At 53.2% G+C, this 230,841-nt stretch overlaps 6 protein-coding genes across 17 annotated transcripts; 2 read left to right on the top strand and 4 right to left on the bottom strand.

Moving 5' to 3' along the window:
• Positions 1-9,316: 9,316 nt before the first annotated feature.
• NLRC5 (NLR family CARD domain containing 5) lies at positions 9,317-223,173 on the bottom strand. Of its 11 annotated transcripts, none has more exons than XR_014792916.1 (52): positions 223,068-223,173; positions 204,268-204,500; positions 203,426-203,539; positions 203,268-203,325; positions 201,776-202,082; positions 201,012-201,071; positions 200,085-200,153; positions 197,306-198,947; positions 195,844-195,927; positions 195,618-195,701; positions 194,232-194,315; positions 194,033-194,122; positions 193,324-193,386; positions 191,844-191,906; positions 191,047-191,130; positions 190,101-190,184; positions 189,063-189,152; positions 187,846-187,914; positions 186,983-187,051; positions 186,020-186,103; positions 185,582-185,665; positions 183,992-184,081; positions 182,964-183,008; positions 181,739-181,828; positions 180,631-180,714; positions 179,920-180,003; positions 177,953-178,042; positions 177,709-177,771; positions 177,043-177,129; positions 175,807-175,890; positions 174,718-174,807; positions 174,302-174,367; positions 173,351-173,434; positions 173,186-173,269; positions 172,581-172,667; positions 171,786-171,863; positions 171,022-171,105; positions 170,610-170,693; positions 168,004-168,087; positions 167,366-167,449; positions 166,942-167,025; positions 165,555-165,638; positions 165,000-165,083; positions 164,617-164,700; positions 163,919-163,996; positions 163,156-163,239; positions 163,005-163,076; positions 162,418-162,501; positions 161,518-161,601; positions 160,465-160,548; positions 158,319-159,311; positions 69,550-69,783 (listed from the first exon to the last, which is right to left on the bottom strand). XR_014792916.1 is itself a non-coding variant. In XM_084861210.1 (48 exons), the coding sequence occupies exons 1-48, from the start codon at positions 202,752-202,754 to the stop codon at positions 159,200-159,202; spliced, it is 5,709 nt and encodes a 1,902-aa protein (XP_084717336.1). In that variant the 5' UTR covers positions 202,755-202,863; the 3' UTR covers positions 156,233-159,199. The 11 variants fall into 11 exon arrangements, 2 of the variants coding, with proteins under 2 accessions (XP_084717336.1, XP_084717335.1); XR_014792917.1 differs by having other exon boundaries at positions 203,272-203,325; XR_014792918.1 differs by having other exon boundaries at positions 203,272-203,325; positions 223,043-223,123.
• PLLP (plasmolipin) lies at positions 24,159-41,852 on the top strand. The gene is made up of 4 exons (XM_084861309.1): positions 24,159-24,404; positions 37,354-37,527; positions 39,603-39,725; positions 40,711-41,852. Exons 1-4 carry the CDS (start codon positions 24,270-24,272, stop codon positions 40,825-40,827), a joined length of 549 nt encoding a protein of 182 aa, XP_084717435.1. The 5' UTR covers positions 24,159-24,269; the 3' UTR covers positions 40,828-41,852.
• Positions 41,848-46,938, bottom strand: ARL2BP (ARF like GTPase 2 binding protein). Of its 2 annotated transcripts, none has more exons than XM_084861311.1 (6): positions 46,721-46,938; positions 45,799-45,859; positions 44,646-44,752; positions 43,685-43,770; positions 43,353-43,449; positions 41,848-42,997 (listed from the first exon to the last, which is right to left on the bottom strand). In XM_084861311.1, exons 1-6 carry the CDS (start codon positions 46,775-46,777, stop codon positions 42,896-42,898), a joined length of 510 nt encoding a protein of 169 aa, XP_084717437.1. In that variant the 5' UTR covers positions 46,778-46,938; the 3' UTR covers positions 41,848-42,895. The 2 variants fall into 2 exon arrangements, with proteins under 2 accessions (XP_084717437.1, XP_084717436.1); XM_084861310.1 differs by having other exon boundaries at positions 45,799-45,860; positions 46,643-46,936.
• On the bottom strand, positions 49,559-80,928 carry RSPRY1 (ring finger and SPRY domain containing 1). The gene is made up of 15 exons (XM_084861265.1): positions 80,751-80,928; positions 68,503-69,007; positions 65,497-65,549; positions 64,683-64,795; positions 63,531-63,657; positions 62,670-62,728; positions 60,765-60,831; positions 60,229-60,360; positions 58,714-58,829; positions 57,642-57,785; positions 57,259-57,370; positions 54,850-54,952; positions 54,108-54,260; positions 53,149-53,253; positions 49,559-51,616 (listed from the first exon to the last, which is right to left on the bottom strand). Exons 2-15 carry the CDS (start codon positions 68,850-68,852, stop codon positions 51,520-51,522), a joined length of 1,731 nt encoding a protein of 576 aa, XP_084717391.1. The 5' UTR covers positions 68,853-69,007; positions 80,751-80,928; the 3' UTR covers positions 49,559-51,519.
• On the top strand, positions 81,123-108,973 carry PSME3IP1 (proteasome activator subunit 3 interacting protein 1). Its single transcript, XM_084861306.1, has 7 exons — positions 81,123-81,364; positions 92,959-93,100; positions 93,558-93,656; positions 94,062-94,184; positions 97,740-97,872; positions 104,347-104,411; positions 108,612-108,973. Exons 2-7 carry the CDS (start codon positions 92,971-92,973, stop codon positions 108,827-108,829), a joined length of 768 nt encoding a protein of 255 aa, XP_084717432.1. The 5' UTR covers positions 81,123-81,364; positions 92,959-92,970; the 3' UTR covers positions 108,830-108,973.
• CPNE2 (copine 2) lies at positions 114,203-151,352 on the bottom strand. The gene is made up of 16 exons (XM_084861254.1): positions 151,159-151,352; positions 139,218-139,435; positions 136,707-136,886; positions 134,181-134,255; positions 132,332-132,403; positions 130,934-131,017; positions 130,604-130,693; positions 129,992-130,090; positions 129,336-129,422; positions 129,159-129,218; positions 128,547-128,680; positions 127,348-127,402; positions 122,818-122,869; positions 121,175-121,308; positions 116,334-116,570; positions 114,203-114,619 (listed from the first exon to the last, which is right to left on the bottom strand). Exons 2-16 carry the CDS (start codon positions 139,395-139,397, stop codon positions 114,512-114,514), a joined length of 1,647 nt encoding a protein of 548 aa, XP_084717380.1. The 5' UTR covers positions 139,398-139,435; positions 151,159-151,352; the 3' UTR covers positions 114,203-114,511.
• Positions 223,174-230,841: the final 7,668 nt, after the last annotated feature.

The following is a 230,841-nucleotide window of genomic DNA, read 5'->3' as shown; positions in this document are numbered from 1 at the left end:
CCAGCCGATGCGCCTGTGTTGTCTGTGTTGTTTGTAAGCCCCTAAGTGTGCGGTCCTTTGTTAGAGCGGCGAGGGGAAAGGAAGCCAAGGCTGCGCCAGGACCTGGGGTCACAGCAGGGAACGGGTCACCATGAGGGACAGGTCCCTGCTCCATGGCAGGTACCGTGGAGACAGACGACAAACAGGCCATCGACTACCAAACATGGTCGTGTCCGGTTGGCGTGAGCGTCGTGAAGAAATGAAACAGAGACTGTGACTATGGGGAAGAGGCTGGGGTATGCAGGAAGCATCTACGCAGGGGGTGACACGGAAGCTGAAATCCAGAAGATACGGAGCAGTCTGCGTGCAAAGGCCCTGGCGGGTGGGAGGCTGGGCAGCTGGGCAGAGGGAGTGGGGGGCAGAGGGCAGCTGAGGGGAGAGGCGGGCAGGCCTCCTGAGGGTTTGCATCAGGAGCGCACAGCATCACCTGGGAAAACCTCTTGTCCGAGGTGTTACCCAAAGCCCGGCACAGCAGACAGACAGACAGACACCCTGTGAGCCCACACCCGAGAGGTTCACAGAGACAGAACGGTGGTCGCCAGGGGGTGCAGGGAGGAGGGGGGAGGAGCTATTATTTGACGGAGTTTCGGTTTGGAGATGGATGATGCGGAGTTTCGGTTTGGATATGGATGCTGGTGATGGTTGCACAAGAATATGAATGTTGCCCTAACCGGTTTGGCCCAGTGGAATTGACCTCTGCTGTGGCTTTGGAATTATCTCCACGTCCACACGTGCCACAGACTCCGAAGCCATGTCTGAGTGACTAGAAGGAAAAGGAACGTGGAGGAGATATTTAAGAAGCTGAGTAGTTCACAGGGAAGCTGACTGCTGATGTCGAATGCTCTTTACATATTTTTCCTTTTAAATACCCCGTGATGGATGAAACCAGGGGGATTTCAAGGGACCATGGTGGGATTTGCTGCGTGACCAACGAGGTCTTTCTGTTGTGAGAGGCAGTGGTTGGGGCGTTTCTAAAGATGGTTGACTACCCTTGTTTTCCTTCCTGACCATGCATTTGTCATAGCCCGGCCACCCGGACTTGCCCTCGAGGCAGTCGTTAATAACTCTGAAGTATTAAGGTCTGGCCCAGGTTCTGGCGACGCAGACCTGTCCGATCCAGCAGGAAGGCCTAGGCTCCCAGGTGCAGATACCTTGGAGGAGTCATTTCTAAACATACAAACTGGTCACCGGCCCGTCTGTTTGTATCCTGAGGCGTCGCTGCCCTCCTAGTGACATTGGACGGAGATTTTAACATACATGAAACTTCTGAAGCAGCACCAAAGTCCCTCTTGAGGGACATGTCAAGACCATGGCTGAGCACGCTCATGTGCATGGCACCCAGCTTTACCGTGTGGCAGAGAGCTCACTCTATGACAAATGGTGAGCCCAGCTGGCGCGGCTCAGTGGTTGGGTGTTGACCTATGAACCAGGAGGTCACAGTTCGATTCCCGGTCAGGACACAGGCCAGGGTTGTGGGCTAGATCCCCAGAGTGGGGCGTGCAGGAGGCAGCCGATGGATAATTCTCTCTCATCGTTGATATTTCTATCTCGTTCTCCTTTCCCCTCCTCTCTCTGAAATCAATAAAAATATAAATAAATAAAAAAAGACTTAGAGAATATGTAGGAGAATGTCCTTGTTCCAAGAGATGCTAAAGTACTTAAGGATGAAGGTTATGGTGCCCTTATCTTCAAAGAGTTCATGTTTAGAGGAAATGTGTATGTGCGGATGAATGGGTAGGTGTATGTGTGTATATATGTACATACACATATGCAGATGTGCACGCATATTGTATTATACACACACACGTGTGCACATATGTACATACATGTATATATGCGAGCAGTTATGCACACACATATATATGCACGTGTGTGTAGGTATATTAATACCCTATAGAGAGAAAGGGAGGGATAAACAAATAGGAAAGCTGCTAACAGTGCTGCAGGGAGGTAGTGACTGTGACCACTCAACTGCTCCAACTTTCGTTTTAAAATCTTCCACAAGGAAAACATGGGGAGAAAAAGAGGAACCGTTTTTATTTTATTTTATTTTTTTATTTTTTAGTATTCCCATTCTTTCCCCCCCCCCCTTTTTTTTTTAATTTTATTGATTATGGTATCACGTAATTGTCCTCATCCCCCATTCCATCCAAACCCCTCCCCACATATGCCCCCAGCCCCCTGTTGTCCATGGCCACTGGCTAGGCCCACAGGCATGCACACAAGTCCTTTGGTTGATCTCTTCCCCTGACCCCCACCCTCCCCTACTTTCCCTCTGAGGTTTGAGAGTCTGGTCGCTGCTTCTCTTTCTCTGGGTCTGTTTTTGTTCATCGGTCTATGCTGTTCGTTAGAGGAACCGTTTTTAAGTGTGGACGTCCTCTGAAGAGCGGGCTGTTTGGAGGAGCGCAAATGCAGACAGAGAACTGGTCTAGCGGCCCTTCCTCTGAAACGGGATTTTTCTTATGTGAGGCCTCCAGGGCTGAGGCCTCCATGGGGCAAGCTCAGGGGCTTCCCCCAGCGCGCCCGTGTCCCCAGGGACTCCCAGGGCCCTGTCCCCTTCCTGCTGACTCGGCCTCTGCCTCCCTCCTCCCTCCCTCTGCTCCCCTGGGCCCCGGGCCTCCCTGGAGGGGACCAGAGGCAGGTCCAGCGCTCGGCGCCCTGAGCTCCCAGGCGGGGTGCAGGGGCAGCTTTCACAGAAAGGGAAGGAGAGCTCCTCCCGGGAGGGTGAAGGCTGCATGTGCTCCAGGCGGCAGGACCGGACCGTTCTGTGCTCGCTGCCATTCGAGGAAGCTCCCAGAACACATCCTCTGCCCCCAAACTTCCTTCTCCTTTTGTTTAAATTCTTTTTTTTTTTTTTAATTAAAAACGATTTAGCCCTAGGCAGTTTGGCTCCGTGGATAGAGCATCAGCGAGAGGACTGAAGGGTCCAGGATTCGACTCCAGTCAAGGGCACCTACCTCGGTTGCAGGCTAGCCCTGAGTGTGGGAGGCAGCCAATCGATGCGTCTCTCTCACATCGCTGTTTCTCCCTCTGTTCATCCCCCTCCCTTCCAATCTCTAAAAATCAGTGGGAAAATATCTTCCAGTGAAGATTAAAAAAAAAACAAAAACAAACAAAAGTCTATAAAGATGGAAACAACCCAAATGTCCATCAGCGGAGGAATCGATTTTTAAAATGTGGCAAACCCATGCAATGGACTAGGATTCAGCCCAAAAAAGGAAGACATTCTGACACCGCCTCAGGCGCGGACGAACCTTGAGGCCCTCAGGCTGAGGAAGGAAGCCCGGTGCAAAGGCTGAGGCCCCGAGGGTCATGGAGTCCACAGAGACAGCAGAATGGTGGGTGCCGGGGGCTGGGGGAGGGGGCGGGGGTTTGTGCTTCATGGGGACAGGGTTTCCGCTTGGGAAGACGGAACAGTTGTGGGATGGATGGCGTGATGGTGGCAGGGCAGTGTGAATGCGCTCAGTGCCACTAAAATGTGCTCAGAAATTAGAAATGGTCGAAATGGTACATTTTGTTATGCATACTTTTACCACAATAAAAATGTGCTTAGCGACGTATGAACGTGCATTCACACAAATGCACGGTATATATCTGGAAAGATTATATATATATACCCAATTCTGTTCCATTTCCCTGCCTCAGAGGCAAACAGGGTTAAGGATTTCTCCTTCAGGACGTTCTGGGCAAACGCAAGTGCACCTGTGAAGGTGATCCTTAGAGAGAAATGGAAGAAAAGGAGAGAGGGGGGAGGAGGGAGGGAGCAGGGAGGGCAGGACGGAGTTAATACTGTTTTGTTCCTTTTTTTTTTTTTTTTCTCTTTTTTTCACTTGGGAACTGTTCCCTAAAGTATAATTAGCCCCATAGCTTCCAGTGGCCCTGTGCTTTTCCGCTGCACGGGTGGACCGGATTGTGTGTGGCCAGTCCCCTCCTGACGGACACGTAGGGTTTTCCCGGACCTTCCAGCCGTGTACATAACCCTCTCTGGCACAGTCCCCGGGGGTGGCGGCTGGCGGGCAAATTCCTAGAAGTTGAGAGTCTGGGCTTTTGCAAAGAGAAAGTCCCTCCCGGAGCAACTGCCTGGGCTTCCTCTTTTCAGCAAAGGTAGGGGGACCCCGGGGAGAGGGCCCCATGGGCCCCCAGTTCTTTCTGAGCATCTGGCTCCGAGGCTTACCCAGAGCCTCCCGGGGAGCATCCTGCCATCTGGCCCCTGGGAGGGAGCAGAGCAGCACCCCGTCTTGTCCCAGGAGCTGGAGAGGAGGACGCCTGAGGCAGGGCTGGCAGGGCTGGGCTCTGTGGGTGAGGAGGAGTCAGGAGCGGACTGGGAGGCCAGGTCTTGGAAGCTGAGTCCAGACCATCACTTGGGCCAAACAAGCAGACTGAGAGGCAATTGGGAAATCCTGAGGTGGATGGGAAGAGAAGGGTGGAGAGGAAGAAGAAGAAAATGGGAGAGGCTAAAGGGCTACAATGACAGCCACCATGATGATGATGATGATGATGATGATGATGATGATGATGATGAAGGAGGAGGAGGAGGAGGAGGAGGAGGAGGAGGTGGAGGAGGAGGAGGAGAAGGGGAAGGAGAAGGAAGGAGAAGAAAAGAAAAAGGAGAAGGAAGGAGAAGAAAAGAAAAAGGAGGAGGAGGAGGAAGAAGAGGAGAAGGAGGAGGAAGATAAAGAGAAGAAGAAGGAAAAGAAGAAGGAGGAGGATGAAGAGGAGGAGAAAGAGGAGGAGGAGAAGGAGAAGAAAGAGAAGAAAAAAAAGATGGAGGAGGAGGAGAAAGAGAAGGGGGTGGAGGAGGAGGAGGAGGAGAAGACACCCATGCTAGACGTGTGTCTTGTATTTCGTGTTCACTGTCTCATCATCTCCCCACAGCAACACTTAGAAGAGACCACCATCATCATCCCCATTTCACAGACAAGAAAACTGAGGCTCAGAGAGAGTTCACGGCTAGCAAGTGGTGGAGCCCGAATTTGTGCTCAGAGCTGACGCCAGAGCCCAGCTGTGTTCTAACCGCTCCCTGCCCGCAGCTCCCTGCCCTCTGATGAGGAGCAGAGGGCACGAGTGGGGGCAACAAGCCATGTGTGGCATCCTTCTCAGCCGGGGCCTGCCCGAGCTCCGTCCCCTGGGATGAGGTACCAAGGCCCGGAGACAGAAGCCATCTGGGGGGAGGGATGCCGGGGGGTGGGGAACACCCAGAAGGACTCTGTATTTGGTCCCAAGTTTTCTGACTTGTTTGTAAATTGAGATGTAATTCACATGCTACACAAATCGCCTCTTCAAGGCATATGATTCAGTGATTGTTACTATAGTCACAACGTATCCAACCATCCCTGCTAATTCCAAAATATTTCCATCACGTCCAAAAGAAGCACGTGCCCATCATCGGTCACTCTTTTTAAAATATATTTTATTGATTTTTTTACAGAGAGGAAGGGAGAGGGATAGAGAGTTAGAAACATCAATGAGAGAGACTCATCGATCAGCTGCCTCTTGTACATGCCCTTGAACTTGGGACCTTTCAGTCCGCAGGCCGACGCTCTACCCACTGAGCCAAACCGGTTTCAGCTCAGCGGTCATTCTTGATTTACTTCTGTTTTGAGCCCCTGACAGCCATCATCTCCTTCCTGTCTCTGTGAGGTCGCCGTTCGCGGACATTTCCCTAGAACCATGCGAGGTGCAACCTCTGGCCACCGTCTCCTTCCGCTTAGCCTGAGTTCTCAAGGTCATAGCCCGCATCAGTGCCTCATTCCTCTCAGGTTCCTTCCCATGCCTGTCCCAGCCATCGACACATGCCCAGGGTCACCCCTCCCTCACTGACAATCTTAGCTCCTAGCTCCCAGTCATTCTCTCCAACGTGACTGTCACAGCCATGATGACAGCCATCACCGCCTCTCAGCTCTGTGACTCCCTCTGCTCCTGGGACTGTATCTTCCGCCCACCTCAGCCCCTCACGCCGAGGCCGCCCCCTGGACCACCTCGTTACCAGGAACCACACTTGCCTGATCTCAGTTTCCAACCCCCACGTCCCAATCCCCACCATCTATCTTGAGTATCCAATTCCCATAGTCCTTCTGCCCCACCCAGACTGATCCCGCCCCCACTCCCTCTCCCTTGCTCTTCCTCAGGCCTCACTTTTCTCCTAACTCATGTCAACGTCCACAGTCATTCACAACGAGCCTCGTGTACCTACACCCTCAACGCCCTTGCCCAAGTAACATCAATTTCCATTCTCTTTTTTAAAATATATTTTATTGATTTTTTTACAGAGAGGAAGGAAGAAGGATAGAGAGCTAGAAACATAGATGAGAGAGAAACATGGATCAGCTGCCTCCTGCACACCCCCTCCTGGGGATGTGCCCAAAACCAAGGTACATGCCCTTGACCGGAATTGAATCTGGGACCCTTCATTCCGCCAACTGATGGCTCTATCCACTGAGCCAAACCGGTTTCAGCCAATTCCCATTCTCTCTCTCTCCTGACAAAAACACAACCGGGCGCCTCACTTGCTGCCCCTACAAGGTGAACATGGCTGGGGAGAAGCTCCCAGTCATGTCAAGAGAAAATACAAGGTCACCAATGGTCCTTCCTCAGCCTGAAGGTCTTGCTATGCTTCCCTGGCTTGTCTGCTCTCTGCACTGTCCTAGACCCATGGTCGGCAAACTGTGGCTCGCGAACCACATGCGGCTCCTTGGCCTCTTGAGTGTGGCTCTTCCACAAAATACCACGTACCCTAATTCAGTTAATACCAGTGTACCTACCTATAGTTTAAAAAATGTGGCTCTCCAAAGAAATGTCAATCGTTGTCCTGTTGACATTTGGCTTTGTGGACGAATGAGTGTGCCGACCACTGTCCTAGACCGTCTCATTCTTACTCCCATCCACCCACCTTCACCCCTGCTCCCTGACCCTCACCCTCAGTGGATGACGGTGACTCCTATTTCCCAGAGGAAACAGAAGTTTGCAGAAGTGCACACCCGCCTACAGCCACCACATCCACCCACCCCTGACGCGCCTCTGCCTCGCTCCTAACTAACCCCCTCTCCCCCTCAAGGCCCTGACTCCCCAGGTCTCCCGTTTCTTTCCTGCCTCTGCCTCTATGACTGCACCTTTGCAAAAGGACTGTCTATATTTGCTGGCTCCAATTCGTCTGCCCTGGTCCCCCCGCCCCCCACTCTGATTCCAAAGATTCCTTTGGAATTCCCGTGACGATAGATCCATGACAGGAGGATCCCTTCGGAGTGGGAGGAGGAGATGACGCACTGGGGGCCCACTTCATGCGAAGGTATTGACAGAAGTGTTTAAAATAGTTTGGATTTCTGTGGGTTTGGAAAATGTATTAAATTCATGAAGGATATGAAAGATCTTCTGGCCTGGCCGGCCTGGCTCAGTGGTTGAGCGTTGACCTATGAACCAGGAGGTCACCATTTGATTCCGGGTGGCGGGCTCGATCCCCAGTGTGGGGCATGCAGGTGGCAGCCGATGGATGATTCTCTCTCATCACTGATGTTTCTATCTCTCTCTCCCTCTCCTCCCTTTCTGAAATCAATAAAGAATATATTTTAAAAGATCTTCTGTAGTTAAAAAAAATTCTATATAATAAAAGCCTAATATGCAAATTGTCCCCAGGACCAGGAGTTTGACTGGGGGTGGTGGTGGCAGGCAGCCAGGGGAAGGGAGGCACCCTGGCTGGCAGCTAGCAGCTGCTGAGGACCTTATCCTGCACGAATTTCGTGCACCGAGCCTCTAGTAATAATAATAATAAAATCCTACGGGTAAAACCGGGTAAGCGAACCTGTTGCTGTAACAAACAAGCTCAGACATGATACGAGTTTAGTTCTCACCACGGATAGTGCACAAGGGGTGCTCCTGGTTAACGGGCAACTTCCTACAAGTGCCGATCCAGGGACCCTGACCCCTTCCATCTGCGGCTCTGCTGCTGTCCGCAGGCCGCTGTGCTCCTCCAAGGAAGCCGAGGAGGGAAGACAGAGCAGGTCCGGGGCCGGGGCAGACTCAGACGCTTGGCTTCCCTGGCCGCAAGGAAGGCTGGGAAAGGCTGTCTGCCAGAGAGTCCGAGAAGAAGGGAAACGGGCTTGAAGAACCATGGATGTCCTCCAAGGCACGGAGGCGGTTTATCCTCCAGCCCATTGTCCCGCCCGCTCTCGCTGGACTCTGAGAGCAAGTCCCACGATAAAACCACAATCGCTCCTTTCCAAGAGGAAATCCCTGGGAAAGCACAGGATCCTGCCCCTTCCATTGATCTCTCCTGCCACGTGACCCGGCTCCCGGGTTTCCCCTGTGCCGATCGGTGTGCCATGAACAGGAGGCACCTGAGGCCTGCAAGCAGAGGGTGCTGAGGGTAGCTTTTGCCTGGGACTCTGGCACCCAGCTACCATGCCCTAACCCTAACCCTAACCCTAACCCTAACCCTAACCCCTGGGACGCAGGCTCCAATTCTGTGAAATGGCGACGAGTGACACTTGCCACTACCAGGTGGTTGGAGGATCAGTGACTTTCTTGTTCTCTACCCCAAATAGCCTTCCTAGGACCGTCTCAATAGACAGAAAAAGAATTTAACAGAATCCAACATCCTCTCATGATTTAAAAAAACACAATGACTAAAGCCAGAAGGGAATTTCCTAAATCTGGTAAAGGGCATCTAGGAAAAACCCACAGCGAACACCAAAATTAGTGATGAAAAACTGAAGTTCCCCCTCTAAGATCAGGGAGAAGAGAAGGATTTCTGCTCTGGCCACTTTTATTCTGGGAGGTTCTAGCCCAGGAATGAAGCAGCAAAGAGGAATAAGAGGCATTCAGATTAAAAAAAAAAGAAAAAGAAAAATATTTGCAGAAAATCCTAAGGGAACTTCCAAAAACAAACAAACAAACAAACCCTGCTTAAAATGAGAGTAGTACAATAAGATCACGGGATAAAAGATCAAAATACAAAATCAACTGTATTTTTGCATACTACTTACAAACAATCTAAAAACAAAAATAGGTACACAATTTCATTCACAGCCGTACCAAAAGAACAAAATACTTAGAAACAAACACATTTAAGCAACACGGTGCAAGATTTGTACCGTAAAAATTGTATGTCTTTGCCAAGAGGAATTAAAGAAACCTAAGTCTATGGACTGGAAGAATCATTGTCTATAGCAGTGTTTTTCAACCGCTGGTGTGCCGTAGGTGCAGAAAAGACAAGAATTTTATAATTTTTCACTATTTTGTTTACTTAATATTTCATAATAAAGTAATTATAAAATACTTTCTTTGTGTTTATTTGATTCCTATTCAAGAGAATTACTTTATATATAGTCAATATAGGCACAGAGTTAAATTTTTTAACATTTTCTAATGGTGGTGTGCCTCGTGATTTTTTTCATGAAACAAGTGTGCCTTTGCCCAAAAAAGGTTGAAAAACACTGGTCTATAGGGAATTTCTCTTCCATTTGATCCACAGATCCAACTCGGTCCTTATCAACATCCAAGCAAGCCTGTGTGTGTGTGTGTGTGTGGTGCAGAAATGGACTAGTTGTTTTTAAAAATGTATATGAAAAGACAAAGGTTCTAGAATAGCAAAAACTATCTTGAAAAAGAATAACTAAGCCAAAACCGGTTTGGCTCAATGGATAGAGTGTCGGCTTGGGGACTGAAAGGTCCCGGGTTCGATTCCGGTCAAGGGCATGTACCTTGTTTGCGGGCATATCCCCAGTAGGGGGTGTGCAAGAGGCAGCTGATCAATGACTCTCTCTCATCGATGTTTCTAGCTCTCTCTCTCCCTTCCTCTCTGTACAAAATCAATAAAATATATTAAAAAGAATAACTAAGTTAGAGAACACAACATTCCAATTTCAAACTTACTATAAACCTATAGCAACAGAGGTTGGCACTGAATAAGAGTAGACATATAGATCCATGGGGCAGAATTGAGACAAACCCTTACATTTATGACCAATTGATTTTTTTCAACAAAGGAGCCAAGATAATTCAATGGAATAGGGTTTCTCCCCGCCTCCCCCCCAATAAATAGTGGTGGGAAAACTGGGTACCCACATGCAATAGAATAAAGTTTGATCCCATCCGTCAAACCAGTCACAAAATTAAGTGGCTCAGAGACCTAAAGGTAAAGTTAAATCTACAAAACTCGGGAGAAAATATTTAATTTCACAGCTCTGACAGCAAATGCACAACGCATAAAATTAAAGAAATCAATCAGTTGAGTTTCATTAAAATGTAAAACTTTAGAGGTCACCATTAAGAAAATCTAATCACTAGAAAATATTTGCAAATTCTAGGTCTGCTTAGAGATGGGTGCCTAAAAATATAGAACACTGACAACTCAACAAGACAAATAATCCAATTTAAACGTAGGCAAAGCCGCTGAATAGATATTTCACTAGAGAAAGCATATGAACTTCCCAGGAGCACATGGTAAAATATTCAACATTTTTAGTCATTAGAGAAATGTAAAACACAATATTATGCTACTTCATACCATAAAAAATGACTATAATAAAAAAAAAAAACCCACACACAATAGAACAGGTGTTAGGAAGGATGAAACTAGACGGTTCATACATTGATGCTGGAAATGCAAAACGGTGCATCCACTTGGGAAAATTTTGGCAGTTTCCTAAGAAGTAACGTGTAACCTTTTTACACGACCCAGCCATTGCACTTCTAGGGACGTTTCCCCAAGAGAAACGAGAACATCTGTCCGCACAAAGACTTACATATGAATATGCATAGCAGCATGATTCATCATAGCAAAAAGTGGAAACAAGCCGAGACCAGTTTGGCTCAGGGATAGAGCATTGGCTTAGGGACTGAAGGGTCCCAGGTTCGATTCCGGTCAAGGGCATGTACCTTGGTTGCGGGCATATCCCCAGTAGGGGGTGTGCAAGAGGCAGCTGATCAATGACTCTCTCATCGATGTTTCTCTCTCTCTCCCTTCCTCTCTGTACAAAATCAATAAAATATATATATTTTTTTAAAAAGTGGAAACAACCGAATGTCCACTAATAGGTGAATGAATGAACAAAATGTAGCCTGCCCATGCAACGGAATACTACCCCGCCATAAAAAGGAATGAAGTGCTGGTACCTGCCTGGACGAACCGCTAAAACACCAAGCTACGTGAAAGTAGCCACACACAAAGAGTCACCCGTTGGGTGACTCCGTGTGGATGAAATTTCTAGAAAAGGCAAATCTATAGAGACAGAGATTAATTCAATTGTGCTGATGGTTGCTTAACTCTTTTTTGTTCATTGACTAAAAATTTACTGAACTGTATGCTTAACAATAAAATAAAAAAGACCCGGATAAAGCAAAACAAAACAAAAAAATATGTACAATGTATTTACCCATCCCACTGTTAACAGACATTTGCAGTTTGGAGCTGTTATAAATGCTGATAACGTGGACATTCTTGTATATGTCTTTTGTTAGACACATTTCTCTGAGGTATGTATCTGAGAGTAAAATTTCTGGATCATACATACATTCTGCTTTTATAAATACTGCTAAAGCCCTACCCAGTTTGGCTCAGGGGATAGAGCTTCGCTCTGTGGTTCGATTCCGGTCAAGGGCATGTGCCTTGGTTGCTGGCACATCCCCAGTGGGGGTTGTACAGGAGGCAGCTGATCAATGTTTCCCTCTCATCAATGTTTCTGACTATCCCTCTCCCTTCCTCTCTGTAAAAAAAAAAATCAATAAAATATATTTTAAAATAAACACTGCTAAAGACTTTTCCCAGGGCTTCTGCCCATGTACATCTCCATCGGCAGCCCGTGGGATTTCCAGTTGTACATCCCTGATGGGTGCATAGAGGTGCCTCATTAGCATTCTCATTTGCATGTTCCTGGTGACTAAGGCAATTGAACACCACTTCACGTTTGCTTTGTTTTGTGGTTTGGCCACTTGAAAATCCTCTCAGTGAAAGGCTGGTTCAAGAGTGTTTGACCTTTGGGGGCTCCCTGACGTAGTCTTTTTTCTTATTGATTTCTTTAAGGAGTTGTTTTTTTTTTAATTTGTTTGTTTGTTTGTTTTACATATTCTGGACACGAGTTTTGAAATTCCACTCTTTGACGTGACTTTTCACTTTCTTAACAGTGTGAGGAACACACATTTTAGCTTTCATGTAGTCCGATGTACCCGTTTTTTTTGCAGGGAGCATTTCCTTTGTGAACTCTAATCCCCGTTGTGATGCTGGAGGCGGGGCCTCTGGAAGGTCAGCAGGCCCTGAGGATGGAGCCCCGTGAACGGGATTAGTGCCCTCATGACGAAGCCAGAGCGCCGCTCACTCCCTCCTTTTTGGGGGGCAAAGTTCCCCCCCGTTTTACAGAGAAGAAAACCAGACCAAGAGCTCAGGGTGCTTGCCACGGCCCACAGCTGTGAGAGCCCAGGCTCAGACCTAAGGAGTCTGAGTCCAAGATCCAGGCTCTCAGCTCCTCCACCCGCCTGCCTCTCGCCGCAGTCCCTGGGCAGGATCCCGCCGCTGAGCTTCCGGTCCTGCTGTTCCCTCCGGCTGGAACGCCCTTCCTCCCCCTCCACCTGGCCGGGGCGCCCTTCCAGGCCCACCCACGGGTTTTCCCTGATGTGCTCACCTCCCTGCGCCAAACAGAACCCCCCGGCATCGCCCTCTGGCCACGTGGCTGCCAGCTCTTCCTCGTGGAGTGGCCACCTCGGGCTGAGTCTCTGCCCAGCCGTGACCTCGCTCCACACTGAGCATGACGGTTTCCAGGAAGGCCCTGGTCCCGGTCCATAGCATGGTGTTGCCAGCCCCGAGCACACAGCACACCTCTGCAAGTGCCAGTCATGGTCCTCACTGGTGTGGCTCAGTGGATAGAGCATCGTCCTGCCTACGGACCGAAGGTCCCAGGTTCGATTCCAGTCAAGGGCATGTGCCTTGGTTGCGGGCACATCCCCAGTAGGGGGTGTGCAGGAGGCAGCGGATGGATGTTTCTCTCTCATCGATGTTTCTAACTCTCTATCCCTCTCCCTGCTCTCTGTAAAAAAATCAATAAAAAATACATATTTTTAAAAAAGAGCTGGTCATGGTTCCAGCTTCTGAGTTTCTGTGCAGCTTAGATACATGCCTGCCCCTCTCTGGCCTCAGTTTCCCCATCTCCAGAGTTCCCGGGCGTGAGATTCTCCTCTGGCTGCCGAAAGCCCCATCCGTCCGAGCCAAGGGAAATCACCCAGGACCTTCCCTCCACGCCCAGCTGGTGGGAGAGAGACCGGGAGCTGCTGGCGATGCCGGCCAAGGCCTGGGATCGGCAGCTGGACTTGGCCTGCCCCGGGGAGCATGTGAGTCACCTTCCTGAAGGAGGAAAGGGTGGCTGCTCTGCCTGAGTGGCTACAGGGCCAGGCATAGTCCTGAACCCTGTATCCCAACCTCTCCTCTTCCTGCCCAGGCCCGAGGAGCAGGGTCGTCGAGGAACAACACCCCATCGATGATGATAACTGCTATGACGTACTAACGTCATCACCCTCCTTCCTAGGGCCTCACATCCCCACACCATGGAGCAGAGCAATGATGATTAAAAGGACAGCTTGGTGCCTGGCTGGGGTGGCTCAGTGGTTGAGCATCCACCTACGAACCAGGAGGTCACAGTTTGATTCCCAGTCAGGGCCCAGGCCCAGGTTGCAGGCTCCATCCCCAGTAGGGGGCGTGCAGGAGGCAGCCAAATCCATGATTTTTTCTCATCATCAATGTGTCTATCTCTCTCTCTCCTTCTCCCTTCCTCTCTGCAATCAATAACAATCTATTTTAAAAATAAAAATAAATGGATAGAGGAGGGTCCCACTGCCTGGTCTCCAAGGACAGCGGAGGAGGGATGGAGGCTGAATCCATCCCCAAGGGCCCATGAGTTCCTCGGTCACACCTGTGCATCCAGCCCCCAGGGAACCCCCAAAATGGAGGATGTGAGGAGCATCCCCATTGGGAACCAGAATGCCTCCACCTGCCTCTGGGCCCCAAACTCCCTGGGACAGAAGCCCCTCTTGGTTCCAGCCGCCACCTTCTGTATCTGCAGCTCGGGGCTGATTTGTGCTCTTTTCTATCCTCTGGGACAAACTGGTACCCCTAGGGTAGGGGTGTCGAACTCAATCAGAGAAGGGGCCAAAATCTAAAATCCAGCCTAAATCGCGGGCCGAATGGTTGACTGAACAGTCATAAACTGACAATGTCATAAACTGACAGCGGAGTGCAGTGATGACAGTGCGGTGCGGGCCACATGGCAAGGCCTGGAGGGCTGGATTTGGCCCGCGGGCCTTGTGTTTGACACATGTGCCCTAGGGGAAAATCATTAGGTAACAGGGCCTGCGGTGTTCCTTTGAACACTCTGAGGTTCAAAGGGGAACCGCGGAGACTTCCTGCTGGCGGGGAGGGAGGAGAACCGGAAAGCCATACAAGGTAGAAAGTCCAAGCCGAGGCGCAGAAAGGGAACCGAAACCCTCCCCCTCCCCGCCAGAGATAACCTCCGATAAGAGCTTTTGGTGACTCACTGGGGAAGAGCTGGGGCTCGAAAACAAACGTCAAGGGGAGGACCAGCCGCAGGTGTGCGCAAGGCCAGTCTCCATCTCGTTTAACCCTGTCGTGTCTGCGAGGAGCCGTGTCCGCAGGCGGAGTTCGCCCGGTTTCCCTGGGCAACAGGCTGGCTCGGTGCTCCGTGGCCAGGGATGCGGTCCAGGCCGCAGCGGCCTGCCCTCCTGACCTCAGGCAGCCGCCTCACCCTGAGCCTGCCCGGCCTCAGCCCCATGCCCCGGCCCCTGGCGTGTCCACCGCGGTCACCGGACTACACAACCATGAGCATCAGAGCCAGGCCGAGGAAGGCGGAGAGGGCGTCCAGAGCACAAGTGTCTTTTTCTTTCTCTCTCTTTTTAAAAAAATATATCTTATTGATTGTTTTACAGAGAGGAAGCAGAGAGTTACAAACATCAATCAGCTGCCTCTTGCACCCCCCACACTGGGGATGTGCCCGCCGCAACCAAGGTACATGCCCTTGACAAGAATCGAACCTGGGACCCTTCAGTCCCCAAGCCGACGCTCTATCCACTGAGCCAAACCGATCAGGGTACAAGTGCCTTTTTCTAACCTCTTGTGCACGATCCGTGTCATGCGGTGCTCATGGTAAGAAATGCCAGGACCAGCTTTCCAGGGGGCGGACCCAGCAGCCACCAAAGGGGCCGCAGCGAACAGCTGCCAAGTCAGAAAGCCAGCGGGCACCCAGAGTTCAGAGGGAAACGGAGCTGTTTGAGAGTGAGAGGATTTCCGCAGGAAACATTGAAATCCTGGTTCTGCGCTGGTGGGAAAGGCTTGTGGTCGTTGGCTCCAGCCGCTGCCAGAATCAGGGCGCCCCTCTCTCTCCCTCCTCGGAAGCCCCATTGTGGGGCCTGGGCATTGGGCAGAGCCTGCCGCGCTGGCTTTCTGCGTTTCTGGGACCAGAAAACAACTGATGGCTGAAGGGGAAATGGACTGTTGGTTTTCCTTTGTCCTGCCCTCTCCCCACGATGGCTGTCTTCCCTGGAGAAACCCATGGCCCGTCTTAACCCTGGAGGCCCCTCTGTCCCAGCAGCTCTCAGGCCCATCCCTGCTCAGTGCCACTCCCAGGCCGGCACTCATGCTGTGCCCCCACCATGGGATGCCCCTCCCTCCCCACCCCTGTCCTTCTGTGCCCACCTGTCCCAGCAAGCCTTCTCCTCTTTGGCATCCTTGGAGCTCTTTTCTGGCGGGACTGCACCTTTAATGGGGCCGTCCCTGCTCTCTTGCTCCCTACAGGGGAGCCATCGGGGCGATGGTCCAATCAACATATAACACCAGCCAGAAGCTCTCTCATCACCGATGTGTCTTATCTCTCTCTCCCTCTCCCTTCCTCTCTGCAATCAATAACAACCCTTTTTAAAAATAAAAATAAATGGATAGAGGAGGGTCCCCCTGCCTGGTCTCCACGGACAGCGGAGGGGGGACGGAGGCTGACTCTGTCCCCAGTGGCCCATGAGTTCGTCGGTCACGCCGATGCGCCCACATCTTGCTCCCAGAAGGATGGGGGCAGGCGCTGGAGGTGGAGATGGGTTGAAAAGCTGAGCGAGGCTGGCTCGGACTGCGCTTGCAGGAAGGGCGCTGGAGACATTCCTGCGGCAAAGTCAGCTTAGCAGGTGACAGCTCGCCCTACAATATTCACCAGGTGCATTGCTTTATTCTGTCTGACTTTTTAGAAAGCACGTATCCTGTCCCAGGCACTCTGAGTGCTCAGCACGTATGAACTCTGCAACTTTACCACGACCTTCCAAGGCAGTGGCTGCTCCTAAACCCGTTTTACAGATAAGGAAACGGAGGAGCAGAGAGACTATGGTCACAGAGCTGGCCAATGGCAGAAGCAGGATTTGAACTCAGGTGGCTCTGGAGCCCACACGGTTACATGCTGCCTTGCGTTAAAACGGACTGGTGCCCCTTGCTTACCAGGGCGGTAAAGCTATACAGTCTCTCCCACTCCTGGGGCTCTCTTTCTGGGGTGACCAGAAGCCTAGGGGGCATGGGGGGGGGCATTCCAGAGAACTTGGATGGGAGCTCCTGGGCTCAGTCCATTCTGGTCACCACGGCCCCAGTGATCCACTCAAGATGGGGGAACTGGCTGCCCACCTCTCCTCATGCAGAACGTGGGGCTGTGGTCTCTGGCTCTGGTTCCAGAGGGACTGGCCGTTCCCACGCCACCCCAGCAGAGATCCATGCCGGCTTTCCCGCTGCCCCCTGGGGCCCCCTCTCGGTGGAATAAGGTGCCCAAACCAGGCCCTGATGGCTTCTGTCCCCGCCCATGGCCAAGGAAACCCATGGCCATGCTGCGTAGACTAGCTTGCGGAGGACAGCCCATCTTTTTTCTTTCAGTCTCCAATAATAAAAGCAGGACTAGACACAGCATCTCAAAGCCAAGGCTGCCCTAACTGCTTTGGCTCAGTGGATAGAGCCTCGGCCTGCAGAGTGAAAGGTCCCAGGTTCGATTCTGGTCAAGGGCATGTACCTTGGTTGCGGGCACATACATCCCCAGTAGAAGGTGTATAGGAGGCAACTGATCGATCAGGTGATCGATGTTTCTATCCCATTGATGTTTCTGATTCTCTATCCCTCTCCCTTCCTCTCTGTAAAAAATCAATGAAATATATATTTAAAAAAATTATTTTTCAAAGTCAAGGCTACCACCTGAACTGGCAAGCCCTCGTGGCTTTTTGCTTTTTTTTTTTTTTTTTTTTTTTTTTAGGAGAAAATGTAAAGCAACATCATCCAGTTGTTTTGCAGTTACCTCTGAAAAGCAAAAACAAAGTCCTTGTCAGGAGTGGGATTCGAACCCACGCCTCTGGTTGGGGGGCGGGGAGGAAGACCCAGAGTAGTTCTCAAGAAAGGGTACCGAGCCAGAAGAGTCAGGCTCCAGGGCTCAGCTGTGCAACTGTGGGGAGGTTCTTGGCCTCTCTGAGCCTCACTTTCCTCATCTATCAAACGAGGCCAGTGACCACCTGTGTCATGGAGCTTTTACGAATATTAAGTGAAATGGTGGCTGTGGCCCTGACCAGTTTGGCTCAGTGGATGGAGCAGTCAGTCTGCGGACTCAAACATCCCAGGTTCAATTCCAGGCAAGGCCATGTACCTTGGTTGCTGGCAGGAGGCAGCTGATCATGTTTCTCTCTCATGAGGTTTCTAGCTCTCTATCCCTCTCCCTTCCTCTCTGTAAAATAAGTAAATATCAATAACATATATTTAAAAAAAAGAAATGGTGGCTATGAAGGGGGCCCTCACTAAAACCCAGCTCCCTGTGTGCTGCCCTCTCCCGGCAGAGGCGGAGATGTGCGCCAACATCCCGGGTCCGAGGAGAGGATGTTGGTTGGTTGAGCACTCGGGGGCCTGACTTCATCGGTGCCGCTTGGAGCGAAGCCGCGGAAGAGCCCGGCTGGGACTTCCCCTGAAGCTTTTAGACTTTCCAAACCGACTTCAGGGGACTTTCCTAAACTGGACAAATGCCCAGGGCAGGGAATGGGGCCCGGACCTTCGCACGCAGAGGTAATGCAAGGGGCAGGCCCCTAGACAGTCAGATCCGGGGACCGGTACCCCAGCCAAGGCACCGGTTATCGGTTTTGGCTTTTTTTCAAATCCTCTTACAAATATGCTCACACACCCTCTTTTTTGCACTTCGCAGCACCTGAGTCTGTTTATTCACTTATTTCTTATCTTTCTCCCTCCCCCCCCCCCCCCCCACGCTGGGCTGTATCTTGAGGGCAGAAACTGTTTTGTACACAGCAACTGAATGACAGCCTGGCACATAGCAAGTGCGCAGGCAATGCTGACGCCTTTTGCAGTACCGAGGGCAATTTATGTTTTAGGGGAGGGCACAAGGGGGCTAGGAAAAGAAGAGGCCAAAGGTGGGGCCCCCGACCCCCCAGAGCTGGGAGTGGGAGTGGGGGAAACTGAGTCACGACATAACATAATGCAGGCGGGGGGAGGCGAGCAGGGATTAACCCACAGACGCTGTCTGAGCCCACCTTATGCCAATCACGGCTTGGGCACTGGGGGACACGGTCAGAAATAGGGTGGGTGTGGCTGTGCGGCTGCAGGATCCGATCTAACCCGGAGCCTGAAGCGAGCCAAACACCTATCAATGTGAAGCTGCAGTTTTGAAGAACGTTCGGAAAGAGAATGAGGTGCAGGTGCCAGGAGACCTCGCGACACCCGGGCTTCGCCTGGTTCGGGAGCCGGCCATCAGATCTAGTAGCGAGGAGAAAACGCACGAGGAAAAGTTGTGCGGAAAACCCCGGGTGCTTGCAGATATGCAAGATTCAGAACTGATGTGAACAGAACATGCATGCATGCATGCAGAATGAATGAATGTCGGAAGCACAAATGCGTGCCTGGCGGAGCAGTCCTGGGAGCTCGGGGGTTTTCAGATTCTTCTTCCACGAGCTGTGTGCGCCCCCTGCCGCCTTCCGGGCGCCCTGCTCCGTCCCGCCCCGGGCTCACCCGTGTCCTACACGTGCGCATGCGTAGACTCGAGCTCTCCCGGAAAGGTTTTCTGGTGAGCCGCAACTCACACAGTCAGGATGGCCGAGCGGTCTAAGGCGCTGCGTTCAGGTCGCAGTCTCCCCTGGAGGCGTGGGTTCGAATCCCACTCCTGACAAGAACTTCCTTTTAGCTTTTTCAGCGGTAACTCCAAACCCACTGATATTTACACCTTCGGATACTCTTTTTGATCTTCTTCTTACCAAACGGATGTTTTCTCCTTAACAGGCATTTCCGTCCTAATGCTATTTACTAAACTTCTGTAAAAAGAAAGTCCCTGTCTGTGGACTGCGAAACATTGTTGGCGTAGTCCAACGTACACACGTTCCTTGAGAATTTGAGGAAGAAAAAATAAGCTCTTGTCAGGAGTGGGATTCGAACCCACGCCTCCAGGGGAGACTGCGACCTGAACGCAGCGCCTTAGACCGCTCGGCCATCCTGACTTGCTGGCGGAGCTAGCTGTGATTGGGGTGTAGTTTCTGCCGCAGTGTGACGCGGTTTGAGAATCGGCTGGTTGTGGTCATCCAGCTTCAAGTTCATCTACACAGTCCCCGCCGTTATTCCCAAACTTGTTCGGCCTTTTTACTATTTTATATTTTTTTAAGTGGAAACAACACCGTAGCCTGAGCAAAACCGGAAAGTTTCCTCTGCTATCGGTAAAAAAAAAAAAAAAAACCATAAAAATAAATACAACGGAAACGAAACTATATCGTTCAATTCTAGCCACTTGCCGAGGCTCTGAATCGGAAGTTTTTATATTGTTTTTTAACCTCTAATATTTTTGATGGGATGGGTCGACATAGTGTTGGGTAAGTAGTTAAAGAGGAAGGTTTCCGTACAGAATGAGCTTAAAGAAAGGAGACGGGGTGCCGGTGAGATGGCGACATCCCCATCACCGGAGGCATTCGACAAGGCTGGACAGTCACTTCGCGTAACTTTTCTTTTTAATTAAAAAACGGTCAGAAAAGAATTTGGGGGGGAAAAACTTTGGAAAAGGCAAAGAAGATTGCTGAACGTTCTTTCAATAGAATATGAGGTGTTGTCTGTAGCTGTGCTAACAGAGTGGTCACTAACTGCGAAAGATCTCATTAAATTTTTATATGGATCACGTGTTTAAATGACAGCATTCTTTAATATATTTGAGTTGAGTGAAATATATTATTTAAAACTATTTAAAATTCAGGTCATAAACATGCAAATAAACATTGGTAAGATGCGATCGACTCCACCCTGTGGTAGAAGCCAGTTCTGCATCTATTAGCAAATGCCCTTTAGCGTTCTTGATTGTGAGATATGTAGTATGTATACAGGATGGGGCGAAAGTAGGTTTACAGTTGGTCATTGAAAAATAATACGAGAAATAATAATACAAGAATAAACAGTGTGTTTCGTGTACTTACAACTGTACACCTACGTTTGCTTCACCCTGTATACATATATTTTTCTTTAAACCAGTTTTCTTTTTAATTGATTGATCGATATGAGAGAGAGAGACAGAGAGACAGAGAGAGAGAGAGAGAGAGATTTGTTGTCTCTTCACCAGGGGTCAAACCGACAACCATGGTGCATCTGGAAGATTCTCTAACCAATTGAGCTACCCAGCCAGGGCTGTAAGAGTCTTCTTTGCCCCTAAATCCCTTGGGTCTAGGACACTAAATGTGTGGAAGGAGCTAAGGGAGTGCAGGATGAATAATGAATGAATGCAAACCACAGGATAGGGGGGAGCCAGGGGCAGGAAGTCCCGGTGCAGACCTCCCGGTGCAGCTGGCACCTGGGTAGAAAGAGGAGGATTCACCCAAACCCTGGCTTGGCCACGTCTCAGGAATTTGAGGCACGAATCACTGAACAAACAGTTAATCCTAATGCCCTTTCTTCCACGCTCCTATTCGGAACAACCTTCACCCTCATTCCAAGAGGCAGAAGGGCCCAGGCAGAGACGATAACCAGCCCCAAGTCTGACCTTTGCCTCCTTTGGAGCCAATAAATAACTGGCCCGAGGTGACCGGCAGGGCCCTGCAAGCACCTGCCCCTTCCGTCCCAGTCCTGGCTGCATCTCAACACGGAGACATGGCAAAGGCCATCAGCATCCTGGTACCCACCCTTTGCTCTTATATCACCCGCCTGGAATGATGCCCCTTCTCAAACTGCTCTTTTCCAGGCTCTGTTCAAAGGGCACCTCTCCCCTGAGCTCCGTATTTTCTCCTGTCCCGGGGAGGTTGGGCGTGGTGGCGGTGCGGAGAACGGGCGCTGGCCTGCAGTCCAAAGAGCCCAGCTGTGTTCATGCACCCCCACTTCTTACCCCACGCAGAGGTACAGGGACAAGAAGAGCCACCTGGCCCCTGGTCACACCCACTCACCGTGCAGCTTGAGCTCCATTCTGTCCTTCTCTGAGACGGACAGATGTCCCCACAGTGGCGGGAAGGAGTTCGACCGGGTCACTGTTTCCTAAGCTGCAGGCACTTATTGCCTTGTGTTTCCATATCTACATACCACGTGTGCGCTTACAATGTTTTGTGAATAATGTTATGAGCATAGGTGTACAAATATATCTTTGAGGTGCTGCTTTCTATTCTTTTGGCTATGTACCCAGAGGTGGGATATAGATTGCAATTCTATTTTAATTTTTATAACTGTCCTCTAGTGGTCTATTGTTGTCTTGTGTGTGTGTGTGTGTGTGTGTGTTTAATAATAAAGCCCACTCCGTTGCTGAGGGTTTAAACTTAGCTGATCTGGCCCCTAGCTGCCTCTGGAACCTCATCTCTTCCTAATTCCCTCAACTCATAACCTCTGTCCTTCTTCAAATTTCTCTTAGCTCAGGGCCTTTGCACATTTCTCTGCCCGAAATGCTCTCTTCCTGCCTCATTCTCATCAGTCCTTTAGGCCTCCGCTTACATGTGTGGACATCCTCTGACCCAGCTCTCTGAAAGACACCCCAACCCCAATTACCCTTCTTTTTCCCAGGTGCCCCGCCCTTTCCGGGGGTGAGGTTAGCACCGCTGGTAATCCTGTATCTATTGATCTGTGGGTTCCCGTGTCTAGACTGTCCCTCCCATCAGACTCCCTGAGGGTGTGGTGTGGTCGGAGAGCTCCCAGCTCTGCTCCCAGTGCCCGCTGCACCCAAGGTGCACAGTCAACATGTGCTCAGGGCCTCTCCGGCAGGCCCCACCCATCCCAGGTGGGGCAGGCCCAGCGCCCAGTCGGGGCTTGGCCAGAGCAGGGAGCCTTTGCAGAAGTGAGAACTGAGACTAGACGTGAGCTTCAGGTGATCGTGGCGACGGCCTGCTCAGACCCTGGGGCAGGGGCAGGGGTTGGGGGGACCAGCCCTGAGACTAAGCAGCCCTCACCTCCTCATCGAGGCTCCAGTGGCGCCAGCGGAGACCCCGGGTGGGCGGCCGGCCCCAGCCTGCAGACACATCCCTTCCCACGCTTTCTGACTGGGGTGGGGGAGCAGTGAACAAAGTCGGTTTCAAAGAAAATGTCCCAGTGAAAGACAATGCGGGGATTGAGTCCTGCTCGCTGCCATTTGGAAGGAATGAAAGTGGGATTAGCTAAAAAACAAAATCCAAACCCAAACCGACACAAAACCACCCTATTGTTTTAGATTCTGCCCACAACACAATCGTCCCAGTGTCTTCTGGGTCATAATAACAAGTGCCCGGGCCCTTGGTTCTGCACTTGGGTTCGGGGCAGCAAGCAGAGAGGCTGGTCTCTGGGGAATGCTTCTGTAGCCACCAAGAAGCACCCCTCACTGAAACCGGTTTGGCTCAGTGGATAGAGCATCGACTTGCGGATTGAAGGGTACCGGGTTCGATTCTGGTCAAGGGCATCTACCTTGGTTGCGGACACATCCCCAGTGGGGGGTGTGCAAGAGGCAGTTGATCAATGATTCTCTCTCATCGATGTTTCTAACTCTTTATCCCTCTGTCTTCCTCTCTGTAAAAAATCAATAAAATATATATATATTTTTTAAAAAAGAAGCACCTCTCATTTCCCGAGCACCTTATGGGGGTATTGGGAGGAAGCAGCAGTCAAGCATCCAGCTGAGTGGGCAAAGGGTTCAATTGGCATCCACCAGTGACCCTGCCCACTCAGGCCTTGCCGCTCTCCGACTTGAAACCGTCAGGCCCTAAAATGGAATTCACTCCACTGTTCTGTCCATCCACAAGGGCCACTGAGAGACACCAGGCCCTGTCCCGGAGCCTGCAGCTTCTACCTCACAGAGAAAAGGGGTGTCAGCAGGTTATGTGAAGGTTTGTGATGGGGAAGATCATCCTGGGTCACCGGGGCGGGCCTTCATCCGATCACAAGTGTCTCTACCAGAGAGAGAGCTGATGGGCGCAGAAGAGGAGGCGATGTGACCACAGGGGCAGAGATGGAGGTGAGGAGGCCACAAGCCAAGGGATGCCAGCAGCCACCACGAGGAGCTGGGAGTGACAGGCACAGACTCTCCCCTACACACCCGTGGAGGAAGAGCAGTCCTGCTGACACCTTGGTTTGGCTCCGGAAACGGACTTCAGACTCTGGCCTTTAGACCTGCGAGAAGGCTGTTCTGTTCTGTTAAGGCACCAAGTTCATGATCATTCGCTCCGGCAGCCACAGGAGACTAAGGAGCCCTTTGTGACTGGGTCCCTGCCCACGTGTCGCCTCGCACCCTCACTCACTTTGCCCCAGCCACCAAGGATCGTCTTTCATTTAAAAAATATATATATATTTTATTGATTTTTATAGAGAAGAAGGGAGAAGGGTAGAGTTAGAAACGTGGATGAGAGAGAAACATGGATCAGCTGCCTCCTGCATACCCCCCCACTGGGAATGTGCCCTTGGCCAGAACTGAACCTGGGACCCCCTCAGTCCACAGTCGGATGCTCTATCCATTGAGCCAAACTGGTTTCGGCTGGCGCAACCATCTCACCGCCTGCGCCGGCCTCAGTCTCCCCGTCTGAAAAGAGGGACCATGGGATCCTCGGGCGGCAAGCGAAGGGTTAAAGGGGCGGGCCCTGCGGGGAGGGCGGGGCCAGGGGCGGGGCCGGGCCGCACCTGTCGGCACGGGGCTCCCTCCTCCTCCGACGCCGCGCGCAGCCCGGAGCGGCGGCCGGAGCGGGTCCCCCGGGAGGAGCGCGCGGGAGCCGGTCCCACCGCGGAGGGGCGGCGGCGGCGGGGACCTCGGGCCGAGCGGGACGCGATGGCGGAGTTCCCGTCCAAAGTGAGCACGCGGACCAGCAGCCCCGCGCAGGGCGCCGGCGCCGCGGCCTCCGCGCTGCGCCCGGACCTGGGCTTCGTGCGCTCCGCCGTCGGGGCGCTCATGCTGCTGCAGCTGGTGAGCGCGCCGGGGCCCCGGGATGGGATGGGGGCTCCGGGGGGAGGGGGGGCTGAGCGCTCCTACACCCCAAACCACGCCGGGTCTCCCGGGGCGCCCCGAGGCCACCCTGGGACCCTCTCACCTCGAGGGTCCCCGCTGCGCCCCTGCGCGCACACGCACGGGCGCCCGAGTCCAGAGAGGCCGCCGCCGCCCCATCACGCCCTCCCCAGCGGGTCCCCAGAGGCCCCCCACGTAAGCCACAGCCCCCGCGGGCCACCCGGTCCCCGTCTTCGCCGGGACAGGGCCCCCGCCTCCGGGCCCCCGGCTTAAACCCAAGTCCAGTCCGGGCCGGCTCTGTGCTCGGGGCCGCGCCCCGGAGCACCCCGGTCTGATCGAAAGGGCACTTCCGTCCCGGCGCTTGGACTTCGGCTCGGCCCCGGGGCGCCCCCGCGGGAGCCGGGCCCGTGTGGCCTCCGCCGGGCGAGCCGCAGGGCTCCAGCCGGTGTGGCCGGCCCCGCAGACCGAGGTCCCGCGCCCCGGCCGGGGTGTGTGTGTGTGTGTGTGTGGGGGGGCGGTGACTTGCGGGAAGCCGGGGCCGAGACTCCGGGGTCTTCCAGACTTTCTGACGGCCCTGATTGCGGCCGACCGACCGACCGACCGGTGGGACGCCCGTCTGCCCCTCCATGACTAGTTCCTGGCCGGGGGTGGAGGGGGGGGGGGGGCTTGGTTCTCTCCCGCTAGTGCCTCTGCTCCCCCAGCCGAGGGCCCGGGCCATTTTCAGAGGAGCACGGGGGACCCGGAGGTGGGCAGGACCCCTTTTCCGTTAGGGCCTCTCCCGCCGTCCCCCGCACCGCTGGGTCCTTGCAGGCTGCCGGGCTCAGGCTGGAAGGAGGGGTCCTCTGAGCACAGACCCCCGTCCTGGTGCCCTCCGCCCCTAGGTCTGCTTTCTCAGTCCTCCCCCCGGGAACCTCCTCTGCACCCCGGCCTCAGCTCCTCCTGGGGGCGGGGTTGTTGAAACCGTAGCTTCTCGGTCCCCACCCCCGGGAAAAATGTGGCATTGGAATTTGACTCTCAGGAAGGGCCGCCCAGGAATCTGCATTTCTAATTCTTCTCCAGGAGTCGCTTTGGGGAGGGGATGCGGCCGGGGGCTGCCTCGGGTCTGGAGCTGGGCTGTGGGCGAGGCTCTGGGTGGCTGTGAAGGGCACCCCCCCGCCCCCCAACAGGCAGGGAGCCCGGGTCCCACCGGTGGGAAAGGGCGGGGAGGGGGTGGGGGGGGAGGAGGAGGGAGGTCAGTTCTGAGCCCGGGAAGTGTCACGGAGGAAGAGGTGTCTGTGGAGCAGGACTTCCTGAAACCTGAGGCCTGGGAGGGGAAGGGAGTTCAAAGGGCGGGGTGCCCCGGAGCCAAGGTGTGGGGACCCGAGAGCAGAAAGGGAGCTGAGGGAGTTGGGAGTAGCCCACGGGTTGGTGAAAGTGGACTCGGAGCGCTTGTAGGTGGCGGTGTGCTGGGCGCACTCAGGAGGTGTGGGACCGGAGAGGGTCGCAGTGGGACCGGAGAGGGTCGCAGTGGGACCGGAGAGGGATCGCAGTGGGACCAGAGAGGGTCGCAGTGGGACCAGAGAGGGTCGCAGTGGGACCAGAGAGGGATCGCAGTGGGACCGGAGAGGGTCGCAGTGGGACCGGAGAGGGATCGCAGTGGGACCGGAGAGGGTCGCAGTGGGACCGGAGAGGGATCGCAGTGGGACCAGAGAGGGTCGCAGTGGGACCGGAGAGGGTCGCAGTGGGACCGGAGAGGGTCGCAGTGGGACCGGAGAGGGATCGCAGTGGGACCGGAGAGGGTCGCAGTGGGACCGGAGAGGGATCGCAGTGGGACCAGAGAGGGTCGCAGTGGGACCGGAGAGGGTCGCAGTGGGACCAGAGAGGGTCGCAGTGGGACGGGAGGGGGTCGCTGTGGGACTGGAGAGGGATTTCAGTGGGACCAGAGAGGGTCGCAGTGGGACCGGAGAGGGATCGCAGTGGGACCAGAGAGGGTCGCAGTGGGACGGGAGGGGGTCGCTGTGGGACTGGAGAGGGATTTCAGTGGGACCAGAGAGGGTCGCAGTGGGACCGGAGAGGGTCGCAGTGGGACCGGAGAGGGGTCGCAGTGGGACGGAGGTGATGAGCTGTCTGTGGACCCCTCTCCCCCGAGTCCCCAATCAAGTCAGAGGCACAAGCCTCCCCTGGAGGAAGCCACAAGGGCCTTGTGGGTGTTAGGGGCAGAAACAGAATATTGAGGACGAGCTGTAGTCACAGGAGATGTGCCCTGTTAGCCGCGATCGCCCTGTTCTGATCGAAGGAAGGACATTCTAACCCTGCTGGGGGTTGTCCGCCCTGGGACCTGGAGCCAGCCTTGGAAGGAGTCCTTTTGCCTACGTCCCCATGTAATCTTTGTCCGACCCAACAGGGGCTGCTGGTTTAGGGGGGGGCGGGGTGCAGAGCAGGTTTTCGTGGGTGACCTGCGGCTCTCCCAGACTGCAGGCATTACTGGATCCAACATGACCAGATTCAACCGTCTCTGCTCAAATGGCTCCCGTAGTGACAAGCCTGCACCCACTGGTTGTCCGGTTTCATGGGCACAGAAGCATGCTCTTCCTGGTCCAAACGCCTCCAATTCCACTTATTCCAACCCTCATCGTTCTAGAACAAAAGGGGGGTCCCTGTGGGCTCAGCAGACCAGTCTTGAACATCTGGGTCCCATCACGCAGGTGTGGACACGCTGAGGTCTAGCCAGAACGCAGTCCTGGAGTGGAGGCTGGCCCTTAGGTCTCTGGACTCCTGGGGCCTGGGGTGTGACCGGGGTGGCCATTTGGGGTGCAGAGGATGAGGGTCTCCCATCAGAGTTCTGAAGATCCTGCTCCTTTTAGCGCCTATACCCACAGCTTCTGGGAGAAGCTGCTTCCTGAGCTGTTCCTCTGGCAACGGACCGTTCCATTGGGTGGGGGTGGGGGGGTTCACTCAACAGGTACCACCCTCTGCTGGGAATCCATAATAATAGTAGCTCCCACTAGTCAGGTACCCAAAGGGCTTTAGATCCTCTTATATCCCCCCCCCCCCCCTTTTGCAGGTGAGGAAACTGGGGCTCAGAGGTCAATTCTTTGCCTGAGATCTCTCAGCCCTCCTCCCTAGGGGAGCTAAGCCCTGAGTGCTCTGACTTTTCTGGCCTGGACCCTAAGGATCACAATCAGCCATTTCCCACCAGGCATAGGGGCTGGTGCTGTGGAAGGGAAGGCTGCCTGGAGGAGGTGGGGAATGGGATTTGGTGAAGGGGCCCAGGTGTGTGTTTGGAGGAGAGGGGTGGGGTGGGTGCAGGAGATGGGCTCTTTGTCTGGTATGAAATGTGTCCTGAAGCACCAACCTCCGTGGTCACTGCTTTATCAACCCTCCCTCCTTCTCCAGTTCCCAAATGAATGCTAGTCCCAACGAGATCATTGTGCCAGCAATGTGCAGCAAGCGTAAGGCTCTTGTTCTTTGTTGAGCTTCCTAGCGGCCTGGGCAAAAGGGGAAATATGCTGAATTTACACAGATACCCTGTTTCCCCAAAAATAAGACAGTGTCTCATATTAATTTTTGCTCCCAAAGATGTGCTAGGTCTTATTTTCAGGGGATGTCTTATTTTTCCATGAAGAAGAATACGGTACACATTTATTGTTAAATGAAAATAAAGGAAATCTATTACCTGTATACGGTACGGTAGTACGGTAGTTGTCAACACAAACCAGACAAACTGTGAATCCTACAGTATCAAGAATTTACTCATTTATTCAATGACAATCGTATCATCATCTTCTGGAACACCATCATAACAATCCAATTCCTGAATTTCCTGGTGAATTTCTTGTGACTCCGTTTCTTTCAGAATCAGTGGACCAAATCTCTCATGTTTAGCCTGGGGGAGCCTTATTTTGGGGGGGATGCCTTATATTTCACTCAGAAGGAAACCTGTTAAGTAGGTCTTATTTTTGGAGGACGTCTTATTTTCGGGGAAACACGGTAGCATCTTGAAAAGGGAAGCAGACACCTCTGATCTAGAGGCAGCTCTTTGGATGATAAAAACCTGGGGGTTTGATGCTGCAGATCTTCGTGTGGCTAAAGGGTGTCAGAATGTCTGGAAGGTGAGGTTAATTTGTGCTTGCGGCTGACCCCAGAGCCTTTATAGAATAAGCATAAAGCGGATGCCGTCACGTGACCATGGGCTTATTATTTTTTTAAATCCTTCCTGAGTCTTGGGAAGAAAGTGAATGAGCAACAGGCTCGGAGAGGGAGAAGAATCTACCCAAGTTCGCGGGGTAAAGTGGCAGGGCTGGGATTGGCACTCAGATCCGTAAATTCGAAGCTTGGCTTCAGCTCTGCCTCCTGTTTTTAGTGTGGTGGTGTTTTTTGTTGGGGGATGGGTGTTCCTATGCTTTGGAGGAAGGAGATGGGGAGGGATGTCAGGGCCACTCAGGGAAGGCTCCCTGACAGCAGTGCTTGCTAACGGGGGTAGTAAAATGGGAGGAGGAGGCGGCACTCAGGAGGGTCGGAACAGACCAAAGCTTGAGGCCCAAGATGTAGGAGCCGTGTGAGCGTCCTGTGGCAACAGCACCACTGAGCTCGGCACCTCCCGTCCTTCCTCTGGTCCTACCCTTGGGAAACCAGTTTGCAGGTGAATCCACAGGTCAGAAGCCTCCCCTGCATTTGATCACAATGACCCAGCATCCAGTGCTGGCGATGCTGAGAGTATTGGTGGGAGCACAGCCCTTGGTTCAAATCCTGCCTCTTGCCCCTTCCCGGCTGTGTGATCTTGGGTAAGTTCCCTAATGTCCCTGAGCCTCGGTTTTCTTGTCTGTAAAATGGTGACTGTGGGATTGCGAGGACGAGGGAGGATCATGCCTACCAAGAGCTTATCGTGGAGTATGTTGGGATGGAGGGCACTGAGGATTCATGGTGTCATGCAATCCTAGGGCTCTCAGGCTTGCAATCAGAGGTCCCTTGGTGCTTGCTCAACACGAGCTTGCATGCTTCCAGAGACAGGGAGCTCAGCCCCTCTCCATGCGGCCTGCTTGGGGGTGTTAGGACGTCCTTCCTCTTTGACCCTGGCTCCGCCTGCAGCCCCAGCAGGCAGGTGCGGGGCAGGGCAGGGCCTGAAGGTCTGCTGGCCTCCAGGAGGAGGCCGCCTGGCTGAGGTTGTTCAGGTCTGAGAGGTGTGAGCAGAGGTTGGTTGCGTTGGGAATGCAGTGTTGGGGTCCCCCCCCGGGGGGGGGGCTTCCCTTAGCTCTGAGATTTGTGGGTTCCGTGTCCTTGGTGCTGCATTCCAGGGCCTGCAAGCTCACGGGCTTCCTCCAACACAGAGCAAACCAGTGCTCCGCATTGTTAGCCCCGCCCACCTCCCCACTTGTGGCCGGGAGGGTGTGGGCTGATTTTGAATTAATTAATAATTATGTTATAAACACACGAACACACCCTCCTTAAGAAAACAAAAACCTACTTTCAGATAAGGCTCAGGTTATTCTTGGATCTCCTGCCCCTCTCCCCAAGGGAACCGCTGTTTGGGGGTGTTTGCAGGCCCTTTTCCTGTGCGTGTGAAAAAAGCACGGTGGCTTTATTCTGTCTCCTTTGTTCAGGAAGTCGCTTTCCTCACACCCAGTGCGCCTGCCATACAGCTGCCCCCCTCGTTTCTAACTCTTCCAGGGCATCTCATAGCGTCCCGGTAGCCCCCTCCCTTTCAGCCATTTCTTTGTGGATGGACCTGTTTAACAAAAGGTTTGGGAAAATGATCGGTGAAAGCAAAACATACAAACAGTGCCAGGGGTGGCCCATGGAAACACGGTCTGTCTTGTCCCTCCCTGACCGGGCCTGGGAGGGGGTCCCAGGGCCAGTTGGTAAATATTTCTACACAGAACCTGCACCCCCACTTAAAGGAGCACCGGTGGGGGCCCTGGAACTGTGCCCAGCCATGCGCCCCCCCTCCCCCTCCCCCAGAGGCAACACACCCAGATGCTCTGTCCCAGTGCCCATCGCAGCCTGTGCTCTTTTCTCTAATCCTTTATTTGCTTACTTTCTTTAATAAGTAACCTATTCACTACGCTCCGGGGTCCAACAGCGCGGGAGAGAGCGCGAGAGCTCAGGGAAAAGCCTCCGGCCCTTTGGATTCCCATGGGCCCTTGTTTTTTTTTTGTTTGTTTGTTTTTAAATATATTTTATTGATTTTTTTACAGAGAGGAAGGGAGAGGGCTAGAGAGCTAGAAACATCGATGAAAGAGAAACATCAACCAGCTGCCTCCTGCACACCCCCCACCGGGGATGTGCCCGCCGCAACCAATGTACATGCCCTGGACCAGAATCGAACCTGGGACCTTCCAGTCCGCAGGCCGACGCTCTACCCACGGGGGCCCCTTGTTTTTAAGGAGATCTACGCAAATGTGGCTACAGATGCCCACCCTCCCCCACTTTACCCCAGGGATGTAGTCTACACACACACACACACACACACACACGTCCTTCTGCACCCTTTTCCCTCCAAAATGGGCCTGGCATCCTTGGGTCTCTGTGTGGATTGGGGGCTTGTGTGAGGGTCTCACTGTGCAGCTGAGGTGTGACCTGCCGGACCCGCCCCCCTCCATGACAGACACCTGGGCTCTCCTCTGGCCCACCTGCTGTGCCAGCCGCCAAGTGCATCTGTGCCCCTCGTCTCCAGAAGTGGGACTGCTGGTTTGTGATTTTAAAAAATATATATATTTTATTGATTTTTCACAGAGAGGAAGAGAGAGGGATAGAGAGTTAGAAACATCGATGAGAGAGAATCATCGATCAGCTGCCTCTTGCACACCCCCTACTGGGGATGTGCCCGCAACCAAGGTACATGCCCTTGCCCGGAATCGAACCCGGGACCTTTCAGTCCGCAGGCCGACGCTCTATCCGCTGAGCCAAACCAGTCTCGGCTGGTTTGTGATTTTTAAAAATATATATTTTTATTGATTTCAGAGAGGAAGGGAGAGGGAGAGAGATAGAAACATCAGTGATGAGAGTCATCGATCAGTTGCCTCCTGGGTTGCGGGCTCAATCTCCAGAGGGCTGATGGGAACCCGATGGGGGCAGGAGTGGGGGCAGGGAGGGACGGAGAGCCTGTTTTCCTTGGCAGCCCCAGCCCAGGGAGCTCCAGCCTGGATCCTCACAGGCCCTATGCTGTTGGGCTGGGCTGGACCCTCCTGTTTGCCCAAAGGGGAGAGGCCAGGGTGGCACCTCAGGGTCTCACGGAGAGAGGTCAGGGCAGGAAGGCAAGCGGCCAACCGTCAGGTTCTGCTAATTAAAAAAAAAAAATCTCAGTTCTGAACCCCGTGACCGGGGAAAGCAGGCAGTGAGATAAAGGCCGCCTGTGGACAGCCCTGGAGGTGACCGTGGTCATCGTGCTCCCTGTGACAGCCGGCCGGGGCTCCTGGGCGGGGACCCTGGGGCAGGCTGCCTGGCGCCGGGCACGGCCTGGAGGGCCCCAGTGTGTGCTCAGTGCCTGGAGGACGGGGCTCGGGGACTCACACCCGCTTTGCAGCTCAGGAAAGCCGGGCTTAGGGGCTGGCAGTGGCTCTGCGGGCTGTGCGTGCGGCTGCTCGGCCCCCGCACAGCTGCGGTTCTTGGTTCTCGGATGCTCCGAGTGTAGAGGCTCCGAGCGTTAGAGGCTCCGTGAGCGCGGGAATTCCGAGAGGCCCCCCCTACGCCTGACACAGGGGCGGGCCGGCTTGTGGGGTGGTTGTGGCCAGTCCGGGGCCGGAGCCTCTGTCCCCTGCGCCTTTGTCTCCCGTGGCACAATAGGTGGCTTTTTGTCCCCATAAAGTGCCTTTCACTCCGGGGAGAAGGGCCGGGGCGGGGGTGGAGGCTGGGCCTGGCCAGGCCGAGCGCTGAGTGTCCTCAGATGCCCAGATGTGTCCCTGCGAGGGGAACCCCGGGACAAGGCTCCGCTCCTGGGCCTCAGTTTCCCGGACGGTGCAGTGCAGGGCGGGGCGGGGGAGGGGGGCGGAGAGGAGTCCTGCGGGACGCTGGGTGGCCCTGCCCCTGTGCTTTTCTAAAACATTTGGTTTCCTTTTCGATGTTTAAAAAGCTGAAGATTTGTCCTGGCCAGTCGCTCAGTGGTTAGAATGTCCACTGAGGACCTAAGAGTGATTTCTGGCCCCGAGTCCAGGCATGAGCAGGAGGACAACCAGTCTATGTCTTTCTCTGTCTCTCTCTCTCTCTCCCTCCCTCCCCTCCCCTTCCACCCACCCCTATCCTTCCTTTCCACTCTCTCGCAAAAGCAATAGAAAAAAATGTCCTCATGTGAGGATTAACAACAACAAAAAGCGGAAGACTTTTAGAAATTCAGATTCCAGTGTCTCTTGAAAAGTTGCAAGTTCTGGCTGCCTCAGGCCTGCCTTCCCCCAGACCCCAGCCCCTGGGAGCCCCTTAGTTCTGCGACCTGCCTGCCCCAGTGTCTGCCCCCGGGCTCTGAGGCCGTGTCCCTCCCATGGGTTTCCTCTCCCTAACGGCCTGATGGACGTCCTAACAGCCCCGTGGCTGCTCTTGCCCACTAGAACCTGGAACTACCCTGCCCAGCACCCTCTCCCCGACCTCCTCACATGTCAGATGACGAAACAGAACAGAAAGGTTAGGTGATTCCCCCAGTGCCACACAGCGAACCTGCAAGGGTCTGACCCAGCCCAGGGAGGGGAGGATTAAAGGCAGACTTGGGGTGACTCTCTGGGTTGATGGGAGAGCGGGCTTTGGGTCATCCTGGAGGAGGCCTTGGAGAACATTGCACAGAGGGGAAGACTGAGGTCCCATTGCACAGAGGGGAAGACAGGTCCCATTGCACAGAGGGGAAGACTGAGGTCCCATTGCACAGAGGGGAAGACTGAGGTCCCATTGCACAGAGGGGAAGACTGAGGTCCCATTGCACAGAGGGGAAGACTGAGGTCCCATTGCACAAAGGGGAAGACTGAAGTCTAAAGGTCTAACGTGTCCTGCTCAGGGACCCTCAGCCTCCGAGGAGCAGGAGTGCAGCTCCAGGAGGCACCTGGGCCTCCCCCTTCAGCTCCGCCCGTCTCTGACAGGTGGGTGGGGCCCACATTGGCACAAGGCCCTTATCTGCCGGGCACCGTGCCTGGTGCTTACGTGTAGATACATCCTTATCTCGCCGGGCCTCCCGCCCCTGGGAACTGCACACACTACGAAGGCCCAAGGTCTCCAGGCTCAGAGAACGGACCGGAAAACCCACATTGACACTCCTTAGAGTGGCAGTGGTGGTAGAACAGGTATTGAGTGTTAAGTCTACACTCAATACCTATTGGGTGCTGCTCTAAGTACTTCTATACAGGTGGGCAGCAGTATGTTTACCGTGGCCTTGTGAGATCCCTTTGTTTTATTAAAGCTCTTGTAATAATCCTCACCTGCATGTCGTTTTTCCATATGAACAACCGTAAACCTGCTTTTGCCCACTTCCTATACATTTCTCCATCGACATCCCGGGAGGTAGGCACCCTTTGAAGAATAGGGCAGGGAGGCACAAAGTCCAGCCACTTGCCCGAGGTCATGCATCGAGGGTGGTAGCAGGATCGGAGCTTGAACCCAGGGAGTTAACAGGCCAAGAACCAATGCCAGCGTCCCAGTTACACCAGACCGGGACATCCGCCCGCAGGTTCAGAGAGCAGCCAAGAGGGATGTATTAGTTTCCTGGCGCTGCCGTAACAAAAGTGCCCGCACCAGATGGCTTAAAGCCACAGAAACGTGTTCGCTCGCTGTTCTGGAGGCTGGAAGTCCAAAGTCAAGGTGGTGGCAGGGGCGGTTCCTTCTGGAGGGTCTGGAGGAGAATCTGAGTCAGGCCTCCCAGCTGCTTGGGGCTCAGGCCGGCAGCCCTTGGTGCTCCTTGGTTTGGAGACACATCCCTGCAGTCTCTTCCCCTCTGTCTTCACGTGGCCTTCTGTCTCCGTGTCTCTGTGTCCAGTTTCCCTCTTGGAAGGACACCAGTCCCTGGATGAGGGCCCACCCTCACCTCGGAATGCCTCTCGGTCTGGCACCGGTGACGGATCTCTCTCTTCTCTGCAGGTGACTTTAACAGAAATAGCTCTGTTTCCACTTGCTTAGAAATTCTTTGGGAGGTGCAAAGGTCCCGGGGCATATATGAATGTGCCTTTTTTTTTTTTTTTTTTTTTTTTTTTTTTGACAGTCCTCATTTAAAGAGAAAATTCCTAACCTGAAATCCTTAGGTTTTTAGAAAGAAAAAAAAAAAGGGGGTGGGGCGGGGGGAGAGGGAAGCTGCACCTTTAAGATTTCCTGAGAGTTCTCTCTGCACTTAGCTGAGGAGGTGCTGCAGGGGCCTCAGAGTTTAGGAGTGAGGACAGGAGGTTTGGTTGTGGTGTGTGTGAGTAAGACTCGAAGATGTGTGTGTATGATGGTGGTGTAGGCAGCAGGAACATCACCAGGTGTCTGACCAATGGGGCCAGACCAAACCTGGGTTCAGCAACCTCGGTCCTCGGGTTCTGGCTAGAAAAGGATTCAGAGCAAGACCCAAACTGTGAGAGAGCATCTATGGGGTAAGTTGCAGAGGCAGAAGCAGCAATTCCTGGGAGAAAGGGGCTTAGCAACCAGGTTCCAGAGGTAAAGGAAGGCCTTGGGGCTTGGGAGCGGGGAAGCGGAGGGGCAGGTGCGGGGCGGGTGGGGGGAGAGGGGAAAGGCACTGGGCTTGCTCCCAGGAGGGAGTCTGTGCCGGGTCCTCCGTCCTAAGGGTTTTAAGGGCGGAGGTTTAGGGGGGATCCCAGGGGGAGATCTCAGGCGCAGATGCAGCAGCCTGCCGGGTGCGTCCATTCAGGGTTGTGGTCTCCGCTGATGGGCTCGCACCAGGCCAGGGGCATTATCGGATGCAGCTGGTCCTGAGGCCGGTTTCGGCTGGTTTTGTTGCTTCTCTGGGCCCGGAGCTGAAATCCAAGCGAGGCCTAGATGGTATCTGCAGGGAGGAAAGGTCAGGGAGGAAAGGTCAGGGGGTCCGAGTCACACGACCAGCCGCCTGCTAGAGGAGGGAAGGTCACCCTGGGGGCGCGGTCCCACCCGACCATTGATTGTCCTTCGCTAGGCACCCGGGGCTTTTCGCCCTGGTGACCTGTACGCGGCCCGTGTCCTTGCTCTGCCCATGTCTGTCTAGCTGCCCACAACATGTAGGGGCAGGTGAACATGGAGGCCAGGGACGGGGTCCAAGGAGCAGAGGCAGAATTCTGCTCCTCCCACATGGCTCCCTCCTGCCCCCTCCCGTTCTCTCCCCCACCCTCCTCCGCCTTTGCTCAGGTGTCTGCTTCCCACTGAGATCCTTGTTGGCCTCTTTTCTAAAATTGCAAGTGACCCTCTCAGCTGGGGTTTCTCCCCTAGCCCTCACCCTGGACCCCCCACATCTCACTGGGTCAGGGGTTAGGGGTCAGGGGTCAGGGCAGAGGGGCCGGGGGCAGCCCTGGAGGCAGGTGGCAGTTGGGGTCCATCCCTCTTCCTCTGAACAGTGGGGTTTGTTTTGCAGACAAGTTCCTGGTCCCTTCTCCCCACTAGAGTGTGAGTCCCCAGCAGGGCCACCCAGGCCAGCAGAGGCGTCCGCAAATGTGGGGGTGCCCTGTCCTGAGGGGGGGTGTCCTGGCGCCCGGGGTGGGGGTGCTCCCTTCAGATGCTGGGGCTGTGCAGGAGGAGACGGGGGTGGCAGGAACCAGTCCGTCTGGTTCAGGTGGAGGAATGGACCTTCCTTGTTCTGGGGCAGAAACCGAGGCGGCGCCCTGGGCCCGGGCCAGGGCAGTGGGGCCTGAGGAACAGAGAAATTCCCGCTGCTTATCCGGCTGCTCCATCTCCCGGAGCCGGTGCCCACGGGCCTGCCCTCGGGCCGCTGCCGTGTCCTGGTTTGCACACGTCACTAAGTAACTCTCTGGGGCCGGTTCCCGAGGAGGACCGGTCTGGGTTCAAATCCTGCCCTTTGCCCGTGGGGGCCCCCTGTGACAACCAGGGCGCATTTCCCTCTGCGTCTGTTTGGGGGGATGGGGTAATAAAGACTCACTGATGAGAGGGGTGCGGGGGCCTCCCCTGAGCTCCCTGCCTTGGAGCAGACAGATCCTTTGCTGCTCCCGCAGGAGGGCTGTGTGGGTCCCTGTGCCTGGAGGGCTGGGATAACGATAGCAAACACGTCCACAGGAGACCCCGGGCCCTCGCGCAGCGCTGAGGCGCAGGTGTGGCCGGGACGCTCGTTTGGCAGATGAGGCACAGAGCTGGCAGAGGTGCCCAAGTCACGCGGCTGGCAGGAGAGGGCGTTTCAGACCAGCCAGTCTCTCTGGGGTCCTTGCTGTTAGTCCCTTGGGGACGGGGGGTGACAGCTTGGCTGTCTGTGTGAGACAGTCATCCTGCTCTTGGGGAGCTCACATTCTGGAGAAAGAAACAAAATTTCCATCCTGGCCGAAACCGGTTTGGCTCAGTGGATAGAGCCTCGGCCTGTGGACTGAAAGGTCCCAGATTCGATTCCGGTCAAGGGCATGTACCTTGGTTGCGGGGGCACATCCCCAGTGGGGGGTGTGCAAGAGGCAGCTGATGGATGTTTCTCTCCCATCGATATTTCTAACTCTCTATCCCTCTCTCTTCCTCTGTAAAAAATCAATAATATATATATATTTTAAAAAATTTTCCATCCTGGGGGTGGGTGCCTGGGGAGCCGCGGGAGCCCCAAAGAGGGTTCCGGGACCCAGAGTGGGGGAGGGGACCCTGAGCAGATGACGTTCAGCGGAGACGGAAAGGGGGGACCTTTCCAGGCCAGGGCTTGGTGAGCAGGGCGTGCAGGAGGAGCCAGGGAAATGTTTCTTGACTGAATGAGAATGTGACGGAGCCCGCCAGCATCAGGCCCCGGGGCCCCTGGCCTGTGGCTCCAGCCCCAGTGCTGGGCGCCCTGCGAGACTCGGCCCCTCTTTCCCTGCAGGGGCTGGGGCTGCTGGTGTGGGCCCTGATCGCCGACACCCCGTACCACCTGTACCCGGCCTACGGCTGGGTGATGTTCGTCGCCGTCTTCCTCTGGCTGGTGACAATCGTGTTCTTCGTCCTCTACCTGTTCCAGCTGCACGTGAAGCTGTACATGGTGCCCTGGCCGCTGGTGGTGAGTCTGGGCGGGGTGTGTGTGTGTGTGTGTGTGTGGTGTGTGTGTGATCCAGGCTGAGCTGTGGGGTGACCTCCCCTAAATGAGAGGTGGCGGTGGGATGGCTGCAATCCTCAGGGCCCTCCGCTAGCCTGCAGAGCTACGGGGAGGAGGAGAGGGGCATGGCGCGGTGGCCAGCTTTTCTGGGCACTGGGAGCGGAGCCAGGAAGGACACGGGCCTGGCTTTCTCCGGGGAAGGGGGTCAAGGTTCAGGGGCCGTTGGCTGGAGAGACCAGAGGCCATTTGGAGTCTTAAATATTTTTCTTCTGGGGGCAGTCGGAGTTTGAGCCTGTGTGGCAGAGGGTCTCTGGAGACTGGGCTGGCCTGGCCTGGCAGGAATACCCAGGCTGGGCTGTGTGTGCAGGGCGGTGTGTGCAGGGTGTGTGTGCAGGGCAGGTGTGCAGGGTGTGTGTGTGCTGCGGGGTGTGCAGGGCAGGTATGCAGGGCAGTGTGTACAGGTGTGTGTGCAGGGCGGTGTGTGCAGGTGTGTATGTGCAGGGCGTGTGTGTGCAGGTGTGTATGTGCAGGGCGGTGTGTGCAGGGCGGTGTGTGCAGGTGTGTATGTGCAGGGCGGTGTGTGCAGGGCGTGTGCGGGGTGTGTGTGCAGGGCGGTGTGTGCAGGTGTGTATGTGCAGGGTGTGTGTGCAGGGGGGTGTGCAGGGCGGTGTGTGCAGGATGTACTTGGGTGCGGCAGGGTGTCCACCCGCTGCCCCCAGGGTGAAGCCCCTGCAGCCGGAAAGGGCGGAGTCTCCTCGGGACAGAGCGAGCACAGGAAGGGCCGGGCAAGAGGCAGAGAACGCGCTGGGTTTTCTCTCTGACCCGGAAAACCCCCGCAGCTGGGATGTGAAGCTCTCGGCGAGTGGAGAGGAGAGAGAGGCTCGTGATTGTAAGACAAGCAAGGCTGGGACGAGCGGCATTGTTTGCGACTCAATGACTGTTAGAGCGAGGAAACGTGAGTCATCCTCAGGACAGACCGGGTCTGTTGGACTTGACATCACTGGCCGGAGCCAGGCCTGCAGGGAAGGTCCTGGGGCGAGGAGGGAGCCTGCCCCTCACCCCCACCCCCCCACCCCGGCTCTGGAGACGGAGGGCCCAGCTGCCTCCAGCCTCAGTGGTTCCTTCTCTGGCCGTGAAGGCTCGGCCGCCTCTCACACTCCCGGGCCTTTTCCCGGAGGGCTGGGTTGGGATTCCGAGTCGGGGTTTTCCTGGGACTGTACCCGGCAGGCAGTAGTGGGTTAGGAGTGGGGTCTGGAGAGCCCGGTACCCATCGGCCACAGGGAGCCCCTCTACTCGGTTCCAGCTGCTGTCAGTGGGAAGCAGGCCGCTTGGTGCCAGATCTGGTGTTTTATGATGGAAAGATTTTATGAAATCTTCAGGTTTTCATATGAAATCTAATTTACCGCGTTGGCAATGTAAAAGATAAACTATGGGATGAACCAAGCATGTATGTCTGAGGGCCAGCAGTTCGCAGTTTCTGTGAAGACCGTTAGCTGGCGCCAGGGGCCCCGGGTTCGAGAAAGGGCGCCTGGGCCTGGCTGTCAGCGAAGGGTCCTCCCTGCTCTGGTCTGGCTCAGGATCCTGCTGGGTCCTGACCTTGGCATTTGGTGGGGCCTTGAGCCTACACTGTGGCCAAAAGGGCAACAGATTCCTCTCACTTGGGGCAGACCCCCTTCCCCCTCAGGCCTGCAGTGGGAGGGGTGGGGGAGGGCCCTGTGTGGACACGGAGGAGTGGCCTGGACTCCAGCTCACTGGTACATTTGGTGACAGGCTGCATTTGGCCTCTCGCCACAGGGAACGGGTTTTGCCCGCTGGGCGTGTCGCTGCCCCTGACCAGCTCCCGCGGCCTGGGTGTCTGTGCTGGGCTCAGAGGGCCTCCGGGCAGAGCCTGGGTGGGCTGTGCCTGCGAGGCCCCGGGGTCTCCGTCCCCATCCTCAATGCCAGTCCACCTGGCTGCTCAGGGGGTGCCGGCGGGAGCCGTGAGGATCCCGTGATGGAGGTCTCCCGCCTTCAGCCAGTTCTCCCCTCTCCGCCCGCAGCTGATGGCGTTTAACATGGGCGCCACCGTGCTCTACATCACTGCCTTCATCGCCTGCGCCGCTTCCGTCGAGCAGACGTCCCTGAAGGGCACCGGGGCGTACAACCAGCGGGCGGCTGCCTCCGTGAGTATGGGTCCCCGGGCCTCGCCAGAGCGAGGGCTGGCCCGGGGCCCTCTGCTCCCTGGTCTGAGGCCAGGCCCCTGCCCCCTCCCCAGGTCTCGTCTACGAGCTTTCGGTCCCCCCACGGTTAACAGAAAGGCCCGAAGGAGCACCAGGCTGGGGAAGTACCCTGTGGTGAACGGAAGTTTGAGTTCACCTTTGAACTTGGCCGTCAATCAGTTGCAACTCACTGACTTAGGATTGTAGGCAACTCCCCAACCCCTCCTCCCCACCAGAGAACCTTAAAAAGTATCGCCCCCATCCTTACCTTGAAAAGGGCTCATGCAAAGACCTAAAAAAATAAATATATTATTGGTTTTATACAGAGAGGGAGAGAAGATAGTTAGAAACAGTCGATGAGAGAGAAACATCGATCAGCTGCCTCCTGCACACCTCCCACTGGGGATGAGCCCGCAACCAAGGTACATGCCCTTGACCGGAATCAAACCCCAGGACCCTTCAGTCCGCAGGCTGATGCTCTATCCACTGAGCCAAACCGGTTTTGGCAAGACCTTTTGGTTTAGACCATTTGGGGGGATTCACAGGCTCTCCCATGAACGGATTCCAGAAGATTTCTAGGGTAGCTTTGGAACGTTGCCTTTTACAAACTAGATCACTCATGTCTAAAGTAGCTCCGGCCCCTCAATCATGCCTGTTAGTGTGTTCTCCAGCTGCCTGTCACATACCTGTCTGCGTGGTTAAGGGTTCCCCACACCGGAAGGTAATGTCAGCACCATCGGCCCCCAACCATTAGATGTTCGATGAGTGTGTGGCTCAGTGGGAGTTGGTGTGGCTGCCGGAGCCACTGGTCTGGGCTAATGGAGGAGCTCTAGGTCCCTCTGTGCCTGCGCCAGGCTGCCCCCTTCCTGCCAGCGTCCCTGTCCTGCACCCTCCCCCGGGCTGGGCCGCGCTGCAGCCACTCAGCGAGGTGTCTCCTCTCCTCTTTCAGTTCTTCTCCTGCTTAGTGATGATCGCCTATGGAGTGAGCGCTTTCTTCAGCTTCCAGGCCTGGCGAGGAGTAGGCAGCAATGCGGCCACCAGCCAGATGGCTGGCGGCTACGCCTAAACCAGCCGACCAAGGCCCGCTGTGGGGCTGAAGGTCTGCGGGCCAGCCCAGAAGGGACTACACCTGCTCCTGTGTGACCACCAGACGCGGCTCAGCCAACACTCCTGAGGAACCGGGACCCTTCCTCTGCGAGGGCCGGAGAGAGCCGGCGGCTGAGACCGGCTCGTCCCCCTTATTCAGCAGAAGGTGACGGGGGACCGGGCTGCTGTCCGCTCTGTCCAGAGGACCGACTTCAGCTTCCGAGGCGCGGCCCAGCCTTCTCACCAGCACTAAGCACACTAACACGGACTCCAGGCCTGCAGCCCCACCCGTTATAGATAAGCCTAACAAGCAACGTATTTATCATCACAGTCTCTGCTCCAGGAGAGTTCTGGGTCCTTAAGACACAACTCCGACACGACCCTCCCTCAAACCAGCATGTCGCTGGAGGAGACTTTCCTGACAGCCCGCTCTTCCTTCCCTGTATTTCACACGGTTATTATTTTTTAAAGAGAGCGACTTTTAAATTTTTTTGTTAATCCTCACCTGAGGTTTTTTCCCATTGATTTTCTAGAGAGAGTGGAGAAGACAGAGTGGAAGAGAGACATCAATGTCAGAGAAACACATTGATTGGTTGCCTCCTGAACACAACTAGGGCCCAGGCCGGGGAGGAGCCTATAACCATGGTACGTGCCCTTGGCTGGTATGGAATCCGGGACCCTTGACCCACAGGCTGACTATCCACTGAGCCAAACCAGCTAGGACCACTTATGGCTATTTTAGAGCAGATCGGCTTCAAGCAACTTCCCACTGATGCAGGCCTGTCTCGGAGGCTTCCCTTCCTTCCCAAGCCCGTCTGTAACCGCCCGATTGGGGAAAGCCACCGTCCACATGGCTGCTTCCCTGGCCCTGCTGATTGGACACTTAGGACATGGAGGCAGGGCATTGAGACCTTGCCTGGTGAGTTGTTACGTGCTTGGTGGTGACTGTTTTCATTTTTTGTTTGTTTGATTTTTTTTACAAAAATAAAGACAGAAGAACTTGTCTGAGTTGGTTCTTGCAAAACACCTCAAATTTTACCGAAGGGTACAAAAGCATTTAATAAGCGCCACGTCAGTACAGAACACACACAGCCTATGTATAGCTCATCCTTTAAAACCAGAACTGCCACATGAAGTCAGCACAGATTATTTTTACTTAAAAAAAAAATATCTAAGGTACACACCGGGTACTGAGCTAACCAGCAGAACACTGCGCTGTGGGAAGATTTTGACAGGAAGGCGGCATTGCAGACCCTCCGTTCCAACAGCAAACCTAGCCACCTCATTCATACAGAAGCGGTTCGAGCAGCACTAACACCCCGCATGCTGAGGAGAGGGGACCCTGACCTACTTCAGCGGAAGCACACGTAAGCACACACTCCCGGGGCCCAAACAGGGCATCCGCGATCGGGGCACTAAACTAAAAAGCATATAATACTTTGATCTTGAAGTGGGTAATCGTGGAACTTCCAGGATTTTATCCACTAGGTTAGCCTGAGTATTCATTTATAAAAAATAGTTTCTTTCAAAAAGAGAGGGTTCTGGAAACGGGGACTACATGGGGACCGGAAGACAGTGACACAGGGACTGCAGATGTGAGACTAGTTGACTGGGACATGGAGCTTTTAGGTAAAGGACATCTCTCTTGGGTGACTGACAACCAACACTCATGGTGAGTAGGAGCTCCAGAAGTTTCAAGTCCAGCAGATGCTGGAGGAACAACCTAGCTAAATGCTCCGAACCGGTGAAACCCCAAGAATGCAACACCCCGCACACGTGTGTGGAATGCTGAATGTTGACTTGTCCAGAGGATCCGACTCAAGCTCCCGAGAGAGATGGCCACCGAGGGAGGAGGACTGGGGTTACAGAACATAAGGGTTTTCTGAGGAAACGGGTCTCAGGAGGGTCATGCCATTTTCCCCCCTCCATTAATACTTGATGTTAACGAAGAATTGTGGAACAGAGCTGGTCTGCCCAAGATCTATCCTTCCGTCGCTAGCTTCCGGTGCACTGGGCTGATGTTGAACAATGTCATTGCTGGAGGGGACCTAGTGTCGCAGGTTGTTCTGGGAAGCTGGCAGAGAGGATGATTTGCACAGTGAAGTCACCACGAGACCACTGCTTAAGTCCAGTCCCCGGCCTTCTTTTTCCTACAAGACATAGAACAGTCCTCCCTAGCTCAGATCCCGCCTGGGAGAGGGGGCGCTCCAGAGGAGTGGGGCACAGGGAGGGAGGGTGATTTGCACTTTTGCTCAGCACTGGCCACGGTCAGTCTTAACCACAGACTGTGCTTCCACAGTCAGGATCCCAGGTCCCGGCTGGAGGACAGCAGCTCACTGACACCCACTAGGTGCCACTGGCCAGGCTCAAAGGGGGGCTGGGAGGTGGTTTGTGTTAGACAGTTCTAGAGCATTCGAAGTGGTTCCCTGTGGCTAACTGAACAGGTAAGAGTGACCTATTAAACACAGAATTAAAAAAGGGGGAAAAAACGAAACGGTGACTTACTGCTCTGTAGTCCAGAAACATTTCTTTAAAAGCCAAGAAATCGGTAAACGTGAGCAGCATGTCAAATATGTCCCCGGCCACCTCATCTTTGTGGTGCCTGCAAAAGGGGAGGGGGCTGTTTCACGAATGAACGGGAAACTGTCTTCAAGGCTTCGGTCAAAGGTTTGGAGGCCCTCCTACCCGGGACCCAACCACCAAGCGCTCTCAGCTTTGATGGTCAAGCACTGGAGAAAGAGGGTCTTTTTTTTTTTTTTTTTCAGACAGGAGGAGGAGGAGGAGGAGGAAGAGGAGGGAGGTGAAAAAGGCAAAACATAGAGTCAAGCTCAACTCACTGTAAGGTTGTGGTGAAGGCCGCCATGTTAAACCCAGGAATCCGCTCCAGTAGCTGTTCTTCAATGTACTTTTCCACTAAAGAAATCTAAATGGGAAGGATCTTGTCAGACCTCAGGACTGCTTTTCAGAAAGCCTGTCCTAAGAGCCGATCCTATGTGCCAGGCCCTGTGGTGAGTGCTGGGGACACCAGACACCAAAACACAGCTCCCGGCCTCTCGGACAGCCGGCCCACAGAGGAGAGGCACTCAGTCATTACACCCCAGCAGCACGCATGCTCTCCGATCAGCAGGGACGGCCGTGGAGCTCTCCCCACCCCTGGCCGAAAGCGAGGAATGAAGTAGTAAGTGGCTTTTTCTTCCTGGGCAGATGGAATCCGTGCAGAACATGCACAGAACTTCTGGACAGAGGCAGTCCAGGGTCCTCAGAAGCCGAGGCCTGGCCTGAGGGAACCTGCATTGACTGCCAAAGCTGCTATGATAAGAATGGAAGGCTCTGGAAGCTCAAACCCTTTCTCAGGCAGATGCCAGCATTCCAGGAGGCCCTGACCTTGGCAAAGGGGAAACACCCAATGGACATTCCTGGATTCTGGTCTTGGTTTTCATGTTCACCTGACAGCCATACATACCTGGACTAGTAACAGGAAGAGAGTGTGTGAAAGCCAAATGGTCAAAAGTACAGAAATGCATGGTGTGGTGAGCCCACCAATTGTAACTGAAAGCAGAATTATGATAAATCCAAACAGCATGTGAAAGAAAAGTTGATGAAATCATCAGATATTTGAAAAACAGCCCCAAAAGCTGTGAGGGAAAGTGACAGGAGATGAGACCTACACCAGGTTCTAATAGAATTCCTGAGCAGGGGACAGTGGCAGATTTAAAAAGTCAAGCAAATTTCAGCATCTTTTGATTCTGAATTCACATTTTAATGAAACTCTGGTAAGAGAAATAGATATCCACTTACATATTCGTTAAAAATAGGCGTGTAGATGAGTTTATTCTCTTCCGTGTCTTCAAATTCCTGGTAGTACTTGTCCATGAAATTCCTCTGTAATAACTGGAACTCGTCATCTGAACCACAATAAAAAACAACTATTATTTTTAAGTCAAACAAAAAACAATACTGATTTATAAACAGGCAGGAGTTACATGTCAGAAGTGATTTCTCAACAGACAGTCTCCAGGAGAGAAAACTAAAGGTTTTTCAAGGAAGTATTAAACCCGGGACTCTTGAGTCTGCAGGCTGACACTCTACGCACTTAGCCAAACTGGCTTTTTTATTAGTATTTTTAAAATTGTAATTAAGTATACAAAACAGCCCTAGCCAGTTTGTGATAAATAGTCTGGGCTTACGGAAGTTTATTTCCCCACAGGGAACAAGGTATCCATAAAAGGCAAAAGAATTCAAAGTATTCCTCAGTATCCCCCCAAACCCTCAGACCCACATGGAATGAGAGCTTAGTGGTGAAACACCTGTATTTACACTTACGGGCATGACCCTTTGCCATACCTACCTGGACATACAAAAACTTAAGTGACTTTTTCAGACTAACCTAGAGTAGGAGACACAGCTAGAAACACCAAATAACAGCATTCTTTTCCTCATTCTCAGAAGACTTGAAGTCAATAAGACAACATTTTCTCAGTTTTAAGTTTCTTTCTCCCACATATTTGTCTTAAACCTTTGGTGCCAATTCCTTAGTAGGAATTATGGATCCAAAAATGAACACACAAACAGGAAATACCTTGTTTGATCCATGCATGTGTGCTATAGCTATGGTATTACTTAGTATGAAAATGTTGAAGGGAAAAACTAAAGAACTAAATTGCTCTTCGTCTCTGATATAGAGTAGATCAATATTTCCTGAAGTTTTGCCAAGAGCCCCATAACTTCTAGGTGTGGATTTCCTGAAAAGTTCCTTTCTGCGGCCTGAATGGGTGGCGGTTTGCTCTAGACAAATCACAGTAAGACCTAATGCTACATTGGGCTACGTTAAACATTACACGTAGCCTGACGTCTTCTCTCTTAAAAACGGACTCTCCAAATTGACATCAGTGTCCTTAAAAGCACGGGTCTAAGAAGTAAGAGCACAGGCCACACTGGCAAGGTGGCTTACCCATGATGATGTCCTCTAAGTAGCCAACCACAGCGTCGAATTCTGCATCAGAGGCGGAAGAGCTGAAAGACATGCCCGGATTAGGTGCTGTTTCAAATAGTTTTTTAAAAAACCTGATTATGACCGTAACTGGTTTGGCTCAGTGGTTAGAACATCGGCCTGCGGACTGAAAGGTCCCAGGTTCGATTCCAGTCAAGGGCATGTACCTTGGTTGCGGGCACATCCCCAGTAGGGGGTGTGCAAGAGGCAGCTGATGGATGTTTCTCTCTCATCGATGTTTCTAACTCTCAATCCCTCTCCCTTCCTCTCTCTAAAAAATCAATAAAATATATTAAAAACAAAAAAAGACGCACAGCAATGGCTCCACCTTTCAGAAAACCCGATGGGACACGAAGAGTTACAAAACGGGAAGGGGTCGCCCAGGACATCTTTAATGAAGGCTCCTCCGCACGTCTTCCCGGGGGGTCCCTCTCACCGCATTCTGGCCTGCACCTGTCTGCTGGTGAAGGGGAACCTGGCGCGGGCGGCACCGGCCGGGGAGGGCGCAATGAGCCCCGCAGCCCCGGTGGTGGAGGGTCCCCTAACCGGGGTCGGGCCTCGGCAGCGCAAACCCGCCGGGTTTGGCCGCCGCCGCTGCCGCCAGATCGGAGGCGGAGGTGAGGGGACTGTGATGGAGGAGTTGGTCAACGCGGGACACCCGCCCTGCCCTCCGGGCCTCCGGGCCTGAACCAAGGGTCGCACCCCGGGGGTTGGGGCGGAGCCTTGCCAGCCCCCCGCCCCGCCCAGCCCCGCCGGGAGCCCCGTTTCTAAGGGCAGCGGCCGGGGCCCGGGCAGGGTCACCTACGAAGACAGCACGAAGCTCTCTTCCTCTACGGTGTCCATCGCCGCCGCCGCATCCACCCCGCCGTCCGCCTCCTACCCGGCCTGCGCGCGGCCCGGCCCCAACCTCCGATCGGCTCCGCCGAGCCCCAACTGGCATCGGGGAGGCCGCGCCGCCGAGGCCGCGGTCGGGTCACGGCCCAGCCACGCGCCGGCCCGGCCTTTGTCCGCCCGCCGGGGTCTCAGCGGCGATTACCGACCTCCGGGCGCCGCGCCGCGCCCGCCTCCCGTCACCATGGTCACCGCAACCTCTTCCGCTGCCTCGCAACTCCAGGTAGCCAATCACAGAGCGCGCTGCCCGACGCCAGGGGCGGGGCAAACGGGAGGCGGAAGTGAGGGGAGAGGTTGGAGGAGGGAGGATAGCTGGGCCTCCGTGAGCATGGGGGCTCGTGTCCTCTCCCTGTGCGGCGACGGAATCTCAAGTCGCCCCCGTTTTATGGGATGAATCCAAGCCAAGTGCCTCAGTTTCTTCATTTGCGAATTACAAGACCTACGAAGATGAAATAGTTTAAAGCGGATATTAAGAGCCCTATAAATAGCAAATCTCTTGAGAGGCAAGCCTTAATTTTAAAATAAGATCGTTGCTCATTTGCAAGGCAGCTCCTCCCTCTCGTGGAAGGAAAGCCTCATCGCAAGAAGTGGATGTTTTGTACGTCAATCGCATTCACATCATAAAGATTGGGCAGTACAATGGTTTTTTGGCTAATTAGGCGAGATGAAAGTCGATAGAGCTCCTTGGAACAATGCAATCAGAAAGAGTCCCCTCCGATGCTGCCAAATTTTGCCAAGAAAAGGTTCTCTAGAGCAGATTTCTCTCGACTGGACCACTTGGGCATTGCATATATTCTCTTCGGTTGCATGTATTCATCTTGGCCAAGTGTGTGGTGCATGGGTACAGGGATTTGTTATCAAGACCATGGTATCTCAGAGGCAGTAACTCTGCCTACCACTACAGAGAAACCAGGCATCCGAAAAGGTTTGCTGAATAACCGGGCCGAGCTCTGTTTAAGTCCAGCACTGGCCACACAGTTCAAAGCAAACTCAGCAAATTTCCTCATGACCTACTTTCTCTATAAACCACTTATTTCTTTTGGACTAAATGAACTCGCCACCCTTTCTTTAAAAAAAAAAATAATTTGATTTCAGGGAGGGAGAGGAAGAGAGAAAACATCAATGATAACAGAATCATCATTGATCAGCTACCTCCTGCATGCCCACTACTAGGGATAGAGCCTGAAACCATGAGCTCCTGGGTGATAGGTTGGAAGCTCAACCACTGAGCTACCCCAGCCAGGCCTGCTCACCCTTTCTACTACTAAATCATGTATGGGATCCGAGTGGAGGAAATGATTTCACCTGTTCTGGTCATCTAACACTTGTTACAAACCACCAAAACTCTTAGTGGCTTAAAAACAATTGTCTTGCTCACTAATCTGCACTTTGGGCAGGACTTGATAGTCTCTGGTCAGCTGGTCTCTGCCCCACTCCTCATCAGCAGGTGGAATGGGCTAGAGGAGCCTCTTCCCAGAAGCTCACTCACATGGCTGGAAGCTTGGTGTTGGCTCTTGGCTGGGAGCTCCGTGTGGATGGTGGTTAAAGGGGGGGGAGAGCGGGGAAGAAACATTCCATGGCAGATGGGGGGGTTCCGTGGTTGAGTGCTGACCTATGGATCAGGAGGTCAGTTGGATTCCGGTCAGGCCATAAGCCCGGTTGTGGGTTTGATCCCCAGCATGGGGCGTGCAGGAGGCAGCCAATCAATGATTCTCATCACTGATGTTTCTATCTTCTCTCTCCTGCTCCCTTTCTCTCTGAAATCAATATAAAAATATATGTAAAAATAAATAAGCCGAGACCGGTTTGGCTCAGTGGTAGAGCGTCGGTCTGCGGACTGAAAGGTCCCGGGTTCGATTCCGGTCAAGGGCATGTACCTTGGTTGCGGGCACATCTCCTATAGGGGGTGTGCGAGAGGCAACTGGTCGATGTTTCTCTCTCATCGACGTTTCTAGCTCTCTATCTCTCTCCCTTCCTCTCTGTGGAAAATCAATAAAATATATTTAAAAATAAATAAATAAATAAATAAATAAATAAAAGAAACACTCCATCTTCCAGATTTTATAGATCAGAAAACCCAGGCTTGGAAGTACTTGCATACTTGTGGGAAGTGACATTATGGGGCTGGAATCTGAGAGGAGGCTCATTCCTGTTTCACTCATCATGCTTTTTGTAGGGCCCCAATCCCCGACTTGTCAAACAATACTGGCAATCAGAACATGATCCTTTTCTGGGGAAAAACCTGAATGGTGGTCTTTGTGTAGAGAAATTCATTTACTTGAATATATTAAACGTTTTCCATATTAAATCCTTTGATCGTGGGTATTAATAATTGGAGTAGCAAAAGAAAAGTACAATATTTAGAAGAGCGATCATAGTTGGATAGTTTGTTTTCATGGATACATATTGGAGATGGTTGAAGTTCATGAAATATCATTTTTTTGCAAGTGAAATTGCTTCTGTCACTGAATCTGTTTCCTGGCATTCAGCTAATGGAATCACGACTTTACCTTGCTTTATCAGTTTCATTCAAAAAAGTGGCAATTCATTAGAAACATGTTTTCCCCCCAGCTGTCTGGAATCCTGGACATATTTCCGGGAAATAAAAAATATATAAGTTACATGCCTGGCCCTGTGGCTCAGTTGGTTGTAGCGTTGTTCTGTGCACCAAAAGGTTGAGAGTTCAATACCCGTTCAGGGCCCATGCGAAAGGCAACCCATTAATGCTTCTCTCTCACATGGATGTCTCTTTCTAAAATCAATAAAACATATCCTCCGGCGAGGGTAAAAAAAATCTAGTAATGCAAACGACTTGACAATACACAAGTAATAAAATTTAAAAATATATACATTACATATTGTTCTCTCTGGTACAATATATCATGAGTAAAAGCCTAGCTTTCCATTTCTCTTAAAATGCTTACAGACCACACAGAATATAGATCCTTGGTTACCCTCTTCCACATAGCTTGGTAATTTTTTCCTCTTCTATGTGGAGCAAATGTCTTTGCCTTTGAAGCAACTCCTACATTACAACTTTGCTTCCATCCTGAATGATTTAATACTGAATCCTTGCTTTATGGTCTAGAAGAATTAGAGAAGTAGCCCGGCTGGTGTTGCTCAGTGGTCTTCTTCCCACCACCAGATGTACACATGCTCCGTGGACAGATCTGTTTTGCACACAAAGTGCCCAGAATAAAGATTTGCTGGATGGACAGTGATGAACCTCACTTCTTAATTCTAATATGTGATTCTCTCCTACTCAGGGAAGTAGCCCTTACACCCGAGAGTATGCTGTCTTAGAACTTTAGGAGCAGGGACCAATGAAAGTTGTGAAATCTTAGTTAAAAAAAGACAACAAATGTTTTATTTCTTCAATGCAAATTACTGTATTCACCACAAGCTAAAGAAGAGAACATATATATATATATATATATTTATATTTATATATATTTTTGGATTTATGGAAGACTAAAGACATGGGAAAAATCCAGCACCCCAACAAGTACGGCCAGGAAGGAAACCAGCACTGTGAGAGGACACTTTAATGAACTACAAACAAAAAAGGGTGGGGAAGGAAGAAAAAAATGTGCATTGAGTTTAAGACACTGTAAAACTCAGAAGACATATTTACTATTCAAGTATAAACTCAGTAAGGACTTGGCATAAATCGAAAGGCAGCTGCTGAGGTACACCATTAAAAAGTAAATTCTAGGAATTTACAATTCTACCTTCCAATTTCCTGGGAGAAAAAAACCCAAACTCTTGAAGGTCTTCACCAGAGACCCTGAGAGGGAGTAACACTTTTGATGAAGATATAGTCAGCAATCCATGATTGAATTTACCATTCAAAACATGTGATTTATTTAAAACAACAGGAATACGTGCTCTCAGACTGTCTTCTAAGAGGTTTTGAGACTGTTAGTTCAAGAGTTTCAGAGTATGCTACTTCCAAAAACAATACTGATTAAAAACAATTTTTTTAAACCAAAACACCTGATTTGATGGTACCTTAAAAATACCTTAAATACCAAATGTTCTCCAGTCAACCATTGCAATTAATTTAAGAATTCATCCTGCATTGTTAAAACATGTTTTCCTCACGAAATGTGGGTACTGAAGTTGGATAGAAACACCATGAGTGTGAAAATACCACCGATTTTCTGCAGTTAAAAAAAACTAGAATGTTCTTTGGAATCACTGAAATATAAAAAATTGGGGGTTTTTCTACAGTCTGTGCACCTTCTTTCTGGCTCTCCGAATTGCTCGTAGCATTGACCTGTGTGGTTCTAGTTTTATAGATTCAAGTTTTACAGTGCAGTAGCCACACTTAACACACCGCTCTCTCTGACCAACGGGAAGTTAGACTCAACCCAGAAATGTTGCCGTTCACTCCTCCATAATGACCTTCTGTCCAAATAAGACTTCAGACTATGAGACAAAACATCCTGTGTTAAACAATCAAACGAACCCAACAGGGAGAAATCCGATGTGGTCCCAGCGCTCGCGAGGGGGCTATGCCCTATCGTTTTCATGGAAGTACCACAGGCCTCACGTGTTAGCATTCAGCTTTCCTTGGCCTTGAAAGGAATTTCCCAGGGCTGGCAAGTTGGGTTAGATTCTAAAGAGAATTTTGTCTTTGACAAACTACCATTTTTAGCATAAAATCTGGCCATGGCTATAAGTTTCAATGTGCGTACAACTGATTAGAGATGGTGGGGTTTTTTCTTTTTCTTTTCCACACTGGCTGGAATTGAGTAGAAATAAGTCCGTGATGCCTCTTCCTGAGTGTCATGAAATATGCGAGATCTGTCTGACTCTAGACACTATTTCTTTCCGACACAATGGGCAGGTCTCCAGTTGCAAGGCACAATTCATGCACAGGTCACTGTGGAGAAAGACAAACACTGGTAGGTCAACGCATCAAGAGGCCAGATTGACTGATGTGATAAAAAATGTTAACAAGCTTATTAATTGAAAGAGTAGTAATTCATAGCTAATAAAATGAAGTACATATATAAATAAATAAGTCCAGTCATCTGGTCAGCTGTTCAACCAATCAAAGTGTAATATGCAAATGATATGCTAAGGCCACTCAACTGCTGGCCATGACATGCACTGACCACCAAGGGGCAGACAGTTGACTGGTCAACCAGTCACTATGATGTGCACTGACCACCAGGGGGCAGACACTCAATGCAGGAGCTGCCCCCTGGTAGTCAGCGCTCCCATAGTGGGGAACGCAGCTCAGCCAGAAGCCGGGCTCACAGCTCACGGCTCTGTGGGAGTTAGACATCGCCTGAGAGCTCCTGGACTGCGAGAGGGGGCAGGCCGGGCTGAGGGGCCCACCCTACCCCAGTGCACAAATTTCGTGCACCGGGCCTCTAGTATATACTAATATATAAAAGGCCAGATTCTGCTGTTTGTTTGGGATCTTAATATAATTATGGAGCAAAGATCAAAAAGGGTATTGAGATACCCAACCTTTAACCTCTGCACTGCCTGTGAGGCCCTGATAACTAAAACCTCAAAGTGAGGAATTCTTGGCTGCAGAGTAGATATCAAGGAGCAACCATAGCTGGAGCCACTGTATCCTTCTTTCAGAAGAGAGACTGGGACAGAAAAGGGTGAAATGAGGTACACTGAATGCCCTTCTCTTAACTGCCGTTAGATAACAACACATCTCAAAAGACAGCAGAGGAATAGAGGCAGGGTCAGGGCCCACGCTGAGGCACACCTAGGAGTGACAAACGGGCCCATCGCTCCAGGCTCTAGACCCTGGAAGGCCTGGTGGCTAAAGTTACATCAAATATAAGAGCCAGGTGGGGTATTGGCTGTGCTGAATTCCAGGGAGCTGCTCACATACAGTCAGCATGCATGCCTGGGCCCGCGCACTGCCAACCCCTTCTAATGAACTACATCCCGACTGGGATGGCATTCTTGGGGACTGTCCTACTTGCTGATCTTGCTGATGTTTAGCCACTCTGTTCTATAGGGTCTAGGCTACCCTCTGAGTTCATTTCCGACAACTGACGTTTGGTTAGATGGTAGGGAGGCCAGCCTGTTCAATGGTGAGGCGTATAAATAATAAATATATGAGGAGGCTTGACAACTAAGAGGAACTACCCACGAAGCTCATACATAGCATTAAACGGTTCACATTTTGTGATGTGGAAACTGGGAAATACGGCACTGAGAAAACGAAGGCCTGCGGATCTAAGTAGCTGCTGCTGTTGCAGGTACGCTCTTGGAGCTAGCCATGTACTACTTGTCCGATCGAGCCCCCCATTTAGCCCACTTTAACAAGCAAACTTGACGAACAGCTATGAGACTGGACATGCTAAAAGCGACTCAAGGACACGATGAAACTCTGCCTCATGTGACGTACACAACAGGAACTAATCCCACGAGCCCTCTTACCTGTGTCCACATGGCTTCAACTGTGTGTCTGCTACCTCATCGCAACACAGGGAGCAGCAGTTTTCCCGGATACTGACTTGCTTCAACAGAGCAAGACGCCTGTGCCTGAGGGGAAAACACAGCGTGTTAGAGGAGTGGGCCGGTGAGCAGGGAGGCCCAGGAAATGCTTTGAAAATGCTGTGTGTGTGTGTGATGTGAACGAAAGAGGGGCTACACGGCAGACATGACCCGCTCAGGGCCACAGAGCAGACTGACAAGCAGTGACTGACTATCTACACAGGACGAGCTGATCATACATTCCCCACCGGGCAGGCCACCGTAGGCAGTCACATCCCAGGCCTATCGATTCCTCAGGAAAAGGTGAACCTTTACCTTCATTAGCCCTGCCCATGCTCTCAGGCTTCTGGGATACCAGAAATGTTAAGAGTAATCTTCTTTTCTAACCCCTGGGTGGAGGATCTGCAACTCCTCAGAGTTATCTTGTTGCCCACATCCAACCTGTAGTCACTGTAAATGCTGAATGGTAACCATCCTGTACCTACCAACCCTAGGGCCCGCCCCCTCCTCGCAGGTTTTCTTGGTGTCTGTGCCATGTGTGATGTTGTCTGGTTTTTATACCCACTATCAGTCAGCTCAGAACAATGACTTGGAAGTGCTCTTTCCTTCTGGGCACTGCAATATTTTTAATAGCAGTGAAGCGATCCGTTGCCCAAATATTTGGTGGAGTTCTCCGGTGAAACCACCTGGGTCTGGTGCTTTCTGGGACCATAGCTCTTGATTTCTTTCAATTAATTTTATAATAATTGTTTTGTGTCTCTCTCATCTGGGATGTGTTTTGGTGATTTACATTTCCTAGGGAGCTTCATATTTGTAAGAAGCTGAAAAAAAGCCTCTTGAAATGGTTATGATTTCTCATGAGACACACGAGGCAGTCTGGAGCTGGCCTATAGACTCCTTACCTTGGCAAAATGATTTTCTCTTCAGCTCTTAGGAAGGCGTAGTCATTAAAAGTGCTAAATTTCATAGATGGTGGATATTTAAATGGTTTTGCTCCGAAATTGAACTCACATTGTTGATATGACATGAAACTAGCTGCAGCAAAAAATCCAGATCTACAGAAAAAAATAAGCAAGAGGTCAAGAAAATTCATAAAAACAAAGCAATGCTACATGTGAAGTGGTTTTCAGAAGTTGGAATGAGTCACATCCTAGTGGGAAGGGGCAGATATCCTGCCCTTATCTTCCTATGTCAAACTTTGAGGTAACATTAGGTATGATCAAATGGGTCCCCAATTACTTGAAATAAAATGGTTTCCCATCACACCTGACTATATAAATGGACAAATTTTTTTTTTTTTCTAGAAAGAAGTACATTCTGGCCTGGCTGTGGGTTCAGTGGTTGAGTGTCGACCTATAAAGCAGGAGGTCAAGGTTAGATTCCAGGTCAGGACACATGTCGGGTTGCAGGCTTGATCCCCAGTGGTGGGAATTCAGGAATCAGTGGGTCACTGATTCTCATCATTGATGTTTCTATCTCTCTCTCCCTATCCCTCTCTGAAATCAATAAAAATATGTGAAAGAAAATAAATAAGATAAAAAATTTTAAAATGAGCTTTCTCAGAATAACTTAATTTTTTTTTTTTTTTTTTTAAAGTACATTCTGTGCATGTCCTAAAGTTTTTGAATGGGAAAAGCTACTTACACAGTAGACGAAAAGACTTGCTTCTCAGGAGGCAGCTGGTTGCCATTTAAAAAGAAGATCATTTGCTTTTCATTCAAGTCTAACAGAAATCCTACCGTATCTCCTGCAGGATAAAGCAAAGCACTGTTAGGATGAGGGTGTATATCACTGGGATTCTACTAAGTGTCTCAGGGTTTTATATATATACTAGAGGCCCGGTGCACAAAATTTGTGCACAGGGGTGTGTGGGTGTGTCCTTCAGCCCAGGCTGTATCCTCTTGCAATCCGGGATCCCTCAGGGGATGTCCAACTGACAGTTTAGGCCTGATCTGGTCAGAGACTCCTCTCGCAATCTGGAACCGCTGGCTCATAATTGCTTGCCTGCCTGCCTACCTGATCGCCCCTAACCACTTGCCTGCCTGCCTGATCGCCCCTAACCACTCTGCCTGCCTGATTTCCCCTAACTGTTTGCCTGCCTGCTTGATTGCCCCTAACTGCCTCTGCCTCTGCCCTCAATGCCATGGCTTTATCAGGAAGGTTTTCTGGAAGGACATCTGGACTGATGTCCGGAAGGTTGTTCTGCTGTTCAGTGTAATTAGCATATTACGCTTTTATTATTAGATTTCAGAGAGGAAGGGAGAGGGAGAGAGAGAAACATCAATGACGAGAGAATTATCAATTGGCTCCTTCCTGCATATTCCACATTGGGGATCAAGCCCGTAATCTGGGCATGTACCCTGACTGGGAATTGAACCATAACCTCCTGGTTCATAGGTTGACGCTCACCATGAGTCACACTAGCTGGACAAGTTTTTGCTTTTTAATTTGTTAAAGGTGAACACATGAAATTATATAATGATGGTAAGAAAAATAGACACTGCTAGTGGAGGATAATCTAATAATATAGAGCAAAACATTTACAAAATGAAATTCTTTATCCCCTTACTAGAAGTTCCACTTTAAGCATTTATCCTGAGAAAATCCAAAATGGTTCATATTTTTTTATAATAGTAATTTTAAAAGGTTAAAATGTAACTATTCAACCTTGAGGTATTGATTCATAAGTACAATTATGTAACATATTTACACCAAATTTCCAATGTTTTTTAAAATATCTCTGGATGGCAGAATTACAAGGGATTTTAAGTTTCATTTTGCTTCCCTCCTCTATTTTCCAAAATTTGATAATAAACACATTACTTCAGTAATCCTTTGTAAAATTATTTTAAAAAATTACACAGTCTTTGTAGACTGTGCCTCTATCTTATGTTCTGTTAAATGAAGTTTTCTTTTCTTTCTTTCTTTCTTTTTTTTTTAAATGAAAGTTTCTATTCCTTTTTTAAGAACCTGCAAGCCATTCAAATGAAGGCCTATGTTTGACTTTTAAGGCTTTTTTCTTTCCTCCACTATCACTTTAGTTACTTAAGTGGAGTTGGCCCTGCATGGCAGGGGTCAATTTCCTGCTCTCTTAGCATGCCTGAAAATTTACATTTATAATGCAGAAAACAGAGAGAGAAAAGGCTTGGACAAGGAGCTGGCCATATCCCCTATCTAGGTCCAATGCTAACATCTTTGCAGAGGCTCCATCCCCTACCATTTGATGCTATGTCTTCAGAACCTGTGGTGTGTGTGTGTGTGTGTGTGTGTGTGTATGTGTGTGTATGTGGTGTGTATGTTGGAGGGGGAGGGTTGGGGCACAGCACCAGGAGGCCCCTCCAGTGCATGGTGCTATGGCAGGGAAAGCCTGTTTTCACTGTAGTTAGCCAGGAGTGAAAAGACTCAATAACCTCAGATCCTTCCATCTAAGTGTTCAACAAACCAACTGTGTGGCTCCGACTTCCTGCTTGAATCTTTCACTAATAAATGTTTTCATGGGTCCAGGGTCTTAGATACTGCAGTGGATGGAACAAAAATGAAATGGAGTGAAAAAGATCATCCTGTTGCTAAGATACATTCCTGCAAACACCCTAGAGCCATGACTGAGTTTCTGGAAACTCCTGAGGTGCCGTCTGGAGAAGGGAGGCTGAGCAGATGCTTTGAGGCTGAGAGTGCTCAAGCTGCCCTTAAAGGTGCCCAGAGGTGCCCAGCACGTGTCCACTATTCCTCAGCCATCTGGTCTCTGAAAATACCCGTTTAACTGGCATTACACCTTCAGTATCTTCAATATCTCCATAGCTGCTTTGATTCAAAACACATACCCAGAGAGGACACTAGCATTCACATTAATCATAAGATGATCACTTCCCACTAAATTGAGACGTTTTTGCTGAAGGAAGGCTCCACCAGAGGTGAATTTCCCATCCATGGCAGGGGCTATGAGGCGAACTAACCCTCTTCACAATATTCCTCCATTAGAACATTTGAAGGATGCTTCATAGTAAGTAATGTCTGCACCTCATCGGTAACTTCACGATGGAGAGAAATGAGTACCTTCTTTCCAGCACGGGTGCAGGTGAGGCTTGCTTCTGGCATTGTACCAGATCAGCTGCCGACAGCCATCGTAGGCACAGGAGTACTCATCGTCCCCGATGCCGTAGCCTTCCTGGAGGGAGACAGGGCCCGGGCGGTTAGCGGGAAAAGTGTGTTGTTGTGTTTTGAAGCACATTTTTATTGATTTCAGACAGGAAGGGAGAGGGAAAGATAGAAACATCAATGCGGAGAGAGAGCCACTGATGGGCTGCCTCCTGCACGCCCCCTACTGGGGATCGAGCCCACAACCCGGGCACATGCAAACCTATCCGAAAAATAAGAAGCCTCCACCCACTCAGCCCAAAACTGCCGCCGCAGCCCCTGGCAGTCCTCAGGGTACTCACGTGATTGAGAAATTTGCTGTCTCGGGTGGCCCAGCCGATCTGCATGACCCCGGAAGTAATCACGGTTACTTCGTAGTACCACACCCCGGCATCCACGCAGAAGGTGCAACGCACACTCTCAAAAGAGGAGGCATCACAGCGAGCCTGGCAAAACCAAAGAGCGAGACAGGCCCCCCTCAATGCCCGAAGCCCACCAAAGACACCGACAGCTCAGGGGGCCGAGTTTCTCCTTCTGAAAGCTTCTGGGGGACCACTGCTCCTCCTCTGTGCACCTCAGTGACAAAAGCTCAGAGCTGAGTGAAGCACACGCCATGTCGCAGTTTTATTTCCGGGGAGTTCTAGCGGGACCGGAAGACCTCAAAGATGGCTGCAGTAAGAGGCAGTGAGGCTCCTGGCTTCATTTTTAAATACCTACAGAGCTGCGCTCTCACGGTGGAACCTTTTACAAATGCATAAACATTGCCTTAACCTGTACTTGGTATGATGGAGGAAGAGGAGGAGACTGAAGGGTATAAGAAACGGTACCTAAAAATAATTGAAAGCAGGAAACTACATGGAGCATTTGACAATCCGGAAGATCAAAGAGCTGTCTGCAGCCATTCTCCAAACAGCTCTTTCATCTCGACATGCCTAGTGCCCGTGGTGCCTGTCTATACCTACGCAGCTTTCTCATCTACCTTCACAAGACCAGAAGCATTTCCAACACCCAGGAGGAGAGGAGGCACTAGCCCCAGACCCCTGGCTATGCAGGGATTACAAAGAGGAAGGGCCTCTTTCAGAAACACTCGTCTTTGTACCTTTAGCTGCAGAACATGGCAGAGGTGAAAGACGGACATATTTAAACCAAACCGTCCATAACTATCATAGTGCTTCCTATACGTACTGCACATGTGGGATCTAAACGGGTAAATGATACCCAACACCCTCTCTCCTGTCACTCGGACCTCTAGCCGCTCTCTGAAATGAAATACATTCCCATCTCCTCCGCAGGAAATTGCTTTTGCTCAGAACCAGGGCATGAGAGTGAGAATAGATACTCCTCCCCCCGGGGGTCCACGGGCAGCGGCTTCACCTCCAGGCCGTGAGGCGAGATCTTCAGGTACTCGCTGACATCATTGCTGTTCAGCATGGCCCTGATGTTACTCAAGTCCACCTTCTCGTAGGTCAGCTGCCTGCCTTCTTTCAAAACTGCAAAAAGAGAAAGAGTCATGTTGCTGAGCCCCACTGTGGTGGGAAGGAACAGTGAGATGTCAGTGCCATTCCTGTTCAGAAGCAGAGTGCTCAGGAGGGGCGGGGTTCTAGGGGGACCTGCAGCCTCGGCTTTGCAGCTACACGGCCAGGTGACACTGGGGAAGGCGGCACTGCGGGCTGGTGCTTTTTGCTCCCCGTATTCATTACCGGAAAGCCTCAGAGATACTGCGGGTTCTGTTCCAGACACTGCAATAAAGGATTGCAATAAAGCAAGTCACATGGATCTTCTGGTTTCCCAGTGCAATAAAAAGAGGCCTGCCTGTATTTTATATGCAACAAAATCGGAATTGTAGTTTTCCAGTATTCTTTGACTGGCGGAACACAGGCTGTGCGCTCAGCCAGACCCCACCATGCTGCCGTAGCAGCAGGGGTTACATGTCCAATTGCGCTTCAGCACAGGTGGGAAGTGAGGAGCTACTGGTAAAATGGTTTGATTCTAGCAGCCCTTGGAGGAGGAGAGAAAACTCAGGAGCCACCCTGTTGTGTAGGTAAGACATGACTTGAGTTTTGTTTTGTAAACATATTTTTTAAATATATTTTTATTGATTTCAGAGAGGGAAAAGGAAAGATAGAAACATCAAGGTTGAGAGAGAATCACTGATTGGTTGCCTCCTGCACGCCCCCTACTGGGGATCAAGCCTGCACGTGCCTGACCAGGGTTCGGAATCGAACTGTGACCTCCTGGTTCTCAGGTCATTGCTCAACCACTGAGCCATGCCAGCTGGGCCATGACTTGAATTTCGAAGAGTCAAGATGGGACAGAGAGAAGAGCAAAGAGAGGAAATGCCTGGTGGGGGAACAGGCCCAGAGGTCGGAACAGCAGGAGACAGTGTGTGCTGGGAAGAGTGGCTCACGTGGTGCCATCTGGGTAATGGCCTTGCTGCAGCAGGAAACAGGGCAGCAGTAAGTTTTAGAAGGGGAGAGCGCTGGAGCCAGAAGCACCCCATATCAGTCCTGTCTGAAGGGCCCCTAGAACATGTTTCTGCTAGAATACAGCCCACCTACACGTAGAGGTACTTATAAGGAAAGACCTACGCTCACTGCTACAAACTGAAGGCAGTGATCCTGTGTAAGAAATGGGTTTGGGCAACAACTGGTTTGGCTCAGTGGATAGCGCATGGGCCTGCAGACTGCAAAGTCCCAGGTTCAATTCTGGTCAAGGGCACAAGTCTGGCTTGCGGGCTCGATCCCTCTAGTAGGGGGCGTGCAGGAGGCAGCCGATCAATGATTCTCTCTCATCATTGATGTTTCTATCTCTCTCTCTTCCTCTCTGAAATTAATAATAAAAATGTGTTAAAAAAAAAAAAAAAAAGTGGGTTTGGGAACGGAAACTTACAGAGATTGTCCAAGCTCCACTGGGCACAGAAACCAACTTGACGTTTCAGATAATCGGGATCGTGCGTCCAGGACTCCAGCGTGACCAGCCGGTTACTGATGCTGGACTCAGAGATAGTCAGCTTATTTTCACCTGTTTGGAAAGACGTAAACCTTGAATGGACCACGAAGGAATAAGAGGATTCGCTGGACGGATTAGTGGTGGGAAGGAGTGAGGAGAGGCAGAGAACTTGGGAGACTAGAACAATGACATAGCTCAAGAGCTCTGCTATTTTCTAGAAAGTAGCAACCTCATCGCTAACGTTTTAGCTACAAAAAGTGGGCAATCGTGGTCACCAAGTTTTGGTTCTCGGGTGAGAACCTCTTGCCTTTGTCCCTGGTACATCTCACTGGCCTTGCGGTGTCTACACAGACAAAAACAGGATGTATGTGTGTTCCATGGGGCTCCAAGCATAGACTCATCCGGTAACTGAGAGAAGTCAGATTTTTTAACAACCGATACGTAAGATCATTAGTGCAAGAAGTCACTATACCTACTTGTCTGTGCAAACTTTTCCAGTGCGATAAGTGCAAAAAGCATGACTGTGGGGTGGGACTGTAACTTCTGAAAGACAACAAAAGATAAAAAAACAAAAAACAAAAACATCATTTCCCTGCAGCAGCGGCAGTTAACAACTTCCTCTTCTTACCCAATACGCTAGATTTTTGTTGGAGCAGTCAGCAAAGTTTCCCTCACTCCAGGCCTCCGTTACCCCTTGCTAATACTGTTAGTAACGAGGAACCGAGACAGAGTCTCTCCGAGGCCTATATTATTTTCTTGAGGATACAGGGTTCAGTTAGAGTTATGGAAATTCCAGAAGTATCTGGCTAAATGCACTATGTTATCTTACTTAGCAGCATTTATATTAGGGCTTTATGAAGTAAAATAATACTGATTCTTACATTCATTTAAGCAAGCCAAACAGAAACCTAGAATTGTAGCAAAAAAATGACTTTTTATTCAGCGCCCTAAAAAGAACAATTCACCATTGCTGGGTTCTAAAATAGTAACGGCATTAACAACTAGCGGCTTAGTTTTCAATCTGTTCTCTGAAAGGAATGCCACGTGCTGACGGCAGGTGGGAAAGCACGTGAGCTCTTTCAGGGACACTTCAGTTCACGTCCCATGAGCTTACCTATAAGAAAGGTCTGCCTGCTTACCATCACCTCTCACAGCCAAGCTTTCACACAGCTAGGCGCTCATGGACATCCAACGAGTCCCCCCACTTCCCTGGCGCCCAAGGAAGTTCTGCAAAGCTCACAGAACCACCATCCTCCCCGTTGCAATCCTGCTCAGCATCCTGCTTCACACCCCACTGTCTGGCTTTTGGGGCCCTCGGCCTCCCCTCTGGCTACTCAGTCTACGTCCTCCTGTCTCTGAACACTATCCTCCCAGCAGACAATTCCCTGTAATATGCCCGGAACACGGTCTGGTCTGTCTGGGCTCTGCCCGCGATGTGCCGCTGGCCCAGAGACTCACGTTTTCCTCCCTGTGCACAATCACCTCCTAACCTCCCCGTGTGGCCAGGAGGTCCCCTCCTCCTCAGGGAGCCCGTCGCCCAGGACTCTCCCGCCGACTCCACCCATAGCTCCCGCCGCCTAGCACCTCAGGACTCGCAGCACGTGGTCTGAAGGAAGGGATTGTGCCCTCGGTCATATCCTGCCACAGAACGGAGGCTTATGGTCTCATCTGAGGAGTTTTGTTCCCTCAGCTAACCCAGAAACTTCTTGGGATACAATTCCGTATCCCCAGAGTAGTCCCTAACATAACACTGAGTGTTTTAGGTCCACAGCACATAGTCCTAAAAGAGGGCTTTCAGATGGTGAAGGCCAATGCTCACTGCAAAAATAACTGAAAAATAAGACTGCAGCCCAGCAGCGTGAGGTCTGACAGCAGAGGCGCAGCAAACCACGGCTTCCCCGACCATGCATCAAACCCCCAAGTTTTAGGAGCCTTAGTGACGGGGAGGGAGGAGGACTAGAGATTTAGACACCTCAGGAATCTGACCTGCAGGTTTCCAGGTTTGGAATGCCATGAATTCTGTTTCCCTGGGGTGGAGGTGGGGGAGGGCGTGTCCCTACTACCATTTGCTAGACGCTAGACACACACACACACACACACAACACACACACACAACGTCAATCATAGCCGCTATCTTGTGACTGCATTTCAAACCAGCCCAGCCCAGCTGTTTTTGCTTGTAATAAATTCCTATCCCACCCTCTTTTTTATTTTTATTTTATTAAACATAGGAGGGAATAAGCACTCAGGAAACACCTGCAAATAAAATTTATAACATTTATAACTGATTCCATTCTCTGTGCCAATGGCTAAGCTGGCAGTTTTAGAAAAATGCGCCATTCTAAACGGCTAAGAATAACTAGCTTTGATGTCTCACTTACCAGACACTGTAGCAAATATTCCAGTATTCCTGGGCTAAGTAAACCTATACTTGCAGGACCTAGATGAATACAACAAACACTGGGTATAATTAAAGGAGCCATGTCAGTTTTGAGCAGTAACTGCTAGCAATACAATAGTTTTGGCCGAACTCTTACCAAGCACTCTCCTGCACATGATCTTATTCAAGCCTCCCGCTCTGAGGTAGGGACCAGTCCTACCCCAAATCATAGATGAGCAACTGAGCCCTCCCCCAGAACCCCCCAAGTGAAGCGACTTACTCCAGGCCACATGGGGAGCACATGGCAGGTATGAACCAGCACCCGTTTGTTCTGATTTCTAACCCATTGCTCCTTCCACCATACATGACATAGTGAGCTAGTCCCCTGTACTTCAGTGTTAGCCTTCCTAAAATAGATACTGTTCATAAAAAGTTAAATATCTATTTCTCTTCTCAGGAACTGCTCCAATTTAAAGTTCTTTTTCCTCTTCCCCCTACCTTTTATGTCTCGATCACCTAGATAAACTTTATAAAGTATGTGCACATATGTATATCACATACATACATATAGAATCTTCGTTATACTAAGTTCAGCCTTTTCTCCTATTCCTAATTTTAAAGCAAGTACGTACTACTCGTTTTTTTAAATTTCCCTCTGAAAATCCTCAAAGCTTAATCAGATTGCATTTATCTCCGTGGCCTTCGTGTAATTTTTTTTGTTTTGTTATCCCTGTCCATCATTTTTGCGGGTGGGGAAAGATTCTTCCTTCTGGTACCATTATAACTTATTAGCCCTGCGGTACCATCTTCCCCTTACTGGCAAACAACTTAAGATCTTCTTGATGGAGCTCCCCAGAGTTACCTGCTAGTTTCTCGGCCAAGCAGCCCAGGACAGCAGATGTGTTCCTGTGTTTGGCAGGATGACCTGAGTCCTGGCAGGCTACTTCTCCATTTAAATTCAGAATTTCTGTCAATTTCTGGAGTGCATCCTAAAAACAAAAATGAACAAGTGGATTTGATAAATATACTACTTATTTCCCCCCCCTCCCCAAGATAATCCTCATAGGCAAAAGCTATAATCAGGTGTTAACTCAGAATAATCATACACAAATGATATAATGTTATCCAATATATCACTATTGATGGAAAATATTATTTGATTAATCTGAAAGTTGTCTCACATAAATTGCTAAATTCTATTCCATTCAAAATGTAACAGTCATACCAGATATATGCTATATACTCTCAAATTATGAAATCATTTGGGTAGACTAAATCTATCAATGCCATTATAATTTATAAAACAGGGACTAGTGATGTTGAAGTAAAAAGTTACTTTAAAATTTTTTATTTTTTTACCAAGCAAGAATAAATCTCACCAGAGCTTCTGAGGGAAGTTAGGATAAAAACAAACCTTTTATAAGCCTAAGCAACAATCAATTCATCAGTGACTTGGCCAGAGATTCTTCCCTTTTGTCCACATTGTTTTGCAATGTTGGGCCTTATGGTCTGAGATTTAAACAAATGAAAGATGCCAGAACCCAGCATTTTAAAAAAAGGATTCCATAGAACACATGGACTAAGGCAATGAGAGTTTGAACTTTGGTCCTATGTAAGGGATAATCAAGATTATACAATCTTTAATGTTTGAATAAGACTCAAAAGTGCTTTCAGTATAACAGTTTTTTCTTAATAGAAAATATGTAAAATTTCTGATACGAGAAAATTGTTTAAATGTAAGAAAATCAGCTCAGCAACTGATTCCTCTCTCCTAGTTTCCAAAGACTGTATTTTAGATTAAATGCCTCCATTTTAACATTTTAAAAATTTTAAACTAAAGCTTTATAGTGTGTTACTGATAGGAGAATGTATCACTTCATTAGTTTATATAATGAAATTAATACTGAATAAAACAGATACCATTAAGAGGAAATGCATTACATCAAATATTCTTTGTGGTCATTCATCATCAAAGCACAGATGAAAGTTTCATAAAAGATAAGTATTAACTTACTTTAGTGGGCAATGGACATTCATCTAGTAACAATGTTATAACAGCTGGTCCCAATGGATCTTCCAATGGAATAACTCTAATTAAAGACTGGACAACGTCCAACCATCCTTCATCTAAGAGCAAATGGAGAAGATTACACGATGGAGCCACTATTTTAAAAATGTGAAAATACATAACCTATGACCCAAGATGACTTCACATTAAAATAGAAACACTGTTGGCATACATTCTGGAACTTTTTAGTAGCTAACATTGGCATGGACATAGTCATCAATTGCTAGTAATCATGATAGAGTCAAAGAATCCAAATTTACAGGAGTCTGGTGATTTTTTTTGGCAACTTTATTTAGAGGAAATTCAAGCTATGGTTCTGGGTTCTCAAAATAAGATTTAAAATGTTTTTGGCATTTTATTTACGACATAGGAGTTAACCGAGAAGATTAAGTATCTGATATAGTTGGCTCTATTTTCAGAATTATACTTAGCAAATTGAGGGACAAAAATTATCCTTCCCATTTTAGAAGAGTTATGGTCAAAGATCCAGCAATACCAAAAAAATTTCTGGTAATAATTTCCATGAGATAAAACTATTACTGAGAGGTACAGCTACATATTCAGGATGCAATATACATTTCCTACCCTTTGTCTAAGGAAATTTCCATATACTAAGGGATTTTTTTTTTTCTTTGTCATACCTGTTAAGTATTTTTGGGATCTTTTATTTTTTTAAAAAGTGGTCACATTTCTTTATAATCGTTAATTTCACAATCATTAATTCATTAGAAAGTATTTTTTTAAAAACGTAAAAAAATACCTGTTTCTGCCATTTCGTGCAATGTAATCATTGAATAGGGAGGTTCCTGATCACTGAAAAACAAACATTCAAGGCATCAGACTTGAGGAAATGAGAAATGACAATTCCAAATAGAAGTTTATCCTCTACCTGGCTGGTGTGGCTCAGTGGTAGATCACTGACCTCTCAACCGGGAGGTTACTATTCCATTCCTGGTCAGGGCACATGCCCGGGTTGTTGGCTGGATCGGCGTGTAAGAGGCAGTCCATGGATAATTCTCTCTCATCATTGATGTTTCTATCTCTCTCCAGCTCTCTCTCCCTTTCTAAAATCATTAAAAACATTTTTTTTTTAAAAAAAGCATGATTTTAAAAAATAAAAATAAAATGTATTTGCTACAGCAACTCTCTCACTATATTGAGAAATGGCTCTTCTATCAGATCAACGTCACCCTTTCCTAAGCAACAAGGAGAACAATAAACACAGACCATTTTATAACTACGGACACCCTTTTAGGTGTATTCTTACTAGGCCCGCCTATCTTTCATGTCTAGTTTTATAAGCTTTATAAACTTTATAGGTTATAAAATTCTTCTCCTTCAGTAGTTTCTACAAAGCAAGCTATGTGACACTGTTTATAGACTGTCTGAGCCCTGCTTTGCCATTATATTCTCCAATGTGGCACTTCACATTTGTTCTACACCTGCCTGAGTTTTCTATCCTCAGGAGAGTTGTAACTATAATTTAGCACAACAGGTTTAAGGTAAATATACATCACTTGACTCATGGGAGTGAATTATGTGCTTTATCAGCAAGTTCTCTTATAATTTGTAACATTTTCCTGATGTTTGGTAATAAAGCTCCTACCTTGCACCTGGCTGGTGGGGCTCCAACCTGTGAACTTAAGAGGTGACGGTTCGATTCCGGGTCAGGGCACAAGCCCGGATTGCAGGCTCAATCCCCAGTGAGGGGGCCTGCAGGAGGCAGCGGATGAGTCATTCTCTTTCATCCTTGATGTTTCTCTCTCTCTCTCCCTCTCCCTTCCTCTCTGAAATCAATAACAGATATATTTTTAAAAAATATGTTAAGTTCCTACCTTGCCTCCAGACTCTCAGTCACTTTTTAAAATATAAGGCAAAGTCTATTCTGTATTGGTTCTCCAACAGGCTTAAATAGCACTTTTATGGTTTACTTCCTTATTTGGGAGGGACAACTTTTCACTACAATTTTATGGTATGTTTTAAATCTCACCATGAGAAATTTTATATGACAGCTTCTAGTCCCTTGCTTCAGTTTGGAGGATGTAAATGGCATAGATTATTCAAAAAGTATTTCCTACAAATATATTAAGATTGCATTAAATTAATTCAGAACTACTGCAAAGGCTGGTTTTAAAGAACTTAGGAAGGCCTTTCTGAACTACTATGGAGAATATATATAAGAAACACTTTTCCCCAGCATGTTCTATAGCACATAAAAAGATGTGCAGAACAGCCTGGCTGGCATGGCTCAGTGGTTGAGTGCCAACCTGTGAACCAGGAGGTCACAGTTCATTTCCTGGTCAGGGCATATGCCTAGGTCGTGAGCTCGATCCATAGTGTGGGGTGTGCAGGAGGCAGCCAATAGATGATTCTCTCTCATCAATGACGTTTCATCTCTCTCTCCCTCTCCCTTCCTCTCTGAAATCAATAAAAATCCATTAAAAAGGTGTGCAGAACAAATTTCTTTCTACGAGGGAAAACAAAAAACCCACCTCAACATAACATGTACAGGTATACTTTGCTTTATGCTATGATTTTTGAGGGACTAAACAAAATCACATTCTAGAAATGTGATTATCAAATATTTAGACAACTAAATTTACTAGCAGAGCTTGCAGGAAAAACAATTCAGATATAACTTACAAAAAGCATTATCATTATCCCATGACAATCCCTCTAAGAAAGGCATTATCCCCCTTTTCAAGATGAGGAACCTGAGGCTTAGAGAAGTCCCTTACCAGCGTCATGTAGCTAGTGAGGGGCTGGGCTAGAATTGAATCTTGGTCCATCATGGTTCATCAAAAGTTCGAAAACTTTTGCTCCTAACTACTGAACTGTGTGGTTCAGTTCAAAGATGTTTTCAGTTTGAACGATGCACTTGGATTTCACCATTGTTCAATCTGAGCTGTCGTATTTAAGTTAGACAAAGCAGAGGGAAACATAAGATAGATACAGGTGTGCCCTGAAGTTTCAACTTACAATTTTCCCGAATGGACCTAAGAGGGTCAAACAGGGAGATTAAAAGAGAGCAGGATGAAAACTCCTTGATCTATGCTCTTATGTTGCCAACACAAGATGCGCACAGCCATGCTCTGAATTTCTGGTCAGAGGAGTAGTCAGGATAAAAGTGAGTCTTCGTGAAACCGTTTCCTATGGTAGCCTGCAATACACACTCACTTCATATGTACTGTATTCCCTATAAAGACCATAGATTTAATCAGTGTTTTCTGCTATAGAAATGTTTAGACAGCCCTAGTCAGACTAAATACTTGGGCTCAGTGGATAGAGTGTTGGCCTGAGGACTGAAGTGTCCCTGGTTTGATTCTAGTCAAGGCTCATACGTCGGTTGCAGGCTCTATCCCAGGCTTCCGGCAAGGCTCATGCAGGAGGCAACCAATTGACGCAATTCTCTCACATCGATGTTTCTCTCTCTCTCTCTCTCTCCCCCCCCTCTCTCTCTCCCCCTCCCTTCCACTCTCTATAAAAATCAGTGGAAAAATATCCTTAGGTGAGGATTGACAAAAAAAAAAAAAAGACAAAAAAAAAAGGAAATATTTAAACATTTCCATTGGGAGTAGATGTTAGTAAGTAAAAACACCCAACTGTAAAATATACTCTGCCACCAGAGGAGAAATAAAATATTCTCCCTTGCTCTATGAGCTCAAGGCTTGGCGAATACATCCTGTGAACTCAGGAGTCCAAGAGTTACGGTTCCTGGCAGAACACTTTTCATTCCACAGAGGGCGACTGTGACTCCGATACTTACTTATCTACAAGAGTCCGTATGACTGCCAGTGTGTCCAGCACTAACCCATCTACATTTTGTTTCTTTCTCCGCGGTTCGTGTGGTCCTCGGCCCCTCCGCGGTGGCCGGACGGGATCCCGGGGTTGGTTCCTTATGTCCACAGTGGGGACTGCATTGTTCTCGGCCTGTTGCTGCTGGGTGTCAACGCTGTCTTCTGCTCCACTGTCATCGCGGCAGATACAGGAATTCCCCATGGCAGCAGCGGCGCCCTCAGTCCCCAGGAAGTGGGCTATGTGTTCCTCAAGAGTCAACAGCAGACCCTGGCCGAGGCTTCTGCTTGCTAAGAACACGGCCCAACCAAAGACAATCATTTAGATAGTTTTCAGTTTTCCAAGTATTGTTTTCATAATCCAGGGTTGAGACACTTGCATCCTATCTGTTTTGAACAACTGAATGCTGAAGAAAGGGGAAGAGTTGATCTCCAACATTCTCAGTTACAGGGAATCCTGGTCATCCAGCAACAGTTCTAAAAGAAAAAAAAAAAAAGAAAAAAGGAAAATGAACCAAAGGTTTGTGGCTATTCAATAACTCAAACTTTTCTAGTTTGATTTCATAGACAGTGGGATTACAGTGAAGAATCGTCTTTGGTTATTTTTATACGTTTCTGACTCAAAAAAGTATCTCTGCATGAGAGAATTAACAATCAATAATTTTTATCATCCTATATTACAAAAAGCCTGTGGTTGGGATGCCCTCACGTGGTAACAACCAATCATCGGGAGGCTGCATGCGTGTGCAACCCGCTAACGGTTCTCAACCTGTGGGTCACGAGCTGTAGAGCCTGAGACCACTGGAAAACACAGGTATTTACATTACGATTCACAACAGTAGCAAAATCACAGTTATGAAGTAGCAACGAAAATAATTTTATGGTTGGGGGGTCACCTCAACATGAGGAACTGTATTAAAGGGTCGGGGCATTAGAAAGGTTGAGAACTACTGGGTTAGGGCAGCGTTTTTCAACCGCTGTTCCGCGGCACGCTAGATGTTGCCTGGTGTGCCGTAGGTGCAGACAAGACAAGAATTTTATAATTTTTCACTATTTTGTTTACTTAATATTTCATAATAAAGTAATTATAAAATACTTTCTTTGTGTTTATTTGATTCCTATTCAAGAGAATTACTTTATATATAGTCAATATAGGCACAGAGTTAAATTTTTTAACATTTTCTAATGGTGGTGTGCCTCGTGATTTTTTTCATGAAACAAGTATGCCTTTGCCCAAAAAAGGTTGAAAAACACTGGGTTAGGGTGTCAAGGTGGGGCGGAGGGCAGGTGGGCAGGGTGTATGCTGGTGGGCAGGGCTGCGTGATTTTGAGCACCGGGTCACTAGTTACATTATAAAATTGATTGCTAAACCATATCTTTGTAAACCACCAGAGTTACCATTGATTTTTTAAATTATTATTATGTGTGGTTCTATATACAGAACATTAGAAAAATGTGTACAGTTGGTCAAGGGTTCCTTTCTTGGATAAAAATGAATTGCCTACTTTCTTACTTTATATGTATGACAAAATTTAATGTTTCAAATAAAATATCTAATTACAGAGGTTTGTTGTTAAAAAAAAGTGTGATAAAATTGTGATATCAAGAAGAATAAAAGGATAGAGCGTTCCACTTAAGTTACCCAAACTACAATGGTTTCCCATAGAAGCTCTCTTGAGAATTTACAGAAATCATACAAGTAGTTACAAAGTTTTTCTGTTATCTAAGCCAGATTCAGTTTGGGGAAAGCAGATGCAACAAGGTTGCATTTTCACAATGACCAGTTTGTTGTACAACATAGCTGCTACAAAGTGAAGAATAAGGACACACCATTGTTTTTGAGAATACTGACCAAGCACCTTGGGTCAGGCACCATGCTGGCATTGGGAGAACAAGGCATGGTCCCTGTCCTCCAAAAATTCATGGGTGGCCATTCTCACCCCACACAGTATGTTCATCACTGAAAACCGAATGATAGAACTAGCTCTTCATTAAACGGAAAATCTGGTCAGGTCTAGAAAGAAAGATTTAGAAGCAGGAGACTGACATGGGGCAGGTAGCAAAAAGTAAAAAATCATGCCGAGACTTGGAAAGTAGGACCCATTAAGACCCAAATGGACTCAGAAAGAACGAAACATTTACTTACTTACAATTATTAAGTCCTCTGATATTGAGTAATGGCTCAGGAATAAATATAAATTAAATGTATAATTTGGTGGGATTAGAAGCAAGAGAAAAATTACTTCCATTATTTGAACAGATTGGCAATAAATCATTTTAAACATATGTCCAGTTTAATTATCGCTCATAAATGCGGGTGGGACTTGAAGAGACAGATAAGATGGAGATAGAAAGTTTGTGTGTACTAGGTATACCGGCTAATAATGTGGATTCCACCCCTCCCCCCCCAAATAGATGGAGTTACACATATGTGAGTTAAAAAGTGGTTGGATCACAAATTTTTAAATTTTATTCTATCCAAAACTTTTTCGCTAATGCTAATATATTAGTAAACTGAATGCATAATAATTAATCTATGCAGCTCTCCATTTAGAATAGTCTCAAAGTAGATGGAAGATATCCAATACATACAAACAGGCATTTTTCAAAAATATGACTAAATTTGGAGGTGAGAAGACAAAAACTGTGTTTTGGTGGTTTTTTTTTTTTTTGGTCTATTTCTAAATTGAACTCAAGTGTAGCTTGGGTCAATTTCTTCTAAGTCACTTTCTTTATTTAACCCAGAAAATGATGTCAACTACAAAATTTGTCAGAGAAGAAAAATAAGTAAAAAAAAAAAAAGTTTTCAAATATTTCAAAACCAAAGGCTTCCTTTTTAAAGAACTAGCTGTAAAGACGCGGTGTAGAGAAGAGATGAAATAGGTGGGAGAAGCTGTGAGGCAGGCATTTCAAAGGCAAGGCTATAAAACATACAAGGAAAAAATATGAGCTATTCTCTTTTGAAATGTTCCGAAATGAGCTTATACAGAGTGCTTTTGAAGTCCCGGCCAAAGGCAGAGCACATAAATAAGTAGAGGGCATGATCTTTCAGATTTATGCAGCGCCGAGAAGCCTATAGCTCTCCCTCTGGAAAGGCTGTCACTCCTGATACTTTCCTCAGAGAACAAACTGAATCAAAACTTCAGGCCAAAGCCTGGGCCGTGAAGTTAAACAATTACTCTTTAGGGAGCTTTATCTCGTTCCAGAAGCATCGTGGGGACCATTGTTTTAAGACAGTAACACTCGGCCTCCAGAGCTGGTACAGGATGCCAGGGGCCACGGACAGCACAGGGGAGGGGCTCTGCAGTCAGAAAGCCTGGGCACAGGGCCCGGCCTGCAATGTTGACAACTAAGCATTCTAATTGCCCTGACTATAGGCACGCTTTTCAAACAGGGAGAGAGGAGTAGTTCTCACAGCTCACAGTGCCACTGTGAGGTTTAAATCAAACAGTGCTTGTAGGACGAATGGCACAGTGCCCGTTCTTAAAGGATCCCCAATGCAAGATGCTTTTAGGAAATGAGACCTAGCTGGTCCAAGGTGACAAAGTAATCTGGGGGGTGGGACTCTGGAGTGAGACTTAAGACATGAAGGTAACTAAACAGTTTATCTTTCTAGAACTCATCTACCTTGTACTGAAATAGCCTTCACTTCGCTCTACTTCCAGACTGCACCTGGGAAGGGGTTGCAGCTTGAGCATCCCAAAGGTGAGGAGCATTCAAAGCCCTTAGCTACTTCTTTTGCTAATTCCTGGTTCCACTCCAAATAGCTCGAGTCAGGATTTCTAGGATGTGGCCCAAGCAAGTGCTTTCTTAAAAGCTCCCCTGGCGAAGCCCGGCCGGTGTAGCTCACCTGTGGAACATGGAACCAAGAGGCCGCCAGTTCCATTCCCGGTCAGAGCACAAGCCCAGGTTGTGGGCTCGATCCCCTGTGGGGGGCGTGCAGGAGGCAGCCAATGGATGATGTTTCTATCTCTTTCCCTCTCCCTTCCTTTCTCTCTAAAAAAATCAATAAACACACACACACACACACACACACAGACACACACACACATAAAAGACAAAAAACAAACAACAAAAAAAACAAAAACAAAAAAACTCCCCACGTGATTCTGTTGGGACCAGGTCTGGAAATCACTGCATATAGAATCTAACAAAGAACTGACACAGCAGGCAGGACCTACTATTGACTGAATGGATGGACAAACTGAAACACGAATGGGTGACTCCTTTGGGTTCAAGAAAGTTAGCTTTCTTCCCAGGAAAATGAACTGTGACTATCTTTGGATGGTCAGCCAAAATACCCACCAGACCACAGTTACACCCATTAGTCATTATGTACAATGCATATCAACACAATGAATAAAACAGCTCCCCGTATATCTCCCCAGATCTACCCTATGGAGCATCATTATGAACCTAGATGGTACCTTGCTCTTGGGCAATAAGAGGTTGACAGATAGAATGAAAGAGAAAATGAATAAGACTAGAGATTATGTAAACCTGTAATACCTAGATCCTTCACCTTAACTTTGAAGACTACTTAGCATTAGATGGGCAGTCAAGTCCATTTGAGACCAAAGACAAGCTGGTCACAAAATTTAAATATACACAACTATCAAATCTGAGGCCATGGCAATCATCACCTGATATGGCAATTATTGATTATATCAATGATGATGATATCACTGGATGCCATTGCTTAGTAGAAAGACTTCTCACCATCTAAATGGCAATGCTTTTTAAATCATTATATTGTTCATAGCAATTTTTCTGCAGGAGCATAGTTATAATCAAGCATTTCCTTTGTGAATCTATTTCTCTGAAGAGTCGTATTAATTTTGATTTCTTCTATTTTTTAATTGATTTTAGAGAGAGGAAGAGAGAGAAATGTTGATATGAAACTGATCAGTTGCCCTCCCCCACCCACATGTCCTGACCAGGATTAAGTGCAGCCTGGTATATATCTTGACAGGGAATGGAGTTTGCTACCTTTTCGTGTATGGGATGATGCTCCAACCAATGAGCCACACCGGCCAGGATTGACTCTTTTTTAAGAAGTAAAGACTATTCCTTCCCCTTCTGTGTTATTTATGATTTATTAGATTTTTATATTTTATAAAGCTGCTCTGAGAGCGGGGAAAAAATCCAACTTGGGTTCTCAGTAAGTTTTGTGTTAAAGCAATGAGGTCTGGTACTCAAAACACAGATCTCTACCATCATAAACACCTCACCACAAGAGACATCTGGCCAACTGGCCTACTCCTCTCTACCAAATGGTCCAGGAATCAATGATTCAGCTCTTCAAATATTTGCTTGCCTTCGATCAGAATACAGCTCAGTGACATTAAGTAAGAACACTTTCTTTTCTCTGAAAATAAGACTTCAGGATTCTGTTGCCAAGAAAGGAGAGGCTGGTTAAATAAATGACCATAGGAATAAAAACCAAACTGTGGGCATGAAATGACTTCATCATTCCCAAATAGTGTTGCAGGATGCAGCGTTTTCCCCCCAATCCACTTCTCACCAGTCAAGGCTAAATCACAGAGCATAAAAAGTAACAATATGTAATGCACTGGAAATGTCTATGATTTTCTCTCATAAGAAAATGTTTTGGATGTTTTCCTAAGACAGTATTAAAAGTGACAGTTCTTTATGCATGTTTATTAGCCCCTACTTTTATTATGAAAAGTTTTATACACAGAGCAAAATTGAATTTTACAGTGAACACCTGCTGGATTTTACCATTGACATTTTACTATACTTGCTTTATCACATATCTATCCAACCCGGGCATGTGCCCTGTCTGGGAATTGAACCATGACCTCCTGGTTCATAGGCAGACATGTTGTGGGCTTGATCCCCAGTAGGGGATGTGTAGGAGGCAGCCGATCAATGATTCTTTCTCATAAAAAAAAAAAAAAAGAATTAATTATAGAATAGTCTGATATGAAACAGTACAATAGAGAAAAGACAAATCCTTTCAGCATTCAAAAAATGTATTAAAAGTTAAAAATTAGGGCTGGGACAGATTAAGAAATTCCCAGAAGCAAATAATAGTTAAAAAAAAAAAAAAAGAAAGAAAGAAAGAAAGAAAGAAAGAAAGAAAGAAAGAAAGAAAAAAGAAGTAAATAATCCTTGCCAGGTCTCAAGACTGAAAATTTTGCCTTGGACCCGAAAAGGAAACACTACAGAGGAACTGAGGTGAGTGCTAACGATGGCTGCAGCACCAGGGAGAAAAACATAACACTCTCCTGTTCCCCCAAGAGACAAAATAATAGGAAATCATACAGATGTGTTATTTAAACAGGGGATTCACAAGCTGAAGGTGAGGGCTTTTCTAGCATAGAAAACTCTTTACTATTAAGAGAAGCAAACGAAGTGTATAAAAGCATGGGTAGCAGCACTTTCCTTAATGAAAGCTACTTAAAATGGGGTCTGAAAGCACTCAGTTGGACTCCCAGAAGCTAAAAGGTATTCAATAGCAACATTAAGTGAATTTATTCTATAATTTGTAAAAATAGAGAATATTTATCACTTTAAAAAACAAAACACATTCAATCAATATGATTATAAGGCTTACATGCCAGGCACTGAGCAGAGATGGGGAAAAAAGGTCCCTCAAGCTCTTGGCAAAGAGACGGACAGCAATAGACAACACGGGAGTGCCCGGCCCATAACGGATACACGCCCAAGAAGCATCCGGGTAAGCATCATCGGGTTCAGCAGGGGCAGGCCTCTCATTCATCCTTTTTTCCGGTGGAAAAGGAACTTAGTAACATCAAGTATTCCTGCCCAAGCAAGTTTTTAGGTGACTACGTATCAGCATTAGCAAAAGGGGTATGAAGGCACTGCCACACGTTCATGTCTTGAATGGTAAGCCAAAAATGGTTGGCACAAATATCCTGACCACAGTGAGAGGGAAATAAAATGCCCATAAATTACATTGATAACGAAGCTCATAGTCCTGATGAAAAACAAGACCAACAAAAACCACAAGAGGAAGCGCCACGGAAGATAAGCACCATTCCGATGACTGAAGGAATCCCGCTCCTTCAGGACACGCAAGCAGCTTCCCCTTGGTGCCAAGGTTCCCAGGCCGGGCTTCCTGGGAGAAAAAGGTGTCAGCCAGCAGTAAGCTGCGGTGTGCTGGTTTTGGTTTATGAATAGCGTGTTTTAGCAACCCTTACTGATTCACTGGGTAGGTTATGAATTAGTAGCCCTTAGGCATGGTAAGTATGAATAACTATGAAGCAACAAGAATCGGAAAAAGGGAGCAGCTCTTTCCACTAGGTGGGTGGGGCAGGGAACCAAGGAATCACCGGAGAGAAAAAGTGATTCTCCAGAAGGTAGAAGGGCTGGGAATAAGCTAACTCTGCAACATTGAACTATGAGGTAATAATAACCTGGCCATGTAAGGCATTTCAAGCCTTCTATTTGATGTGCTTAGGACCCATGATTTCAAGCAATAAGAAGGCTTTGAGCAGGGTTCATTCCTTAACAGACTTGGGGAGTGCATCAGTTCTTGGCTATCTTAAATGCATTCTTAGTTCTCAGAAGCTCAGAAAGGGAGAAAGTGTGTATAAGATTAACTGGATCTCATCTAGCCCTGTGTATATCACAGTTCAATATGCTCTCACATATGTAACCAGCAAGCGAGCATTTCCTCTTGGAATGGACACGGAGCGAAAAGTATAACAATTAAGTGCTTTTTTCCTAATCATAAAGATTGGCATGGTAACGATTTCCAAAGCTGACTTACTGGAGAGATAAACCAAAGGGAAAATACTCTTTCTTTTATACTCCGAAAACTTGTAAGTCATCTACAAGCTGTGGCCCAAGTTTTGGCATTCACTACTTCCTGACTATTCTGTTTTTCAATTTTCTAATTTGAACGGGGGGGGGGGGGGGGGTTGAGGCGCGGACTATGTAATTTCAATGGTAAATGCCTTGAAAATATCAAATATTTGAGAGAAGCTAAACTGATAGTTTACTTCCCCCAAATAACTCCTTTGAAATAGATTACTGGTTCCACTGTGGTTGCCATCTGTGGTGCAGCCCTGTGGCTATCACCTTTTTAAAAATATATATATATTTTATTGATATTTTACAGAGAGGAGGAAGGGAGAGAGATAGAGAGCTAGAAACATCGATGAGAGAGAAACATCGACCAGCTGCCTCCTGCACACCCCCTACTGGGGATGTGCCCGCAACCAATGTACATGCCCTTGACCGGAATCAAACCTGGGACCTTTCAGTCCGCAGACCAATGCTCTACCACTGAGCCAAACCGGTTTCGGCTACCTTCTATTGGGTCGGCAACTAAGTAATTGCGGGTTTCACACATATATGGCTTCAGTTGAATTTTTAGGTTTGCAGACGTAGTACAAATGTAAAACACATTTTGTTATTTGATAGTTGGCTATTCAGCTGTTAATCAGTAAAAAAAGTTTTTTGATCTGTTTTGTAGTTTTCGTTTGGCGTTCGTTAAAAAATGGAAAATCAAAAGGAACATTTTCGTCATATTTTGCTTTTTTATTTCCTCAAAGGGAAAAACGCATCGCAAGCTCATAAAAAGTTATGTGCTGTTTATGGTGACGAAGCCTTAAAAGAACAGCAGTGTCAAAATTGGTTTGCCAAATTTCGTTCTGGTGATTTTTCACTCAAAGATGAAAAACGCTCTGGTCGTCCAGTTGAAGTTGATGACGCCCTAATCAAAGCAATAATCAATTCGGACTGTCACAGTACAACACGTGAGATTGCAGAGAAGCTTCATGTATCACATACATGCATTGAAAATCACTTAAAACAACTTGGCTATGTTCAAAAACTCAATACATGGGTTCCTCACGAACTGAAAGAATCACAGTTAACGCAACGCATTAGCAGCTGCGATTTGCTAAAGAAACGTAATGAAAATGATCCATTTTTAAAACGACTGATAACTGGCGATGAAAAATGGGTTGTTTACAACAATATCAAGCGGAAAAGATCGTGGAGCAGGCCAGGTGAACCAACTCAAACAACATCAAAAGCTGATATTCATCAAAAGAAGGTTTTGTTATCAGTTTGGTGGGATTACAAAGGAATTGTCTACTTTGAACTCTTACCACCCAACCGAACGATCAATTCTGATGTCTACATTGAACAACTAACGAAATTAAACAATGCAGTTGAAGAAAAGCGGCCCGAATTGACAAATCGAAAAGGTGTTGTATTCCATCATGACAATGCAAGGCCACACACATCTTTGGTCACTCGGCAAAAATTAATGGAGCTTGGTTGGGATGTTTTGCCACATCCACCATATAATCCTGACCTTGCACCATCTGATTACTTTTTGTTTCGATCTTTACAAAACTCCTTGAATGGTAAAAATTTCAATAATGATGATGATGTCAAATCGTACCTGATTCAGTTTTTTGCTAATAAAAACCAGAAGTTTTTTGAACGTGGGATTATGATGCTGCCTGAAAGATGGCAAAAGGTCATTGATCAAAATGGGCAATACATTACAGAATAAAGTTATTTAGTTCCATGAAAAAATTGTCTTTGATTTTCTTTAAAAAATCCGCAATTACTTAGCTGCCGACCCAATACTTTATAAAGAACCCACCACAAAGCAGAAAATCTCCAGTGTCAAGCAGTGTAATAGTGATAACCATCCTCAAGAATTCCTAATAACTTCTCAAACCAGCTAGCTATTAGAGCATCCAAGAGAGTTGTATCTTAAAGGATGCAAAGTGACATCTCATTTCATTATAAAATTATTATTAAGGAAGGTAGAGGCAATTCTTGACAGACGGAATTAAGCTTAGGAGTTGAAATAAATTGTTGTAAACGCACTTCAGAGACACACAACGATTTTTCTGTTGTTCTCTCGCCAAAACATACCTCAGAGTTGCTGTTCTTCCCTACTCACTACAGAGTAGCAGACTATTCCACAAAATGTGAAGTTTTTATTTCCTCTTGATTCTCAGCCAAGTTAGTAAGCGAAAAGTTATTTTGCTGACAAAGCAGGAAAAGCTCACATAGAGTGTGCTGGGACACTTCCTCTAATCAATAACTAGAAAATATTCACGGAGTCCAGAAATAACGAAGGGTGTGTGAAAACGGCCCAAAGCAGGTCACAGACAGACATCAGGCAGTAGGTCAGGGCAGCATGTATCCTGGAAAACGAGAAACCTCACAAAATCACCACAGGGACTCTTTTTTTAAAAGACCCATGAAATAGAAGACTAGAAAAACAGGAACTACGGGTCAGCTTTTTGCTTAAAAACAACAAGCTTCAAAAATCACAAATTAGTGACTATTTGGAAAACCAGCTCTAACAAACACCACTCACTCGACATCAGGAAAATGTCATACCTGGACACCGGTATCTTATCACCTCATAAAGGAGCTACCCAGCAGGACGTCATCCCAGGAAATGCCAACTCCACAATGGTGGAAAATACACCACTGAGGAAGAGGAATTTAAAAGCAATTGCTCATCTTTAGTTTGAAACTATTATAGGAAGGCATCATCTCCATGGAGGAAAAGGAAGTCACACTTACAAAATCACAACTGAGGAAGGCAGAGAGATTTCCTATCTGTAGACATCCAAAGGCCATGAGGGATATATATATATATATATACACACACACACACACACACACACATATATATATACATATATATATATATATATATATATATATGAAAAAGGGGAGGTAGTTTACATCATTGAGATGAAATTACATGGAAGAAAATGTCAGCTGTCAGGGAAAAAACTTCGTGAAGGAAAAGATTATGTGGTAGTGCTGCCTCCTGCCAGGATTTCAAAGTAAATTAAAACTCTGAGCAAAGACTGGGAATCCCTCCACCTCCATCTCAGCAGGGGGTTGAAACCTTGGGTTTAGGGTATAGTATGACCTACAAGGCCTTGAACCTTGAAGCTTTCGGTCTCGGATGGCTCCAAACGTGATCGACAATTACTGTACGGAGGCGAACCCCTGACATCTTCCCAGTTTTGGTTTAGCAAGTGCCTTCGCTTTCATTCCTCAACAGCAAGCCCTTGGGTGGCACAATCACAGTACTTTCCTTCCACACTGCCTGTGGCCTGTACTTCCCACACGGCATGATTTTACAGGGGAGACCTAGGCTGGCTGAGTCACCTGTCTGAGGACAGGTAGATGGTGGGTGAGGTGCTGGGGTAACTGCCAGACCGGACTCGGTCAACAGAAGACACTCACAGCCCTTCAAAGTTCAAAGTGCACCCCTCCGAGGAGATCAGCCTCCTTCCGAAAGGACAGAACTGCAGGCTCGGTGGACCATCTCTTGCCTTGAGGTCTCTCCCCAAAAGATAGGGAAACTGAGGCAGCCGGGAGGGGGCAAAAGCCTGGTCTAGACCCACGCAGGGAGCGTTGGTGGGAATGGACTTCCCCCGCCTCACCTGCACTCAGCCCCAGAAGCAGCTGAATCCTGTGTTTCAGATCCCAGGGTCAAGTCTCCGAGGGGACAGTCTGGCCATTCCTGCCACCTTCTCACGGTTCCTCCCAGAGGCTTTCCGACGGATCGGGGTCTCTTCTGCCCAGAACCGCCCAGCGATCCCCTCTCCCCGAGGCCCTTACCCACTTTCCACGTCGGGCCTCCGGGAATCGGCTAGCTCGGGCTCCAGACGCCTAGCCCCCCTCTCTCTCTGAGGCATCCATCTCTCCACCCCGCGGCATTCTGATGTCTCCCGGGGGGATGCCTGCTTCCCACCCGTGCCACCTAAACCCCAAACTCCACAAAAGGAACCCCCTCCAAAGCGTCCTCCCATCTGCCCCCCGTCCGCCCTGGACACCCCCCGAGAGCACTCCTACATATCAGGAGCCTCCCGGGAGCTCCCTGCCTCTCACCTGGGCCCCTTTCACCGCGGCCTTCTCAAAAGGGCGACCCCCGAGCCCCTCCTCCGGCCAACATCCCCCTGAAGGGGGAACACCCTCTTCCAGGAACCTCTTCAGGCGCCTTCCGCGCGGGCCTCCGTGGAGGATCTCCGGGCTGTTTTCCGGGCTCTGCCAAACGCCACCCTTCCGGGGCCCCTTCCCTGAGCCTCCCCCAGGAACCCAGTCCGGTCTCCCCGCCGCAGACTCGGGGACGGTCCCCTTCCTCCCCGACGTCCCCAGCCCTCGGACTTCCCCCCCAGCTCCGCGCCCCCAGGGGCTTCCCGGGGCACAGCGGCTGGGCTGCGGCGCTGACCTGCTCCAGCTCCCAGGTCCGATCGAGAGAGGGGGAGGCGGCGGCGGCGCGGCTCCTTTGTGACAGGTCCGGGAGAGCGGTAAAGATGGACGCGAGGCCACGGCGCTGCCATTACGTGCCGGGCCCACCCCCGCTTCGCACCGCCCCAGGCCCTCCTTCGAGTCCCCTAGGAAACGCCCCTTTCTCGGTGGCAATCCCTCTCCCTTGGCAACCAATCATCTTTCCGGGGAGGCGTCACGTGACCTCACGGCCCGGCCCGCCCCCCGGGCGCGAGCTGGCCAATCCGCTGGCTGAGGTGTGAATGGGCCAATCCGGTGTCTCCCGCCCGCTCTCCGGGCACCGGATCTCCCGCGGGCTCCTGGGGAGGAAGCGAGTCGCGGATTGGGTTTCGCCGCCGGAAGCGGGTGGACTTTTGTTGTGGCGGCGAGGAACAGGAAGCCCTGAAGGGTCAAAGGGAATACAAAAAAGCGAAGGCTATTTTCCTATTCTGTTTTTTTATTTTTTATTTTTATTTATTTATTTTTAACCCCTAAACTGAGTAAGCGGCGTTGGCGGCTGCGGTTCGGGGTGAGCGCTGCCGAGGAGAGGGTGTCCCGCCTCCCGCGCGTTGGTAGGTGAGTGCGGCCTTGGGCCCGGGCCAGGCTGCGAGACCTGGGCTCCGGCTTCTTCGCCGAGGACATGGGGGGCCGTGTCGGAGTTGAGGTTTAGGGGCCAGGCCTGTCCTCAGTCTGTGCGCTCGCCCAGTGTTCTTGGTCAGAGATTTGCAGCGCCCGGCCTGAGGGGAGCCTGCAGGGGGGCCGAGGGAGCCCGCGCGCGGGGTGGCCTCCAGGGCCAGTCCGTGAGGATCCCTGACGGCTTCCAGCGGAATGGGGACTTCGGGCTGCTTGCTGGCTGCCCTGCACCCGGCGAGGAGCGGGCTCTGTGCCTGAGGTCTTGCTTGGAACGGCTCCCGGCTCCTCGGGAGATGTGGGGGATGCCCGGTTGGAAATGGATTTTCCACAACATGTGAGTGTAAGACGGGAAGCACATTTTATCACATACCATGTGCCAGTCGCTGCAGCGTGCTCGTTTTTGCAGAAAACTTAAGCCACTAAGACCGAGAGTGGAAGCACGTTGTTTTTTGAGAGTTGGTGGCCCACGTGGATGCCCACGTCCGCGCGGGGTTGGAGGAGGATGTTGGCAGCGGTCCTTAAACGAGTAGAAAACCAGCTCTTCCTCGGCCCTTTGCAAATGCAGATTCCCGGACCCCATCCCTCGGATAGTTGGACTGGATAGGTCTGGAGTGGGACGCAGAAAACCAGGTGCCCGCCTGGTGGTCAGACTTCCCAGTGACTGCTTGGGTACCAGCTGGGAGGGGAGACTTGCTGATTTCTCCAGCTGTTCGGTTTCTGGCTGTGTTAAGAGGGACCCCCATAAAATGGTTTGGAGGACACTGCTTCCTTTTTGATACAAAGTTGAGTTGAGATAAAAGCGGCTCAGATAGTCTTTAAAGAACAGTTTGAGCTCAGCTGTTAACAATTTGTAAGGGTCTGAGAGCAGCGGCTGGCCAGTTATCTTTCTCACCTGAGGTCTTGGTGCCTTTTACCCCAGCGGGCAATTTTTTTGTGTGGTTTTTAGAGAGAAAGAATGACCTCAAGACCTTCTACCTGGTTAGCAGTCTTTCCTTTCACCACCTAAGAATCTTGATGTTTGGTTAGAGTCAAGATGCCACTTCAGAAATTGAAAACCACATATCTGGTAAACAAAGTAACTCAAGTGCATGGTTCAGCCATAGATTCAGCCATAGTGGAATTACACCTGTGTGGCAGCTAAATTGAGCGATTTCAGCGCGCTCACTATGGGTTACCTTTGGATCTCACTTCATTCTTAAGTGGGATCCGTTTCACTTTTCACTATGGAGTGTTTTAAAGATGGTTCAGCCTTTATCTTTGGTTTTTCTGCATTTGTTTGGTGTGTGTTAGACTTCTTGGATTTGTGGTGTAGTGTCTTAAGTAGTTCTGTCAAATTCTTGGCCATTTTATATCCATCTATTGCTTCTGCCCATTGTTTTTAATCTTCTTTACCCATTTAACATAGGCCTTTTTACTCTGTTCTCACTTTCTTTTTATTTTTTTATACTACATTCTAGATAATTTCTTCTTCGTTAATTCTCTAACCTATTTCTAATGTTTTATTAAACTCATCCATTGAAATCTTAAATTCAGTTACTGTGTGTTTTTATCCATGAAATTCTATTTGTTCTTTTCAAATGTGTTCTATCACGTTTTATAGCTTCTTATTCCCTGCTATTCATTTTGAGGCTTGGTTTTTGTTTCTTTACACATGATAAACGTAGTTGTTTTATAATCTGAATGTTTTAAATCTACTGTCTGAATTCCCTTTGAGTCTGTTTCTGTTGCTCATTATTTATGCTCTTTTTTCTTTCCGGTTCACTTTTACCTTGAAGGTGTTCTTTGGAGTACCAAATTCACATGGAGAAATAAATAGATGGTTATCAGACTTCACATCCTATTTTGGCTTTAGTTTCTTTTGCTTCACAAAGTCACCAAAACAACAGCATTAAGGTCAGAGAAACCCTTAGGATGAAAACAAGTTTGGATAATGGCTTTATTTCTGGTTTTGGACTTGGGACAAAATCTTTTTTTTTTTTTTTTTTTTAATATATTTTTATTGACTTCAGAGAGGAAGGGAGAGGGAGAGAGATAGAAACATCAATGATGAGAGAGAATCCTTGATCAGCTGCTTCCTGCACGCCCCCTACTGGGGACCAAGCCTGCAACCCAAGGCATATGCCCTTGACCAGAATCGAACCTGGGACCTTTCAGTCCACAGGCCGATGCTCTGTCCACTGAGCCAAACCATATAGGGTTTGGGCAAATTCTTTACTATCTTGTTAGCTTTTCTGTTTAAGAATTATTTTAGAAATTTCTTCCTGTTATTTAATTTAATTTAAAAAAACATTTTTATTGATTTTAGAGAGGAAAGGAGAGGGAAAGATAGAAACATCAATGATGAGAGAGAATCGTTGATTGGCTGCCTCCTGCATGCCCCATACTGGGCATGGGAGCTTGCAACCCGGGCATGTGCCCTTGCCTGGAATCGAACCCAGGACTCTTCAGTCCACAGGCTCTATCCACTGAGCTAAACCGGCTAGGGCTATTTAATTTATTTTTTATCATAGAAGTACAGGATTGGCCTCAATTACCTCACTCAGCCATTTCTGGAAATAAAAGCACCCTTTCGTTTTGATTTTGGAATGTGAAATTTGTGATCTCAGGCAATCTCAAGTTACAGATTATTTTTCTTTGTATGTCTCAAATTTCCACACTTTTCACTGCACTGTCACATTACTATCAAAATTAAGCTTCTCTCATACTTTTCTAGTCTGCCTTTTCTGAACTTCTAAGCTTCTGTTTTCTTACAGCATTTACTCTTATTCTGCTTTTCTAAATTGCTCCTGTGCCAACCTCATCTCTTCCTCTTATTTAATAATGGAGCGTCTCACTTATTAAATAATAGAGTGCCAGGTTAGTGCTTAGCACTCTGCTTTCCACAGAATAGGTCCCCTGTAAAGATTTACTTCAAAAATACAACTGAATGAGTTAGTGGACCTCATGTGTGGTTGTGTAATGCAAAGCTTTACTTCTTTCTTTTCCTAAAATTTGATCTTGAGAGGAGTTATATAAAGCCTGGGGGAGGGGAGGTATGATTTAGTGTGGGTTAGGTTCCAAAGCCAGCCCAGATGCAAAATGATCAAAGCTACCCTGGAAACCTTTTAGGGAAGCATGATGATGGATGTAGGGATACCAGCGTAGCAGAATTCCAGCATGGCCAGGTTTTCTCCAGCTTTGGGACAGATGCTATTTTTCTCCTGTGAGCCCAGATGAAGTAGTTGGTTTACATTTAGGAGTCACAATGTGTAACAGATTCAACTAATATTAGAATCATACACAGTGAGGGAAGTGTTTGTACACTGAGAGGCACTCATGAACTAGGGAACTGAGGATCAGCTAAGGCTGTGGTCGGCTAACCGCGGCTCGCGAGCCACATGCGGCTCTTTGGCCTCTTGAGTATGGCTCTTCCACAAAATACCATGGCCTGGGCGAGTCTATGTTGAAGAAGTGGCGTTGGAAGAAGTTTAAAAATGTGGCTCTCAAAAGAAATTTTAATCGTTGTGCTTTTGATATTTGGCTCTGTGGACTAATGAGTTAGGGAACCAATAATTAAAGCTCTCTCTTTTTTTTCTTTCAGTGTATATAGATGAATTCAGGTAAATGCACGTATAAACGAGACTCACTTCTCATGTTACGGGAAGATGAATGCATATATAGGTGTGTGTTTTTTAAAATAATTCTCTGTTGTTAATCCTCACCTCAGGATACCCCCCCCCCATTTATTTATTTATTTATTTATTTATTTATTTATAAATATTCTTTTTTTTTTAATATATTTTATTGATTTTACACAGAGAGGAATTGAGAGGGACAGAGAGTTAGAAACGTCGATAAACGTTGATGAGAAAGAAACATTGATCAGCTGCCTCCTGCACACCCCCTACTGGGGATGTGCCCACAACCAAGGTACGCGCCCTTGACCGGAATCGAACCTGGGACCTTTCAGTCCGCAGGCCGACGCTCTATCCACTGAGCCAAACCGGTCCCGGCTCTTTTTATTTTATTTTATTTTATTTTTTTAATTTTATTTATTTTTTTTTAAGAGAATGGGAGGGAGAGGGAGAGACAGAGAAACATTGATGTGAAAGAGACACATCAGCTGGTTGCTTCCCGCATGCGCCCCATTTGGGGTTGGGACCCAAGGATCGTCGAACCCGAGACCCTTCAGTCTGTGGGTCATTGCTCGAACCACTGAATCAAACCAGCTATGGTGAAAAATGACTTCATTGCATGTGTTTTTTAAATGCCTAGATGATAGGGAGGTTATACCGATTGTTCTTCATAATAAAAATTTTAAATATGAATTAAATTGCTATGTTGTACCCTCATTTTTAGGTTCTTTTAGTTTCCTTTGGTACTAGGGTATGTTAAATAAGCGTCATTGTTAGAAGAGTGACTATTACTTGGTCTACTAATAAATACTAACAGAGTGTTCTCTGTTAGTAGTTGTCATTCTCCGAAGTTTTATAATACAGGGAAAATTGGCTTGATCTACTGGAAATTACTGTAGCTGGTAGAAGAGCCTTATGGCCAGAAAGCAGTCTTTATTTATAATATGGCTGAGTTTGCCAGATGGAGAATTCCTCTTAGTTTAGTTGTGACTTGAACATTAGGGTAGAAATGTAGAAAGAGCAGTGCTTAATTATATTGACAAAAAGTAAGTGTATTGGCTGGCCAGTGTGGTTCAGTGATTGAATGTCGACCTATGAACCAGGAGGTCACAGTTTGTTTCCTGGTCAGGGCACATGCCTAAGTTGTCGGCTCCATCCCCAGTGGAAGGTGTGCAGGAGGAGGCCAGTCATTGATTCTTTCTCATCATTGATTTACTATCCCTTACCCTTCCTCTTGAAATCAATTTAAAAAAAAAAAAAAGTCCTATATAATAAAAGGCTAATATGCAAATTGACCTAATGATGGGCCAACTGGTTGCTATGATGTGCACTGTCCACCAAGGGGCAGATGCTCAGTGCAGGAGCTGCCCCCTGGTGGTCAGTGTGCTCCCACAGGAGGAGTACCGCTCAGTCAGAAGCCAGGCTCACGGCTGGCAAGCACAGCATCCATGGTGGGAGCTTCTCCCACCTCTACAGCCGCACTAAGGATGTCTGACTGCTGGCTTAGGCTTGTTCCCCGTGGGACCAAGCTGTTAGTCGGACATCCCCTGAGGGCTCCTGGACTGCAAGAAGGTGCAGGCTGGGCTGGGGGACCCTTTCCTCACCCCCACCCCCAACCCCCCAGTGCATGAATTTCGTGCACTGGTCCTCTAGTGTATATGTATATATACACACACACACACACACACACACATATACAATATATATTTAAAGGAAAGTGTATTCTGTTGCTTTTGCTGCTCAAAAAGAGAAGCTTTAAAACACCCTAGCACAGAGTTACCCCAATGTACTTTTACACTTGCTAACTAATGTTAGAATTAGAGTGTATGGTGGTCAGTGCTGCAAACACTTAAAGTAGTCTGCCATTACAAAATTGAATTCCATAGGAAACCAGATCTCTTTAACTTGTATCATGGCACTAGCCAAGTGGAAAAATTTTTTAGTTCAGCAGTAACAATTATTTTTGTGTGCAGCAATGTAAATTTTGTATTTTAAAAATTGTGTGTCATGCTATGTGAGACACTGAATCCATTTTGTCCCACCAACCTGGAAATTAAATACCACAGTCTCCTGTGCAAACACAGTAGATCAGTGTATTACGGTTACTTTGGCTTGAAATATAAGTACTTTGTTTTTTTTGGCTGTCAAGCAAATGTGAAAACTATGCTCTTTAGTTGTATCAGTTTGAAACTTCAGGTTTGGACAAAGTGATTTGATATGGTTTTTCCATTCTCTTTTTGAAGAACTTATTCCTTTTTAAAATAATGTAATGTCAAGTTTAATCATTTAACTCAGGTCACCTTGAAGAAAAAAGTTATGTGAATAAAGGAATGTTGACAACATTCTTTCTAAAATTAAACACAGTAAGGACAAGACAGGTATTCCCACAGGATTCTTTATAGTTGGACCCTAGGTTTTGTTTGTTTATGTTTTGTTTTGTTTTCAATTCTAGCAAACAAAGGAGAGAAATGAGACTTGTGAAAATTTAGGCAGTAGGAATTAGAAATAAATACTTTAACTTCCGGTTTTTCTGTCATTTCCAGAAGGAGGTCAGTGAGTTGTAGGTACTCTTCAACTCCTTATTGCAGAATAAACAGTGAATGAATTTTGGACTCCTCAAAGAAAAATGCTTTGTGTGGGAAATACTTAATAATCCATGTAAAAGAGCATTTTTCAACCTGTTGAAATGAAGTGCGAGAAGTGAGAGTTATTCTTGAAGAAGACATCAAATATAATAAAAGTGATTTACTAGTAATTTTTGGTCCTATGTTTCCTACTTTACAAATCGTATGGTGTTTGAATAGAATTCCCCGTGGGACATAGAAGCCTCAGCTAATGCTTATTTAATGTCTATCCTTCTCTATAACTTACATCAGACAACATCTAGAAATATTTATGTGAGAGCATTCTTCCGATCCTCTATGGTTGGTTTATTCAATTTGTATTTATTACACACTTAATATATGCCAGACACTGTGCTAATAAGCACTGTGGATTCAGAGAGCTGTTGGAACAGTCATGAATGATAAAATGAATGGATACAAGTGCTGTAGGAGAGGTATAAATGGTTGTGATTGGGCTGGGAGTAGAAACAGGGAGACTACTGAATGCTATTGCAGTAGTCAATGCAAGAGTAGGCCCTGAAAGGAATAGTTTAGAAAGGAAAGGACTCTTCTCTTTAAAAAAGAAAAGGAAGAAAGGAGAGAGTGGATTAAAAAGAGGTCTAATGGAACTTATATAAGAAAGTGAGGAAAAGGGGAGTGTAAGTATATGTCTCCTTCCTCTCGGTTTGATGTGATCCCTTCCTCACTTGGGGCGTCATAAATATCTGTGTTTTCCGATGTTCTTAGGATCTACAGCAGCAGTTCTCAACAGGTTGAGAACCGCTAGCAGGGTCACTTAAGATCATCACTTAAGAAAACAGATATTTACATTACGATTCATAACAGTAGCAAAAGTAAAGTTATGAAGTCGCAACGAAAATAATGTTATGGGTGGGGGTCACCACCACATGACGAACTGTATTAAAGGGTCGCGGCATTAGAAAGGTTGAGAACCACTGCTCTAAAATATCAATTTTCAACCTTTTTCATCTCATGGCACACTTAAACGAATTTCTAAAATTCTGCAGCACACCAAAAAACATATTTTTTGTTGATCTGACAAAAAATAGGTATAATTTTAATTCATTCACACTGGACAGCTATGTGTTGGCTACTGTCATTGTTTTATTTGACAATCTAAGGGAAAAGAGGTCAGTACCCCTGACTAAAATAGTCAGGTATTACATGTTTTAAAAATTCTTGTGGCACACCGGTTGAAAATCACTGCTCTAGAGTTTCTGTTTCAAGTTCAAACCCTTTTGACATCCTAAAAGCTTTGTCCCTGAGTTTCAGGGATCTTTGTTAAAGTTAAATGAAGGGTAGTGGCTTCTCTTTTTAGAAATTCAGGTCATGAAATAAATGATTTTCCTTTCTTAATTTTGTGTTATAAGAATAAATTTTAAAGAGTCTCTGAGTTCTTATTTAGAAGAAAGCATGTAAGACTCCAGGTTTTATTTTGGCCTATTGGGAGTTTTTTTTTTTTGTTGCTTTTTTTTTCTCTCAGTATTAATATGTATTACTAGTGGCCTAGTGTATGGATTCATACACATTGAAAGGAAATTAATTAGAAGAAATATTTTAATATCGCTACTTGCCCTTTCTCTATAATAGAAGTATCAGAGATGAAAGAAAATTAGTAAAATGTATATGAAAATATATAAATTGATTAATAAATAATAAAAACATGACATAAAAACAAAAACATCACATAAAAACAACATTGATAAAAACAATGACTGATAAATTGTTTGAACTTATTCTAATTTCTCCTTATATATCACATTTAGAGTAACAACACTTTCAGAGTGCTTAACTAATTTCCCTTATGATGAAGTATTTACAACTTTAAATACTTCATCATAAGGGAAGTATTTAAAGTTGTAAATACTTTACCCGCTCTTTGAACTCAAGAGAAAGCAACATATAACTGACCATGTCTGAAAATGGGTTCCGGTCGGAATACTCCTACTCTGTCTAGAGTTTGTCCTTGTGATTTATTAATAGTCATCGCAAATGCTGGCATCACGGGAAACTGTCTTTGAATTAATTTATATGGAAAGCCAGTGTCAGACGGGGACAAATCAATTCTTGGAATCAGAACAACCTCTCCTTCAGCAGATCCTATTAATACTTAAGCTTCGATTATGTTAGGTGGCAATCCTTGGATAATAAATCTAATATCATTACAAAGACCTCATTTACTATTAAGATTTCTTAGTAGCATGATGATTGCACCTACTTTCAATTTTAATTTATGACTCAGCATTCCCGAAGGAGTAATACTATTAAGGAATTCTATGGGAAAATTTTCCTTTTCGGCATCATCCATTGAATCACTGGAATCGTGATCACTCATATAGGTGTGAAAATGTCCATCAAGTTTATCCAAAATTTCTTCATTTAATTTATGAACATGCTCATTTTTAGGACAAAGAATTGCATGTTTAGATATATTTTTAATATCATCTATAGATATACTATTTCCAAAGGTAACTTCAATAATAGATCTGTTACAAATCATTTCACAGAGAATTTCAATAATATCCATTCCGAAAGCTTTATTTGCATCACACATGCATATAGAGTCAATGTTTATTTTTAAATTGCCAGTGCTCATCATATGTACGAGATTGTGGGACTGACCTATGGTCGGTCACTTGCCTTTTATTTATATAGATTTTCATTTTTAAAAATGTATAATTAGAGTAGAGGTGCCAGTGGCATTACCAGATTCTAATAATTATTTCCCAGGTTTAAATCATATGCAACCTGATAAAGTAAGTCACTACTTTGAGACACTTATTTTTCTCCACTTATAAGATTAAAGGAACTAGGGATGTTTGGCCCAGAAAAGTGATAAAATAGGAGGAACGTGGGCGTTGTCTTCAAAGAGCTGAAGTATTGTCCTGTTGAAAAAAGCTTTGGCTACTTTTGTTTCTTCCTTGGAGGATCTAACCAATGAGTGGAATTTGTAGGGAGACAAAATTTGAGTTTAAGGAAGAACTATACTGTCGGTCAGGTCTGCTCTTGGAGGGATTGTGGTGGCCCATCTTGAAGTTTTTAAATATGAGTTGGATGAAAACCTCAGATCCCAGATGGAGGGTCAGATTCTGTGAGTGGTAAGGACCCACCCCACTGAGTTATTTACCAGGAAGTAAGGGCGAGGGGAAGAAACCAGACTGCCAATGTAGGGAGAGAAAGGAGAGCGGCAGCTAATAGAGGATAAGGAGGGGGATTGAGGGTCTGTATATCTCTCATCCATTAGCGTCATTCATAGCCGACACTCTCTGCCAGGAATGTTTAAGAAAAGGCTGGCTCCTGTTTCACAAGAGGTCATTCTGCAGAACGGAGGAATGTTTGGCATGCTCAGAGACTGCATAATTCTGTTTCTATGACAGGCTTCTGGGAGGAGAGATGGAGTGATGCAAAATCAGAAGCGTCCAGGCTGTGGTTTCTAGGTGGGAGCTACAGCTTCTGTCAATTGATTTAGTTTTCTTTCTAGTAAATTAAAAAAAAAAAAAAATCTCATTGTTACACTCAACTGAACTTCAGTAACAGTGGGGCTTAGCCTGAGAATATTCTCTTGTTCTGAAGGTTTGGATTTGTTTTCTCTGCTTTCTTTTTCATCTTTATTAAAGAAAAATGTTGCAAGTTCTCAGCACTGGAATCTGATTTAGGAAGAAAGCTGAAATGGACATGTGCTTTTCAGCCAGGAGCCCTGGTTTCTGGAAAGGGGCGTGGTGAAGTGGGTAAGAATTTTTGATGTCAGGCCTGGATTTGAATCTCAGTTCTACCGTCCACCAGCTTTATCACCTTAGATGACTGACTAACTGTCTGGGCCTCTATTTCTTCCTCGGTAAAGAGGTATACTTCTCATAGGGTCATTGTGAGTGTAAACGAGATAATATACATAAAAAGCTTTCAGTACACGGTGGAGCTCAGTAAGTGATTGCTACTTTATTTTCATGCAACCAGTAGACTTGTTATTTTGGCTATTAGGGATCAACTTGAAATGGACATTGGATCGATGTGCCAGTAGTGCAGAATGTGTACTTCCTTGATAGCATGTGATTCTGTGAAGAGCACAAAACAGTTCTTCAAAAAGAAAGACACCAGCAAAGAAAAGCAGAACATTTTTTTTTAATTTTCAACTTTTATTTATTTTTTTAAATTAAATTATTGTCTGTGTACATATTTTAACATTGCCCGCCCCTCCCATACATACCCTCACTCCCCAGAGTTTTGTGTCCATTGGTTGTACTTATATGCATGTATACAAGTCCTTCGGTTGATCTCTTATCTCCCCCAGATCTCCCTCCCCTCCCCGCTATAATTTGACAGTCTGCTTGTTGCTTTACTGTCTCTATATCTATCTTTTGGTTCATCAGTTTATAATGTTCTTTATTATCCATAAATGAGTGAGGTCATGTGGTGTTTCTAGAAAAATTTTTTTTAAAAGAAGTAATACACACTCCTCTATATCTTTATTCCTTCCCCCCTTCTCTATATCCTCATTCCCTTTCCCCCTCCTTTGGGAGAGTTTCAGCTAGAGGTATATAGGTTGGGATTTGGGAGTCTTCTGCATCAAGAAGTGATAAAGTGGTTGAGGTCATCGTGGGAATGAGCAAACAGAAGGACTGAAGGTAGAACCAAGTGGCACAGCTACGGAATTTGAGGAAGGAAGATCAGGAAAGAGATGGAGGAGGAGTTGAGTGTAATGCAGAACACAGTAACTCTGAAGCTGGGACATCAGGGTTCTTCTAGTCTCACTTTTTCCATTCATGTTTTGTGTGCCTCGAGGCAGATCACTTTCCTGCTTTATAGACCAGACTTGATCTCTAAGGCTCCCTGAATAGCCGAGTTTTTCCATCTCGAAAATAAGAACAGGTGAATCGAGGTAGTGTGATGTCCCTGAAACAGGAATTTCAAGAAAGAACAATATCAGATATCACAGAAATAAAGGACAGTGCGAACTGGGAAAAAGAGTGGCCAGGAGGCCAGTTGGTCTAGATCAGAGAGACAGAAATATTTGCAGTGTAAGATTTACTATGGGGTAGCGTGTAATGGGAATTATTCCAGGTCCTCTTGCTGACTTCGTAGATAACTTAGGGTTGTTAAAACTACTTCATACATTAGGGAAAATGTAATCAAGTGTTTTTATCAGTGACCTATAAGTTAAACTATTTGAGGATTTCTTCAACTCAGGGTCGAAGGGAATTTTGAGGTAATCCATTGCTGGGTGAGAGAGCTAAATCTCCTTGTTTCTCTGTGGAATTTTAATTGCAGTTCTCACTTGAAATATTTTGTTTGTTTCCCATAGACCGATTGTTCCATGATGGATGGAGGAGATGATGGTAACCTTGTTATCAAAAAGAGGTTTGTGACTGAGGCAGAACTAGACGAACGGCGCAAGAGGAGGCAAGAAGAATGGGAGAAAGTTCGAAAACCTGAGGATCCAGAAGGTACGTGAGCTTCCAGTTGGCCATTAACATCATGGTGCTAATCCTCACCACAAACCCGCAGAGGAGGTACCAGTTCCTTAGAGGAACTGAGGCTCAGGGGGTGAAGGAGCCTGTGCTAGGCCCCCACAGTGGGAAGCAGAGCCAGGTTAATCATGTCCTTCCCCTTTTCACTCTACCCCACTGTCTTCCAGGCGATTCTACTAGTCTGTTCTATCTAGACAGGAGGGTAGGATCTGAACAGCTGAGACATTGACATTGACATTGACATTGACAGTTGGCTCTGCGTTCCAAAGGGGAGCTGTGGACTTTGTACTATTTTTGTGTCATCTTTGCCCTCAGCTCATGCAGGGACTTGACTTGGTCTTTATGTTCCTTTGTGATTCCAAAATAATATGAAAGAGTTCTAAAGTATGTAACCCCCCCACCCCCCTTCTTTCTCCCTTCCTGTTTCTTTCAGAATGTCCCGAGGAGGTGTATGACCCACGGTCGCTATATGAAAGGCTACAGGAGCAGAAAGACAGGAAGCAGCAGGAGTACGAGGAGCAGTTCAAATTCAGTAAGCTTCAGGAAGCACGGAGTCCAAGGGTCTCGGTGGGGGCTTTTTGATGCACGTATACCTCATGCAACACTTGTCCTAACTAGCCATGGAACTGCCGTGATTATCTAGTCTCTAAATGCTTGTTTGCTGGGAAAGAGACAAACTTCTGCCTTCTAGACCACATCGAGCATTTTGCTTAGAGCTCCAGATGCCCATTTTCACTCTATGCTAATATCTAGTAATGGGAGAAATGCCTAGATTTGATGGCATGCTATCTATTCCAAAGCCATGGTGTTTACAAAATCCTTCCTCCAATCCCCTGAAGTATCTGCTGTTTATTAAAAAAGAGGAAAAGGAAAAAGCTTATCTGACTGTATTTTCCCTTAAGCGTGCTAAGTGTTCCTTTTTAAATTATTTCCTCAGAAAACATGGTAAGAGGCTTAGATGAAGATGAGACCAACTTCCTTGATGAGGTTTCTCGGCAGCAGGAATTAATAGAAAAGCAGCGAAGAGAAGAAGAACTGAAAGAACTGAAGGAATACAGAATATCCTTTGTACTTTGAGAGAAGGTGTCAGTTTTCCCATCAACATCTACGATTTTGGTTTCTTAATAAATAGAATGAAGGTCTTTATTTTTATTGATTTCAGAAAGGATGGGAGCGCCCCTTTTTTGATTGATTTCAGAAAGGATGTTCAGAGAGGAACATCAATGATGAGAGAGAATCATTGATTGGCTGCCTCCTGTGCGCCCCATACTGGGGATCGAGCCCACAACCTGGGCATGTGCCCTGACCAAGAATTGAACCTTGATCTCCTGGTTCATAGATCAATGCTCAAACATTGAGCCACGATGGCCCTTCCAATGATGTATTTTGATGACTGAATAACTAACTGGTACTGATTCATTAAGTTATGTTGCATTTAAGAACCTGGTGCAATCAGAAGTCCAGATCCTTTAGAATTAACTAAAGGCCTAAATCCTAATAATATATCCTTTTGAGATTAGGCTCTGAGACAGACGGGCTCTGCAGTAAATCTCATCTAGGGGAAAAACTGGCCTCTGGGTTTTAAAATAAAATGTTTAGCAGCTTTCTTTGTCCTTAGTAACCTTCCCTATCTGTCCCCAAATAGGAGCAGAGCAACAACAAAGATGACTGCTTTGGCTCAGTATTGCCTTTTTAACATCCACTTGGATATCCTAATAGACATCCCAAATGTAACTTGATTAAATCAAAATTCTTTTTTAAAAAAAATATTTTATTGATTTTTACAGAGAGGAAGGGAGAGGAATAGAGAGTTAGAAACATCGATGAGAGAGAAATATCGATCAGCTGCCTCCTACATGCCCCTTACTGCACACCCCCTACTAGAGATGTGTCCGCAACCAAGGTACATGCCCTTGTCCAGAATCAAACCTGGGACCCTTCAGCTCACAGGCCCATGCTCTATCCACTGATCTAAACTGGTTAAGGCAAAATCAAAATTTGAGGTGTTTTTGTGTAGTATTTAAAGCATTTTATAGGAGCGTGACTTACAGGAAAAAATTGCTTATGCTTTGGATATGGATCAAAAATAATATTACTATGTTCCTCCCTTCTTCCCCGCCTCCCCCCCAAAAAAGAGAATGAACACTTTTCTTCACTTTAAAAGAATAAAAAAATTAAAGTATTTTAAAAAATATATATTTTATTGATTTTTTACAGAGAGGAAGAGAGGGATAGAGAGAAACATTGATGAGAGAAAATCATCGATCAGCTGCCTCTTGCACACTCCCTACTGGGGATGTGCCCGCAACCAAGGTACATGCCCTTGACCAGAATCGAACCCAGGACCTTTCAGTCCTCAGGCCAATGCTCTATCCCAGGGGTCTTCAAACTTTTTAAAGTGGGGGCCAGATCACGGTCCCTCAGAGAGCTGGAGGGCCGGACTATATGAACTACTAATTCCTACTGTAACACCTCGGCTGCACTCACTGCCCAAAAAACCTGGCGGGCCGGATCAGACTCCTCTGCGGGCCGCATGTGGCCCGCGGGCCATAGTTTGAAGACCCCTGCTCTATCCACTGAGCCAAACCGGTTTCGGCTAAGGTGTTTTTTTTATTGTTTTTTTTTTTTTGTGTTTGTTTTTGTTTGTCTTTGTCCTGGTATTATAAATACATGAGTACTTTTATTGTGCTAATTCCAATTTATTTTATTTTTCAACATTTAATATTAAGAATTTTCTTTGAGTTTCTATTCCTTAATTTTGGAGTTGGGGAAAATCACAGCATGCTCATGGGTTTTGGCATTCTAAACTAGAAAGATAAAATCTGTTTCTTTCACTTTTATTCTTTTTTATTTATAAATCTTTTTGTGAAAGAATTACATATTCCCCCGCCATTGCCCCTCTCCCACCTCCCCCCCCCCCCCGAAGCCTTCACTACCCTATTGTCTGTGTCTATGGGTTATACTCTTTCTTTTTTAAATACATTTTTATTGTTATCAGAAAGGAAAGGAGAGGATAAGAAAAAGAAACATCAATGATGAGAGAAAATCATTGATCCACTGTCTCTTGCACACCCCCAATGGGGATCAAGCCCGCAACCTGGACATGTGGACTCTTTCATCTACAAGCCAACACTCTTATCCACTGAGCCAAACCGTGTAGGGCTCATTTTTATTATTATTAAAAAAAAAAAAAAATTTAAACTGTTTATTAATGCATTTAAAAATTACAGTAACAGTTCTGGCCAGGTGGCTTGGTATGTTGGAGTGCCCTCTGGTGCCTTGAAAGGTTTCGGGTTCAATTCCTAGTCAGGGCACATACCTGGGTTGTGGGTTCAATCCCTGGTCTGGATGCATTCAGGAGGCACCCAATTCATGTCTGTCTGTCTGTCTCTCCCTCCATTTTTATTCTAAAAAAGGATGAACATTTAGTATTAACATCCTGTCTGTTCTCATAATGACCTTAAAAACATGAAACTGACGAAACTCACAGGAGTATTGAGCTATATGCATAATCCCCATTGAATAGTGCAAATATTTAAGGTACCTAGTGTCCATAAGAACAGAGATAATGCCTGGAAAGTGATCAGAATGAAACTTTCCTTATTTCTGGTACCCAGTGTTCTCCATTGTTTAAAGACAAAACAGCTTAGACCATACACCCCATCCCCACCACTTGGTGTTGATAATGCAGTACGCTTCTCAGATTCCTTGGGCACTAGATGTCACTATTGTTCCAAGAAGGTTCGCCTGCGTCTTAAGTAAGGAGCAAGGAGCGGCACCCTGTTGGAATGCTCATCTATTGCATAATAGGTTGTGAGAGAATGAAAGGGAAGGTAGAGAGGAGGCAGGTAGGCAAAAGAAAGTGACAGACCTTGGAAGCCAGAGATCGACATCAAGCATGAGAAAAGCGATGCTACCAGGAACAGGATATGCTTCAAAATGAACTTTTTGGTTCTTGCATTGTGTTGTCTGTGCACAGGGTTCTTGGTAAAATCACTTTGAGGCGGTATGTAAAGCTGGTTCCTGGGCCTCTGGAGGTCCGCATTCCGGAGGCTTGTGACAGGAGAGGGGGTGGTGACTGATCCACACGAACGCCCTGTTTTTGAACGAACTTCAGTGGCTTTGATGTTGCCTCGCACCAGCAGAGTGGGAGGCAGTCTTCGCCGTGTCTAAGATTGATGCCATTAATAGTCCTAGGACATTCTGCAAGATTGGCAAAGCAAACATTTTCAGGGAAGCCATATTTTTTTCCTGTTGCATTTCTATTCCTTAAGGTTTTTTGTTTTCCCCAGCGAGCATGATATCAACTGTCTTCAGTAGCAGCAGGTTTTCTGGCTGTACTCAGATTTTCATAGAGAATCAGAGGGAAAAAGATCCCTTGCCCATATGATTTTATGCTTGATTTGCCTTCTTCCTCTGTGCTCACCTTCATTTTTCTTGAAATCAGCTGGATTTGACTGTTAGAATAAATCATAGGTCTTTTTTAAACCAAGGCTAAGCATTACTTGGCAGAGCCAGAGTGCTAGTGGATTAGGTTTGCATTCTTTTCCAGTTTATCATTGTTCTGGCACAGCTCCTCCTCTTGCTGAGTTTGACCCTTAACCTGTAACTCACAGTAATCTCAACAAGGTTGGGATTTCTCCAGAAAACAAGAAGGAAGTGGAGAAGAAAGTGGCCGTGAAGCCCGCAGAAAGCAAGAACAAGTTCTCCCAGGCCAAGCTGCTGGCGGGAGCTGTGAAGCATAAGAGGTCAGCCGACACCTGCACACCTTAAACCTCCCTCTCGCCGTGTCCTCTGCAATGCCTCTCGGGACGGTAGCCAGAGCTCAGCGTGAGTCTCCGTGACGTTCCCTCGGGAGCCGCCCCTGGCTCTCCCCTTCCCCATCTGGTATGGTCCGCAGCCTCTGACCCGGGTCTCTGACCATTGATTCAGCATAATAACGGCCACTCTGCCGCCGCGGGCACTTGCTGGGCGCCTGGCTTTGTGCTGAGTGCTTTCTGCGCATGATCTCACTTCTGCCTCTTCAACAAGTGCATGAAGTGCAAATGACTTATCAGGCGAGGAGACCAAGAATTTGAGAACTTTTATTCAAAGTCACAAAATAATAGGAGAGGCGGAGTTTAACAGTCGGGTATTTGTGTTTCTAGGCAGACGAGGTAGCAGAGTCTACAAAAGAAGAGCAGGGAAGAGGACACACCTGAGGCTGCCCGGCGGGGGTGTGTGCTCCTGCTGGAGAGGTTAGGGAGGCTTAGAGAGGAGATGTTGGGTAGTGAGGATGACTAGGACTTTGACAGGCGGACGGGGAGAGGCATTGTGGCTGCACGAACATGGCCCTGTGACTGGGCACAGGCCTGGCTGGGCTCTGCCTGATTGCTCCCTTCCAAATCCTGAACGGCACCAAAGCGATTAAATCTGGTCATTTCAGTTTGAGCACCAAACCACGGGCAAAGTGATAGAAAGTTCTTAAGTGCAGTCCATTAGGAAAATCAATATGGTGTATGGTCAGCCAGCCATATGTATTGAAGGGAGTATGTTGATGCAGTCTGTCGTTTGGCACGCCATTCATCTGCTGCAGATGTTCTAGAACATTGTTTACGTGTAAAAGTGTCGTTACAAGATAGCAGCAGAGGGAGGAGGATCAGCAGCCTGAAGAGGGCTCACTGCCCGAGCTATGAATTATTCCTTGCACGTTTTCCCAGAAGCTCTCCTGCTTGGCCCAGTGTCTTTCAGGATTGGGCCTGAGTCCGTTTTCCTGGATTGCGCCAAGAAAGGGCTTTATAGTGGGCAGTTACCTCGGCAGTGTCTTGCAGCCAGCAGAACGGGTCTTATAACTGTCTCCCTGATGGTCCTTAGTGTGCTCAGTGACATGCGTATATTGAAACTACATCATTTATTGCTAATTTGTTGTTACTTTGTGTAGCAAGGTTTTGAAACTGCATCATTTGTTGTTACTTTGTGTAGAAAGGTGATAAATGAGTCTCCTGGGCTGGTGTTCCTAATGTTTCCAGCCTGGGTTTATTAGAATCACTTGGCGTTTGCTAATGTGGCTTCTAAGCCTCACACACATTCTGGTGCAGTAAGTTTGCAGTGAGTCAGTCTGGGAGTCTATTTAAGTGTAGTTAACATCCATTACCACACATATTTACAATGTTTTTCTTGTGATGAGAACTAAAATCTACTCTTAGGGACTTTCAGATACACAATACATATTATTAACTAGTCTCTGTACAATATAGTATTACTAACTAGTCACCAGATCGTACATCACATCCCCAAGACTTGTTTACTTTATAACCGGAAATTTGTACAATTTGAAGGTGGTCAAATCTACCAGTATTTTATGGTTACATCATTTTGTATTTTATTCACCAAATTCTTCCTAATCTGAGGTCATAAGATAGTTTTTCTTTTAAAATTTAGAGTTTCGTCTTTCACATGGTAGTCTTGAATCCATCTGTTAATGATTTTTGTGAAGGGTATGAGGTAGGGATCCCATTTCAATTTTTTTTCTTCAAACGAAAAGCCAATTTTTTAGCAGCTTTTACTAAATATGTGTACTCCCCCCACTTCCCCCAAGGTGTCTTTAATATCACTCTGTCTTATAACAAGTTTCCATACATATATCGGTTTGTTTGAGGGGTCTTTTTTTCTTGTCCTTGGATCTGTTAGACCTATACCATTCTGGGTAATTATTGTTGCTTTATAATAAATCTTGATATCTGGTCAGGCAAGTCATATCTATTCTTGGCCACTTTATTCCATATAAATTTTAGATTTAAGTTTTTAAAAAATCTCTATTGAAATTTTTATTGGAATGTTATTTAAATTGAATGATAAATTTATAGAGAGAACAGATCTTTATGGATTTGAGTCTTCCTGTCCGTGGCATATATCTACATTTATTGATTTTCTTTAATCCCATTCTATACAGTCTTATAATTATTTTTCAAAAAAGTTATGCACAGCCCAGCCGGTGTGGCTCAGTGGTTGAGTGTCGGCCTATGAACCTGGGTTGTGGACTCAATCCCCATTGGAGGGCATGCAGGAGGCATCCAGTCAATGATTCTCATCATTGATGTTACCCTCCCCCACCCCTCCCCTGGTCCCTTCCTCTCTGAAATCAATAAAAATGTATATTGAAAAAAAAAGTTGTGTACATTTTTTCTTAAATTTATTCCTAAGTATTTTATGTATATTTTTGCTGCTGGTGTGTAAAAATGCAGTCAATGGAATATTTCCATCCAGCCACCAGCTCTTAATAACTTTAATAACTTATCAGTGGATTCTTTTGAAATTTTTATGTAGAAAGTTACCATCTGTAAGTAAGGACAGATTTATTCGCTTCCTTGTGTTTTTTAATTCCTTTTTCTTATCTTACCTCACTGGCTGGGACCGCCAGTAAAACGTTAGAAACAAACTCTGCACATTCTAGTTTTAAACATCTATACTAATAAAAGGGTAATATGTTAATTGGATTGGACATCCATCCGGATGTGCTTCTGGACAGAGCCACAGTAGTGGGGGCCAAACAGTGGCAGTTAGAGGCAACCTGGCCAGCAGGGGAGGGCAGTTAGTAGTGACCAGGCCGTTTGGCAGAGGAGGTTAGGCTATCAGGCAGCAGACAGAGGTGGTTAGGGGCAATCAGACAGGAGGCAGAGGCAGTTAGGGGAGATCAGGAAGGCAGGGGAGCAGTTAGGAGCATCAGGCAGGCAGGCAAAGTGGTTAGGAGCCAGTAGTCCCAGATTGTGAGAGGGATGTCCGACTGCCTGTTTAGGCCTGATCCTGATGGACATCCCCTGAGGGTCCTGGATTGGAGAGGGTGCAGGCAGGGCTGAGGGACCCCCCCCCTCCCTCGTGCACAAATTTTGTACACCAGGCCTCTAGTAATGTTTATAACTTTCACTTCTAAGATTAGCATTGATCGTTTTGTTTGTTCAGATATCCTTTGGCAAGCAAGTTAAGGAAGTTCTGTTCTTAGGTTGATAAGAGGTTCTTTTGTAACCATTAACTGTTAAATTTTGTCTTGTTCTTTTTCTGCTTTTGAGATGATCAAATAATTTTTTCTTTATTCTGTTACAGTGAAAAAGTAAATTTATAGATGTTGCCTTCCTGTGAGAAACCCAGCTTGGCAATGATATAGTGTTATTTTTCTTAACTCCACTGGCTTGTTTTGCTCATATTTTGTATCAGTTGTTGAATCTATGTTCTTGAGGGAGACTGGCCTGTATATCACCCCCCACCCCCCAGTTTTATCTGATTTAAAATATATATATATTTTATTGATTTTTTACAGAGAGGAAGGCAGAGAGAGAGAGAGCCAGAAACGTCGATGAGAGAGAAACACCGACCAGCTGCCTTCTGCATACCCCCCCACCGGGGATGTGCCCGCAACCAGTGTACATGCCCTTTACCGGAATCGAACCCGGGACCCCTCAGTCTGCAGACCGACGATCTACCGCTGAGCCAAACCAACTTTGGCTTTATCTGATTTTGACATGAAAATGAAAACAAGCTTCATAGAATGATTTAGGGAGTATTCCTTCTCTTCAGGAGTGTGTGTATATAAGTTGGTAGGGTTCTGGTTTTTGAAAGCTTAGTATTGGGTCGGCAGCTAAGTAATTGCGGATTTTTTAAAGAAAATCAAAGACAATTTTTTCATGGAACTAAATAACTTTATTCTGTAATGTATTGCCCATTTTGATCAATGACCTTTTGCCATCTTTCAGGCAGCATCATAATCCCACGTTCAAAAAACTTCTGTTTTTTATTAGCAAAAAACTGAATCAGGTACGATTTGACATCATCATCATTATTGAAATTTTTACCATTCAAGGAGTTTTGTAAAAATCGAAACAAAAAGTAATCAGATGGTGCAAGGTCAGGACTATATGGTGGATGTGGCAAAACATCCCAACCAAGCTCCATTAATTTTTGCGGAGTGACCAAAGATGTGTGTGGCCTTGCATTGTCATGATGGAATACAACACCTTTTCGATTTGTCAATTCGGGCCACTTTTCTTCAACTGCATTGTTTAATTTCGTTAGTTGTTCAATGTAGACATCAGAATTGATCGTTCGGTTGGGTGGTAAGAGTTCAAAGTAGACAATTCCTTTGTAATCCCACCAAACTGATAACAAAATCTTCTTTTGATGAATATCAGCTTTTGATGTTGTTTGAGTTGGTTCACCTGGCCTGCTCCACGATCTTTTCCCCTTGATATTGTTGTAAACAACCCATTTTTCATCGCCAGTTATCAGTCGTTTTAAAAATGGATCATTTTCATTACGTTTCTTTAGCAAATCGCAGCTGCTAATGCGTTGCGTTAACTGTGATTCTTTCAGTTCGTGAGGAACCCATGTATCGAGTTTTTGAACATAGCCAAGTTGTTTTAAGTGATTTTCAATGCATGTATGTGATACATGAAGCTTCTCTGCAATCTCACGTGTTGTACTGTGACAGTCCGAATTGATTATTGCTTTGATTAGGGCGTCATCAACTTCAACTGGACGACCAGAGCGTCTTTCATCTTTGAGTGAAAAATCACCAGAACGAAATTTGGCAAACCAATTTTGACACTGCCGTTCTTTTAAGGCTTCGTCACCATAAACAGCACATAACTTTTTATGAGCTTGTGATGCGTTTTTCCCTTGCAGAAATAAAAAAGCAAAATATGACGAAAATGTTCCTTTTGATTTTCCATTTTTCAACGAACGCCAAACAAAAACTACAAAACAGATCAAAAAACTTTTTTTACTTATTAACAGCTGAATAGCCAACTATCAAATACAAAATGTGTTTTACATTTGTACTACGTCTGCAAACCTAAAAATTCAACTGAAGCCATATATGTGTGAAACCCGCAATTACTTAGTTGCCGACCCAATAGAACTAAATAAAATCATTTTGTCCTCCTTTTAACATTTTTATGATTATAGGACTAAGTTCATATCTTTCTGAGTCAGTTTTATTTGGTTCTATTTTCTGGGAATTCACCCATTTTGTCTTGTTTCAAATACATTAAAGTTGTTAGCTTGTTTTTTTCTGATTGTCTCTATCTGGAATTATTTCATTTTGTTTTTAGGTGTGTGTCATATGTAGCAGATTTAAAATTTAGTCTGTTGATATCTTTTTACTGGTAGGTTTGTATTTATTAGGATTTTTGATAGTTTTTAAAAAATTGTTTGAGAGAGAAAAAAGGGGGAGAGAGAGAAACATCGATTTGTTCTTCTACTTGTTTATGCCTTCATTGGTTGATTCATTGGCCTAGCAGGATGATGCTCTAACCAACTGAGCTACCCAGCCAGGGTGATACAGTTTTTACTGTCTTAATGTTATTTATCTGTAAAGAATTATTTTTCTTGTATTCTTTTTACTTTAAAAAAATTAAGATGAAAAATTACTTCATTCAGTTTTTCTTTCTTCCTACTAGTTTGGGTTTAGGTATTCTGTTTCTACTCTTTTGATGGCTAACCTTGCAATTGACCAGCATACTTAGGAAACCTAAAGTAAATAGCCATCTTACTTCCCTGCAAAATTATACACCAACCCTAGGACTTTAGCTACAATCACCTTCTTCCTTTCTTACATGCTTAGGACTTTAGTATGATCATGTTTGACACCACAAATTAGATGATTTTTGTTGTTGTTGTTTTTTTAGACAACATTGTGTTTAGATTTATATTTGTATTTGCCAGGTTTTTGGTGTGTGTTTTTTTTTCCTCCCCACCATTCCTTCCTTCTGGAATTAAGTCCTTCCTTCCTGAATTATTTTCTTCCTCATTGAAGTACTCTGTGTGGATGATCTTTTAATGAAGGCCTTTTGGGTCACTTTCAGAATCTCTAACATATCACTAAAGATGTTCCCTTTGGTCTTCAATAACTTTAAAACTAAATTTTTGTCACTTATGAACATGTCCAGATAGTCTTGAAACCCACCTATGGTTCTATCCAAGATGAATGATGAGGACAACAAAGGATCTGAAGTGTACGAAATGGTTGTATACATAACACTTTACCCCTTGCATTGGTCAGGGTTTTAAGTTGTCTTTATAAGCAGTATTATAACCGGAGGGAGACTCTGAAATGAAGACTTTTTATTTCAGATCATTCCAGTTCCTTGAGGCTGCCTCAGAGACACATAAATGGTTATTGGAGCGCCTGTCCCCAAAGCTTTGATCCTCGAGATTGGACTTAGCTCACATCACCATGTTTTCTGTTACAGCTCAGAGAGTGGCAACAGCGTAAAAAGGCTGAAATCGGACCCTGACCCAGATGACAAGAATCAAGGTGGGTGGCAGCTTCCACTTCGTTCTTGACTCCTAATACACATAGTAAAGGGCTGGAATGCATTGCCCTCATGAAAGACTGCATTTATCTCACAGCAGGCCTACCTACACTTAATTGACCAAGTTTTTTTTTTACCAGACAGGATTTATACCCGAGTATGTCAGCTGCCCTGCAAAGGCACTGTGTTAGACACCCGTGGAACTGACAAGTGGCCATTGTGCTCCCTAGGAGCGCGTACAAAGCCCTGGTCCTATCACCTCTTCTCACAAAGCGTTTGTCTCTGCTTTCCTCAAATGTCAAGTTTCTTGATTTCACCTGGCATGCTACCAGTGAGAGGTAGAATGCCTGGCTCCTGCTGGTGGTTGGATCGGATTGAGCCTAGTTTTAATACAGTTTCCAGGACTCCACATTCTTTGGTAGTTAGGTTTATGTGGTCGAATCTGACACTGCATTAAGTGGCACAGTTGTAAGTGAAGGTGAGTGTATCCTGTGTGCTGGATCAAGAAGGGGAAATTCAGGAGTGTTTTCTGTTCTACCCCTGACTCCCTGTGGGCTTGAGAGTCTGAGCTAAACTCAGTGGGTCATCCATAAAATGGGCCTAATTCATTTTCTCTCTCTAAAAAAAAAATGGTCATTTTAAAATAGGTATCTACTGAGCACCAGTAATGGCCAACTGTTGCTGATACCTTTTGCTGTACAGTTGACTTTAAAAAAATAAAATAAAATAAAATTTTATATATATATATATATATATATATATATATATATATATACTTATTTATTTTATCTATTTCAGAGAGGAAGGGAGAGAGGGGAAAAGAGAGAAACATCAATGATGAGAGAAAATCATCATTGTGCCTCTTGCATGCCCCACATTGGGGATAGAGCCTGCAACCCAGTCATGTGCCCTGACTGGAAATCTAACTGTGGCCTTCTGGTTCATGAGTTGATGCTCACTAACTGAGCCATACCAGCCAGCCTCTTCATTCCCTTTTTAAGGCTGTCTAGTATTCCATCCTATGGTTTTACATAGTATATTTATCCCATTTTTTTATTTATGAGCATTTAGATAGCTTCCATTTTTTTCACTTATGATGTTATATTAATCCTATACATGTATCATTTTTCAGAAAGAATATACTGTGGTTGCTTAAATAGCATAAGTGTATAGTGTGTATATTTCATGGGAATCTTGAACATATGTCAGCCAGGTAATTCGTAGCTCTGCATCTGGTGCTTAGTCTCTGTAGGAAGTATTTGCATGAATCAGTGGAAAGGAAAACTGTGTGGGGTCTTTACAGTGAGGCAGACATGTGCTCAGAGCCATCTTTTCTGGCATTCTAAATGCTTCTTCCTCCCCATTCCGTTCTTACAGCGGAAGCCGGGCAAGAAATGCCTTCTTCTGCTGGGAGCTAAGGCCACACAGGAAGAACGGCTGCTGTGTCTTGCTCCAGGGTCTTGTCCTCAGCAATAGGAGGATTTGCCCCCCTGGACCCCAGAAGAGTCAGGCTTTCCCCACTGGAGCTTCTGGGCTCCAGCTCTGCAGAATGCACTCATTGACCCCATCTACTCTCAAGTCACGCAGCTGTCTGAATCCCAAGCACGTTCTCTGTTAGTAATTTTCAGTGTTAATTTGCTGTGACAACGTGGTCCTGCAAACGCAGAATTTGGCAGGAAACTTCACCAAATGGCTGAGATCAGAGGACACCGTTTTGTTCTCTTTGGACTGTTAACTGCTTTTGGAATGAAATTTGTCAGAGTCGTCTTCTCTTTTCTTTCCTGAAGCCTCCTAGATAATTGGGACATTTGGTCTTTTGGCTTAAACTCTGCTGACGCCAGAGTTCTAGATCTGTGGTTGCCTTTCTGTGGCTGCCTTCCACTCTTCCCTTCCGCCAGCTCCGGTCCTCACAGGTACTCTGGACTTGGTCCTTCTTTTCTATCTCTGAAAGTCACCCTGAAATACTTACACAATGTCACATCTCACTGAACAGTTATTATTCTAAGTAACTGACTCATATCCTATATATTTTTCTAACAGAATACGGGAAGTATCATTGTATATGTAATGTAACACAGTCAATGTTCAAATAGTGAATGGCGTACAGTATAATGTCATTACCACCCCCCAAAAAAGATTTTTGCCATTTGCAGTGAAACTCTTGTGTCTTGAACACATGTTTCTGCATTCTCACACATTGTAGACACCGGCCGGCTCTGTGCCAGGCCCCGTGCTGTATGCCCAGGGGATGGCATGGTGGAGAAAGAACCCTGTCCTCTGGAGACTCGTGGTTAGAGGAGAATATAGACAAGCAACCCCTGTTGTCTCTAAGACTGTCCAGTGGTCCCCAGCTCTCCTGGCTATAATACTGGGATGCCCGTGGTCACAGACACGGGGGACTGTCCCTCCCTAATTTAAGAGGCCCAGGATGCTCTTTGGATTTTTGCATTTGCCTTTAAAAAGTTTTGTCTGAATAGGTAGCATATGCACAAAATAGAAAATTCTAAAGGGACAAAGGAGTGTGGAGTAGAAAGTTGTGTCTCCTGTTTCCCAAACACTGAGGTGGTTTTTCCCCCCAGAGCAGCCCCTGTTGCCAATTTTTAATGTCTATTTTTAGACATTGTCATGCGTAAACCTGGGCATGTCCCACCACACACACACTAATTATAACCTAAACGCACCCTTGTCTTTTTCATTTAGCACCGTGTCTTGTAAACCATTTGATACCAGTAAACAGATGTTTTTCTCTTGGTGACTGAATAGTAGTCCATTACTTAAATGATCCCCTATCGGTGGACGTTCGACGGTCTGTAGTCTTGCTTCTGTCGGCAGTGCTGCAGGGAATGTTCTCATAAGAACATCATGTATAAGTTTGAAGGACATTGCTGAACTGCCGTGTCCCCTCCCCCTGCAATATATAAAGGTGACTGTTCCCCATATGTTCCCTTCTTATATATTATTTATTCTCCCATGTTTACAATTCATCTGCTCCTTTTTCTGGGACTGTTCATGTTTTTGTCCACTCTTCTATTTGGCTGTTGGTTGATTTCAGAAGAACTCTTTATATCTTGAAAGTTTTTGTGATAGTTGTTACAAGTATTTGCCTCTACTTCTTGTAGAGGCAAATACCTGTAACTCCCGCAGTCACTGTCAGCTCTCAGTCCACTTTTCTCCATCTCCCTGTTTTAACACTGCCTATCTTCCCAGCTTTCCCCCCTTGTTAGACCTTCCAGTAAGATAAGGAGATATATTCCAGTCCTGAACTCTCTGTGGGGCCATTTGAGATCTCTCTCAGCTTTTCAGTGTATTTCTTGCTTACCCCTGATTTTATATACTAGGAACCATGTATCCTTTCCATATTTACATGAGCTGTTAGTTCGGGCTTTGATAAGACAAACCCTAGAACCGTGGTTGGCAAACTGCGGCTCGCGAGCCACATGGGGCTCGTTGGCCCCTTGAGTGTGGCTCTTACACAAAATACCATGGCCTGGGCCAGTCTGTTTTGAAGAAGTGGCATTAGAAGAAGTTTACGTTTAAAAAATTTGGCTCTCAGAAAAAATTTGATTGTTGTACTGTTGACATTTGGCTCTGTTAGCTAATGATTTTGCCGACCACTGGCCTAGAAGATAGTATGCTTGTCAGTTGAGATGGTGAAGTTTGAACTCAGCTCTTCCTCTGCAGGGAAGAGCTCAGGAATCCTTTAGTACATGAGTTTTTTTATTCAGATTTAGTTGAACATTTTCTCCTCCAAGTGGCCTGTAACCTAGCAGGCCATTTGACCTCCCTCACCAGTAGAATGAGGGATAAAACTTGCATGGCAGGTTGTTGAAATGGCTGAGGCTGGGAACGCTTAGAAGGAAGAAGGAGTGGACCTCTTGACTTTTCCTTCAATCGTTAAGGCCTGCGTTCTCTAGATTGAGGCTTTCCGTCACTAAGGTGGCAGTGTAACGGGGTGTCCTGGGGCCAAAGAGCCTCGGCCCACGTGGTGGCATTCCCCGCTCTCTGTCTTGCATGCTCCCTGGCCGTGGCTTCCGCTCCCAGGTGTGAAGGAGGAGGCGAGCTAGAGGGTGAGGGGGCAGTAGTGTCGCCGGCACAGGGAGGCTTCCATGGTAAAGCCCTCGGCACAGTGCGTGGACATGGAGAGCAGACCATCAGCTGTGGAGGGGGGTGATGCAGCTAAAGTCCTCCCTCCTCCTTTGCAGAAGCCTCGTCTTGCGTGGCTCTCGGAAGCACGGCCCTGAGCGCTCCCTCCATCCACTGCCCCTCGGCTGCGGTCTGTATCGGCATCCTCCCGGGCCTGGGCGCCTACTCCGGCAGCAGCGACTCCGAGTCCAGCTCGGACAGCGAAGGCACCATCAACGCCACCGGCAAGATCGTCTCCTCCATCTTCCGGACCAACAGCTTCCTCGAGGCCCCCTAGCTTCCCTGTCCTGATCCAGGGAGCTCCCCCCACGAGCAGACAGATGGCTCCTCTGCCTGCAGGCGCTGCCTCCCTCAGAAACCGTCTCTGCCTGCTTCCTGTGCACACCGTGGCATTCTAACCCCGTCTAAAAACGTGCCGGCACCCGCCTGTGTCTGGTTTCTCTTTCCACTCCGGCCCCCGCCCCTCTCCTCACTGGTGTGTGGGGTGGGGGTCAGGGCCCAGCAGAAACCCCACTGAAAACGCCCTGGGAAGACAGGGCAGCTGGCTGGTACAGGGTTTTGGTTATGTTGCTTTCTTGTGGTGGTTTTTTTTGTCTGTTTGTGGGGTTTTTTTTGTTTTGTTTTTCCCCCCTCCCTTTCTGAACAGCACAGGGAAGCAAGGGCCATTCTCGGACAGGCATTCTTTTAAACATTCTCTCCTAGATGAACATATTGCTTGGTGGCACTGTATTGTGGAGATGCGGACGGAGAGAACTGGTCCAGGTAATGAATGAATTGGTGCGCTGCCCTGGAACTAACCAGTTCTTGAGGTCGTGTGACTAAGATTAAAAACTACATCTGCAGGGGGTGTCACTCCGCCCTCATCTTTCACTGTGAAGTGTTTCCTTACTCAGAAAACAGACTTTCTCCTCCCTTTACCTAATCCCATTGAAAACTAAGCCTTAGCCTGGTTGTCGTGGCTTAGTGGTGAGCGTAGACCTACGAACCAGGAGGTCACAGTTCACTTCCTGATCAGGGCATATGCCTGGGTTGTGGGCTTGATCCCAGTGTGGGGCATACAGGTGGCAGCCGATAATGGTTCTTTCTCGTCATTGATGTTTTTATCTCCTTCTCCCTCTCCAGTCTTCTTTGAAATCAATAAGAATATATTTAAAAAGGGAAAAATAAGACTAACCCTTAGGAACAGACATAGGCCTTATTTAATCAGAACCAGAAATCACAGTGCTGATGGGTCTGTGGACAAGATGACTTAGTTTTGGCAGCTCCTGGATTCCTATGGACTCGCCCGCAAATTCTCGCTCTGCTGTTTCTGTCCAGGTTCCTCTTTGGTTGATAACTTTATGGTTGTGGCTTCTAACTCTGGGAGCTGTGTCTGGCTTAGAGGTGCTGCCCTGATCCTCCTCCTCTTCTCTGCTGCCCCTCCTGCTCCTTTCCCTTCCCACGCAGAGCAGCTCCGAGGCGGTGAGCCGCCAAGACCTGGAGGTATTGCTCATCTCTGTGTCTCAGAGGAGGAGGCCGGGGCTCTCGCTTCGGGAGGGAGGAAAGGACAGAGGGAGACTGGTATGGAGGCTTCGAGGACAGAGGTAGCCATGGGTTTAAAAAAAACACAACCTACTGGTTTGGCTCAGTGGATAGAGTGTCGGCCCACGGACTGAAGGGTCCTGGGTTCGATTCTGGTTAAGGGCACATAACTGGGTTGCAGGCCCGATCCCCAACCCTGGTCAGGGTGTGTGGGGGAGGCACCTGGTTGATGTGTCTCTCTCCCCCTCCCTTCCTCTCTAAAAAGTCCATGGAAAAATATCCTCAGGTGAGGATTAACAAAACAAAAGCCAGGAGAACGGGCCTGTGCGGTTCTTTCCCCCTCCTGGCGTCCTACGCCAATTGTTTCTCCCTCCTCCGGTGTGAGACAGAGAGAGACACAGGATGTGTGACACTGTGAGGCTGGCAGGCAGAGAAGCTGCTCAGTGCTAACGTGGGCAGAGAGGCCCCTGGGTTCCATCCAACCCCCTCCTGTCCCCCTTCCCATGCAGCGGCATTCCAGTGCCCATTGGCAGATGGTGACTTCTCTTCACCCAGGACTGATGCCGGGGGTTCTTCCTCCTCTTCGGAACCGCTCTGTGCTAATTGTTCCTGACTGGCAGGACAGGCACGTCGGTTCCATCCTAACAAGGCATGTAGGTAAAACCGTGTAGGCACCTGCTTCTCTGCTTCATTGTTCCTGCGACCTGTGCTGTCATGATTACAGAACGTCCCCCGAGCCACCTCGGCTCGTTCCAGGAGGCAGACGGAGGCATCAGAGGCGCCCTCTTTGTGTGGAATGACTTAAGTCAGAGGCCATTCCGCTACCTCATGGCCTCTGTTACGTTGGAAGAAGTGAACAAAGCATTGCAGGAATTGAAAACATACTTAATTTGAAGGCTCATAACAAGCTCTTGCTTTTGCTGCACTGAATCTATGCTCCCAACCCCCTCCCATCTACCGTAGCTGCTAGATTGTGGCGAAGGCTGAGGCTCTTCAGACTGAGAGTTCTGCTCGTGTGTGTGACTCAGGCGAGACTGAGAATTCCTGGCGATCATTGCGTCGTGTTGTGTTGAACCGGGTAGTGTGGAGCGGTGGGGCTGAAACACAGGCTCTGTGGGAATCTGAATAGCAAAGCAGGACTGGTCCGTCCAGTAGAGGAAGCAGCTGGGTAAAGCATCCAGTGTAGACCACGTGGTTCAAACCCAAAGAACAGGAAAACGGCTGGGAGGAAGCACTGCTCCTGTCTGAATAGATAACGGGTTTTATGACTAGGTCATGAGGGATTAAAACCAAGTTCAGGGTGGGTTTCTTTAAATTTGCTTATGTTGTGCTGAATGGCAGTAATAATAGTGATTATTTTTTAATGTTTTTATTGAGCCTGAGCAGCGTGGCTCACTGGCTGAGCGTCAGCCTATGAGCCAGGAGGTCGTGGTTTGATTCCTGGTTGGAGTACAGGCCCGGGTTGCAGACTCGGTCTTCACCGTGGGGGTGCAGGAGGCAGCGGGGAGGAGGGAAGCATGGAATTCAAAGCCGCCACTGCATCTGTGAAGAACAGGGAGGCTGATGGGACTGGACCTGATGAGGTGGCGGTGACCTGTTTATGTCTTTTTCGGGCGGAAGGACAGCTGGCTTTTTGCATTCAGGGGGTGGGGAGGGCGCCAGCTTTTGTCAGGAGCATCCTGGACTGCAAATCAGGTCCTAACTAGAGGTGTCTCAGCTCGTCCCTGCGTTCCTTTCACTCTCCACCTCAGGTTCGTCCCTTCTGGCTGCCTCTTTCCACCCAAGAGAGACGCTTCCTTTGCCTAAGACGTTTGCCCTGCTTCTTCCTGGGAACGGGGCCTGGTTCCGCCTTCGGTAGAGGTGCAGGTGGCTGTGAGCTTGGACCAGGCATTCACTGGCTGGGTCACTTGAGCAAGGCCCTTACCCTCTGGGCCTCAGTTTCCTCCTCAGTGAATGAGAACAGCGACACCAACTTCCTAGCAGGGTGAGGTAACCTAGGTAGCTACTGGGCGTGGTAGCTGGCACAGTGCTCAGTGGAGAGTAGCCATCCCGTAGCACTGTTAGGCCAGCCTCCCCGTTTGCAGCCGGGGTGTCGGAGCTGGCAGTGGTGCTTTGTGGCAGGCCTGTGCTTCCTGTTGGCATTCCTCAGTTGTAGCGAGAACACTTAACAGGACGAAGGGTCAGATCTGGTCGTCAGAGCTGCCGCAAGCAGCTGGTTCTGTGCGCTTCGCTCTCAGCCAAATGTTAATTGCTCAGGCACACGCGGTTCCTTGGCTCGGGTGTCCTAGCCGTGGGTATATGGCCCAGCTGTCATCTTAAGCCCCTCCAGAAAAACAACAAGGAGACCTTTGTGTGATTCCCCAATGTCCTGGGGGGGATCGGGGCTCCAGGCAGTCCTCGGCCCGCTCAGGAGACGTGAGGGTGTCCCTAAAGCAGTGTTTCCCAAAGTGTGGTACGCGTACCCCCAGGGGAACGGGAAGAGTTTGGTGGGGATGTGCACTGCACTGTGCTTAGCTGCGCCTAATTCTACGTTCTCATGAGTACGAGGGGTACTCAGCGTTACGAAAATTATAGAAGGGGTGCACATATGTCAAAAGTTTGGGAAACACTGCCCTAAAGGATACGTTAGCCGACTCTTGGTGGCTACAGAATCAGACGCATTGAAACTTAGGATGAAAAAGAAAAAAAGAAAAAATAGGATGAAAACATCTCCCTCGCTTCTACCAGGTAGACACGGACTCCAGAGGTCACCGGTTACCCAGGTGCAGCAGCCACTAGTAAGAATTCCCTGGGAGAGGAGGTCAGGGTGAGTGGCTTCCTGGGCCCAGTAGAGGAAGGACAAACTGCCAGCTGGAGCAGAGGCCCCTGAGGGTGCAGGGAGGACATCCATGTGGTGGGTGAGTGTGGGCTCTGGAGTCTGCCAGCCCGGATCTAAGGTCTGGCTCCGCCTCCGAGATGCGACTAGCTGCCTGCTGGTGTGCGCGGCTCCGAAATGGCCCTGAAGTGGCCCTGGACGGGCTGTTGGGACGGCTCACCAGGATTATGCCTGTGAAGCACTTAAAACACAGAGCAGGGAACGGCGCTTAATATAAACGCCAGTTATTGGTTATACACAAGCCTCTGCGTGGCGCTCCCAGGGGAGGTGGAGAAGAGAGATGTGTTGTGTGGGAGAGGGGTGGGGACTGAGGGTGGCGGGGGTTTGAGAGAAGGGTCTCCTGGCTGGTTTCACGGTCTGGGCCCAGAGGGATGTAGGAGAAACCCATGGCTGCTGTCCTCAGGGACAGCCCTATTGGCATCCTGACGCCTTTCCCACAGGGCGGACTCAGTGTCTGAGACACCGAAAGGGCAGCAAATGGGTGGCAGTGACTGCTGTCCTTTGTGTGTGTAGGGGAGTGGGGGCACCAAGTTCGGACCCAGAGGAAGAAGGGGTGGTGACCATGTGGTGTTGGCTGGGCCAACGTGGGAGAACTTCCAGTATAAGTGGTGTTTGATGTAAATGTCAGTTGTTGGTTACACCAGTGGTCAGCAAACTGCGGCTCGCAAGCCACATGCAGCTCTTTGGCCCATTGAGTTTTCAGAAAAGGCCAGCTTAAGAGTACCCTAATTAAGTTAACAACAACATACCTACCTATATAGTTTAAGTTTAAAAAATTTGGCTCTCCAAAGAAATTTCAGTTGTACTGTTGACATCTAGCTCTGTTGACTAATGAGTTTGCCGACCACTGGGTTACACACAGGCCTCCTGAGCGTTTTCCGGGAGCATTCCCAGACACTGGTGTGGGCTCCGCAGGGGCCAGGAAGGCCAGTCGCGGGTGGAGCATTCTGTCCACCCACAGTGTTTATTGAGCATGTGCGCTGTGCCAGGTCCTGTCCCCGTTTAACAGGAGGCTTACTGTTCCTGGGGAACGCAGGGAGCACCGCCCTCCCAGGCCTGCTGGGGGAGGGCTTTTCCGGTTCATCTCCCAGCGCGGTGAGCCCATTGGTCCCGGCTGAGGAAGGAGCTGGCACAGGGGCGGCTGAGCCTCCTTATTGCCCCCAGTGTAATGAACAGGATATGGCCACAGCATCCAACACGGAGCAGGAATTAGGTGTGAACCAGGGACACGTTCCTCTCCGAGTCGGCAGCTAGTCATGATTGTAAAAATTTTATTTCTTTAATAACAGTAATAATTCCACAAAAATTATACAAAGTACATTCAATACTCAGGGGTGGCGGGGACAGGAGGAGGGGTGGCCCGTTCGGCCTGGAAGCATCACAGTCGACTCCAACCAAGGAAGCCCGGCTGGGCTGGGGGACACGGGGTGGAGGTCCGATTGTAAAAAAGAAATGTGGATCGGTTAAAAAAAAGGAAAAAAGCCCCCGTCAGGAGGCAGGGCGAGCGTGCATGTTCCCGGGGCGGGCGGGCGGGCGGCCAGCGCATGCTGCCGCTGGGCTGGCTCAGGCGGGCTCCGAGCTGGTGGGGGGCAGGTTTTTATGCTTGAAATACTGCACAACTTGTTGAGGCAGCTCCGCCAGCACAGCTTTGGCCAAGGTTTCTTTCGCTGCCTGCAGGGTAGAAGGGGGGGTGTAGAGAGGAGAGAAGGAGGGTTACTGGGCGGAAGTTGTGAGGGGCACTCTTCTCAGCTGCTCCCGAACGTGTCCCTCCTCCCTGTCCCTGCCTGAAGGCCCACCGTTAGCAATGCCTTTGAGTTATGTGTAGCTTTTTTTAAAATATATTTTTGTTGATCTTAGGAAGGGGGAGAGAGAAACATCTATGATGAGAGAAAATCCTTGATCAGCTGCCTCCTGCAAGACCCCCACTGGGGATCAAGCCGACAACCTGGTCATGTGCCCTGATGGGCAATTGAACTGTGACTTCTCGGTTCATCGGTTGATGCTCAACCACTGAGCCACATTGGCCAGACTAAGTGTAACTCTTATCTTGAGCACCTGGGGTGCCTGGGAGTAACATTTTAGAGAGAATTTGTCTGTGGGGGGCTTTTTTGGTTCATAGTCTGGGGAAGGGAAGCTCCTGCACAGCCCACTCATGTGGCAAGCACATCCCGAGCGCCGTGGCTGGTGTACGTGGGCCGTGACTGGTTCACTGCTGAACACCCAGCCAGGCACCGGGGTGTTCGGTCAGTGTGGGCAGGCATGAATGGTGGCCGGTGCCTGGCATTTGCCCTCAGATAACTAATGCTCCAGAGAAGGAACTGAACCGTCTCAGCAAACCCAGAGGATACTGGGCAGAGATGTGAGACCACCGGGTACAAAACAGTGGTCAGTTCTTTTGTTAATGCTCACCTGAGGATATTCTTCTGTTAATATTTAGAGTGGAAGGGAGCCGGGGAGAGAGAACATCAATGAGAGTGTGACACATTGATTGGTTGCCTTCTGCACGAGCTCGGGGGCGGGGGCGGGGAGAGGGGAGGGATACGTGCCCTTGAATGGAACTGAACCTGTGACCCTTCAGTTTGAGGGCCAGCGCTCTATCCACTGAGCCAAACTGGCCAGGGCAAGAGTTCTTGGTGAGCCAGAGCACCTGGGGGAGCGGGGGGGAGGGAGGGGTCCTTAGAGCTGAGAGAACTGAGGCTCAGAGAAGTCAAGGACTTGTCCAAGGCCACACGGGGTGCCTCTGGTCAAATAAGGGCCCCAGGCTGGCAGTACAGGGGCGGCATCTGAGAGGCTCCTCACGGGCCCAGCCACCAGGGGGTAACCCGGAAGCCAGCCACAGCCTCCCGTGGGCCGACCTGGGGTCACTGCACTGGGCACAGCCCCTCCAGGAGCCAGTGGTCCGGGCAGAGGCCCTCAGGGAGAGGAGCCGTCCCCGTCCTGAGACGTGAGGCCGGGCCAGGGGTGTGAGGAAAGAGAGACACTTCCTACCACCTGCTGTCTCCCCCTCTAGGCCTTTGCGCTCTCTCTTTCCTGAAACCTGCCTCGTGGGTAACCGACTTCTGGTCAGAGTGAGAGGGCAGGGCCTCCAGGAAGCCCTGCCCGGAGTCTTGTCCAGCACAGGGCCTGGCACGGCACCTGGCACTTAGTGGGCCCGCAGGAAGTGCGCAGTCAGTGGAGCTGAGGCGGGAGGAGCTGGGACTGGGCAGACAATCCCAGATCTCCCTCCTGGGTTTTTAGGCTGGGGGGCCCGGTGCTGCCCCTCCCGGCCTGGCCCCACTCAGGGACTGGGACTGGGACTGGGCAGACAATCCCAGACCTCCCTCCTGGGTTTTTACGGCTGGGGGCCCGGTGCCGCCCCCTCCCGGCCCGGCCCCGCCCCACTCACGTTGCGGAACTCGCGGAAGGGCACGAACTGCACGATGTCGCGGGCGGCCTCCTCCCCGGTGTGGGAGCGCAGCCTGCGGCTGTCCCCGTCCAGGAACTCCATGGCAGCGAAGTCGGCGTTGCCCACGCCCACGATGATGATGGACATGGGCAGCTTGGAGGCCTGCACCACGGCGTGCCGCGTCTCCTCCATGTCACTGATGACGCCGTCCGTGATGATGAGGAGGATGAAGTACTGCTGCGGGGAGGGGGTCAGCGGGCACTCAGCTGGGCCCTGAGGCCCCTTCTCCTCCCCCCATCCCAGTCACACCTTTCCAAGCCCTCTGACCCGTGGGCCCCTCCAGCACCGGGCCCTGCAGTCCTGTCTGTTTACAGCCCGGCCCAGTCTCAGCCTGAGACTTGTTTTCAGCTCGGCTCTGTCTTTAGCCTCCTCTGGCCCTTCTGGGGAACTCCGTTTTCCCCATCCGTAAACAGGAGAGCCCTCGTAGCAGCCTCAGCTCTGCTTAGAGCCTTTGCCTCTTTCGCTGACCCTTCTGCTTCTCTGGAGAGGAAATTGGGGCCCAGACTAATCAGGGTTATGGAGGGCAGGCCCAAGTGTGCCCCCAGGCCAGCACTCGGCCAACTTCACACCTGTTTGCTCCCTGAGGGCCCCTCAGGGCATACAAGTTCAGCCCCTAGGATGCCTTGCTCTCCTGCCTGTGCCCCAAGCACAAGCTGTGGAAGGAGGGGGTGAGTCACATGGAAGCGTGAACCCCACGATCCTAATCCCAGTCCTGGCAGCAGCAGGTTGGCTCCTGCACTGTGCCTTTAAGAGATCAAACCCTTGACTGGGATACCTGTTGCTATGGAGATGGTGGCCTGAACCCCTGCAGTGGAGGGCTGCTGCTGCCAGCTCCCCATCCCAGCAACCCTTCCCTAAATCGGGTGCTTCCATCCCACCAGAAATATTCCAGGGCACCTGGCTGGCAGGAAGACTTGAGAAGCCTGGCAATGCAGGAGGAAAAAAAGGGGTGGCACGGGCCTCCCATCCTCCACCCCCGTGGCCCTGCTGGCTCCCCATTCAATCGGCCACACGTCTGCACTGGGAGACCTGGAGCGCCCAGGCCTGAGCCTCCCTCAGCCCTGTCCAGGGAGGTGGGCACAGACAGGGCCTGGGCTCTGCAGGGCAGTGGGCACCAACGATCTGGGTGAGGAAGTCCCTGTAAACACAGGGACTGCACAGGCCCGCCCTGACACCTTCAAGTGCAAGTGCCCTCTTAGAGACAAGGTGCAGAGTGAGGGTAAGTGACTTCAGGCCTCCCAGCCAGCCTCATTTCTGAGCCAAGCCTCGCTGACTCCAAAGGTGGGGTTCTTCCCTCTGCCTGCAGTTCTCTCCAGGAGTGGGGCCTGCACCCTCTCACCCAGCACCCTAGGGCCAGGAGGCCAGAAAGTCCAACACAGCAGCCCAGGGCAGAGTCCAGAGCCATGGCACTGGACTTGCACCTCGCTCCTGGGTGCCACATGACATTTGTCCTCAGCTTGGGATCACCAGCCTTGGCGATGGAGTCCTGGGCTCCTTGCCCAGCGTGGGCAGAGCCCAGGTTGTCCAGGAGCCTCTCGGGTTCATTACAACTCCAGGGGTCCAAGCCCCCCACCCTCAAGACAGCTCAGAAGGGGCTGTGATCAGGGAGAATGAAGGGCATAATCGGGCAGTAGGAGGGGGAAGGGGCTCTGCTGTCCCCACAGACAGCCCTGGTCTACGCTACCCCAACATTCCCCACCTCCACGGGAGCCTTTCCCAGTTAACTTCCGCCTGGCACAGCCTTCCCAGCCTCAGCTCCAAAACCCACCTGAGTGTCTCCCCCTCAGATGGGAAGGCCTCCCGGCCCTGAGCTGTTTCCACTGCCAGCGTTGCCCATCGGGGGGCTCCTCCTTGGGGCCCCCCTTCCTTCCCCAACCCCCTGAACAAGCCTCAGGATAGCCCCGTGCACCCTCTTCTCCCCCTCACAGGCCATCTCACCCTGTCTGTGCTCCCAGCACCCTCCGAGGACCACCTCGCATCTTTTGCCTTTGCCAGAGGTCCTTTGGGCTTCTAGGACTGTAACTAGCCAGTAACCCATACAACAGTTCCAGGCAGTCTGCACTCACTCCCTGGCTTATTTGAGAAGTGGGTTTGCCTGGGGTGGGAACGGAAGGGGGGAATTCCCAGGGTCCAGGCTGCTTCCTCGGTCCCCTCCATGGGAACACCAGACACCTAAGTGTCATGGACAAGAAGGCCCTGTGGCAGGAGCCCCCTGGCCCCACCAGAACCTCTTAACACCCTTCAGTGGCTCCCCCCGCCCTAAAGGGCAAACTCAGATTCCTCACCACCTCCCTGGCCTGTGGGAGCTGGCTCTGCCCTCTGCCACCACACTCCTTCAGGTGTGCCCACACACCGCGCCTCCAGGCTTTGCAGGTGCTGTTCCCTCTGCCTGGGATGCTATGCCATGCACACATGTTCACACATGCACCTGCACACACATGACTCGAGGCTGACTCTCAAGCATCCTCCAAGTCTCAGCCTGGACATCACTTTCCCAAGAAGCCTTCCTGCGCCCTCTGGTCAGGTGCCACCTTTATGACTGCTTCTGTCACCGCAGGTTTAATCACCTTGCATCTCAGTTGCTGCTCTCTGGCCCGGCCCCCCACTAGACTGCAGGCTCTGGGAGGAGAGAGGCTGTATCTTGTGTATCACAGTTGTGTCCCCCCTACCTTCTGCCCCCCCCCCCCCCCCCCCTGAGTTCTACACAGAAATATTCTCGGTAAAGATGTGTTGTGTGGCCCAGACAGCGTGGCTGAGCATCGACCTGTGAGCCAGGAGGTCATGGTTCAAATTTCGGTCAGAGCACATGCCCAGGTTGTGGGCTCCATCCCCAGTGAGGGTTGTGCAGGAGGCAGCTGATCAATGATTTTCTCATCATTGATGTTTCTCCCTCTCCCTCTCTGAAATCAATAATAAAAATACATTTAAAAACAAAAGACGTGTTGTGTGAATGAATGGAGTACAGCTCTGCCTAGAGAGACACTTCCTACCACCTGCTGTCTTTCCTCTGCGTGGGCGTGCATGCGTGTGCGTGTGAACAGGGAGGGCGAAGCCACACCAACCAGTCCCCCACAGCGGCTGCACAAAAGCATCCGTTAACGCTCCGATGGTTTTCTTTTGCCTCGGGCCCAAATGTGCTCGGCCTCACCAAATGCTGGCCCGAGAGACGACCCCAGAAGATGCAGCCACCCACACTCCGAGCGCCCATGGTGCGTCAGGCCCTGTGCTGAGCAATGTGCACGCTCATCTGGCTGAAGGCTCACTGTGCTGTTCCAGCGCCTGCATTGTTCAGGTGAGGAACAGGTCCAGAGAGCTAAAGCAACCTGCTGCGGGTCCCACAGCCACGAAGTGGGGGCGCTGGAGTATGAACAGGGTTTGGGGGCCTCTGAGAGCTTGGGACTGTAGGAAATGGACCGCTGTGACCCATCTCCAGCGTGGCTGGCTCTTGATGGAATTTGCTGAATTTCCCCAGGGCAAACAGAATGCAGGAGGTGGGAAGAGGAACAAAGAGCTGCATGTGGGCCAGCATCATGGTGGAAACCCCCGGGATGCCTGCCTCAGCTGGACGGGGGAGGTGGAGGCAGCTAGAATGGGAGACGGCAAGACCTCCTAGGCCAATGGTTGGCAAACTCAGTCCACAAAGCCAAAATATCAACAGTACAATGATTGAAATTTCTTTTGAGAGCCAAATATTTTAACCTCCTTCTAATGCCACTTCTTCAAAATAGACTCACCCAGACCCTGGTATTTTGTGGAAGAGCCACACTCAAGGGGCCAAAGAGCCGCATGTGGCTTGTGAGCCGCAGTTTGCCCACCACGGACCTAGGCGACATGTGAGGCAACGGGTGACCCCATAGTGCTCAGCCAATGAGGGGCCGGGGGAGGGGCTAAATGAACAGGCTATGCTGGCTGCACCGGGTGTGCCTGTACAGTGGGACGGATGCCCCCTCTCCAGAGGGTATTAACGTCTCCTTTTCGCCATACTTCTGTCTCCGAGTCTGCCATCTGAATTCCGACAGGTGAGCCATCTCTCACAGGGCTGAACCATCAGACAGCCCACAGCCCCCACATTCTGAGCAAGGTGAGACCTATTAGTACCCACTCTTGGTGTAAGAGGAGCCAATAGAGACGCCCTGGGCCCTCTCCTGCCCAGAGATGGATGGAGACGGCCCGAGCTGGCGTGGGCAACAGGAGGGAGCTGGCTCCCCAGGGAGGGCCGGGTCACCATAAAGTGGCTGGAGTGTTGGGAGGACTAGGAATGGTCAGGATGCAGACTTGCTCAGGGAATGGCCAGTTCTCCCCTCAGCGCAGGCACCTTCCTGGCCCTCCCCAGGGCCCAGGCCCCCTGCAGACCTAGGATCTAGCCGGTAGGGGCCATGTCTCCCGGGCCCCACCTCCACCTCAGTCCTACCAGCTCACAGCAGGTGCAAGGGCTACTGGCTCCCTTCCCGCTCCCCCTCCTGGTTTTTCCCCTTCAAGAAGAATGCAGGTCTTTTTTCCATTCCTCTGAAAGCAGAATCGGACTCCGGGGGATAATAGCCTGGGCAGCACAATGGCCTGGCTGGCTGCCTACAGGCATCCAAACAATCCCAGCCCGGAGCCCCAGGAATTTTATGAAAAGCCACTCCCAGGCCAGCCCCAGACGTGGCCCCATTCATGTTGCCCCAGATGCTCACAGTGTCGTCCCCTCCCTCCCCCCCCAAGCTTTCCTTCTTCCATTTCAGAATGGAAACGGGCCCAGAGCTGGGGAGGGGCTTGTCTCAGGCCCCCCTGCTACTCACCGTAGCCGTCTGCTGCTGCGTGGCCTGGGCCGCAAACCGGGCCACGTGGTTGACGATGGGCGAGAAGTTGGTGGGACCGTAGAAGCGGATGTGGGGCAGGCAGGCCGAGTACGCCTGGGCGATGCCGTCCACGCCTGCCTCAGAGAGAAGAGTCTCGGTCAGCCGGTGTTCCCTCAGCCCCCGCCCTCTCACCCCGACTGCTCACCCCAGCGCCCCCGCTGGAATCTTCCGGAGGGCAGGGCCGGGCGCTATAAAGAGCCCCGAATGTGGAGTCAGACAGACCTGAGTTCAAATCTTACCTTTGCCACTTCTTAGCTGTGGGACCTGGGGCAAGTTTAATCTTTCTGAGCCTGTTCCCCTTTCATGAGACTGATAACTTTGGGGCAGTGGGCGGGAAGGGGGCGAGCAGACTTGGAAAAGCCTGTGGTGACACGCATGTCAGGGCCACGGGGAGCCACCAGGAAGTCCACTGGGGACCCGCTGAGGCTTTTGCTGGGGGGACTGAGCTGCTTCCCCCCCCCCCTGAGTGCTCTGCAAACAGCCACCCTTCTGAGCCCAAGAATATCCGCCCGCCCTGTGGCCCTCTCTAGAGGGTCTCTAGCCAGAAAGGAGGATGACTAATAGGAACTCGGGACAACATATCTCTGGAGACCCGCTCCAAACCAGGCAGACCCCGGCAGGAGTGCAGGTCACATGTCTTGCCAATTTATGGCTCCTGAGTCTCAGCATCGTCCCCAAGCTGGGGACTTGATGCGTTTCCCTTCCAAGTACAGACCAGACCAGCTCTGGGGCTCCCCCAGGATGGTGGGTGCCTCACCCAGGCCAGGGACCACCCTCTTCCATGCCCACCCGGAGCTCCTGTTCCTCTCCAGTACTTTCCTGACTGACTCTGGGGCTCAGAGATCCTCTAAGGCAGGGGTCTTCAAACTACGGCCCGCGGGCCACATGCAGCCCCCAGGGGAGTCTGATCCTGCCCGCCAGGTTTTTGGGCAGTGAGCGCAGCTGAGGTATTACAGTAGGAATTAGTAGTTCATATAGTCCGGCCCTCCAGCTCTCTGAGGGACCGTGATCTGGCCCCCACTTTAAAAAGTTTGAGGACCCCTGCTCTAAGGCCTTGGGGTATGGGGCTGAGCACACACTGCCCGCCACTGCCTGCCCCTTCCTCCTCCCTGCCCCAGGCAACCGTCAACCCCTGGGTGCCAACGCTCCCCTGAAAGGCAGAGCGGAGTGGGGCAGGGCTGGGCCCTCCCAGCCAGAGCTGGCAGGAAGGGAGGGGCATGGGTGTAATCTCTGACCTTATATACCCAGGGCTTCCTGTCAGCGCTTTCCTGAATTCCCGCCTGACCACAGTGACGTGAGCTGAGCAGGCATCCCATCTCCCCAGGGCAGGTGAGAAGCCAAAGGCTCAGGTGCAGTGATCTCTCCAAGGTCACCCAGCCAGGAAGGGGCAGCAGCTCACCTCGAACCCAGGACCACCCGACTCCAACCTGCAACTCCAGCCCCCACCTGTCTCCTTCTGAGAAAGCCGGAGGGGCGGGGAGAGGAGGAGGGTACCGAAGCCTGGAGGCCTGTTCTCCGCCCTCCCTCCGCCCAGGAAGGCGGCCGGCGCAAACCCAGGGCAGGTGTGGGAGGCTGAGGCTCACCTGAGCAGAAGGGGTTGGTGGGGTTGAAGTTGATGGCAAACTCATGGGAGACCTGAAATGCAGAGAAGATGGCTCAGCGGGCGGCCTCCTGGCCCCAACCTGGTCCCAGACCTCCTCCCCTGGTCCCAGCTCCTGCTGCGCCCAGACTCCCTCCGTGGGCACCTGGCTCTTTACTGCTCCCCTCCCTGAGGTCAGGGCTACTGATGCCCCACAGCTGCGTAACCTCCACATCACCCCGTCCGTCCTCAGGAGGGGGCTGCCTGAGTGGGCAGAGGTGCCTCTAGGCCACATGTGTCAAACACAAGGCCCGCGGGCCAAATCCAGCCCGCCAGGCCTTGCAATGTGGTCCGCACCGCGCTGTCATCACTGCACTCCGCTGTCAGTTTATGACATTGTCAGTTTATGACTGTTCAGTAAACCATTCGGCCCACGATTTAGGCTGGATTTTAGATTTTGGCCCCTTCTCTGATTGAGTTGACACCCCTAGGCAGTGGGTCTAGGCCAGTGGTTGGCAAATGCATTAATCCACAGAGCCAAACATCAACAGGACAACGACTGAAATTTGAGAGCCGAAAGCCGACTTCTGCGCATGGGCCACGGAGTTTCAATCGCACTGTACGTGCGTGCCCGCACGCGGTGTTTTGTGGAAGAGCCACACTCCAGGGGCCAAAGAGCCGCAGTTTGCCGACCGTGGTCTAGGCGCACTCGGAATGCCTCTTGGCCATCAGCTCTCGTGTGTGCTGGGGTCAGAACCAGAGTCCCCCCCCGTGACACGGGCTGCCTGCACACGCCTGGCCGCCAGTGCCCCCTGACCACGGGGAACACGCGTGGACCACAACTAGACCCCATCAGGGCTGCAGGGAGACTGGGGGTGCTGCAGAGCCCGGGGCCTCAGGGAAGCCAGAGCTCAGAAAGGGGTCCCCCCACTCTCCCTCCTCCCTTAGGTTCAAACGCTCCACTCAGCCCCCTTCCCTACCGCGTGCCACGCCCCGCGCTCCTGCTTCGCAATCCTCCCCTCATCCTTCCTCGCGTCGCCCAGTGGGGACAGGCCGGTGTTGCCCCATGTTTGAGATGATGAAACGGAGACACAGCTCGGACGGGAACGTGCCCGTGGCCTCACGTTCACGGAAGGCCGGGCTGCCTCCTGCGCTCACTTCCCACAAGCCCACGGGCCTCAGCAGGTGCTCCTGCCTGGCGGGTTTTTAATGAGGAGGGCGAAGCGTCCGGCCCAGGGGGAACTCTTAGGGGGCTCCAGTCTGGGCACAGACCACTCCAGACACACCCGTTAGCTCCTGACACTACAGAGGAGGCTCTGGAAGTCCAGTGCCCCCATTTCACAAACACACACACTGAGGCCCGGAGCGGGGAAGCCAGGTGCCAAGGCCAGAGACTCAGGCCCTCCCGCCCTGCGATGGGGCTGGACGCCAGCCCTTGGGGAGCCCTCCTGCACCAAGAGGGGAGGGTGGGCAGGAGGCCTGAGGAGGAGACCGCCTCCCTGTTCTGGGGCTGGGAGGGTTCCGTTTTTTGCTCCTTCAGCCCTACGTGCCTGGCATGGAGCCAGTCCCCTGATGCCCCTCTTGGGCCTGGACCATGCCCAGGTCCCCATTCCTCTGTCCCCAGTCCTGGCTCCAGGTGTAGGGACCCCCCCCCCCCCCGCGTCAGGTCCTCGTTGCCGTGGCAACTTCACGAGCCTGCTCTACAGCGGTCTGGAGGGGGGCTTGCCTGGAGGGGGCTGAGAGAGGAAAACGGTTGCCAGGGAAACAGGCCTCCCTTGGGCCCATGATTTCCTACAAAATCAGATTTTAGGAGGTTTTAGAGACCAAGGGGGAAAAGTCCCCCTGATAGGGGTGGACTGGTATTTACCTTTCTGGGCCTCCCAGACTCTTCCTTCCGACTCCTTCCCCCTCTTTGGGGGAGGGCGGGGGCATGGGGTCCAGGGGGTGGGGCTGGGGGCGGTCAGCCTCCTCCCCAGGCCTCTCAGGTTTACCTATAGCAGCTGCTCTATTCCGCAGGTGGCAACACTGAGGTTCAGGGAGGGCTGAGGGATGCCCGGGCCACGTGAGTGAGCCCCAGCAGAGCCAGCAACAGGTCTGGGGGGGGCGGGGGGCAGGTGTCCTGGCTGCCCAAGCACCGCCCCTCCCACACCGGTTGCCCTGGTTTGCCCGGAAAACACCAGTAAACAACCAGCTGCACGGAGGCCACACCAAGCCGATTAGGGGCCCCTGGGGACCGGCTGGCCACCGGTCTTTGTCCTTGTCTCCCCGGGGCCTGTGACACCAGCGGTCCCCGCTGACCTCCCCTGGCCCGCCCCGGGCCCGCTCAGTGAGTCACTTAAGGCCCTGGCAGAGGCTGAGGCTCAGAGGTAGAGGCAGCCGACCTCAGAGCTGCCCTCCGTGAGCCTCCGTTTCCCCATCTGTGAGATGAGGGGAGTCACCCCACCGTGTTCCTCCCCTCCCAGCCCTTCCTCTGCCCCCTCTCCCCCTTCATCTAATTCCCCTCATTTCCAAGGCCCACGCCCTCACGCCACCTCCTCAGGGGGCCGCTTCCTGCACCCCTCAGCCCCTGCCGAGGCCAGGGGGGGACTGACACCCCAGGGGCAGGGAGCCCGTCCTCCTTGCTCCTCCCAGCGTCCCACTCTCAGAACCGGCACCTCTGCCTACTCTGCCCCAGGGCCTCCAATTCACTGTCAACGAACACACACCCAAGTGCATGCTGGGACACCCTCCTGCCCAGCATGGAGCCCACCCAGACAGAGTGACCACAGCGCAGAGGACAGTGCCCGCAGGGAGGAGGGGACCTGCCAGAGGAGGCCTGGCCATGGGGTCGGGGCTGATCTCTCCCAGGAAGCGCTGTGGGAGCCAGGGAAAGGAAGCAACGTGCAAAGGGCCTGGGGCGGGAAGGAAGGACGGAAGGACAGAAGGTCCCGGGGCGGGAGCAAGGCCGGTTCGAATGGGAGGGAGGGGGTCCGGCCGGGAGGGCCCCGGCCTGGCAGGGAGGATGGGACAGAGCTCTCTGCTCTCTCCCAGCCTGGTCCCGGCCTCCCTCCAGCCTGGCCGAGCCCCCGTCTCCCCGGAGCTGACCTGTGACATTTTCCAGGAGGCTTTTGCGCAAAAGAACATCTCATGGAGCCGGTTCTCTGGAAGCTGGCCGGTGTCCTAGCAACAGGCTCCCGCTGGGCCTGCGGGCACCAGCCCTCCCCGCCGCCTCTCCCCGCGGCAGGCACCCATTTGGTCCTGCGGGACCCTGCCCCCTGCCACAGGGCAGCCAGCAGGTCCCACAGCCGCGCTCCGAGGTCCCAGGTGAAAACCATCCTCCCTGGGGAGGCTGGGACGCAGGCGCTCATTCTGGAAAGAGCATGCGCGGCGAGCAATGTGGACGGGCGGGCGCACCGGCCGGGACAGACCCGCAGGTGCAGGAGCCCCTGGGCACTCCCCCCCCCCCCCCCGGGCTTCTCATCGGAGAGGCTGCAGCTTCTGAGAACCCACCTCAGGGTCCATCTGTCCAGTTGGGAACAAGGCCCCTGTTGTTGTTTTTTATTATTTTTTTATTAATTATTATCTTTGTACATAGACCATTGCAAGGCCCCTGTTGTTAAATGTGGCCTTGGGCAGGCCACCTGAACCCCCCTGTTCTTGCCCCTGAAAAACGAACATCGTCCCTTCCCTCCATCCCTCCATCCAGCCCACCCTCAGCCCAGCCAGTCCCCCTCCACCGCCAGCGTGGGCCTTCAAAAATGCCAGCTGGATTGTGACCCTCCCCTGCACCCTGCGGCAGTGCCCTTTGCTCTTTTAAGATGCGTCTGAGCCCTGCAGGGCTTGCCCCCCGCCCCTCCAGCCTCCTCTCTCTCCATCCTGCCCATCCTCCACAGACAATCCACCACGCCCACCTTCCCTCTGTTCCTCTAACTGGCCTGCTTCCCCGTGGACGGGCTGTTCTCTCGGCCATGCTGCCTGCCCCAGCGCCACCCCCAGTCACTGAGAATCCCTACTTCCCCTGGGGCTCAGACCACGCCTCCTCCAGAAAGCCTTCCTTGATATCCCCAGGCTGGACTGGGGCCCTCCTCTGGCCCATGCTGTCCCCTCTCCGCACTCATGACCCTGCCTGTCTTTGGGGCTGCCAGACAGAATACAGATGCCCCGTTACATTTGAATTTCAGACAAACAATGGATATTTTAGGATAAGCATTTCCCAGACAATATTTAGGACATGCTGATATTAAAAAAAAACAAACAAAAAAAACCTTGTTAATCTGACATTCAATGGGTGGCCTGCATTTGTATTTGCTAAGTCTGATATCCTCTTCATCTCTGCGCCCCCCCCCTGCCCCCAACTTGGGTACCAAGGGGGAGGGGGGGCAGACAGCATCCCTGTCCTGCTCGGGGGGGGGGGAGGTTCAGGATGAGAAAGGAGCGTGGGTTTGGGGGCAACTCAAAGGCAGGGCAGCCGGGCCGAGCGCCCGACTCTCCGAAGCAGATCTTGGGGGACGATACACTCACATCCCATCTCGGCCGGGAGTCCGGCTTCACTCACCTTCCAGTCGGGGGGTAACTGGGCCCCGAACCCGAGGGCGGGAAACATCTTATCGCTGACGGGAGAGAGGAGAAAAATCGCCGTGAGACAGCGGGACAGGGGCCGCAGCCCCGCACTCGCCCTCCCCGCCTCCCCGGGCCTGGGCCTCTGTGTCTCTCTCACTCACAGACGGAGCTCACCCGCCCTGGCAGAGCGCAGACCTGCCTCTGGGCGTCTGGTGTGTGTCTGCCGTCTACACTGTGACAGACACGGGGCGTCTAACCCGTGGGCCTGCACGCAGCTTCCAGATTAAGGCGACCAGACCTCCCGCTTTGGGCGGGACAGTCCCGATTTCCAACAATTTGTCCCGCGTCCCGCGGCATTTTTTAAAAGTCCTGATTCGGGACTTTTTATTTTATTTTATTTATTTTTATTTTTTAAAAAATATATATTTTCTTGATTTTGTACAGAGAGGAAGGGAGAGAGATAGAGAGTTAGAAACATCGATGAGAGAGAGTCATCGATCAGCTGCCTCTTGCACACCCCCTACTGGGGATATGCCCACAACCAAGGTACATGCCCTTGACCGGAATCGAACCCGGGACCCTTCAGTCCCCAAGCCGACGCTCTATCCATTGAGCCAAACCGGTCTCAGCATGATTCGGGACTTTTTAAAAAAATGCCGCGGGACGCGGGACAAACTGTTGAAAATCGGGACTGTCCCGCCAAAAGCGGGACGTTTGGTCACCTTATTCTAGATCCTTCTCACCTGGGGGACTCATGCAGCCCCTAGACCAGGCATGGCGGAAATGAAGGCCCTGGCTCACTCAGCTTCCTTCATGGCTGGGAACGTTCTCCCCAAAGGAGAACACTGGCGCCTGGCCCCATCCCCTTCCTCCCGCCCTCCCTCACCCCCTGTCCCCCAGCCCTGGCCCCTGACCACGGCCACCCCACCCCAATCCTGGGGTCCCCCTCCCGGGACACCTCCCCTCCGTCTGCTCCCCGCGGGAACTCCTCCTCATCCTCCCAGGCCCAGTTCCGATGGCCCCTTCTCTCGGGGGGGTTCCCCGGGACCCCGGGCTCCCTCTCTCTCTGGCGCTCCGCCTAGCCTCTGCCTCCCTCGTCCACTGGTCCATGGAGCCGTCAGGGATGTCCCCCCATCTCTACCCTCAGGTGGAAACTCCCCCCGGGGGGGGCCCGAGGGGTCCCTCCCCGCTCACCTGTCGTAGTCCTGGATGATCTGGCCCACGGCCCAGATGGCCGACAGGTACTCGTTGGTGCCCATGGGGTTGATGTAGTGCAGGGAGGAGGGGTCGAAGGGGTTGCCGTTGGAGGCCGTGAAGTCTATCCCGACCTGCGGGGTGGGGAGGAGGCCCCCCCAGAGTGAGCGGAGTCCCCAGCTCCCCGTCTCGCCCGCGGGGAGCCCGCTGCGGGGAGCAGAGAGGCAGCTGACACCCGAGTCACTCCGGGGGCTCCAACGCCAGCCGTGGCTCACAGGTGCCTGAGCATCGAGTCTGTTATCCAGACGGGGCACAAAGCCAACTCGGAGCCCAAATTCCTTCCCCCTCCGCCTCCCTGCTCCCCGGCTCCCGGCTCCAGGCCTTTAGTCCTGAGGCTCCTGCCCCCTCAAGAGCCGGGCAGGCCCCCTGTTCTCCCAGACACTCACCCACCCCACGCCGACTCCTCCTTGGCCCTCAGACCCCTCCAGGGGCCTGGGCGCCTGAGGCTGCCAGGGAGGGCAGAGCCGGGCCTCGGGCCCACCCGCCAGGCGGTCACCCCCTGGGCCCGGGAAGCCCCTCCTGCAGGACCCTCAGGGGGTGGGGGGGGCTTACGGTGAACATGAGCTGGCAGCCGCCCAGGATGTAGTCCAGGAAGGAGTAGTCCCGGTTGATCTGCACGGAATCGGGGCGTCCGTGGGTCCCCGCCCTGCCCGTGGGCTGGCCCTCCGCAGGCACACTCTCCACATCCCGGCCCTGCCCTGGGCCTCGCCCCGCTCCCCGCTGGCTCACCTTGCAGGATCGCAGGATAATGATGCCCGAGTTTTTATAGTTCTTCTTTTTCCTCTGCTTCTTGGGGTTGATGCACTCGAACTCCAGCTGGGAAGAGGGAGAGAAGCTCACCTCAGGGCCTGCCTGGGGACTGACCCTCCTCTGGACCCCAGAATCCCCTCCGCAGCATCGACCAGGGGTGGCGTGCCTCCTCCAGGAAGCCTTCCTGGATGTCCACACCCAGAAATGGGTCCTGCCCCCCGGGGTTTACCCCAAGCTGTGGCTCCCCAAGGTAGGAGAGCTGCCTCTACCCTGACTGCACATCCATGTCATATCCCCACTCATGAGCCCAGACCTGGCTCCCAGGGCCTGGCTTCTCAGGGTCAGTGATGTGGGCAGCTCCTGAGTGCTCGCTATGGGCTAGGGAGGCCCTTTCCCTGTATCATTTCATTTCATTCCCACTCTACTCCATCCCCATTTGACGGATGGGCAAACTGAGGCCCAGAGAGACTGGATGTCTTATTCAAGGCCATACAGCCAGAGAAGTAAAATCTGAGCCCCAGTCTGCCTGATTCCAAAACCTGTGCCCCGCCCCGCCGGCCCCTGCTGAGGTCTTGGGGTCAGACACACACACACACACACACACACACACACACACGCACGCTCGCCCCTCGTACCGGAACACCATCGCGCGCATTGCACATCTGGGACACCGAGGTCTGGAACTCGCCGATGAAGTCGTGGCCCCCGTCGTTGTCATAGTCGTAGCATATGACCTGGGGTGGGTCCGGCGAGGTCACCCCAGAGCTGCCCCCCGGAGAGGAGCCCTCCACCCCTCTCAGTTCCCCGACCAAACCCCTCGGGGACAACAGGACAGTCACCCTGTTTTAGAGAAGGGACCCACCAGGCTGGCAGCACTGCCCAGGTCACTCAGGGGCTGGGCAGACCCAGGACCAGGGGACCAGGGGACCGGGGTCTCCCTCCTCCCCCCCCCCCCCCCCAGATGGGTTCTCTCTCCATCTGAGTAAGAAAGAGCTGCCTGGCCAGTGTGGCTCAGTGGTTGAGCATCGGTCTATGAACCAGGAGGTCACGGTTCGATTCCTGCTCAGGGCACATGCCCAGTAGGATCTCTCTCATCATTGATGTTTCTCTCTCTCCCTCTCCTTTCCTCTCTGAAATCAATACAAACATTTTTTTTTTAAAAGGAAGAGCTTTGCGGGGACACCCCGGGAAGCCTGGGGGAGACAGGACGGCCGCAGCTGGCAGAGCGGGGAGCAGGGGCCCCTCACCTGGATGGGCTTCTCCAGGTCCCCGTCGCACAGGGACACCAGGGGCACGGTGAACGGCTTCCACACGGGGTCCAGCGTGTACTTGATCACCTGGGGACGGACCGTGAGGGGCGGGGTGGGCGTGGGCCAGGGGACAGCAGTGCGCTGGGCTCAGGGCAGCCCAGCGGGGGCGGGGAGTGGCCAGATGGAGAGACCCACAGCCACACTTCTGAGGAGGAAGTGGGCAGCCCTGCGGCAGGGAGACCAGTCCTCCGGGCCCCATCACGCTCCCCTGGCCACAGCCCTCCCTGGGGCCACTGGCTCAGAGACACCCAAGTCCCCAGCACCCACCTCCGTCCTGTGGACCAGCATCCACTTGCCGTCATCCCCGGGCTTATAAAACTCGAGAAACGGGTCCGACTTCCCAAAGAGGTCCTGCGGGGAGCAGAGGAGGCAGGTGAGGGAGGCGCAACTGCCAGCTTCAGCCGGGAGGGGGGTGTGACCCGGCCGGCCCCCCAGCCCAGTGTCAGGGGGCGGCTGTGGGCGGAGCCAGCCTGGCCCCCCTCCCCTCGGCGTCTGCGGGGGCTCAGCGAGAGGCCCAGGGTGCTGCGGCCCCTGGGACCCAGTGCCTCCCAGAGAGACCGCCCCACCCCGGGGTCCCCACACCGGTGCTCAGAGACCCTGGGGGTGCAGCTGCGGGAGCGGGAGGCCAGCGCGGTGGGCCAGGCGGGACTTCCAAAGGGGGACTGTGCCCAGGGCAAGGGGGGCCCCCGGCAGGATGTGATTCTCATTTATTGTAGTGGGAACCAGAAAAAATGGCAACTTTCCCAAGCACTTTACAGATGGGACAGGACATCCTTTTATAAACCAGTGTTTGGCTCAGTGGATAGAGCGTTGGCCTGCGGGACTGAAAGGTCCCGGGTTCGATTCCGGTCAAGAGCATGTACCTGGGTTGCGGGCACATCCCCATTGGGAGGTGTGCAGGAGGCAGCTGGTTGATGATTCTCTCTCATTGATGTTTCTAACTCTCTATCTCTCTCCTTTCCTCTCTGTAAAAAATCAATAAAATATATTTAAAAAAACAAAACAAAACAAAAAACAACAACACCCAGTTACTTAAGTTAAAAGAGTGTCGCTCTAAAGAACCGATAATCAAGTGACGGAGCCAGGAAATAAATAATAATGCACATCAGGCAGCGATTAGTATTAAGGAGACAAGCATAGCAACTCGGGGGCAGGAGGGCGGGAATCAGGGACCACTACAGTTTGGGGGAAGACCTTGCTGAGGAGGTGACATAAGAGCGAAGGCATGATGGAGGCAAGGGGCCACCAGGAAAAGAACCCTGCGGGCAGAGAGAACAGCAGGTGCAAAGGCCCTGTGGCAGCAGGGCGCCTGGTGCAATCCTGGGAGCAGGAGGAGCTGATGTGGCTGAGGCGGAATGACGGCGGGGAGAGTGACACGGGCGAGGTCAGGGGGTCTGGGGCTGCAGACACACCGGGCGGGGCCCCGCAGGCTGCTGTGAGGATCCCAGCACTGACACAGGGTGAGGCAGGGAGTCCCCCAGGAGCGAGTCTGGACCGGGAGCCGTGTCTTGAATACTTCTCAGTGACGGGGAACTCACTACCTCTACGGTGGAGGGGTCCTGTCCCTCTGTGGGGGGTGAGGACAGTGGCGGCCAGACAGAAGTTCCAGGTCTAGGCCACACCACCCTGGGGTTGGGAGGGCTACCCCCCCTCCACCCACCTCACCTTCTTGTCCAGCTTCCTGCCCGCCAGACTCAGCGTGATGACGCGGTTGTCCGACAGCTCCTGGGCGGCGATCTGTGAGGCCAGAGGAATGGGGCGCTCAGCACCCATGCCTCAGACTCCCCCGGGCCCCCCAGGGCAGGGTGGGCATAGGGTGCCCCAGGAGTCAATGCTCCAGAGCGAAGAGGGGGAGGGGAGGGGAGGGATAGTGCCAAGCGACCCTGGACTAGTCTCTCGTCTTCCCCGCACATCCGCTTCCATCCTCTGACAATGGGGCAACCCGTGTGGACAGGAGGGGCCAAAAGCCCAGGGCCCCTATGTGGCTCCAGAGAGGGATGGCAAGGGCAGAAAAAGAGGGCACCAGACATGGGGGTGGGGGGGTCTTGAGTCCTGGGGGAGAGGCTCTGGGCCCCCTCACTGCGGGCCGGGAGAGCACAGCCCCCCCAAACACCACCATCTCAGGAATTCCAGCCACTTCACTCTGCAGCTAGGGAAACTGAGGCCCGGGGCAGGGACGGGAGCCACCTGAGCCCCCTCTGCTCTCCCAGCTCACTGCCATCCATTCTCCACGCCTTCCCCTTCCGCCAGGGTGGCTCTCTGGCCCCAGCCGGGTCACCGGGGACTGCCAGGTGCCCTCCCTGGGCCTTTCTCTCTCCCTGTCCCCCCAGGGGCAGGGCGGGCCTCGGTCCACAGCAGAGCAGTGGGCTGGGTCCTCTCTGGGCTAGGGCTTCCCCTCCCCCCACCTCTAGGATGGCCGCCCCGAACCCCCCCCCCCCCCCGCCGCCCGCCGAACATGCTCGCAGAGCCACAGACAGAGGCCTGGCTGGGCCCGCCGGCCTCCCCTTCTCCTCCTCCACCGGAGACTCGCTCAGCACCCTGCAGGGCGGGTCCTGCTGCTGTACCCATTGCTCGGAGGAGGGCACTGAGGCCTCGCTGGGGCAGGCGGACATGCTCAGGGGGAGGGTACCTCAGGCGGGGTGGGGTCTGGCCTGTGAGGTCAGGTGTGGGGAGGTTTGGACCCCACGAGGTGGAGGGAGGTGGGGAGAGGCCTCGCCAGGCGGCAGGACAGCGGATACGGGCCTGGGGGCGTGTGCAAGGCGTGCAAGGATTCAGCTGCCTCCACCCCAAGGCGCGCACAGGAGCGCAAGGCGGGGACGGTGGGTCCCTCACCCCCTGGACCGCGAGGCTCCCGGCCCTTAGGAGCCAGGAAGGCTCAGAACAGGAGAGGGACCCGGTGTGCACACACCTAGGACTGGCCCCCCTGTCACCCCTCCCCTCCCTCCCTATGTGCCAGTTCTCAGGGTCACCTGGGGTCTGAGTGGGCTTCAGCCCCCTCATCTGCAAAGCCGGGGGGGGGGGGTGTTCTCTGCCTTCTGGAATCTGGGGGGCTGAGGAGCTCAGCCTGCAGAGGACCTGAGCATTGCAAGAATCATTGCACATCGCGCCAGTCACTGCATCACAGAATCATTGTCTGCAGCCACAAGCCCATTTCTGCCTGGCAAGGCGCCCCTGAAAGACCCCCTATGGAGGACAGGGGGGGGGGGGCTGGGGGGGGGCTCTGGAGGCCTCCGGAGTAGGAGTGCACCCCAGGAGCAGTAGGCTGGGGGCAGGGGGCCTCTGACAACCCCCTTACCCCCAGCTTGGCGGCCCCCCAGGCATCCTGTGTGGAGCCCGGAGCCCGTTGCTAAGAGACCTGTTGCTAAGTTGTAAGTTGGGCCTTTTTACTCCAAACAAAGCTGGTAATTATCTGCCAGGGAGGCGGCCCATTGATGGGGGAGGGCAGCCCGCAGAGGCAGAAGCTGAGGGGGTGCAGGGGTGCGGGGGGGCGGGGAGGCGGGGAGGCGGCGGGTACCGTAATCAAGCCCTTCCCGGCAGGCTTGTCATTCATCAGCAGCAGAGGCCGAGTGATCTTTTTGCTGGAGACGATCTGAGGGGAGAGGGGAGAGGGGAGAGGGGAGAGGGGAGAGGGGAGAGGGGAGAGGGGAGAGGGGAGAGGGGAGGAGAGAGGAGCTCCGTGAGGCTGGCAGGAGGAAGGATGCACAGCCCCTCACAGCTCGCTGGCCGCTCCATGCCAGGCGCTGCCGGCTCACGGGGCGGCCGGGGAGACCGAGGCCCAGAGAGGTGAAGACACCCGCCTGAGGTCCCACCGCTGGGATAGGAGCCCAGCAGCCCGACCCCCACTGACCGGGCTGCCCCAGGAAAAGGCTCTCGCAAAAGGCTCACGTCTGGGGACAACGGTGGGGAGGTTAGCCCCCTAACTACCTCCCCGGAAGCCATCTACCCCTACCTCACCCTCTGATGGAGAGGCTCAGTCTCTCTCCGGATTCTCACTGGTTTGCACAGGAAACACAGTCACACCTGCGTCCGTGATCAACACAGCACAGAAGGGAAACGGGGCCGCCTTCCCACCACCTCTGTCCCCTCCATCCCACCCCTTCAGGGGCCACCCTGGCCCTCTGTTGCTTAGGGAAGCTGCCAGGGTTTCTGGGTGCCCAGAAGAGCATGTTCCACCCCACCCCACCCCCCACCCCCATGGTGGTCTCTCTCTCCAGTCCCCTCCCTGCGCTTCTCCACCTTCTCTGTGCCACTGGGGGTCCAGAGCACCCGGCTCCCCTGTCCTTCTGGCTGGTGGGGGTTCCACCAGGGGGGGTGCCAGCAGGAGCCGGGAGAGCAGGCGGGGGTGGGGGGGCCGCGGTGGTCTGGCAGAAGCCCTTTTCCAGCTCTCCCCAGCCAGACCACACTCCCTGCCCTGCCCCTCCCTCCGGGCTGGGGTGGCCCTGCTGGGCTGGGGCTGGGTCCTGCGTAGGATCCCATTCCGCCTTAAGCTCTGGCCTCAGTGACCTTTTGAGGGTGTGGACACACAGGCCGGCGGGAGCCCTGATGGAGGCACCCCGCTTCTTACATAACTGTGGGACCCTTGCTCTTTTTTTCTTTTTCTTTTTTAAAAATATATTTTTATTGATTTTTCACAGAGAGGGAGGGAGAGGGATAGAGAGCCGGAAACACCGATGAGAGAGACATATCGATCAGCTGCCTCCTGCACACCCCCCACCGGGGATGTGCCCGCAACCCAGGTCCATGCCCTTTACCGGAATCGAACCCGGGACCATTTAGTCCACAGGCCAACACTCTATCCACTGAGCCAAACCAGTTTCAGCTTGCTCTTTCATCGAGCATCATCTCTTGCAGGCCCCGGGGCATTTCAGTCTCCACGAGGACCTCTCAAAGGGATTTTAATTTTATTCCCTCACCATCTCTATCGGCTGGGCAGTCAACATTATCCCCAAATGAAATATGGGGACACGGAGGCCCAGAAGGGGCTCTGGGGCTGGTCTAAGGGTCCATGGCCATAAAGAATGATGGTGTCAGAGGGTCCTAGTCCTGCAAACTCCCACCCTCCACACGTTCACCACGGACTGAGCTGGGTGGGGAAGTGTGGCCCAGAGAGAGAAAGGAAGTTGCTCAAGGTCACACAGAAAGCCCGTCACAAAGTAGGACGTCCCTGGGTGTCTTGGTTTCTGGTCAGATCCTCCTACCTCAAAGTCAAGACCACACTTGAGCCCTAACTGGTTTGGCTCAGTGGATAGAGCCTGTGGACTGAGGGGTCCCAGGTTTGATTCTGGTCAGGGGCATGAACCTTGGTTGCGGGCACATCCCCAGTTAGGGGATGTTTCTCTCTCTCGTTGATGTTTCTAGCTCTCTCTCCCTCTCCCTTCCTCTCTGTAAAAAAAAAAAAAAATCAATCTATATATATAAAAGCCCAGCAACCAGAAAGGCGGAATGACCAGAATGACCAGTGCCTATGACTGCACTGTGGCAGCCAACCAGCCTGATCCAGGCCCTGATTGGCCCCTCCACCCAGGCCCTGAATCAGCCCCCAACACCTCGATTGGGGATGAGGCCAGTCACTAAGCACCCACATCCTCTCCCCCACCCACAGGCCTGGCCCTGATTGGCCCCTGGCCTTGCAAGCCGGCCAGACCCTACCAGTGCACAAATTTGTACACCGGGCCTCTAGTAAAATATATTTAAAGAAAAAAGACCACACTTGATGGCTTCTAACAATCAGTAGCTCTGGCCACGTGGGGCCTCCTTTCCTGTGTGACAACATTTGGCTGGCACTGTGCTCAGTGTCGTCCAATGACAGCCCATCACCTGGCCCCAAACCTACCAGGCTACTGCCCCCTCCCCTTTTCCTGCCCGCTGGCCCCTCAGGCAATCTGTATTTGTGATGCCACCTCCGGAGCCAGACAGGAACACGGGGCCAGGGCACGCCGGCGGCAGGAGAGACGCTGTCGCAGGGGCTGCCCTGTCCGCGGGAGCAGGGTGACGTCCGGGAGGGTAGGTGCTGCCCCCCCCACCAGGGGGCCCCGCTCACCACGCCCAGGTTGCAGGAGAACTGGCCCAGGAAGTCGTGCTCGTCCAGCTGTGTGCTGGACTTGTCCTGGTCGAACAGGGCGAACTTGAGCTTCTGCACTTCCTCAAAGTGGTAGTCCAGGACGAACTTCTTGGAGAAGGCGGGGTTGAGGTTGTTGATGGCGGTCTCTGTCCTGTCGTACTGGCAGAGAGGCAGGGGGAACGGGGGTCAGAGGTCAACCCCTCTCAGGGCTGCTGGGAATGACCCGCCAACTGGCAGAACACTGGCTCTGTGCCGGGCACTCGGCCAGTGACCTGGACGGCCGCGGCAAGCACTGCCCTCAGCTCCCAGAGGAGGCCGCTGAAGCACAGAGAGGTTAAGTGACTTTCCCAAGGGGGAACAGCTTAGAGGGGCACGGGGCCAGGATCTTAACTTGGGTCTGACTCCAGCATCCACACTCTGAACTCTCTGGGCCTGCCTCCATACCCAGGACGGCAGGATACGAGCCAGGGCCCTGTCCTGCCTAGTGGAGGGACAGAAGGCGAGTCCCTTTCCTCATCTGTGCCTCAGTTTCCACTTCTGTAGAGTGAAGGGTTGGACTCTCTGTGGTTTTCATTCTTTTAGTTTTGGGAGGATCCCTTTTTCTTTCTTTCTTTCTTTTTTTTTAAAAATATATTTTATTGATTTTTTTACAGAGAGGAAGAGAGAGGGATAGAGAGTTAGAAACATCGATGAGATCCTTTTGCACACACCCCTACTGGGGACATGCCTGCAACCCAGGTACATGCCCTTGACCGGAATCGAACCCAGGACCTTTCGTCCGCAGGCTGATGCTCTATCCACTGAGCCAAACCGGTTTTGGCTGGGAGGATCCTTTTTTTCAAGCCCCATGTTACATGGAAGCTGAGAGAGGCAACAGGAAGGAGGGATCCTTAGGGGGAGGGCAGATGTTTGTGCCTTATACGGAATCCTGGAATGTCAATACTGGAATTGTGCGGCCCCAGGGTCCCACCCACTGGGGCAGCCAGGCCCGGGTGAGGACAGGGCCTGTATTGTGGGTCCGCGGTGGGGCTGGGACAGGAGCCCTGCCCTCCGGCCACTCCACACAGAGGCCCCAGACCGCAGAGTCCGGGTGACCGTCTATTTTGGGGCCTGGGCTGTGTTGATTTTTCCCTCCCACCCAGTCCATGTCCAAGGGCCGGAGCGGCAGGCAGAGGTCTTGATCTTGGGCTATTTTTAGCCTGGGTGGCCGGCCCGGGTGGGAGAGGGATAGTCAAGGAAGTTGGGGGGCACTGTTCCTGGAAGGGCAGGCAAGGGTTCTAGGGACCTGGCAGAAGGGACAGGGGGCTCCAGACGGGCTGGCCTCATGCCTGGAGCTACCCACCCCCCTCCAGGGGTCCTCAACTGACACCACGTCCCACCTCCCAATTCTGGCTCCATCTCCAAAGCCTGGGGGGACACAGAGAAGTCCCCACCGGCTCGGGCCCCGGTTGCCCCTCTGTAAAATGGGTCCACAGCCTCAGCACCAACTCCTTGGCTTTGCGAGGACCCGACTTCTGTGGAGAGTCTTTGTGAACCACAGGGTGTCCAGTGGGATGTGCTCTGTGGCCTGGCTGACTATGCGGACAAACAGACACGTATTTTGGAAAATCTACGCTCATATAAAACTCTCTGGAAGGCAGGGCATCCAATTTTTTTGGTTTGCTTTTAATCCCCACTAGAGGGTATTTTTTTCATTGATTCTTAGAGACAGTGGAAGGGAGGGTGAGAGACAGAGAGAGAGAGAGAGCGGGAGAAACATCGATGTGAGAAACAAATCCATTGGTTGCCTCCCGCATGGCCCAGGGATCGAGCCTGCAATGGAGGTATGTGCCCTTGATTGGAAGTTGAACCCGGAACCCTTCCGTCCTCAGGCTGACACTCTAGCCACTGAGCCAAACAAGTGAGGGCTGGGTACCCAACTTTTAGCAGAGACTCTCCCTCACAGGCCGGCTCCCTACTATCCTGACTTCCTTCTTCCGGTCCATCTGGCTTTTCTAAATTTACTACAATGAACACAGACCCTGTAGGGAATAGGAACGAAGCAATGTCTAAGACTGGGAAGTCTTAACGGTTTGGATTTCTCAATGTCCTTCCTCCCCCTGCATTGCTCCCCAGTTCTCAGGCCCGAGTTTTCCAGTTCCGAAGTGCCTGGCTGTGGCCCCATGGACATCCCCAGCTCTGGGCTCTTCAAGGTAGGCCATGTGCCTTGGTTGTGGGCACATCCCCAGTGGGAGGCGTGCAGGAAGCAGCTGATGGATGTTTCTCTCTCATTGATGTTTCTAACTCTCTGTCCCTCTCCCTTCCTCTCTGTAAAAAATCAATAATATATATATATATATTTAAAAAAAAGAGTAACAATTTTCTAAGAAGCCCCAGCCCACACTCCAATTACCTCCAAGGGCCTGACCGGGAGGCCCCAGGACCCAGTAGAAGCACCTCCCCAGACACCCAGCCACCCCCGCCCAGCACAGACGCGCATGGAGGGCTCACCTCCATCCACCGGCCATTGCTCTCCGTGAAGAGGACGCAGAAGGGGTCGGACTTGGAGGTGACGTCCCGGTCCAGCAGGTTCTGGCCGCTCACAGACAGCTCCACCTTGCACACGCAGTACTGGGAGCCCACGGGGGCGGCCCCTGCGGCTGGGGCGCCCAGGCCCTGGATGTGGGCCATGGGGGGCGGCGGCGGTGGCGGCAACAGTTCCTGGCAGTCTGTGGGGAGAGGAGTGGGAGGTTAGAGGGAGAGAGACCCGACATCCACCACACCGCCTGGGTAGAGAGGCAGAGGATGTGGGCAGAGAGACAGAGAATGTGGGTAGAGATGCCAGGAAAGGTGTGTGTGGGAGGGGCGTATACATGGACAAAAGACTGGAGAAAGGAGAACGCAGGAAACGAGGGACTCCGGTCAATGTGGTCAGTGTGTCTTTGGAGTTCTTCTCTGCTCTGGTCAGTCTTTGCCTTTGAGATACACCCAGGTCCAAGCTGCCCCAGCCGGGTCAGCAACAAATCCCAGATGTTCATTTACCGGAGCACCCGGGCTTCTCTGAGGCATTAACATGCTGGCATCGTGGGGCGAATGTGGAGCTTGTCATTACTCAGAGTTCCCTTATTGCTTTGGCCACTAGGAAGCTCACTTCTGGAAACTTGGCCAAAACTTGACCTTGGTCTTTGTCTGTCTTGTTCATCCTGTATCCCTGGCCTAAGCATGTGATTGGTGCATAGGATGCTCCCAGAATTTATTTGAATAATAATAACAATAATAATAATAATAATAAGCATGAGTGTGCCCCGGACGGTGTGGCTCACTTGGTTAGGCATCATCCTGTGCACCAAAAGGTCACAGTTCCATTCCTGGTCAGAGCATACGCCCGGGTTGTGGGCCCGATCCCCTGTAGGGGGTGTGCAGGAGGCAGCCAATCATGTTTCCTCTCACATTGATGTTTCTCTCTCCCCCTCCCCTGCCTCCTTTCTCTCTTCCTCTCTCTCTGAAGATCAATATACTTAAAAAAAAACAAAAACAACTTTTTTTTAAATTGATTTCAGAGAGGAAGAGAGAGGGGGGGGGGTAGAGAGAAACATCAGTGATGAGAGAGAACCACTGATCGACTGCCTCCTGCACGCCTCCAACTGGGGGTCAAGCCCGCAACACAAGCACGTGCCCTTGACCAGAATTGAACCCAAGACCCTTCACTCCACAGGCTGACGCTCTATCCACTGAGCCAAACCGGCTAGGGAAAATTGAAAAACATTTTTTTTAAAAAAAGTGTGAGTGTATAAATCAGGAACAAATAAACCCTCCACCTCACTCCGATCTTCCATGAGCTGGTCCTTATCGGCAACCTAGAGTTTATCCTTTCATTGTACACAGCTTCCCAAGACGCCGTGCACTGGGCTGTACGTACTCCTCCCACCGTCCAGGCTAATTACCGGCACTGCTCACTGAGCAGCTCTGCTCCTCTCCGAGTGCAAGGTGCTCATTTGGAGCAGGTGCGGAGAAGCTGGCCTCCGGGGGCGGCGGGAGCTCTGGGTCCCACAGGGCACAGGCCCCCGGGGCAAGCCCGCTGGCTCTCTGTGCCTCCGTCCTCACCTGCCCGTGAGGCTGCAGGAACACGGTCCTGGAGGCCCCTGTGACCAGATCCTATCTCCTCTGGCACGTGTTGAGCGGACACGGGCCCCTCACCGTGTGGACGCGTCCGGCCCCAAATGCTCACCGACAAAGACCAGCTTCCAGCTCCTGTTCTGCTATCTTGGCCCCTCATGTTGGGGAGGACACTGGCCCTGCACCGCCCCGAGAGGCAGGCGAGAGGAGGGTGCTCCCTGTGGGACAAGGAATCCCACTTCCTGTGTGCTCTGAGCCCCGACTTCACCCGCAGTTGCTAATCCTTCTCCGATGGCCCCATTTTCCAGAGGAGGACACTGAGGCCCATTCATTCCCGCCAGAGATTGCTGAGCACCTGCTCGGACCACGCACTGCGCCTGGGCTGGGGCCCTGCCCCGGGAAGACTGGTAGGCTCAGGCTCGGCCCTCATGCTCCCAGGGAGTGGGAACAGCAGCCAGCTTTCCGGCCGGCCGAAGTCCCTGCAGGGAGCTGGGGCTGTCCTCCGAGCCTCTGGCAGGTTTTAAGCAGACAGGTGACATGATCTGATTTCTGTTTTTAAAAGCTCCCTCTGGCCCCTGAGGGGAGAGCGAGCTGTCAGGCTAAACAGAGGCAGCGGGGAGGCTGGCAAGGAGGTGGCTGGCATCCAGGCAGGGAGGATGGAGCCCTCCCCCGCCCTCCAGCCCTGGCCACAGCCACTCTCTGAATGCCAGCCCTCTGGGGGCCGGTCTGCGGGGGAGGGTGAGGCAGGCGCCAGGCCCCTAGCCCCCTCCAGGCAGCGCCTCCAGGCCTGCCTGGCATGAGAGGATCTGGATGGTGACAAAGCCCAGTGCTCATGCCCTCCCCTCCCCTCTCCGTCTGTCCCCAGGACCTCATTATCGTCACAGGAGCCCTGAGCGGCAGGGCAGCAATTTGCCGGCAGCATTTATTCTCGTCGTGTAAAAATTAGTTTCCATGGAGGGCTGTGAGCAGCACTCCCTTTCGCTGCCAGCTGCTGGGCGCACCGTGCCCAGTGGGGGAGGGGTGAGCAGGACCCCGGAGGGCGGGGAGAGCCGTGTCCAAAAGGGACATCTGCCTTGTGGCTGAGAGAACGCCTGCTTATGCCGGAGGCGGGGTGGGGCATGGCAGTCACCCATTTTACAGATGAGGAAACTGAGGCCGCGAGAGAGCGCGCGCAAGTCACCTGCGGGAGGTGGCAGGGCCAGGACACAGCAGAAGCAGGATGTGGGCAGGGTCTCTGGACTCCCAGGCCAATGCTGGGCTTTCTGCTGGGCTGGGGGCACTGGGACCCAGCTGGGGTCAGATGGGGACTCAGCCAGGCCAAAGGGCCTGGGAGTGCACAGGCCCGACCCTCCCTTAATGACACCTTGCCCGCCTGCCCTCCGTGCTGGAGCAGGAGGGGAGGGGGCCCGGCCGGCCTGAGCGGTGGTTTCTTTTTCCATTGCGTCAGGCCTCAGGGGCCCGCCCGCCTGCCCACCAGTTTCTCTCGGGTCACCCTGTCTGTACCCCTGCTTCTCCCATCATCACTGACGGGGTGCATTCCAGCTCCCCCCCTACTCCCCACCTCCAGGCCCCCTTCCCGGCATGCCACAGTCCCCCCTACTGCCAAGTGGGACAGCTCTGTTTCTACCCTGAGGGGTCCCAGGGACACACACTCAGGTCCATGCATTTCCTTGCACACGTACACACGTGTGTATGGTCACATAGGCACACACACACACACATGTCCCCAAAGAGCACACGCAAAGATAGGCAGGCGTGCTCTTGTATGAATGCTCTGGGGCCACTTCTCCCCACTCCCCGCGCCCCCTCCACCCATGCCCCCGCTCTCCCTGGTCCAAGTCACCATCATCACTCGCCTGCCCTCCTGCCCCTCATTGGCTGGGCCTGGCTGAGGGCAGGGGCAGGGGCAGGGGCAGGAGGGCAGGTCACAGGAAGGCTCCCGGAGCCACTGCCCCGCCCTGGATCAGCTCCGGGTCCCCAGAGTGAGCGGGGGAGCTGAGCCAGTGAGCCAAGGGTGGGATGGGCGGGCGGGGAAGGGCACTCCTCCCCCAGCTGGGGGCAGGTCCCCCAGCCCCAACTCACCCTCCGGCAGGAAGCCTCTGGATCCCCGGAACGGGGAGCACATCCTGTCTAGAGTTGGGGCGAGCCTGGCCGCAGTGGGCAAGCGGTGGGCAGGCGGGCGGGCCCCTGAGGCCTGACGCAATGGAAAAAGAAACCACCGCTCAGGCCGGCCGGGCCCCCTCCCCTCCTGCTCCAGCACGGAGGGCAGGCGGGCAAGGTGTCATTAAGGGAGGGTCGGGCCTGCCGTGCCAGAGGGAGGCGCTCCCGCAGGTAATTGGAGGTTTCAGGCTGGAGACGGGTCCGGGGAACCAGGGCCTGCTCACAGATGATGCTGACGCCTGGCCCAGATGGGCACCGGCCTTCCGGGGGGGACTGGACCCCCAGGGGAGGGGCTGGGAGGCAGGAAAACGAATGAGTAGTCTCTGTTCCAGATGGGCTAACTGAGGCAGAGGGAAGGCAGGGCTTAGGATTCCCGTTCAGTCACTCCGCGAACATGCCTGAGCTCCCTGCAAGGAGCAGCAATACAAGACACGGGTGCTGGCTCCCGTGGGCCCCAGCTGAGGGGACACCTGGCCACTTAGGCAGAAGAACAGCACGGAACCACAGGTCCAGAATATTCTGGATTCAGCCAGCAACCTCAGAACCCATCTCCTTGATCTCTCTCTTTCCTTCACCCCCTTATCCAGCTGCCGCCGCCGCCGAGTCCACCTCCACGCAGCCTACAGCATCGTCCTCATCTCCCAGCCCTGCCTGGGCCCGCCAGGCCCGCCATCTCATGCTCAGTCACGCACTGGCCCACGACGGTCCCGACTCTGCCACGTCAGAGCCAGAGGGACTCTTTCAATATTCAAGTCAGATGCTGCCACAGATCTGCCTGAAAACCTTCCAGTGGCTCCCCACACCCCCACCTGACCCCACCTCATGCCACCGTCCCCTCGCTCCCTCCGCCCCAGCGACACTGGCCTCCCCGCGCTGCAGACAGAACCTGCCGGCACGGTGCAGGGGTTAGGAACATGGACTCTGGATTCAGATGGCACAGTTTCCTCTGGGTAAAACAGGAACAATAAGAGAGCTTTCTCGGGGGGGATTCTGAAGATTAAGGAGGCACAGCCCTCAGAAAACACTACGTAACTTGTGTAACTTGTGTATTATCCGTGATTCTTTTTTAAAAAATATATATATTTTATTGATATTTTACAGAGAGGAAGAGAGAAGGATAGAGAGTAGAAACATCAATGAGAGAGAATCATTGATCAGCCGCCCCTTGCACACCCGCTACTGGGGATGTGCCCGCAACCAAGGTACATGCCTCTGACCGGAATCAAACCCGGGACCTTTCAGTCCGCAGGCCGACACTCTATCCACTGAGCTAAACCAGTTTCGGCTATCCATGATTCTTGATGTATTGGGGAAGGGAGAGGGACAGAGAGATAGAAACATCAACGATGAGAGAGAATCATGGCTCAGCTGCCTCCTGCATGCCTTCTATTGGGGATCAAACCCTGTAACCCAGGCAGGTGCCCTTGACCGGAATCGAACCCAATGCGGGGCGTGCAGGAGGCAGCCCATCAATGATTCTCTCTCATCACTGATGTTTCTCTCTCTCTCCCTCTCCCTTTCTCTCTAAAATCAATTAAAAAAAAATATATATATATATATATAATTTAAAAGTGAGGAAGAGTGAGGGGAAAGCATCTTGGAATGATCAGAATCACGGCTCTTGTAGTCTCTTGAGCTAAAAGGTTTTAACATTTTTAAAAATATATATATTTTATTGATTTTCCACAGAGAGGAGGAGAGAGGGACAGAGAGCTAGAAACGTCGATGAGAGAGAAACATCAACCAGCCACCTCCTGCACACCCCCCACCGGGGATGCGCCGGCAACCAATGCACATGCCCCTGACCGGAATCGAACCCGGGACCCCCCAGTCCGCAGACCGACGCTCCACCACTGAGCCAAACCGGCTTTGGCAAAGGTTTTAACATTTATCTGGTCCCACCTTCCAGCCACATGCTAACGCCAGCCGCAGTCCCATCACCCCAACCTCCCACAGCCCCGGTTCCCTGGGGGAGGGGCTGCACCCCAAGATGCTCATCCTCCCCGAGTACCTAACGCCGCTCCCGCCAGGCAGGCCCAGCCCCCAGAGAACAGGCTGGTGCTCTCATCCAGGTCGGGGGGCGGCATCTCAACGCCAATCACTGCTCCACCTTCTCGGAGGCCCTGGCTGCGGCTCAGAAGACACGGCGCTCCCGACAGGCAGCCAGGCCATTATGGGATAAATATAGACACAGCCGCCCGCCCGCCCCAGAGGAGGCTGTGGCAGGGGTGGCCCCATGCTCCACCAGACCACCCCCAGGGGGAAGCTCTTCTCCGTGACCCCCTTCTGAGCACCAAGCTCTGCCTCTGGAGGTGGGGGCCCCCGGGGTGCCGGGTTGAGACCTGCTTCTGCCTCAGCCTCCCCGTCCAGCCTCGGCTCCTGCACCCACAAAGTGGGCCGGTGATGCCCCGCCCTCCAGTTCCCGGGGAGGGCGTGGACGTGCTCTGGGACTCGGAAAGCACTTCAGGGACCTCGGGGCCGGCCTGGCCAGGCTCGGAGGGTGGACCAGCGAATGGATGATGGAGGGCGTGGTGACAGTGACCGCGGGCCAAAGTCTGGCTTCATCCAAAGGGGGCCCGGGGGCAGCCTCAGCCAGGGCACTGGGGCTCGGCCCTGTGGCTCTCCCCTGGGGCGCCCCGCCTCCTCCAGGGGACTCCCAAGGGAGGCCTAGGGGACAGGGGCTCCCAGCGCTGAGAGAACTCCCACAAGCCCCCGTCCCACTCCGTGCCTGGTCCCCTGCCTGTCAAGGGCTTGGGCTCCCTCCAGCCCTGGGGACTCTAGCTGGCATCGCCGCCCCGGCTCCCAGTCCCAGTCCCGCCCAGCGTCTCCGGGGGAGGAAGGCCTGTAGCCATCAGCTCGCCCGCTGCCTGAACCCCCTCTGGTTCCCCCACCGGCAGCCTCTGCTCGCATCCCCCGCAGAGGGGACCTCCTGCCTTTTGTTAATGGCTCCCGGCAGCGCGCTGGCTTCCACGCCCGCCGCCCACACCCGCCAGGCTGAGAAGCACCCACCCGCCCGTCTCATCCAGCCCGAGAGCTGGGGTCACTCCCGCACCCCAGGCAGGAGGCCCACACCCAGGGACCCCCCTTGGCAGGTCCTTCAGCCCAAGTTCATCGCCATCTGCTCTCCAGTGCCTGGTCTCCCTGCAACCCGGCAGAGGGGCCCTGTGAGTATGGCCCCATTTTACAGATGAGACAACTGAGGCACAGAGAGCTGAGGCCATGCCTGCCCGTGAGGGGCTGGATTGTGTCTCCCCCGCCTGCCCGCCACCCCCACCGAAGGATATGTTGAAATCCTGACCCCCGGGAGCTCAGAATGGGATCCTCTTTGGAAGTGGGGGCGGTGCAGATGTCACTGGTTAAGATGAGGGCACCCTGGAGGGGGGTGGGTCCGTAATCCCACGTGACGGGCGTCCTCAGGGAAGACAGTGAGACACCGAGGGAAGGCGGCCAGGAGAGGGAGGCAGAGACTGGGGTGAGATGGCCTCAAGGTGAGGGATGCCCGCAGCTGCCAGAAGAGCCAGGAAGTCCCTTCCCCTTGACCCGTGGTCGGCAAACTGCGGCTCGCGAGCCGCATGCGGCTCTTTGGCCCCTTGAGTGTGGCTCTTCCATAAAATGACCACGGCCTGGGCGAGTCTATGTTGACGAAGTGGCGTTAGAAGAAGTTTTAAGTTTAAGAAATGTGGCTCTCCAAAGAAATGTCCATCGTTGTCCTGCTGGTATTTGGCTCTGTGGGCGAATGAGTCTGCCGACCGCCGACAGACCATCCAGGTGGCGGTGCTCTGTGACGGCAGCTCCAGAAATGAATGCACCGGCCGGCGTCGCTCACCGAGTCCGAGGCAACCAGAGTGTGACACCGGGCAGCGTGGCACTGCCACCTGGCACACCGCTCCCCTCCCGGGCTCGTGGTGTGACTCAGAAAGACTGTGGGGGCCCAGCAGGAGGGGGGCTGGACGGATCCTCTGCTGGCAGCCCAGGACACGCCCCAGTGTCGGGACAGCCAGGGCAAGCGGGCAGGCCCTGTGCCCCGGAGCCCTCCAAAGAGGCAGAGCTGGGCTGCGGGGAGAATGGGGTCCTGGGATAGACTGAGCATGCTCCCATCTCAGGGCCTTTGCAGGTGCTGCTTCCTCGCCCTCCCTCCCTCGTTCACGCATTCATTCATTCATTCACTCATTCACTCATATCCGCTGCGGGGCACCAGGTGGGCTGAGACACAGCCATGAAGGAGAGACCAACGCCACAGCTGAACGTCCCAGCTTCCATGTCACTGTCTCCCCCTCTGGAGGCCCCCTGGCCCTCAGGCCCCCCTGCCCGTCACAGACTCCCATCACTCCCCCCCCCCCCCCATGGCATCCCCCCAGCGGAAGCCTGCCTCCCGCCTCTCTGGACCCGCTTGTCTGCCCTGTCTCCACACGCCACACGGAGCTCCGTGGCTGCACCTCAGCACAGGCCCGGCCCAGAGAAGCTGCTCGATTATTGGGTGAGTGACCACCGAGGACCGCACCAGGCGGGAAGCCCTCAGTGGGGGAGGAACCGGAGCCCCTGTGCACTGCCCTCCTCCGTCCCCAAGCCCTTTCGCAGCTGCTGCAGAGCCGGGGAGAGAGGGAACCAGTGGGGAGCGCTCCTGCCTCAAGAGCCCCATCTTCTAGAGCAAGAAACGGGGGCCAGCCTGGCCGGTGTAGCGCAGCGAACCCCGAGAAAAACAAGCACGTCGGCTTGGCCGTGAGTGAGGGCTGGCCTCACCGGGACCCTGGAGGAACGCATGGCCAGGGCCAGGGGAGATGCGCTCCGGGGTACAGAACAGGGAACAGCGCACACGACACCGCCAGGGAGCGGAGGCCAGTGGCCGGGGAGGGCACAGGACGCTGGGCTGAGAGCCAGGAGCCCCCTCGGACCCTGGCTCAGTCCTCAGGAACAATGAAGGCGCAGGAGGAAGCCACAGCTCCCCTGGGGACCCCGTGTTCTCCCTTCTGGACAAGTGAGGGGGGCCCTTCTCCAGGGGCCGCTCCCAGCAGGGGGCTGGGCAGGAGGGGAGGGGCTGGGCAGGAGGGGAGGGGGCTGGGCAGGAGGGGAGGGGCTGGGCAGGAGGGGAGGGGGCTGGGCAGGAGGGGAGGGGGCTGGGCAGGAGGGGAGGGGCTGGGCAGGAGGGGAGGGGGCTGGACAGGAGGGGGGGGCTGGGCAGGAGGGGAGGGGGCTGGGCAGGAGGGGAGGGGGCTGGGCAGGAGGGGAGGGGGCTGGGCAGGAGGGGAGGGGCTGGGCAGGAGGGGAGGGGGCTGGGCAGGAGGGGAGGGGGCTGGGCAGGAGGGGAGGGGCTGGGCAGGAGGGGAGGGGGCTGGGCAGGAGGGGAGGGGGCTGGGCAGGAGGGGAGGGGCTGGGCAGGAGGGGAGGGGGCTGGGCAGGAGGGGAGGGGCTGGGCAGGAGGGGAGGGGGCTGGGCAGGAGGGGAGGGGGCTGGGCAGGAGGGGAGGGGCTGGGCTCCCGGAAAGGCTGCCCCTGAGTCAGCTGCCCCTGGGAGGGAGGGAGGAGACCCCAGGGAGACCTGCATGGGGCAGATGGGGCCCTGGGGCCTCTCAGTAAGGGACCTTACCTGGCGACAACAAGGCTGCCCGCTCTGCAGGAGGGAGGGGATTCTCAGAGGATGCTCTCTGCTCTGCTCACTCCTTTGGGCCCAGCGAGGCCGCCCCAGGAGGGGAAATGGGAGCTCCCCCATCTTCAGCTCCCCCTCGGCCTCTGCCCGGGAGCAGCCCGAAGCCCAACATCTGGACCCGAAGTGCCTCACTCCAGGGAGGAGCTGGGAGAGGGCGGAGCGGAGACCCCAGAAGGGTCCTAAAAAAACTGACGTTCCCATGAACGTGACACCCAAGGCTAAGGGTCACTGAGCAGCTAAGGGTTACGGAGGCTTGCTCAGGGTGGACCAGTCACAGCTGGCCTGTGAGCCCTGAGCCTCGAACTTAACCCTCACACCTACCACTTCCGGAATCCGAAAGTCCCCAAGAGGCCACAGGGTACGGAGTATTGGTCTCACTACTTTCTGGGCATAGAATCTGATGCTCTCCCCGGACCCTCTTCTTATGGCCCTGCGTTTTAAGTATTTTTAGTTGATTTTTAAAGAAAGGAAGGGAGAGGGACGAGAGATGGAGACACCGATGAGACCAGAACATCCTTGAGTGGCTGCTTCCTGCACGCCCGCGTGCCCTGACCCCGAGTCAAACTGGTGATCTCTTGGTTCCTGGGTCGACGCCTAACCATTGGGCCAGACCAGCTGGGCTCTGACCCCGAGTTCCCTTGAAACCCCACCAGAGACACCTACTTGATGAAGGACAGCCCCCCCGCCCCCAACACACACACCCCTGGTTCCGGCTCTCAGCAGCCCTGTACACGGACTGTCATACTCTGCTTCATTTTACAGATGGCAGCCCCGCCCCCCAGCCCAAGGCACACAGACAGGAAGTGGCAGCGGCTGAGAAGGACTCCGTGTCCACATGCTCAGCCCCAGGCTCTTTGCATGAAGAAACTACCCCGGGTGACCCCGCCCCTTCCGGCCAGCAGGTCGCCTGCCCACCTGGGGCGGTGCCAGGCTCTGGGGGCCACCGGGCCCTGTGCCAGAGGGACTGCCATAAAGCCTCTGCCTGCTGTTGGCTGCCAGCCTGCCGCCCAGGCCTGGACCGTGAGCCCATTTCACGGATGGGGACCGGACGCGGAGGGGAGGAGGGTCTGCGTGGGGGGTAGCACTGCTGGGGGGGTGTTCAGACCCAGGTCTCCCAACGCTCCCCATCAGGCCGCACAGGCTGCAGCCTGGGGCGTGACAGCGGGCTCCTTTCCCCGTGACTGACGGTGTGGGTGCCCCAAGAACCAGAAAAAGCCCCCCTCCACCCGTGACAGCCCACAACCCCAGGCAAGCAAAAACTAAGCAAAGTGCATGCCCAGCCCTGGTGGCTCAGCAGTTGAGCCTCAGCCTAGGAGACAGGAGGTTATGGTTCGATTCCCGGGCAGGGCATGTGCCCGGGTTGCCGGCTCTCAATACCCAGCGGAGGGCCTACAGGAGCAGGAGGCGGCTGGATCGATGATTCTCTCTCATTATTGATGTTTCTATCTCTCCCTCCCTCCCCCTTCCTCTCTGGAATCAATAAATATATATTTTTTTAAAAAGGCTACGTACGGATAAATCAAAAGGCCACTCAGAGCCCTGCCCTTGTCACTACCCCCAATACATCTCAGGGCTGGGGAGGGGGGGTCACAGGCAGCAAGAGGAGCCCCCACATGGCTACCAGAGCCCCGGCTTCCGGGGCCACCTGTGACCTGGGCTAATCACAGCCCCCTCTGAAGGAGACCTTCCCCAAAGGGGGCTGCGGGGCGGGCTGGGGGGTGGAGGGGAGGCTGGGATGGGAAGAGAAGGGAAGAGGGAGGACTCCCTGTGTTCACCCAGGCAGCCCGGCCCTCGGAGGGGGTAACAGGAGGGAAGCAAGAGCATTCATCTGCCTCTCTTCATGCCCCCCCCCCACACCCCAACACACACACACACCCCAACACACAGGTGCCAGACAGCTTTGGCGGAAAAAAAAAACAAAAACCCAACTACAATAGTTTGCAAACACACTCCGACTTCTAGGAAGCTGTCAGCTCCACTCCCTCCCCGCTCCCCGTTCCGGGGCTGGGAGCGGGCCCTCGGGCAGCTCCCGGGGGTGGAGGTGGGGGTGGGTATTGGGGGCGGGGTACGGGGTGAAAAGAGGGGCGCCCCCCCGCCAGTCCAGAGCCAGCCCGACCTCAGTCTCCGTCTTCGGCGGCGGCAGGGACCCCCCTGCTGGGCGCCCCCAGCTCCTCGGGAAGGCGAGGAGGGACCCCAAGACAGCGGGGCTCAGCCCCGCCCCCCAGGGCGCGGCCCCCCTCCGGCCCCGGCCGCCCCCCTGCCCCCGGCGGAGCGGGCGGAGCCGGAGCGCCCCCGAGTGGCCGGGCCGGAGCTGAGTCACCGGAGCCGGAGTCCGGGCGCGCGCGGGCGGCGGGGCTCGGGGTCCCCCAGGCCCCCCAGGCGGGACCCCGCTTCCTCCCAGCCCGCCCGCAGCCGAGCCCCGAGGCCGAACTTGAGCTCCGGCCAGGGCGCCCCGCCCGCCCGGCCCCCGGCCCCTCTGTCCCCCCGGTCCTCCCGGTCCCCCGGCCGCCCCGGTCCCCCCGGCCGCACTCACCGCGGTCCCGGCGCCGCCCTCACTGCGCGGCCGCGGCCGCTGCCCGCGCCCCCGGCCCCCGGGGCATCCCGGCTCCGCTCGCCGGCCGCGGGCGCCGAGGCTCAGGCTGCCGGCGGCGTGGCCGCTCCGTGCGCTCCGCCCGCAGGGTCCGGTCCTCCCGATCCTCCCGGTCCTCCCGGTCCTCCCGGTCCTCCCGGTCCCCCCCGTCCTCCCGGTCCTCCCCGTCCTCCCCGGCCAGGCGGGCGGCAGCCGCGGCTCGGGCTCCGCCCCCGGCCGAGGGGCGGGCGTGGGGGAGGGAGGCGGCGCGGCGGCCGCTTCCTGGAGGGGGCGCTCCCCGCGGGCGTGGCGGGGACTGGCCCGCCCGCCGCCCGCGGCTCCCCGGCTCCCCGCCCGCCCGCCGCCGCCGGCGCGCCCTGGCCCTCGGGGCTCTCCGCGCCGCGGGCCCGAGTGTTCGAGGCCGGAGTCCGGGTCCGAGGGCGCCGGGCTGGGGACCCGGGGTCCGAGGGCGCCGGGCTGGGAACCCGGGGTCCGATCGCACCAGGCTGGGATTCTGGGGACCCGAGCGCCGCTGCTCTGCCTCTCCCCGCACCCCCCGCCCCCCGGCCGGGCCGCGGGCGCCCCGAGTTTGGAGCCGTGCGCTCCGGGCTCCACGCGGGGACCCAGGGCTGGAGGGCCCCGCGCCGCGCCCTCGAGGGGGGGAACCACGGGGCCGGCTTCCCGGCCGCAATGAGCAGCGCTGGGACCGCGGCGTTCTCTCTTTTATTTTCTCTTTTATATTCGATAGTAAAAGAGCTCGGCTTTCTCTCGCCTCCGGAGGCCGGGAAGATGGCACACGCTCCTCTGACAAAGGAGGCAGCGAACGGTGCCCGGAGCCCCGCAGGCGGGAGAGGGCGAGGAGGCGCTGAAAACCCCTTTGCCAAGGCCTGCTTCTCAGAAACGGGGCGCCCATTGAAGAATGGGGGCGCTCATGCAGCCACCCCTCCCCCCGCGGTGTTGATGTGCGTGCCCACCCCCATTCATTCATTGTCTCAGATCACCGAGCCTCCAGCCTCCTTGCACCAGACCTGGGGGAAGAGGCTGACCCCAGACCTCCAGGCAGGTCCAGAGCCTCTGGCACTGAGGCTGGGAGAGCTCATTGGGGCGCTGGGGTTGTGGGTGTGCATTCCAGGCAGGTGAGGGTTAACCTGGAACCTTCCTGGCACTTCCGTACCTCAGAGGGGCTCTGGGCTTGGCTCTCTGCCTGCCTGCTCCCTCCCCATCGACCCCCCTTTCCCCAACCTCTCCTCACCTCTCTTCCACCCAGCGGCCTCAAAGCCCTAGCCCTTAGCCCAGCAACGGAGCCAACCCACCCAGAGACCCCGCTCCAGCCCCACTTCCTCCAGGAAGCGCTACCTGATTGAACCCCTCTCCTCTCCTTGCTGCAAAGCAGGCAGGCCAGTCAGGGAGATGGACAATGGTGAGCCCAAGCAGAGTCCTTCCCTCCCCTCAAACTGCTTCCCCCCCTACCCCAATCCCTCCCACCCCAGGGGCGAGACCTATAGGACCCAGTCGATCCTATTACCCGGTGAAAAGTGCAAAGGTTGGAGGTAGGAGACCCACCCAGCTGTGGGGTCAGCGAGGCTCCCTCTAGGAGACTCTGGGATGAGGTCGTTGGGCCTGTCCAAGGGCAAGACCGACCCTGGCCCAGGGGACAGAGTGTCAAGGCCAGAGGTCACAGCAATTCTACTCTGGGCGTCTGTCTACCCGAGGGAAAGGAAAACACGTGGGCACACGAAACGTGATTATCCAGCCGCAGGGAGGGCTGATGCCCCTGCACAGGGATGGGCTCTGAAGACACACGGAGTGAAGGAAGCCGGTTACGAAAGCCCACAGAGGCACGATTCCGTGTCTGAAATGCCCACGCTAGACCAGGCCACAGAGACCGGAAGCAGATGATCTGGCCGGGAGAGGGTGGGGGGTGATCGCTATTGGTATGGGGTTTCTTTTTTCTTTTCTTTTCTTTCTTTTTTCTTTCTTTCTTTCTTTTTTTCTTTCTTTTTTTTTTTTTTAAATATTTTATTGATTTTTTACAGAGAGAAAGAGAGAGGGTAGAGAGTTAGAAACATCAATGAGAGAGAATCACCGATCAGCTGCCTCCTGCACACCCCCCACCAGGGATGTGCCCGCAACCACGGTACATGCCCTTGACTGGAATCAAACCTGGGACCCTTCAGTCAACAGGCTGACGGTCTATCCACTGAGCAAACTGGTTTCAGCATGGTATGAGGTTTCTTTGGGGATGGCTGAAAATGTCCTGAAATTTGATAATAGCGGCAGCTGCACAAAAATGTAGGAATTCTCAAAACCATTGATACGTTCAAGGGGTGCATGCCACAGTCTGTGAATTACTTCTCGACAAAGCCGTGTAGACACAGGTCAGGGATCAGGAGAGCCCACGTGGGTTGATTTGCACTGTCCTCGCTTCACACACACACACACACACACACACACACACACACACACACGGCACCAGGCCGCTGCTGCCAAAGGCTGGAGGCAGCCTCTCCTCAGCCCGGCGGAGACCTCTCTGCGGAAGCGGGCGGCCTGAATTTCCCTAAATAGGCCTAGCTCCGGGCGTGTGTGTGTGTGTGTGTGTGTGTGTGTGTGTGTGTGAGAAGCACCTGCCATCTGGGTATTTATGTCCGCGGTCCAGGCTGTCTGGACAAATAGGCCAGGATGACAGGGCTGCCTGTGCGTACACTTCAGTGTGCCAAAGGGGTGGGGGAGGGAGAGGATGGAAGGCCACACGATGTTTATCACATGTCACCCCCAACCTCAGTGTCTCCATGGCCCTGGAGGCCGCCGGGGCTCTGCTCGAGGGCAGTTCCTTATTTTTCCTTTTCTTTAAAAAAAATATATATATTTCTTTATTGATTTCAGAGAAGAAGGGAGAGGGGAGAGAGATAGAAACATCCATGATGAGAGAGAATCCTTGATTGGCTGCCTTCTGCACGCCCCCTATTGGGGATCGAGCCCACAACCTGGGCATGTGCCCTTGGCTGGAATCGAACCTGGGACCCTTTAGTCCACAGGCCAACGCTCTATCCACTGAGCCAAACTGGCTGGGGCTCCGAGGGCAGTTCTTGCTCAGTTTTTCTCGCACGGCTGGCGCCAGAAGACGACAGGGGCTGGAGTTCTCTAGCTTTTCTCTCACGTTGGGCCATCGGGGTGGCTGTTGGCTGGGACCACAGCTGGGACGGTCAGCTGGGACCACAGCTGGGATGGTCAGCTGGAGCACCGACCCTGTCCGCCCCAGACACCAGACTCCTCCGTCAGCCCCAGCCTGGCCCTGGGGATCTGTGTTGGGGGCAGGGGGCAGGGGGCAGGGTGGTGAACTGGGGGGTCCGGCCCAGGAGACAGATGCTCCCAATCCAGTGACTGGACCTGGGAACCCCGCTGGACCTTCGTTCTCTTACGAAGGCTCCTGGGCTGTGACTTCGCCCTCTGGGCAGAGGTCGGCTTCTGGGCAGCCAGGCGGGGCCAGGGCTCCAGTGGAATAAGGAACAAGGCGTGGCTGGAGGAAGGAGCCAGCTCCAATGGCTGGGAGGCACATGGGGGGGCAGGGATGCCAGGATGACTGGCTGGCCTGGAAACTTCCTCAGCTCAGCCCCTGGACGGTCTTGACCAAACCAGCCACTGGGAGGTTTTTCCAGGAAGCTCCGGATGTGTCCAGCTGTGGCCGGGGCCTCCACCCTGAGGCCTGGCCTTAGCCCTTCAGGCAGGGGTGGGGCTGGGGGCAGGAGCAGGGACAGGGAGGGTGCACAGCCCTCCCGCCTTGCCCAGCACCTTACTTTCTGAGGGTCACACAGACCCACAAACCAGTTACACCCCCAGCCTGGACCACCCCAGCCTGGACCACCCCGGCACAGCTGTAACCGGGCGCGGCAGGCCTCAGGGGGCAGGCCCTCCCGGCGGGAGTGCAGGGTGAGCCGGGAGGACGACTTTGAGCTGGAGAAAGCGGGTCCTTGTTCTTTGCCCCATTTTGCTCATCTCCCTGTCCAGAGGAGGAAGCTGGGGCTGCCCCTGTGGGGAGTAAGGGCCCCAAAGTTTGCAAGTTAAGAGAGTAGATCCTAAGATGTTTCATGTCAAGGAAAAAAAAAAAACACACCCATTTTTCCTTTTGTGTGTGTGTGTCTATATGAGATAGCGGGTAGGCAGTTAGACAGATGGAAGTAGAGCAAGGGCAGCTACAGAAGGCCATCAGGGCAGATAGCTAAGGGCAAATGTAAGACGGGACCTTGACCCTAAGGTGACCTTTCCTCCCCTAGCAGATGGCTGGTCATGCGCTGGGGACCCCCTGACCGTTCCTCCCTGCAGGTAACAGCTAAGCTGCAGCTGTACTTCAGCTCCGGGCCCCGATAAGCAGCCCAACCAGCCATGGCTGACCTCAGGACCAGCTGCCCCGGGGCCGGCCCATCCGTCAGTGGAGACCACAATCCTAAAGGGACTCACCTGGAAAACTGCCGAGTGTTCTATTGTGTCCTCCCTGCTGCCTACACCAAGTCGACTCAACTGGTTGTGAGAATCATCTCACGAAACTTGTTCGTTAAATGGCTCCAGGCAGTTAGACGCACGTGAGCAGGGCCAGGAGGTCACCGAGATGGAAATGGAAAGCCCCAGAGATAACTCGTAGGCCCCAGGGCTATGTCAGCTTCAGGCCCAGATAAGCAGCCAAACCCTCTGGGGTGGACCTAGGTCCAGCTGCCTTGAATAATGAGCCCTGCCCTGGTGTCGCCAATCCGTCCGTCTGCGCACTGGATAAGCAACCAAACCAGCCATTGTGACATCAGGACCAGCTGCCCTGGTGCCGGCCAATCAGCCAGCGGAGACCACAACCCTGAATGGACACACCTGGCAAGCTACCCAATATGCTATGGAGGCTTTCTGGGACCTCCCCTAAAACCTCCGCCCTGAACACCCTTAGGGTGAAGGAGCCAGTGTGTTCCCCCTCCTTTCCCTTCCGCCTCTCCTCCCCCTTCTTTCCCTCTCTTCACTCCCCCTCTCCCTCCCCATGCACGTTACCCTCAGCTTCCCCGCTCCCAAGCCCCAAGGCCTTCCTTTACCTCTGGAACCTGGTTGCTAAGCCCATTTCTCCCAGGAATTGCTGCTTCTACCTCTGTGACTTACCCCATAGATGTTCTCTCACAGTTTGAATTCTCTCCTAGCCAGACCCTAAGGACCGAGGTCGCTAAACCCAGGTTTGGTCTGACTCACTGGTCTAACACCTGGTGCCCTTCCAGCCGCCTCCAACATAATCATGGCGTACCCTTAAACTTACAGTGTGTACGCTGATTATATCTCAGTAAAACTGGGGGGAAGGGGGGAAAGGAGGCGGAGTAGGGGGGAAAAAGCCACAAAAGTATGAACTATGAGGTCCCTGTTCAATTCCCAATTTCATCAATGATGAAAGAGAATCACTGATCGGCTGCCTCTCCTGCACGCCCCAGACTGGGGATGGAGCCCGTAATCCAGGCACGTGCCCTGACTGGGAATCAAACCCTGACCTCCTGGTTCGTAGTCCACGCTCAGCCACGGAGCCACGCCGGCTGGGCAGGGCATTGGCGGGCTCTGAGGGACTCACCCTCCAGTCTTGGGCAAACACTGGGGGCAGCACGACTCCCTTGGCATGAGGGTGCACCCTGAGGGCCCAAGGCCACCTTGGCATCGTCTCCCAGGAAGGGGGGACGGAACTTTGGGCTCAAAGTTTGCAGGTGAACTTCTTGGATCTTCGATCTGCCCACCCCCTTTCCCATGACGAGGCTGGCGGCCTCACGTGGTGCCAGGTGAGCCCTGACTCCGCACAGGGTGTGTGGTGTTTGGCACTCGGCCAGAGGACTTTCCCCTCACACTCAGCGGGGGTTGGGTCAAAGGTCAATGTGGAGGTTGGCAAAGATCAGGGCTGAGCCTTCCAGGGGAGGCACCACCAGGCTGGGGGCAGCCCCTCGCTCGCATCACCTAACTCCCTTCCGGGTCTAACGGGAAAGATGCGATCGCAGAAATCTGGGCCAGCCTGCCCTCTAGTGGTGCTCTGCTGTAGCTGCAACTTCCCTGCCAGCTTTTCACCGTGCGTGGCCACTTTTGAGGAGAGTTCCTCTGAGACCCACAGGTGACCAGGAGGGGGTGCTGTTCTCCTATCATTCCAAGCATCTCTCCCTCACATGATACTGAACCCTAAAAGGGGGGCGTAACTGGCATGTAAGTTACCTCTTCGTACTAGGGACTGCATACCTTGCTTCCCTTGACCCCTCCAAAAGTCCTGGGGGGTCAGGGATTGTTACTAACTTCTGCACAGAAATAGCCCCCGGCTTGGGGTCACACCATAGTCCATTCTAGGCCCGTCCGACTTTCAAAGCCATGCACCACCTGCCTGTGGAGACAGACCCTCTAAGCCAGAAGCTTCCAGACTCTCGCAAGAACCAGGCAAGCAGCACACGGGAGGGAGGATCATCAGGGACTGGTTGGGACTGCAGGAAACGGGGGGTGTGGGCCACATCGAAAGGGCACCGCCAGCCCTGGCAGGAGATCCCAGTGGTTAGAGCGCCGCCCTGCACACCAGAATGGTCGTGGGCTCAGCTCCGGGTCAAGGGCACATACCTGGGCTGCAGGTTAGATCTCCACCACCACCACCACCTCACTATCGCCCCACCCCCGCCCCCCACCGGGGCATGTGCGGGAGGCAGCCGGTTCTCCTCTCTCGCTCTCTCCTGAGTGAGAATGCTGGACTAGCCCCTAAGACAGGTTGAAGGTCTGCATTTTGATACAAAAGCTCCCGACTTTAAATACTTGACAACGAGTTCAGGAAAGAGTTTACGTAGAAGGCCAGTCACACAAAGGAGGTTTCCAACACGCTGAGCTTCTTTAACCCCCTCGGGGGGGCAGGTGGGGCCTGGCGAGAGGAGGTGGCTTGGATCGCATGTCCATACGCGGACAGAGCACAGACTTGACCCCTGGCTCCTTAGCCAGTGCTCGTCTTTGTTCTGCGGTCCTACTCTGCGCCCCGGGGCCCGGGGCAGGGGCTGAGCCACCTCTGACTTCGGGGAGGTCACTTCCCGGCTCACAAAACACGGGACACATCCGACTCGGACTGGAGGCTGGGAGGCTGTCCCGTTTATTGGTCACACGTGGCTTAGAGGGTCTCGGGGCCGCGCTGGCGCCCTCTGGGGAGTAACAGGAACACCGTGTAACATGTGCGGCCCCGAGGAGCTCCCTGGGTGTCGCGGAGGTAGTGGCCGGACCCCATGGCCTCGCCTCGTTACCCTAGGCCTGGCTTTGTCCCTTTCTCAGGACAGACTGGGCCCCCTCCATCCACAGGCCCAGGTCCCTGGAGGTCAGCACTGAAGGGGAGGGGGTCACCCGTCTACGGATGGGGAAGCTAAGACCTGAGGCAGGAGGGGGCTCCCCTGAAGACCCTGACTCGGTTCACAGGGCCGGTCAGTGCTCGGACACTCGCCTCGCTCCAGTCCCGGGTGGAAGACGGGCTCTGGCTTACTTAGCTGCTCTGGAAGTGCCATCTATAAATACACGCTTGGTTTTTTTTAAAAAGTAATAACTTAGATCTTGGGCCAGCCCGAGGGCACTGGGGCAGCCACGTGTCCTACGGGACATGGACATGTGTCCTGTGTTTTATATGAACCACCAATCTCTATCATGTGTGGTGCTAGGACCCCTGACCCTGAGCCACAGGCCACACCGCAAGTCCCGTGTAATGTCACATGGAACTCTGCCATAGGTGACCTTCTGTGTCATACATCACATGACACCCTCATGATGCCACATGTCCCTACCGGTCACGCATGCCACATGGGATGCGAGGTCGTCTCTGGGCCACACGAGGCTCCCGGTTCTCACAAAGTCCTCCCTGAAGGCGGTCGCAGGACACGCGTGTCCCCCCCCCCGTCCTGGGGCGGGACAGGGGTGCCCGCTGAGGCTCCTCCTGAGCCCCCATCCAGGCGGGGGCAGGTGTGGCGTCACGTGGCTGGATTCAAAGGGGATGAGGTGGCCCTCAGGTCCCCGCAGGCGCCGGCCGCTCGCTGGGGAAGAAAGCGAAGTCCAGCCGGGGCTCCCGGCTCTGCAGGTGCCGGGCCATGTCCGGGGGGATGCGGTTATTCCAGAGGCTGCGGACACAGAGACGGACACTCAGCGCCCGTCCTCCTGTCTCTGCCTCCCTGTCCTACCTGCAGACGGGAGACCGAGGCCGCCCGGGGGAGAGCTGTGTCCAGAGACACCGGGCAGGGCCACCCAGGGAGAGGGTGTTTGCCACCACCGCCCCCTGACTTTTGTAGGTAGTTAGACCCCCAGCCTGGACCACCACCAGGCCAGGGGTCAAGGGTTAAAGGTTGGGGGGGGGTCAAGGATCTAGGTCAAGAGACTAGGGAAAGGGTTATGGTTAGGATTCTTAGGGCTGTTGAGGGTTATGGTCAGAGGTCAGAGGTCAGGTATCAAAGGTCAGTCTTCCTGCCAGAGAACTCGTGATCCAGCTCATCACACACCCTGCCAAGTCAGAGCAAAGCTCCGCTGTTTGTTGTTAATCCTCACCCGAGGGCACCTTTCCATTGCTTTTTAGAGAGTGGGAGAGAGGGGGAGAGACAGAGAGAAGCATCTATGAGAGAGACTCAGCGATTGGCTGCCTTCCTCATGTGCCCTGGCCAGGGCCAGGGATCAATCTTGCAACCGAGGTGCGTGCCCTGGACCGAAATCGAACCCGGGACCCTTCAGTCCTCAGTCTGAGGCTCTGTCCACTGAGCCAAACTGGCTAGGGTTAAAGCCCCCTTCTGAAAGACACTTTACTTGCATTGTCTGAAATGGTCGTGACCTGCTGGTTTTTCTAGAACAAAACGCGTCGCTGTGGTCTGCTGGCCGTCTAGCATGCCCTCGAGGTCATGGTGTCCTCGGTGCCATGCCCTCGCGCAGTGCGCGGCCTCTGCACCCGAGTGCGGTGCCTCTGGGCAGAGCCAGCAGGGCGAGTGCTGACTGTGAGCCGGAAACTGTGCCCGGGCTCTGCCTGCTCACTGGCCCTCAGCAGCTCTCTGAGGTGAACGCTATCCTGATCCCCATGGGTGGGCGAGGCAGGCGAGGTGGGAGCGGTGAATCACGGAGGCCAAGTGACACAACTGGGGACGGCAGCGGTTGGTGTGACAAGGCTTACTTGCTGCCAGATTCCTGGTGGAGTGGCCCAAGTCTCCTCGACAAGTCCCAGCCCCGGTCCCCGTACCCTGCAGGGGTCGGTGAGGCCGCCCGCCCGCATCCCAGCCCCAGCAGGTCCGTTACCGGATGACGTGGATGCCGGGGTTCTCCGCCAGCCCTTCAGCCAGGAGCCAGGCTCCATACGCTGTGATCCGATTCTTCTCCAGGCTTCCCGAGGCGCAGCAGAGCAAGGGGAGAGACAGATGGTCAAGGGTCAAAAGTCAATGGTCAAAGATGAGGGGTCAAGGGTCAATGGTTAAGAATCTAGGGTTAGGGTCTAGGGTTAGGGTTGGGTTTAGGGTTGTCAGGGTTGACAAGGTTAGAGTCAAGAATCAAGGGTTAGAATCAAAGGTGAAAGGTCATGGGTCAAAGATCAAAGGCCAGGGGCCAAGGGTCAACGGTTGGGGGGGGTCAAGGATCTAGATCCAGAGACTAGGGTTAAGGATTAGGATTGGTAGGGCTGTTGAGGGTTATGGTCAGAGGTCAGAGGTCAGGTTTCAAAGTTCAGGAACCAAAGGTCATGGTCACAGGTCAAATGCCAGTGTCATTGGTCAAAAATCAGGGGTCAGGGTCAAAGGTCAGCGGTTAGGGGGTCAAAGGTCAGAGGTCAGTGGTCAAGGATCTAGTGTCAAGGGACTAGGGTCTGAGGTTAGGGTTGTCATGGCTATAAGGTGTTAGGGGCAAGGGTCAGGGTCAAAGGTCAAGGGTAAAAGGCTAAAGGTGAGGGGGTCAATGGTCAAGGGACAAAGGTGAGGGTGGGGGTAAGGGGTTAGGGCTTAGGTAGGGGTGTCGAACTCAATCAGAGAAGGGGCCAAAATCTAAAATCCAACCTAAATCGCGGGCCGAATGGTTTACTGAACAGTCATAAACTGACAATGTCATAAACTGACAGCGGAGTGCAGTGATGACAGCGCGGTGCGGGCCACATTGCAAGGCCAGGCGGGCTGGATTTGGCCCGCGGGCCTTGTGTTTGACACATGTGGTTTAGAGGTTAGGGTTAGGCTTAGGGCTAGGGCTAGGGCACGGAAGGCTTCCTGGAGGCAGAGGCCTGATCCTTGGCCTCTGGGCTCACCCCGGGATGGAGGTTCCCCTCTGGCTCTCCCGCCCCCTCTGGCTTCCCAGAATGGCCCCTCTTACTCCACACTCTTCAGCCGCTGCAGTCGAGGCAGGACCTGGGCCAGTTTGGCAGCCGCCTCGTCCCCGAGCAGATTCCAGGACAGCCTGCGGGACAGGGGCCAGGTCGGCATCAGGAGAGCAGGGAGGTGGGGCGTGAGGACGAGGTGGCGGATGGGGAGGGCGGTGCCAACAGGCACCAGAGGTCCCTGATGGGGTGCCATGTGCCCTCCCCCGAGGACTTCTCAAGGTGGCTCCCTGCTCCCCCCCAAACCCATTCCCAAGCTGGCCATCCTTCAGACCCAGGCAGCGGAAATATCATGGTCCCAACTCCCACCACACACGTGCTCCATCGTGACTCTTGTCACATCCATGCACCTCTATTTGTTGCCTATTTTCACACACACACACACACACACACACACTTACACAATCGACTTCAGAGAGAAAGGGAGAGGAAGAGAGACAGAAACATCAATGATGAGAGAGAATCATTGATCGGCTGCCTCCTGCACACCCCACACTGAGGATCAAGCCTACAACCCGGGCCTGTGCCCTGAACAGGAGTCAAACCATGACCTCCTGGTTCATAGGACGACGCACTACCACTGAGCCATGCCGGTGGGGCAAGGTTTGAATGCCTCTGATTGCCCAGGGGGTGGGTGTGGGGGGCGAGGCCAGTGGGCAGGAGGGGGGCCTGCTGGCTTCAGCTACTCTTCACTACCAACAGGTGGTTTGTAAATCAAGGTCCCATATCCAGGCCCCTCCCAAAGGGAAGGTCAGGGGCAAAGAGCCTCTAGGGACCTCCCGCCACTCACAGGCAGGGATACGGGCACAAAAGGTTGTGGACACAGGGCCCAACTGAGCAAGAATGAGCTTCCCAGTCAGCAGCCGGAGGGCTCTGGGGGAGGGGCCAGCACTCACAGGATTTCTTCCAGGGCCGGGCAGAGCGCGAAGCTGGCGATGAGGAGCTGGGCAGCCTGGTCATCAATCTCACAGGAAACCAGGCTGGGGAACGAGAGGGATGGGACGGGGCGGAGGTGTCTGAGTCAGGGCCAGCTCCCCAGCCCCTTCCCCGCGGCTGTACGCGGAGCAGGAGGCAGCAGAGTGACCGGGGGCCGGGGCGCGTGGGGAGGCTTAGAAAAGTGCCCCTTTGGGTCCCGGGCTCCCCCTCTGTCACTTCAGAGGCTTTCCCGCCTGGCTGGTGTGGCTCTGTGCATGAGAATCAGCCCAGGAGCCGAGAGGTCACTAGATCCATTCCCAGTCAGGGCACAGGCCCAGGTTGCAGGCTCCATCCCTAGGAGGGGGCGTACAGGAGGCAGCAGATCGATGTTTCTCTCATCGATGTTTCTCTCTCTCTCTTTCTCTCTCTCTCTCTCTCTCTCTCTCTCTCTCTCTCTCTCTCTCTCTCAATAAAAACATTTAAGAAAAAAAAGAAAGGCCTTCCCAGGTGTCAGAGAGGGCTGCCCCCACCCTCCCGCCCAGCTCCAGGGGGTTGGGGGGCTACTTACTCTATCTGCCTCAGCAGCGGGAGCCCCTGATGGAACTGGAGGACCTGTCCGGCCAGGCTGTTCTCTGCCAAGCTGTGGGCAGAGACGCTGTGAGCAGAGCCCCCGGACGCCCCCTCCCGTCCCCGTGCCCAGGCTCCAGGTGCCCACTCACCTGATCTCTTCCAAACGCGGGCATCCATCCAGGGCCAGGCTCAGGCTCAGCGCCTCCGCTGGGCCCAGACGGCTGGACCGCAGGCTGGGGAGAGGGGAGGGGGAGGGGAATCTCTTGGGGAACCATGTCGGGGGTTAGGGGAGCTGGATCCCCCACTCCCAGCCTTGTCTCAGGCTGTTCCGCCAGACCTCAGACGGTCTCTGGGTAACGGCCCTGCCCAGCCACACAGGACCAGGGGGCATCGGGGACCCTGGCTGCGGAGTCTGAGACCCCGAGCTGAAGGCCTAGCTCCATGTTTTAGGAAGGCCAGCTCTCCACACCTCCCCTGCGTTCAGTTCTGTTTCTGGAAAGGAAGCCAATGAAAGCCTGGCCCCCAGGGCCGCCGCGAGGCTCGGGAGACCGTGGCACACGCTGGGCCGTGCGGCTGGCGCTTTTCTCTGGCTCACCCTCAGTGGTGGGCTCAGGAGCCGTGTAACTTTTTTTTTTTTTTTTTTAATATATTTTATTGATTTTTTACAGCAAGGAAGGGAAAGGGATAGAGAGTTAGAAACATCGATGGGAGAGAAACACCGATCAGCTGCCTCCTGCACACCCTTCACTGGGGATGTGCCCGCATCCCAGGTACATGCCCTTGACTGGAATCGAACCTGGGACCCCTGAGTCTGCAGACAGGGCAGCCCAATGGCTGAGGCCCCTGACCCCCACACGCTTATGGGGAGCCCCGCCCACTAGCCCGCACACACCACGGGGCAGGGACACTCACTGCAGGACTCTGAGGCGCCGGGCCAGCCCCAGGGTCAGCTCCAGGGTGCTGGGGTCCCCCAGGGCGTTGCAGCTGAGCCTGGAGGAAGAGGAGGGAGGAGTTGGACATTGAAATTGGTACTCAAACGTTTTCCGTTATTATATGTTTATTTCTAGCCTGCAGTTGCAAGATTTTTCAAAGAGAAGAAATGGGGGAAAATAGTTATAGAGATAAAGAACCGTTGAACAGACTGTCAAACTAGAGCGGGAAGGCAAGGGAGGTGGGGGGGGGGGGGTGGCCTGTAAGAGATCAACCGAAGGACTTGTGTGCATGCATATAAACACAACCAATGGATACAAGACTGGGGGGGGAGGGGGGAGGGCAGGTGAAGGCATATACTGGGGGGATAGGGGAGGTTGGGGGTAGGTCAAGGGGGAAAAAGGAGACATATGCACTACTATTTGTAATGCTTCAAACAACAACAACAAAACAAACAAAACAAACAAAAGGAAAGAAAGAAAGAAAGAAAGAAAGAAAGAAAGAAAGAAAGAAAGAAAGAAAGAAGAGAAGGGAGGAGGCTAAGCACTGGGTGGGCTGGCTGCCTCAGGCCCGGCCCTGCGCCTCCCGGGGGAGATGAGGGCCAGGTGGGGGGTGAGGACACAGGGGGTGGAGGCCAGTCCCCCTCTTCACCCCCCATCCCCCCTCCCACACACACTCACAGCAGCTCCTCCAGGTGCTTGCAGAGTGCAAGGGACTTCACCAGCCGCTTTCCCCCAGTCCCGCTGATGCCATTCGCTGAGAGGCTGCGAGGAGGGGCCAGACATTAGACCCTCAGACACCCTCATCTCCGGGGGCCCTAAGAGACAGCACCCACTGCCCCTGCACACCCTCCCAGGCTGGTGGGGCAGAAAGGCCCGGAGAGGGGCAGGGGCTGGGCCGCTCGCGGTCCCAACGCAAGCAAGGCGGGAGGGAACCCAGGCCCGCCGGCTGGCGCTGACATTGAAGTTCAGCCTGAGGCAGAAGCCAGGGTCTCCTCAGACCACGGGGCACCCCCCACGCCCCCCAACACCCAGGGCCCCCGTGGGGAGGGCCGGCCACTCACTCTATCCTCCGGAGCTCAGGCAGCCGGGGCAGGACAGCGGCCAAGTACCCGGCACCCTCTTCTCCCATCTGGTTGTGGCTCAGGCTTGCAGAGACAAACAGCGGAACTGGAAACAGCCGCCCGCCCCCAGCTTGTGGGTTCCCACCCCCGGCCCCATCCCAGACCAGGTCCCAGACCAGGAGGAGGCTGACATCTGGAGACAGGCCGCGGCTGCCTCTGAGGAGGTCCCTCACACTGTGCTGGGTGAGGGCGCCAAACCCCTATCCCGTGTCTGCCAGGTCCTGCCAGATGTCTGCCCTACACGCCTCCTGCTGCCAACAGCACCCACTGCCCCTGCACACCCTCCCAGGCTGGTGGGGCAGAAAGGCCCAGAGAGGGGCAGGGGCTGGGCCGCTCGCGGTCCCAACGCAAGCAAGGCGGGAGGGAACCCAGGCCCGCCGGCTGGCACTGACATTGAAGTTCAGCCTGAGGCAGAAACCAGGGTCTCCTCAGACCACGGGGCACCCCCCCGCCCCCCAACACCCAGGGCCCCCGTGGGGAGGGCCGGCCACTCACTCTATCCTCCGGAGCTCAGGCAGCGGGGGCAGGAGGGTGGCCAAGTACCAGGCACCCTCTTCTCCCATCTGGTTGTGGCTCAGGCTTGCAGAGACAAACAGCGGAACTGGAAACAGCCGCCCGCCCCCAGCTTGTGGGTTCCCACCCCCGGCCCCATCCCAGACCAGGTCCCAGACCAGGAGGAGGCTGACATCTGGAGACAGGCCGCGGCTGCCTCTGAGGCGGTCCCTCACACTGTGCTGGGTGAGGACACCAAACCCCTATCCCGTGTCTGCCAGGTCCTGCCAGATGTCTGCCCTACACGCCTCCTGCTGCCAACAGCATCCTCACCTCCCGCCACTGGATCTCCCGGGCCCTACGTCAGGGGTTACGGCTGCGTGTCACCGACACGTGAGGAGTGTCTTCAAGGAGCCTCTTGCTTTTGTCCTCTCCCCCCTCCAAAGTGTCCTGGGGCCTGGGGCAGGGACAGGCCACTCCCCCCAGCTCAGACGGCCACAGGGGAGACTGTCAAGGTCACCAGGTCTGAGTCTGGACCAGAGACTTTCGGCCGGTGTGCCGCAGGAGTTCTTAACAGGCAACACCTGCCCTGGCCAGGCAGCGCCGGCGGCTAGAGCCGTGGTCGGCAAACTCATTAGTCACCCGAGCCCAATATCAACAGGACAACGATGGACACACGGAGCTAGAGCATCGTCCTGACATGCCAGGGGTGTGGGTTCAATCCCAGTTGGGGCACATACAAGAACATGCAATATACCTGACTGTGTAGTCAAGAGCACTGGCTTCTTTTCCGTTAGATTGTCAAATAAAAAAACACACGGCAACAGCCAACACAACAACAGCTGTCTGGTGTGAAGGAATCAAAATTATGCCCTTGCTCCACTGGCGTGGCTCAGTGGTGGAGCATTGACCCATGAACCAAGAGGTTACCAGTTTGATTCCTGGTTTGGGCACATGCCCGGGGTTTCAGGCTCAACCCCAGGAGCGGGTGTGCAGGAGGCAGCCATCAAAGATGTTTCTATCTCTCTATCCCTTTCCCTTCCCCTCTCTCCACAATCAATAAAAACATATTTTAAAAAATTATACACGTTTCTTTGGTCACATTGGCAAAACATGTATCCTTTTTCTGGTGTGCCATGTTAGTAATGTGTCTGTGTGACACGAGATGGAAAAGGTTGAAATCGCTGGTCTAGATCTTCACTACTCAGCGTGGTCGGGGCCCCAGAGCAGGTACCTCGTGGAGCTGGTGGCATGGAAAGGCAGGGGCAGTGGCACCAGCCGGCAGGATGCAGGAATGTCCCAAGGACAGGGCACAGCGCCTCCTGGGCCGGAGGTCCCTGTGGAGATCCAGTCCTCCCGCCCACGCCCACGGGGCTGCGCGGGCACTCACCAGAGGCTCTGCAGGCGGGTCATTCGGTGCAGTTCTCGCGTGAGCACAACCAGCGTGGAGTAGTCCAGGGGGAAGTGGCTGAGGCTGGAGGGGAGGAGCCAGAGGAGGCCTTGGCATGGCTGGGGTTGGGCTGCCTCCTGCACACCTCCCTCCTGGGGTTGAGCCTGAAACCCTGTGCATGTGCCCCAACCAGGAGTCAAACCGGTAACCTCTTGGTTCATGGGTCGATGCCAGTGCATTTCCGGCTTGGGGTGGGTTGGCGTGAGCAAGCACTGGGACGGCCCTCAGAGCCAGGTCGGGGAGTAAAAAGGAGGGCGTCCAGCTCGCCGGGCCAGGCAGGGATTGGATGGTTCGTGTTCCCAAAAGCTGCCCAGGTGGCCAGGCCGCTCCCCCGGCCCTTCCCGGCACCAAGCACGGCACTTACTCCAGCCTCTTCAGCCTGCTCTTGCCTTTGAGGGCCGCCGTCAGCACCTGGGCGGCCGCCTCGCCGAGCTGATTGTTAGACAAGCTGTGGGGGGACCAGGCACGAGGGGCGGGTGAGGCAAGCCTGCCCAGCCTGGACCCCTCCGTGCCCGCAGGAGCCCATCCTAGCCTGCCCTCCTGCCCAGCTCCCTGGGGGCATTCCTGGCTCCAACGGCCAGGCTCCGGGGTCCTGGAGGAGGGGGCATGGCCGGGCTAAGACATGATGTCCTGAGTGAGGGCTGCCGAAGAGGAGGCCGGGGCAAGGGACACCGCCCCCCCCCCCCCCGCCACCCACACACCCCCATCCCCTCATCCCCCGACCCCCACACACAGTGATCTTTTCTGTTCACCCACAGCCACCTGGGCAGAGAAGGGCACGACCAGGTTACAGATGAAGCATGCAAGCCCAGGGCACTGAGGAAGAGGTAGAGGTGGGACCAAGAACAGAGGGCTCAGCCCTCCCCAGGCCACACCCTGACTCCTCGGGGAGAAAGTGATCCTCTGACCTCTACTCCCCAGCTCCCCAAAACCCTGCTTCCCTGTCCCCCCCTCCACCCCTGGCCCTCAGCCCCTCCCAGACCCCTCCTCCCTGAGACTCACTCCAGCTCCTCCAGGTGGTGACACAGGCTCAGAGCAGACGCCAGGGGGGCCAGGCCCTCGGAACTCACACAGCTGGAGGCCAGCCTGGGGGGGAGGGGTCAAAGGGCAGCAGGTCAGGCAGGGGGAGGGGGTCCTCCTTTCCTTCATAAATCTCTCCCCCTGGAGTCAGGAAGTTGGGACATTGCTCGGAGACAGGACCAGCTGAGTATTTTCCTAAACCATCACCATTCAGAGGGCAGCTTCGCAATCTGTGCCGTAAGTGGGCGTCACTGTGAAATCTAGCTAGTGACTGCCCATGCCCATGAGCTCTACACCTTTTAAAAAAATTTTTTGGGTAGCTCTACACCTCTGTTTAAACAGCAACAACAACAAAAGAAGCAAGTTCGGAGCGGCGTTCAAGACTCATTGGCGCCCGGGCAGGTGTAGCTCAGTGGTTGAGCATTGACCCATGAACCAGGAGGTCCCGGTTTGATTCCCATCAGGGCACGGGCGCAGGCCCCAGTTGTGAGTTTGATCCCCAGTAGGGGGCGTGCAGGAGGCAGCTGATCGATGATTCTTAACATTGCTGCTTGTATCTCTCCCTTTCTTCCTCTCTGAAATCAATTAAAAAAATTTTTTTAAATTTTTATTTCTAGAAAGACATATTGGCAAAAGGAGACCTTCTCTGGGATGCAAACAGGTGAATTAACACAGAATTGAAAGCTAGGGAAGTCCCATTTTGCAACCACCATCCTGGTGTTTGATTCAGGCAGGAAGTGCTAGCGAATGCCAAAAATCATGGGTGAGCCGAAACCGGTTTGGCTCAGTGGTCGAGTGTCGGTGTGTGGACTGAAAGGTCCTGGGTTCGATTCCGGTCAGGGGAATGTACGTTGGTTGGGGGCACATCCCCAGTGGGTGTGTGTGTGTGTGTGCAGGAGGCAGCTGGTTGATGTTTCTCTCTCATCGACGTTTCTGGCTCTTTATCTCTCTCCCTTCCTCTCTGTAAAAAATCAATAAAATATATTTTTAAAAAAAATCATGGGTGAGCCAAAACCGGTTTGGCTCAGTGGCTAGAGTAGGGGTGTCGAACTCAATCAGAGAAGGGGCCAAAATCTAAAATCCAGCCTAAATCGCGGGCCGAATGGTTTACTGAACAGTCATAAACTGACAATGTCATAAACTGACAGCGGAGTGCAGTGATGACAGCGCGGTGAGGGCCACATTGCAAGGCCTGGCGGGCTGGATTTGGCCCGCGGGCCTTGTGTTTGACACATGTGGGCTAGAGCATCGGTCTGTGGACTGAAAGGTCCCAGGTTCAGTTCTGGTCAAGGGCACGTACCTTGGTTGTGGGCACATCCCCGGTAGGGGGTGTGCGGGAGGCAGCTGGTCGATGTTTCTCTCTCATCGGTGTTTCTAGCTCTCTCCCTCTCTCCCTTCCTCTCTGTGGAAAATCAATAAAATATATCTTTTAAAAAAATCGTGGGTGAAAGTCTGAGGCAGAACTGGAAGTTTATGGAGTCTTAAAGCAGCTCTGTCAAAGACACTCGCTAATGAGAAAGAGAGAAAAACTGGGAGCCATGGGGTTGGCAGATGCCACCTAACCCAGGGGAGGGCACAGACAGACATCACGTATGTGCAGGTGTGACGGGCTGAGGGCACACAGAGCCTCAGGGATGCTCCTGCCCCACACGCAGAGCCTGCATCTCAGCGGGAGGACACGTGGGCCACGCCCAGGCTGCAGGGCGGCCTACAGGATAACGGGCAGGTGGCTGTCATGGCAACATCACGGAAGACCAAGCCTGGGGAGCTGATCGATGATTCTCTCTCATTGATGTTTCTAACTCTCTATCCCTCTGTCTTCCACTCTGTAAAAATCAATAAAATATATTAAAAAAAAAAAAAAAAAAAAAAAGACGCGCCCAGGCCGAAAACTGACTTCTGCTCATGGGCCACGAAGTTTCAATCGCACTGCGAGTGCGCGCCAGCACGTGGCATTTTGTGGAAGAGCCACACTCCAGGGGCCAAAGAGCCGCATGTGGTTCGAGAGCCGTGGTTTGCCGACCACTGGCTTAGATAATAGAAGCATAGAAGCGTGTCCGTGTTAAATTTCCTAAATTTCATGGTTTTTTTTTTTGTTGTTGTTGTTTTTTTCTGGATTCTGGGAAAGACTGTCTGTGCTTGCTCTTAGGAAATTCGCTGAAATATTAAGGGACGAAGGGGCATGCTTATGCAACTCATTGTGAAATGTTTGAAAAGGGGTAGAAAGACGGGAGGGGCGGGGAAAGAGGGAGGAAAACAGCCAGTGTGAGGGGAATACTGACGAAGGAGGGTGAATTTGGGAGAATGGTACATGAAGTCTTCTTACAGCTTTGCTGTGAGGCTGCGATGATTTCCAGGAAACAAAGGGGAGGAAGAAAGAAAGAGTGTGGGAACCATTTCCTTTCTCGCCTGAGGCCACGCCTCTGAGCACACACCCTGACATCAGCCACAGCCCCGGGACCTGGACCCGGTTCCACTGAGCTCAGTGAGGCGAGGGAAGCAGGGCGGGTGTGTGTGTGTGTGTGTGTGTGTGTGTGTGTGTGTGTGTGTGTGTGGCACCGGGCCTGGGGGCAGCCCTGTTGGCTCACCGGAAGGTCTTCAGCTCCGAGAGGGCCGGCAGGAAGCTTAGCAGCAGCAGGCAGCTGGTGTGGCACAGGTTCACTTGGGACAAGCTGAAGGGGCCAAGCATAGGCCAAGGCCGACGACCTCAGGGATCATCAATCGTACGGAGACAGGGGCAGGGGTGGGGGGTAGAAAGGGGGAAAGTCCACCCAAGAGCTCCCAGTGGGGCAAGGCCCCCCCTCCCATGTCACCCTAGGGCTGCCCCCCACTGGCCAAGTGCAATGCTCTCCTGCACAGGGAAGCTGGAACGCCAGGGTCTGGCACCACCCCAGGCTCTGCCCACCCCCATCCCGGCCCGGCCAGCCTCTCACACGTGGCCCTGAGTGGCCACGGGGGCGGACCAGAGGACTTGGGCCTGGACCGTTTCAGGGCGCTGACCTGAGCTGCCGCAGCCAAATGCACGCCTTCATCAGCTGCCTGGCACGGAGTCTGGGGTGGATCTCAAGGACACAGAGAGCCAACCTGGAGGGAGGCAGGGAGGCAGCAGCTTCTGAACGCCGGGATCCCTGTGAGGGCCTGAGCCCCCGCATGCAAGGACCTTCCCTTGGGGGGCTGCATAAATGCCGATCAAGTGAAGTTCTACCATTTGCGATTCCGTTAGGGAAGGAGGGGCTCCGATGGGAGCTGGTGCGGCTGTGCAGGGACCTCGCCAGGGAGGGGAGTTGGGGCTGGGGCCCAGCTCTGGTCTGTACACTGCCAGGCAGCATCCATCCACAAGGATGACACTTACTTTCCAAAAAAAATGGAGGGGGGGCACTTGACTAAGTCTGGGGGTTCAGAGGGGCCTTCCTGAGACGGTGGCATGTAAGAGGAGACCTGAAGGAGGCGAGAGGGTTAGCCAAGTGAAAGAGGAGGAAGAGGGGACGAGAGAAGAGGACATTCTAGGCGGGGCGTCCGCCGTGCAAAGGCCCTGAGGCCAAAGGGAGCGGGGTGGTCTTCGGGGAGCTGAGAGCTGGCCGGGAGGCCGGGGCTGGGGCTCGGGGCCGGGGATGTACAGCACGGAGAGGCAGAGTCACGCAGACCTCCCGGGGCCACATAGAGGCTTCGGGCATCCACGCAGGGGCACGGGGAACACTGGTCAGAAGCAGCAGACCCCAACCCATCCCCAGCCACTCCCGTGGGGCCCCAGGTCCTGGTCCCACCTGCGGGCCACGGCCTCGGGGTTCTCCTGAGGAGGAAACCTCAGCTGGAGACAGAGCTGCTGCTGGCTCTCGGAGATGCTGTGGGGTAGGGAGAGGAGGGGCCAGCGTGAGGCCACGGCATCTCCCCTGTGTGACCGAGCTGGGATCCAGGCTGCTCAGTCCCCTGGCTCTGAGCTCCCAGACCCGGTGGGGAACCCGGACACAGGTCAGAGGGACCCCAAAGCCCTTGCCCTTAGCGACTCCACATCATGGTGCCACGCCTGGTCACGGAGCCATGATGTGTGTTACTCTAACCAACCTAGTCTAGAGCTGCCAGGGTGAACTCCCAGCCGTGTCACCTGAGATCCAACAGCCCTTTGTCCTGTGTGTGTGTGCGTGTGCGTGTGTGTGTTTAACAATTCTTTATTGTTAAAGTATCACATGTGACTCCTTCCCCGCCCCCCCCATTGACCCTCTCCAGCCCGCCCCTCCCCCCTGCCCTAGGCTCCATCACCCTATTGTCTGTGTCCATGGGTGATGCGCATGTCCACACAAGGTGTTTGATGGATCACCTCTCACCCACCACCCTTCCCCGCCTTCCTCCGAGGTTCCCCCCTCCCACAGCCCCTTCCTTGTCTTGACCTGGGACTGCACCAGCCCCAACCAGGGTGCAGCCCCCCACTTTGGGGACCCAGAGAACTCCCCAGTGACACGGCTGTCACCCCACAGGACAAGAGACTGACGTCGAGGGGAGGGAAGGTCCTAACGGCCACGAGACGATGAGGAATTCAGAGGGGGCCTCCTCCCGGGACCCACCTGATCTCGGTGACGTTGCCCAGGTCCTGGGCGCAGACATCCAGCAGGGTGAGCAGCCCGACTCGGCCCATCCACGGCTCCTCCACCCTGTGCAGGAGCGGACAGACAGAGGCCCCGGGTTAGCGGGGGTGTGTGTGTGTGTGTGGGGGGGGGGAGGAATAGTGCCAAGGGAGTCCTAGAGGCCTTGGGGGTTTTGCAAATTTAAAAACTATCACATGATACAGCCAGGCAGAAGCATAACGGAGGAATGAGCATTCTCACGCTCACTGTGATTGCAACGCTGCAAACAGGAAATGTATTTTTAAAAACGATGCTTTTAGATTAAACCAAAGGTCCGCATAAGGTCACCTCGCGCAGAGAAGGAAACAAAACTGTGTCTAAAACATGACTGCAATTTTCTGCTCGAGGAAAGGAAAAATAAGAACAGAGAGAGAGAGAGAGAGAGAGGGATATGAGGAAAATATATGAAATGTTAATGGTATTTGTTCAGATGGCGGTGTTCTCGCGGTGGCTTTTATTTTATTTCCTCTTTAGTTTTCACTATCTCCCAGGCCTTCTGAATGTGCACGCGTTCACTTAAACCCAGGTCCCAGAGGAGGACCTACCTGAGCCGGAGCAGCCCCTCGGGAGGCGGCAGCAGAAACAGGAGCTCGGTCAGGTACGGCAGGCCCAGGCCGCAGCGGCTCAGCCTGGGGCACAGGGAGGTGAGACGGCGGCTCCAGGAGGGAGCCCGCCCCTCAGCTGCCCCCTCAGCTGGCCCCGCCACTCACGTGAGCTCCGTTAGGTGGGGGGCCTGGCACAGGCCAAAGGCCAGTCTGGTCATGTGCTCTGGTCTGAAGCTGCACTCCCGCAGCCTGAGGGCAGAGGGCAGAGGGCAGAGGGCAGAGGGCAGAGCCTGGGTGAAGTCTGTCCGAGCTGCTGTCCTGCTTCCTCCCAGCCCCACCCCAGGGCCTTTGGGGAACCCCACTGGGTGCCAAGGCCTGGACCAGGGCCTGAGGAAAGGAAGTGCTAGAAGTGAGAACTCCACGGGAGCTCACTGAGCACCAACAGTCACCCTGACCGACCCCAGGGGCTGGGGGGAATGGGTGGAGGAGGCCTGGCCAGGCCCCATGGACCAGTTTGGAGGCCATGATCACGGCTGAAGCCAGACATGCAGAGGAACTACTGACCTAGGGCAGTGGTGGAGCGAGGCGGAGCCCAAGGCTACTGAAGGGCAATATAATAATAATAATAATAATAATAATAATAATAATAATAATAAAAATAATAATAATAAATAATAATAAATAATAATAATAATAATAAATAGCCGATACAGCACTCAAAGGAACCAGGCCCTTCCCAAGAACTTTATACACATTAACTCACTTAATCCCCACAAAAACCCCCAGGGGGACGGTCCTACTGTGTCCCCATTCTGCAGGTGAGGAACATTTTACTGACGAAACTCAGAGAGGTTGAGTCACCTGCCCAAAGTCACACAGCTGGTAAGGGATAGAGTTGGTGGTTACCCCCGAGCTCCTAACCATGAGCCTCCAGACCTACAGGTAGCTGCTGGCTAAGGGACACAAGGGTGGGGGTACTGGGAGCACACGAGGGGCAGAGAGCATGAAGGAGGGTGCGTGAGGGAAGAGAGGGCCCCGCATATAAGATGGCATGGAGCCTCTACACAGCCAGCCCCTCCCTCCCTGTCAGCCCCCCTCCCCTCAGACCAGCAGTACCTCAAGGTCTTCCTGGTCTCCTCCTGCCGGGAGAGGTGAATCCGGAAGCTCTGCTGGGAGCCCAGGCTGCAAGGAGAGGGTGTGAGAAGCCAGAGGCTTACCGGCGTCCTCAGCACCCAGGCGCCAGGGGGCGCCGGAGAGAAAGGGGCTGGGGTGCAGGGGCAAGGGGTGGGGCAGCTGTGAGGGAGAGGCCCTTCCTGACCAGAGGAGACCCCACCCCAACCCAACCGGCAAGCACACCAACGCCTGCCCTCCCCCTGGGACCGCCCTGGCCCACGGCCTGGGGCTCAGAGTGTGGGACCTGTGGGTCCTGTTCAGAGAACTGTGAGCCTCAGAGGCCGGCCCCCGTCACACAGACGGAGGCCGAGACGTGTGGGCCCGGCTTCCCAGCCAGCAGCAAGCGGCCAGTGTCTTACTCCACGGAGGCCTCCCGGACACGTGGGCAGGAAGGCAGGGTCTCCACCAGGCACAGGGCACCTTCCGGGGAGATGCTGTTGCCACTCAGGCTGGGAGAGAAACAAGGACTGGGCTGGGGTGTGGGGCAGCACCTCCAGGGAGCCCTTCCCAGCGCCCCCCACTGTCTCCCCTCCCGCTGTCACTTCCAGGAGGAGAGTCCTCCATGTCCAAGCGTCCACTCCCCAGGCGGAGGCACTGAGGTCCAGAGAGGCCGGAGCGGCCCCATCTCCATACGGGCAGCGTGGCCCCTGCCTCCTCGAGACCCGCACCCTCTGGGCCTGCTGCCCATTGGGTGTGGGACAGGCCAGGCTGGCAGCTCCCGCCCCACACAGAGCACCCAGCTCTGTTGCCTAGCAACGGGCTGTATCCCTGCCCTGGCTGCCTGCCTCCCAGCTCACTGGGGAGATCCGGGAGAGTGTGGATGACTTCCTGGGGCCCTCCCTGCTGTGGGGACACCTCTAAGTCCGTGTCCCGTGGATTTGGTCAGAGGAGCTTCAGGGACAGGGTGGGCCAGGAGCTGAGAGAGCTGAGACCCCGCATCTGCTGCTTAGGGGTGTATGGTGCTCCCCGCACAGCCAGCTGCAGTCACCAGGCTCCAGCTGCAGCCGCTCCTGGTTGGCTGGTGGAGGCTCTTTCCGGGTGGGCAACGAGAGGAGGAGGATAGGCCAGCATGGGGGTGTCAAGGTAAGAATCACCCCTTTCCCCTCCCAAGTCCTTGTCCTCTGGATTCTCTGGGGATCCCTCAAAAGATCCCTCCGCCTGGCCGGCGTGACCCAGTGATTGGGCATCGACCTACGAACCAGGAGGTCATGGTTTGAGTCCCCGTCAGGGCACATGCCGGGACTGTGGACTCCATCCCCAGGAGGGAGCATGTAGGCGGCAGCTGATTCATGATTCTCTCTCATCATTGATGTTTCTATCTCTCACTCCCTCTTCCTTCCTCTCTGAAATCAATCAATTAAAATGTACACACATATATAAAAATATCCCTCCAAACCCATGCTCTTGAGGCTTCCTCTTCGCTGTCCTTGAGGCTGCTCATCACTTACTCAAGAGAACCTGAGATGGGCAACTGAGGCAGGCACATCAGCAAGCTCCTGAGCCCGCTGTCCCCCAGCTGGTTGGCGGAGAGGCTGTAGGAGGTACGAGGAGGAGGTGGTTGATGGTTAGAGCTGCATTGCCGCCACTCTACCCACACAGCATCATCACCATCTTCACATCACCCCCGCCAGTCAGCACTGCTCCTCCCACATCACCATCATCACCACCAGCTTCATCCCATCGCCACTACCTGAGTTCCCCAAGCCCACCACCACCACCACCATCTCCAGCACCACTAGGATCATCACCAATTATCACTACCACCACCACCACCACCATCACCATCTCTAGTACCACTAGAACCATCACCAATTATCACCACCACCACCACCATCTCCAGCACCACTAGGATCATCACCAATTATCACCACCACCATCACGCAACTGTTCCTGTGTCCCCGTCACCATCCCCTTCACCAGCACCACAGTTAACTAGGCCTCATCCTCCCCTTCAGTATCTGCTGACCACTCCCAGGCCTCCAGCAGGCTTGCAGGAGTTAGAGAAAACCCAGTTAGCTTTGATTATGCCCTTGGCCCCTGTAGCTCCCTCAGACCCCTGCCCTCCCCCTCATAGCAGGCATCCCGCCACACCCTGCCGTTCTGAGCCTGTGTATGCAAATCAACCCACCAGCTTTGTTGGATTGATTTGCATACCCACTCCTGATTAGCTGGTGGGTGTTGTGGAGGCACGGTAAATTTGCATATTTCTCTTTTATTAGTATAGCTTTTTCTACCCATGCGTGTGGGCTGCACTATTTGGGCATCTAAGACAGGCCACATGGATACCACTTCTCAACAGCATGAAAGCTCATGAGTCCCATCCAGCTGGCTCTGGGACCCCCCTCAGGCCAAGGCATTTGGTACTTTAATCCCCTGCCAGGCAAACCAGTGGGTCCTTCCTGTTAGTGCCCATCAGCCAGCAGAGCTCCGATGCCTTGGTCAGTGTGAGGTCAAAAGGCTCCAATGGCCCAACTTAGATCCAGGGCACACTCTGAAACAGCTCCACTACCACGGGAGTGGGGGTGGGTGGGAGGGATAACATGGTACAGAGAAACCTTAAGGGTGTGATCCACAGTCCTGGGCTGGGCTTGAGTGCACACACACACACACACACACACACACACACACACACCCTCCACGCCACCCAGGTGCCTGCTCCCAGACTGTTCTCCCTCACAACTTACTCCAGCTGGCTGAGGTCCTCGCACTTCCTCAGCAGCTCGCACAGCTGCTCCACGTGCGTCTGGCTGAGGCCGCAGCCCGTGAACCTGCTGGGGGAGGGGGAACGAGCCGACGGAGCCGGGTGGTGAGCCAGTCAGACCCAGTCCGCCCTGGCCTGTCCTGGGGTGGCCTCACCCAAGCTTGGACTCTCTGGGGTTCTTCCACCACTCCCACCTCCCCCACAACTGGCCCCTGGCTCCCCCGTGCTCCCTCTGGGGAGGTGCTCTCCAAGTGGGACTCAGCCCAACTCCCTCTTCCCCCCCGAGTCAGCACCTCCAGGGGCACAGCTCTCTGATTCAGCCTCCAGCTGGAGAGTGAAAGCTCTTGGGATCATTCGAAAATGTGTATGTTTTTTGATAGAGAGGAAGGAAGAGAGAGAGAGAGAGAGAAACACCACCCAAAAAGCAAGTGCATGCCCTGACCAGGGATTGAAACCATAACCTTGGTGCATGGGGACGATGCTCTAACCAACTGAGCTACCCGGCCAGGGCTGGAGGAGACAAGACCCCTTGCAGGCCCTTCTGGGGGAGCGCTCAGCGCAGTCTCCGCCGTCTGTCCTCTCGTCATCCCGAGGCAGGCCTCGGGGTCCCCACCACCCACCGGCTGCCAGGGCTCCGCCCGGGACTTACCCGCAGCGCCCGCCTCTCTGCTCCTCGCTGGGCTTGAAGTGCAGGGTGGCCTCCTGGAAGGACCTGGAGCCCATGGCACCTGGCTCAGCCCCTGGCCTCCACCTCAGGGTGCCCCAGAGGCACCCCCCCTCCAGGAGCCCAGCCTCTGACGTGCATCCCACTGCCTCCGTCCTACCCCTCACACCCCCCAGGCTCCAGGCACGCCCCCCCCAGACCAGCTCCGTGGCCCCCGGGCAATGCCCACCTGAAAGCCACCTTCTCCACGCGTGGGCACAGGCTGAGGAGGTTGGCCAGCAGGAAGGGGCTCCTCGGCGGCAGAGGCGTCTGGCTCAGCCTGAGGAGGGAGGGGGCGGCCCCGAGTCAGCACGCCGGAGCCGGGCAAGCGCAGTGGGCAGGGAGCCGGGACGGGCTGGGCCGGCGGGGAGGAACCCGGGGCGGGGAGGGCGGCACCACGATGAGGAAGCGGGGACTCCAGAGGGACACACAGGGGCTTGAGGTCAAGCAGGCCGGGGTTTGAGCCCCAGCTCTGCTTACTGGCTGTGCGTCCCTGCGAGAGCCATGCAAACTCTCTGAGCCTCAGTTTCCCTACATCAGTGTTTCCCAAACTTCTGACATATGTGTGCCCCTTCTATAATTTTCGTAACGCTGAGAACCCCTCGTACTCATGAGAACGTAGAATTAGGCGCAGCTAAGCACGGTGCAGTGCCTATCCCCACCAAACTCCGGTGCAACGCGTACCGCCCCCCCCCCCAAAAAAAAACAACTCTTCCCGTACCCCTGGGGGTGCGCATACCACACTTTGGGAAACACTTCCCTACATGGACAACAGGCCTCTGCTCACAGTCTACCTTCCTCTGCGGGTGTCCTGAGGACTTAATTACATCGAGAGTGGGCACTGCCTAACCGATGCCCATGCTCACTATTGCTATACTGTTCCTCCCTCAAGCGCAGGCTTATCAGCGAGTCTTGCCGACAGGGAGCAGGATGGGGTATGCCCAGCACACCAAGCAGGGCCCCCCACTGTGTCTCCTGCACCCCAAACGGCTCCTGGCCCACAGCAGTGCACACGCACCAGGACTGAGCAATACACACAAAGTGTAAGACCTGGGGAGAGTCAGGCCGGCCACCTGGCTCCAGAGACGGACGCTGTGTGATTTGGGCAAAGAGACATCCCTCTCTGGTCATTTTAACGAGTCCAAAGGTGCCTGCCTGCCCCGCTCTCTTCGGAGGGGAGGACCAGAGGGGGTGCCGTGGGGGCTGACGTGAGCTCTGCTGAACTCGGCCACCTCTGGAAAGCCGCCGTCTCCCCTCTCCCTCCCTTCCCCTCCCCTCCATGGGACCCAGGAGGATGGAGAGCCTGGTGCTTGTGAGCCGGCTCAGGTGTCCCCGGATCCTGGGCGTTAGAACTCAGGCTGCTGTTATTAAGGACATGACGTATTTTCCCGTTGTATCTTTCCATCCCGGCTGCAGCTTCTCCCCCCTGCTAGAAGCCTGAGAGGGAATCCTTTTTAAATCCTAACCAGTCAGAGCAGACATTAGAAAGCAGGGAATTTTAAATACGTCAGGGGATGCGGCTCCATTTCCCCTTTCCGAACCTGCGCGGTGACCTTCAGAAAGGGGTGTGGGTGCGCGGGACCTGCCTCTGGAGAGTCCCTTCCGAGGAGCAGGTGACTCCTGTGGGCGGGGAGGAGTCCCAGTGCCCACCTGCCACAGGCCTTGCATTCTTTTTTATTTTTTATTGATTTTTTACAGAGAGGAATAGAGAGTTAGAAACATCGATGAGAGAGAGTCATCGATCAGCTGCCTCCTGCACACCTCCTACTGGGGATGTGCCCGCAACCAAGGTACATGCCCTTGACGGGAATCGAACCCGGGACCTTTCAGTCCGCAGGCAGACGCTCTATACACTGAGCCAAACCAATTTCAGCAGGACTTTCATTCTTCAAGGTGCTTTGAAACAACTGTCTTGTGTGAGTCCCACCCCTGGCGGAATATTAATCCCAATTATCAGATGTGGAAACTGAGGCCCGGAGGGGTCACATAACACCCCCGAAGGTAGATCCAGGCTAAGGAAAGAGCTGAGGGTAGACTCGAGCTCCTGGCTGTGACAGACGCAGTGATGACACCGCTCAGGGGAAGGCGGGCGGGGGGGGGGGGGGGCGCTTTGCCATGCGGGAGCCAGAGCCCCACAGAAAACTGGGGAACACTCACTGCAGGAGGCGCAGCTGGGGGAGCCAGGGCAGGTGCCCCAGCAGGGTGTCCAGGCTCTGGTCGCTCAGCACCACGCGGGACAACCTGTGAGACAGAACGTCTGAATGGCCTGGGGGAAGCCGTGGGGACAGCCGGGGGCGTGGCCGCGCAGCCAGAGGCAGGCCCCAAAAGCTCCCTCTGAGCCCAGGCCCCTGGGCTATCGGAGGCTGGAGGGGGAGGAAGGTCATGTGCCCGTGGGAGGGGCTGGGTTAAGCCGGACTCCTTTCCTTTGACTTGTAAGAAGAGTGCTTTATGCAGCGTTGGCTGCAGTGCTAATAATAATAATAATAATAACAACAACAACAACAGCAGCAGCAACAACAACAATAATAAACCGAACCAAAACAAAAAATAGCGGGAGCAGACTGCATGTCGATCTAGATTCCGGCATTGGGGTGTGTGTGTGTGTGTGAGTGTGTGTGTGTGTGTGTGTGTGTGTGTGAATAATTTGTGGCACAAGCAGACTGGGGAGGGTTAGTATTAAAAGGCACAAATATGCAAACATCGTGTGGAAAGCACAGGCCATCCGAGACAATGAGACGCTGATGAGGTATTGGATGATTTGAATAGCAACGGGTCAGGGTCGGGCTGTGAGGTCGGCACCCCGTGCACCCCCGGTCACCGGGCAGATCCCCGCATCGTCCCCTCTGCGGCCTCGTCCTCCTCACTGACCTGACTTCCAGCGGCCCCGGGCACTTCTCCAGAGCTTCGCAGAGGCCGGTGAGGTTCGGGGGCTCCAGGCCACACTCGCTGAGGCTGGAAAGGAGCAGCAGGCAGGGCAGGGCGTCGGAGAAGGCTCAGGGGCTCCTGTGCAGCCCCAGGGACTCCCAGGTCCTCCCCAAGCTGCAGGCTCCTCCCCCACAGGGTACGCTCTCACCCCCAAGTCTCCCAGAGCCCCCTTCTTCCCCCCATTCTGACCCTCTGAGCGCCCAGCCGCCCTCTCCAGCCCCTCCGTGCTCTCCACGGAGCCCTGCCTGAGCCCGGCCACCACCACTCACCTGAAACCTTATCACCCTGGCTCCCTGCTTGCCTCCCATCCACCCTGCTTCACCCAGCCAGTGCCTTGTGCTTGCGCAGTGCAAACCTGACCAGGTCCCCCACACCCCCGTGCTGAAACCCTCTGTGGCTCCCCATTACCCTCAGGCTAAAAGCAAAGAGCCTCCCCCCCCCCCCACTCGCCTCCACGCTCCCTGTATGTGCTGTGGCCACATTGAAACGCTGCCCACGAGCCCAGCTGTCCCTCCCCCGGGCCTCTGTGCTAGCTGGCCGCCACCTGGACACCCGGACACCGTCCCCTCCTCCGGATAACCCTGTTCAGCCCCACCCTGGGGTGTTGCTTCTTATGTGAGGAAAACGAGGCCAGGTGTGGCCGGCGTGGCTCCGTGGTTGCACATCAACCTGAGAACCAGAGGGTCACGGTTCGATTCCCGGTCAGGGCACACACCGGGGTTGCCGGCTCCATCCCCAGTAGGGGGCGTGCAGGAGGCAGCCGGTCCATGATTCTCTCTCCTCATGGATGTTTCTCTCGATCCCCTCTCCCTTCCTCTCTGAAGTCAATAAAAATATATTTAAAAAAACAAAGAAGAGAAATCGAGACCAGGAGAGGGAGGGGCCCGCCCGGTCCCATAGCCCCATCACCAGTCCTCACGCCCACCCTCTCTTTCCTCTGCTCTCAAATTCCCTTTCTCCTCCCTCCCAGCCTGACCCCGAGGCTCTCTTCACTCCTTGAGCCCTCTCCCCACGGTGGTTACCCCACAACAAGAAGTGGGTAAGAAGGTACCAGAAGCTCCGGGGGACGCAGCGCTGGCCGAACCCTGAGGACCGGCCTTGGGCGGGGGCCTCTGGCGGAGGGCTGCCGGCCGGCAGGTGCCTTGGGGTGGGAAAATGTTTGGAGAGGAACATTTAAGTCATCCACATTAGAAGATCAGACTCATCAGTCAGGGCAGGGGGAGGGGGGGCTCTCAGGACAACCAACCCCTTCACTGTACAGATGGGGAAACTGAGGCACGGGGGAGGGAAACCACAGTGAGGAAGACGGCAGCTTCCACCTGTCCAGGGGACAGCCCCTGACCAGGTTGGGGGTGGGGGGCAGGACAGAGCCTCTCCTGGCTCTGCTCACAGATGTGGCCTTCACACCACTGTCTCCCTGTGCCTCCACACTTGGGGCCTCAAAAACCCAGAGGGTCCCCAGAAATAGAGACCCTAGTCCAGGAAGCAAGATCACCCCGGCCTGCCCTAACCGGTGTGGCTCAGTGGCTAGAGCATCGGCCTGCAGACTCAAGGGTCCCAGGTTCGATTCCGGTCAAGGGCATGTACCTTGGTGGCAGGCACATCCCCTTAGGGAGTGTGCAGGAGGCAGCTGATGGATGTTTCTAACTCTCTATCCCTCTCCCTTCCTCTCTGTAAAAAATCAATAAAATATATATTATAAAAAAATAAAAAATAAAAAAAGATCACCCCGGCCTTGGGCCAGCCCCGGCTTCAGACAGCCACCTGGGGAGAGGACACTGCTGCCTGCGCACCAGCCAGGTGCCCCGCCTCAGGTGGCTCTTGTGCTGCCAACCTGCCGGTGAGACCAGGGGGCAGCATAGAGCACATGCGAGGAGCCACCATTGTTGTGTTTACAGCAAAGATGTGGAAACTCTCAGAGCGCCAACGGCTCTGGGCTCCTCGGGGTGTGAAAGGGCAGTGACTCATAAAACACTGAGCCTGCAGAGGTTGCAAAAGTCCCCCCAGGGAGCCGCTTCCTCCTCCCTCCCCACAGCAGCAGCTGCCAGCTCCGCTCCACGGTGGTGCCTGCCACCCAGCATCCATCCCACCCTCTGTCTGCGCTGGCTTCTTCCCAGAGAGGCTGAAGGCAGCGGATGACCGCACATTCACAGGGAGGGGGTTTGCTTTAGAGCTGCCAGTGGTCGGCCTGGGTCTTGGGGTGGGGGGGCTCCTCCAGGAAGTGGGGACCAGAGGGAAAGGGGAGCCCTCTCCCCCTCGGAGCTCTCTGCCCTCACCTGGCTCTTCTGCCGCCTCTCAGGATGATGTGCTGGCTCTCGAAGCTGCAGGCAGACAGGAGGGAGGCAGCAGTCAGAGACCCGGCGAAAGCAGACGGACCGGGTCATAGGGGGCCTGGAGGGTGGCCCCGTTCTTTCTCGGCAAATGCCACAGTCACTGCGGGACAACCGCCACATTTATGAAGGCACACGCTAACCACACCAGCCACGATCTTTGAGTCTCATGCTAGAACTGAGAGGTAGAGACGTATTCTCACCCCATTTTACAGATGAGGAAACCGAGGCGTGGAGGGGCTCAGGGACCTGCTAGAAGCTGTCGGCAGGTAACGGGTGAGCCTGGATTTGAACCTGGTCTGTCTGCTCTCACCTGCCCACGCTCGGGAGGGGGAGGGGAGGCGTGAGCAGGCCTTTTGAGGAAGCACGGATGGTCTACACTGCACGGCCCAGCGCTGTGTGGCTGGTGCATTTCCCCTCCCACAGTTCCATCAGCTCCGGAGACCCCGCAATTACAGCCAGTCCCTGAGTGCTCAAAGGTCACAAGGGTGTTCCCAGTTTTCTTAAAAGTCCCCCAGCACAGCCTGGCCCACGTGGCTTAGTGGTGGAGCGTTGACCTATAAACTGGGAGGCTCCGTTCCAGCCAGTTCACATGCCTGAGTTGCGGGCTCTGTCCCCAGCGGGGGGTGTGCAGGAGGCAGTGGATCAAGGATTCTCCCTTGTCATTGATGTTTCTCCCCCCCCCCCCTCTCTCTCCTTCCTCTCTGAAATCAATAAAAATACATACAAAAAAGAGTCTCCCAGAATAATCCAGAGAGTGAGGGAGTCAATGGATTGTGTCCCATGGAGAAATTTGAGTGTCCTGTTCATTCTCTCATCCACTCACTCATTCCTTCCTTCCTTCCTTCAGCAGGCACCCATCCCCCACTCTCTGACCGGGGGTCCTGTGGGCCCTGAGGATGCCTGTGGTGAATGCAGAGGAGCGGGGGCAGGGGGAGGGGGGGGGGCAGGGCGGAGCCCTGGGGCTCACTCACCTGATGTCCAGCTGGAGGAGCCAGGGCAGCTGGGAGAAACACCGGGCCAAGCTGAGCGCAGTGTCCAGGGAGAGGCCGTTCTCACTGAGGCTGGGGAGCCACAGGCGGGGCATCGGTGGGGGTCCCAGCCTCATTTCGAGTTACAAGCCTCAGAACACCCTCCCTCCGTGTGGCCGGAGCACGGGGGAGGGCTGTCCCCGCGTCCGTCCGGACGCTGAAACCCACTGGGAACTCTCATCGGTCAGCGCGCCTCTTCCAGCTCCCCTCTCGGAGGGGGAGACCGAGGCCCACAGAGCAGCCAGGTCTCTCCCAGAGTGACAAGACGCACAGGTGACAGGGCTGAGACTGGATCCGGGGGCTCCCCTGGCTGTGCTGAATGGGGGCAGTGCTTTTCGGCCCCCAGTAAAGGAGGGTGGTGCCCGGTGCCCAACATCTGCCCACCTGTCGTTTATTTGCCATTTAGGGTAAGGTGACCAGATGTCCCGCTGTTGGCGGGACAGTCCTGATTTTTAACAATTTGTCCCTCGCCCCGTGGCGTTTTAAAAAAGTCCCAATTTTTGGAAAGATTCTTTTAAATCTTTTGGACTTCTAAAAAACTCCACAGGATGCGGGAGAAATTGTTAAAAATTGGTAAAAGGTGAAAGATTTATGCGATCTAAAGAGAAACCAGAGCATAGAGAAATTGTTAAAAATTGGGACTGTCCCGAAAAAGCGGGACATCTGGTCAACTTAGTTTAAGGACACCTGCCTGGGGACGGGGTCCTGGGAGGGGACTGCACACTCGCAGGCCCCGGGCCAGACTCGGCGTCCGCAGTGTGGAGAAGGTCATGAGGGGATTTGCCCCCAAAGCTCCCCTCAGCGTATCAGATGCAGGCCCCAGCCGCACCTGGGGTGCCCTCCTCTCCTTCCCAGAATCCCAGGGAGCCTGTTGGAGCAGGAAGGGCCTGCGGGCCTTCTCAGGTTGGAGCCAAAGTAACACCCCCTCTCCTGTTTGTGTTCACTGCCTGGGAACCAGGCTCAGGAGGTGACTAACCTGCTCAGGGTCACACCGGGACCAGGGACAGGGACCGGGGCCCGGGACCGCTCTCCAGGGCCCTCTCCCTTTGTCCCAGGGGAGCCTGGGGAGGAGGGGATGGGGCCAAGAACGCAGGAGGCTTCTAGGGCCCCGGAAGTCTGGTCGGCTGCAGGCAAAGGCTGGGGTTCCTGGCCTCTAACCAGAGCCCTCCCCCCCCGCCCCCCTGGAAATCTCCCGTCTCTGACAGGTGCCCGGTCCTCCAGATGCCCCGGGCACCCTGCTTGGGTGTCCTGTGAGGTGCACTCCCTCCCTGCCTGCCAGCTTGCACCCATCAGACAGCCCCGCCCTGCACCCAGGGCCGGAATGGCTGCCAGCCCCTACATTCATCAGGAATACTTCCCACCCACCTTGCCTCGGCTGCCTGGGCCTCCCAGACACAGACTCGAGAAGTGAAACCTTAAATCAGAAGCTGGACCGTTGAGTCACAGAGGCCAGACTCCATTTGAATGAGAATCGTGCCCCACTCCCACCCCTCCCACATCCCCTCACTGCGATGAGGACAGCCAGCTACTCACTCCAAGGACTGCAGAGGGCCCAGCGCGGGTAGCCACCGAGGCAGCTGGGCGGCACCCTCGTCCCCAAGAGCATTCCTTGACAAGCTGGCGGGGGGGGGGGGGGGGGGGGGGGAGAACAGGTTACGGGAGGGAGGGGTGAGCAGGAGTTCTGTCTCTCCACCCCACTGCCTCCATCACTCCGCCTCTCCTGGAACCAGACATGGTGTGCTGGGGCGCTGGGTCCTCTGGGGTCTCCCCCAGGGCTTTTATCCTGGGATTTGTGACCCCGGGGGGGGGGGTCAGGGATGGCCTTGGGGGGACCTGTGTTCTACCGGGGAGAGGCACAACTTCCACCAGATTCTCTATGGCAGCGGAGATCCGAGTCTTAAAGAGCAAAACAGACCCAGCTCTCACTCCCCGCTCAGCCCCGCCCACCCGCCTTCCCACAGCGCCACTCACTCGAGGTGGCCCGGGCGGCTGCTTCCTTCCAAGGCGGTGCAGAGCTGTTCTAGGTGCTCAGCTTGCAGACCGCAGTGAGTCAGCCTGGGGAGGCAGAACCACAGCCCTGCAGCCCCGCCACAGAGGCCGGAGCGGCCCCGGCCCCAAACACACAGCCAGAGAGCGAGGCTGGCGGGGGGGACTGGGATGGACACATCTGGCACCCAGACAGACAGACAAAGAGGGACCAACACATAACACACAGGCGTCACACACAGGCAGGGGAAAACCAGAGTCAGAGACACAGCGAGAGGGACACCAAGAAGGACAAATGAGGAGAGAGAGACAGAGAGGGAGGGAGGAAGAGAGAGAGAAAGAAGGAGAGAGAGAGGAGAGAGAGGGAGAAAGAGAGACAGAGAGGAAGAGAGAGAGAGAGGAGGCGCGCGCGCCCACACACACACACAGACACACACACACACACACACACACACACGCGTGCGTGCACGCGCGCATGTGTGCACGGTGCCAGAGGAGGACAAACAGACAATGAGAAAAGGTCCATAGAAAATCAGACAGATGTGACCTGAGAGAGACAGACAGGGGGAGGGAGAGGCAGGTGGACAGAGAGAGAGAGGCCAGAGGAGAACTGATGAGCATCCTGGGGGGCTGAGCTGAGCCCCCGGGCCCAGGCCTCAGGACCTGAACAGAAGGAGCTGTGCGCTCCCCATGCTCTGTGGCCAGAGCTCCCACACCCCCTCAGCGGCTGGAAGTTGGGGCCACTTAAGGGGGGGGGCCCGGTGGGGAAGGTGACTGAGGGGGCTGCCCCCCACCTGTGGGGGGCTGGGCAGGAGAGGGGGAGGCAGGGAAGCCAGGCCCCAACTCCGGGCTAGAGCAGATGGTGTCATCCAGGGAGCACCTGGGGCGGGGGCCAGAGGCAGGGAGGGGGCCGGAGCCATACCCAGGCCCTGCAGGCTGTCACTGTACCTGATCCTCGGGGAGCACGGGGGCAGCTCAGAGGACGTCTGGAGCATGAGGCTGTCGAGAAACGCAGCCCTGGAGAGACACACGCCAGGCCAGGCTGAGCCAACGCCTCATTTCCCACCATGCAAGCTCCACCCGGGCCTGGAGACCGCCAGACCATGGCTCCAACTGGCTCCTCCGTCCCGGCTGCGGAACCTGGGCCAGTCCCTCAGCCTCTTACTGGAGAATGCATGTGAATTGCCTTAGTTTGGTGCTTAGTGCTCCATTCACCTAGCCCGTTAGCATCATTAATCTCATCATTAATCTCATCATCGTCATCATCATCATCATCATCATCGTCATCGCCTTCAGAGATGCCAGCCGCAGCTTCAGGCAAGCCTCCAAAAGCTCAGACCCTACAGAAGACCTTGTCGGTGGACACTGAAGAGCACGGAACTGAGTCTCTGCCTAGCGCTGGGCCAGGGCAATCCAGGAAGGCTCCCTGGAGGAGGCAAACACTCTCTAATGGGTCCCTGTGCCAAAGGAAGCCAGAGGTTCTGGCCAAAACCAGACCCGTAGGCCAGGCGATCCCGGGGTTCAGGCCGAAGGGCCTGGGTCTCTCGGGCTGCCCTGAGCCTGCCCCAGCGACGTGCCATCTCCATCCTGAATCACAGGGCTCTCTTCCACGAGGGGAACGGGACAGCATCTGACCTCTGGCCTTCCCCTTTAGGGCTGCATCCCCCTCTGTGCCTGCTGGCTTGCTGGGCCTATGTGAGTGCCAGTAGGCTCCTTGGGTTCCTTGGCAGTTGAGTGGCACCGCCCAGCTGTGGGAGCCGGGGAGGGGGTGGCTGGCCCAGGGTGGGGTCGGGACGGTGTTGGGGCCCTACCTCTCCTGGGTCTCCTCCTGCTCCTCCAGCTCGGACGTGAACGTGAGGACCACAGTTTGGTGCATGAGGCTGCGGAGAGAAGAGAGGGGGGAGGCAAGAGGCTTGTGGTGTCCCGGCTGCTCCGGATCATTTTGTTTTTGTTTTTGTTTTGTTTGTTTGTTTGTTTTTTAAACATATTTTATTGATTTTTTTACAGAGAGGAAGGGAGAGGGATAGAGTTAGAAACATCGATGAGAGAGAAACACGGATCATCTGCCTCCTGCACAACCCTCACTGGGACCTTTCAGTCCACAGGCCAGTGCTCTATCTACTGAGCCAAACTGGTTTTGGCTGTTTTGTTTTTTGTTAATCCTCAGCTGAGGATATTTTCCCATTAATTTTTAGAGTGGAAGGGAGGGTGAGAGACGAGAGAGAGAGAGAGAGAGAGAGGGGGGGGGGGAGGGAGAGAGAAACATTGATGTGTGAGAGACACATCGATTGGTTGCCTCCTGTATGCACCCAGACTGGGACCGGGGATCCAGCCTGCAACTGGAGTACATGCCCTTGACCGGAATCAAACCCGTGACCCTTCAGTCTGCAGGCTGATGCTCTATCCACTGAGCCAAACTGGCCAGGGCCCGGATCATTTGTTAGCCTGACCCGGAGGGACCTCTCAGTGCCATCCCCGGCCTCTAGCTGCAGTCACTTCCCCTGACCTCCCCTGACCTCTGAGCTTCGGGCCTGGAGTCTTCCTTTCACAGATTTCATCAACTGTCATCAGCCCTCGTTTCCGGGCACGTCCTTGTGGTCTCTGTGGTTTGGGCCTCAGGCTGAAACCCTCCCTCTGCCCACCGGTGGCACCTGGGCTGAGGTCGCTTGCCAGGTCGGGACAGACAATGTTCTTTCTTTTCTTTTTCTTAAAAAATGCGATTAAGATGACAAATGTTCTTCTAAAAATCAGGTTTTCAAGGGACAGACGCAGCAAGCGTGGCACGGTTTGGATAATCACTGTGACACCGCTCCCCCTGCCGTGGAGTGTGTTTGAAAAGCTTTGTTAGGAAAAGGACGAGTTAGCATGCTCACGTTTGCCGCATACGCCACTCCGTCCTAACCCTGCAGCCATATCGCGGTTCTGTCGAGTCCCTCTCTCCGGAGGCAGCCCGGACCAGGGAGAAGGGGAGGAGCGGGGGTCTAGGCCGGAGGAGGGCACGGGGACAGGTGCCCACGGCCTCACTCACCTGATGTGCAGGTCTGCCAAGTTCCGGCACGTGCCCACTGCCCTCAGCACGCAGGGCAGCCCCGCCAGCGAGAGCCCGTTGTCGCTGAGGCTGCGGAGAGACAGGGCGGCTGAGGTCCCCAGCCCCAGCCAGCGCCAGCTCCTCCTCCCGGCCCGGCCGGCCGCAGGCTGGCTGTCCTCTGGTGCTGTCCCCGGTCTCAAAGGGTTCCCGCTCATGTGGATGAGCCGAGAGACGCAGGACCCTGCCCCCCTCAGAGACTAAAGTTCTCCAGCCGAGCGATCAGAACCAACGCATGGCTTTCGCCCCTCGGAGCCTCAGCTCCCAGGTGTGTAAAATAAGCACCATTCTAAGCACATTGAACAAGAGGGGAAACTGAGGCTGGGAGATGTTACATGACCTTCCCAGGGTCACAGAGCTACCCACTGACAGAGCCAGGAGTTCAACACGAAGCCAAGGCTCTACATCCGTCACCCCATCTCCATATCCCTCCTTCACACCCCCACCCTAGCCCACCCTTCACGCTACGACCCAACACAGGCCACCCAAACAGCACCCCCACTTCACCACACGACAGCATAGCACACCCATCAGCTCAATCCCCTTCCTTTCCATCCCACACTCCCCCACAACCCATCCCATCCCCCCATCCAACACTGTACCTCCACCCTCACACCCCAACATCCCACCCAACACCCCAGCACCCACCCATCCTGTACCCCAATGCTGGCTCCATGCAACCCTCCACCCCACCTCCCCCACTTCCCCCAGGGCTGCTGTAAGGACAAACTAGAATGCCGGCCGCCGAGGTACCAAGGACCCATCCCACCAGGGTGTTCACGATGGGCTCACGTCAGAGGCAAAAGCAGGACATGGCTGAGACACTCGGACTTGGCTGGAGTTTGAAGCAGGTGGTGGTGATGGTGGTGGTGGGGGAGGGGAGCAGGTCCCGCAGTGACTATAGACATGGGGACCAGGGGTCGTGGGGACCAGCTGGGACTCTCGGGGACCCTGTTACCCAACAGCGAGGTGGCCACTCACTCCAGCTTCCCGGCGATGCGCAACTGAGGGGCAGCTTCTGCCACCAGGCGGCAGCCTTCGTCCTCCAGCTGGTTCCCTGAGAGGCTGAGACAGAGGGGCCCGGGGCCCATGCTGCTGGGGGCCCTCCGCACCCCTCCGCAACCCCCCACATGCACACCCCCCTCATGGACTTCAAGCAAAGCATCATTCCAGCAAACGATCCTTCATAATAATGATAATGTTGCCGAAACCGGTTTTGCTCAGTGGATAGAGCGTCGGCCTGCAGGCTGAAGAGTCCCAGGTTCGATTCCGGTCAAGGGCACGTACCTGGGTACCGGGCACATCCCCAGTAGGAGGTGTGCAAGAGGCAGCTGGTCGATGATTCTCTCTCATCAATGTTTCTAACTCTCTATCCCTCTCCCTTCCTCTCTGTAAAAAAATCAATAAAATATATTTTAAAAAAATAATGATAATGTTGAAAGACTGTGTCTGACCTGCCAGGCACCTTTTGCAATGATTGCATTTTCACTCCCCCTCACAACCCTAAGACAGGGGGCGCTGTTAGCCCCATCTTCCTGATGAGAACACTGAGGCTCAGCCGGGTTCGGGCAGTTGCTCAAAGGGGGGCCTGGGATTTGAATCCAGGCAGCCTGACTTTGAGGTCCCGCTCTCAACCATTTATGTATGCCTCAACCTACAACTGCTTCCTGTGGTCAACTACATGGTGACAGGGCCATGTGACCTGGTCTGGGGTCAGGGCGGGCTTCCCTGATGTGTGAGCTGCATGCTGGCAAACCTAGGAGTTCCATGGGCAGGGGTGGGGAGATGGGGCCATAGGAACAGCACATCCGGGGCACACTGGAGAACCAGAGGGAGCCTGTGTGTCTGGATGGGAGACTGAGCAGAAGGCCTGCCCTCCCCTGCCTTGCCCTCCTGTCTTCTGCCCCAGAGCGTCCCCGGTACTCACTCCATTTCCTCCAGGAGGGGGCCCTCCTGGAGCTGGGCTATGAGCATCGCCACGTCCTTGACGGTGAGCCGGCACTTTGGCAGCCTGGTGGGGGGCGGAGGGGGCAGAGGGGCTCAGGGCCAGAAGCTGCACGACGCCTCCTCTAGCTCCTGGCCCCGCTGCGAGGCATGGGACCTGGGGGCACCAGGAGGCTGGCAGACCTGGTGCTGAATCCTGGCCCTGCTTCTCAGTCACTGGGTAACCTTGGACAGGGCCCTTAGGCTGCCTGAGACTCAATGTTCTCCTCTGTCAAATGGGAACAATAATGTGGACCTTTTCAAAAGAATCACAATGAGCCGAAACCGGTTTGGCTCAGTGGATAGAGTGTCAGCCTGCGGACTGAAGGGTCCCGGGTTCGATTCCGGTCAAGGGCAGGTACCTTGGTTGCGGGCACATCCCCAGTAGGGGGTGTGCAGGAGGCAGCTGATGGATGATTCTCTCTCATCGATGTTTCTAACTCTCTATCCCTCTCTCTTCCTCTCTGTAAAAATTTAATAAAATATATATATTTAAAAAAGAATAACAATGAGGTAACGGGTATACAATACCACAGTGCCCAGTACACAGTGAGGGCCCATTACATTACAGCTACTGCTGCTGTTGTTTGCCAGATGCTCCTTGTTCAGGCCGGGATGGGTGATTCCTGTCCTTTCCCCCCCCCCAGGTCTGCTTTTCCCTTCTCCCTCCCTGCCCCTGGGAAGGCACCCTCCACCCACATCACAGCCCTCCTCTGCAGACCATGGACCCCACTGAGGTACCTGAGGGCCAGGCTTCTGGGCTGAGCCTCCTTCCGGCCGGCGTCTCCCCGTGGGTCTGGGGATCTGGCAAGAACAAGTCTGACATTGGCCTGGGCTCTGCTCTTGGCTTCTAGGGACTGAAGACTCCTCAGCATGACCCGCAGTGACTGAGCAGCAAAGCCAGCTGCTTGCAGGTGCTCGCAGCACTTCTTGGGGAAGCAGCAGGAGCAAGCGGTTTGGAGTCAAACAAAATCTTTACTCCAATCTTGACTCTTCCTGACACAGCCGTGCGGCCTCAGGCAAGTCCCGCCACCCCTCGGAGCCTCCGTTTTCTCTTTTCTGACATGAAATGACAATACCTGATGTATAGACCCACTGAAGGACCGGGCGGGGCAACCTATGATCACGTGCCCACCACAGGCACCAAAGAGAAGCTGGGCAAAAAGCAGCCGCAGTTGTTCAAGATGCCATGCTCTCCACGTGCAGATAGATGTCCCACCCACGGGTCAGAAGGCCAGCAACACGGGCCACACGTGAGCCAGGCTGTGGAAAGCCTCAGCACCTCCAGGTCCCTCCACTAGGCCCTGGTGTGGGCTGGGCCTGGACAGACCTGGGACGGCGTGAGCCAGGTTTACACGGACTTGGAGATCAGTGCCATCCACAGAACTTCCCGGGGTGATGGGAAGGTTTTGTATCTGGGCTCCTCGTTGTGGGAGCTACGGGCCTCCTATGGCCAATGAGCACTGAAATGTGGCTGATGTGACTGGTGACATGAAATGCCCACTTCACTTCATTTTAATGAATATAAGCTTGAATAGTCACATGTGGCTGGTGGCTACGGTATTGGGTACCACCTCTCCGGGCAGTCAGGGGGGATGGGGGAAAGGATAGTGGTCCCTGCATGGCTGAGGGGAGTGAGGCTCGGAGTCAGGAAAGGACTTGCCCAGGGACATACATCTGCTTCGGAGTCTCACCGGGAGTGGGTGGGGAAGCACTGCTGGAATGTTCTTTCACAGAAAGGCAACTTCCCTTCCTTTGGCCACCAGGGACTGGCCACGCTGGGACCCAAGCACAGCTGGAACAGCCAGCACTTGAGTGCCAACTGGATGCCAGCCGGGTTCGAAGCAATAATTATTGTTTAATTCTCAGGACAACTGTACGATGTAGGCACTGTAATTGCCTTCCCTTTTTATTTATTTTTTATGTTTTGCAGTTAGGAGACGTTCCCCCATGTAGTAATGCTGTCTAACAGTCTCTTCATGCCTCCCCCAGCCCCCACCCCCACCCCAAGGGGCTGGCTCCCTCTGGACCTCTGAGGATGCTCCCTCCCCCCAGCAGCCAGATGTGGTCTGGAGAGGCCAGCGGAAGCGGAAGTCCTTTGCCAATTTCTCAGAGCAGCAGCTGCAGGAAGAGCCCCCACGCCCCAGCTCTCCCTCACACCCTTGGCCTCCTTTCCCCACGACTGCCCGAGCCCAGACCAGCCCCCTCCCTGACTTCTTACCCAGGTCGCTCCTCTGCCGCTGTCTCCGGGGGCGGGGAGAGAAGGATGATGAGGTCCGCCTCCCTGCAGGGCCAGACACCAAGCCGTGAAACCCGTGGACCGGAAACCGGCACTTCGCCCCCAACCTGCGCACCCCATGCTGTCCCAACCAGCCAGAGAAAGCGGGTTTGGTGATGGGCCCCTCACCACACTGGCTAAGGCGCTCTGAATCAGACAGGACAAATTGTGACAATGCATTGCTTGACGAACCCAGAGTGTTTCAAAAAGTCAGGAAGACCACTTTTACGAGAGAGATCATAAAAATCAGAAACACAGAGATTTTTATGGGAGCTCCTGAGTTTTAGGATTCAGAGGCGTTAACACTTAACCTGCCCGTCATCCAAACGGGCAGCGCTGGTTCAGCACCACGGAGAGCGACACAAGGGGGCGGGGCGCCTTATTCCGAGCTTTGCCTATATTTCCTAGATTCCCTCCTCCCCCTTTTGTTGATTCATTCCTTCATCCCTCTGTTGGTCCCTCCATCCCTCTTTCCATTCATTCACGACTTGTTGGGTACCAGGTACCAGGCCTGCGCAAGGCACTGGGCACACTGATGTGAGTAAAACAGACTCAAGCGTGGGCATCTTACACACTAGCGGCTCCCTCTTTTCCCTATCCCCTCCTCTTTTCTCAAGACCCCTAGGGCCAGACTCCCATGCTTTCTGCTCACCTGACTTGCAGCGTCCTGATAGCTGGGCACGTGACTGCCATCTTGGTCAAGCTGAGCTGGGTCGTCATGGAGACCTTGTTGTGGCTCAGACTGCGTGATTGAGGCAAAGGTGTCAGGAGTGAATCCCCTGTCTCAAGGGCCCCAGACCTTCGCTCTCTAAGGTCGGAGGGCGACTCAGGCAGGTGGGAAGGCCGCTTACTCAAGCTTCCGGAGCCTCGGCAGGCGAGGGAGGACCTCCATGATGTTCAGCAGCTCCTCGTGCTTGAGCTGGTTGTCCTGAAAGCTGCAGGGAGACCCAGTCCCTCAGCCCTGGGGTGGGGGCCCCTCGACGCTTCAGTGGGCAAGGGACAGGCATGGCCACCCTCATGGGGGAGACACCATATACTGTACGGTCCCAGAAGGAGTGGGTGACCTGCTCTATGGTATTCAATAGGTCCAGCTGGGGAGAAAGGCCCTCTGCTGGCCTCGATGCTGCCCCATTCAGTCCCTCTGGGGAGTTCCTGCCTGGTGGCCCCAGGGACCCAGCGGGTGGACTATGAAGGCTTCCTGAGGTGGGATGAGGAGACTCAGCTCCCTGTTCTCAGGAAAATGTCTGGGATGTGCCTGAGGTTTAAGTTCATCAGGGCCTCTTGCCTCCCAGGTGATGAGCGGCCTAGGCTGGGATGCAGGAAGTGCCGCTTCCGGCCTCAGCTCTGGCCCTGACTCACCAGAGCCCTGACCTCACATCCCTCGCCTATCAAATGGGACCCACAGCCCAGTCCTGCCTGGGTTCATAGCTGGAGGAGGGGCCGAAGAACGGAAGAGTTCGTGGTGCCTCTGTGTGTGACCAGCCTGGCCAGGAAACATGTTTGGAAGTGCTGAACTTGTTGACATTGACTTCTCTAGTTATTGAGGGTGACCTCGATCTTTTCTCCCATCAGGCACAGCGAGCATGCATGGAGACACCCCGCGGGGGGGTAGGGGGGGGGACAGAGCAGAGCTGTGGTCCAGCTGATGCACCTGCCGGGATGAGGGATGCCTTTTCTAAATCTCACAAAGGTGCCAGGTGGCAGCGGGCCCGCCAGTGAGCTGCCGAGGAGGCGCCCTGGCCCCACCCTTCTCAGACACAGGTAGGAGGATATATGTGGATCTAAGTGTGCATGTGTGAGTGTGCGGCACATATGCACACCTTGGAATGGGCATGTATGTGGGGCATGTACTTAAGTGAGCAGAAAAGTGCACGTGTGTGTATGTTTCATGCATTTGTGCATGACTGTGAAGGTGTGCATATAATTCGTGCATTTATGTGTACCCACAGTGCCCACCACCAGCCTACGTACTGCCATCCCCCAGTCAGGGTCACAGAGAGAGGGAAGGGGCCCTCAAAATTCAACCTCCTTCAAAATGGCCCAAAACATTGGATGAGAGAAGCACTTGTCTGGGGTCTTTAGGAGCCTTGAGTTTGGATCCAGCCCCAACCAGCTATTAGACCGATGCTGCCCCGCTCTGAGCCTCATGGAAAACTACCCGTCAGGTCCCACGGAACATGCAAGCCCTGGGCATGGCCTCTTCCCTCGGCGGGCAGACCCTCCTGGAGATCACTCACCTGACCTCTTCCAGATGTGGGCACAGGGCCAAAGCCTGCACCAGCTGGCAGATGCCTTGGGCAGTGATCTTACTTCCGGCTAACCTACAGGGTAAGCAAAGATGGACGGGAGAAGTGGGGACGGGAGGGAGTAGGCCCCCATCTGCCCTGCGTAGGGTTGAGGGGAGGGAGGAGAGTTCCAGCATCCCCCGTGGAGGACCCCTCTCGGTTCTGAGTCCCGGCTCACCCCAGCTTCTTCAGGCTCCCCATTGTCGGCAAGCTCCTGGAGAGGGCTTCTGCGAAGGCGTCCCCACACTTCCTGCTCTTAAAGCTGCCACAGGAAGAGGCAAGGTGGCAGGTCATCAATGCTGGGCGGGGCTTAGAGGTCATGCCCACCCCTCTTCTGACAGAAGGAACCGAATGAATACAGTAACATTAATAGTAGCTGTTGCCCTAGACAGTTTGGCTCAGTGGATAGCGCATCAGCCTGTGGACACAAGGGTCCCTGGTTTGATTCTGGTCAAGGGCACATACCTCAGTTGTAGGCTCCTCCCTGGCCCTGGCCCAGACCCTGGTCAGGGCCCATGCCGGAGGCAACCAATCGATGTGTTTCTCTCACACTGATGTTTCTCTTAGTGTTTCCCTCTCTCTTCTCCTCTCCCTAAAAATCAATGGGAAAATATCCTTGGGTGAGGATTAATGGGGAAAAATTGTAGTAATTGTTATTGCTGTTGTTGCAATGCTTGTAGTGGCAACAAATACAGACTATGGCAGAGACTGCTAACTGTCCACTGGAACCCATCCTCCATGCACGGAGCTATGCCTAGGAAGATGGTTTCTCAGCCAGAGATGGCATTTCCCAGCCTCCCTTGCAGCTCAGTGTGGCCACGTGACTATGTTCTCACACTGGGATGTGACTGTGAGAACATAGTCACATGGCCACACTGAGCTGCAAGGGAGGCTGGGAGATGCCATCTGGGAGATGTGCCCTATTTCCAGGAGTGAGCTTGACCACACGGACTGTGTCTAATCCATGACCTCTCTTTCCCTCCCCCCAAGCCAGAGCACAGATGTGCCCCTGACTCAGCTTTGACCCTGCAGATCAACATGCCCGAGGAGAGGATGGAGCAGGAATGGGAGGAACCAGGTCCCCGTGCCACCATGTGGAGCTGAGCAATCTCGCTGACCTGGACTCTGAGTGAAAGAAAACGCTGCAGCATTGAACCCACTCTATTTTGGAATGGGGTGGGGTGGGGTGAGGGGATCTTTGTTACTGCAGCTTGGCCTTTTCTCTAGCTACTACACTCATGGAGCCCGTGACTGTGTGCCGGGAGCTGTGCTAAGAAGTGTTTTTTCATGCATCATCTCACCTCTCAGGAGGCAGGTTTTATTACTGATTCACGTGAGGGACCGAGAAACTCAGGCTGAGAGGTTAAATAACACGGAAGTCACAGAGCCGTGGATCAGCGGCTCCAGCCCACGCCTGGGAGAGGGAGACTGGCCATCCGGGTCCCACGACCAGAGGCGATCCAACGGACCCCAGAGGCCCCGGTGAGGCCCAGAGCTCCTGACCGTGTCACAGGCTAAGGGACCGAAGGGCCCGCCCTCCCTGGTGCCCACGATTCCTTCCCAGCCTCCTGCAGCGGCTCTGCCAGCGTGGACGCCTCCACGCGCCCCAACGTCCAGCTCCCCGCACCCCCCTTCCTCACCTGAGGCCCTCCACCTGCCCACAGCCGGCCAGGGCCTCGGGGCAGTGGGGCTCCAGTGGGCAGCCCTCGAACTCCAGGTGGATGGGGGCCTCCCGGTGCCCCAGGACGTTGGTCAGGGCGGCCAGGTCGGCGTAGCTCAGCAGGAAGTTATGGAAGGACAGCTGGTCGGGGAAGCTCCGGGCCACGAGGCTGGCCAGCTCGGGCTCCTGCGTCTCGCCCACACAGTGGCACAGCTCCACCACCTTCGGCCCCGTGTGCCTGCGCGCGGCCAGCCTCCTCAGCACCCGGAGGACCACGGCCTGCTTGGTGCACACCCACCCCTCGCCCGGCTCCGCCAGCTGCGCGAGGAAGGGACGGCAGGCGGGGGATGCCAGGCCCGCCAGGAAGGCGGGGAGGTGGTCCCAGAGGCCCAGCCTGGCTTTGGTCCGCAGCACCCAGCGGGAATGGAGGGTGACGTGGCGGGCGAGCGTGTCTTCATCCACCGTGGGACTGGCCATCAGGTGCAGGGCAGCCAGGAACTCCTGCAGGCTGAGGTGGGTGAAGGCGTAGCCCGTCTCCCGCTGCCCGGGGCCCGCGCAGGCGCCGAAGGAGGTCAGCAGGCCCAGGGCGGCCCCGAGGGCCATCACGGTGGGAGGGATGTCCGCGGCAGAGAAGATCACCTTTCCGGCCTCCAGGCCCCCCAGGGCCACCTTCCCCAGGCCCCTCAGGGCCTCGGCGATCCGGTGCCCACGGGGGCTCAGGGCGAGCACCATCTGCACGTAGGTCTGAGTCACGGTGGGCAGGAGGGCCGCCGACTGACCCGGAGACATGGCCGGGAGCAGGTGGCGGAGGCAGAGGCAGGCAATGCGGCACAGGGCGGGCACCGCGCACATGCTCCGGAGGTGCCCGTTGGCCCGCAGCTCCGCCAGGGCCGCCTCCCGGGCCGGCCGGTCGCCGAAGAAGCGGCCCACGTACTCCTCCACCCTCGGCCCGTCGAAGCCCCACAGGTGGACGGTGGCGGCCTCGGCGGGCAGGCAGTCCGGCAGCTTCCCCGGCCGGGAGGTGGCCAGGACCCTGCAGCCGGGCAGGAGGGCCCCCCGGCAGAGGCCGGAGAAGAGGGCGAGGGCCGGGCCGGGCGCCCCGGGGCCGGGATCGGGGTGGAGGGCCTCGTCCAGCCCGTCGAAGACGAGCAGGACCCGCCGGGCGCTCCACTCCAGGAACTGCATGACGGTGTCGGGGTCCTCCTCGGGGCAGAGGCCCAGCTGGAAGAGGAGCTGGGGCAGCGTGGGGGCCTCGGCCAGCAGGTTGAGCTGGCGGAACTCGAACAGGAACAGGGCCAGGAAGCGGTCCAGCTGGCCGGCGGCCCACCTCTGGCACAGCCAGCGGGCCAGCGTGGTCTTGCCCATGCCCGCCTTCCCCAGCAGCACCATCACCCGCGGGCCCCTGTCCCCGGCCCCGGGGCCGAAGAGGTCCTGGAGCCTCACGTCCGCGCCATCCTCTGCCCCCTCCCAAGCGCGGAAGGGTGCCGTGGCCCGGCTCCACTGCAGGATGGGGGGCACGTAGGCCTCGGGGAAGGCGAGGGGCTGCCCTGGCCCCGGGAGCTGGCCGCCATGGCGCTGCTGGGCCCAGGTCTTCAGCTGCTGTAGGTACCTCCTGGCCAGCTCTGCGGGGGGCAGGGAGACGGCATGAGGTTCGAGAGGCCTGCCCTCGCCCCCAACCTCCCCCTCCCAGGACTGGCTGCTGGGACCCTGTGTATATGTGGGGGGCGGGGGGGGGGCGCGAGCACCCAGGGGCTCTTGTGCCCCCCAAGCCCCCAGAAGGCACTGCTGCTGCCCAAGCAGAGACTCTGGCAGCTGTTTCCCTGGTGGGGAAGTGGGGTCACGGCTCTCTGTTTTGCAACAGCAGGGGGGGGGTAGAGTTTTCAGTACGATGGGGAAAGGGGAGCGGGCCCCTCCTTTGCAGCTTCTTCTTCTTTCTTTTTTGCAACTTTCTTATCAGAACCACCTCTTCCTGCAGGATGAGGAACCTGTGCCCCTCCCCACCGTTTCAGCTCTGTAATGCCCAGGGCAGGGGAGGGCGGGTGCTAGCGACCTGTAGGTCCGGCACTGACCAATCAGAACTGTGGGAACTGGGCCCCCCATGGTGCCAGGTACTGGCTTGAGACTGGGGCCACTGTCGGGGGCCAGCGGGAGCCCTGCTGGGGGACCTGAGGTGGCTGTCTGTTTTGTATCGATGTGCCCGTGGGGGTTGGGTCTCCCAGCTGGTGGGACAGCTGGCCTGGCGGGGAGCAGGACTCTTCCGCACAGCTGGTGGAAAACCAGGGATGTGCCGTCTCTCCTAGTCCCCTGGCCAGTCCTCCGCACCCCCACGTCTCCTCCCCGTGTGTCTCGGGGCTTCCGCTCTGGGGGAGTTCTCCCTGGCATCCTGTTTACCTCTAAACCGGCCCCCGAGGGCCCAGGCCCCCCTTCCCTGGGGCCCTCAACCCCGAGGACGCGGGGTGTCCCTGGAGGCAGCGAAATGACAAAGCTGCACCCTGTCCTTCAGGGCTGCTTCTGCTCCCTCAGCTGAGCCATCTCTGGGGGAGGCCCCTGGTGGCCTGTGGGAGAGGCCCCGCTGGCCAGACTCCGCCCCCTCCTCTGCCCACCCAGGACCTTCCATCCTTCTCTCACGGAAGCCTGGACCATAAGGAGCCGCTAAGCCCCTGGAGGCTCATGGGCAGGGGACAGAGTCTGGGATCTGTGTCCTGGCCCCAGGGCAGCCAAGTCCCTGTGTTCAGGGCCCGGTCCACCCGGGCACCCACCGAGCTGCTGCCTCCTGAGCTGCTTCCGGCGGGGCGAGGACCCGCAGCTCCGGTGAGGCCGCTTGAGGCCTGGAAAAAATGAAGGACAGCGTAAGGGGCGAGGTTTCGGGGCCGAGGAGGGAGGTGCCCAGTATGTCGGGGATCTCCCTTCCACACACAGGAGGCAGGCAGACACGTGGGTCCACACCCAGGGGCTGAGTGAAGGCAGCTCAGTGATCAGGGCCAGGAGGGACCGGGGACAGGGACAGACAGTCTGGATTGGTCGGGGGGCTGGGGTGATGCGTGAGATGTTTCCTGTTTGGAGCTTGCTGGTACTGCCGTGCGTGCCTCTAAGTGAAACGTCCCCCCATCGATAGAAATGAAGGTTCTGAACCCGCTGTGAGCATCGCGGTCTGTGGTTCTGAACCCGCTGTGGAGCATCGCGAAAGCTTCTCCTCTACCATCAGGAACAAGACAAGGATGCCCGCTCTCAGCACCTCTATTCAACACGGTCCCGGAACTACCAGCCAGAGCCATGAGGCAAGGAAAACAAGTAAGCCGAAACCGGTGTGGCTCAGTGGATAGAGCATCGGCCTGCGGACTGAAAGGTCCCAGGTTCGATTCCAGTCAAGGGCATGTTCCTTGGTGGCGGGCACTTTCCCAGTAGGGGGTGTGCAAGAGGCAGCTGATCGATGTATCTCTCTCATCGATGTTTCTAACTCTCTATCCCTCTCTCTTCCTCTCTGTAAAAAATCAATAAAAAATATATATTAAAAAAGGAAAGAAAAACAAATAAAAGGCGCCCCGATTGAAAAGGGGCCGGGGACACGGGCAGGTGGATCAGGGGCTGAGGGAAACGGCTGGGACCAGCCAGTGGCCTCCTCTGGGTTTGACACAGGAACCGAGCATGCTCACCGCCCCCTCCTGCTCCCCGACCCCAGGCCTCACCCAGGAGGAGTTGAGGTTCAGGCTGGCTTTCTGCACCCGTTTCCGGAGGACCAGGAAACCCTGGGAGAGAGGGGAGAGGATATAATACACATGGGATGTGCTGGGACCAGCGCTGATGGCTGGCTCAGGGCTCACCCCAAAGGGTGGGTCCCCAGCAAGGGAGAGATCAAGTTTACCATCAGCGATCTGTGGAGGGCACAGCTTGGTGAGGAGCCGAGAAGGCAGCCGGGGACAGACGTGTGTGTATGTATAGGTTTGTGAATGGCCGGGTATGTGTGCGCGCACATGTATGTAGGCATGCATGCAGACGTGTGTGCCCATGGTAAATCCCCTGCATTTCCTGCATGCTGCCTTGTGGTGGAGGCGTGGAGTAAGTTCTCACTGTCTCCCCACAGCGCTGTGGAAACAGAAGGTGCCCAAGAAACACGCCCGGACCTGACCAGGTTCAATGTGCAACTAGCAGCACAGGTCAGAGGGCTCTCCCCGCGCCTGCTTCTGACCTCCTTGCAAGAAGAAAGCTCTGGGGCATGATGGGCTATTTGGCATTTCCTCGCTGCAAGGAGTCACCCAACTCTTTCTCTCCTTGCATCCTGCCTCCCTGGACAACTGGGATGGTACCCGGTGGGAGGTCCCCAGCTGATGTGGTGGCAGTAGGGAATTTGCCCTAGGACGTGTCCAGAACCATGGAGTTGTGATCATGGCCTGAGTCAGCTGTGTGACTCACATGGGGCCCCGTCTTCCCTGGGCCCCTCTGCACCCCTTACCGTCTCCGTGGCCCCACGTGCTCATCAGCCGCACCTCCAGCTCCAGGGGCACCTCCAGCTCCATGCACACGCAGTGGATGAACGCCCTCCAGGTGACCCGGCCCTGGCTGCGCAGCTTCCTGAGTTGTAGGAGGACCCTCTGTGCGGGGTCTGGGCCCTCGGCCCAGAAGACCAGGTCCATGTTGGGGAGGAAGAACTTCACCTTGGCATTCAGCCATTCTGGGTGATGGCTGAGCAGACTCACAAGCTCACCCCACTGGTTCTTGGTGCCCAGCTTGAAGCTAATGGGGTCCATGAGGAGCTGGCCCTGCAGGGACAGGGTAGGTAAGTGAGCTAGGGGACAGGTGAGCTGGGGACCAGGTGAGCTGGGGAGCAGGGGAAGTGAGGAGCAGGTGAGCTGGTGGGACAGGTGAATTGGGGGACAGATGAGCTGAGGGACAAGTGAACTTGGGGGGATACATGAGCTGGGGGCAGGTGAGCTGGGGAGCAGGGGAACTGGGGGGACAGGTGAATTGGGGGACAGATGAGCTGAGGGACAAGTGAACTTGGGGGGATACATGAGCTGGGGGCAGGTGAGCTGGGGGGACAGGTGAACAGGGGATAGGTGAGCAAGGGGATAAGGCAGCTTGGGGGAAGCCAACTGAGCCTGTGTCCTGGCTCTGAAAGGGCCTCGTTCATTCCCTGTAGACTGTGCCCTGGGAATGCTTTATTCATCACCTTCCCATGGGCCCCTCTGTGATGCTCTCTGTCTGAGTTAAGCACTTGTCTCCCCAAACTGGTCCTCCCCTTGTTCCTCAGCACTAGAACCCCTGAATATCCCCTCATCCTCCGGAATAGACTCTGTTTCCGGCCTTACGGTCAGATGCAGCCAGGTCATGAAGTGTTGGCCAACGGGATGTAGGTGGAAGTGTTGTGTATCCTTCTTCCTGTGGCTGAGGATGATGTGATGGCTGAGCCTTGGGCAGCCATATTGGGCCATGAGGTGGACCCGGACAGGTTCGATCTGCAACCACAGGGACTGGCTGTCCTCCGGGTTGTGGCTGCTGTTTTAGACGGGGCCCAGGAAAGAGGACCTTGCGGAGCAGAGGTCCCAGTGGATTCGTAATAGACAAGAACTAGAAGCAGGAAATAAACGTTTGTTCTCTTAAGACACTGGGCCTTTGTAGGTTGTTTGTTACGCAGCCGAAACAAGCCCGTCCTGGCTGATACACACTCACAATCAACCTTCAGCAAGTCCCTTCCCTGTCTGGGCCTCAGTTATACCCTCTATCAAATAGGTTAGATGCTATCGTAGGCCCTTGCTGATTTTGTGTCCAGTGATGTTCACTCTCGTGAATGGTGGCTAAATGTAGGTTTGTTGTATTGTGGACAGGCCCCGTGGGGCCAATCTGGGTAGGGAGCTGGGGGCAGGGAGATGGCATGTCCTGGCAGTGGGTGGGGAAGGAAAGGAGTGAATGGGAGGAACAGAGAGCAGGCAAAGGGGAAAGGTCACCTATTTGACTTCCTGGTTCATCCTAGACGCTCTAGGGTGTCCGTGGAGACAGTCCGTACTGTGGTTGGAAATAAGGGAAACAAGAAATAGCCAGTTTCTCAGTGGCTAGAGCGTCAGCCCTCATACTGAAGGATTCGATTCCGGTCAAGGGAACCTACCTCAGTTGCAGACTCCATCTCTGGCCCCAGTCAGGGCATGTGCAGGAGACAGCCTATCAATGTGTCTCTCCCACATGGATGCTTCTCTCTGTCTCTCCCCCTCCCTTCCACTCACTAAAAATCAATGGGGGAAAAAGACAGAAAGTTAGAGGTACTGGGGGTACTAATGACATTTCTTCAAACAAAATGTCAAATTCTAACCGAAGAAATAGAGGCAAGAGCCCATCGAGAGAAAGGCCTTGCTTACAGCCCCATCTCGGGAGATCCGCTAGCCCCACCCTCTGGAGCCTTAGGGGGTCTGCCCTGCTGAGGTCTGGGCAGAATCCTGGGCAACTAAGTTGTGTGGCTCTCGAGTGGGAGATGGGCCACACCCCCACATTCCCCCAACATTGACTGGCACCTCCGCTTCTCCTGACTCCCAGGGGCCCCGCCCTGCTGAGCCTGGGCTCCTGGCAGACTCTGGGACAGACTGACTTTCCCCTCGCACCCCCCACTGGTGCAGAGCCCTCCCTGCACACGGCCAAATTTTGGTCTGCCTGGGCCTAATAAACCCTTCTGGCTTCCCCCTGATGGCCCCCCGAGACCCTGCCCCACCACAAAGGGGTGCAAGCACCCCGCTAGACATGGCGCACCGGGGACATTTGCTGAGCTCCCCCGGGACCCGTGCTCCTACTCCTAAAAGCCAGGCTTGGTGCTCAGCTTGGTTCTCCCCATACATACCCAGGTCCAGCAGAGGCACCACACACTGCGGGTTGCTTTGTGGTTCCAATCAGGTTGTCCAGGGCCAGTCTGACCTTGGCCTGCACCAGTGTCCCTCCCAAGAGGCCCCAGAGCCAACATACCCAGCGGTCAGCTTCAGACAATATCCGAGCAGGGTCCCATCAGATGCTTCGCGAGTGGCATGTCCAGCTGGAGGCACGACACCCTGCTGACATCTTTCCCGGGGTCCCCCAGGGGCTCACTCCTCCTCAGGCTCCGAGGATCAAGATGTGGCCTTGAGCCTGCCCGTGACTCAGGTCCGGACTCCGTCTTCCAGCGCCTCCGGGGCTGCTGATGAGCTGGGGGACAGGCAGGCCTGTGAAGAGAATGAGAGGGAGCGCTCTGTTTCTACAGTAGGAGGATTTAGAACGCAATCTAAGCTCTGGCTGCTTTGGCTCAGTGGACAGAGCGTCAGCCCCCAGACTGAAGGGTCCCGGGCTCGATTCCCGCCAAGGGCATGCACCTCGGTTGTAGGCTCCATCCCTGGCCCTGGTCGGGATGTGTGCGGGAGGCAACCAATCGCTGTGACTCTCTCACATGGATGTTTCTCTCTGTGTGTCTCTCCCCCTCCCTTCCACTCTCTCTAAAAATCAATGGAAAAATTTCTTGGGTGAGGATTAAGAAACAAAATAAGAGGTAATTAAAATAAATAAAGAATAAAACTAAATTTAATGCAAGTCATAAGGACCTTCAGTCTCAGTAGATCTACACCATGGAATATTATTCAGCAACAGGGGTGAGCCACAAAAACAGCAAGTATATTAGTAAGTAAACTCAAATTTTAAAGGCTGTACACATGTATGTTTTAAATGTGTGTGTCCTTGCATACACAGAGACCAGCTCTAGGGCTAGGCGAGACACGTGACAGGATTATCCCCTTATACCATACTCTTGGAACACTTTGTACCATTTGAGCTTTTTAAAAGGTGTGTTTTGATTTAAATATATATATATTTAAATATATATATATTTTATATATATATATATATATATATATATATATATATATATGCTCCCAGCTGACATGGCTCAGGGGTTGAACATTGGCCTATGAACCAGTAAGTCACAGTTCGATTCCCAGTGCAGGAGGCAGCCGATCAATGATTCTCTCTCATCATTGATGCTTCTGTCTCTCTCTCCCTTTCCTTTCCTCTCTGAAATCAATAAAAAAAAATAAAGAGAGGACAAATATATGATACCTTAATTAATAAAGAAATTAAAAATATATATATGACTATTTACACTAAAAACTAGAGCAGACATTTCCTCAATATGTGAGGAAGAGAAATGCGTGATGATGATTAAGCACAGACATCACCAGCAATGCCTGAGAGAAATGAAAGTTCTCACACAACTCGAATAGTAACTGAACGGACTTCAGAAGGCAACCAATGAGGATAAACATCCACATCAAGTCTGACAGACAGAGGCTGAAAATTCCAGTAAAAAAAAAAAAAAGTAATTTCTACATCTGGAGGATCTATCTTATTCTACTTTTTAGTTTACTATGTTGTGTGTGTTTAAGGGACAAAACTGTGTTTTTACTAGAACTGCGGTCTCACTAGCTGAACACATGTAATGAGTGTTTGCTAAGTGCCCGGCGTGTGCTTTAGTTAGCCTTTCTATTTTAATTCCCACAACTACTACTCTCAGATGCCTATGGTGCATCTAAAAATTTTCTGGGTCTACTTGACCAGTGTGGCTCAGTGGTTGGGCTTCAACCAATGAACCAGGAGGTCATGGTTCTATTCCTGGTTGGGCACAATCCCCAGTGGGGTGTGTGTGTGGCAATCAGAAGGCAGCCGATCCATGATTCTCTCTCCTCATTGATGTTTCTATCTCTCTCTTCCTTTCCCTTCCTCTCTGAAATCAATAAAAATATTTTAAAATAAATAAAATATTCCATAAACACTAAAAAACATATTCTTTTTCAATAAAGAGGGATTTTTTTTGTCTCACAAATTATACCAAGATTTAAATGTAAAGAGTTAAACCATGAAAGTATTACAAGAATATAATCACTTTACAACAATTCAGAAAGCTGTATCTTTCATTTTTTTTATACGTTTCCTGCATTACATTTCACAACCGAAAAGTTAAAATGTTTTAAATGCTGAAAAAGAACATGTGGAAAGGTCTTAAAAATAATGCAGAGTAGAGAAGACCTAGCCAAGCATGACACAAAACTCAGAGATCAAAAAAGAAAAACTGGATGAAATTGACCAGATATAAATCAGCATTTTCGTATTGAAGAGGAACACTCCTTTTTGGTGAAAAGACAGATGACAGACTGGAAAATAATACCTGCTGGCTATGTCACAAAGGCGTAATGTCTTAGCATATCAAGACGCTCTCTCTATAAGCCAATGAGGAAAAAAGTAACAACCTGATAGAAAAGTGGGCAAAGAACACGGACCATTTACCAGAAAAGGAAATACAAATCGATCTGCAGAGGTGAGAAGATGATCAACCTCACAGGAAATACACGTTAACTAAAATAAGGGATAGCATTTTTCAGGCGGTCGGCTGGCGAGGATACTCCGTGGGAAGGCTGTGAATTAACTGGCATTTTGAGGCGTTGCTGTAAGAGTGTAAATAGATACGACCTCCACCTTCCAACAGATCCCACATAACCACACCTAGCAGTTCCATAGGATTTAGCCTATAGGGATTTTCATAATTCATCTAGTCACATATGCTCTAGTATATCTGATGTGGCCTTAGTTATAATAAGAAAAGACTGGGAAAAAACCTTAACTAATTGGTCATCAATGATGGTGTGTTTACACACTGAAATCCTATGCAGCCTGTGAAAAACAAGCAGCGGAACTAAGTGGAATGGCGTGGATCAATGTCCAAGATATATTTCATTTAAAAAAAAAAAAAAAGAACCAGGGCCGAAAGTGGTGCGGCTCAGTGGATAGAGCATCAGCCTGCGGACTGAAGGGTCCCAGGTTCGATTCCGGTCAAGGGCATGTACCTTGGTTGCGGGCACACCCCAGTGGGGGGTGTGCAGGAGGCAGCTGATCAATGTTTCTCTCTCATCAACGTTTCTAGCTTTCTATCCCTCTCCCTTCCTATCTATATAAAAAAAAAATCAATAAAATATATTTTAAAAAAAGGAAAGAAAAGAAAGAACCAGGGCAGAACAGGATAAAGAGTAAGCTGCATTTGTGTAAGAAAAAAAAAAATAACTGTGCATGTTTCTAAATACATGACTCCTGGAAGAAACATAAAAGTAGGGTAGAGGAGGGAGTGGAGAGCTCAGGCCACTCCCCTCACTGCGGCCCAGGGCGTGTGTGCTGGCTGCTCCCTTCGTCTGGAGAGCCCCACCTCCAGCCCACACACATGCACGCATGCAAGCACACAGACACACACAGAACACACGCACAGATGCACGCACACATATGCACACAAGAACACATGTGTGTACACACATCTGGCCCAAGTTATTTCTAAGACTCCCTTCTGGTCTCGCCTCTTTTCTCTCTCAGCCTCCTCGCGGCTTGTCCTGCCTCCCAGGGAAAGTCGTGCCACCTTCTTACGACTTCCCAAGGCGTCCGAGGGGCGCAGAGGGTGATAGAAGATGGGCCCTCGCCCGCTGGTTCCAGGCCCCGCTGGCCCGCACACACCATGACAACACCCACAGCCCCACCTCCGGTCCTTTCCCAACACCCTGCCTGGCACATCCTCTTCCTCCACCTCGCAAACACCTCCATCTCCTTCCAGACCCAGCTGGCTCTCCCTTCTCAGGGCGGTCTTTGTAGATCCTCCCTTCCTCCAGTTGATGGACAGACATAAACACCACCTGCGGCCAGACATACCTGGGCACTGAACCACCAATCAGCACCTGCCAGATACCCTAAGCTCCCGCCCCCCATTCCTAAGCCCCTAGGTCCCTAATCACCAATCGGCGTGCACTGAGTACCCTGAGCCCCGTCCCCTATCCTCCCCTTAAAAGTAGACCCCGGGTTTCTTCCGGCCTCTTTCTCTCTGGAAGCAGCCGGCGGAGGTACCCCTCTCTCCAATAAAAGCCTGTATCCCAGCATCCCGGTCTCTGGCTACCTTCTTTATTTAATCTTTTAGGCTTCCTGGCTGCCCTCCCTGCCAGGCCAGGCCCGCTCTCCCCTGGGCTTCCCTCCGTAGCGCTCCCTCTGTTCCCTTCCACGGCAGGTCTTGCCACTGCGCGGCCATGGCCTCTGGGGAGCAGGCAGCTCCCCCCTCAGCAGGCAGGGGACACTGCGAGGGCAGGGGCAGTATCGGCTTCTGGATCAGAGGAAACACCTTGGCCCCGGGGCCCTGGGTTTGCGTCTCTCCCAGTCGCCGCTGTGGAACTCTGGTCAGGCTACTTCACCCCTTGGCACCTCAGTGTGCTCATCTGCAGAATGGGGATGCTCCGGGTCAGGCTTCCAGAAGCGGAGCCCGAGACACGTGTCTATAAATGTGACTTACTGAGGAGCGAGGGAGGCAGAACAGGGTGGAGAGCAAGGCTACACAAGAAGGTGGTTTCAGGAACAGCTGGTTCCAGCCTGACCCGTGTGTGCGTGGGGAGCTCTGGAGTGTGAGCCATGGGACTCTCCACCCAAGACCCTCTAGGGTTTCCAGATGCGCCCTTCCCAGGGCCCAGGGGTCCCCAGAGCCAGCAGGTGGCCAGGCAATGGCCTGTCTCACTCAAGAGCTTGTCCTGCCAAGCAGCAGGGGACTGGCCCATTAGACCCCTTATCTGCCAATCTGGGGGCGTTGGTGGTATAGTGGTTAGCATAGCTGCCTTCCTCATCTGCCAATCTGCCTGTCCCTGGCTATGGGTGTTGCCCAGTGGGTGGGAGAGGGAGGGGTTATAGCCAGAGGCAGTCGGTAATGGGAAATCCATTGGGGAAAGGGTGCAGCGGTTATGGTCCACACCCATGCGGGGGGAATGGGAGGAGAGAAGGGACTGCCGATTACGGGATCCAGCAGAGGCGAGAGGGAGCAGGCATAGTGCCTGCTGTGCGGGCACGAATCCTCTCTAGCTGAAAAGGTTGTTGGGAGATGAGGAGGCAAAACCCCTCGTGGCCCAGGCACATGGGGAAGGCTCCGTAGCTGTCAGCCAGTGTACCAGAGGAGTCACTGTGTCTGAAGAAGCCCAACACCAGGTGCGAGGAAGGAAGGGAGGGAGGGCGGGCGGGGAGGATATGACTGGACCCGCAGACTCCTGGCCATTGTTCCTGTGGCTCTTTCCTCTTCCTGACTCCCCCGGCTTGGGTTATGGGGAGCCCCCATGGGGCTGTGCGGTAAGGACAGACAAGTGCAGTGCTCGCAGGTCCCAGGTTTGTGGGGGACCCCCTTCCTCCTTCCTACAAGGGGTGCATGCCCTGCCTTAGCTGCTCTGGGTAAGGGCCTGGGAAGGGAGGCAGTCAGGCTGAGGAGGAGGGCCATGGGGGCCTGGTAGCCTGGTCCCCAGGGCAGACCCCAAACTCAGCCCCTGGCTCCTGGCCGGGGTGACAGAAGGGAGGACGGAGAGGGCAGCGGAGGACGGGCACTGGGAGGGGAGGGGCAGGGAAAGGGGCGGCGAGGGCTGACCTCAGGGATGGGAAGTGTGTGGCTGGCGGGAGGGGTGATAAGAAAGGCACTCGGACAGAAATAGCTCAGAAGATGAGAAAGTGCCATCGAAGCCGGTTTCTAGGGGCTAAGGGAGCAGGCCAGGCCTGGGGGCCCTCCCGTCCTCTCCAAACCCCCTTGCCACGGCCTGCGGGGCCGCCACGGAGAAGCCAGGCTCTGCCCGCCGCAGGCTCCCTAACCGGGGCCTGAGGCTGTGCAGGCGCCGAGCCAGCTGGGAAGGGGACAGAGCCGGGAGCCTCCGACCACGGGGGCCATGCCAGGCCCATTTTACAGACGGGGAAACCGAGGCCCTGGGAGGGAAGACCTTTCCGGCATTCTCAGCAGAGGAGAAGCAACGACAGGGCCGGACGGACCAGCGGCCTCTTTCTGGGAGGCGGGCACAGAAGGCACCCTCCGCTCATGGGCCCACGGGGCCCACCTTCTGGGAACTGTGACCAGCCATCGCCTCCCTCACCCACCGGGTGACAGAGCGGGGTGGGGGGGGCTGGACAGCCCGTTTCCATGGGGAGTGAAGATGTGATGAGCACCGTCCTCTTTCCTGTCCCTCACAAGGACAGCGTCCTGCAGGTCTCAGGAGCTGCACGGTCACAGGGCCTTACCGACGCAGACACCGAGGCTCCCCGGCGAGGGGGCCTGCCCGAGTCCCCAGCCGCCAAGTCACAGAGCTGCAATTTGAACAAACATCGAACCAACAGCTCCTCACCTCGGAGACGTCTGGGGGTGGAAGGCGCTCCGAAGAGAGAGCCCTCTGGGCCTCAGGCCTGGGCGGCCCCTGTGCCAAGTCCAACGGGGACCTGGGAGTCGGGGTCCCCGCCTCCTCCCCTCCCCGGCCTTTCTACCAAAGGATTTCTGCCTCTAGGGCTTCCAGACTCACCCTCCGCTGGGTCCACGGAGCCCTGGGCCAGCCCTGGCCTGGCTGGATCAGCAGGTGGCCAGACAGTGGCCTGTGCCCCCCGCTCAGGCCCGGCAGCGTGGGCCCAGCGCCCACAGGAAGGACTGGTGAGTTCTCCACCACGAGGCTCCCGCCCGGCGCGGCCCTGGGCCTGTGGAGGCCTCTCCCTGGACCTGCCAGCCCCTTCTTCCCAAGCGCCTCTGCACCGCACGGCCATCCGGGTCTTGAGGAAATGCCAACCGGCCACGCCCCTGGCCAATCACAGCCCCACCGTGGAGTGTGGACCACAGGTGTCTGTACGTCTGGAAACTCCCCACGGGATGGCGAGGCCATGGCGCCACCTCTCCACGCCCAGGGGGAGAGGCTGGCTCCGTGCTCCCTGCCAGGAAGCCCTGTCCCTCCACAGACCAGAGCCCAGGGGTTCTCGGCGTCAGAGGGCCCGGCCTTCTGGTCATTCAATTAAAAAAAAAAAAAAAAAAAGGAGTTCATGTTCAACCACATGAGTAATATGTGACTCAATTCCCTTAGCAAAAAGCTCAACACCTTTACATAAACCATGAAAGATCTCCGTTACTCAGCCTGGCTGGCATGGCTCAGGGGTTGAGCATCGACCTATGAAGAAGGAGGTCCCAGTTCGAATCCCGGTCAGGGCACAGGCCCGGGTTGCAGGTTCCATCCCCAGTGTGGGGCGTGCAGGAGGCATCCGATCTATGATTCTCTCTCATCATTGATGTTCCTTTCTCTCTCTCTCTCTCTTTTTCTCTCTCTCTCTCCCTTCCTCTCTGAAATCAATAAAAAAATTTTTTTTTTTAAAATTCCATTGCTCACGGTGGCCATATATAGATGAGTCTCTCAATGACTAACCCTCGCTGAGTTTGAAGTCCACCCCACGCCTCTGGCCGGCTCCTTGGCACCCCATGCCCACCCCGTGGCTCTGCCAAGTCCTCAAACAAAGGCCCAGGCTCAGCACAGACACCAAACAGAAAATGAAGCTCAGGCTGGAAATCCCCTCTCCGCCTCCCACGCAGATGACCAGCTGGTCAAAAAGGATCCCAGACCTTGGGTCCGTTTTCAAGTTCAGGGGGACAGCAGGGAGCTGGGGATGGAAGGAGCCTTGAGATCTAAAGGAGAGAGACGCTGGACCCTGAATTCAGACTCACGGCCTGAGAATGGGTCTGCCCACCTCCGAGGGCCAATTAGCCCGGACTTCGAACACTTAAAGGGCAACCACGCTTTGACCCCACCAACCAACGCACCGCTCCCTCCACAGAGGGCGCAGCGAGAGCCGCGGGAATCGCCGGGCGAGGCAAGCCTGTCGCAGACCGACAACAACGCTTGGTGGATTGTGTCAGCGCAGCTGGCTCCTCGGGACACGCTGTTGACTAAATAAGCCACGTGGAGTCCGGATCTGCTCAGTATGATATCATTTGCCTTAAAAAATACACATGAACTAAAGCCCAGGTCTAGCATAACCTGTTTTTATAGCTTAGAGCAGTGGTTCCCAACCTTCCTAATGCCGGCGACCCTTTAATACAGCTCCTCGCCGAAACCGGTTTGGCTCAGCGGTAGAGCATTGGTCTGCGGACTGAAAGGTCCCAAGTTCGATTCCGGTCAGGGGCATGTACGTTGGTTGTGGGCACATCCCCGGTAGGGGTGTGCAAGAGGCAGCTAGTCGATGTTTCTCTCTCATCGACGTTTCTAGCTCTCTATCCCTCTCTCCTCCTCTCTGTAAAAAATCAATAAAATATATATTTTTTAAAAATACAGCTCCTCATGTGGTAGTGATCCCCAACCATTAAATTATTTTCGTTGCTATGTCATAACTGTGATTTTGCTACAATAAATGAATCATAATGTAAATATGTGTGTTTTCCGATGGTCTAGGCTCTACAGTCGTGACCCACAGGTTGAGAACCGTTGCTGTAGAGCAGTGATTCCCAAAGTGGTCTATATCGACCCCCAGGGGTCTATGACAACCTGCAAGGGGTCTACGTCAGCGAAAAAAAAATTTGGGGGTCCATGAAATGAAAATGGGGGTCCACGATAGTGGATCTCAACATACACTGATAGTACCTATTTACTTACATCATATTATCTTATAATATAAAAACATATAAATTATTTATAAAAGTACCTATGAAGTAAAATATTTATTATATATGTTTATAAAATTGTGTAAGTTGTAGGATAAAAACCTGCACATAATGATATACCAGTATCATCTTGTTACAAGCATACGCGCAGTAAACATTCTTGCCAATTTTTGTCTCAAAGCTTCGTGAACTTGCACCGACTTGTTCAATTCGTCACTCTATAAATATGAATGTGAGAAAAATACGTTCATTCGTTTCCTGAATCTTGAATAGGAAAGTGCTGAGAAAATATTTTTAAAAATATAAACTGGTAGTTTATCATACAAATTATAGTGAATCAGTGTTATTTTGTTTGAGAATGCCGGAGAAAAGTAGGTACATTATTTTTTATTAAATTTTAACACTAAACTTCACTACAGTTAGAAATTTACAAAAAAAAATCAATATCAGGTAAGTAGGGGGTCTACCCAAAACCGAAAAACATGGCAAGGGGTCTACGGCACAAACAAGTTTGGGAACCTCTGCTGTAGAGCCTAAGACCATCGGAAAACACAGATATTTACATTACGATTCATTAACAGCAGCAAAATCACAGTTATGAAGTAGCAACGAAGATAATGTTATGGGTGGGGTCACCACCACATGAGGAGCTGTATTAAAGGGCCGCGGCATCAGGAAGGTTGGGAACCAGTGGCTTAGAGGTGAAGAGCATGAGTTTGGAACGAGGCTGTCTAGGGGTGGGACGAGTCTTTCCACCATTTACCGGCCGTGCTGTGTGGCCTCAGGCCAGTCGTGTAGCCTCTCTGAGCCTCGATCTTCTCGTGGGTAAAATGAGGAGAATGACAGCACCTGCCTCCCACGGCTGTAGTGGGGCTTACTTGAGGTGCTGCGGGTGACGTGCCTGGCACAGGGCCTGGCAATCAGTATGCTTTTTCTTACGGGAAGGTTTAACTTTCCCGGAAGGCGACACGCCAAACCGGTTACCCGAACTGGGAAAGGACCGGGCTGGGGCGGGGGCAGCAAGTAATGTTGTGCTATAGAAGGTGTTTAGCTTTTTTGCAAAGAGGATTTCGTCATGTATCACTTGCGTGGTTTAAAATGAATACTATTTTTTTTTTAATGTGGAAGAATCCAGCAGATGAATGAGCAGAAGGCTGAGCCCTCTGAAGTTGAGAAGAGGAATTCTGCTTCTGGGGTGCCTCACCTGAACCAATCCCATGGCAGCCGACAGTGCCCAGACACATCAAACAGAGCCAGGAGAAAGGCCTGGGGGATTGGCAGGCTGGAGCCTGGGCTCTGAGCACCACTACCCCAAATTGCTGGGGACACAGGTCCCTGCCCGCTCTGAGCCACGGTTCACTTGTACATCAAGCAAGCCCCGCTCCCAGGGATCCGTGGCACTGACAAAAGAGCCCGAGGGGTCAGGAGGCTTGGGTCCCGATCCTGATTCAACATTTGATGCTGTGCAACCTAAGGCAAGTGTCTGAACCGCTCTGTACCAGAGTCTCCTCATTGGCAAGTGGGGGTACTTCCCAAGGCCCCATGGGAGCTGGAGACGTTACTACGTGTGGAGTGCAGAGCGCCGGGAGGGGACAGGGAGGCCTGTGAGGATGCTGGCGAGCTCCCACACGTGCCATGCCCATTACGAACTCCCAGGCTGGGCACCGTGCCACAGCCTTGCACCTGTATTTCCTCCGTGGGTCCCCAAACACCTTTCCAGGCAGGCGTTTCCTCCTTTCATCGGAAGAATAAGCGGACTCTGCAAAGCCCAGAAGCAAAGCATTGGATTTAAAACCTCATCGAGCCCGGCCAGCATGGCTCAGTGGTTGAACATCGACCCATGAACCAGGAGGTCACAGTTCAATTCCCGGGCAAGATACATGCCTGGGCTGCCATCAATGATTCTCTGTCATCATTGATGTTTCTCTCTCTCTCTCCCTCCCTTCCTCTCTGAAATCAATAAAAATGTGTGTGTTGCCCTAACCGGTTTGGTTCAGTGGATAGAGTGTTGGCCTGGGAGCTCAAGGGTCCCAGGTTCGATTCTGGTCAAGAGCGTGTACCTTGGTTGCGGGCACATCCCCAGTTAAGGAGTGTGCAAAATGCAGCTAAGTCAATATTTCTCATCGATGTTTCTGATTCTCTATCCCTCTCCTTTCCTCTCTGTAAAAAGTCAATAAAATATATTTTTTAAATGTGTGTTGTTTTTTTTTTAATTTTTATTATTTTAAAACCTAACTGAATCCAGAGGTCCTTTCCATCCTACTGTCAGCAAATGGTCTTCTTTCCAAACCAAATGGTCATCCCCATGGAGGCTTATTATCTTTCTGCTTATAAGACATCTCCTTGCTCCTCTGGATCGTTCTAAACATTGCAGAGACACATAACCTCAAGGTTTCACAATCACGCCTCTCAGGGGAGGTGTGTCATTTCCAAACTTCCTCCCCAGGTCTGAGAATACCTTCGCCTGATCTGCGCAGCAGGGTTTCACACCTCAGGATTTTTCTAGAAGTCATTTCCCCTTTCATGCTGCTTTCTACAGAACCCTTCACCGCCCACGGAAAGTCACTCCAACAAGGAACCCAAGGAGAACAAACCCAAAGCGATGCTGCTGAGCTGGAGGCCAGCATTGCTGCCTCCCCGGGACTCGGACTGGGAGCCTGGCTCCCACGGCTGAAACAGAGATCAGGAGCGTGCGAGGCACGCTGGCCCGTTTAGCTCAGTGGGTAGAGCGTCTGCCTGCGGACTGAAGGGTCCCAGGTTTGATTCCGGTCTGGCTGCAGGCTCAATCCCCAGTAGTTTGTGTGGGAGGCAACTAATGAATGTGTCTCTTTCACATCGATGTTTCTCTTCTCTGTCTCTCTCTCTTCCACGCTCTCTAAAAACCAAGGGGGAAGGTATCTTCCGGTGAGGATTAACAAGGAAAAAAAAATGTGTGTGTGAAGTGTTGCAGATATGAGCACCTTCTCCTTGACTAACCAAGGAGGATGACACAGAACTGAAGGAGACAACGGACTTACTCTATGACTCCATTCCAGTGGCCGCTCTGGCCACAAGACTCCCAGCAAACACACAAAATGGCAAGCTAACTCGCCAAACAAGATGCCGAGACGCTGGCCGACCGGCCCCGAGTACCGGTTTCCCAAGACTGGAACGTCCTCTCCTCCGTTTCACCGCAGGGACCGAGGCATTGCCAAGGCCAAGGGCGGCTGGGGCTCGGGGTCTGGTGCTGGTCCAGGCCCCATCCCTTCCCCCAGCAGGTGGACGATGGGGAATCAGGATGCTGCCCAGCTGCCTGCAGCCTCTACATCTGGCCAATCCCCTAAGACCGTGGTCGGCAAACCGCAGCTCGCGAGCCACACGCGGCTCTTTGGCCCCTTGAGGGTGGCTCTTCCACAAAACACCACAGCCTGGGCGAGTCTGTTTTGAAGAAGTGGCGTTAGAAGACGTTTACGTTTAAAACATGTGGCTCTCAAAAAAAAGAAATCTCAATCGTTGTCCTGCTGATAGTTGGCTCTGTGGGCTGCTGAGTTTGCCGACCACGGCCCTAAGAGATTAACTTAACAGCATGGTCTCAAACACCTTATAAAACTGAATGTCCAGGAGAGGATTCTGGGAAGATGGGGGAGCAGAAAGAACCAGCAATCCACCTCCCCCCATGGACAATGCCGTCATGGGCAGCATCTCTGGCACAGCCGTGTTGGTACCTGGCAGCTCCCAGGGGAGGGCTTGGTCTGGACACTGTGATTCATCCAGTTCATGGTTCAGTAGCAGTCCCACCCCTCAGCCGCGGGTCAGGGGCCCTGCACGTGTCCCTGGAGCAGCTTGCACATGGCAGGGAGGAGCCAGGGTGGGTGGAGATATTGGGGACGTGTGCTCTGAGGGCGGCTTGCTGCCTCGGATCTATCTCAGAGGGGCAGGCAAAGAGGAGGGAGGCCAGTGCTGGCACACCGCCCTCCATTGTTGCAAGCGCCTCCCCCTGGAGCTGACGTGACTTCCAGGACATTAACAGGGGCCTGTGCCTGTCTGGCTGCCCCCTTCATGTCCTCCCTCTTCCCTCTCAGGAGCCAGACATTAAACACCAGGGCACTCAAATACTACATGAGAAAGTGACTGCGCGTAGGAGACACTCAGGCCGAAAACCGACTTCTGCACATGGGCCACGAAGTTTCAGTCGCACCCGCATGTGGTGTTTTGTGGAAGAGCCACACTCAAGGGGCCAAAGAGCCGCATATGGCTTGAGCCGCGGTTTGCCAACCACTGTCCTAGCCAGTTTGGCTCAGTGGATAGAGTGTCAGCCTACGGACTGAAGGGTCCCAGGTTCAATTCTGGCCAAGGGTCCACGCCTGGGTTTCGAGCTCCATCCCCAGAAGGAGGCATTCAGGAGGCAGCTGATCAATGATTCTCACTGATGTTTCTATCTCTCTATCCTTCTCCCTTCCTCTCTAAAATCAATAACAATATTTTTTTAAAAGAGTGCTATGAACAATCGTGAGCCAACAAATTCAATAACCTAGATGAAATGGACAAAATCCTGGAAACACAAAACCTCCCGTCACTAGATCCCAAAGAAGAAAATCTCAGTAGACCTACAACTAGTAAGGAGAGGAATCAGTAACAAAAAAGCTCTCAACACCTGATGGCTTCACTGGTAAATTCTACCAAACGTTTAAAACAGAACTGATGCCAGTCCTTCTTAAAATGTTCCAAAATCGAAGAGAAGGAACAATTCCCAACTCCTTCTAGGCCAGCATTACCTTGATATCAAAACCAGACAAAGCCATTACAAGAGAACTATAGACCAACTTCCTGTATAATCATCGTTGAAAAAAAAAAAATCTTCCAACGATATACGAGTAAAATAAAGCCAGCAGCCTGTTAAAAAACTTACATACCATGACCAAGTGGAATTTACTCCTGGCATGCAAAGATGTTTCAACATATGAAAACTGGTCCATGTAATACATCGAGTCAACAAAAGGAAGGGGAAATACTATGCAATCATCTCAATCAAGGCAGAAAAAAAGCACTTGACAAAAGTCAACACACTTTCATGATAAAAAAAAAATATCCGACAAACTGGAGCTAAAAGGAAACTGCTTCCATGTAAGAAAAGCCTGATATGAAAAACCCACAGCAAACCTACTCACTGTGAGAGCCTCAAAGCTCTGCCTCTAAGATGGGCTCAGTAACAAGGCAAGGAGCCCACTCTCACCACTTCTGCTCAGCAGAGGGCCGGAAGTTCTAGCCAGAGCATCAGGCCAGAAAAAGAAATAGTCCCACATCTGTACAAGTGATGCTTGAACAAGTGTATTCTTTTTAAAAATATATATACATTTTCGTTTGTAATAATATGAACAATAAAGGTTTATTAAATATATATATATATATATACATTTTGATTGATTTTACTGATTTCAGAGATGAAGGGAGAGGGAGAGGGAGAGAGAGAGAGAGAAACACCAATGATGAGAGTCACCGATCAGCTGCCTCCTGAATGCCTCCCACCGGCGATCGAGCTAGCAACCTTGGCATGTGCCCTTGACCAGAATCGAACCCGGAACCCTTCAGTCTGCAGGCCAACACTTTACCCACTGAGCCAAACCAGCCAGGGCAACAAGGATATTCTGTATGGCACTGTTTAGAACAGCGAGAGGCGGGAAACAACCGAAATACACCACAGTAATTAAATCAAGTGTGGACTAACCAGACAGTGCAATGCTATGTCGCTATTAAAAAGCAAAGAGCCCTGGCGGGGGGGCTCCGTTGGTTAGAACCTCATCCCAAACACCAAAAGGCATCCCAGACAGTACACCTTTGCCATGTCTAAGTAAGGTCCTTTCTCAGACGCCTCAGAGCCAGGGACCAGAGCAGAGACCACTCCACATGTCATTGTTACCCTGTCCCCTGAGTACCATCTCTATGTGTGTACATGCTAACTATTTTGTGTGTGTGTGTGTGTGTGTGTGTGTGTGTGTGTGTTTAAATATATTTTATTGATTTTTTCACAGAGAGGAAGAGAGAGGGAAAGAGAGTTAGAAACATCGATGAAAGAGAATCATCCATCAGCTGCCTCCTGCACACCCCCTACTGGGGATATGCCCACAACCAAGGCACATGCCCTTGACCAGAATCGAACCTGGGACCCTTGAGTCCACAGTCCGACGAACTATCCACTGAGCCAAACTGGTTAGGGCCATGTTAACTGTTAATGTCCCGTAGCCACCAATGGAAAAGAGGCCCGTGTTTTACTTTTTACCCAATCCCTTGGCGTTCTCTCGCCTCCCTGACCGACCACCTGTCTCCTCCTTTGGTTCGAGGGTATAAAATAAGCTGCAAAACCGCCATTCCCAAAAACAAAGATGTCGCTTCTGCCATTGCTGTCGGTTTGGCTCCCCTACCCTCGTAAAAGTCCTGGGCAGGTCTAGGCGTTTCTGAGAGACAGCTTGCAGACTGAGTTGCCGCCAAGGTAAACTTGGGGCTACCAGCCAACACTCAAAAAATAAATCCGGTAAAGAGAACCAGTAGCCCACATCCTCAGGACACCCACGGAAAGTTTTGTTTTGTTTTGTTTTGTTTTTACCAAGTCTTTGCCCTGGTATTAGCTTGCTTTGTCACTGGGATGGCTCTGCGTGAAGGCAGAGGGGAGGTTCTGGGAGCGGGGACTGGGGTCCCAGCTTTGGTCCAGTGGTGACCCAGGGCCATCGTCTGGGAGGGTTCAAATGACAGAGATATATTCCCTCACTTTCTGGAGGCCTGAAGTCTGACATGAAGATGTCAGCAGGGCCCTGGCCGGTGTGGCTCCGTGGATAGAGTGTCCGCCTGCGGACCGAAGGCTCCCTGGTTCGATTCCTGGTCAAGGGCAGGGACCTTGGCCCTGGCAGGGTCGTGTGCAGGAGGCAACCAATCGGTGTGTCTCTTACACAGAGATTTCTCTCTCTTTCCCTCTCTCTTCCACTCTCACAAAAAAAGAAAAGAAAAAGAAAATATTGTAACTATGTGACATGATGGATGTTAACTAAACTTACTGTGGTAATCATTGGGTAATATATATGTATAGCCAATCATGTTGTACACCTAAAACTAATATAGTGTTATATGGCTGTTATATCTCAATAAAACTGGGGGAAAAAGAGAAAAAAAAAAAAGGAAAAATATCCTCAGAGGAAGATTAAAACAACAATAACAACATCAGGTTTGAGGGAAGAACCCTCCCTCTCCTCTCCCAGCTTTTGGTGGTTACCAACAATTCTTGGAATTCCCTGACTTGACTCATTATCCCAGGCTCTGCCTCTGGCTTCACGTAACATCTTTCCTGGAGGTCTACCTCACATTCATCTCTTCTTCTGTAAGGACGCCAGCCAGACCCAAGGAGGGGCCCACCCACCGACTCCAGGGTGATCTCATCTTAGCCAATGGCATCTGCTCTGACGCTATTTCCAAATAAAGCCGCATGCTGAGGTCCCCGCGGCACTCTTTTGGGGGCACGAGTTTAATCCACAACAGCCGGGGAAAGGCTTCCGAAGACATTTTGTGTCTTCCTCAGAGGGAAGGGAGCGTGATGGGGTGTGAGGAGGGGCAGCAGGCCCTGCGCCCACAGTCACCTCTGCCTCCGGCCGGACTCCCTGCTGGGGTCCGCTTTCATGGTGAGCTCATGACCGTGCACGGGGCACACCTCACACTCATCTCCTCCAGCCCATGAAACACCCCCCAAAGGACATGTTATCTTCCCCGCTTTACACATGAGAAAGGGAGGTCCTGACAGGTGGGATGCAGGCGTGCATCCGTGTTTACTGCCCTTCGCAGACATTGCATTGTCATCAACAGCAAGGAAGACCCTCCACCGGCAAAAAGCTAACGACTGGCTGAGGGCTCAGAGGATGGTTAGCATTTTGGGAAATCAAGTACTTTTTAATCAAGGTATGTACGTTGTTTTTTTGTGCTTTTTTTAAAAAATGTTTTCATTGATATTTTATCTTTTTAAAAAATATATATATATTATTGATTTTATTCAGAGAGGAAGGGAGAGGGATAGAGAGCCAGAAACATCGATGAGAGAGAAACATCGATCAGCTGCCTCCTGCACACTCCCTATTAGGGATGTGCCCGAACCAGGAGACATGCCCTTGACCGGAATCGAACCCGGGACTCTTCAGTCTGCAGCCCAAAGCTCTAGCCACTGAGCCAAACCAGTTAGGGCTCATTGATATTTTAGAGAGAGGAAGGGAAAGGGATAGAGAGATAGAAACATTGATCAGTTGCCTCCTGCATGCTCCTGACGGGGCATGTGCCCTCACCGGGGATCAAACTAGGGACCTCTTGGTTCATGGGTTGATGCTCAATCCCTGAGCCATGCCGGCCGGACTGTCCATTGTTTTTAAAGACATAATACTATTGCACATTTAATAGATTATGGGATAGTGTACGGGGAAACCAAAAAGCGTTTGCTTCATTGCGGTAGTCTGGAGCCGGCCTCAATATCTCCCAGGTACGCCCGGAGTTAGTCCACAGTGACCAGCAAACGCAAGGGCTGAGGCCCGGGTCTACCTGCCCACCATGCAGGCAGCGGAGCTGGCGCCCCGTCTGGAGACAAACCAGGTGGGCATAGTCCCTGGCCAGAGGCGCTGCAGGCCAGTAAGGTTTGGGGAAGGCACGTAGGATGGAGAATCTGGACGTACCTACCTTCCCACCATCAGCTTTACATCCCCCCGTTCTCCAGCGGGAGACCCAGTCGAGTGCTTTTCTGGGCTCATGGCTTCTTAGAGAGAAGGAGAGCCTGAAGGCGTTGGTGGGGGTACACCCCACCCCGCCTCCCGCCACGCCCAGTTTGTGAGACTAGGAGGCACTGGTTCTCAAACAGCTTTGTAAGATGGCAGAGCCCTTCGGCTCAGTGGCTGAGCGTCCACCTATCAACCAGGAGGTCATGGTTTGGTACCGGGTCAAGGCACATACCCCGGTTGTGGGCTCGATCCCCAGTGTGAGGTGAGGGGGCGGGGCTACAGGAGGCAGCCAATCGATGGTTCTCTCTCATCATTGATGTTGCTCTCTCCTTTTCCCCTCCTCTCTGAAATCGTTAAAACGTATTTTCAAAAAAGACAGCAGAACCCCCAGTCATTCAAAGAGGAAAAGAAAGAACCCAAAATGATGAAAATGGTGCTGAAGGGGCGAGGGGGGCGGGGGGGGCTCCCCAAATGGCCACCCCAGCAAGTTCTCTCCCCGGAGAGAACAGTGACTAAAAGTGACATGGAAAAGCAAAAAGCAAGTAGGAAAAGGACACCCATGGATCCACCTATTACGTACGAGGTTCAAATGCTCATTAGAAACAGTCTGGAGAGTGTCCCATTAAAATGTTTAAGGTGTGCTGGTGGCATTGTTTTGTGTGTGTGTTTTAAAAACTCGTTCTGAACTATTTCGGTTGGGATGCTATGGTGTCTGCCAAACATCTGTTTAAGAATGAAGTGTGTCCCTAGCTGGTTTGGCTCAGTGTATAGAGTGTCTGCCTACGGACTGAAGGGTCCCGGGTTCAATTTTTGGTCAAGGGCACATGCCCGGGTTGTGGGCTCCATTCCCAGTCCAAACCATGACTCCCTCTCATCATTGATGTTTCTCTCTCTCTCTGCAACCAATCGATGTATCTCTCTAAATAAATTATATATATATATATATATATATATATATATATATATATATATATATATATATATATATATATATATATATATGGAGAGAGGGGGGGGGGGCATGAGGTGTGGTGGAGACCCTGTGCTGGCCCTGGGCTGGCGATGGCTGAGGGGTGGTTACCCGGGGCTTCGTTCTATCAGACCCAGCAAGTTGGATTTCTGTTCCTTCCATTTTTGTGCTCGTTTGGAACTGTCCATCATAAAGTTTATTTTTTTCCCGTTAAAAAGTCTGCATGGTGCATACTGAGCAGCGCGGAGCCTGCAGTTCTCTAACCCGCAGTGGAGGTCGAAGCCCCTCAGGGACAGGTCCCTCCCAAGGCGGGGAGGCGGGGTGGAGGGGAGCGCAGCGCGGCTCCCACCTGAACCCCAGACTCCGCCGGGAGCCGGCTGCGCCCCGCTGCGCCCCGCTGCAGCCCCGGCGCTCCATCCGCCCGTCCGGCCACCAGCCCGTCCGCCCCGTCCATCCTGCCATCCACCCTATAGACACCAGGACCTCCCGCTCCAGAGCCCCTGGCATCCCCGCATCGCCGCACCCCCGCTCTGCTAGACACTCGCACCCGAACCCGCAGCCCCGCAGCCCCAGCCCGCGCGCACTCACCCTCCGCGCCCACCGCGCTCCTCACCTCCGCGCTCCGCGCCCTGCGCACCCTCCGCACCCTGCGCGCTCTGATCGAAACTGAAACCGGGCGCCCGGAGGCTCCAGCCGAGCCGAGAGCCCGGCTTCTGCTCGGAAATCACGTGGCTTCTGGGTGCCAGCCCCGCTGGGTGGGGGTGCGGATGCCCAGGCGCGGGCTGGGCGCCGGCCAGCGCGCCCTCCTCCGTTCGGAGCGCCCCGCTTTTGGCAACTTTTGCGGGACCAGGACGGCGAGGGCCCCCAGGGGCCCCGGGGCGCAGGCCGCTTTCCTGAGTGCGGAACGGAGGCAGGGAGGGTTCACGTGTTGGGGAGACACAGAATAGGGGGGTGGGGGCAGCTAGAAGGGTAAGAACCGTGAACTATGCTGCTAACCGCGGTGGCTCTGCTCAGAGCGGAGGAAGAACATGTTAGCCTGCCTGAGGGTTGCTGGCGGAGGACGTGGGAGCCAACCCCTGGCCTGGGGTCCCTCCTCCTTTCCCCAGAACTGCCTTTCCACGGGGAAGGATTTGCAACCTTGTGGCTGAGGCGGTCTGATCCCCGAGGTGCCGCAATGGACGACCCCCCACCCCCGCCTGCATTGCCTGTGACCTGTGACCGTGACCGTGATACCTGCCTGTGTCCATGCCCGGATTCCTCCTTTCCTGTGGAATCTCTGACCTTCTGCCCAGGATAAGCAGCTGCCTCTGAGGCGGGGTGGGGAGGGTAAAAACAGATTTTTATGGATGACCTGCTGCTCTCCCATGCTGCCGGAATAAACGTTCACATAAGACTCAATCTTGTCAAAACCGGTTTGGCTCAATGGATAGAGCATCGTCCTGCGGACTGAAAGGTCCCGGGTTCAATTCCGGCCAGGGGCATGTGCCTTGGTTGTGGGCACATCCCCAGTGTGGGGTGTGCAAGAGGCAGCTGATCAGTGTTTCTCTCTCATCGATGTTTCTAACTTTCTATCCCTCTCTCTTCCTCTCTGTAAAAAATCAATAAAATTTATTTTTTTAAAAAAAAAAGATTCAATCTTGTCTCTGCTGAATTGTCCCAAGCAGTGGCAGGCAGCCGGATCGCGGGTTGTCGGGTGTCAGACTCACCTGGGTGAGCCTGCAAGGGGACCTGGGCTGATTCCACTCTCCCTGCCTCCTCAGGAGGGAGGGAACCGGATGGGACAGGATGGGACAGGAGGGGACCAGATGGGACAGGAGGGGACAGGAGGGGACCGGATGGGACAGGATGGGACAGGAGGGGACCAGATGGGACAGGAGGGGACAGGAGGGGACCGGATGGGACAGGAGGGGACAGGAGGGGACCGGATGGGACAGGAGGGGACAGGGAGGAGATGCTGGCTGTGCAGGAGGAGGGGACTGAGAACCCTTCCTGACCTGGGGTGCTCTCTACAGAGAAAGGGGGGGATAGCGATGGATCTTGATGACGGAATTGTTGGCCCTCTATCCGGTGCTAAATGCGCTCTACAGATTCATCTCATCTAACCCTCAGAAGAACCCTGAAAAGGCAGGTGCAAGCATTCCGCCTCTTTGCAGATGCGTGCACGGAGGCCCAAAGAGGAGAACGGTGAAGGAACCTGCCCAAGTCACACCAGGGAACAAGCGGAGGAGCAGGAGGCCCTAAGTCCTGGCAGGAAGGACCGCCTGTCCCTGCCCACAGCCTGTGCCCGACACCGGAGGGGCCAGGGAGCGGCCTGCTGAGCCACCCACCCGCTCCGGCCTCTGTGGCACATCCCCGTCCCCGGGACTTAGGACCAGCTTCTCCTCGGAAGAGGAGGCCTGGATGGCAGCCACCAAGGTACCCCGGGCGCTGCTCGAAGCACAAAGCATCCCTTGCCTCCCCTCTCCCCTCTCCCCTCTCCTTTACTCCCCTCTCCTGCTGAGTGGGAAGCAATGGGTGCCCAGGGGGCCTGTGGTCATGTCTAGACAGCAGTCCTCTGAAACCCCGGGAAGTCCCCAGCACCTGTGGCTTTGGGGTCACGGGACACTTTCTCTTCTGGGTTCTGTTTACCCACGCCCCCAACAACCGCCTCCTGGTGGTTAAGGGCAGTGTCCACCAGACTTTCCCAGTTGCTCACTTCCTCCCCCTCCAAAGCGAAACCAGCACAGGACGCCATCCGCCATCCGCCATCCGCCATCCGCCATCCGCCATCCGCCATCCGCCATCCGGGCCGCTTGGGTTTATCGGCGCCTTGACATCCGGGAGACCAATCATGTGGGGTGGGCGCTACCCCACGTGTGGGCCCTCGACCAGCAGCATCGCCCCTCCCGGGAGGTAACTTGGTTCGAAGGTCTGGGTGCGTCTGGTTCTCACGCACGCCCGGGTTTGAGGCCTCCGGTTCTAGGGAGCTTCCGGGGCGCCTCCTGAGTGTGAGTTTGGAGTTATACGTGCACTTCCCTGCCCACCCCGCCCGTGTTCTTCCCGGCTCCGGGCCCAGCAGTGGTCTGTAGCCTCTTGTTTGGCGAGTGGTGTCCACCTCTGCCCATCAGACGCTACGCTGTATGAAGTCAGAAACCAGAGTCCCAGCCCAGGCTCAGCCCCTAAGAAGCGTTCTTCCCTGGCCCAGGACACGCCCTCCCGGCTCTCTCCCTGCCCCCGGAGGCCCAGTGAGCACTGCCTGGCAGCAGCCTCCTGCACACACAGCCGTCTTGGTGAGCAGGCTCCTAAACGTGTTTACAGCCACGGCCAGGCTCAGAGCAAGAAGGGAGGGGCCTCAGGAGCCAGGAACAAGGGGGCTCCTGGAAGCCAGGGGCGGGGGGGACCAAGCAGGACATCCCGGAGGGGGTCACAGGTGTTTCTTAGGTCCCCTGAGCTTTTTTTTTTTTTTTTTTTTTTTTTTTTTTTTTCCCTGAGCTTTTCGGATTCCTAGATACCGAAAAGGAAGCCAAAGAAAGAATCCAAAAATTCCAGAGCATTTTAAAAGGCTAAATGCAACATGCTATCCTGGATCCTGCCCCCCTCACCCGCATCCCCCCCCAAAAAAAGTCAGTGGAAAACTGGTGACATTTAAACACAGTTTGGAGTTTGGTTAACAGCGCAGGAGTGTAATCTCTCCGTTATGACAAGTGAACCGTGGTTCCGGGAGACGCGGATTTTTTTCTTTACGCGTTTCTGTTTTCCTTGCATTACGTTTGCCTCTGGTTTTCACGATTAAGAAATATTGAGCCCGCTGGCATGTCTCAGTGGCTGAGCATTGACCTATGAACCAGGAGGTTGAGGTTCGAGTCCCGGTCAGGGCACAGGCATGGGCTGTGGGCTCCATGCCCAGTGCAGGGCGTGCAGGAGGCAGCCGATCAATGCTTCCCTCTCATCACTGATGCTTCTAACCCTCTCTCCCTCTTCCTTCCTCTCTGAAGTCAATTTAAAAAATATTTTTAAAAAACGTGAGCCACAAAAAGTTGCCTGGCTGGCATGGGGTGAGAAATGGTATCCTCACAGAAGACCGGTGGGACAGGACATCTGAGGCTCTGGAGGCTGTGGCCAGGTCCTTGGGTCCAGAGGGTGAGAATGTCATGGGAAAGCTGTGGAGGGGGGAGGGAGCATGGGATGGGGTGACCCATGGCCAGGACAGGGACCCGTCAGAATGGTGGCCACTGCCCCGGAGATTGGAGGGACGAAGCCAGGGTGGGGAGGGGGAGAGGAAGCAGCTGGGGCCGCTCTGAGGCTGGAGCCCTGGGCCCCGCCCTGCCATCCTCTCCTTGAGACCTGGGCATGACGCCTGCCCCCTCCAGCCTTGGCTTCTCTGCTGGGCCACTGAAGCGACCCCTGGCCCTGCTCACCACCCAGGGCCTGTGAGGATGCCTCCTGAGCTTGTGGTGCCTTCCTCATCCGCACCATGGGGACAATAACGGTGCCTACCTGGTAGCCTGGTTCTGAAGATTCAATAAGACCAGGCTTAGGTCAGGACCTGCTGCCTGGCCAACTGCCACAAGGCGGCGCTGTGGCTTCTAGGTGAGGCTATTCAGCAGCGATGCTTCTGCCCTGGGCGAGGGGCAGGTGCAGCCCAGACCGGGCTCCGCCTTAGGAAGCAGAATGTTTCCCAGATAATCCCAAGGGACAGGGAGGGCTCTTGATCAGAGAGACGCACAGCAGGGCTGTGGTCTGAGAGCCCTGGGAGGGGATCTGACCTCGTGGGGAATGGGGATGGGGAGTGGGAGGGAGGCTTGCCCTGAGGAGGAATCAGATGAGGGAAGGGAGAGGGAAAATATTCTGGGCATGTGCAAAGGCCCTGCGGAAGGAGCGTGGCCAGCACAGGAAATGGGCGGGCTGCAGGAGGCGGGCAGGGTGACCTGAGGTGGCCTGGGCCCGTCAGCCTAACCTCCTGTTTGCAGACAGCTGGGACGGGCTCCAGCCATGAAGCCAGCGGCTGCTTTGCAACACGAGGCTTCACCTGGTGCACAGCTGAGCTCACATAAAAGGAAGGACCGAGCTAGACGCTGGGGCGGGAGGGGGAACCCAGAGCCCGGGCTGTAAGCACAGCCACCCAGAGAGACGAGGCCAGGATGTGGGTTCAGACCACCGTCTGAGGGAGGGAAAGCCGTGAGGGGAGGCGTCGGGGTTAAAATATCGCCCCTCCGTTAGAAGGAGACGACACTTTACCCACCCCAGGAAGCCACAAGGAGCGCGGGGCTGGGGCGGGGTCGCTAGAAAGAAAACCCCAGCAGGTGCACATGCAGCTCTGCAGGCTGTGCCGTCCTGCCCGCTGGCACAGGTCGTCCTGGGCCGAGAGATGAGCCTAACACCCCCCTTCTCCCCCTCTCCCCAAAACCCGTGCGTGATGCAACCTGTGGGGCTCCTGGCCTAAGAGCAAAACCGCTCTCTAACAGACGGAAGGAACCCAGGAGGCCGAGTCTGTCCACAGCAAAACTGAACTCCACTGACCATGAGCTTGCAAGTAACCAAATATCACAACCCGCACCGGAAACCATCCATCACGTGAGAGACCCAACAACCAACCAATAAGAGGACACGCCCCCCAAAGAACAGCCTGGAAGGAACAACAGAGGGCACAGAGCACAGAGCAGGGGCACCTTTGGGGCATCAGCGCTGTCACCTACTGGCCGCCTTTCCGGGTGTAAATGGCAGAGCTTCTGGCGCAGGGTGGTCATGAGCACAGGTCCTGGGAGTGGCCTTGGCCAGGGAGGCAGGGACTTGCGAGGAGAACCGGAAGTACCACGTGCAGTCCGGGCCAGAGGTGGGGAGGAAGGAGTGTCTGCGGACTTCCTGTGGATGAAGTGAGCCCGGAGAAAGCCGGATGCGGCCTGGACCCCTCTCCTGCCCTTTCCCCTGCGGCCTGCCGGGGCCGAGGAGCAGCTTCCAGAAGACGAATAGGAGCCTTGGAAAGCATCCAGCCCCGAGTTCAGATGGGGAGACGGAGGGAGAGCTGCACTCAGAACTAGAGGCTCCGCCTTTCATCCATTCGGCAGATATTTCCTGAGTGCCTGCCATGTCCCAGCCACTGTGTGGGGTGAACCAGACAGACAGACGTGGTGCCAACCCTCATAGGCTTATCTCCCCGGAAAGGCATCTGTCAGAACATCTGGTGCCCTCGCTTCCTCCCTGCCCTGGCTGCTTGCCCGCTCCACACCTGCAGGGGGCATCAAAGGGGGCACAGAGATGTGTACTTACACACCATCCCCTTGGAGATAGGGGGCAGTCAGGGGCATCCATTTACACTGCAGAGTCACCACCATCACCACAAGAGGGCAGCCTTGGCCTCCAGGCAGTGCCCACGTGTGGCCCAGGCCAGCCAGGGGCTCTGCCAGCTCTGGGCTCCCTCACCCCCACAAACATGCCAGATTGAGCCTCCTTTGGTGCTCTCAGAACCCTCTGCCAGCAGGGCCTTCCCTCGCTGCTGAGACCAATGCCGGGAGTCTGGCCTCCCTGCTGTGTATCGATCTGAAAGTCAACGGAGGAGTTGATCTCAGAGTCCATAGACTGATGATCAAAGCTCAACGTGCAGAGTCAAGGATCCATGATGAGACAGAATACTCATTGATTGGCCGCCTCCTGCACACCCTCTGCCGGGGATGCAGCCCACAACCCGGGCATGTGCCCTGACCAGGAATCGAACTATGACCTCCTGGTTCATAGGCTGATGCTCAACCACTGAGCCACGCCGGCCCAGCAGATAGACCACCCAGTCATGTCTCAGCCAACCACCAAGCAGTGTTCCAACCCTTTCTAACTCCGCACGCTCAGTCCATCATCCCAGAACCTCTGTTCCCAGGGCCTGTACCAACACGTCCAGCCTGATCCAACTTTCTGTCCTTCCACTGGTATCCCACACCCTCATATCCATTCCCACACACCCCCTCCCCGACTTGTCTGTATGAACTTGAAAAACCACGTGGCTTTTTTGGTGTCCCTGTATGGTACAACTCCTCACACCTCATCCTTTAGGCCCGCTGGGACTCCAGTCAGGTTACAGGACTAGAGACAAAGAGGGGTGGGGCGGGAGTAGGCTGTGAGAATTAGTGTCTTTGGAGGTAAGTACTGGGGGAGCCGGTTGCGGTTCTGCACACACAGGGTCCAACAGCTGCCTTAGAAACGGGTGTCAGGCGGCTCCTAGGACACAGACTCCTGGAAGCTCCCCCGTCAGGCGGCGGACAGGTGTGGCTTCTCGCCTCGCTTGTGGCTACAGACAGAATATTTATCTCCATTGTTATTACGTAGAATGTCCTTCTAACGTAGGGGTGTCGAACTCAATCAGAGAAGGAGCCAAAATCTAAAATCCAGCCTAAATCGCGGGCCAAATGGTTTACTGAACAGTCATAAACTGACAATGTCATAAACTGACAGCGGAGTGCAGTGATGACAGCGTGGTGCGGGCCACATTGCAAGGCCTGGCGGGCTGGATTTGGCCCGCGGGCCTTGTGTTTGACACATGTGTTCTAACGAGTACCTGCTTGCTGCTTAGAATGGCGGGGGAGAATCTGCTAGTCACTGACTGCATTTTCCCAGGGCCCTTCACAGATGGGAGGCTGCGGGCCGGCCTCACGCCCCCTGAATCCAGGCCCATCATGCATAGTAAAGGCCCAGAAGACACAGGGAAAGAGCCTATGAACTTGGCCGAACCTGAGGCTTCCAAATGTATGTGACCATGAGCTCATTCTGGGGAGGGTTTCCTCTGCAGAACTAGATTACCAGGAAAACCAACCAACATCTTGGGAACGGCAAGCTTAATGAGCTGCTACATTGGCCTGAGCTGAAATCTGGGTATTTTTAGTTCATTCTTAGCTTATTTAATAATGAAGATCCAGCCCTGAGAGGGCAGCTCAGTTGGTTAGAGCCACGGTCGGCAAACTGCAGCTCATGAGCCACATGCGGCTCTTTTGGCCCCTTGTGTGGCTCTTCCACAAAATACCACGGCCTATTTTAAAGAAGTAATGTTAGAAGAAGTTAAAAAAAAAAAAAAAAAAAAGTGGCTCTCAAAAGAAATGCCAATCGTTGTACTGTTGATATTTGGCTCTGTGGACTAATGAGTTTGCCAACCACTGGGTTAGAGCATCGTCCTGTGCCCTGGAAGGTTGCTGGTTCAATTCCTGGTTCAATACCCAGGTTGTGGGTTTGAGCCCTGGTCAGAGTATACAGGCAACCCAGTCCTTGTTTCTCTCCCTCTCTTCTTCAATAAGTAAAAAAAAAAAAATACATATTTTTAAAAAATACGTATTTTTTTATTTTTTTATTTTTTTAAATATATTTTATTGATTTTGTACAGAGAGGAAGGGAGAGAGATAGAGAGCTAGAAACATCGATGAGAGAGTCAT

The sequence above is a fragment of the Pipistrellus hanaki genome (genome assembly GCF_964339955.1).
Source record: "Pipistrellus hanaki genome assembly, chromosome: 15".
Lineage (NCBI taxonomy): Eukaryota > Metazoa > Chordata > Mammalia > Chiroptera > Vespertilionidae > Pipistrellus > Pipistrellus hanaki.
The sequence above is the reverse complement of the archived record's forward strand: the minus strand, read 5'-3'. Positions and strand labels throughout refer to the sequence as shown.

Coding starts and splice junctions, on each gene's coding strand:
- PLLP (XM_084861309.1), top strand. CDS start 24,270: ATGGCGGAGTTCCCGTCCAAAGTGAGCACGCGGACCAGCAGCCCCGCG. Junction 24,405..37,353: donor CGCTCATGCTGCTGCAGCTG/GTGAGCGCGCCG, acceptor CTTTCCCTGCAG/GGGCTGGGGCTGCTGGTGTG. Junction 37,528..39,602: donor TGGTGCCCTGGCCGCTGGTG/GTGAGTCTGGGC, acceptor CTCCGCCCGCAG/CTGATGGCGTTTAACATGGG.
- ARL2BP (XM_084861311.1), bottom strand. CDS start 46,777: ATGCCAGTTGGGGCTCGGCGGAGCCGATCGGAGGTTGGGGCCGGGCCG. Junction 44,753..45,798: donor CTTAGAGGACATCATCATGG/GTAAGCCACCTT, acceptor ATTGTGGTTCAG/ATGACGAGTTCCAGTTATTA. Junction 43,450..43,684: donor GCCTTCACCACAACCTTACA/GTGAGTTGAGCT, acceptor CCCCTTTTGCAG/GCACCACAAAGATGAGGTGG.
- RSPRY1 (XM_084861265.1), bottom strand. CDS start 68,852: ATGATTGTCTTTGGTTGGGCCGTGTTCTTAGCAAGCAGAAGCCTCGGC. Junction 63,658..64,682: donor AATGTCCATTGCCCACTAAA/GTAAGTTAATAC, acceptor TTTTGTTTTTAG/GATGCACTCCAGAAATTGAC. Junction 54,261..54,849: donor CAAGTCTTTTCGTCTACTGT/GTAAGTAGCTTT, acceptor TTTTTTCTGTAG/ATCTGGATTTTTTGCTGCAG.
- PSME3IP1 (XM_084861306.1), top strand. CDS start 92,971: ATGATGGATGGAGGAGATGATGGTAACCTTGTTATCAAAAAGAGGTTT. Junction 93,101..93,557: donor AAAACCTGAGGATCCAGAAG/GTACGTGAGCTT, acceptor TGTTTCTTTCAG/AATGTCCCGAGGAGGTGTAT. Junction 104,412..108,611: donor CCCAGATGACAAGAATCAAG/GTGGGTGGCAGC, acceptor CCTCCTTTGCAG/AAGCCTCGTCTTGCGTGGCT.
- CPNE2 (XM_084861254.1), bottom strand. CDS start 139,397: ATGGCCCACATCCAGGGCCTGGGCGCCCCAGCCGCAGGGGCCGCCCCC. Junction 134,256..136,706: donor TCTCCTGCAACCTGGGCGTG/GTGAGCGGGGCC, acceptor CTCTCCCCTCAG/ATCGTCTCCAGCAAAAAGAT. Junction 116,571..121,174: donor CGCAGCAGCAGACGGCTACG/GTGAGTAGCAGG, acceptor CCCTCCCCGCAG/CAGTACTTCATCCTCCTCAT.
- NLRC5 (XM_084861210.1), bottom strand. CDS start 202,754: ATGGCCCAATATGGCTGCCCAAGGCTCAGCCATCACATCATCCTCAGC. Junction 198,948..200,084: donor GCTCAGGAGGCAGCAGCTCG/GTGGGTGCCCGG, acceptor TGCCCCCCGCAG/AGCTGGCCAGGAGGTACCTA. Junction 174,368..174,717: donor GTCCGGGAGGCCTCCGTGGA/GTAAGACACTGG, acceptor CTCTCCTTGCAG/CCTGGGCTCCCAGCAGAGCT.